We start from the raw sequence: 288,358 nt of genomic DNA on the forward strand, positions 1-288,358 counted from the left end.
GGGCTAAACTAGGGTTGCCCTCTGTATAATTGGCAACACGGATTTAATGTGAAAGCATCAGACCCGGGTTGGATCCTTGATCAAGTTCCCGGGTCAGACCCAGCATTGCGATCTGAAAGGTGTAATAGACATCTGCCAGCTCTGACGTCAAAGCTCCTCACTCCCAATGGCTGGGTCTGCCTGCTTTTCCTCAAGACCCTCTCAAAAACCATCCGGGTGCTGTCCCAAAATGCTGGCTGTCTGGTAATTATCCAGCATATGGGCTGCAATGAACAGTAGACGCTGGCTTTGTGCGCTGGATGGTATAGCGCATGTGTACTGCAAACAGTGCTCATATGCAGCCATTCACATGGGCGGATGCTGCAATGGCGTTTACTTGATCGTTGGGCTCCGAAATATCGCAGACCAGCAATCAGATCTGAATCGGGCCTTTGGTTTTAGTACCAGTCTCTGAACAGTTTCCAGAATCTGATTGGTCGCTCTTAGTTCCAGCACCAGTTTCTGCACAGTTTCCAGACTCTGATTGGTCACTCTTGGGTCGAGCACCAGTTTCTGCATGGGGTCCAGAATCTGATTGGTCACTCTTGGTTCCAGAACCAGTTTTTGCACGGGGTCCAGACTCTGATTGGTCGCTCTTGGTTCCAGCACCAGTTTCTGCACAGTTTCCAGAATCTGATTGGTCACTCTTGGTTCCAGAACCAGTTTCTGCATGGGGTCCAGAATCTGATTGGTCACTCTTGGTTCCAGCACCAGTTCCTGCACTGTTTCCAGAATCTGATTTTTCACTCTTGGTTCCAGAAACAGTTTCTGCACAGTTTACAGAATCTGATTGGTCACTCTTGGTTCCAGAACAAGTTTTGTACAGTTAAATACATAAGTGCTTTCACACAACTTTCTGGTATGAAACCAGACTACTTTTACAAGACCCACCAATTGCTCATTAGTAACGTGGGGGGGGTCTCTCCGGATGCGCATAGCCTTTCCCCCTCCCCTTTCCCCCTTCCTCAAATTTTCTTTTCCTTCTCCATTTTATTTAAATTCTCCCCTTCTCTCTCCCAAATGTTTGTGAACGTCCTGTTGTGCACATTGACATAAGGTTACCTCTATCTTTTCTTTTCATAATAATAATAATAAAAAAACAAACGGAATGGAATGAGGAAAAAGAAAGACAGACGCATTAGAGTTCTTATCTATACTCCTGTTTATTGAAGATTGTTTATATAAGATCTGTTATATATAAGAAATGTTTGATTATACATTTAGACAACTTATCTTTACATACTTTGTTATTTTAGTTGTAGACCTATTCATTACTGATTGTACGCAAAAAGAAAATTGAAAATGTATGCATTGTACATTGTTACTCAATGATACCTTTTAGTATTATATTTCATTCTTTGCAATAAAAAACAATTTTGGGTACTTGTTTCCTAGCACGGCCACAATCGTGGGCATCTGGTGTCATTTTTAGTGGTATACGACGCGACCGACGCGATGCCCCCGATTTTCCCATTGAAATGCATTGAAAAAAGTCAAAATCGCATCGGTCGCGTCGTATGCGGCTAAAAAAGGCTTAAATGGTCCAGACGCGATGCCCCCGATTTCTTTTGGGGGGACATTTCACTGTTCAGGGGTGTTTTGGGGGGATTCTGGCCCATTTAACATTGTTCCCTATGATGATTTGGGTCAATTGACCCATTTAACATTGTTTCCTATGGGAAATCGGGGGCATCGTGGCTAAATTGAGGCATTTAACATTGTTACCTATGGGGAAATCGCGGGCATCGCGTCGTGACCATCGCACCCGATTTTTTAGTGCATGCGATGGCCGCGATGCCCCCGATTTTTCTTCACGATGCCCACGATCATGATCGTTGTGGCCGTGCTAGGAAACAAGTACCCAATTTTGAAAAATAAAAAAGTTTTGCACAGTTTACAGAATCTGATTGGTCACTCTTGATTCCAAAATCAGTTTCTGCACAGTTTCCAGATTCTGATTGGTCACTCTTGGTTCCAGCACCAGTTTCTGCATGGTTTCCAGAATCTGATTGTCGCTTTTGGTTCCAGCACGTTTCTGCACATTTTCCAGAATCTGATTGGTTGCTCTTGGTTCCAGAACCAGTTTCTGCACAGTTTCCAGAATCTGATTGGTCACTCGGTTCCAGCAACAGTTTCTGCATGGGGTCCAATATCTGATTGATCACTCTTGGTTCCAGAACCAGTTTCTGCACAGTTTCCAGAATCTGATTGATCACTCTTCCAGAACTAGTTTCTGTATGGGGTGTAGAATCTGATTGGTCGCTCTTGGTGCCAGCACCAGTTCCTGCACAGTTTACAGAATCTGATTGGTCACTCTTGGTTCCAGAACCAGTTTCTGCATGGGGTCTAGAATCTGATTGGTCATTCTTGGTTCCAACACCAGTTCCTGCACAGTTTCCAGAATCTGATTGGTCACTCTTTGTTCCAGAACCAGTTTCTGCATGGGGTCTAGAATCTGATTGGTCCCTCTTGGTTCCAGCACCAGTTCCTGAACAGTTTCCAGAATATGATTGGTCACTCTTGGTTCCAGAACCAGTTTCTGCACAGTTTCCAGAATCTGATAGGTCACTCTTGGTTCCAGAACCAGTTTCTGCACGGGGTCCAGAATCTGATTGATCGCTCTTGGTTCCAGAACCAGTTTCTGCATGTTTCCAGAAAGGTTCCCCCGCATACCTGTTTGTAGAACAAGGGAACGGTATCACATTGAATTGCGATGTTTTATGCCGTAGATTGGCAGTGGGGTTTAGCTGCCCCCTCTCATTCATTCCATCCGCGTTTCCCGACATTGACTTGAAAAAAAACGTGTAAGTAGAATTCACATATCCCCATCAAAGCCTCCTGATATATATATATACGCTTAATGCTTCTTAGTATTCCGGAGCTTAGACCTCCAATTTCTATGTAAAACTAGATGCAGGCAGGTCAGACGCATTTAAAACAGCGACGTACAGCAGTCTACCCAGGCAGAGCACTGACTGTGTCAGTAGCTGGAAAACATTCAATTTACCACTGGACTTGAATGCTCAGATTCTCATTTAAAAGTATAAGAGCCGTGAGTATTTATTTGTCTATTTATTGCTACCTGAAACTTACCGCTTGGAAGACACGGATTTTAGCCTAAAGGATTCTTGAATGAGTTTCCTTTCAGTCATCGTAGCCAGAAGGTTTTACAAAAAAAACATAATGCATCTACGTGACGGCAAAGCTGATGTTGCAGAGAACGGTTCTATCCAGCGGGCGAAGACATATTTTTCTGTTGGTGTTTGCAATGATCAATTAAAAATAATGCGCGGCAGAGACAGACACCATTCTTCCCTTTAGACTGCACATGTTAAACTTACAGACAAAGTCTGCCATGCCTAGGCAGAAATAGACGATGCCAGATAAACGGCGGCTGCAGGAGGTATGTCTCTGCATGGGGCACAGAATCTCAATTGGTCGCTCTTGGTTCCAGAGCCAGTTTCTGCATGGGGTCCACCATAGGCCTGATTCAGTTATACAGTCACATATCCAGCATTTGGGAGTCCTGCGCAAACATATTCCGGTGCAATTCTGCGACTCCAGCACCGTCCTTCATGAGGGAGATCTGACGGAAACTGCATGGATCTCTACATGATCCCCCCTCCGAATAGCCTCCAGCTCTGTGCAGTCACAGAAAACGTATTCTACATGTGAGCACCCTGTTACTGCCCCAACACTAAACGGGAACACCCAATGGGCTGCAAGTAAGAAGCGACTCAGATGCTTATGATTTGTAAGTGCTTAAAGATGGGCCTGCAACATGTGCAAGCTCCAAAAAATGACTTGAACCATCCTGCAATTCCATGCAGAACCCTGATCTCCTTCTCCCCCTCAGTGACTCTGCTCGTACCTTTACATTGGACACAGGACCACTGAGCAAAGAATCAATTCCTACCCACTCTACGTTCCTACTAGCATCAGTGTCCTGGCCTAGCCATGCCCCAGCTACTGTATGTGTCCTACCCAGTCAGTGGTGTGACATTAACATTGGCAGCTGCCCACAACAACATTGGTACCGGTTGCTTGATCTACAGTGCCTAGATAGACAGTCAATACAGTGGCGTAACTATAGCCCCGCAGCGCCCACGGTGGCAGGGAGGCGCCGAGAAGGTGTGGGCGCGGGGGATCTGCGGGGCTATGGTTACCCGCTGCCGTCTGCGGGTCCTGGCTTCTGCTACAAACACCCCCCCTCCTGACGGCCGGTACCTCCTGCTGCCAGTGCTTCCTCCCGGCTCCCCCTGCCCCTGCTGTTAATAAAAAGTAACACTCAGAAAATGACTACCCCCATACAGCAGACCATTTTTAAAGGTTGCTAGAGGAGGCCGCCGTCTCCTCTAGTTATCCACAAAAACTGTCTGCATTATGGGGGCAGCCATTTTCTGAGTGTTACTTCTTATTAACAGCAGGAGCCAGGAGAGCTGGGAGGACATGACAGAAGCGCCGGCAGCAGGAGCCGTGGAGAGCAGGGACCCAAATCCCGACAGAAGCCCCGGGGGCACGAGGTACCGCCTGCACGGGGGGGGGGTTACTTTGTTTGTTAACCCTACAGGGGGTGTGTGCTAACAAATTAATTAGTTACGCCACTGAGTCAATAGGTCTACCCCAAAAGGTCGACATGCAATATGTCGACAGGATCAAAAGGTTGATAGAGTCAAAAGGTCGACATGCAACAGGTACATGCAATAGGTCTACAGGGTTAAAATGTCGACTTGAAAAGGTCGACATGAGTTTTTTGGGATTTTTTTTTTACCGGCTTGTTCTTACGTTACCATCCATGTTGGCATAGAGGGAGAACATAATAGGGTGACAATTGCAGAAAGGCAGCGAAACCGAAGCATGAGGGCCGTAGTGAGCCATGCAAAGGTATACAACATTAATCGGGTGTCCATGTCCACAGTTATTAACAATGACAAAAAAAATTCCCTACACCCACTGATTTGTGGACTGGACCCATCTACTACCTTGCGACCATCGGTAATTTGTGCCATCTTAGACCGACCGCATAGAGGACTGTTGGAGGATTCGCAACCTTACCAAGGGTGGTAATTATCATCCTTTCCCAGGGGTATTATAGGAACGGACTCTCCGGTTCACCAAGCACACTGTTTGGGTGCCCTTATATTGTCTTATACTGTTTTTTTACATGCAATATGCACATCTTTTAAATCTCATTATGTGTTATTAAAATCTTGCTATGAGATCATCCAATCTTAAATTGTTTTTCATTCATTCTCAAAACTTTGTGCTGCTACACCTGTCTTTGCATGCACCATTTTAGTTGTCCTTCTTTGTACAGTCTCTAATGTATTTATATCTTTCTGGAGATATGGCCTCCAGAACTGAACACAATACTCTAGGTGAGGTCGTACCAATGACCTATACAGTGGCATTATTACTTCTTTCTTTCTACTGCTGATACCTCTCCCTATGCAACCAAGCATCTGACTTGCCTTCTTCATTGCTTTGTTACATTGCCTACCTGCCTTTAAGTCCCCTGAAATAGTGACACCTAGATCCCTCACTTCCTCAGTAGTTTCCATTATGGTGCCATTTATACTATATTTAGTCTTTGGATTTTTGAGACCCAGGTGCATGATTTAGCATTTTTGGCATTAAACTGTAGTTGTCATGCTCTTGACCATTCCTCTAGACCTAGATCATCAATCATTTGTTTTACCCCTTCTGGTGTGTCTACCCTGTTGCATACCTTTGTGTCATCTGCAAAAATGCACATTTTACCCTCAATTCCATTTGCAATATCACCAATAAAGATATTAAAAAGCACTGGTCCAAGAACAGATCCCTGGGGTACTCCACTTGTAACCTTTCCCTCCTTTTACTGTACTCCGTTTACTACAACTCTCCAATTTCTGTCCTGCAACTTAGATCTTATCCATTCAACTATCTTAGAATCCATTCCCAAACTTTCAAGTTTTTTTTAACAATCTGCAATGTGAGACAGTGTCAAAAGCCTTACTAAAGTCTAGATAAGCTACATCTACAGCTCCACCTTGATCTATTACTTTAGTCACCCAGACAAAAAAGTCAATAAGATTTGTTTGACATGATCTTCCCCCAGTAAACCCATGCTGTTTCTGATCCTGTAAATTGCTGGTTTTGAGATATTCTACAACTGTTTGTTTTAAGAGTGTTTCCATCAATTTCCCTACTACTGATGTAAGGCTCACTGGTCGATAGCTGCTTACCTCTTCCTTGCTTCCACTTTTGTGCAGTGGTACTACATTCACTGTTTTCCAGTCCTCTGGGATTACTCCAGTAGCTAGTGACTGGTTAAATAATTCTGTTAATGGTTTTACCAGCTCCCCTTTAAGCTCTTTTAGTATCCTTGGATGTACAGTAAGGAGGATACAGAAATAATGTCTCTGCGTGGCACACCAGAAGAATTTAACAATAAAATATAACCTTTATTAGATGATTATATTAAAAAATAGCGAAATAAAAGACACAAAACATTGACATGTGATTAAAAAAAGGATATTGCTATCCCTACAATGTGGGGCCCCAATGCCGTGTGTGCCTTTAATAAATTTTTGTGAAATAGGATAGGAGTGTATTTTCATTTGAGTATGTTTCTTTCTAAATTGTATGTTTTAACTAAGCTTGTCCAATCAATAGAACCAGGTTCATCACATGCCAACTTAGTTTTAGTAATGGAGACTTTTAATCCTGTGGGGACATAATTATCATATTCTGCTTACCGTGTGGATGTTAGATATGAATAAACACACATGGTAATATAGCTTCAATTACGCTTCCCTTGGGATGCAGAATTAATTATAAAATCAAGGGTCGGAACAGGCTAGAAATATCTGAATAAACCTACAATGCGGTATGTTTCAGGCTTAGATACATCCGTGACGGAGGAATAGCGGATGGGTGTGCAGCTCTAGAAATGTCTGCTGACCCGCAGTGAACCTGGACCTGGTACAGAAAATATTCTGGTCACCAGTATGCCGTCCAGGAAGCGGGCACAGTGCAGAGTCAGGCCGGCGTTCACCAGCCTGATAAACTGGGGAGATCGCTGCAAGTGGTAATGTAATACAGCATGTTAACCTGCGTGCAGATCACACAGAGGTCGCGGTTGAAGACGTCATACACCGCGCCTCTGGTCAGACGGCCTCCAGGACAACGGATGCCACTGATACGATACACCCTATCTAAACAGATCTAAACCAAGAGTTGGTCCTGACGAAGCTCCAAAGCGAAGTGTGCACTGGCCACACACCTCGTGTTTGTGCCCCAATGTCTCTTTCCCCCATGAATGCATTTTGATCTGTTTATATAGGGTGTATTGTACCAGTGGCATTGGTGAGGACTTTCTCCTCTGTAAATGTATTTGTTTTCTCCTCTTTATCCACTGACTGGGCCATTTTCTCCTCAGCCTGTGCTTTTGCACATTTGATGACCTTCTTAGTTAATAATGATGACTGCATATGATTGATCACAAGCTGTGAAATAAATGCCCATATATGCAAAACATTAGCATTTAAATTTACGGTTCTAAAAATAAATTTAATAAAGATTCCAAAAATTAAAAGATGCGATCAATGAGATTCTGTCCGTCTTTTCTCCTTTGCATCCTAGAATATGATAGACCGATTATGATTGCTTTCTATGGGCACATCACCTCTTTTCATGTTTAGAACATTGTCTAAATTTACCCTTATGATCCCAGCACAAACAGTAAAATGTGCCCCCCCCCCCTCCCTGGTGTGCCAAATAGCATGGCCTCACAGGAAAATAGGTGGCCTCATAAAGAAGGGCGTGGCCTCACAGGAAAGGGTGTAGTCTCAACGGAAAGGGTGTGGTCTAACAAGAAAGTGGTTTGCCTCATAGGAAAGGGCGTGGCCTCACAGGAAAGGGCGTGGCCTCATAGAAAATTATTTACTCTACACCTTACTTTTGCAAGATAAAATTATTAAAAGATCAATCAGTGTAGTAGTAGTGGGACCAGCATTTGAAGAGCATGCTGGTTCTTGTAGTGCCATTTGGAGGACCATTTGTTGTGACGCCTGGTAAGTTGTCTCTCAATTTAGAAATCTTATTTGTAAGCGCTATTACCACCCTTGTAAACCCAGATATGACAAGGGGCGGAGCCACAGTGGGATTCCCAGGACAAGATTTGCCTATGTGACTGATTCTGAATTGATTGTAAAAATGCAAATCTACTGTATTTGCAGTCACATTTTGTGAGTCTATGTGCATCTGATCAAAGTCCCCCAAGAGAGGAGGGTATTGTGTCCAGTCGCTAGGGGTCGTTCAGGTGTGGGTACATCTAAATATCATGGGTGATTTGATCTCTGCCGACAGTAACACACCTGCGGTGTTCTATGTTCTGTATATGTCATCGTTTTGATGTTTCTTTATTGTATTTATTTTGTATAAATCCCATCTCAAATTGTTATTTTCTTCTTAACTACAGGGACAATGATTTCCCTTTCATTTTATTTATTTACTTGGTTATTTGCTTTTATTTATTTATTTATCTTTGTACAACTGTATTTATTTTAATGCATTTAAACTTGGCAATAATATAAGACATTCCACTGATTGATGGGTCACAAATATTGTACCGGCACGTACAAGAAACCAGCTCGGTGCATCCATGTATAATAAATATCATTGTTGGGTCTCATTAAATGAGATTGGTTATGGATCATTGGATAAGTCGACAAGCATTAGGTCAACACCACTAGGTCGACATGAATGAAGGTCGACATAGGGTTAGGTCGACAGGGTCATTAGGTCGATGGGGTCATTAGGTCGACAATGGGTTTTTTTATATTTTTTTGTCCTGAGTGTCGACACAGCCGTCACAGACACTAAAAAATTGCACCACTGCGTTCGCCATGCTTTGGGCACGGTGCTTCGCTATGCACGGCGCACTATTTTATTCTCCCACCACGCCCTAGTGGATGCTAGGTCAGGAAATACCGCCTGTCGGCACGTGTCAGCTCCCAAAAAAGTGAAAAACCCCACGTTGACCTTTTGGCTGTCGACCTTACCCATGTCTACCTAATGACCTTGTTGAACTAATGACCCTGTTGACCTAACCCCATGTTGACCTTCCGTCATGTCGACCTTCATGCATGTCGAACTAGTGGTGTTCACCTAATGCTTGGCGACCTAGTTGTAGCCCATTATCATTATTCAGTGGGGGGGGGGGGGGGGGGGGGGAGAATTCTGACTCTCATTGTGATACAAAAATATTCAAAAGTTAAAAAGAAACTTTTCTGCTAATACTGTTTTCTAGCACATGCGGTATCTTCAATAACTTGCAAATGGGATGCGGTCATTTGGTCTACAGCATGATGATAGACAGTCATTAGGTCGACACCATTAGGTCGACATGGGAAAAGGTCGACATGGGTCTAGGTTGACATAGGAAAAGGTTGACATGGTTCTAGGTCAAAAGGTCATTCGTTGGACAGGTCGTTAGTTGGACAGGTCATTAGTTCAACAGTGTCCACTCTAGGTCGATAGTCAAAAAGTCGACATGGGGTTTTTCACTGTTTTTTGAGCTGACATGTGCTAACAGGCGGTATTTCATGCCCTTCCATCCAATAGGGCATGGTGGGACAATAAAATAGTGTGCCCGACGCATCGCAAGCGCAGCAAGCGATGCGAGGGGATGTGGTGCACTTTAAACTGTGTCCATGTCAACTGTGTTAACATTCAGGTCAAAAAACAGTGAAAAACCACGTCACCTTTTGAATTTCCACCTAGACATTGTCGAACTAATAACCTGTCGAACTAACGACCTGTTGAACTAATGACCTTTCGACCTAGAACCATGTCGACCTTTTCCCATGTCGACCTAGACCCATGGCGACCTATCCCCATGTCGACCTAATGTGTCGACCTAATTAATGTCGACCATCATGCTGTAGACCAAATGATCCCAACCCAACCAAAGTCAGGAATCAACACGGCACTGCGATAGTTGAAGTGACTTTTATTGTATCACAGCCTCAACAGCTCGTTTTGGGGTCACTACCCCTTTCTCAAGAGGGATACAGATACAAATAAGCAAGTACAGACATACCTTAAATAGACAAAACCCTTTGGCGCCATCTCCTCCCCTACGCTTTCAACGTCCGGGATGCACACCTGTGTAGCGGGCGCTCACTGATAACGTGGCTCTCACCCACTACAGCGTCACGATGTTAACCCACATGCACAAGGCGCACCCAGACAGAGATTACGCAGCATCAGTATACAGCGTCATATGACCGTGCCAGCATGCGACGCTGCTCGTGGCTCCCATCCACGGCAGTGTAACTATGGCAACCCCAGTCAACAAGCTGCTGCTACAGTGCTTTGGGGGCAGACGGCGCCTATAGGGTAATAATACCCAACAATAATTCACAAAGCAACTTAAAACACGAAGAAATGTGTTTTAACATAAACAATCAAGGACAGGTGTAGCAAGGAAAAGTGTCTCCCACACACACACACAGCGTCATCACCATAGCAACACCTTTGTCCACAAGTGCAGGCAATGGAGGACAAGGGAGCCTAGTACAGCGATACTCACTGCTCACACCAGTGACGCTGTCATCCATTCCCCTCCCCCAGTGCCACCCATATTAAAAACAGTATACTCAATACATAAATATCAAGAGCATATCAAAAAGTTGCATTAAGACATACACAGACAGATCAAGACAAGAAAATGCTGGAAAAAAACACAATTTAACAGCAAATATTCGATTAAATCTATCTTACTCTAACAACCTCATAATGCATTACATGAATGTACTCCATACAATTCTCTCATTGAGACCATTGGGAGATACGGTATTCAATCGATAGATCCAGGTGGCTTCCAGTTTAAGTAACCTTTTTACATGATTTCCACCACTGTTAGATGGTGGTACATGGTCTATGATTAAATACAGCAGTGAATCCAATGGATGGCAGAATTCCTTAAAATGCACAGCAACAGGTTGGTCAGCCTTTTTTGTCAGCCAGGGCGGCTTTAATCTCCGACCTGTGCATGGCCATACGCTCCTTGAACTTCCTTGAAGTCATGCCAATATAATAGAGGCCACACGGTCATATTATGGCATATACTACAAACTGCGGATCACAGGTGAGAACGTGTCTAATTTGAAACATCTTAGACGAATGGGGATCCTTAAATTGATCAGTTGCAATGAGTAGCTTACAGGTAGCGTATCAAGGGCATTTGTAACACCCCATTTTTTTTACTACAGTGTTAGGTTGGGCTGTTGCCTCAAACCCCGAGATATTGGTGTGAACCGATATATCTCTGAGGTTCCGGCCACAGGTATAACAAGTAAGAGGACGTGTATTTTTAAAACCTGAAAGACTCTGGTCAGTAGTTATAATCGGCCAGAGTGCCTTACTAGCAATTGGTACCACAGTACTTGATGTATCATACCGGGTAATGAATGGAAATACTTTTTCAGGTTTCTTAATCAAAGGTACCAGGAGGTCTGCCCTCTTTGACTTAAGGGCTTGTTCCTTAGATGCCAACAATTTGTCAAGAGCATACCCACGGACTCAGAATTTATCAACAATGAGATCTAATTCATCATGTACCTTGGACGGATCACTACAAATTTGTCTAACTCCATTATTCAATGATACAGATACATCTAAAAAGTCAGTCGATGTTGCACTCCACTTATACGTGAATTTAATAGGTGTATCTACCTCATTTATTTCCTCCATCATAGTGGTAAAGAGATCCACCCCTCCATTCCAGAACATAACTAGGTCATCAATATATATGCAGAACGTCCAGATGTGCTGGCCAAAACGATGTTTAAAGAATAACTAATTTTCAAAATTAAACATAAAAATGTTGGCATAAGCCGGGGCAACCGCCGCCCCCATTGCACATCCGGACGTCAGCAGATGCATGTGACCATCGAATAAGAAGTAATTCTTAGTCAAAACTAGACGAAGTAATGCCAAGTACAGTGGAATATCAAACTCAAAGTTAGTCACATTGCGGTGGAACTCCTGCATGGCAAAAAGCCCTTGAGTGTGCGGAATGGAAGTATAGAGACTGGAAACGTCCATTACGCACATAATAGTGTGATCCTGTATATAATCAACTGCAGATATATATATATATATATATATAGTGATTAGTGAAAACATATTTTTAGATGAATGGTATATAATTTTACTGAATTATATTATTTCGCATCTTTTTTCTGTACTTTTTTCTGTAAATTCTGTATAATTTTGATTCAATTCTGTTGGCATAAAATGCACAATTTGCACAATTAAAAAAGGTTGAACTTGATGGACGTATATGTCTTTTTTCAACCTCAATTACTATGGGGGAAATTTACTAAGAATATGAATACGATTTTTCATATTCGTATTCTTAATACGAATAAATACGAATGCATACGGCTGTTTGAGCCGTATGCAAATTCGTGTTCCGGAGGGGAATTTACCAAGCAGTCAAATACGACTGCTTTGTAACCCTCCGATGTCGTATCCATTCGTATCCATTCGTATACCCGGCCGCTAATGCAAATTCGTATAGGCAGTCTGCATGGACCAGTCAGATCCGTGCAGGCTACAGTGTGTAAAAAAGAAAAGAAAACTAACTAAATAAATAAATAACAAAAGAAGCAGCTGCTATTGGCCGCCTAGCGGCTCCTGATTGGCCGGTAGGCGGTCAATAGCGGCATTCGGAGTGAGATGCGCTGAATGTAAACATTCAGCGCTTCTCACTGTAGCGATGGATTGGGTTTTGCGTTTTATTATTTTGCCCAGTACGCTGGACTACTTCCGGACAGAAGAGGACGTGATCTACGCCGAAGGAGCCCCGTGAGCAGGGCAGGCAGGGCCGGTGCCAGACACCGGAGCGCCCCAGGCGGGTGGGGGTGCTCCAGCGCTCACCTGCTCCCCGGGGGTCATGTTATTGCGGCAGACCAGCCGCTCCACACGGGGGGTGCCGGCTCCCTCACCTGCTCCCCCGCTCCCCTGGGGGTTGTGGTGGGGTTCCGGGCATCGCGGCGGCAGACCAGCCGCTCCACGCGGGGGGTGGTGCCGGCTCCCTCACCTGCTCCCGTGCTCCCCTGGGGGTTGTGGTGGGGTTCCGGGCATCGCGGCGGCAGACCAGCCGCTTCACAGGGGGGGGGGTCCAGGTATTTGGTTGCTCCACACAGGGGGGGAGGGGGGGTCCAGGTATTGCGGCAGCAGGCCAGCCGCGTCCTTCAAGGGGGGGTTGTCAGGGGTGGGGGGTGACGGGGGATACAGAACACCAGGGGTGGGCAGGGGAACGGGTCCACATAGGGAAAGTTGCGGATGCTGCCGCCACTCACCTCCATCCAGGGGGGGGGGGGCTGCTTCAAATTGCGCCCTAGGCAAATGCCTAAGGCTGCCTAGTGGTGGCGCTGGCCCTGAGGGCAGGCGACAGGGGGGTCAAAGGGGACACTCGTACCGGGCCCCGACCAGTTGAGGGGCCCCAAAGCTTTGAGGGACTCAGGGTCTGTAAGCATGGCTGCCTTATCACCTGTATGGCTACCCGTACTAATGAGTTTAATGACACAACACACCAAACCACACAACGCACAACGCTGTGCCCTCCCATCTGCCCTTCCCTATTATATTGCATTGTGAATATTATTTATCTGTTTATTTCTATTAATAAAAAAATACATTCAATATGCAATGTAATAACAATCCGCGTTTGGTGTTGGGGGGCCTCAGAGATATCAGTGTTCCGGGCCCCAAGATTTCTGTTGCCTGCCCTGCCCGTGAGTATAATTTCCTTCCACAGGTACCCCTATGGATTTCTTCGGACACCGGACCCGGACCCCAGGACACAAGGACACCGGACCTAGGGCTACCTATGGGTTCAAGAAAGGTAAGTATATTGGCTCTGTGTGTATTAAAGTATGCATTCCAGGCTTGCTGGGACTCATAGTTCCACAACAAAGCCCAATGGTTTCTTCCATTTTTTACACCATATATCAGTCCGGTACCCACAGCCCAGGGGTACCGGGGACAGCACCAGGCTTCAGCCTGGGCAGATAAGTTCTGGAGGGGGGGGGACACCTTTGTTGGGTGTGTCCCCACTCTCCCAGGACCCCTGCCCAGTCTGATTGGTCGGTAGGGTTAATGTTTTGGCTCCGGGACCTTATATAATAAGTGTCCCCTGGCTGTGATATTACCCTGCTGGCTGGTTGGGCCTGGGGCTGGTTTTTAAAATACGAGGGACCACTATTCATTTTGTCCCACGTATTTTGGGAACCAGACCCATCTCTGGAGCCTGGGGCTGGTTTTAAAAAAGCAGCGGAGCCCTACGCAAAATTTTCCCTGATTTTTTAAAACCAGCCCCGGCTCTTTGAGCATGGTGCTGTTATGGCCATAGAGGGGGGGGGACCCCACGCCGTTTTTTTATTTTTATTTATTTATCTATTTTTTACACAGTGAAGCCTGCACAAATCTGACTGATCCGTGCAGGCTAAAGCCAAATACGCCAGGAAAATGAAGTGTATTTTTCTGGCGTATTTGGCTGGCAATTAGCGGCCGTTTACCGCTATTTTAATAATTAGCGGCGATTCCTATTCGTATTTTCCGATGGCGTATACATTCATATTTGTAAATACAAATACGAATGTGCCATAATACGAATACGCCTAAAAAAATTGTATTTTACTATACAAATACAATTTTTTTTTAAATGTATTTTGCTTAGTAAATTTCCCCCTATGTTACTATGTTTATTTAATTTTGGAGAGAGAGATACGTTACAAATCTTCTATAATCAGGTTACACATTTATAGCATGTTGTATAAAGTAAAATAAATATAAATGATCTGTTATTTAGCTTCCGCTCTTAATTAATTCCATTCTAAAATCATTTAGCGACCTGCAACTATCGCTATTGTTGTATGCAGGATGAAATGGAATTCTCTCCACAGTCCGTGTATTCTCCAGTTAGTGGTATTCCAGCTATTAACCAGCTGTGTTCCCCTTGCCCATGTAATTGCTTGTTTTTCTGTCACCTCCGTACGCTGACCACCGAAGTGGAAAATTATTTCTAAATAAGTTGTACAAGCAGCCCCAAGCCGGCTGCCAGCGAGGTGGGCTCAAGGTCAAAGGGTGACCAAGTCTAACAGCGCCCAAGAGAAACGCACATTGTCATTTTCAAAGGTCACTTAAATTTCCTCGTTACATGATATTAATTATGACTACTGCCAATGTCCGCAGTCTCTCAAACGGTTGGTTGCACTTGTCTCAACTGAAAGGTTGACCCATAAGTCTTAATACAGTGATCTTGCTATTGACAGGTGCCAATGGGGTGGCTTTGCCGGAATTGATACATACAGAGAACGTTGGATAGGAGATGAGGGAAGGAAGTTGCACAATTTCTAACTACAGTGATATTAATGTTTCATGTCCAAGTGGAGCCTGTGTTATCCCGAAAGGATTTAGTTAATTGTAAACTTGAGTAACCGGCTATGATTAAACCCAAGAGTCAAAGTTAGCAGCTAGTTAATTATGTGGGTTTGCCTTAATTACCACTTGGGATAATGAAGGTTGTAACTGCAGAGGAGCTGCTGACTTATCTATATCAGGGTTCTCAAACTCGGTCACCACACAGTTCAGGTTTTCCAGGTCACCCGGCAGCTGCACAGGTGCCAGGGGGTGCAGGGTATTAGGTAATAGTAGTACCTCGGTCAGTGATAGCTCTGTTGCTTTGTCAGCGCTGCCAATCCAGTTGGTCATCTGATCCCCAGCGTGCGATTAAACTCCTGTGCACGGCTGCATGCTGGGGATCGGATGAGGTCAATAACCATCCTCACACACGGTGCCATCTTGAGTGCTGTAAGACTGGTGTCGGCCATCTTTGTTTTGAGCACAGTGCTGCGGCTGCTAACCGTGGGGATGGCGGCATGCGGTCCTCAGCCCAGCCCGGGGGGGGGGGGGGGGGTGAGCGCCCACTTCCTAGCTGTAATAGGCCAGCCCACCGGATGATAACACGGTTTTCCGCCGGGCCAATCCACCGCTGACAGGTGCACTCATTACTCACTGACACATTTTAAAAGATTCACAGGTGGAGATAATTATTTCCCTTGTGATTCTGTGAGAAGAACTGCAAAACATGCACTGTGTGGGGTCCTAAACTGGATTAGGATCCTCTGAGGATCACTCCTCTATGGGCTTCAAGATCCCCCTCTTTTCCAAAGAAGTCTCCACTCCAGGAGCTCATTGCTTCCAATAAGCCTCTAGCAGAAGTAGAATCTACAATAGTGAGTGTATGAGATCTGCATTTGAGGATAATACCCAGGGCCGGCGACAGGGGGGGTCAAGGGGGACCAGTGTGATGGGCCCCAGAGCTTCCATGCCCCAGCAATGCCACTGCATGTACTAGCTCACGGCCCTGCAGTCTACTGTGCACCATCTGTATGTGGCAGAGTCGGAAAGACTCACTGTGTGCCACTGCCATCTACTGTGTGCGCCCTGCACTCATAGCAGTCTACTCTGTGTGTGCGCACAGCCTGGGGCCGCAGGTGCACAGCCGTACCTGCCACTGGCGCTGTGGCCTCCTGTACTTTTACTGTGCGTGCGCGGGTCATCTTTTCCACGCTCTGCGAATTACCCTCCCTACATGCTCACAGTACTCAGTGTTCTTTTGTGAAAGTAACAGGCCAGCAGCAGCCGTGAGCCAGCAGGAAGCAGCAGCCGGGAGCCAGCAGGAAGCAGCAGCCAGGTGCCAGGCCAGCAGGACTGAGAATGAGAGAAGTCCACACCTGAAAACAGGATCTGGAGCAGCGAAAGGTTAAATGTGGCTCATGCAGAATAGGGTTGTGTGGATTTGGGATTAGATGGGGTTCTCCAGAAAATCATTTTACAGGGCCCCAAGATTTCTGTTGCCGGCCCTGATAATACCATCACATCCATTGGTCAGTCTAGGAACGGGACTATGATTTAATTCATCTAAACACCATTGAGAGAGACTGGCAAACTTTCACGGTACCATTCACATCTATTATACAGTACGTGCCACTCATCTTTTTGCCATAGAATGATGCCTTTTAAATTTTGAGGATTGATTTTAGTTTATTAATTAAATAAATAATTTTTTTACTATGCCCATGGTATTTCATTTCTCCTCAGTCCAGCGCTGTGCCACCCCCTTTGCCAATTTTGTTTCTTTTAGTGGGAGTAACTCCCTTATTTCACAAAGCAGCTTGGAATGTTGACCCACAGCGCCTGAGTTCCCCTAGGAGAAGTATGTTGATTCTCCCAGACACTCCCAGCATTTTCCTCGGCACGCCTGCATTTTTCTTGGCACCCCAGTAAACGGCGGTTCCACCGCCAAAAGTAGCAGGACTTTATCGCTGCCGACCACCTGTCAGCCTCCCTGCATACGGCCTGCGTTGAAAAGCCAATGCTGACTTTATAGCAGAGAGACCTCGTACATGCGCATACGATGCGCAATGGTTTGATAATAGCTTGGGACAGAATTACTGTAGGCCCTGATACCCAGGGCTGGATTGGGTATTGGAACAACCGTCCTGTTCCACGTCAGCTCTTATCTTGCAGAATAGAGATTATTTTCTGTCTATTATTAAAAAATATGGAGCAAAATCCTAATTATTTGTGCAGGTGCGAATCCCTATTGCGGCGAGCATTGCGTGGTGATGGCGTTATTGCGCCCGCCTGCTTTACCCGATATTTCTATAAAATAATGTTACACGTTCTACTTTCTTCTCCTACAAAGAACATGCAGAAAACATGTCACGCGTCTTGTGTTAACACATATTGGGCTTTACGTGAGATCTGCTGTAAATTACAGGGACTTTAGAAATGACTGAGGGATTATTTGGCCATATAATAGTTAATGAAATAGGTCATACAAATGCAGGTGATTTATACCATCCCTAATCCTTTGTAGTGGGTGGGTGGGTGTCGGGGGGGGGGGGGGGGGGCAGAGTATTATTTATAACACACAAATTCTGCAGATAAAGTGACGCCACCACTTATTAGACTGACAATGGGGAGCATGAATTATTCAGTTTATAGGTCAATCAGCATAATGTAGGTTAAAAGAGGCAAATTCTGGAACACATATGCGGTCCCGCTGCCTAATTGTAACCTCTCCCCTTGGTGTGCCTAACCCTAACCCCCCCCCCCTCCCCGCACGCTAGCTGTAACCCCTACAGTCGGCATGCCTAACCCTAAACCCCCATCCCCGCAGCCTAACCCTAACCCCCTTATAAGTTCCTAACCGCTTCTCCCTGCAGCTTAACCCTATGTCCCCCTCTAATACCTAAGCTTACCCCCCCCCCCCTCCCCCTTTCCCTGGCATAACCCTAACCCACCCCGTCATACTTTTGTTTGGGATACCGGCTATCAGGAATCCAATGTCAGCATAGTACTCAATGTCTGTGGTACCACCACTGACCAGTAGAGGTCTCTCCAAGGACCAAATTACTCCTTTGTGTGCTAAAAGATGTCATAACAGAAAACGAAAGCAATTTTTGCAGGGACACTGATCTGTTTTAAATTTAAATGTTTTTACTAAACAAAGAATGTTGAGTCTGCTGCCTCTTCACCTGTTCATCTCTTTTCATACCCTATAAAATCATCTATGTCATCATACTCCACCCCAGTGATATCACATGTACTCCTTGCTACAAAATTACCAAACCATTGTATTATTTAAGGATCATCAGAGCTAATCAACAGGGATCGCTAATTAGAGAACTAGCGGCATTCGCATCACACGTGCACAGACTTAGCTGGTAATACGAACGCTTAGTAAACACAGTTTGACTGACAGGAAGTCAGCGTTTGTGGGTGGAAACATGGCATTTTTAGGGTGTGTCTCTGATGTCAGCACTGACTATTTCACGCCGGTCTCAGTGGATATTTTAAGGGATTGTAAGAGACTAATTCATACCTGATCCCAGGACAAAATTGTTCTCAAAATGGGCAAAGCTGCACCGCAGGTGGGGCAGATGTGACATGTGCAGAGAGAGTTAGATTTGGGCGAGTTATTTTTCTGTGCAGGGTAAATACTGTCTTCTTCTTCTTTTTATTTTTACACTGTCATTTAGATTTCAGTTTGAACACACCTCACCCAAATCTAACTCTCTGCACATATTACATCTGCCCCACCTGCAGTGCAGCATGGTTTTGCCCATTTTGAGAATGCCAAAAGTCAACATGGTTTTTGTGTGATGTCGACATAGATCAACATGGATGACATATAAGTGTACCGCATCCCTTCGCATTGGCTCGCTGCACACTCCATGCTTCGGGTACGCTGCGATGGCCACACTCTTATAATCTGTCTCTGTACCCACTTGGATGGTTAATCAAGAAACAGTTGGTTTAAAAAAAAAATCACCGTGTCGACATTTTAACCATGTCTGTATAATGAATGTCGACATTTTGAACATCCGTCAATGGTGGTCAGTATTTTGACTGTACGGAATTCGATTTTAGGTAAAGTGACTGCATCCAGTGGCGCCGGAATGGGGGGGGCGAGGGGGCAGCTTGCCCCCCCAAAATTACTGAGGCGCCAGTATGTCCGGCCCGCCCGCCTATATTACAGCCGCCCGCCCGCCTATATTAAAGAAGTATCATCCGCCCGGCCGCCTATATTTCATACCAGACGCCGGGGATGGCTGCTGCTGCTGCCGGGGAGATGTGCATAAGACGCGCCAGCCAATCACTGCCGGCGCATCCCCTCCACATACACTGTGATTGGCGGGCGCGTCTTCTACACATGTCCCCGGCGGTAGCAGCAGCAGCCATCCCCGGCGCCTGGTATGTAATATAGGAGGGCGGGCGGGCGGATGATAATACATAAGTAATATAGGGGCGGGCGGGCGGCTGATAATAAATCAGTTATATAGCCTGGCGGGCGGGTGGGCAGCTGATTAATCAGTAATATAGCCGGGCGGGTGGCAGGGAAGATGTGCGCCCGCCAATGCTGCTTCTCTCACCCTCCCTTCCCCAGTGACTGACACATCCAGGGGTTGTCATTTACCCCTGGATTCACCCACAAACAGGTTTATGTAATTATGTCTGATTATCATAATCAGACATAATCACATAAATCTGTTTGGGGGTGACACTGCCACTTTTTCCACTTTTTACGAGTAAATGACAACCCCTGGATTAATGTCAGTCCTGGTGTCTCTGGCCACATGTATATGCCGCTGCCCGGTGTATAATGCCCACGTGTATATGCCGCTGCCCTGTGTATAATGCCCATACGTAAATGCCGCTGCCTTGTGTATAATGCCCACGCATATATGCCGCTGCCCTGTGTATAATGCCCATGCATATATGCCGCTGCCAGTGTGTATAGTGCCCGGGGGTAACATATAGCAATTTAGGGGGCGCCAAAATGAGATTATATCTTGCCCCCCCCAACCTAAAAACGTTCCAGCGCCTCTGACTGCATCTAACAATAATCCAGCTCAAGGGCTCCACGAGGGTTATAATTTAGCAAGTCAGGAAGAACATAATCACTAAAATAGCACAATATACATCTCACCTGTCTATGTAACCACGCGTTTCACTTCCCCGGACGTAGACTTAACATCCCAACACTCCAAAGATTGGACACAATTTCTCTGACAATCTGTTGTAGGCTGATTAGGAGCAGTTATGTCCAAATAGAGGTGGCGAAAAAGTCTGGGGCTCCGAGTTAAAGGATGAGATTATTTTGTCCCTTCCAAATGTGCTCCTATCATCGCCGCTGTCGCAGCCAGGTTAGAAAAACCCTGTTGTATATATGTATTACGTGTAATCATTTTCAGAAAATTGGATGTATATACACAATGAAGGGGAGACGGCGATGCAGAGAGGCTCGCAGGACAAATTTGAATTCCGCAGCCCGGTCGGTGTGTGTCAAACATTTAGTGCATCAGGCTTGATTGTCCCCTGTTAGGCAGGCGGTATCCGCCAGGTCCTTTGTCATGTTAACGGCGTCCGATCAATGGATTGAGGTCAGGACTTGTGATGTAGGTGCCAAGCTTGGAAGTGAAAAAAAAAAGTCTCAAAGATTCATTTTTTTCTCCCGTCTGGCAACACTGCGGTCACTTATTCCTTCTCAGTTAGTCCCTGCCGCTGTAAAGTGGATATTGATCAGTGCTGTAATGCAAACCTGTCAAATTAATTTTGCAGAGCTGGGATATGACTGGACCAGAATTGCCTGTGCATCTGGTCCCCGTAGCAAGACTATGAATTTTAATCATGCCTGGAATGGGCTGTTGCCTTTCTGTTGTAACATGAATAGGAAAAGGTTTAAACTGTAAATGCCAGGGAACGGGATCACTTTGTTCTTTGCAGAAATTCGTGTGGCCGGGGTCAAAGAAATTATTATGTCTGCTTGTCAGATGCATGGATTTTTTTTTTGTACATATTATAAATAACTACCAAAAGGAGGAGAGGAGTATGCAGGAGTATGTAGGATTTCTGCACAAATTCCAAGAAAGCCCAAATGTCTGCCTCCTCTCAGAGCATCATTATACAAGGCCCGTGTTATCCTTAACAAATCTCCTGCACATTGCTGCTGATTTATAGACTGCTTAGGGGGGGGGGGGGGGGGGGGGGGGGATCTTAGAATGCACACCCGATTTACATGAGGTGCTATCATGCTGGGACTTGTAGTTCTGCAAAGAAAGACATGTGGTGCAGATGCACACTCCATATTATTAATCAAATTCAATCAATAATAGAGGTTCTTGGTATATTCATTGGCCAAGAAATATTTGCCCACCAACCAGCTTCACGGTAACCTCATTTCTGGTGGGTCCCTAATACTAAGAATCTGGGGCGCGGAACCCCAAAAAGGCCAGCATAAGCCAGTCACCCCAGGGCAGCACACAAGTGAAAAACTAAGCTATAAATGTGTGTTAATAAGAAAGAAGCAGGAGCTAGAGGTTAAAAAGTGTAGTGCTAGGAAGTATAATATTAGTGAAAATAAACAGTGCTAAATAAATGTTAGGGTGTGCCACCCCGAAAGCAACTCGGTTACACCAACCCAAGGGGAACCGCGCCCCAAATCCATCTCCAAGACTGGCAATGATTTATAGACTGGAATGGAGGAAAAAAATCATATTTTAGTGCATTTGTCAGGGAACCTACCGGGGCTGATGAAGAGATGAGCGGGATGCTTTTGTGGTTTCGTTTTTTTTATGTAACCCAAAAATATGTACGCTACTTAGGGGGTTATTCAGCTATAGATTGTAAGCTTGCGAGCAGGGCCCTTCTACCTCTACTGTATGTCAGTCTGTTATTACTCAGTTTGTTTTATCACTGTTGTTTACCAGCATCCCCGCGCTAGGCACCCCCCAAATTAACGTGAACGCCAGACCATTATATATGATGCCCGCCCCCCCACTGGCATCAAAGCCCCCTTTTCAGGCCAGCCGCACCTTCATTGTGGCTGGGTACGATTTAAAATCTATTAAAGTTGGGAGGTACAGTTAACGCGATAATTGAAGTGCTTCAAAATGTAACTTTTAATTGCAATTCCATAAAAGATATTCAATTAATTATTTACTATTTATTTGCAAACACATTATTAATTAAAAGATACAATTAATTATTGAGAAACAAAGCAAAGATATTATACCCCGTTCAGACCACCAAATCAACCTGTGTTATTGCCATGTTATCCCGAGTTATTGCTGTGCGAAAGCACCATAGCCACATTTCCCGGGTCGAACAACACGGCCCTTTTAATTTTGGTTGAAAACGGCTCTGACCCGGGTTGCTGTGCAGTGTGAATGGGTAATCCGAGGTTGAGCAACCCAGGTCTCGTTCACACTATGGAGGAGTCAGGGCTTGGAGATAACGTCAGCTCCAAACTCTGCCTCCTCCCCTGCCCCCCAATGACACACTGCTGCTCCGCCTCCACCCGCAACTGATGTCAGTGACCCATGGAAGCTTTCAGGCGGCAAATTCTGGGTTGCTCACAGCACGGGCCCGCGTCCCTTCCTGGGTGCGACCCGGTGTTTGCGGCCTGAAAGGGGTATTAGTGGTTTAAATTAATTTGGCCATGATGTTTGACTTTTGAATTGCCGCACAGGGTAGAGGACCACAGGGAGCCCACTGCCCTAGTCACTCCACCGACTCTCCCTTTAACGCCAGCGATCCAGTCCGGAGCCCGCAGCGCTGCCATGCCAGGAGGGGGAGGCCTGGCACTATGTTCCTGCTCACCGTCTGTTGACACTGGGGAAGAGAGGAGCAGCTGCCTGGAACTCCCTGCTGGAGGGGAAACCACCAAGTCAGACAGCGGGAGAAAAGTGGCCGCCATCCCCGGGAGCAGCCACCAGCCTGGTGGAGATCCACGACCTGGTAGGGCCAGCATGTCATGTATAGGTAGAGATTGGCATTATTGACTGTGGCACCTTTATCCTAACCCTGTACACACACACGCACACACACGCACACATATGTAGCCTAACCCTTTCCATACATACCGCACCCACCCCTCCCACGCCCACAACAGCACCCGCCACTCCCCCACCCGCGGTACTAATGCACCCACGGCATACCCGCACCTGGACCTCCTCAACTACAGTACCCCCGCACCCAGCCGGACCAACACCGCACCTGCCCATCACCCACCCACAGTACCCACACACCCATACCTCCCCCACCATCGGTCCCGCACCCACAGCACCCCTGCAACTGTCACTCACTCAACCAGTGCACCCCCGCATCCCACTAACCCACATGGGGCACCGCCACACCTGCACCTCCATCTCCCGCAGTATCCACCCACCTGCCACTCCCCCACCCAAACCACTCCCAATCAACCTCCCCCACACATGGCACCCTCACACCCGACCTTCACCCACCCATGCCACCGCCACACCCACCCACCACACAACTGCACCTGCCACTCCACCACCCGCAGCACTCCAGATCCTCCTGTGGAAACACCACACAGGCCCCTTGCACCTGCAGTGTTTCCCCACCCGTCCCTCCTGCACAAACCATATTTCACGCAATAAAGGCATTCACAGGTTAAGCGGGGAGCCCCCTTATGATGGTGTGAAGAGCGCCCATATGGCGCAATTAATAACCTACAGTAGTATATATATATATATATATATATATATATATATATATAACTAAGTAAACAGTCTGGAACCTTATCCCCAGAGGAGTAGGTGGGGGCTGCAGGTAGGTCCCCTGTACTCCGGTGGTCCAGTCCAAATTCACAGTAGAGAAATCATGCATAAAAATGACTGAATTCTGCATAAGACCAGTGGCGGTTTTTGCCTATGGGCTAAAGGGTTGCAGCCCCCAGGTTCAATCCGCCACTGTGTGAATCCAGATGCAGTCTGTGAGACTGCTCTGACTTCACTGTTACTGGCAGTGGTTTTTTTATTGGATGTCCGGACTGCCAGTCAGCCAAGGCAGTCCCATTGGGAGGTGTTTCCTGCCTCCGTGATGCCTCTATGAGCTGCTGCGGTGGCAGCCCATAAAATGGGTTCTGCGCATGTGCTGTACCGAGGATGATACTGCGCATGCGCCAGACCCAGGACCATGAATATGCTTCTATAGACTGCTGCTGAAGCATCCTATAAAGGCTGGGGGCCAGCACATGCGCAGTACCGAAGAAGCTACTGCACATGCACTGGTCACCCGATTGGGATGGGGGTCAGGACTGCAGTGGGGACCAGCGGGCAGAGGGATCCAGCATCAGCGGCAGCGGAGGGGGGGCATCATTGCAGCAGCCCTCCTTCTCCACACTGCATAGGATAGAGCATACGGTAAATCTCGATGGGTCAGCTTCCTCTTATCCACAACATTCCAATGACATCACAATTGTTCAAGCATCTGGGGTTTCTGTGACTGCAGCGATTTTTCCTATGGGCGCTGATAGATGTACTGATTAGATCAAACAGGACATTAAGGGTTACATTTAGGATGTTACCCAAAGCAGCCAATAATATTCTATCTATTATCTTCAAGAAGGTGCTAAATAAATGTGAAATAGAATCTGACTGGTTGCTATGGGAAACCTCTCATCTTCATTAGAACTCCCATTGTAGTAAATTTACCCCCTAAATCCATTGAATTAGCTACAAGGATACATAAAGGGTTGGACTGGCCCATAGGGGTGCAGGGGAAATTCCTGGTTGGGCCCACTGCCTCATGGCCTGGGTATGGATCATATGGTTGACCTAAAGATGGTTGACAGTCATTAGGTCAACACCACTAGGTCGACATTCTGCAAGGTCAACATGAGTCTAGGCTGACATGGGACAGTGTTAACCCCAAAAGGTGGACATGCACACGGTCCACATGGGGAAAAGGCCGACACTGGCAAAAGGTTCATGTGAGTTTTTAAATTTTTTGTTTCTCAACCTCGACACCTGAGATTGTTGACCCCCAATTAGTGCACAGCCTCCCCTCGTGTGGCGAGCCAAGATTCACGTGGACGGAAAAGTTGGAAAACATTCAAAAATTTTACAAAAACTCATGAAAACCTCATGAAAGGTCAGCATGAGTTTTTGTAAAATTTTTGAACGTTTTCCAACTTTTCCGTCCACGTGAATCTTGGCTCGCCACACGAGGGGAGGCTGTGCACTAATTGGGGGTCACCGATCTCAGGTGTCGTGGTTGAGAAACAAAAAATTTAAAAACTCACATGAACCTTTTGCCAGTGTCAGCCTTTTCCCCATGTGGACCGTGTGCATGTCCACCTTTTGGGGTTGACACTGTCCCATGTCAGCCTAGACTCATGTTGACCTTGCAGAATGTCGACCTAGTGGTGTTGACCTAATGGCTGTCAACCATCTTTAGGTCAACCATATGATCCATACCCAGGTCACCATGTCAAAGTACAAAAATTGTGAAATAAATACAAAGCAATTGGAAACTTGCTTTCATCAGTCTCATGCAATATCCACGATGAAAGCTGGCCTGTGGTTGGTAGACGTGTCTTACTTACCCTGAGGGTACATACAACCAGTGTCTTCGCAGTCTTACACCACACTGCCCAGTGGCGCAGGACACTTATTATAAAATAGCGGTTTGGTTCTCGAGAGAAAATTTCAACAACACAAGTTCAGTTTTAATATAAAAAGGCAGCGGCTTCCAGTAAATCAAACGCTTCAATCCGCGTTAGGTGACGGATAGTACAGGGATAGAAAACGAACGAAAGGAAAGATGAAAAAATCGATGGCTGGTCCCCCATAAAATAAACTGAGATTTATTCATGGGTGACCGTTTCTGCGAGATTTAAAGCAATACTACAAAGAGAGGACCATGAAAATGAAATTCTTCTTCTTGGCGTGAATTCTGTTTCATGGCTTTCCGTCAGTCTGGAGTAATCCATTTTGAAAGAAAGAGTTAGAATTGTAGTAGAAGGAAACTTTACTTTCCCGAGTCCCAATAAATACGACCCAGTTGTTTTGTTTTTTTTTCGCTCAGATTCTCTCATTTATATTTTCATGTTTTCTTTGGGGAATTTTTGTCAGTGTCTTAAAAAAAAAAAAAGTTTGATAAATTGATATCCTAAACCAAGACGTCTCTTCTGCTGAAGCCTGTTAAATTCTCGTCTTGCCGCTTAGAAAAATACGGTTCTCTCATTTTGCAGCTCTGTGGAAGGAAAACACATATTGGGACCTTATTATGGAACAGTACCTACAGAATACTGCATACATGCTGTACAATGGAATTAGGCACCAGGACCGGGTGTGGGTCAATTGATTGACAATATTCTTTAGTCATTAGGTCGACATCAAATGCCCGATGGGTACAAAAGGTCAACATGGTTAAAAGTATACTTGGCAAATCTGGAGGCTCTGGAAAATCGGGTGGCCCCCTCGGCCCTCTGGAAAGGTGGGTAAGTCCCGCACATTTCCCCAAACCCTCCAGCTCCCTCCTCTCAGCCACTCACTTACAGAGCACAAGTGCGCGTACCCATAGGGATCTGATTGCGTCATCGTAGCCCCCCGCTATACAGTGCATGTTGTTTGTATAGTGAAGGGCAGAGCAAAGACGAAGGGTTCATGTGACCACACCCATGACCTGCCCATCTCCCCACTGGCCACACCCCTTTACACCAACCTGGCTGTCCCCTCTCAGACGAGGGGGCAGAAACCTCAGTATGTATGGTCAAACAGTCAACATACAAATGGTTGGCACCAGATTTTTGGGGCAAAATCTTGTATATTTCATGTTATGTGCCCAACATCAGTCCACAAATGTACCCTCGTGGGCTGACGTCATTTGCTACACTTCAGGCAATGTGGCTCACCACAGGTCACTAGTCCCAAAAAGATGCCCACTTGGATAGTAAATGGAGATGTTAAGAAAACATGCAAAAAAAAACCTAATTTATAATGTCTCCAATGACAACGTCAACAGGGTGAACTCTGAACTCTCGACGAACCGTCCCTGCCGGTCTATTGGTCTCTTCACCTCTCGCAGTGGCAGTAGAGTCTTCAGGGTTTTTTGTTCCATATCCAAGCGGTCATGTGCCAGTCCCCGGTTAGACCTCTGATGCCCAGAGTACCAGTGAGTAATAAGGGGGTCATTCAGGCCTGATCACTGCGTTGTGATTTCGTAAGGCGGATGTTTACGGAACGACTGCATATGTGTGTGGATCGTAGTGCGAAAGACCGGCATCTTTACTAATCACAGTTGATTGACAGGAAGCCGACATTTGTGGGTGTCGCCCGGACGTTTTCTAGGATTGTCAGGTAAAACAGGCGCGCTTAGGCGTGTGACGTCAGCGCCAGCCACGGTCAGGATGTCTCTATCGCACACGTAGAATAGGTTTTGGGTTACACATAGACCGCACACACTGCGGAAAATCATTCGATGTCGAGTGACTTGCGAATAGATTCGCAGCTGGCCGCCGATCATCGTGATTTTCGCAGACTTGCAGTGGGTGGGATTTGTGGGCGGTGACTATTTGCTACAACGCCCTGCTGAGATCAGGTCTGAATAACCCCCTGAATCGCCATCCATAATCCCTAACCCTGATTCTACCCTCTTACCCCACCAGGGTCAGATTAAGGTCTGTGTGGGGCCCTAGACAACAAACTTGTTGGGGCCCCTATGAATAAATGTGATATAATGGTAGTCACCGGCTGTGGGCTTTCTGCTGCTGCTGCTGCTGCACTGTTACCCCTGGGGAGAGGGGCCGGTGCTGCTTATTCCTCCACATTGGGGAAAGTGGGATGGACGTTCCCGCTTACCAAAAGGCAGATTGTGTTTTGGAGTCAATTGTGCCTCACATGGAAGTACCTCTAGCAGCCGGGGAGAACAAGGGGAGCTGCAGAAGCTTTCATTTTAAATGATCTATTCAATTCTGATGTACATACTGTATTATATATATATATATATATATATATATATATATATATATATATATATATATAAAAAGTACTTGCTGCTAATGAAGATCCACTGTGTATGAAATTCTGGTATCTATGCATGTGCTGACACTGAGAGAGTATTGTCGCATTATTTTACATGTAATGTTTATAATAATTTTCTATATTTGTTGTAATCATTGTACTATTACTTTGTGTGAACAAACTAGTACTAAGGACGTACAGAAACTCTGTCACAGTGACAAACTATGTCGCTATGTGTTTAATCTATATGTTCACTGATTTTATGCGCTGTAAAGTCGCTGTAGCTCTAAAAGACGGGTGAGCTAGAAATATCTTCACCATATAAATATGTATTTGTTCTGATATTTATATCATCATACTTAATTAGCCCTGATCTCCATACTAATGTTTTGTTTTATTTTATTAATGATTGCGCCAAGCTGGCGTGTTAAAATTATTAATTATGCCTCTTTAAAGTTTGAAGTGCGATATTATACTGCCCGCAAAAATGAGGTTACCTTTTGATTGACCTATGACCTTTCTAAGGAAAACTTTCTTAGCAGATGATTGATTCAAACGAGCATATAATTACGTGTTTATTCATGGATGCTTTGTTCACTACTTTGCTCATTTTTTAAAAACTTGATTGTAGCGCTTTTTAGAAACTTAATTGCTACTATTTGCCCACTACTAGATAACTACGTACTGACACCCGGCTTTTAAAGCTAGAGGGATTGTCCGGCTATGACCAGCTGTGATTGGCTGCACGGGGAATAAAGGATGGCGATGAGCGTCACACAGGACAACCCACTGACGAAGTCTCTATGACGAAACGCGTTTGGGGCGTGCCTGTGTGACGTCATCCGTGCTCCGTGTCCTGGTGATCAGCGTTCCCTGAACCAGCGTGGAGAAAGTACCGGCGTGCTTGCTGCCTGTGGAAGGCTGCAAGTGCAGAGTGGTGTGCTGTAATCCCGCAGGAGGAGGCGTGCTGTTATCCGTGGACGGGTAGATATTAAAAACCTTGTGGTATTTGAGCCCACAGCGGAGGAATTATATGGTACGGGTACCATCCTCTGACTGTTTTTAATACTGCTGTTTTGTCTATATGCTTTTACATTAAAAATACTACGCTATGAGGCGCCCCCATTGTCCTTCCTTTTCTGCAGATTTCTAATACCCGCTGGACACGGGTCTTTATACTTTGGGGAGCGACGGTCTGTGTTTAAAGGGACCTAAGCAAGGAGACCCAGAAGTGGTGTGTCTCGTTTTGAAAAACTTTTTAATGAGGACTTTTTTGCTGGACTGCTAATTGTTACTCCAACACGGTTTGAGTGCAGCTGTCTAAAACCATTCTCTTTCTTATATATATATATATATATATATATATATATATATATATATATATATATATATATATATATATGGACCCTCCAATAAAGTCTCCAGGATACCACCTGGTTGAAGCCCGGTGCTGTCCCTGGGTTGTGGGTACCGGGCTGATTTGTGGTGCATAAAATAAATTAAACTATTTGCTGTAGAACTACAAGTCCTAGCTAGCCTGATCCGCATTCTACAATTATTCATATAATACGTACCTATGGATTCTAACGATGGCCAGTCCTCTTCTCCAGTAGAATCTCAGCAGGTTATACTTACCGAAGCAATCCAAGGATTTAAAAAACTGCAGCACAATCAGGCGAAACACCGCTTCTGATTGGCTGGGGGATGGCCAATCCCCCAGTGCAGCAAAGGAGCCGTGAATGTAAACCAACATTCATGGTTTATCCCCTAAGATGGGTACGCATGCTGCATTTTTTTAACCCCTCGGATGCCTACTTCAACCCAAAGAGGACAGGATCTACGCCGGAGACCTCGGTAAGTAAGCCTGCACAGATCTGACTGAATAAGGAATACAAATACACGTATACTGGCCTTTGTAAATTCTGACATACAAAATTACAGCTGTATAAGGGTACGAATGGCTATGAATCCGGCCATTCATATTTTAGTACATTTCCCCCATTGTGCTTAAATTGGGAATATAGATCTAGTGCACAAATTACCAAAGTGACGAGTTAGCTTAAAAGTGAAATGTACTGTATACATACAGTATATATAACATTACAATAAAATGCATGCATATATATTTATTTACATATATTGTATATACCTCTATCTTATCTGTATCTACTATTTCCCTTATACAATATTTAAAGTCTTGTGTATGTGTCCTATTTTTTTTACTTGCATCTTCTTCCCAACCATTGGGAGCCAGAGACAGCTGAGCTCACTGTTCGCACTTTCCTGTGGCCTGTGTCAGTCCCGCTTTCCCAAAGGACTTGACCTCTGATGCCTTACACACATACTATCAGAGCACCCGGGGAGAGGAGCACTGCCAGCTGCCCACCAGATATGTGCATGCAGCCTTCTAGTAACCGATAGTGGCGCGGAAGCTCATTCTGCCCACTGCCCGATCAGAGCTGAGCTGAGACCAATTGCATTAGTTACCTCCACTGGCCTTAGGCATGGGATGCCCCAAGGCATTACAGGTGCCCTACAATGCCTATGCCTAGAGCCATCACTGCTTCTGGCTCAGGACAGCACAGGGCTCCGGACTACAAGCCTCTGTACTTATTGTCACCTGGTCCAAGCAATCAGGTTTGGGGCCCCAAGCAGCAGCAGCCAGTGGGAGGTGGTAACAGCGGAAGTGGTGGAGCAGGAGGTGGGCTGCCGTTCCCGATTTGCCTCGATGCCAGGCAGGCTGTAGCAGGTGCCAAGGCTGCATTGGTGGCCACAAGCATGGGGGCCCCTAATATCCTAATATGTTGGGGCCCCAGAATGGCTGCCCCTATAAACCCTCCCTTTATCCGGCACTGAAACCCACCCACAGACTAACCCTGATGTCCCCCTGGTGCCTTACCTTAATCAATTCCGGGGTACCAGTCCTGAAGGGGTCATCTCTCCATTGTCCCAGCGAGCTTCCAGCCTAGATCACGGCAATGCCCGTCCCTATGCAGAAAGGTCGCTCATTCTTGTGATGCATGCAGCGGCCACAGTCCTTATAATTCACAGTCACTGCTATCTAACACTTCTTCTCATTACTTGCATGTCGTGTGCTGTCAGTCAGCGCAGCTCTGACTCCTCCTTCTACTCTTACCTCACTCCCAGACAAGCAGAAGCTCCTCCTCCTCCTGATCCTCTTACCTCCACATCAATCCAATCAGAAGCTCAACCTCCTCTTGCTGTTCTTACTTCCTCTCCAATCCAAGCAGAATCTTTGCCTCCTCCTAATACTCTTACCTCCCCTCCCAGCCAAGAAGAAGTTCAACCTCCTCCTGCTGCTTTTACCTCCTCTCCATGCCAAGCAGAAACTGCACCTCCTCTTGTTACTTTTACTTCCCCTTCCAGCCAATAAAAATGTCTGCCTCCTCCTGCTGCCCTTACCTCCTCTTCATGCCAAGAAGAAGTTCAGCCTCCTCCTGCTACTCTTACCTCCCCTCCCAGTCAAGAAGAAGCCCCACCTCCTCCTGCTACTTTTTCCTCCCCTCCAAGCCAAGCAGAAGCTCTGCCTCCCAGAAGAGAAGGAGGCAGCTACTAGAAGAGCAGTGAGGAAGTCTGTGGGGCCATGTGTCAAAGTTTCAAGGGGTCAAAGTGCGAGAAGAAGTCAACATGCTTTTATTGGTTAAGTCCACCAGTTGGGTGAGTGGATGCATCCATAGGCAAACTCCCCGACTTGGGCTATTCAATTAGCAGCCAAGTCCTACTTTTTGGATTTGGCAGCTGCTGCTCATCCGGCCGGTGCCGGGACCGGATGAGCGACGGAGGCAGTGGGATGGTACCGAGTGAGCTGCTCTCACCCGGCCTGGCGGCGGGACAGGTGTTCAACGCGGGAGGCGGGCGGGTGGTCGGCAGACGGGAGGAGCTGCTGCTGCTCAACTGGCTTTGTCCTCCCTACCTCAATCTAACTTTTTGAAAGTCAGATTGAGAGTGTCAGAAACTGGGCCAAAACCTGTCAGATTTGGCCCCGTTTCAGACAAAAGTAGGCGGATTGGCGGCTATTCTGCCAATACACCTGGAGCATTCCGACCTGTCAGGAAAGTATAGTACATATATAGTATAGTATATTGAATAGGTTGAAACCCCTTCCAACCTATTCAAGTTGGAAACTGCCATATTTCCGACAAGATGGCAGTTGCACCAGCAATTGAATATACCCCTTTGTTTGAAAGCACATTTCGCATGGACACTGATCTGTTTATGGAGAGCTGAAAATGCGGCGGTCCCATGTTAACACATTTGAAAATGCGGTAGAGACCTCCGGGTTTTTACCGCCGTTTTCTTTTGATGCTTCACGGCCTTCAGATTATAAATGTGTTTCTAGAGCAGTCTGTTTCTCCTCTCTCATATTTTGCGAGTTATATTGTACCCACAGCATCCTCTTACAGTGTTACCGAACTCATGGGACGCCCAATCTTTTCCGGAGAGAGTTACAAAATACTCAACAGCAAAGAGAATAAACATAAATCAGGGAAGTATACATAAAACGAAAGCGTCTTCGAAGGGAGAGAGCGAGAGCGTCTCACGCACTTTTAATCTACTCTGCCTGAATAACAAAGCTGGTTTTATGACCCCTCCGATGCATTCACAATGAGTATACAGCCTGTGGCATTTCTCTTAATGTATTAAAATCCTGTATACGACTTGGAACAGCCTCTTAAAGATTGGCCCAAACACATTGAGAATCACTGAACTGGATTTCTGAAGGAAATCCATTATTCTTGATGTAAAATTAATTGTGAACGTGGGTTTGCATCGTGAATTAAAACGGATGCAATTAGGACCCCTGACAGTTTGGGCAATCTGTCTGCAGCGTCGCCTTTGCTTAGCGAGGTTTGGTGTTGTCTTGGATTTGACACGGCCACTCACATGCATTGCCCATCCTAGGACATCCCCATCGACGCACTAAAGGGGCCGAAACACTTGGTCACCCTGAGTACTGTGACCAGACCTAAAAGCTGCTTGCAGCGTATTGGCTGATAGCAACCCCATTTGCTTTGCTTATCCAAACTTCAGCAGCCAATCAGAGTCCAGTGACGGACTAAAATCTGAAATGCTTTACGGCCTTAAGATTATAAATGTGTAATCATTTACCAGCCGATAGAATTGGCTGATAACATTTAGAACAGGCATGTCCAAACTGTGGCCCTCCAGCTCCTGTGAAACTACACGTCCCAGCATGCCTTGCCATAGTTTTAGCATTCCCTAATAGTAAAACTGTGGCAAGGCATGATGGGACTTGTAGTTTCACAACAGCTGGAGGGCCAAGATTTGGACATTAAAGAAATATATATCAGGCGCAAATGGTTAATTAAATATTAAATTAAAAAACAAAGTATTAAGGGCAGCTCCCAGTGGGTTCCCACAGAGGGACCCAATAGATAAACAATAGAGGGGTTATAATTATTTAGATAAAATAATTGTAGAGAGCGCACTAAATTAAGCACAAGATATTTATTTAAAATCAATTGATAAAAAGGCTTTTATCACAACAATTATTTAATAAAAAAATACAGAAATAAAATTATTGATAAACCACTAGGGCAGCCACTGATACCCCACACACTGTTATTGCTGTATATGAGTGTCCAATGCTCTTACCCACTGAGGAAGATGTAATGTCCAATTGCGGGGAGCTGATATACAGATGACAGGTGCAGTGGCGTAAGTTCGTCCCAGTTGCCTGGAGGCAAGATGTGTATTGTACCCCCCCTCCATGCACAATATCTTATATAAAGTTTATACTGTATGTCTGTTATGAAATATAACATGCATTTATACAGTATGTATACAGTGTATATCTATATCTAGAGAGAGATAGAGATAGAACACATATTTCAGAACTCCAGATGTGATATCAATGGCCTTCAATTAATGGATTTAAAATTGCAGGGGAAGAGAGGTGCCCCCTTGAGAGCAGGAGCCCGGCGGCAGATGACTCCATTGCCTCCCAGAGTTCTGCCTCTGGACAGGTGTATTTCCATGAAAAGAAAGAAGTCCGTCCAGTAAATTTATGTGGTGATGTTGGGTTAATACGGGGGGAAAGGGGTGGGTTGGATAATGGAGGTAACTTGCAAACTCACTTGTCAGCGTAGATGACCTGCGCTTCGACCGGCAGATGATTGGGATTAGCCGAGAGCACATACACTTTCGATAGCTGTGCGGCTTGGTGCTGTAGTTGGATACTGTCTCTTCTACCGCCGTGACGCTCTTGGGGAGAGCCAACGGCGGGAGTGACAGGGTACCTGCCGCACTCTGTGAAGGAGTCTGTTGCAAGCTACACCTCTCGGGGGTCCCGCTGGTGATACTGATCGGTCTGGGTTCGCCGCAGGTCGCCCTTCCGCTTGCTGGATTACCGGCCTGAGGGAAACAGATAAAAAGCTGGTGGTAGAACAGGTGGTGGGTACAGGTGGGTGCCGGGTGGTCCTCCCGGTCTTAACGCATTTCTCCGTCGTGGGATCAGAGGGTTTCCTCAGAAGATATGGGAGTGTGTCTGGCTGTATATTTTTAAACGTGAACCAACCAATCTGTGGCCAGACTTTAATTGCAGTACACCTGTGCTCAAGGCACGCCTTTAATTAGGGCAAGAGCCCCGTTTGTATGGCTTAAAGAATATCTTTATATAAGAACTCAATTATTTCACTTTGTTTCGTATTATACAGAATTTTACAAACATTACAATAGTATACAATATAAAAATAGAAATGGCAACTTTGAAGGTTTGCAATATATCTATTCACACATTTATTTTTATTTTCTTTAATACTCAATTTATTGACTTCATATATTTCTACAATTTCCCTTAGGTGACATACAGAGCCAGTGGCTCGCAGGTAGAGACACGGACTCCCAACAGAAAGCACATAACAATTCCTGGTTCAAGTCTCATCAGAGGGGCAGATAGAATCCATTAATCTCTAATTATTTTGAATTAATAATCTATTCCACATATAATTGAAAAAGTTTAGCTGACTTATTATTTTGATGTTTTACATAATTATATTTCCAATAAACAATATCTCAATAACATAATTATATTTGTTGCAGATCTTTAAATGAATACATCCTCAGTCAATTGCTCTTAAAAATATAGAAAACAATGTTTCCTAGTGAGATTTACACTGCTAAGGGTTATCAGACAATGGCAACAACTATTTATACTATAAATAACAGCATCGTATTAGAATTTTATTTAAATGAACAATATATGGAGAACCACAGTTCCATTATAATTTAAATATGAATCCAGTGGGTAATGACCCACAGAGAGAAAGGATCAAAGGAAATGAGGAAATCAGGGCTATGAACAGGAGTATGGCGCCTAACAGTCATCGGAAAACATAGGTCCACCCTCCTAGTAAACTAAAGGAAGCTTTCTATATAGGAATCTATTCAAACATTATTAAGTTCGATCTTGTCGTTGAGGCCAGCTGGAAACAGCGTGTCCAACAAGAATATCCAAAAAGCCTCACGTGCACATAACCGATCGAACCTGTCCCCCCCTCTAAATGAGGGTTTTACATGCTCGATCGCCTGTATTTTCAAGACAGTACAGTCACCTCTGTGTTTAGTTTTGACATGCTTCGATAAGGAATGATTCATGACACCTTTAATTATGTTTCTCCTGTGCTCAAGGAATCTAACATTCAGAGTCCTAATAGTGCGGCCCACGTAGGACCAGCGGGACCCCCGAGAGGTGTAGCTTGCAACAGACTCCACTACAGAGTGCGGCAGGTACCCCGCCACTCCCGCAGTTGGCTCTCCCCAACAGTGTCACGGCGGTAGAAGAGACAGTATCCAACTACAGCACCAAGCCGCACGGCTTTCCAAAGTGTATGTGCTCCCGGCTAATCCCAATCATCTGCTGGTCGTAGTGCAGGTCATCTACGCTGACAAGTGAGTTTGCAAGTTACCTCCATTATCCAACCCACCCCTTTCCCCCCGTATTAACCCAACATCACCACATAAATTTACTGGACGGTTCTTTCTTTTCATGGAAATACACCTGTCATCTGTATATCAGCTCCCCGCAATTGGACATTACATCTCCCTCAGTGGATAAGAGCATTGGACAATCATTTACAGCAATAACAGTGTGTGGGGTATCAGTGGCTGCCCTAGTGGTTTATCAATACTTTTATTTCTGTATTTTTTTATTAAATAATTGTTGTGATAAAAGCCTTTTTATCAATTGATTTTAAATAAATATCTTGTGCATAACTTAGTGTGCTCTCTACAATTATTTTATTTAAATAATTATAACCCCTCTAAGATTTGGACATGCCTGATTTAGTGGCATATTTATTATTAGAACTTGGGGCCTGGTTTAGGTTTGATTGGTGGGGGCCGCATTCGTCCCCGTTTCCGATGGTGCGGGTCTGTGTATGTGCTCGATGAGGATCACATTCGGGCAGGGGAGGGAAGGGGGCAGACAAGGGCTGGTGCTGGGGAATGCACAGCATTTTTTATGCATACCTAAGAAAACGCTGGGCATTCCTATGTGAACGCAGGCGGGCTTATGCCTGCTGGGGACAGGCGGCTGATTTCACATGAATGGCCGCATTCGTAGCCATTCCTACCCGTTTCTTGCCATAAAATTGTATTTCCGAATTTCCAAAGGCCAGTATACAGGAATTCGTATTCTTTCGACAGGTGTATTTGTATTCCTATTCCAGAATACGAATGCATACGCCATTGAAAGAATATAAATCCGAATCACCAGTCATTGGAATGGTGGTTCAAAATTCTCTAACCGGCCATAAGTAAAATAGGGCCGGTATCTGACCCAAAAATAAGGCCTGGTTTTAGAAATTGAGGGGCCAAAAACGTTGGGGTTCCCCCGTATTTCTAAAACCAGTACCAGGCTCCAGGGCTTTCCTGGTTCCTAAAATAAGGGGGACAAAATGAGTATGGTTCCCCCGTATTTTGGCAAAGAGCCAACAGGGTAATGCCACAGCCAGGGGGACACTTATTATGTAAGTTCCCCCGGCCAAAGCATTACACCCCCTGACTGTTCAGTCCAGACAGGGACTCTGGGGGAATGGGGTCCCCCCATTAAGGAGGTCCCCGCCTTCAGGCTACCCCCTGCCCAAGCTGAATCCCAGGGCTGTCCCCGGTGCGCCAGGGCGGTGGGCACAGGGCTGCTTGTATTGTATAAAAAATAGAAAGAATTGTGTTTTGCTGTCGAACTACATGTCCCAGCAATCTCACCATCGAATGATTTATCCTCTGTTCATAAAGAAAAGTAAGCCTACATGGCCCTTATGTAACTTTGTAACGCCCAAAATAACCCAAAACAAAAATATTAAAGATAGAGCAATTGATACCGCTTTACACATTACCATGACAACGTTCCCAGAGTTTTCCTATATGGATATATATATATTTTTTTATTAATTACTCCCATCTTTCTCGGTTTATAACCATCATTGTAACATTTCTTGTTTTGTGATGGAGGCTCCATGCCCTAAAATAATTCACAGAAGAATCATTCGGAGGTGGTGCCGCCTCATTAGTCATTATCTGGCCATTTGCGCTGCTGCGGCCATAAATCAAGGTGAGAGCTTTCTGTGTTTACCAGCAAAATTCTTACTTCTTAAAAGCTGTTTATACTGTTTTATAAGTCAAGGTGGATGAGCACCACTATGAGCCAATAACCACGTGCCCTGGAGGCTGTATACTAAAACATTTCTGTTCTTAATCTTATGGCTGAATTTTGCGCTGGGCTCATTCTCTGAGACAGCCGGTGAAACGTTCGTGGATACCACAAACCCCCAGCATCTACATGGTACTGATGTCCTGGGAAGAGAAGGGCTGTACGTTCTCTTACTCAGGCGTGCTCTATACTGCCTGCAAAGGGTGGCTGAAACAGTAAATGAATCCGACTAAATGGGCAATGCCCATTATTATTGAAATTGTGCAAAATTGCAAGGATTTTATGTTAGTCATGAAAAAATGTCTAGGTTTCTACTATATAATTAAATATAATTTTACTTATTTGTTTTAAGCATATTTAAGGATCTAGGATCCCGTGCGTAACTCTGGGTCCTGTAGGGCACTTGTCACTTGTTGTAGATCCAGAACCAAATTAACTTATTTGTGGTCGGCATGAAATTATCACTGGATGGTGGCTGCCATTCATTGTGGGCCTTATTCTGGTTGGAGCGGCCGGGCCGTACGCGTACGTCCCGGGGTTTTTCATGATCTGCGCATGCGTAAATTCGCTAATGCGCAGGCGCGACCACTCCACAACGCTTACGGACGGGTCTCTACGTGCGAAAAAACCTGTACGCGAGTGTACGGGCATTGGGGGCGGCATAGGGGCGTGTTGATGGGAGCGGCCGAAATAATGAGGGAAAATGGGCGTAAATATGGGCGTACACGGGGGTGTGCACCCAAAATGAGCGGTGCTACTACCGCACGATAGACTAAGGCACCGTTCGTTTCGGACACCAAACAGGCGGCCGCCAACCGCCAGCTAAAACCACCCCTACAGATACCGCATGCCAGCGTGCGCCTGAGTTGGCTAATTAACGCTGATTACTACTCAAACACATACACCTGAATGTAATAAGCAATGCTGCAGTCTATTAACTCCAAACCATGATTTCACTGCCTGCAAGCCACACATGCAGCACGCAAACACATTGGAAGCTTATGTTTCTATACTTCTCCACATTTAAAGGTTTGTTTAATTTAAGGTAAGATTCTTTTTATACGCTAAGGTAGGTATTTGCTAAACAGACACATTCACTACCTGCTTTCATAGACTTTACGCAGTAGCACACTCAATCTACACAAGTCGACATGTGTCAACGTGTTCACTCTAATACTAACATAGGTTTTGTATTTAGGATACAATAACATAAACCACATCTAACACCTACAAAGGATGTTTCAGCAATGTTTGAAGCCCATGCCCACTATTTTGCACATTAATTAATTCAATCAATTAATTAATTTTCATAATTATAGTTGAAAGGCAAGATTTGCAGGTCCATATATGTGAAGGGTATGCCAGCGTGCACGGACGTACGCTCACTCTCACGAGCGGTGACATAAGCTGAGTTTTCCATTGAAAACAATAGGGACCCGTTCGTGCAAACTGGCGTACGCTCAGATCTCCGCAAGAAGTCGGTGGGGAGACGGAGGAGAGACGGCCGTAGACGGCGCCGTACGCTCAGTTGTACGCCAGTTGTCGGAGTGTAAGGGCTGGGCCGGCCGCGTACGTTGCCGTACGCTCATTTGTACACCACTCCCCTTCTACGGTATTTCTGCCCGTACGTAAGCGGCTGATTTGTGGGTGGACTTAACCCCAACGGCCGCGTACGGCTAGCGTGCGGTAATGGCGAACGTACGCACGTTTGGCCGCTCCGATCAGAATAAGGCCCTGTATGTGGCAAATAGAAGTATAACCCTGTCCACCGCCACATAACACACACGATAGATGATGGCTACAGTAAGCACAAGTTACTCAGTTTAATAATTGTTGCTGAATTTGTCAATAAGAAAGTTTTGGCCTACTGGTGACATAAATAAAATGGGGGTCCTTAGTGATTCAAGAACGTTTGGGAACCATTGCATTGGACCAAAGTATTTGTAACATGTGCAGAGAGAGTTAGATTTGGGTGGGGGTGTCCTTCAAACTGATATCTATATTGCAGTGTCAAAATAAAGCAGCCAGTATTTACCCTGCACAGAAACAAAATAACACCCAATCTAACTCTCTCTGCACATGTTACATCAGCCCCACCTGCGGTGCAGCATGGGTTTGTCCATTAGAGAGTGAATTTGCCTTTGTGAGTGAATCAGAATAACCCCCTATGTGCATAATGGTGCAGGTGTGAGATAAGTTGAGATGTGTGGTTCGGTCTCCTGGAATCTGAATTCACCTAAATTTTGCTCATCCGAAGCTAATCATAACACGCTCTGGATCTCCAGAGGAGAATTCAGATTTTAGATTTTCAATATGAATTTTGCGTTTTGGATTGCAAAAACGACATGATTTTCGCCGTTGTTATAACTCTTAATTGCATTTTGTTTTAGCAATGATTATCTTTTTTAAAAATCTATCTAACGGAATCCAAAATGGAACCTAAACCAAAACACTTGAGGGTGGTTTTGTCAAAACCAAAACACGATTATGATTTAGAACCAAAATCAAAACACGGAGGTCCGCACATACTTCTAGAAATAATCACATTACTTTTTATTATTTTGAGGCACACACAACTTGGGATCTTTTAGCTTCTATCTATCGGGTGTGTTATGTGGCGGTGGACAGGGTTATACTTCTATTTGCCACATACAATGAATGGCAGCCACCATCCAGTAATAATTTCACACTGACCACAAATAACTTAATTTGGTTCTGGATCTACAACTCGTGGCAAGTGCCCTACGTCATCTACATTATACCAGTGCAAGTTTTGGAGTTGATGATGATGACATTACACCATTGATGAGCATGCATCTTTACACGATCGATTTAAGGTTGCAAAGATCAAGAAATATAAAGATAAACGGAGACGTAAGTGTATAGCATTTTTACCATTAATATTAAATCTGGCTCATTGCATTTATTAAATCGCAGTTCAATTAAGAGGAAAGTGTTGGGTGGATTGACAGACTAATTAACTAATTAAAACTTTAAAAATATGTCTCAACACCTCATTGTCATCTTTATTGACCGCATTAATGAAGTTGTTAAATTAGTCTCCCGTATCCTCTCCACTATATGTTGCCAATAATAGAGTACAAGTGTTAAATTACCAAAATGGAACAAAACCACAAGGCACTCGCTTTAAGGGCACCCTAATACATACCAGATATAAAAGCCTAGAAACCACAATTCCAACAAGCAGGTTGTAATACCAAACAACAAGTTTCTCTAGGGCAGTAAACCGTAAAGAATAACATACTAAAAAATTATTATTTTCAATGCTTTCATTTTTAAGGCTTGGTAAAAGCTCAGTGATGGATAGGACAGATGGGGCCTTAGTCAGATTTGTCATCCTGGGACCCTGTTTTCTTAGTGTCCTCCACATAATTATATACTGTGCCCTTATGCTTAGTACATTTTGCATACTTGTGGAAAAGGCCACCTTGCTTTCCCCGATCCATGTCTCTCAGCCTCCTTATCAGTGCCCATGATGGGCCTACTAAGAAGATGGGCCTACTAAGAGGATGCAGATACTTTGTACTTTTCAAAACAGGTAAGCAGCCTCGGAGAAGGGGATGTAGGGACCTTGGAGAAGGGGGTATAAGGGCCAGGGAGATGGGGGTGTAGGGACCATAGAAAAGGGGATGTAGGGACCTCAGAAAAGGGGTTGTTGGGGCCATGGAGAAGGGGGCTTAGGGGCCTCAGAGAAGGGGGTTTAGTGGCCTTAAAGAAGGGAATGTAGGGGCCTCAGAGAATGGAGTGTATGGCCCTACTCAAAGGATGCTGATGCTTTGTTATTTTCAGAACAGGTATGGGGCCACATAGAAGGAGGTGTAGGGATTTCGGAGAAGGTGGTATAGGGACTTTGGAGAAGAGGGTGTAGGGACCTCGGAGAAGGGGGTGTAGAGGCCTCAGAGATGGGAATTTACAGTATGGCCCTACTCAGAGGATGCAGATGTATTTACAGGACAGGAGTGTGGCCTCAAAGAAGAGGGCATTGGGTCTTTTGAGAAGGGGATGTAGAGGCCGTGCATAAGAAATTTGTAGGAGCCTCAGAGAAGGGGGTGTATGGACCACAAAGAGGGGGATGTAGGGACTTCAGAGAAGAGGGTGTAGGCGCCTTGGAGAAGGAGGTGTAGGGGCCTCAGAGAAAGGTGTGTATGGCCCTACTCAGAGGATGACGATGCTTTGTTCTTTTCAGAACAGGGGTGTAGGGGCCTCGGAGAAGGGGGTGTATGACCTTTTAGAAGAAAGTGAAGGAGCCTTGGAGAAGGGGATGTATGAACCCCAGAGAAGGGGGTGTGGTGACCTTGGGAGGTGTTGACCATTGCCAGCCTCTCCCATCTCTACGCCCTATAGCCATGCACATCCTGCAGTTCCGCCCCTGTGCATGTTGGTTCTTGTAGTACCACACTGTTTGGAGAGGCGCCGGCTTCCTGTCTCTTTGTGGATACATTTACTACACAACTATTTTCAGCATTCAAGTAAAAAGTTGGAAAGTGCTACATTTGTAAACTGAATCAACTTTCCCCATCTGTTATAATTACTTTCTGCGTAATTTACATTTTTCTGTTGCTCATTTCACTAGTTATGTAGAGTACAGATTGATATTGCGCTCACTATTTATCACCCTCATTACATTTTGCCTCCAGCTACGACACTTTATATCCTTCCTATATACATTTAGCATAATTCTGTATTATTTATTTTATACTCATTTGTGTACAAAGCAGCGAATTAGGTTTTAGGTTTTAAATGACATGCAATAAAATCCTTTTGTTATGTGAGAATACAGTAAATGAAGTCAAAAGCCAAAAGGTTGTTTTAAATAAAGAAATATCTGTTCTGTGGAACACATTGTTATTATCAGGAAAAAGATTATTACTTGCCTACTAACGCATGCCCTGCCCTCATAGCCACAAACGCATGCACTGCCCTCATAGCTACACACGCATGCACTGCCCTCATAGCCACACACGCATGCACTGCCCTCATAGCCACACACGCATGCACTGCCCTAATAGCCACACATGCATGCACTGCCCTCATAGCCACACACGCATGCACTGCCCTCATAGCCACACACGCATGCACTGCCCTCATAGCCACACACGCATGCACTGCCCTAATAGCCACACACGCATGCGCTGCTCTCATTGCCACACACGCATGCACTGACCTCATAGCCGCACACGCATGCACTGCCCTTATAGCCACACACACGCATGCACTGCCTTCATAAGTACTGCCCTCATAGCCACACACACACACGCACACACACACACACACACACACACATAGGGCCTGATTCTGGTTCACTCGCAAAAGCAAATTCCCTCACTAATGGACAAAACCATGTGCACTGCAGGGGGGCAGATGTAACATGTGCAGAGAGAGTTACCGTATTTTTCGGACCATAAGACGCACTTTTTCTCCCCAAAAAAGTGGGGGGAAAAGTGTGTGCGTCTTATGGAGCGAATATTGAAAAAAAAAGTGCAAAAAACTCCTGGATGCTGGTGCTGCAGCAGAGCCCGCTCTACTCCTCCCCCCCCCCCCCCCCCACTCCCCTGGTACTTGTCAGCAGCTTAGAGGTCCGGGCAGCGGGGATCATGCATTGTGCTGTGGGGTCCATTTCGCAAATGGGATATCATTGGCGGGGTCCCTGCGGCAGACGGGAACTAGAAGCGCTACTAGTTCCCATCTGCCGCAGGGACCCCGTCGATGATATCCCATTCACTGAACAGACCCCACATACTCAGTGTCTCTCTACCGCTGCCAGCATCTCTTCATTGGTGCCTGCTCCCTTCTCCCCCTACTGACTGACTAGCGCGGCAGCGCTGCCCTCTCCCCCTCCGTGCTCACCTCACTGACCAGCGCTGCCCTCTCTCCTGAAGTCTTCACTGACCAACGCTGCAGCGCTGCCCTCTCCCCCTCCTTGCTCACCTCACTGAAGAATGCAATTGTCAAACCATTGACCAGCATGGCAGACGCAGTGCTGCCCTGAGTGCCCTCTCTCCCGCCGTCCTCACTGACCAGCGCGGCAGGGCTGCCCCCTTCTTCATCACTGGGCAGCGCTGACTTCTCCCCCTTCTCACTGACCCAACGGTAAAGCCCTGGTGTATAGTATATAGTGTATATAACAATACAGTGTGGAGGCTCTTTGTTGTGGGCGGAGAAGTGTGGTGTGTGTGTGGGGCAGCGGGGATCATGCATTGTGCTGTGGGGTCCATTTCGTGTGTGTCCATTTGTGTGTGTGGGTGTGGGGGCTATTACCACAATTAATTTCAGCTGCTATCTAGCCTTATCAATTTATTACCCCCTCAAAACTGCTACCTACCTGTGACCACTCCTTGCCCCAGTACTGCCCAAGCTGCAGTCTACCCTTGACCCCTCCCTACTCCCAGTTCTGCCTGTCCTCTAACCTCCTTGCCCATAGTACCAAGCCAGTATCTCCCCTTACCCTTTCCCTGCCCAGATCATTCCTGCCCATAACCTCCACCTCAGAATATTTTTTTTCCTGTTTTCCTCTTCTAAAACTAGGTGCGTCTTATGGTCAGGTGCGTCTTATAGAGCGAAAAATACGGTAGATTTGGGTGAGTTAGTTTGTTTCTGTGCAGGGTAAATACTGGCTGCTTTATTTTCACACTGCAGTGTAAATATCAGTTTGAAGTAAAACCCCACCCAAATCTAACTCTCTCTGCACATGTTACATCTGCCCCACCTGCAGTGCACATGGTTCTGTAAATTAAAGAAGGAGTTTGCTTTTGTAAGTGAACCAGAATCAGGCACTTACTGCTCACATCAACACACACACACATACATACACTGCCCCATACCGGCACACCCTTTCCACGACCCCCATAGAGGGAGCATCATGGCAAGCGCAACTAGCCCGCAAGGCAGGGGCGTAACTATAGCACCGCAGCCCCCGCGACCGCGGGGGGGGGGGGGGGGGCGCTATGCATGTGCGGGCGCCGGGGGCTGCAGTGCTATAGTTACGTTAGCTGCAATATGAAGGGAGCAGGGGGCAGGGGGGCATTAAGGCGGCTGGGGGGACGGACGCTGCGGGGGACGGAAGCTGCGGGGGACACAGAGGCGGCAATTACTTACAGCTTAGCCGGGCAGGGGGAGCCGGGAGCTGTCTGTACTGAAGAAAAAAAAGTCCATACAATGAATGGGCAGCCTGTGATTGGCTGCTGAGCGCTCTCTCAGCCAATTGCTGACTGGCTGAGAGAGCACTCAGCCAATCACAGGCTGCCGATTCATTGTATGGGCTTTTTTTTTTTCTTCCGTACTGACAGTGACAGCTCCCGGCTCCCCCTGCCTGGCTCAGCTGTAAGTAATTGCCGCCTCTGTGTCCCCCGCAGCGTCCGTCCCCCGCAGCGTCCATCCCCCGCAGCGTCCGTCCCCCCAGCCGCCGCGCAGCGTCCCCCCCACCTGCATTGACGGCTACGTGGGGGAGCGGCAGGCGGCGCAGATGGAGACCGGGGGTGCGGCGGGAGAATATAAAGAAATCTTATTCAAAAGACCGGGCGGCCGCTGATTGGCTGAGAGCTCAGCCAATCAGCGGCCGCCCGGTCTTTTGAATAGGATTTCTTCCTATTCTCCCGCCGCGCCCCCGGTCTCCATCTGCGCCGCCTGCGGTCCTCGCCTGCCGCTCCCCCAGGTACCCACAGATATATCGGATCTGAACATCTAGACTGCGGGGGTTGGTGCGGCGGGCGGAGGGGCGGGTGAGTGGCTGGGCGCCCTCCCTTTAACGGTGGGGGGGCGCCCAAAATGTAGTTATGCCACTGCCGCAAGGGGCTTTGTTGCGCTCACCATGCTGTCTAAGTCCGGCCAGTCGGGATCCCGACGTTCCACACCACACCCACTTTTTAATTCACTACAAAATTTAAACCTAGTGTCATGTTCGGTCATGATGGCGCCTTACATTTCTACTTCGGATGACGCTGTCAATTATAGACCAGCGTCGGCGTCTATGACACAGCAGCATTTATAAAGGAAATAGTTTTATATACTCCTGAGCTGGGGGGAAAGAATTAGTCCTAACTGAGAAAACTAATCTTAGCGAATCTGCCACTAAATATTAATGTTTTAAAAATACTTTTTTTATGGCAGTGTGATAATACTCGGCTATAAACTTGGCTGTGCGATATCATTACCAGTTACAAAATTACTTTACGGAGCGATGGCGGAGATGTGTCTTTTTACTACCTGACAATTACTCTTAAGGAATGCCTCATTTTATGTGTGAAATCCTGCAATCCGGACTGCGCGGAGGGGACGGTGTAATTGCTTTTATTCATGCAAGAATCAGATGTCATTTTCTTTCTGCAGAACGGGAAGATCTCGGGAAGGCAAATTGTTCTGTACATTAAACTGAGCAGCATCTGATAGCTTTCCCCAATTAAACTATTTAAATGAAAAAGATTGCAGTACAACTCTATCATATCCTGCTGAATAAAGCCGGGTTTGATGGAAATTGTCGCTGGCAGATCCCAGGCCCGGAGCCTCTAATGAGAACGGACAAGCTGAGAGGGGTCATTGGTAATTGTTATTATACACAATATTAAACTGTCAGAAACGGGTCTGTCAGCTCCGCTCAGAACAGCCGGCCACCTTCCCCGTTAGTCCAGTTATTCTCTATTAATTAAAACATGTTCCCATTAATGCCAATAGTACCATATGTTTTATTTATAGAGCAATCGTTTAGAATAAACAAAACGGTTCTAAAGAGCAGATTGAAGTCATTTCCCTGAGCTGCTATAGAATCCGCGGGGTGGATCCTGAGATGAAAGCACCGCGAGGTGGAGTATTTTGGCGCGCTGCGCATGTGCGATAGAAAGCTGTTGGCAAATTACTCTTGTGCGGCCAGTAGTTTTTTCAGATACTCATGCAGTTTGGCAGGGCTGTAACTAGGGTGGTGCGGGAGATGTGTGGTACAAAGGGCATTTGCCCTGTGGCCACAACAGACCGCCAGTAATCCCCTATGTGTGTGTCTGACGCCTTCTTTTCTCTCTCATGTGGCTGCTCTTTCCTCTATTCCTCTCCCGGTGCAGAACCATGTCCTGCTCACAGATAGCATTCCAACCCAGACACCAGAGCTGTTGTGATGGTCTCAGGGCACTTGCTGGGGTTGCAGCATCAGGTCTGCAGTCTGTCTGAGCCCCATGTCTGACAGGTGGTAGGCTCTGTTTATGGTCGGCCACCCCCTGCCAGCATGGTTGGGAGAGAGCTGAATGGAGGTGTGTTTGGGGGCAGGGTGACTCCCGCTTCATTCAATGCTGCTATTCTGTCCTCTGCATCAGACATTTTAAAAGAATGATGATGATAAATGAGGAGGAAGGATGATGAGGAGGAATGAGTAGAATCTGCTGTTGTATGTGTATAAGGGGCTCTGATGTCTGAAGTAAAGTGTATAAGGGGACTACTGTGTGGTGTGGTGTAATGTGAATAATGAACACTACTACTGTATGTTGTGATAGGTGAATAATGTACACTACAGTGTGGTGTAATGTGAATAATGTACACTATAGTGTGGTGTAATGTGAATAATGAACACTACTATTTTGTGATAGGTGAAAAATGTACACTACAGTGTGGTGTAATGTGAATAATGAACACTGCTGTTTTGTGATAGGTGAATAATGTACACTACTTTGTGGTGTAATGTCAATTAGTACTATTCTGCAACCACACTACTTCCCCACAAAGTCACACCCCTTTATTTGTGGTGCGTGCTTGTCGTGTGCTATCCATTTTTCGAATAATTGGGGGAACCAAATCTCTTTATGGCCCACAGCACCAAAATGTCTAGTTACAGCACTTGGAATTAGAACCCATGCTTACATGGCTCTCTGCCTACAGAATGTGCAGACCTGTATGTATGTATGTATGCGATGATGCATGCTTGTGTCAAACCAGCTGTTATCATTATCATTGAAATTAGACATAGATGCACTTTAATTTATATGCGGTAAGTTATATTATAAGCGGTAATACTGTATGTCGTCATTGTCATCACCTTTAAAATCAGAATCAGCTGTATTGGCCAGGTATACCTGCGTATACTAGGAATTTGTTTTCAGTTTGCTGTGCAGCAGCCAGGTGGGTAACAAGTAAACAGTATAAACAATATAAACAGGTGGGGGAACATGTACAGTCATACAGAAAGTTATTCGGAGGGGACACCGTGTTAGATTATGTGCAAAGGGTTACGGCGCGACTAGACAGTGAGGTGTTCATGAGTTTACGTGTCAACAGGTGAACCGCTTGAGCGAAGAAACTTTTTAGGCTCCTGGTGGACCTGGTGGGAATAGCCCTGTAGCATCTGCCTGATGGCAGCAGGTTAAACAAGCCATGGCCAGGATGTAGTTGGTCCTTGACTATCTTCGTTGCCCGCTTTTTTGCTCTGGACAGGTGCAGGTCCTGGACAAAGGGAAGGTCCGTCCCGATGATCTTCTCCGCATTTCTGACTACCTTTTGGAGTCTGCACCTGTATCTCTCAAGCCGTACCAGACCAGTACTGAGGAGCACAGCACAGACTCCACAATTGCGGAGTAGAAGAGGAGCCTCAGTTGCCTAAAGAAGAATAGCCTCTGCTGCGCTTTTCCAACAATAGTAGGTTGGGCCCCCATTTAAGGTCCCGGGAGATTGTTGTTCCTAGCAACTTGAAGGAGTCCACAAGCGACACCACACTGTCATTACTTGATAGCTGAGGAACACCAATGGACTCTTTCCTAAAGTCCACTACCATCTTCACGGTTTTGAGTGGGTTGAGCTCTAGATGGTTGGTGTTGCACCACCGCACCAATCGATCCACTTCTTGTCTGTAGGCCAATTTGTCCCTGTCTTTGATGAGGCCAATTTGATTATCTTTTCTGATTGTGCCTCTGAGGTGCAGTTGTTGGTGCACAGGGAGAAGAGCAGGGGATTAGGATTTAATGCAGAGTCTAAAAAAAATTTTCAAGTACAAATTTGGGATTGTGCAATTGAATAGAATAGATTATTATTGCCCTATTACTATAGATATTAAATAGCATTGACCCTTTAAAAATAATGTGAATATTTCCTTCTTAACATGATCATGCATTTATTTAGTATACTTATTATATTGAAATGAATTTACCCAGTAACATAATTATTAGTGCTTTTTGCTCCCGTAATCAATAAATAATTACGACTGACCAGACCATCCCAGGAGACGCTTGGTCCTTATATACAGTATGTTCAGTAGTTATTAATATATTATTAAATACTCTTATTTATGTAGTATGCATAGTGGCATATTAACTATGAAATATTGTAATTATGGGTATTCGTGTATGTTTAGGGAGAGCTGCTAATATGTCTAGATAACAATTTTTTAGGTGATCCTAATAATTGTTTTAAAGATCTATAAATAATCCAATCAAACATTTAGCCTAATGGCTGCTTATTAATGCACTTATTGCAGGCTTACGGTCTGTGCTATTAATGATATGAAGGTTATGTATGGTGACCTGCATTAGAGATAAGAACGTCTCTTCTATGTGATGCTACAGTATATCACTGTCTGCTGCTTATCTGATTACCTGATACAGGACGGTTCGCAGGGCTGCTTTAAAATCTTAGCCGGAACTATTTCCGTCATTCTGAGGACACTGTAAGCAGAGTCCTAACTAGACTTTTCGGTGGTGCCCTGTGCCAGAAAGAGAATTGACAACCCCCCTCTTTTATTCAGGTGCAGTCCCCCTTAGTAAATAACACATTTCAATATACTGCCATACTCAGGATTCAAACACATAACTTGTTTCATTGCAGTCAAACACCCTACTCATTGAGCTAGTCAGGCCTCAAAAAGGAGAGGAGCTTACACCTGAAAGCATTTAATACAGATAATTGTACCTCTACCCTTATTGTAAGAATGAACCCCTCTCACTAGTGTGCTGCCTTGGGGCGGGCAGCCTTTTTTAACTTGGGGGGGTGTTTCCAGTGTTCTGCACTTGAGCCTTGGGGCCTGATTCAGGCTGCGAATTAGCAACCCGAGCGATTATCGGCCAGCGCTCATGTATTTGGTATGCTGTGCACATACGTCAGCAATCCAACCAAAAGTGGTTGACACCCTGCGGGCATTAGCCCCCCAGAAAATGCAGCCATTCCTCGGCCGTTGGGAGCGAGGGCCGCTGTTATAGTCAGTGGACTTCTTCCTACGTCCTTCGCAGCGCCAAGCGAGTCCTGGCTCAGTCAGTGCTGCGAGCAGCGGGAAAACTAGTTCCCAGCCGTGCACTGAGGCGGGGGCCCTGCAGGTTAGTGCACTCTGCAGGGTGGAGGCTACATGATCGCTGGGCTCCAAACATGAACAGGTTTGAGGTCACCTGATAGCGGTTGGTGGGACAATATATTTTTGCCCACAAGTTATGTTAGCGGCTCATTTTGCTCTTTGCTAGATTGCAGAGTTTACTGATTAGCTGTGCTTAGTAGTAGTAGTAGTTCGTTTATTTATAAGGCGCCACAAAGTGTCTGCAGCGCCGTACATAGCAAACAAAAAACAAATTACAAGGTAATGTACAGGGTTGATAAAATACAGCATAAATAGGGGTATAGCTGGTATATAGAGTTTGCATCTGTATTTTGTCTTCTGTATGGAACTACAAGTCCCAGCATGAAATCACCTCATTATATTCTGAATTTCTGAATTAGGATGTGCCGTCCAACCCCCCCCCCCATTTATTTTATAGAACATACTTGAAAGACACTACCTCAAATCTATAAGCAACTTCTCCACTGGTCCACTTCTCCCCTCTCCCCTCTTTATTTTTTGACTCATCAACCGCCTTGTCCTATGCTACACTACTAATGCTGCTTTCACATCCTAAAGACGTGTGAAAGCCAGGAATGCGATCCTGGGTCCGACCTGGCAACGTTTAACCTATTCAACCCTTCTTATAACCCGGGTCGAGCAATCCAGCAATTGGACCCGGGTTATAAGAAGGGTTAAATTGCTCTAGACCCATGTTGGAGCCGGTTTGGTGCTTCTGCACATCGACCTGGGTCGTTACGTCAGCAAACCGGCAATATCCCGCATCCGAGGTGAGAGTGTGAAAGGGGTTTTATTTAGGATATAAGGAAAAGTGAGTAATCGTATTTCAGTTTCTCACCCAATGTACTCATTGAACACATCACTTCCGCACAAAGAGGATGCATGGCGCTCTACGACCGAGTGCTTGATGCTCTTCCCAAGGCAACATAAAAATAGCATCTTTCTTGATGTCCGATGATTAGTATGATGTTCGCTGACTATCCCCCCATTAACCTTCTTGTTATGAAGTTCTGCATTGATTGGATGTTTTGGTGTAGTCTCTATTTATATGGATTAATTCCATTATCTTCTCTGTACAGACGTTAGTTGTCTGAAAATATCATCAATTGATTATTAAAACATACATTTCATTCAGAAACCTGGTATGCATTTTACTAATGAAGCCTTTTAGTGGTTAGGGGTCTGTTGTGGTGGATGAGATGGAAGACCGGCCAGAGGAACCGGCATCCAACCGTCACAGCAAATATTCCATTGTTAGCCACAGAAATAAAACACCTTATTACAAAACATCATTGGTCTATTTATCAATGCGGAGCAGTGAGATCTAATGAGACTGGAAGGGACCAATCAGACAATTGTTTTGATTTTGAGTTATTGTGTTTCTGTGCAGGGTAAATACTGTCTGCATTATTTTTACACTGCAATTTAGATTTCAGTTTCAACACACCCAACCCAAATTGAACTCTCTCTCTGCACATGTTACCTCTGCCCCACCTGCAGTGCACATGGTTTTGCCCATTTTCCAAACAACTTCGTACTGCGATCAGATCTGAATAAGGGCCATGGATCAGAAGATGAAAGCTAACCTGTGTTTCTACAAATTCCAGCACATTTGGCCAAAATGAAATATTTTATTGTAGGCAGGGGGCATTTTACGAGAGGAGGAGGCCTGTGTAGCCTCCTCCTGCAGGGCCCGCTCCTCTCTGCCGGGAGAAGAGAAGTGTGTAGTAGGGTCTGAGCACTAGAGCCTACATGTGCAGCTCTCTGAAAATATGGTGCAATGCGATTTTTCTAGTGATTTTGGCAGCACTCCTGCCGCTGGACTCCAGAGGTTAAGGGGTGTATTCAAGCTCCCACAGCCATCTCCCTATTCAATGCTGTCTTCCCCGACAGCATCGAACAGGGGATCTTGTCAGAACGAGTCCGACTTCACAAGCAGTCGGGCTCATTCTGTTGAGAACGGCAGGGAAGTGACCACGAGCTGCCGGCTGTAGCTCGCCTCTTCCCAGCCGCAGCTCGTGGCCACGCCCCCTTCTCATCCCGCAGCAGGCGGGGCATTGAATATCGCCTGCAAATTCTCGGTCGGGCAGACCGAGAACGGGACAGGGTCACGTCTGTCGGGCCAGCTCAACAGCCGTGACCCAAGATTGAATACCCCCCTTAGTATCCCCAAAAAAAAGATTGCAGTGTGTGCTGTGTGGTTTACCACTGTGCGCCACACGGAGGCAGAACAGCGGGATTGTGTGAGGCTGGTTGTCATTTTCTTATATGTATGTGAGCTTTGAGAGTGTGGGGGCCCCTAATGTGTGGGTGTCCCGGGACGACCATCCCTGATGCCCCTCCTTGGATCCGGGCCATGCGGCTGCTCTCCCCCCAGTGAGGCACGCTTCACCTCATTCAGATGTTGAAATCAAAATGAAAATCTAAACAGAATTAAGAAGTTTCCGTTCTGTGATATTCAGACCAATCAGGAGCGCTGCTGGACTATCTTAGACATTCTTTAATATACAGTAAGGAAACAGGGAAAGCGCCGTTCTATTAATAAACCGAAACTTTGTATTAAGTAACTGATTGTTTTATTCCGTAAGGCTAAAACCAAGAGTGCCGCTGTTTTATTCCGTAAGGCTAAAACCAAGAGTGCCGCCAGTTGTAACTTCTACAGTATATGTGATTAATTACAATGGAGGGCACAAGGTTTGTTGCTTAAATGAGACTCACGTGTGTCAAATTTTCACACACATACACATATATATATATATATATATACACACACACATACACATATATATATATATATATATATATATATATATATATATATACACACAAGTATAATTGAATGATGTTTGTTTGTGTGTGTATGGAAGTTCCACAATAACTCTCGATCGCTTTAACTAATCATGCAAAAAGAACAACATCGATGGCGCTTGAAAGTCCATTGGAACGTTTATAGAAGGCAGCCTACCAAAGACACCATTATAGGAGTACCAACATTAATCGTATTGTAAGTACGGTACGCATCAATTCGGATCAAAAATCCCTCACCTCGGGTGGTCCCTATATAAAGATACCTTTATACACACGTCCATGCATGCTTTCCAGTGAGTTTGGTACGCCTTTTTGGTCCCCTCTGCTTCCCTGATTTATTGGAATTTGAATAGTAATATTTTCTTACGATCCTTTTTGCTTTTTCTACAAACCCACAACGAGTCACATTCCGTTTGGAACATCAAACCAGTGGACGTGTCAAAAAGAAACCTTTATAGGAGTCAACATACCCCTCCAATTGTGAGTATGGTATGCAACTTTACCACTCTCCTATTGTGAAATCTATTTCTTAAGGTGTTCCTTACAAAATAAATCTTTATATATGTGATCCCACCCATCTCTATGTGAGTTTGGTACGCGACCCACCCAGATCCCTCACTGTTTTATACAAAAAATAATTTTAAAAACCTTTTATCAATCTGAGATATCTCACACGATGTTTCATATATTTTTATCTTAACACATCTGATCAACACTGAATATAACATTCACACTACGGAGTCAAGCGCCATCGATATTGTTCTTTTTGCAAGTTCTACAAGGGAGATACCCCAGTGATCCTCCATCAATATTGTGGCTGCATTCTAATGCCCCTTTCCCACTGCAGCTCTTAAACGGTAAATTGCAGTTTTTTCCCCACTATTTACCGTTTAAGGCTGCAGTGGGAAAGCGCCAGAGTTGATTTACCGGTTAAAGTTAACCGGTATTTCAACCCGTTTAAAAAGCAGAGTCCTACACGTTTATATACCGTTTTTTAGGCAGTGGGAATGCCTCTTAAACGGTATTTAAAATCCCACACTACTTCCCCCTCCCCTGGTACCTGCCCTGTGCCCACCCTCCCCTGATACTTACCTGCGTGGGGGATCCGGGCAGTGGGGTTCACGCACTGCTGAGGAGGCAGCGGGGTCCGGCATGGGCACAGTACTTTGGGTCCCTCTGCATGCTGGGCAGTGGGGACGCATCAGGGTCCATCCCGCATGGGCACTGTGCTGTGGGTGCTGGTGGTGCAGCAGGGTCCATTTGGGGTCCATTCAGCGTCGGGGCAGTCCCTGCAGCTGATGGGAACTAATAGTTCCCACTATGCGCATATCTAATGAGTGCCGTGCATATCAATGAGCCACTAATTACATATGTGCATATGTAATGAGCGGCTCATTGATATGCACAGCGCTCAGTAGACATGCGCATAGTGGGAACTATTAGTTCCCATCAGCTGCAGGGACTGCCCGGACCCCGAATGCACCACCAGCACAGTGCCCATGCGGGATGGACCCCGCTGCGTCCCCACTGCCCAGCATGCAGAGGGACCCAAAGTACTGTGCCCATGCCGGACCCCGCTGCCTCCTCAGCAGTGCGTGAACCCCGCTGCACGGATCCCCCACGCAGGTAAGTATCAGGGGAGGGTGGGCACAGGGCAGGTACCAGGGGAGGGGGGGGGGGGTATATTACTGGTTAATTACCGTTTTGTAGCTTTCACAAGGGGTTCAATGTGAAAGGTACAAAAACGGTAATTAACCAGTAATATACAGTTTACTACATGCAGTGGGAAAGGGGTTAAACCTGCTTTGACCCGTTTAAAGAACCGTTTAAAAAACCGGGTCAAAGCAGGTAGTGGGAAAGCAGCATAAGATAGCGCCTTGGGACTTTCTATTTGTTTTGTTCTTGCTTTAACTAATCATCTTCAAACCCACTGTATATATAAGAAAAACACATTAGACAATTCATAAAGGGACCTACTAAACCACCCGGTGGTAATGAGCACAGCTATAGTAGATGATTAACACAGAATCCCAATCACAAGTCTTCTCTCGTGAGCCACTGGCGATTGGTTGGCGGTGAAGGGGAATTAGTGCCAGTTATAGGCATATCGCTTCTGTTGTCAGAGAGTCTAAAGCAATAAAAATAAAGTAACGATTTTCCTTAGTTTTACGATTTTATTGTTTTTCTTTTCTTTTCATTTTTTATATGAATTAAAGACTCTTTCAGGAAGATTTCTCAATGCATTAGTTTTTTCTCAATTCATGAGAAAAGTGAATTTAATGGAAAAGGATTCCAAGAGCAAGTAGCTCATAAGAGAATCTGTCTGTTTGATAATAATAAAATTTTACTAACAGTACAAAAATAGAGGTTGTTTGAAGTCATTGACTTGGGATGAGAGAGAGAGACATTCGCAAAAATATGGTAGAATTCACCTAACAACTTGTCTGTATTTTCTGGGAGTTCTATTAAATATTGGATGTTGCTATGGGCAACCAATCGAATTCTATCTATTATCTACAAGAAAGTGCTAAATAAATTAGAATTAGATTCTGATTGGTTACTGTGGGCAACACCCCATCTTCAGTAGAACGCCCATCTTAGGGGGTAATTCAGGCACACTCGTCGTTGGCCGAATTCGCTCCCCCCATCCTATATGACGCATGTGCAATCCCCCAGAGGGAATGCCTTTGGCGTGTTTTACACTGCACCCCGCCCGATCGGAGTTAATGGGGGAAATTTACTAACCTAAAATCGTTAAAAAAAAAATCGTATTTTCATAGTAAAATACCAATTTTTTGGGCATATTCTTATTTTTGGCATTTACTATGCCAAAAATACGATTATTCGTATTCTTAGTAAATTTCCCCCAATGTCTGTTTTTTTTTACGTTAATAGAAATGTAAGACACTGAAAGTAATCAGTACTATTATTTAATTCCTCCTTCATAGTAGCATGATCTACCTGCTAATACATGATAATCTATATTGTAATTTTCAGGATGACAATATTAAAAAATAAATATATTAGTATTAGTAAAACAGCAGTTTGTACCCTTACACCAAGACTGTACAAGCTTCTCCAATTTACCATTGCGTCTGAATTTTTAATCAATCCCCACAGATCAAGTCGTCTGTGCCCTTTTTTTAAATTACAATTTGAAAAAAATGTGGCTTCTTTCTAAATCCCGGCATTCAGCTATTGTTGCATCAAAGAGACGGTGAAAAGCTCCGAGCAATTCTTGTGACCCTATTGATAAAGCTCAGCTGCACTCTGTGCAGATATTTCAGCCTTAACAAAACAAGCTTTGGATAAACGTACGGCTTCTGCTCTCAGGTTCTAAAGGTCCCCATGAAATGATACCTTAACAGAGATTGCCTCAATATTGTTTCCACATCCTGCCCTGCTGTTTTTTAATAGTAATTTAGAACGTTAAGCATTTGCCCTAGTGGCTGTCTGAAATTTTCAAAAAATCTGTTGTAAAGTGAGAGGGACAAAGGGGAATGAATGAGATCAAATTAAGTTGAACTAGTGGCCAGATGGGTCCCACTCTCCGCAGCAGAGCGCTCTATTCATAAAACCCTTCTCGAGGCGGAGTGCGTCTCTCTAGTGCTCGCAAAATGAGGAGAAAAAAAGGCCACACTTTTGAAAATGCGCATTACTCTCTGAATTTACATTTTAACCGTCCCGGCAAATTGTTTATTACACTGCGGGAAGACTTTCTTTGATCCATGATATTTGCACAAAACTATTATTAAATGGAATTGCTGGGAAGGAGCGCTCAGATTTCTGATGATTACATATTTTCCTTTACGGTTTAACCCTTTATCTTTATCTGCATTGATTTTGCTGAATAATAACGCAGATTTAGGGGCAGATTTATTAAGCTTGGAGAAGAGATAAACTGGAGATAAAGCGGAGAAAAGGTAAAAGGAGATAAAGCACCAGCCAATCAACTCCCAACTGTCTTTTTCAAACACAGCTGATTGGCTGGTGCTTTATCTCCTTTTACCTTTTCTCCGCTTTATCTCCAGTTTATCTCTTCTCCAAGCTTAATAAATCTGCCCCTTAGAGGGGAATTCAACTGCCGACCGAATTAGTAAGACACCCACCACAATTTTCGGTGGCAAGAGCACACTCAAAAATGCCATAAGGTAGCAAGCTCTTTTGGGCAAACAGGCCAGATGTAGGTTGCAAATTGCACTGAAGTTGCAATTTAGCACTTCATAGGCCATGCCCCCTTGCCATCAGGCCATGCCTCCAAATTTCGGGCGAGGTGCCAGGTGATTGGAAAGTAAACTACCTATGGCAGGTGCAGTTTCTCTGTCCCAGTATCACCTCCTGTGTGAGCAGTCAGGTTCCACCTTAGAATCAGGCCCAATGATGTCACCAGGAAGGTGACATCACTGGGCCTATCAGAGGTACTATTCTCCCTCTATGTGGGTCATGGACCCCCATGAGGGGGAAAACCCGTTGGACGGATCCCGACTGTCGGCAGTCGAACATTCGTTATTTCGATGTCGTATACTGACCGTCGGGATCCTGGCTGTCAGCCAGTCATCCGTCACCCATTACCACACACTTGGAAATATGGCTGTACGCTGCAAGTGAGCAGTATCTGCTGCTGCTTTACGTGCACAGGACTAGACATATACATTTGCCCGTATGAGGAGCTACTGTACACATATCTCTGCAGCCAGACTTCACCTATCCATAATTCATGGTTTGACCATCATTACCTGTTACATAGCAGTTTCTCTTACATGGGGGTTATTCTGGTTCACTGGCAGAGGCAAATTCCTTCTTAGATGGACAAAACCATGTGCACTGCAGGGGGGCAGATGTAACATGTGCAGAGAGAATTAGATTTGGGTGAGTTATTTTGTTTCTGTGCAGGGTAAATACTGGCTGCTTTATTTTTACACTGCAATATAGATCTCACTTTGAAGTAAAACCCCACCCAAATCTAATTCTCTCTGCACAAGTTACATCTGCCCCACCTGCAGTGCACATGGTTTTGTCTATTTGAGAAGGAATTTGCCAAAAGGAGTGAACCAGAATAACCCCCATAGTCACAAGAAGCGATGCAACAGGTGCGCCTGCAGTTGTGTAGTGGGTACACTGGACATGTGCCAAGCAAACACATGCACACCAAATGGACTTGCATTCAAAGCCATCTCAATCCGTTACCCACTATCTGAGCATAGGGGAAAATGGGCCTGATTCGGCATTGCGCGACTGTCGGACGTGTGTGCATGCGTCACTGCTGCAATGTGCGTGAGTGGATGCAATTCGCAGGTGATTGACAGGGAACATCCGTTTTCTTGGTGGTAACAGGGAGTGGCAGGAAAAATCGGACATGCCGGGACCATTTTTGAGGTGGTTATCACCCGCAGAATGCATTCCTGTATGAAGGAAATACGTCTCCGGTGTCTCAGTGGCGGCCATTTTGAGTTACCATAGACACACTGATGTTTTTCAAATCTGATGAAATGCAGGAAACATCCACGCCCTCAGTGTGCCTATGGACACACTGCATATATGTACACAGTTGCATAGGTTCCGGTGGGCATCTCTATAGACATCCCAGTGGCTGTTACATAAGCATATTTCATACATGCTCCACAATGGATGTATAATCGCATGGGACTTACGACCGTATTATGCGCGACTTTGAGATCAGATTCGTTCAATAATCCTGATATAACACATCCTGCTCTAAATTAAACACGACACAAGACGAGAGCCCTAAGCTGCACCATACGGCTCGTGCACCCGAACAATTTGACGGCTTCTGCAATGTGCTTTCACTTTGAGCTGTGACAGTTTTTCCCCCTCAAACTCTCCTCCTCACCCCCAGTCACTATCTGCTCCTAACCCCAATCTCTGTCTTCACAGCTCCCTCTCGCCATGTCCGCAAGTTTGAAACAGATCAGCATCCCTGCAAACATTGCTTTCACTTTCTGTTATGACATCTTTTAGCTCTCAAAGGAGTAATTTGGTCTGCCGAGTGGGCTCTAGTGGTCAGTGGCGGTACTTCACTTCCTAAAGGTTAAGAGTAGTTAGCCTTTTATATATACTCTATAGACTAGTCTAATGCCCCCCCTGCAGCACCTGGGGGCATTACTAGTTTCATTGTTAGTCTAAAGGCCCGTCTGACGGAAGGGTGAAAGTTTATGCTATTAACCACACTGTGCCCAACCACAGCTGCAGCAGCTAGAGCAAGTCTCTAACTATCCACCTTCCCTTCCTAACCACAGAAGGGCAGAAGCTGCTGCAGCAGGCTGAGCAAGTCTCTAACTATCCACCTTCCCTTCCCAACCACAGCAGGGCAGGAGCTGCTGCAGCAGGCACAGCAAGTCTCCAACTATCCACCTTCCCATCCCAACCACAGCAGGGCAGAAGCTGCAGCAGCAGCCAGAGCAAGTCTCTAACTATCCACTTTCACTTCTCAACCACAGCAGGGCAGGAGCTGCTGCAGCCAGACCAAGTCTTCAACTATCCACCTTCCCTTCCCAACCACAGCAGGGCAGGAGCTGCTGCAGCAGGCACAGCAAGTCTCCAACTATCCACCTTCGCTTCCCAACCACAGCAGGGGAGTTCCTGCAGCAGCACCCAGAGCAAGTCTTCAACTATCCACCTTCCCTTCCCAAACACAGCAGGGCAGGAACTGCTGCAGCAGGCACAGCAAGTCTCCAACTATCCACCTTCCCTTCCCAACCACAGCAGGGCAGGAGCTGCTGCATCAGTCAGACCAAGTCTTCAAATATCCACCTTCCCTTCCCAACCACAGCAGGGCAGGAGCTGCAGCAGCCAGACCAAGTCTCCAGTTATTCACCTTCCCTTCCCAACCACAGCAGGGCAGGAGCTGCAGCAGCAGGCACAGCAAGTCTCCAACTATCCACCTTCCCTTCCCAACCACAGCAGGGCAGAAGCTACAGCAGCAGCCAGAGGAAGTCTACAACTATCCACCTACCCTTCCTAACCACAGCAGGGCAGAAGCTTCTGCAGCCAGAGCAAGTCTTCAACTATCCAACTTCCCTTCCCAACTACAGCAGGGTAGAAGCTGCAGCAGCCAGACCACGTCTCCAGCTATTCACCTTACCTTCCCAACCACAGCAGGGCAGAAGCTGCTGCAGCAGCCAGAGCAAGTCTCTAACTATCCACCTTCCCTTCCCAACCACAGCAGGGTAGGAGCTGCTGCAGGCACAGCAAGTCTTCAACTATCCACCTTCCCTTCCCAACCACAGCAGGGCAGGAGCTGCTGCAGCAGGCACAGCAAGTCTCCAACTATCCACCTTTCCTTCCCAACCACGGCAGGGCAGAAGCTACAGCAGCAGCCAGAGGAAGTCTCCAACTATCCACCTTCCATTCCCAACCACAGCAGGGAAGGAGCTTCTAAAGCCAGCCAGACCAAGTCTTCAACTATCCACCTTCCCATCCCAACCACAGAAGGGGAGAAGCTGCTGCAGCAGCCAGAGCAGGTCTCCAACTATCCACCTTCCCTTCCTAACCACAGCAGGGCAGAAGCTGCTGCAGCAGCCAGAGCAAGTCTCTAACTATCCACCTTCCCTTCCCAACCACAGCAGGGTAGGAGCTGCTGCAGGCACAGTAAGTCTCCAACTATCCACCTTCCCTTCCCAACCACAGCAGGGCAGGAGCTGCTGCAGCAGGCACAGCAAGTCTCCAACTATCCACCTTTCCTTCCCAACCACGGCAGGGCAGAAGCTACAGCAGCAGCCAGAGGAAGTCTCCAACTATCCACCTTCCATTCCCAACCACAGCAGGGAAGGAGCTTCTAAAGCCAGCCAGACCAAGTCTTCAACTATCCACCTTCCCATCCCAACCACAGAAGGGGAGAAGCTGCTGCAGCAGCCAGAGCAGGTCTCCAACTATCCACCTTCCCTTCCTAACCACAGCAGGGCAGAAGCTGCTGCAGCAGCCAGAGCAAGTCTCTAACTATCCACCTTCCCTTCCCAACCACAGCAGGGTAGGAGCTGCTGCAGGCACAGTAAGTCTCCAACTATCCACCTTCCCTTCCCAACCACAGCAGGGCAGGAGCTGCTGCAGCAGGCACAGCAAGTCTCCAAATATCCACCTTCCCTCCCCAACCACGGCAGGGCAGAAGCTGCAGCAGCAGCCAGAGGAAGTCTCCAACTATCCACCTTCCCTTCCCAACCACAGCAGGGCAGGAGCTTCTAAAACCAGCCAGACCAAGTCTTCAACTATCCACCTTCCCTTCCCAGCCACAGCCAGGCAGCAGCTGCTGCAGCAGCCAGAGCACGTCTCCAACTATCCACCTTCCCTTCCCAACCACGGCAGGAGCTGCAGCAGCCAGGCCAAGTCTCCAGTTATTCACCTTCCCTTCCCAACCACAGCAGGGAACAAGCTGCTGCAGCAGCCAGACCTAGAATCCACCTTCTCTTCCCAACCACCGCAGGGCTGGAGCTGCAGCAGCCAGACCAAGTCTCCAGTTATCCACCTTCCCTTCCCAACCACAGCAGGGCAGGAGCTGCTGCAGCCAGGGGTGGATTTAGGGATGAGGGCGCCCCTAGGCACAACAATAATGTTTACTAAGTAGGACAGTTTTAGAGGCAGTATCTGCATGTCCTATCCATTTACACTCTATTTAAGATGGAATATAGTACAGTACAGTGGATATTTTGCAGTTATTGGTACATTTTGGGCTGACAGTACTATCACAGGCATCCAAGTGCCGCCCCCAAACATGTGCCGCCCCTAGGCCGGTGCCTCACGTGCCTAATGGGAAATTCGGCTCTGGCTGCAGCAGGTACAGAAGATCCCGAAAACCCTCAATCAATAAGTAAACAATAAAGAGAAATAATAACCGACTGTGGTTCAATCACACAATTTATATATATATATATATATATATATATATATATATATATATATATATATATATATATAGAGAGAGAGAGAGAGAGCGTCCGATTCACAGACCACTGCCGATGAGTCGCTTATTCATTTAAGTTTTTCAAAAAGTTTTGTAGAATGTTTTTCATTTAATGGACCCTTATAGGCCTTTAAGGGTCAACTTAAGGGAGTCTGTTTATTGTGTTGTATTGAGAACCATTTGATGACGAGAGACCATTGAATGACGTTTGACCCGTGCGGGCGTTTACTGCATATGTTCACATCCTAGCGTCCGCTCGGCTGTGAACATATACAGCCTAGCGAACAGGTCTGAATTAGGCCCATATTCTGTACTCGGAGTGGATGCCGTGCACACAGGAGATTGCTGCATCCTGATTAGATAAGTAGTCATAGTCTGTGTATAGTTCTTTATGCCCCATTAGTATTATAGCAAGTCTCAGGACCCACATGTTAAGGCACTTAATCAAAGGCAATGGGTCGAAAATCATGTCCTGCTCCTCTCATATTTGATTCATTCCTCCCAGATAGAGAAAAGTAAAAAACACATTACTTGCGTCGGGAGAGAACATGCATTATCTGCTAAGCAGTGGCAGAACTATCACCGTGTCTTGCCCTCTGGGTACCAGCCGGGCCGGACATGTATTTCCTGGCGCCTCCATTGGTGATGGGATTTCTCATTTTTCTCCCCACTGGCAGACAATTATTTATTTTGTCTTTAAATCTCTTCTTAAAGATATAGTGCAGCCTCCTCTTCATGTGTCACTTATTTCATTGCCGGCTTCAGGCGCTGAGCTCAATGTACTGAATTCCCTCCGCCAAAAAACAATCATATCATCTAGCCATACAAAGAGACAAAATGCTCCAGCTTGATAAATAAGAACTCATTCAGCTTAGACAAAGTGTGCTTATAATTCTAATAAAAATGTGTTTGCAAACATGGCAGGTAGTAATGGGAATAATATAGTATACTATACTAATATAGTATACTGTACAGGACGAAGATCCAGTCTCTGTCTGCTGATTGTATATACAGTATAAAATAGAGTACCGGCTCCCTCCATCATATTTCCACATAAGTATATTGTGGAAATTCCAGACCAGGTTTTAGATCAGAGGCAGCAAAAGACATTTAGATCCAGTCCAGGTTTCCTAATTGATGTGATCTGGGTTGGACTGATTAAGCAGCACCTGTGCTCTCCTGATATTAGTGTTTCCAGGGCAGAGTGTCATTGCTCTTGATGGTACCATACCTAGCTTAATGATAGGCCAAATGTAGGTTCAATTTTCACCTAGGGTGCTGAGAAGCCTTACACCGGCCCTGTGTATAGGAGTTTATCCTGTATACGTTTATCAGGACTGGGCTGTACAGCTAGCAGTCAGCATTTAAAACAGATCTTTGTCACTGACAGAACACTCTAGACCAGTGATGGAGAACCTTGGCAACTCCAGCTATTGTTGAACCACACATCCCAGCATGCTTTGCAACAGTTCAAATAGGAACACTGTTGCAGGGCATGCTGGGGTGTGTAGTTCAACAGGAGCTGGAGTGCCAAGGTTCTGGTCAGGGATGAGACCATGAGGCTAATTCAGACCTGAAATCGCAAATTCGAAGGGGCAGGGCTTAGTTAAGCACCCCCCCCCCTCCAATAAAGTCAAATCCCGCCTTGCAAATTAATGTGTTCGCTGTGACAATGCATGTGTATGGATAAAAATCTATAAGCAGCCATGCAAATATGTCCAAAGCCCATCGTATCAGGCTCACCATCGATGATCTTTTGCACTGGGCACCAGTCATCGCAGGCGCAGAGTAGCCAGATACTCACTCTGCAGTGTGAGGAAAAAGGCATATCCAGCCTGGAGCTGACGTCACACACCCTCCCCTAATACCGGCATATCCGGCCTGGAGCTGACGTCACACACCCTACACTAATACCGGCGTATCCAGCCTGGAGCTGACGTCACACACCCTACACTAATACCGGCGTATCCAGCCTGGAGCTGATGTCATACACCCTCCCCTAATACCGGCATATCCGGCCTGGTGCTGACATCATACACCCTACACTAATACCGGCGTATCCAGCCTGGAGCTGACGTCACACACCCTCCCCTAATACCGGCATATCCAGCCTGGAGCTGACGTCACACACCCTACACTAATACCGGCGTATCCAGCCTGGAGCTGACGTCACACACCCTACACTAATACCGGCGTATCCAGCCTGGAGCTGATGTCATACACCCTCCCCTAATACCGGCATATCCAGCCTGGAGCTGACATCACACACCCTACACTAATACCGGCATATCCAGCCTGGAGCTGACGTCACACACCCTCCCCTAATACCGGCATATCCAGCCTGGAGCTGACGTCACACACCCTACACTAATACCGGCGTATCCAGCCTGGAGCTGATGTCATACACCCTCCCCTAATACCGGCATATCCGGCCTGGTGCTGACATCACACACCCTCCCCTAATACGCTCAGGCACACCCAGCGTCCCCCGGACACTCCCAGCATTTTCCCAGGCACACCTGAGTTCTTCTTCACTTTCCCACTAAACGTCCGGTTTCCACCGCCAGACGCTGACTTCCTTTCAATCATTTTGCAAACTGCGTGCGAATAGAAAAAGTAGCCCTATCTAATTGCAAGACAGACTCGCGCATGCTTAATACAGGCTGTACACATGCGTAGTGTTTCGGTAATAATCTGCCGTGCAAATCCACAGCCTTGCGATCATGTCTGAATTACCCCCATGTACGCACAGGCTAGTGTAATTTTAAAATTGTGAACTGAAACCCGGGCTCGGGAGGATCACAGGCTAGTATGGTATAAGCTTTTCCCATTGACAGTTCAGTGTCTACGTCGACATTGACAAAAGGCCGACATGAAAAACATTGATACATGAAGAGATCAACATGAGTTTTTCACTTTTTTTTCCTTCATGTTTTTGGACTTTTTCATGCTTTAAAATCCAAGTACACTCTGATTTGGAAGGGTAAAGTGTAGAAAAGAGTTTGTTCCAAATATTTGCGCAGACACACCACCCGTGCTGCCTTTGGTCACATGGTCTTCACCTTAGACCCACCAATACAATAGCAGGCAAACAAGTTTTTGGGTTCCACTGGTGCTTAAGCAGGGCTAAATTAACAATGGGCCTGATGGAGCTACAGCTCCAGGCCCACTCTCCAAATCTGTAGATGAGGACTGGGGCTTTCCAACGAGCACAGCCTCGTGTCACTAGCCCCCCGGGAACCGGAGATACCGCCGGGCAAACCTAGAACGTTTTCCCCATAGGATAACATACAGTAGGACCCGTTAATTCCAACCCCCACCCAGTTCCGATGTCTGCAAGTTCCCCCTCTGGCATCACAGAAGCTCAAGGTTGATCTCATTCAAACCCAAATCGCTGATCCTTTAATCTGATACCAGGCTGGTTCATATGGGTTAATTGGTTTCAGAGATATTGCGGGTAAACCGATTTTTTTTTTTCATTTCTGAAATTTAATTTCATGGCTGTTCATGTTGTTTGAGGGCAGATTTCTCTGGAACCAAGCACCCCAGTTTCATGGGACCAACATCATTCAAAGCCCACTTAAAAGTGCTTCAATATGATACTGGTCTCATGTAAATGGTCATTTGGTTCTGAAGATATAGCCGGTTAAACTATATAGCCGGTTAAAGGGGGGGAGGGGGTGGTTTTCTCTCCCCTTCACACCAGAAAATGCAGGGACTAGGCTGGTGTAAAAGGGGCCAACCTGGGAATGTCCCTGCATGATCCTGGGACCATATTCCCGGGTAAGTCCCAGAAAGGGTTATTATTTTAAATAGCCGAGACCTGCAGTGCTCTGAATACAGCCGGCAGCCCCCCTGCTCTCTGCCCAGCTGTCAATGGCTTTCACTTCTGCCCGGCGGCTGTACCCCAGTTACCGTGAGCATGTAATTCCCAAATGAATTCAGGGGAGTGAAGGAGAGGGTGCCGGCTCCACAATCCCATCCTTCCCAATTGTCACGCTTTTCGCGGGAACGTCCTGGGTTTTTGGGACATTTCTCCATCCCGCCCAGATCCGGCAATGTATAATTGTAATCATCGGTGCTACAGAGCAATAATCATAGAACGTACTGTGGGTCTGATTCAGGCCTGTTTGCTAGACTGCCTAGTGGAGAGGTAAACGCCACCCGACTGAACTCCGCCATTGAAAATGAGGCCAAATTTGGACCCAAACTAATGGGTCCGATTTGGCCTCTGTATGAGTTCGGACTGCTGGTTGTGGATGGCACCGGAAGTACAATCTTATACTGTCTCAGGAACTAGGGGTAAAATGTGATAGGATGAGAAATTTGGTAAAAAATGTCCAGGTTTTTTTAAAGCGGCAATCATTTACACTGCAAAATCAGATTGAATTTGCAGTGTAAATGATTGCCACTTTAAAAAAAGGCATGACATGGGGAGCCAGATAACAGCTTGACTGTCAGGATTCCGACAAATGCTAAACAGTCGGGATCTCGACTGACAGGGGCTATTCTGTCTTGTGGGGGTTCAGGACACCCATAGAGGAAGAACAGAACCTATGGCGAGCCCACAAGGGGATTTTTGGTGCTCACACCCCTGTCAAGAGTACCGGCACCCGGGATTCCAATGTCGGTATACTGATCATCGGAATCCCAACTGTTGAGCCGTCATACCACACCCCCCTAGCATGACCACTGCTCTTCCAATGGAGCTTTGCATTCAGTGGTGTAGCTAGGGCAAGGAGGGTTTTTTTTTGCTGGCACCGCAGTATCGCAGGGTCACGTCAAATTCCATGCGGCATGGTCATCCGCATGGAATCCTCTAAAATGGCCCTGCAAAAATGGCCGCTTCCGTTCCTACTGGACAGAATAAACTGTAACCCATGACCACTGCGCAGTTTACGATATATATATCACCAGGTGCACCCACACTCGGACTTGGAATGAGGCCCAGCATGCCCTCTGATAATGTATTGATTATTAATATATATCTCAATTTATCCATAATTCCATTAGCTCCCATCTGCGCCGCTAGTACCCTGCTCCTGGCCTAAACATTACGCGTCATTAGAGAGCGGACGCCATGTTGGAATGTCTAACATCGTTGTATGTTTTATTGCTCTCAGCGAGTTGAAGATTGTCCGACTGTTCTGTCATTTCTGGTAAATGGCTGTACAGCGGCAGCACTCTGTAATGTCACGTTTTGTGTAAATCAAACATTTCCTGTCATGTTGAGAGCCAGTTTTAGGCTAATGTATTTTATATTACTTATGTTTTTACCCTGCAGCTTTTTCATATGGGCTATCGGAGAAGCGTCTTGGAAAGAACATTATCTGTAATTATAGCACATGGTAAAATGAGATGATCAAACTGGGACCCTCAGCATCAAAGCAAATCAACGAAAAGGATCTGGATAATGATATCAGGATTAAAATGTTATTAAAATAAATAAAGGCAGAACTTTCATTGTGGTGCTTGGGTCACAGTACATAGGCCTGATTTGCGTTATGGCGCAGGTGAAACGATAACGTGGTAGAATGAGGTGTGGGGGTGGTTGGGAGGGGGGGCAATATCAGCTATCTGACCCTGTTGCGGCCAATGGGGTAACTAGAAATTTTGCACCCCTCTGCCAAAAAAGTTTCTAACACTCCCCCCCCCCAGGTATATTATAATTTGTTTACCTACATGCTCGTTGCCAGAGGATTATTGCTCATTGCCAGGGGTTACATGCAGTGGCAGCCCATAGAAGTTAAATCACAGTCCCGGTGCTTATACAATACAGAGGTCAGGCACCACGACCGACGCATGCGCAGTACCGACCTAAGCACTGCCCCTGGATCTATAGGTTGCTTCGGCTGCCCTCGTAGGGAGGGATCACTTCCCAATGGGACTGCCTTGGGTGACTGGCAGGTCGGACTTCCAATAGGAAGTCACTGCCAGTCACAGTGAGGACAGTGCAGTCTCACAGACAGCATCTGGCTTCACTTGGGCTGAGAACAGTGGCGGATTTTACTGGGGGAGGGGGGATGCAATCCTGCAGGCCATAGGTAAAAACCACCACTGGTTACATGCTCATTGCCAGGGGTTTCTTGCTCATTGCTAGTGGTTACACCTACCTCCAGGAACAGAGTCTCTCCTGAAATGGGTCATGTTGGGAGGTATGGGTTTCCTGCTCATGCCAGTGTTTTCTTGCTCAACGGCAGGGGTTACATGCTTATTGCAATTAGTTACATGCTCGTTGCCAGGGGTTACATTCTCGTTGCCAGGGGTTTCTATGCTTGCAAGCACACAAGCGTTCCCAGAATCTGACACTTCCGTATAATGCTGTACATGCTGTGCTCCCCTGACCAAGACCATATTTATATATGTGTGTATATATATATATGTGTGTACTGTATATATATATATATATATATATATATATATATATATATATATATACTGTATATATATATATATATATATATATAGAGAGAGAGAGAGAATTGGGCAGCATATACAACCCTTGCCCACCCCCAGATTACCCTCCCTATTACTCTACTCTCTCATCATAGCCCCACACATCACCTTATTGCAGATCATCATTGGGAATCAGCAACGTTGTGCTGGGTTGGAGGACTGTGTTCCCCTTCTAGAACTTTCATCTCTGGTGCATGTCCCCCAGAAATCTGCTTGCACAACATATTTGGGGTGTGATTTAGAGAGTGATGTCAGCAGTCACAGACCGCAGCATCACTCCCAGGGGGATGCAGCACTAGGAGGAGGTCCGTTCTCCACTTGTTCTGCCCTTGCACAGAATGGATTCCCCCCATTAAAAACAGGGGACTCCGGGGCAGCGCCGACATATGGGATACGACACCAGGCTGCGGTTGTATCCCAGACAATTATGTCAGTAAATTGGTTAAAGACTTAATTTGCTTCATGTCACGTATATAATCCTGGAGGTTATTAAACGTGACACTGAATTCAATAATTCAGAGAAGCTAACCAAATTTACTAACATTCGTGGCAGGTCAAGAAGATCAAAATAACCCTTCAAAACTTCTTTGACGTTGAGCATCGACCTACCGCTGTAGCACTTACCAAATTTTTGGGCTTCCAGATGTATGTTCCCTTAATTGTTTGCTCAATTTCCTAAAAAGATAAACTAATTCATCAAGGGACGCTGGGGCTTCTTCGCCTGCCAACTTAAGGCTGATCTTTTTTGGAGAGCTCGTGTGAAAATAGGCAAGATGCAAAATGTAGTGGCCTACTGTCCATGGTGCCCTCTCATACAGGTAACCAGTTAGTAGAAGTAGGAGAGACCCAACCAGGGACCATCATAGTGTTTGTGGAAGCGTAGATCTAATGGTTAGGTCATTCCAGACAGAGGCGAGGCAGGACGAAGAGAATAAATAGATGCTCTGGGATTCCTTGGCTAGTTTGGAGATGAACGTCCCAGTCTGTATTTGGAACTGAACATCACACTGGTAAAGAGAACATTTCCTTTTGTAGCAGGGTGAGGAGACACGGCCTGATTAAAGGTTCCAGGTGCCCTAAGCTAATACACATGTAGCTCCCCGTGTAATGCTGCTATACACACCTGTATGGGCGCTCAGGGCCTTGCCAGTCTTACTACCCATGTGCATGTAAGGAAGGTTATACAACTGGCATGTAGGATCTAATGCTTGTGGCATGTGAGGAGATATTGGCTTTAGGCTGCCCGGCTGGCGCTGTAGCACAATGTACATAAAGTAATGGTTCCAGTTACATTATGTGCATGCTGATTACGGACAGGTGTAAACACCTCCCCAATTACCTAGGGTATATAAACCCACATATTGAGCTCCAGATATACACCTTGAAAAAGCTGTTTATACAGCGAAACGCGTCGGTGGATTGGTGCTATACAATTGTGTCACCCAGACCTTGCTGTCCCCTGATGACCAGAAAGGAATTTGTTTTTATCCACAACCATTTATGGGTTCTCTGCACCAGGAGATTATCCTCAACCATTCGGCTAATAGTGAGAACGGCATATTCAACCTGCTGACACCATACAGCTCCTGCCATCCCACTGGAGGAACGCCACCTCGCCATCCATTGGAGGACCCTGGAAAACATTGGTACCAACAGACTGCCACACACCCTACCATTCATCCCAACTTGTTTGGACGCAAACATTCCATTGGACAGGTCAAAACCAGAGGACACGGATATGAATATATACCCTAAATGCACCATTACTCTTTGAAATCATTTTATTATAATTTTTTTATATATTTTTTTTCGTTGAGCATGCTATATATGTAAAAATTCTCTGCAAATGTGTTTATTAAATTTATAGTAATTTTTCTTGGCAAATTACAGTATTTTTATTGCTTAGCGCAGCATACCACCTATCTTTCTTTGTATACATATATTGTTTATAGGGCTTGATACCCCTTATTCATTTCTGCTGCTTGAGTAAAACCACTCATTCCGACTAGTGCCCTAATCCGATACCTAGATATCACACTCCTGCTCCAGCCCCCTGGCAGTCACCTTAAGTACATTACCACCTACAGTACATCGGGCTGGGTGATAGCTAAACAGCATTAATGTTTTTCCTCGGTTGTCATCTGCAAGTCACCACCCAGTCCTGGCACCCCCGGCCTCAGCCTATTGGTTACTCAGGCACTGTGAGGATCGGATATACCGCCAGATACACTGCCAGTGTAGGCAATGGCAAGAAAAAGGTGCAGGGACAGAACTGTCATTATAATCTACAGTATACGATGACACACAACAAATAATGTGACTCCATTTGATGAGACAGACTTTGCCCAAACTTAATTACGTAGTCCTGTCTGGATTACTTCTTTTGACCTGTCCAAACTATAAAACAACGAGAGAGATAAAGTCATTTTGAATGACAATTAGTAGCTGATTGGTTGATCTCTCTCCACTTGATCTCACCCCATGTTTTGCCTGAATGAAGATCCAGTACTGTCACCCGCTGTGGATATAGACCCACTATGTTACTAGCAGTTGGAACTACCTTATATGAGGGACAGTATCTAATGGATGTCCAGTCCTGAACCCCCAAATTGCCACCTCTGGGCAACTGCTGACACAAGAAGGATGACAAAGCAATGGACAAGTACGCTTTTTAGTGTTGTTTTATACCAGCATCCTGCCCCTATTTCTACCACCTGATCTAAGTACGTTATTGAAACATCTTAGCAACATATTAATAGCAACTCCAGAAGTGAACACGCTATAAAACATTGGACTACTGTAAGTTGTCAGTTACATATCACTATGTACTTAGGAGCCATTAGTTCCAGGCCCCATTAAGGAGCTGACTCTGCTTCTCCCACGAGCCACAATGCACCCAGATCTTGTCTATTTTAGCATTTTGTACATGCGCAGAGAAAACAAAATTGCTTCTGTGCGTGCGCTGGATCAGATAACACGAAAATGCCCATTGTTATCTAGTGCATGATCAATGATCAATGATCCGCACTTTCCGTGAAGTCTTCCATCTTTGGCGGTACCTGGGTGGTAATATTGTGATCACATTGTCTCGTGGGTGTGTCATGGGATTGTCATGGGCGTGGAAGCGGACTGTAGCATGTGGACGTCGGTGGGATGCCAGTAGGCAATCACAGCCGTCCAGAAAAGTTGCCTGTAGACCATTTTTGCAGACAATCTCCCACAGTCAGCGGAAGTTGATAAACTGCTCAGACGTAATGAATGAATCGTGTTGTACCGTAGCTTTCTCTGCCCACCCATAAAAGTGTATTTTACAGTTGTGTTACTACGAGTCTACGCCAAGAGGCTCGCCCTAATGAATCTGTCACGGGTGCTATTGATTGACATGCCAGTGTAAGTGAGACATGCGATTCCGATTGACTTCCTAATTACTCCTACTGTGATGTCTCACCCACTGGTAAGGCCAGAGGTTAATAGTTTTGATGTTCAGCCATTGCTGCCTCTGGAAGCTACAGTTAAATGCACTCCCTGCAAGTCAATATCTGAATCAAGTTCTCAAGGCTATAGCAAAGAGGATCAATTAAACCCCTCTCGCCGGTCTTCAGCTGCGTCTGACAAGAAGAGTATGATGAGAAGACAATTAACTCCGTCACTGCCGCAGGGGGCATTATATGCATTGCTAAGCAATAAACTACAAGCCAATCCGACAGCACAGGCACTAAAACTTTCATTTGTTATCACAGCTGCCTGGCCTGAATGAGATAAGTTATGTTCAAACTTCTCTTATCAATGAATTATCTGATGAGCCCAGGTAGGAAACTTATGGTGATTCAGGATCAATCGGAAAGGGGCCGAATTTTAGTCTGCTCCGATTTTTTGAGGACTGCACCTGTGCGATGATGCGAATATGCAGCCCGCCCCCTGCGCAGACGCCTTTGGCGAGTATCACACTCGCTGAGACATTTGCATGGGTAGAGGAGGGGGCGTCGTCAGGGGAACGCCCAGAATTTTATGGGCGTCACCAGGAAAATGCTGGGCGTCGCCCTGGGAACACGGGTGAGTCAATGCTTGTCGCGGGCGGATGGCTGATGTCACATGATCTTTGGTGGACCCCGACAGAAATAAAAGTCAGTTTAGACTGACTGTTATTTCTAAAGGGGGCGGGGTGATTTATCTCCCCTTTGGCAGCATGTGAGGGGATGTGCTCGCGTACGTTCCCTCACATGGTACCGAGGAGATTTGGGTGGTGGACGGCATTTCAGGGCCCGCTAAGCAGCAAACCACCGCTGCTTAGCAAGTCTTGGGCAGCTTGGGCACTTGGTATCAAAATAATACTCTTTATAGCACTCTAAGGGGGCGATTCAGTACAGCTTGCTAAGCAGCAGTCGTTCGCTGCTTAGGGAGAGGCTTAACACCGCCCAGTCGAACATCACTTCTTACAGTCTATATGGCTTCGGGTATTGGCAATTTTTGTTTTTACTTGCCGTGGATGCGTACTTAGAATGAAGAGGATGGGATCCGCACCAGAGGATTTTCTTCTGGAGAAAGGGAATGATCCTTCGGATCAAGGTAGGTGAGTATCAGTATGATTGGCTCCTGATGTAATAAAGTTTTAAGGTGTGTGTATCTCTTTATTGGGCTATTGGTTCTGCAGTGGAACTAAGAGTCCCAGCATGACCATTAATGCCCCGCATGCTGGGACTTGTAGTTTTCCAAGTCCCAGTATGCGGGGGAGGCTTGCTAGGACTCATAGTTCCACAGCAGAACCCAATAGTTAATAATTCTCTTTTTGCATAATGGAATCAGCCCGGTGCCCATCACCCTGAGGCACTGGGGACAGCCCTGGGTTAATTGAATGGGGGGTCCCCATTGCCCCAGGGTCCCTGCCTGGCCTGACCAACCACAGGGTGAATGCTTTGGACAGGGGAACTAATATAAATAGTTTCCCCCAGCTGTGGCATCATCCTGCTGGCTGTTTGGGCCTCATTACTAAATTTTGTCCCCTGTATTTTGGGAACCAGGGCTGGCCCTTGAGCCTGGTACTGGTTTTAAAAATTCTAGTGCTGGTTACGTCCATGGGGGGGGGGGAGCGGCTTCCCTGCCCAGAGCCGCCACTAGTAATGTTGTGGCCTGGGACGACCTTCAGCCCAGGCCCCCAGTGGCACCTCCCCCTCATGCGCGCCGGCACACACCCCCCCTCGCGCACCAGCACCCCCCCCCCATTACTATTAATTACCAGCGGTGGCGACGGCGCAGCATCTTCTCCCTCCAGGACTCGGGGCTCGGAGCACTTACTGCACAGTGCAGCCTGCAGAGTGCCGAGCCCCTCTGTATCCTAGGCTCGGCGCTCTGCAGGCTGCACTGTGTATTGTGCGTGCCTGGCTGCCTGCGCCGGGTGTGGGATACTGTGTGTGTGTGTGTGTGTGTGTGGGGGGGGGTGGTTCCATGCCACTGTGGGCAGCTGCCCGGGCCCCTGCAGAGGACGGGGCCCGGGACAGCTGTACCCCTGGCACCCCCCTGTCGGCGGCCCTGTCCCTGCCTGTCTCCACTTCAGTGAGATGGGCAGGGGATCTGGGGAGCTAGTGGCTGAGCAGGGCAGAGGGCTGCTACAGCTTCTGACAGAACGGGGCACGGGAGCTTCTCCTGCAGGCGCACCCCCTTCTTGTGCTCTGGCAGCGAGTGACGATTGGCGATACAATCTCCAGGAGCAGTCCATATGAGAGCTGCTCCTTCTGTATGTATTAAAAGAAGTCCACAAAGATGCTCTCTGTACTACATTGAGGTCACAAAGATGCTCTCTGTACTACATTGAGGTCACAAAGATGCTCTCTGTACTACATTGAGGTCACTAAGAGGCTCTCTGTACTACATTGAGGTCACAAAGATGCTCTCTGTACTACATTGAGGTCACAAAGATGCTCTCTGTACTACATTGAGGTCACAAAGATGCTCTCTGTACTACATTGAGGTCACAAAGATGCTCTCTGTACTACATTGAGGTCACAAAGATGCTCTCTGTACTACATTGAGGTCACTAAGATGCTCTCTGTACTACATTGAGGTCACTAAGATGCTCTCTGTACTACATTGAGGTCACAAAGATGCTCTCTGTACTATATTGAGGTCACAAAGAGGCTCTCTGTACTACATTGAGGTCACTAAGATGCTCTCTGTACTACATTGAGGTCATTAAGAGGCTCTTTGTATTATATGTTGCAAAGTTGCACTCTCTGTTACATGTCATTAAGATGCCTTCTTTATTATATAGGCATACCTTACACTCTCTGTATTATATGGTGGTCACAAAGATGCTCTCTGTATTACATGGTGGTCATTGAGCTGTCCATTGTATTAGATGTTTTTTTACTAAGGTACTCTCTGTATTATATGGTGGTCACTAACACGCTCTCTATTACATGGTGGTCACTAAGGTACTCTCTGTATTATACGGTGGTCACTAACACGCTCTCTATTACATGGTGGTCACTAAGGTACTCTCTGTATTATACGGTGGTCACTAACACGCTCTCTATTACATGGTGGTCACTGAGATGCTCTCTGTATTACATGGTGGTCACTGAGATGCTCTCTGTATTATATGGTGGTCACTAACATGCTCTCTGTATTATATGGTGGTCACTAACATGCTCTCTATTACATGGTGGTCACTTAGATGCTCTCTGTATTATATGTTGGTCACAAAGATGCTCTCTGTATTACATGGTGGTCATTATTATCTGTCCATTGTATTATATGTGTATCATCTAAAATTATATGGTGGTCACTAAGAAATGGGGGAAATGTACTAAGATCCTCAAATACGACCGATACCAGGGACGAGTTCATATGACCAGCATTGGTCGTATTTTCAGGAAAATAGAATTTGTAAATAGGGCAGGTTTACTAATCTTCCCTATTTAAGGACTTTAATTAGCCCTATGGAGTAGGCGGCCGTATGCCCTGTACTTGTATTCGTATTTGGTGGCCGTATACTCTATATATGGCCACTAAATACAAATACCAGTTGGCAGCCTGCACGGATCAGTCAGATCTGTGCAGGCTTCAGTGTAAAAAAATATAGCTTGGGCTCCCCCCCGGACCTTGGGGGTGATTCTGGTTGATTTGCTCGGATGCAAATTTGCATCCTTGCGAGTCAGCCAGATCCCGTCTTGGGAATGGTGGTACGCTGGCCCACCATTCGCACGGCGGGTACGTTCGTGCGGCATGTAAATGGATGTTTTTTCACAGCCTGCTGGTGAACACCCACATCGTCTTCTTTTGTTTTGCCAAGCCCGTAGATGCCTACATGGACCCAAGTGGACGCAATCTATGCCTAGGAGGATGTAAGTATGGTTTCTTCCACAGGTACCCACAGTGCATTTCTACTGGAGAAAGGGACAGATCTACAGCCCACAGCCCAGGGATACCGGGGACAGTTCTGGAGAGGGGGGAACCCCTTCAATTGTGGGGGGGGGGGGCACTCCCCCAAGCCCCCTGCCCAGGCTGACCGGTCAGGGGGTAAGGCTTTGGCTGCGGGACCTTATATCATAAGTGTCCCCCAGCTGTGGCATTAACCTGCTGGCTGGTTGGGCCTGGTGCTGGTTCTTAAAATACAGGGGACCCCTACTCATTTTGTGCCATATATTTTGCCAACCAGGACCGGCTCTTTGAGCCTGGGGCTGGTTATGCCCATGGGGGGGGGGGGGACCCCACACCGTTTTTTTTAAATATTTATTTATTTTGTCTTTTTTTTTACACTGCAGTCATGCAGGCTTCTGCCAAATACGCCTGGAAAAGGAAGTGTATTTTCCAGGCGTATTTTAACGGCAATTAGCAGCCATATCCTGGTAATTGTCTGTAATTAGCGGCAGAATATTACATCCGGCCACTTAGTAAATTAGGAATCACCATTCTTTTGAATGGTGATTCCTATTCATATTCTTTTGATGGTGTATACATTCGTATCCGTAAATACAAATACAAATATGCCATGAATACAAACTGACGTATTTTCGTCAGAGTAAATGCCAAAAATACGAAAACATATAAAATTGGCGTATTTTTTTAATACAAATATGCCTATTTTATAGGAATTTTTGTTAGTAAATTTCCCTCTCTCTGTTTTATATTTTGTGGTCAACAAGATGTCCTCTGTATTATATTAGGATCACTAGATTGCTACAGGTATCTTTATTAAATTGCACACACTAAATTGCTTTTTTATTTTTCAATATAACACTTTTATGTCACAATTCATTGCTCCCTATATTATATGATGGTTAATAAAACATAGATCTCGTGATAAGTATTTTTTTATTCATTAAGCAGCAATAAAAAAATCCCACTTATCACTGGATCAATATGCAGTTCAGCTAAAAAGCAAATGATGGATCAGTGTGAGTCCACCATACACACACACACACACACAGACACACACACACACACACACACGTCAGTCATTGTTATATGGTGACTCTCTAAGGTAAACAGAGGGATGTCGGCAGTTCTGTCTCAAGCCACAGGACCAAAAAGTCGCACAGTGGAATATGACAATACATCCTCTTATGGGTGTACAGTTTGAGTATCCCTTATCCAAATATCTGTTATCCAAATTATTCAGAAAACCATACATTCCAGAAAGTGCGAAAAAAAATGTCTTGCTAAAAAGCTACTGGGGACATCTGTAACAGCACTACTGAAGACATTTATTTATTAACAGTTTCTTATATAGCGCAGCATATTCCGTTGCACTTTACAAAGGGGACAGTGATACAACAAAACAGGGTATTTACAGACAGTCAAAATGTAGAAGGGCCCTGCTCGCAAGCTTACAATCTATAGGGAAATAGGCATTGATACAAAAGGATAGATACTGTATTCTTTATTGCATTGATTCCACCAGAATGCAAGGTTCTATGACTGGTTCTGGAATTTGATAAGCTTGCCTGAAGAGATGAGTTTTTAGGGAACGCTTATAGGTTTGGAGTCTGGAGGAGAGTCTTATTGTGCTTGGGAGGGCATTCCACAGAGTGGGTGCAGCCCGTAGAAAGTCCTGCAGTCGGGAATGGGAGCGCGTAATGAGTGTGGATGAGAGACGCAGATCTTGGGAGGAGCGTAGAGGTCGTGTTGGATGATATTTTGAGATAAGAGAAGATATGTATGTTGGTGTAGTTTGGTTTATGGCTTTGTGTGTAAGTAAAAGAATTTTGTATTGAATACGGTAGAATACAGGTAACCAGTGAAGTGACTGACAGAGTAGCTTTGCAGACGATGAACGTCTGGCTAGGAAGATTAGCCTCGCAGCTGCATTCATGATGGACTGTAGTGGTGAGAGTCTGTATTGGGGAAGGCTAATAAGGAGACTATTGCAATAATCAATGCGTGAGATGATGAGAGCATGGATTAGAGTTTTTGCAGTGTCTTGTGTAAGGTAAGGGCGAATTTTAAATATGTTTTTTAGGTGCATGTGGCATGATTTTGAGACAGATTGAATGTGGGGTACAAAGGAAAGTTCTGAGTCAAGGATAACACCTAGGCAGCGAGCTTGAGAGGTAGGAGTGATTGTCATCTTCTCAACAGCGATACAGATATCAGGTTGGTAACTACTATTTATTGGCGGAAATATAATTAATTCTGTTTTTGAGATATTAAGTTTGAGGTGGCAAGATGACATCCAGGATGAAACAGCAGAAAGGCATTCAGAGACACGGCTCAATACAGATGGGTATAGGTCCGGGGAGGATAGGTAGAGCTGAGTATCATCCGCAGACAAATGATACTGAAATCCAAAGGAGCTGATTAGTTGGCAAAGAGATGAGGTATAGATTGAGAAAAGCAGGGGACCTAAAACTGAACCCTGAGGTACTCCAACTGAAGAGGAGGTAGAATCAGAGAAACGAACACTAAAGGAGCGGTTAGATAGGTAGGATGAGAACCAAGAGAGGGCTGTTTGATATGTAACTGGCACTACTGGGGAAATCTGTAACAGCATTACTGAGGACATGATATGTAACTGGCACTACTGGGGAAATCTGTAACCGCACTACTGGGGACATGATATGTAACTGGCACTACTGGGGACATCTGTACCAGCACTACTGGGGACATGATATGTAACTGGCACTACTGGGGACATCTGTAACAGCACTACTGAGGACATGATATGTAACTGGCACTACTGGGGACATCTGTAACAACACTACTGAGGACATGATATGTAACTGGCACTACTGGGGACATCTGTACCAGCACTACTGAGGACATGATATGTAACTGGCACTACTAGGGACATCTGTACCAGCACTACTGAGGACATGATATGTAACTGGCACTACAGGGGACATCTGTACCAGCACTACTGAGGACATGATATGTAACTGGCACTACTGGGGACATCCGTAACAGCACTACTGAGGACATGATATGTAACTGGCACTACTGGGGACATCCGTAACAGCACTACTGGGGACATGATATGTAACTGGCACTACTGGGGACATCTGTACCAACACTACTGGGGACATAATATGTAACTGGCACTACTGGGGACATCTGTAACAGCACTACTGAGGACATGATATGTAACTGGCACTACTGGGGACATCTGTAACAGCACTACTGGGGACATAATATATAACTGGCACTACTGGGGAAATCTGTAACAGCACTACTGGGGACATGATATTTAACTGCCACTACTGGGGACATCTGTACCAGCAGTACTGGGGACATGATATGTAACTGGCACTACTGGAGACATCTGTAACAGCACTACTGAGGACATGATATGTAACTGGCACTACTGGGGACATCTGTAACAGCACTACTGGGGACATATGTAACTGGCACTACTGGGGACATATGTAATAGCACTACTGGGGACATGACATGTAACTGGCACTACTGGGGACATCTGTAACAGCACTACTGGAGACATGATACATAACTGGCACTACTAGGGACATCTGTAACAGCACTACTGGGGACATGATACTGTATGTAACTGGCACTACTGGGTACATCTGTATCAGCACCACTGGGGACATGATATGTAACTGGCACTACTAAGGACATGATATGTAACAGAACTACTGGGGACATGATATGTAACTGGCACTACTGAGGACATCTGTAACAGCACTACTGAGGACATGATAAGTAACTGACACTACTGGGGACATCTGTAACTGGCACTACTGGGGACATGATATGTAACTGGCACTACTGGGGACATGATATGTAACTGGCACTACTGGGGACATGATATGTAACTGGCACTACTGGGAACATCTGTAACATTCTGGGGACATGATATGGAACTGGCACTACTGGGGACATCTGTAACATACTGGGGACATGATATGTAACTGGCACTACTGGGGACATCTGTAACCGCACTACTGGGGACATGATATATAACTGGCACTACTGGGGACATGATATATAACTGGCACTACTGGGGACATGATATGTAACAGCACTACTGAGGACATGATATGTAACTGGCACTACTAAGGACATCTGTAACAGCACTACTGAGGACATGATATGTAACTGGCACTAATAAGGACATCTGTAACAGCACTACTGGGACATGATATGTAACTGGCACTACTAAGGACATCTGTAACAGCACTACTGGGACATGATATGTAACTGGCACTAAATACGTGCAAGAAAATTATTGCTTAGAATTCAAATTCAGTATATTAAGATACATCATTGAAATTTAAAAATATTCTGAAATACGGAATAATCCGTTATCCAAAATTCTTCTGGTCCCGAGCATTTCAGATAAGGGATACTCAACCTGTACTCCAGTCATAGAGAACATTATATCCAACTCCACTTCACATGACAGAGAGATTGCTGATCTGAAGCTGTAACCCAGGACCTCTGATCTGGACCACACAGTGATGCACCACAATCTGGCAGGGCCAAGGTTGTCCGGTGAGAGCACTACCGATCTGACTAGATTTACACTGCATAAATCTAGGTGGGCGATAGCGTCGCACAGGGCCACACATCCCTATCGCTGTGGCCTCTACATCGCTATCGCTGTGGTACATCGATATCACTGTGGCCTCTACATCGCTATCGCTGTGGTACATCCCTATCGATGTGGCCTCAACAAACAGAGCGATTTTGGGTCATTTTCTAAGCGATCTAGTCAAACCTAGTAAGATTGTTTAGAAAATGACCCAAAATTGCTCTGTGGGTAGGCCCAGTATAGTCCACCAGGTACAATCATTGTTCTAGGGGGATACCAAAATCAAATATTTACGTCACCTTCGAGGTTCAAGTTAAAGTTTATTTTAGGATCATGAGGCTATTTTAAGAAGGGGGACATGGAAACTGTAAGGTCAAATGTGAGACAGAAACTAACTTTACGGATTACTTCACTTATTTTGTATAAACTAATAGCTTACGGTGCAATTGGATGACAATCGTAGCGCTGCCGGCAATATGCAGACACAGGCAGGGCCGGATTAAGCCTTCGGTGGGCCCGGGTCACTTTAGACAGGGGGGGGCACTTGTCATTACTGGCCGCAAACTGAAGGGGAGAATATTACACTGTCAAATCACAGAGTAAAGGCAGTATAAACTTGGCCAATGGGTAACTGCAGGGGGTTGGGGGGGATAATTATTATATATACATACATACCACACGAAAAGCCTGTGTTTGTCCCTCTGTACCTTAATCTGTAGGACTGTAGCAGACCTCTCAGGCTCAGCGCTGCCTCTGATTAAAAACCCTCCCATGATGAGGCTGCTGCTGCTGCTGTCCTCCATGGGCCTGAGAAGCATGTAATGAGCTCCACCAATCAGAGCTCAACACAAACCCTCATGGCCGCTTCCCTCTTGTGCAAAGTGTCTTGGGACTAAATCAACACCCAGTAATGCACTGCACACTTGTGCAGTCAGTGTGCCATGGCTCACACCATTTATCATTGTCACATCGGCAGATAGGTGTAGCTGCAGCATTACCCCATGGCCATGGGGTAATGCTGCAAAAAAAAAAGTTTGTTTAAAAAAAAAAAAAAATACATGCCGTCCACAGGGGACCCCTAGCTAGAGGGGGGCCCAGGGGTACTGACCCTGTGTGCACCCCCCTTAATCTGTTTCTCCATCCACAGACAAAACAATCATCATTAGTAATAGAGCTTATACCAGTCCCATGCTGGGTGCAAGAGATCCACATATCTCAGTGCACAGGAGTCTAGCTCCATGCCCAGAACACTCGCATGACACGCCCACATGATGGATCAGTTCTGCGTAATCACAGTCCCCACCCAGCTCCCGTTCTGAATCAGACTCAGCAGCGGACAGAGAGATGCTCGTGTGCTAGATGCTAAAACTCGCTTTTTACATCAGTGAATACAGATGCCTCTGATGCAAGGAGAGGAAAGGTCCCATAACCTTAGTTACATTGTCCACTGTGTCCACTTCAGAATCAGGCATTATGAGGAGGGTTCCCGCCCCTTCAATAGACCACACCCCCTCAACAGACCCCACCTCCATGAGAGCTGCTCCCAGAAAATTTCCCGGCTGAAGACCGTCACACCATTGGACTCTGAGCCTCTGGACAAGCAGAGTCAGACCAGTACTGACAGAAGCAAATCTACTGCATTCCAATTACTTTCAGACAAGAATCCTGCTCTGGAAACTGAAGCCAGTGTCTAATTCCATGCAAGAGTTTCTATCCTCCTGAGCCCTATCCACACTGCCAGGAGGGTGTGGGTCATAGAGTCGACACTATGAAGATGACCACTATAGGCTTTGCTCAGCCCCCAAGCAGAGCCGGGCAGTAAGTGAGGGGGGGGGGGGGGGGGGACTAGAAATCAGTGCCAGGCCCTACAATTTCCAGTGCCAGGCCTGTATGCTGCGACATCGCTAGATCACAAAATGACCTTTAGTAAGATAGAATTTCCAATCAGAAGCACCAGTCCAGATGGGTAATGTATATGCTTTGTGTATACCGGTGCCTGTTCTACCTTTACAATTCCCACTTCACCAGTTAACGTGGAGAAACCTATTCTGCCCATGTCTTAAGTACTTGTTCTCCTCCTCTCTCTGTGTCGCTTCGATGACTCTCAGAAACCTCTTCCCCAGTGTGTCATTGAGTCACAACATTTATCCCGCAGTAGCTTCCATTACATTTACTGCTTTAACTGTTGTAACACAAAGAACCCACATCCCAGACAGGCCGTGCCCTCGTATCGCAGCTTCCGCATGATGTGAGCTCAGAGTGGAAATGCACAGTCCCTGTAATGTCACGTTTTCTATGTATGTAGGACAGGTCAGTTGGGCCACGGTAAAATAGAGGGGGCATGGCCACTGGGCAGGGGTGTGGCCTCTGAGGGGAGGGCATAAAAAAAAAGAATCAAGATGAAGAGAGAGCACAGGCTGTCTCTCTCTCCGGCTCAGCACAGGGCACTGAGCAGCGTATGCTGAGCTGGGGAGAGAGGCTGTGCTGCGGCAGCAACCTGTCATCTCTCTCCCCACTGCCTGGCTCCTTGCAATGGGGGAGTGGACCCAGGACCCTCCAGCAGAGTTGGGCCCCAGTAAAAAGTACCAGATCCCCCCTCTCGCCGCCACTGCACCCAACTAACGGATTTAAATAGCAGATGGGTCAAGGCTGTCTTACCAGCATTGCAGCTGGTGGGCAAAGCAAAGCACTGGGGCACGTATGCACCCATTCATGGGAATAAGTAAAACAAATCATAGTAAGCTCATTGGTACAGTCTTTCCACATGCTTCCTCAGTCACTCAGTGGCAAATGCAGGATTTTCAGAAGGGGGTTTCCAGAGGGGCGGAGCAAAGCACAGAGATGGACACTTAGGTGACCCAGTAAATTCCGGTTCAGTTAAAGTATTATAGATAGACCAAATTTATATAAATAATAATAAAATAAATAAATATATATATATATATATATATATATATAATATATATATACATACACATACAAGGGCACCAACAGCAGTGTAGACCCCTGGGCATAACAATGTATTGGGGCCCCTACCGATCTTCCAGTTGTAGGGGTGGGGGAAGCTTTGATGTCCCACGGGTGGTAGGGGGTATTATATCACCCGCTCAGCATGTAGGGCCTGGATAAGTAATTTACACTAATTACCCCTTTACTGTACAGATGGTGGGAGAAGGGGTGGGAGAAGGGGGCATTGGGCTGAATGAAGGGGCCCAGATACATAACTTCCAGGGTGGTAGAGGATGTTTAATATGCAGAGGAGGGGTGTATAGTGGAGTGGGCTTATTATTCATAATTTTCTGGAGGGAGGACAGCTTGCTTGACTGGAGATATCTCCAGTTCCAGGAAATAGATTTCTTAGATTTTTATGGAATTAAAAACTAGAGAATCCCTCCTACCAAATGGTATTGGGGTCTAGGGGATCAGAGTTCAGGAGGCAGAGCAATCTGCCAACGAGTAGATAAAACTACATATCGGGTGTGTGTAGCTGGAGTAGTAACCAGCTGCTGGAAGGCTGATATCTCTGGTTCTGGGAACAGTAGAGACAAGATACTAGTGTCCATTAAGGGGGAGAGTCCTGGCTTTTGGAATATACCCTCAAAAAAACTCTACGTCAGACAGAACCTGAAATATCTGACTGGGAAGAGCAATTAACAGGCTTGGATGGGGACCACTGCTTTGAAGTCAGATATCTTCGGTTCCCAAAGGCCGATTTTTTAAATTCTTGTACCCATGGAAAGAGGGGACCCCCAGCTTTCAGTCTAGGGTCCTTAGACTCCTGGGGGGGTTTCTGTATACTCAGAAACCCCCCCTGCGTGCGCTACTGTCACTGGCTGTCAGCAGTATGGTGGATAGCTGTAGCTCTCAACCAATCAGCATGCTGATAGCCATTCATTAACTGACGGCAGGCTGGCAGAGAATGCTGCAATGTGATTGGTGATATCACCAGCAATCCACCAATCAGCATGCTGATAGCTAGCCAATACCTGGCGGCAGGTTCAGGTAGGTAGAGAAGCTGATTGTGTGTAATTCACAATCTGACTGGCTGGGCAGCATTCTCTTCCTGCCTCCCAAGAACCACCTGAGGCAAAAATCCTGCTCAAAGGTCCCTATGATGTCGAGCGGGGCCCCAGTGAGACTAAACCAGGCATGTCCAAACTATGGCCCTCCAGCTGTGGTGAAACTACAAGTCCCATCTTGCAGCAGTTTTGCTATTAGGGAATGCTAAAACTATGGCAAGGCATGCTGGTCATTAATTTAAAAAAAGATCATTAATCATTTCAAAACTGAAAAAAATATATATTGTCAGACTTTGCAATCACAATTTCCCTATTGTTAACATTCTGTCAGAACCTTTGCGGAGTTATCCAGTCAGATTTCTTCCCACATTGTATACATGTTACTTATACTGTAAAACCTACAATTTATTGCTATAAAAAATAATATTTAACAAATAAATGGTAGACACAATTGTGTGCATATACCAGGCCGCAGCTAGCGTACAATGCCTGCTGGCCAGTGACGTGTACCTGACTAGTGCCAGGCTTACGTCTCACCTGAGACATACTTGCGAATGCTTTCAGAACGTACCTGATTTTTTTTTAAGGAGGCCACAGAGTTCCAGAAGAGTTTGGCACCCTCCCGTGCAACCCACTCAGATGTGATGGTGTGACAAATAGCAAATTGTCACCAACCCTGATCCCCCTGCATCACTCCCCATAGCAATCACCTCCGTCCAGGGCCAGCGCCACCACTAGGCAGCTTTAGGCAATTGCCTGGGGTGCTGGCCACTGGAGTGCGGCAGGATGGACGGCGGTGAGCAACTCACCAGCCCCCCCCCAACCCCTGTGGAGCCACTCGGCCGCCGCCGCCACATCCCCCCCCTGGAGTGATGCGGTGGGAGGGAGCAGGATGGAGGTGAGCAACTCCCCCCTGCAACTCTCCCCGACCCCGTGGAGCCTCTCGGCCGCCACCACATCCCCCCCCCCCAGGTGGAATTTAAAAAAATCAACAAGTAGGACCTAAGCCAATGTTTTCAGCTATTTTTTTTTTGCAACAAAGTATTATTAAGCTCATTTTGGCCCCTCAGCCCCCCTCACCCCCATCGTCAGTGCTGCATGCTCAATGTTGACTATATTGTCACCAATGCATGTTAGGAGCGGGGGGGGGGGGGCAGGCATGTCACTGAAACTATTAACTATATCATTCAGCGTGAAAGTACTATATTGTTTGCCCAGGAGTTCCAATGATATTGTATATATGGTCCCGTACTGACACGCTGCGCCTATCACTACACATCACTATAAAGGTATGTTTTCACTTATGTTCACTGTATCCTGAAGAAAAATGTATCAACATTTGAAACGTTGATAAGACCGCCGAGTCTTTGTAGTTATTTAAGCCGTTATTCTAAGTATGAGTGTCGCACCTACAAATCTATCTATCTATCTATCTATCTATCTATCTATCTATCTATCTATCTATATATGGAATTGGTATGGAATTCCGGCGGTTGGAATCCCTGACAGAGGGGGAAAAGGGGATCACACCCCCTTGCGGGCTCGCTGCGCCGGTGATGTCAGGGACCGGAGATGCCACTGAAGAGGATCCTGAAGGCCACCGTGGAAGCCAGGGGACACCGTGGACGGGGACTAGGTAAGTATGAAAAAAATATTCTGAAATCCGAAAAAATCCCTTATCCAAAATGCTCATGGTACCAAGCATTTGAGATAAGGGATACTCAACCTGTATATATATTTATTAGGTTTTAGATACAGCAATATCATTTTCGTTTTTTGGTCGCTTCATTTTTCAGCACAAATACAAAAAAATATATATTTTACTGGTACTGTTATTTAATAGAATTATATACGGGTGGGGGTCTCAGTGACTTTTATTTACTAATTTATAATGAGTTGGGACATGTTCCACTGCATTCTCCATACCCATCCCGTTGTCTCCGGTCTGTTCCGGCAGAGATTGTTGTCATTCATTCTGCTTGTGCCTTGACACTGGAATAACAGACCCCTGCCCTATAATTGTTAAACTCAGCTGGTTTTAAAAACCCATCATTCTGTTTGTCATCAGCAAGCCGCCACAAGCCAGCCCTTGTCCTTGGCTGCATAGGTAGAAAGTTGTCAAATGCCCCTGTTTTGGCCTCTGAAAAAAAAAAATCAATTTCAATCAACATGGAGTGTAATATTATCAAATGTCAACCACTGCGGTCGTGGGCTTTGAAAATTATCCTTGACAGCTTCTTGTCGACTTAATTAAGTGCTACCGAAAAAAAAAAGTCAAAATATCTCAAATTGCACCTCTTTCTCTCGGAGCCTCACATGCACTATTGACAGCTCGGAGAAAAGATTACCTTTGGGGGTTTCTATTGATAGGTCTTTGCCTGATATTGGAATGATTCCTGGGCAGATAAATCACATTTAGATTTGTTAGTAATTGAGGAGAATTGATTGAACCGTTAGAAAGGGTCCCAGAGGAAGACCTCCACCCTGGCTCATTGTGCAGAGGTTGTCACTGGAGAAAGGACCACTTTTGGCGAGATTGATAAACCTTTAATTGTCGGCATGATCAGGCAGCGCTTCCTATGGTTAGGCGGATCATGTCAGGGTGGTCGGACGCCACTCGTGAACACACTTGAATGCTGATTGACAAGGCGGGTACTGTGCAGCTAGTTAACAGATGCATGGATTCAAACGAAATCAAATCAATACGTAGTGGAGACAACGAAACCCTCAAATTGTCATTTACATATATAGAGCATCCCGACGAAGCAGTTACAGCGATCCTGACCGGAATTTTTGTTACTGCAGCTTTGTTAAACATAAAGTGTGATAGAGTATTTTATTCCTCTTCTTGCGCATACAGGAACAGACACTTATTGCCGCAGCGATAGAGGGCAAACGCTCCTATAAACAGGTCAGTGTGTGTGAATCCTCCAGCATGTCTGACACTGGGTAGAATACACCTATTACGCAGCTTCAGGCTTATGCCGTGTACAAAACTGATGCAAGATAGAGGAGATCCACCCCCATAACTATCTCTGTTAACGCTCTGTGGCGCTGAAGACTCTGCATACATGCTGGTCTCCAAAAACATGGCACCCTCTGTGTTCCCGGAAAACTCATGCTGTGTTTCCGAGTCCCAGAGTGCCCCCGGGTGGGCACTCTCTGGGACTCGGTCGAATCAGGCCCTAAGAATCAACCGTCAACCAGAATCAGGCCTAAATGTCCAGACAATTCCACTTAGTATCAGGGTGCTCTAAGACATTGTATTGAATTGTTGTCTTCTGTGCAGTGTGTGTCCCCCTGTGGACTGTAGATTGTTCCCTCCCCATAAGGCAGCATTGTCACTGATAGCGCTGAGAATTACTTTAATGCTGTTACACTTATGGTTTTAAGCTTCAAACCCTTCATTACATTTGTTGTAAACAGCATGCCTACAGATATGCTCCCGTGGCACGGTGGGTGATAAAGACTTGTGGCCTGTGATGTTATTGGCAGCTATCCTTGGGGACGCTGCTCCCTTTGTTAGTCTCTGCTTAATGGGGGATTAACCGACTCTAAATTAGAGTTTGTTTATGGGTCTTCCTGTTGATCTGTCTTTCATTACTATGGACCTTTTTTTTTTACTAGTTTAACCATGTGAATGCAATGCCGCATTATACACCACCTATGGCTTATGTGCATCAGTCAGTGCATTGTAATGTAACGATGGGAAAGGGGAGACGAAGTGGCGCTGACATTGCCGTACGGTGGTGTTTCATTGGATGTGAGCGGTGTTCTGTTTAGCCAATGCAATTCTGGTTCTAATCAATTGTCGGGTCTTTGGCGATGCTGGATGGGGGCCCCACACCATCATTGCCTCATCCAGCCTTATATCTGATGGTAAATAACTACAGATGGAGCCGATCTCCCTCTTGCTGGCGAATCGCCAGAACGTCACCGCTGGCGATCCGCCAGTAGCCCGGCTCGCCATCTGACTGAGATGGCGTCTCACGCGCATCTCAGTGTCCGTGCGCCGGGGCGACGGGAACCTGTCCGTCTCCGCTTCAGGGAGACGGACAGCTTTAGGGGGGGTGCGGGGAGGCGGTGGGAACCCCGTGTGACCGCCGACAAGCCGGCGGGGACCCGGGGGAAGCCGTCGGAAGGGGACGCGCGCGCATCCCCTTTCGCAAATACAGATGGCGGGTGGCGGGGGATGGCGTCGCCATCGCCATCCCCTGCAAAGAAGAGGCTCCATCTGTAGCTTCAGTTTGTCTAACCCGTTTAAAGGTGCCCATACATGGCGCAATGCGCCCCGTGCAATTCAAAACGCATGCGATGTGCTAAAGCAGGGTGCGTTTTAAACTAGGGGAGGTCATTTTAATTGACGAGTCCCTGTGATGCGGCTCGCCACCCACATGAGTCCCCGCCCCCATGCCGCCGTGCGAAGACACATCCCCTCACTTGTACCCAGAGCGACCATGTAATGATTTCTCTCCTCTTCGGCCAGTGGGGATGCCCATGAAACACTTGGCGTTCCCATGGCCCAGAGCCGCTGTTTTCAAAAACTGCCTTGCCCCCAATTAGAGTAGGCATTACCGCCTCCGATAGGGTTGCTACACATGCCAAGAAGGAAGTAACCGGGGCCCTGATGTGAGCAGCTGCTCTATACTGTAGAAAGGTGACAGTCCCAACAATAATTATATATGAAAAAGCCAAAATAAAGCTGTGATCGGAGCATTATAAACAAACGCGAAACGCGTCAGAAATTTACCAGCATCTACTGCCACATCTTGGACTTTGCTTGGACCATACTGGATATCCATCTGGACCCCCCGTGTTATAGAGAGGATATTCCTGTCGCAAATGATTCAACAAGATTCAACATACTCCTCCAGCGGGTGAGGTCATTGGTAGTTCATCCGTGTTACAATATTGACTGTCTATGGTGAATCTAATGGGTGCACCGGATCACACATTAACTATCAACCCTGCACCCACCGCCCAGGGATGCAGGGGATAGTCTTGGGCTTCAGCCCATTCCTGGGGTGCCTTTGAGAGGGGGGACCCTTTTATTTGGGGGGGGGGGGCACCTCCTCGAGAACTCCCTGGGTTGACTAGTTAGGGTGGGAAATGCTTTGGCCACAGGACCCCATCAAATGTGTCCCATGGCTATGGCATTATACCCCCTGCTGGTGGAGCCCAGTGCTGGTCCCTAAAATAGGGGGGACCCCTACTTATTTTGTCCCCATATTTTGGGATCCATGGCTGGCTCAAGAGCCCGGTGCTGGTCCCTAAAATACAGGGGACCCGTACTCGCTTTATCCCCCGTATTTTGGGAACCAGGGCCGGCTCCTCTTTGACTGCATCCTGCTAAAACACCATTTGTAGGCGCAGGCTTAAACGTACCGCCGATCTGAGCGTTATCTAACTGGTAATATCAACTCACTCAGGAACATGTTAGCTGAACCTGACTGGGATGACTAGTTCCGCCTCCCCTGCCTTTTCCACAGTGATAATCGTTATGTGCCCAACCTGGCCGGATGACATCACGTGGTGCACTCACCTGCTCAAGCGTCGGCCTGCATTTCTCTGTGTGGGCAGCGCAGTGGCTGAGTGCGTCTTGCTGCTATGTGCAAGTGGGACATGGGTGGCATAATGACGAGTAACTGTCACACAGGGCACGCGCCCAATCCGCGTTCTGCCCATGAGACACAGTAAAACACATTCCTACACATGCCAGCTATGTCTGACTGAGCCATAGCTGCCTACCCTCCTGCATTTTGCAAGAGACTCCCTGACATAGCAGCGATCTCCCTCTCTCCCTCATTAGTCTAGCAATCTCCCTCATGTCACCTAGCCCACATTACACTGTTACACCATAGTTACCTCCCCTCCTGCATTCTGCAGGAGACTCTCTGACATAGCAGCAATCTCCCTCTCTCCCTCATTAGTCTAGCAATCTCCCTCATGTCACCTAGCCCACATTACACTGTTACACCATAGTTACCTCCCCTCCTGCATTCTGCAGCAGACTCCCTGAAATAACAGCAATCTCCCTCTCTCCTTTATTAGTCTAACAATCTCCCTCATGTCACCTAGCCCACATTACACTGTTACACCATAGTTACCTCCCCTCCTGCATTCTGCAGCAGACTCCCTGAAATAACAGCAATCTCCCTCTCTACTTCTTAGTCTAGCAATCTCCCTCATGTCACCTAGCCCACATTACACTGTTACATCATAGTTACCTCCCCTCCTGCATTCTGCAGGAGACTCCCTGAAATAGCAGAAACCTCCATCTCTCCCTCATTAGTCTAGCAATCTCCCTCATGTCACCTAGCCCACATTACACAGTTACATCATAGTTACCTCCCCTCCTGCATTCTGCAAGAGACTCCCTGACATAGCAGCAATCTCCCTCTCTCCCTCATTAGTCTAGCAATCTCCCTCATGTCACCTAGCCCACATTACACTGTTACATCATAGTTACCTCCCCTCCTGCATTCTGCAGGAGACTCCCTGACATAGCAGCAATCTCCCTCTCTCCCTCATTAGTCTAGCAATCTCCCTCATGTCACCTAGCCCACATTACACAGTTACATCATAGTTACCTCCCCTCCTGCATTCTGCAAGAGACTCCCTGACATAGCAGCAATCTCCCTCTCTCCCTCATTAGTCTAGCAATCTCCCTCATGTCACCTAGCCCACATTACACTGTTACACCATAGTTATCTCCCCGTCTGCATTCTGCAGGAGACTCCCTGACATAGCAGCAATCTCCCTCTCTCCCTCATTAGTCTAGCAATCTCCCTCATGTCACCTAGCCCACATTACACTGTTACACCATAGTTACCTCCCCGTCTGCATTCTGCAGGAGACTCCCTGACAAAACAGCAATCTCCCTCTCTACCTCATTAGTCTAGCAATCTCCCTCATGTCACCTAGCCCACATTACACTGTTACACCATAGTTACCTCCCCTCCTGCATTCTGCAGCAGACTCCCTGACATAGTAGCAATCTCCCTCTCTACTTCATTAGTCTAGCAATCTTCCTCATGTCACCTAGCCCACATTACACTGTTACATCATAGTTACCTCCCATCCTGCATTCTGCAGGAGACTCCCTGACATAGCAGCAATCTCCCTCTCTTCCTCATTAGTCTAGCAATCTCCCTCATGTCATCTAGCCCACATTACACAGTTACATCATAGTTACCTCCCCTCCTGCATTCTGCAAGAGACTCCCTGACATAGCAGCAATCTCCCTCTCTCCCTCATTAGTCTAGCAATCTCCCTCATGTCACCTAGCCCACATTACACTGTTACATCATAGTTACCTCCCCTCCTGCATTCTGCAGGAGACTCCCTGACATAGCAGCAATCTCCCTCTCTCCCTCATTAGTCTAGCAATCTCCCTCATGTCACCTAGCCCACATTACACTGTTACATCATAGTTACCTCCCCTCCTGCATTCTGCAAGAGACTCCCTGACATAGCAGCAATCTCCCTCTCTCCCTCATTAGTCTAGCAATCTCCCTCATGTCACCTAGCCCACATTACACAGTTACATCATAGTTACCTCCCCTCCTGCATTCTGCAGGAGACTCCCTGAAATAGCAGAAACCTCCATCTCTCCCTCATTAGTCTAGCAATCTCCCTCATGTCACCTAGCCCACATTACACAGTTACATCATAGTTACCTCCCCTCCTGCATTCTGCAGGGGACTCCCTGACATAGCAGCAATCTCCCTCTCTCCCTCATTAGTCTAGCAATCTCCCTCATGTCACCTAGCCCACATTACACTGTTACATCATAGTTACCTCCCCTCCTGCATTCTGCAGGAGACTCCCTGACATAGCAGCAATCTCCCTCTCTCCCTCATTAGTCTAGCAATCTCCCTCATGTCACCTAGCCCACATTACTGTTACATCATAGTTACCTCTCCTCCTGCATTCAGCAGGAGACTCCCTGACATAGCAGCAATCTCCCTCTCTCCCTCACTAGTCTAGCAATCTCCCTCATGTCACCTAGCCCACATTACACTGTTACATCATAGTTACCTCCCCGTCTGCATTCTGCAGGAGACTCCCTGACATAACAGCAATCTCCCTCTCTACCTCATTAGTCTAGCAATCTCCCTCATGTCACCTAGCCCACATTACACTGTTACACCATAGTTACCTCCCCTCCTGCATTCTGCAGCAGACTCCCTGACATAGTAGCAATCTCCCTCTCTACTTCATTAGTCTAGCAATCTCCCTCATGTCACCTAGCCCACATTACACTGTTACATCATAGTTACCTCCCATCCTGCATTCTGCAGGAGACTCCCTGACATAGCAGCAATCTCCCTCTCTCCCTCATTAGTCTAGCAATCTCCCTCATGTCACCTAGCCCACATTACACAGTTACATCATAGTTACCTCCCCTCCTGCATTCTGCAAGAGACTCCCTGACATAGCAGCAATCTCCCTCTCTCCCTCATTAGTCTAGCAATCTCCCTCATGTCACCTAGCCCACATTACACTGTTACATCATAGTTACCTCCCCTCCTGCATTCTGCAGGAGACTCCCTGACATAGCAGCAATCTCCCTCTCTCCCTCATTAGTCTAGCAATCTCCCTCATGTCACCTAGCCCACATTACACAGTTACATCATAGTTACCTCCCCTCCTGCATTCTGCAAGAGACTCCCTGACATAGCAGCAATCTCCCTCTCTCCCTCATTAGTCTAGCAATCTCCCTCATGTCACCTAGCCCACATTACACTGTTACACCATAGTTATCTCCCCGTCTGCATTCTGCAGGAGACTCCCTGACATAACAGCAATCTCCCTCTCTACCTCATTAGTCTAGCAATCTCCCTCATGTCACCTAGCCCACATTACACTGTTACACCATAGTTACCTCCTCTCCTGCATTCTGCAGGAGACTCCCTGACATAGCAGTAATCTCCCTCTCTCCCTCATTAGTCTTGCAATCTCCCTCATGTCACCCATCCCACATTACACTGTTACACCATAGTTACCTCCTCTCCTGCATTCTGCAGGAGTCTCCCTGACATAGCAGCAATCTCCCTCTCTTCCTCATTAGTCTAGCAATCTCCCTCATGTCACCCAGCCCACATTACACTGTTACATCATAGTTACCTCCCCTCCTGCATTCTGCAGGAGACTCCCTGACATAGCAGTAATCTCCCTCTCTCCCTCATTAGTCTTGCAATCTCCCTCATGTCACCCAGCCCACATTACACTGTTACATCATAGTTACCTCCCCTCCTGCATTCTGCAGGAGACTCCCTGACATAGCAGTAATCTCCCTCTCTCCCTCATTAGTCTTGCAATCTCCCTCATGTCACCCAGCCCACATTACACTGTTACATCATAGTTACCTCCTATCCTGCATTCTGCAGGAGACTCCCTGACATAACAGCAATCTCCCTCTCTACCTCATTAGTCTAGCAATCTCCCTCATGTCACCTAGCCCACATTACTGTTACATCATAGTTACCTCTCCTCCTGCATTCAGCAGGAGACTCCCTGACATAGCAGCAATCTCCCTCTCTCCCTCATTAGTCTAGCAATCTCCCTCATGTCACCTAGCCCACATTACACTGTTACACCATAGTTACTTCCCCGTCTGCATTCTGCAGGAGACTCCCTGACATAACAGCAATCTCCCTCTCTACCTCATTAGTCTAGCAATCTCCCTCATGTCACCTAGCCCACATTAAACTGTTACACCATAGTTACCTCCCCTCCTGCATTCTGCAGCAGACTGCCTGACATAGTAGCAATCTCCCTCTCTACTTCATTAGTTTAGCAATCTCCCTCATGTCACCTAGCCCACATTACACTGTTACATCATAGTTACCTCCCCTCTTGCATTCTGCAGGAGACTCCCTGAAATAGCAGAAACCTCCATCTCTCCCTCATTAGTCTAGCAATCTCCCTCATTCACCTAGCCCACATTACACAGTTATATCATAGTTACCTCCCCTCCTGCATTCTGCAAGAGACTCCCTGACATAGCAGCAATCTCCCTCTCTCCCTCATTAGTCTAGCAATCTCCCTCATTCACCTAGCCCACATTACACAGTTATATCATAGTTACCTCCCCTCCTGCATTCTGCAAGAGACTCCCTGACATAGCAGCAATCTCCCTCTCTCCCTCATTAGCCTAGCAATCTCCCTCATGTCACCTAGCCCACATTACACTGTTACATCATAGTTACCTCCCCTCCTGCATTCTGCAGGAGACTCCTTGACATAGCAGCAATCTCCCTCTCTCCCTCATTAGTCTAGCAATCTCCCTCATTTCACCCAGCCCATTTTATGTGGCTGTTACATTTTTCACATCCCCTCGCATGGTACCAAGGGGATTCGGTGGTGTTCGCCTGTGCGGTGTCGAGCTGCTCGCTAAGCAATGAACAACCACTGCATAGCTAGCAGTACTGAATGACTCCCATTGTATGGTCCGGGAAGCCACCACTCCGAATTCCGGTCTTAATTAGTCTGGAGTAAACCCTAGCCATACAGTCCTGTAAGAGGTAGTAGACCCCCGCTGAAAATTATTTTAAATGTTAAGGTCAATGATGCAATCTTCTGTAACCCAGTCCAAAACTACAGTGTCTGCTATCCCTTGAACATTTTCTTATTTTTAAGAACGGAAATGTATTAGTTTATCTTCAGATTGCCATGTGAGGTGTATCATGTCCCCTAAAACGAATACAAAATGTACATGCACGATAACAGTAAGGAAATAAAGGGGCTCGTGTGCATCGTTGCTCATCCATATTAACCCCCCTGGAACGATTTAATGAAAAGATCAGCTCTGAATCAACTGGCCAACAGGAAGGGTCATTTATCACGGTGGCAGGAGACTTCCAGACACATAAATGAAGCATCTGTGCGCTTTCCGCTCGGGGCAATGTATAAAACACATGTTTAGCAGATGACAAGGGACTTGCTACAATAACACCGGCAGACTGGCGCATTATCAGATGTATACAGTGTATATACAGTATCACTCTTAGGCATTAATGCCATTTACTATAATGTAATGTAGAACCAGAGTATATTCATATCCAACGTAGTTTCTTTCATTAAATTACCCAAAGAGCAGAAACTATGGGCCCGATTCATGTCCAAACTTGGACGTTGGCCAATGCCAACGCATGTACGAGGCTCGGTTGCAATAAGCTTTGGCAAATATTTCTATTTGCAAGCTGATCGCAGATCCCAACCATTTCCTGAGCGTGCATGAAAAACGTTGGCCACGTCGCCAAAAAAATGCTGGGAGTGTCCGGGAAAATGCCGGAGTGTTTATGCTTGCTGGGGGCAGGTGGATGACGTCAGCGGACAACTCAAAGTGGCTGTTTTGTTTGCAGCTGCCGAGTAAGTTCTGGACTATGCAGCAGTTTGCGGAGCCGGGGGTTGAGACAGACCTGTTCGCATGGTGGCTGAATTCAGCCCTGTACCAGTCTGAATCAGGCCCTATTTCACACAAATCTGGCACCACAGAAATACACACTGGGCGACTTTCACGTGAAAGCCGCTCAGTTTTCTCATTTGAGCAGCTTCCAACATGAAAGCCGCCAGTGTGTACGGGCCAGCGGTGAGCGCTGCTGCGCGCTCCCGCATCATCACTGGGAAAGCTGCTCATCTGCTGGTATTACCACCAGATGAGCGGCTTTGAGGACGGCTTTGCATAGTACTGCACTACGCAAAGCCGCCCCCCCCCCCCCCCCCCACTGACAGCACAGGTCCGGGGGAAAGCGGCTCAGTGTGTATGCACTGAGCCGCTTTCCCCCCAGCCATGACAGCGATCATCGCTGTCTATAATCGCCCAATGTGTATGGACCTTAAGCAATATGGTGGCCAAAATGAACTCCTTATTCTAAACCATCAGCTGATCAGCTCCTGTCATTTTTTTTAAACACAGCTGGTGACATGGCAGGTAGGAGCTGATTGGCTGGTCGTGTAACTCTCTCCACTTTATCACTTTTGAAGCTAAGTACATTTGATCCATAACATTTACAGCTCACAATGGGCCTGATTCAGAGTGGGTTGTAGTTTTGTGAGTCTTTGCATAATTACAACCCATGACAGGCTGCAGGAGGGGGGCTGTCCAGCAAGGGAAAGGCTGTCCTGAGTCCCACCCTGCGATGTGACCACAACATTTTGCTGGAGCACATTGCTAAAGTTCGAGCTCTTCGCTATACATTGGAGCACTCACAGATTACCGATTTATGTTTTTGTTGGTGGGTGCTCAAGCCAAAAATATAGAGGAGTGGCTTTATGTGGAAAGGGTGTGGCCACAAAATAATACCAATTTATATTACGGAGCACAGTTGTCTCCAATATTCAAATTACGACAACAGAGTTCCACATACATAAATGCCCCCACAGTGCAGGTACATAAATGCCCCCACACTGCAGGTACTCAGCGGACAGAATCTTCCCGGCATACTTTTTCCCAAGTGGCGGGTCCGGCGATGTGGGTGCTGCAGCCGCAAATTAGCAAGTTAATATGGCGGCCCAGCAGACGGACTCGGGCCCGCGTGTGCTCATCAATTTCCGTGGGTGCTCGGGCCCTTGAGCACCCACAGAATCGGCACCTATGGTGTGCACGGGGGGTGCCAGGGGTACACAGGCCCCACCCCCCGCACGATTGCAGCCAGGGCCATCAGGGGGAGGGTCAGTGAGTGGCGGAACAAGTGCACCCTCTTGATTTTTTAATTTTCCTTGCCTCTGCACTGCGAGGGAGGGAAGGGAGCAAATCCTCTTCCCTGCCAGCCCCAGCTGGTGCACTGGGCGGAAGGTGGAGCTGCTGCCTGGAAGCCGCTAGTGTGAGAGAGGAGGAATCGCTGCTGCTGTCATCGCACCTGGAGCAGGTGGAGGGGGGGTGTTGAGGAAGGGAAGAACCGCAGGTGACTGAAGGCGCCGCTGCCCAGAGCGGCATAATGAGGTGGGGAGAAGAGGGAGTGCATGAGGACACACTGCTGCCCGGAGCCGCACCATGAAGGGGGTAGGGGGTCTTTGCTGCCCAGAAATGCTCCACACAGAGAGGAGGAGCCACTGCCATTGTCTGGTAAAGGAGAGAAAGTAATGGTGAGCATCCCAGCATCTATTTGTCAGTTTGTCTTTGCCCTCCCAACTCTTCCCTATATCTATGCTGCCCCTCCATCCATCTGTCAGTCTGTCTCCCAATATGGTATTTTGTCCCCATCTGTCTATTCCTCCCCATTCATCCATCTGTGCTCACCTCTCCCCTCGTATATCTGTCTATATTGTTCTATCTGTCCATCTTCGCCCCGGTCTGTCCTGTGTTGTGTAATAGGTAATGGGCATTACAGTGTGTGGCATAATGTGTAATGGGCATCAAGGTGTGTGTCATAATGTGTAATGGGCATCACGGAGTGTGGCATAATGTGTAATAGGGGCAGCACGGATGGTGTAATCGTTAGCATTACTGCCTCACAGCTCTGAGGTCATGGGTTTGATCCCCCCATGGCTCTAACTGTGCAGAGTTTGTATAGTCTCCCCGTGCTTGCGTGGGTTTCCTCCGGGGACTCTGGTTTCCTCCCATAATCCAAAAATATACCGGTAGGTTAATTAATCCAACAAAATTAACCTAGAATGTCTATGTGTGCGTTTACATGTGGTAGGGAATATAGATTGTAAGCTCCTTTGGGGCAGGGACTGATGTGAATGTTGAAATATTCTCTGCAAAGCGCTGCTGAATATGTGTGCGCTATATTATATAAGAAACTGTTAACAAATAAATAAATAATAGGCATCACGATCTGAGATGTAATGTGTAATGGCATAACCGTGTGAGGCACAATGTCTAATGGGCATCACAGTATGAGGCACAACTTGTGATGGGCATCACGGTGTGAGGTGCACCGTGATGGGAGACAAAGGCAACAGCCCCATGCAGGGCCTAACACTACCTAGTGTGACACGCAACTACTATAACTACAGAACAAGCCTTCAAACTGACAGTGTGTGTGGTGCGGCACAAACTAACAATTCTAAAACAAACTCTGCCCTGCACGGAAACATTCAGCATAATACCATAGTACAAGACTAGGAAACTTGCCTAACTACCCATCTAAAGCTGGCCGGCTCATACACATTTCTGATTGTTGCCACCAATACCATGTGCGCGATGTCATTTCACATGGGGAACTGGACCAATTCTCCACCTGCCGGGTATACCTGGGAAGGTGAAAGCCATACGGCTCATTCACCTGATCAATACACCTAGGGGAACTCGATACTCATTGAGCCTAGTGCTCCGGATCACTGTATTATGGCTCAGGCCTGTGGGCCTGCCTCTTTGGGACCTGTGAGTGAACTGGGCCTAGTGCCTTGGGTCACCTGTTATTCCCTTATGGGGGCTACACTACTGGACCTAGTACCCCCTAATCACCTGCAGATCTAATGCTTGAATTGCAGCCTAGTGCCTGCCTAATGGGGTCAGGATGACTTGGGCCTAATGCCCAAAGTCACCTATATATTTATAATCAGAAGGGGTGCAACCTCCTAACTGCTCCTAGGCTTAATGCCTTGCTATGTGGCCAATGGCCTACTGCCTGACTATAGGAGCCCACTGGATTAATGTACAGGGTTTGGAGAAAAGTATGTCTATATGAAGTGCACTCAGAAGAAGAAAAATTATTAAAATATAACTTTTAATTGTCAAATTAATAACTGCGAAGATTTAAAAGCATACATACAACAATAAGACATTAATGGACAATTTAAGAAGGATATAACAATCCTCACGTGGCGGGGGTAAATGTGCCAATAATACCTTTATTGTGTTTCAATAGAGAATGTTAGTGCGCAATAGACACTGGTATGAACATTGATACTTAATGATACTTGCAGTTATATTTATACTTTGTAATATGGTACAATGTTTCCAGTCTGTGATTTATACTAGAATGTATTTTAATTGACACAATGTATCATTACCAATGACTGGAGACCAGTAGCGGGCAGCGCCCCGGCCGCTCTGTCTCCTGTATAGGTGGTATATGGTAAGTATCAATTGTTACGAAACTCAGCTGGGTTCTGGGTAATGCGACAGCTGGCAGGAGGGAAAAGGTCAGGCGTGAGCCCACAGCTGGGACCGCTGTTTAGGACGGCCACAGCGAAACCTACACTGACTCTGTTGAGTCCCCCGGGCAGATGGAATACCCCTGCAAGTGCTAGGCTTCGCCTGTAGCCGCCGCGTTTGACAGAGCCAGTTAGGCCGGCTCTGACCCCGATGCAGCCAGGTGTTAGGTAAAGACAAGGGGTGAGCAATCGCCAGGGGGTATCTCAAAAGGACCGTCTAACTAAAGGGCCTAACTGGGAAGGGACCCCTAGCTACCGGCACCTGGCCAAGAACGGGGAACGGCGACCCAGTCGCAGACACAAATAAGAAGATAGGGAATCTCGGGACAAGGATTCCCCGAGACAGAGATTCCCCAAAACAAGGAGCAGTAGGAAAGGGAAAAAACCCCTGCCTGACCAAGCTAAGGCGACAGACAGACCCAAGCAGGAGGGACTACAGAGAAAATGACACAGCACAGAAATAACGGACCCACGGAGGGGTATAGCCACGGCGGGCCAATGATGGTAGGAGAATAACCACCAGGCTCACAAGGAGCACTTACGTGACCCACAGGCAGAGGGGTAACGAGGACGGGCGCAGGCTCAGCCCAGGACTGGATGAGAAAGTCCAAGCAGGCTGGAAGACAGACTTGCAGACGAGATCTGGACGGATCCAGAGGCAGGAACAAAGGAAGTTCCGGGGACCGGGTATGAGCGCTAATGCTCAGGGAGCTTGTAGCTATAACCGGCGTCTGTGCCCATTGGCCGCCAATTCGGGAGCCTGATTGGCAACAATTCCATTGGCAAACAAAACAGTCTAATTGCTGCTTCTTCTGCCGCATCTGCGTTGCTCTCCGCTACGTACCACCTTCTGCCACACTTCTAGACCTGGGATTGGTCCTTTGATCCAGTGCTGACTGGAGCTGGGTCCCGATGGGGACACAGCTCCTTCTGCCCAAGCTGCTGCTCCAGTGCTGGGAGCAGAGAAGCTGTCCCAGCCCCGGGGCACATTTCTACACGTCGACCTCTGATAATTCCTAATCATTGATGGTTTATTGCCGACATACTGTCGAATAGTTTTTCCATCGATGATGAGAACCAGATTCACAGCATTACCAAATAGTTTTTTATTCTTTCCTGAAGGTGCTGGGACATGGAGCATAGCTTCGCCCCCGGCACTTTAGAAACCCCGCCCCCAGGCTGTGATTGGCCCACAGGCCAGTAAGTAAGTCAAAGACAATGTATGACCATCGATAGTTAAAACCATCAATGTCCATCCATTCTTTACTGTACATTATTATGCTTCCATTGATGATTATTGATGGTGATCACAACGATGGACATCCCTACTTGAATCCATTGCCCCCATCCTAGAATGACTTTAAAGTTACCGATAAACTGCATAAAACAAAAGGACATTGTGGGTGGCATACAGGCCTAATCATGAAGCAGTGAAAACAGTGAAAAAGCGAGCCAATGAAGAAGTTGCCCGTGGCAACCAATCAGATACTACAGTATGTTGTATGTTTTTTGGAGTAAGCATCAGCGTATACAAGATAGCAGGTGCCTACATACATTGTGAATAGCGACCAATGGCCGTGATGGTGATCTGAGGTTGTGTCTTCAGTCGCAGAACTTAGATCTATCTCCTGCAGACACCTCCTTCTGCCTTTGCATTTTAATGACTGTAAATATGTGTTAATGCAAATACGACTTAGCAAGTCAGCACCAGAAACGTGTAAGATGCTGCGAGTGTATGTTGGTATGTGTGTCTTCCAGGTGCTCAAAGGCTGGTGTAAAATATAAACTCACAAGGATGAAGATCAGCAGCCACTTCTGATTGGCTGAGCTCATATAGATCCCTCCCACTCCCTCAGAGACTGTTGCAGTAGGAGGTACTCTGTTGGCGTTATACAGTGACCAATCACTGGGCCTGATTCAAGGATGAACGCCAATGCAATTGCGGTTTTCTAGGTTATGGAACTGCTAATGTCAGCAAGTGAAGTTGCTGATGTTCCTCATTGAGTGCAAGATCTTAGCGGATCTTCGACGCAGTCACAACGCAATCACAGTACATGCGCAGTCTGATAATAATTGCCATCTTACGTCGTTTAGATTTTAGATTGTATGTTGGAAACTATCAATTCAATCCTAAAAGTGCAGAAATCTATCTAAAAAGAAAAGAACATGATGAACGCAGGGCCTGTAGGCTGACAGCCCTTGTTGTGCTTATGTGAATTACAGAGCTGAGGAGTCTAATGGCACAAGATGGCCGCCACTGATGACCTCTCTAGTGTCTGACATCTCCCGCTGTTTGATAAACGAGGCAGCAGTACAGAGTTACCCGTGTGAACTCCACAGGGGTATTGCATTGCCCCCGTTGTTTTACACATGCTGTACCTGAAGCAAACCGTCAATGTATAAAGTTAATAACCTATATCATTTCCTCAACACATTAAACACAAACAAATTGTGGGATGACATCACATGACCTATGCGTATAATGACAGACAGTAAACTATCAATAAATGTCTTAACATCATTTAGCTGACGTCTGTTCCTTTGTGATTTAGGCACTGAAACCTCCGTTTAAATACAACACTTTTTTGCTAAAACGCTGCCCGATTAATATATGTTAAATAATGTGAGGGGGCATCAAACGTGTGTGCCAGAATGTGAGGGGGCATCAAACGGCGAGTCGGCATAAGATTCATAACCAACCATCCAATCAGCTCCTACCTCACATTTTTCAAACACAGCCTGTGACATGGCAGGTAGGAGCTGATTGGCTGGCTGTTTATCACTCTCCATTTTATCACTTTTGAAGCTTAGGGAATCTGGCCCAAGATCTGTTCACCTCAGCGTTGGCATCATATCAGCCTAAATGACTGACAGCCGTCATTACTATCATCTATACACCTCATACCAGAGATATGAGTGCATTACTTCTGCTGTGGTACCCTTGCTGGGTACACACTGGCAGAGTATACTGTAACGCCACATCATCTCCATACACACTGCCAGATCTGTCCTGCCTGACATCACCACTGGGTGGGCGCTTACATCATACCCTCCAATGGTCGAAGGACAGAAATCGGTACAAATTTGGGAAAGGGGTGTGGCCATGAGCAAAGGAGGCGTGGTCATTTCTCATTTATTATACATTCAATGGACATTACTGTACCTGGCAAAAAGCTACAGTTTGAGGGTCTGCTTACATACTGTAAGCCCACCCAGTTGAGCTGTCAGTCACTGCCAGCTCCTGCGGCGGGTGTACAGGTGGTCGGCGGATCACTCGCACACATAGCACGATGCGCAGTTATATCTGTTGTGCTGCCGACGCGATATGACTGTGAACATAGCTGATCACAGACATATCTCTGGTACACACTGGCCGATGTTCCATCGATATCTCAGCCAGTGTGTACCCAGCATTAGACAGAAAAAAAGCAGATTTTCAAAGATGCTAGGGAAGGATTTAAATGGGCAATAAGTTGACATGGAAAAGGTCAACACATGAAAAGGTCGACATACGTTTTTCATGTTTTTTTGGTGTCAGTGTCGATACACCTGTGGTCTCCCAGTAGTGTACCATGGGGGTTATTCAAATCCATTCGGTCCTCTGTGCATGCGCATGGCGAACTTTCGGTTTGCCGGATGCACGCACCCATGACGGCGTGTGGGGGCGGAGAAGGGCCGGGCTGCCCCATTACCATATCGGAATGCCCAGTGTTCCATGGGTGTTTCCATGAGAACACTGGGCGTTATGATGGTAATGAGGCTATGACGCTGGTGTGGGGGGCGGGCAGCTGACCACCGGATGCCAGCTGTCCGGCGTCCGCCCATTTCCATGCCAGCGTGCACGCATATGTAAGTGACTTCAAAGTCACTTTTATATGCATGCACACACCACATCTTTCGATGGTCGCCGACCATGGAAAGATGTGGGCGGTTACCCGAGGCATACGAATGGATGTTTATGCAAAATATCCATTCAAAGCCGCACTTCAGGGGGCAGATGGGCGTTCATTCGCCAGGCGGGGTTTGGTGGACTCACGAATCAACCAGAATGCCCTCCCCCCCCATGTCCCCACACCTTTCAGTGTGTCATCCTTTCCCATGTTGATATCTTACTTGTGTCAACATTTTGCCAATGTCGATCATGTGCATAGTGACCTTTTGGCGTTGACCAAATTAAACGTTGTGTTTTTTTTTTACTACTAAGATGGGAGTTCTAATGAAGATAGGATGTTGCTATAGGCAACCAAGCAGAATCTACTTCTTATTTATTTAGCACCTTCTAGAAGATAATAGATAATTACAATCTGATTGGTTGCCCATAGCAACATCCCATCATCAGTAGAACTCCCATCTTTGTGAATAGACCCCTTTGTATCTGATTTGGTTGAAGCCAGCCCAGGATTTTCACTTCCTAGAAGCAAAAAAGAAAGTTCAAAATATCCCTTAGCGCTTTCAGATAAACTTACATTAATAAAGGATAAGTAAGTGTCCTTTGAATTCATACAGGAATATTCCTTGAAATTTTCACAAGGAGTGTCTGCCGTTAAAATTAAAGTCCTCCATTGTATGGTGAGAGAGTGTGTCCACAATCAATAGAGGATATGTCCACAATGAGTGGTTTCTAAGAAGAGAAAGAAAGGATAGTGCAATACCGCTTTGCTTGAAAGGGATAACAATTTATTCATGCACTCACAATTTTTAAAATCTTATAAACATATAGTCACCAGCCGGTGAAGTGGTGGGGAGGTTACACCCAATCTTTCTCCTAGATGAACATCAAGGCTCCGGAACCACTTCAGTCACAAGGGCGCAACACTCAAAACGCCTGGAAACGTGAGTTTCCTTTGGCGCTCTTTTCTGCTATTTAAACCTGGCCAGCCACGGGAAGCATTATGCTTCTGAGGAAGGACCCAAAGGTCCGAAATGCATTAAGCAGTGGTTCCCGTGGCTGGTCGAATTACCTGTTGTTTTACCTGGAGGAGAAAAACTTGCTATTCACCCCGTATTCTCCCTTGTGACTGAAGAGGTTCCGGAGCCTTGATGTTCATCTAGGAGAAAGATTGGGTGTAACCTCCCCACCACTTCACCGGCTGGTGACTATATGTTTATAAGATTTTAAAAATTGTGAGTGCATGAATAAATTGTTATCCCTTTCAAGCAAAGCGGTATTGCACTATCCTTTCTTTCTCTTCTTAGAAACCACTCATTGTGGACATATGCTCTATTGATTGTGGACACACTCTCTCACCATACATTGGAGGACTTTAATTTTAACAACAGACACTCCTTGTGAAAATTTCAAGGAATATTCCTGTATGAATTCAAAGGACACTTACTTATCCTTTATTAATGTAAGTTTATCTGAAAGCGCTAAGGGATTTTTTGAACTTTCTTTTTTGTATTCTGTATGTTGGAAGGTGGTGAAATCTTCCTTTTTCAAAATTTTCAGCTGCATTCAGTTATCAGCGCAAGAATCATCAAACAAACCCATTGCCACTTCCTAGGAGCAGTAGTTCAGAAGTAAAACAGGGTTGCCAACCCTCCCGGAATCTGGGGCCCCCCTCCCCCCCCTGATTGCGGCTCCCCCCCCCCCCCCCCCGACCGAGGCATACATTACCTTATCTGCGCTGATCTCGGCCCCTCAACCGAGATAGGCAAATTGAGTAATGTCCCTTCATGGGGGCGGGGCTTAATGACGTCACGTTTAAGCCCCCGAACTCCTGCTGAAAGTCTCCTCTCCGGGCTTCTCCCGGAGAGGGACTTTTAAAAGTCGGCAACCCTGAAGTAAAAATTCAACTCCCAGAAGCCCATGCGCAGGTCATGTGGTATTATTGGACCAATGTGTGAGCAATAAATGGTTTTGTCGCCAGTTAGGCACCGCAGTGTAAACGGTACAAATTCCGGATCCGACCTGGCTTGGATCCATGTTCCAAATGCCGGGTCGGATCCGTGATTTAGGTGAAAAAGGCAGGGCCGGCCTTAGGCATAGGCAAACTAGGCAATTGCCTAGGGCATTTGGAATGCCTAGGGGAATCAGCAGCTTCTGCTGAGTAAAATGATATGCAGCATGCCTATATTCTGTGTGTAAGTGAGGCTGTATCTGCATTTGAAATAGTGTATTCATGGAAATCACTGTAACATAGCATTCTGTATGCAGGTACAGCCACAGTCACACACAGTCATGCCACATATCATTTTAATCATCATAAGCTCCTTGTGTATCCTGGTCATAACAATGCAAATAAGATGAATTTTCAGCAAAAAAGGCACCAACGTTAGCAGAACTGGCCAGGAGCTGCATGGCTTATTGAGTCAAGATATATGCGGAAACATCTGTATCCAAGCAGAGGCAGAGGTCACAGTGTTAGCGGCCGTGCGAGTGCTGTCTGCGGGTGGGTTGGTTGTGCAATAGTTTTCGGCATATGTGTAAGGGGCATTATGTGTGTCATGTATAAATGCATTAATAATGTGCAACATATGTGTAACAGGCATTATGTGTGTCATGTGTATAAGGGTATTAATAATGTGCAACATATGTGTAATGGGCATTATGTGTGTCATTATGTGTATGAAGGGCATTAATAAAGGTTGGCATAATGTGTAAGGGGCATTATGTGTGTCATGTGTATAAGGGCATTAATAATGTGCAACATATGTGTAAGGGGCATTATGTGTGTCATTATGTGTATGAAGGGCATTAATAAAGGTTGGAATAATGTGTAAGGGGCATTATGGTTATAAGGACATTAATAATGTGTGTCATGTGTAAGGGGCATTACTGTGTGGTATTATCAGGGGTGCCGAGAGAAAGGGGTAGGGGGTACAAATTACCCAGGCCAAAGTCTGATGGACGGGCCCAGTGGGCGCCCCGTGCCCCCTCCCCTTAAGTGACAGCAGCAGCTGCAGCTCTTCTCCTCTGCCCAGCACACACTGCTTTGTGCTGGGTTGCAGTGTGGCCATGGAGGTGCTTAAAATACAATATTTTCTAAGGGTATAATGTGAATAATGTGAGGAGTAACGTACATAAGGTAAAGTGGTACTGGTTTCTATTTAAAATATTGCGGGTAGGGGCACCATAATGATGACTGCTATGATGAGGGTTGATGGTGCTGGGAAAGGGAGCAGGGTCAGAGGCAGAACTAGTTGCAGTGCTAGGGGGCACCAGCCAAAATCTTGCATAGGGCGTCATTTAGGCTAGGGCCGGCTCTGGAAAAAGGGGTATAAATGTGTTTAGCCTTGGAAGCCCATCTTCGATTAAGATCACTGTACACCCAAGTCCAAGCCCGGAGGTCAAGTGTTAGCCTTAACTTTATATTTCGTAATGGATTCCGCTCCCCGGGATGAGCCAATTCATAAATATAATTAGATTAAACGAGGGCTGCATAGGCATGAGGGCATTTAAGAGCCTGTGAATTTTATGATTGTCTTAATAAAGTTGTGTGAGCAGTTCAGTTACCCATAGAAGTTCAGGTGATTGACAGCTAGAACAGCCAATTAGGTAGAAAAAGGGTGGTAGCTTAGGCCGGGGTACATAAAGGGGAGTCAGATGATGCTTCTTCCTCTTTGAGTCTGGATTCCCACCCTCCCTCCATTGCTCTTTCCAATTGCTAACTGGCCTTTCGGCCTTCAGCTAATTCGGCTTGACAGAATTAATTTAAAATTGGCGGGAAGGCGCTCTCGACCAGCGGTCAATTTTCGGGTACAGGTGGTCACTGTGCGGTATTGCCCCCTTCTGCCAGGACGGCTGGTGAGTCCTGCCTCAGCGGGGGCGGACGTTGGCCACTTCCTTGAAGTATCCTCACCATGCTATAGGAGGGGCGGTAAGACTGTCACAGTACGGGCTGTGCCTTATATTTCAATGGGGGCGGTTCATCGCCCTGGTTATAAGTTGGGGCGTTGTATTCGTTGCCATTACTAACATTTTTTGACCTGAGCTGGTCTCCAAGCACTTTCCTGGCCATCCCTTTCAGTAGAGTCATACCACGTAAATAAATATCATTGACCTTTTAACTCATGCAGTTGTTGTCCGTGTGATTCTTTTAAGAATAAGGTGTCCGTGTGATTCATTTCTAGGGGTAATTTAGAGTTAAGTTAAGGTAAATGTCAATCATGATAATTCAATAGGCGCCTTATTTATTTTTTTATTCCAGTTTGCCGCATTACGTAATAATGAGAATGTTATTTTTTCGGCCTCATAATCTGATACAAAGGAAAAATACAATCTAGTGATAGAGTCTCTATAAGGATCCTAATAAATCTCTGTCATGTTGTGACACTTTGTACAACGTAATGTGCCTAATGATGTGATTTGTGCCACAGAGCGTTCAGTGAGTATAGAGCATATGTTTAATTTACCCTGTACCAAGTCATCCTGGGAGATACTTGTGGGGTTTTTATTGCTTGTTTTACAGCCAAAAATACTGAAAAATATTAACAGTTTTATTTATAAAAGAAAAAGTGTTCCGGGATGGGACGAGGACGGGTCCACCAGAGCTTGTACCAGTGCTGGGAGAATACAACCACCTTTATAACTAGAGATGATGCTAGAAGAGAAAGCAGGATTGGTCTGACAATGGAGATTATTCTGGTTGACTCGCAAGGATGCGAATTTCGCAATTTTTGTCAGATCAATCCTTCCGGAGGGGAATTTACTAATCAGTCGTATTTGACCGATTCGTATTTTCGGATGGCGTGTCCATTCGTATTGTAGCCGATACGAATTCGTATTTTAAATTAAGAATTCGTATTGGCTTTAGTGTAAAATAAATAAATAAGTCATTTTAAGAAACGGCGTAACCAGCCCCAGTTTCACAGAGCCAGTCCTGGATGTAAAAAATCAAGGAAAAGTTTTAATAAGGGTTTCGATTATTTTTTACAACCAGCACCAGGCCCAAGGGCCGGTCCTGGTTCCCAAAATACGGGGGACAATTTTAAGAACTCCCGTATTTTAAGAACCAGCACCGGGCCCAACCAGCCAGCAGGCCTGCAGTGCACATGGTTTTGTCCAGCTACGAAGGAATTTGAGTGAACTAGAATAAGGCTTAATGCCACAGCCGGGGGGAGACTTTTTATACAAGTCCCCCCGACCAAAGCATTAACCCCCTGACTAGTCAGCATGGGCAGGGGTCCTAGGGAAGTGCGGACCCCCCAAAGAAGGGGTCCCCCCCTCCAGAACTTACCTGCCCATGCTGAAGCCTGGGACTGTCCTCGGTGTCCCTGGGCGGTGGACATTGAGATGATTTTTTTGTGTGAAAAAATAGAAAAACCATTGGGTTTTGCTGTAGAACTATGAGTCCCAGCAAGCCTGGAAAGTATACTGGGACTTGGAGAACCACAAGTCCCAGCATGTGGCCATTAATGGGCTTGCTGGGACTCTTAGTTCCACAGCAAAACCAATAGTTAAATAATCACACTGACATATAAGAAAAATAAAGCTTTATTACACACACAGTCCATTCATACAGATACTTACCTAAGTTATGCCTGTAGGTAGCCCTCGGTCCATCCGACTGTCCGTTCCTGAAGTAATCCATAGGGGTACCTGTGGAAGCAAATTATACTAACATGGGTCCTCCGGTGTGGATCACGTCCTCTTCGGTCCAAGTAGGCTCCAGGGGGACTTGGCAAAAAAATTATAGTTTTTTGTTAAAAAAAAATCTTGAAAAACTGTATTCGCTATTATTTGTGTCAATATTTTGGCTGTCGGCATTGTGGTTGCGACGGTATTTTGTACATGTCAGTGTTTTGATTTTTGTTATTTTGAAGTTGTCGTTATTTCGATTGTCGGTGTTTTCCGATATTTTGTCCGTCAGCATTTGGCTGTGGGGATTCTGTCAGTAGGTATTTTGTCCATCTGTAAATTTTCTACATACCCACCTGATGTAGCAATTGTGACAAGTTCTGCCAGAAGCTTACATTTGTATGTGTAAATGGTCACTTAAAGACGATGTACACCCTCAACCCAGAAAGTGCCAGTGTTCCCGTATCTGGTAAATAACAGTTATTCGATGTTCATCAACAGCCGAATCTCATCCCAGAAGAGAGCAGCATTTAAAATTGAGCTCCCAGACACCGCGAGTTCTGATTGGACAAGAAATACGGCAACCTCTTGGAACGTCCCACTTGGGCAGTGTCAGGCTCTTTAGTGATGAGCGGGTTCCGTTTTACATGGATTTACTTGTTTTTTATCGCCAAATTATCACAACTTTGGATTTTTGTGATACTTGCCAAAGGTATTTACAAAGGGGGTCTGCACATGCTCAAAAACATGCGTGTATATGCGCAGACAGACCCCCCCCCCCCCACACCGATTGCACCTGAATCACCCCCTAAATCAAGCAGGAGGAGGAATTTGCAGGTGCACACTAAATATAAATGCTAGACCTTTTAATATCTTTGCTATATTGCATTGGAGGTTATTAGCATAATGATGGCCATTATTATGGGCTTGTCCACCGCGTCCAGGTTACCTCAATAGGACAAGTCCCTAACAGCATTGCACTGCTCCATGGCATCATATCGTACACTTTCCATCACCCCTTTAGTTTGTTTAATATATATGTAGCACCTTTCACATTTATTATTACTTCTTACCTAGGTAAGTCCTATCACATATAATTTCCCTTATCCCTTTTACTATCACTTCAATTTCACACTAATGTGATGCTATGGGGTGGTTCTGCTGGGCTGGCCTGGGGGGTCCTGTGCCCTGGACCTGTCTCAGAGTAGTGTTAGGGACTTGTCCTAATCAGGTAACCTGGACGCGGTGGACAAGCCCATACTAATGGCCATCATTATGCTAATAACCTCCAATGCAATATAGCAAAGATATTAAAAGGTCTAGCATTTATATTTAGTGTGCACCTACAAACTCCTCCTCCTGCTTGCTGCACTACAGGTCTCAGCAGGTAGCACCTCATATGTCCAGGGTGTGCAGTTTAGGGCCCCTCCCCCTATGTACTATATATTGTGTATTCATACACACTGGAAGGAACTAGAGACGCCTTCCTCCTTAACTAGCACCCCACCCACCTGTCCCAGATTGTTTTTAATCAGGTTGGAGTCCAACATTCAAGACTGCACACCTCAGCTTGGCACTATGAGGGTAAGTCCTACTATACATATATGCTGAGTGTTAGTCTGTGGGACTGTGTTTGGGGCGCAGGGCTCTTTGGGCTGCTGTTGCTGGGCTGCTCCATGGCATCATATCGTACACTTTCCATCACCCCTTTAGTTTGTTTAATATATATGTAGCACCCTTCACATTTATTATTACTTCTTACCTAGGTAAGTCCTATCACATATAATTTCCCCTAGCCCTTTTACTATCACTTTAATTTTACACTAATGTGATGCCATGGGGTGGTTCTGCTGGGCTGGCCTGGGGGGTCCTGTGCCCTGAACCTGTCTCAGAGTAGTGTTAGGGACTTGTCCTATTGAGGTAACCTGGACGCGGTGGACAAGCCGATAATAATGGCCATCATTATGCTAATAACCTCCAATGCAATATAGCAATGATATTAAAAGGTCTAGCATTTATATTTAGTGTGCACCTGCAAACTCCTCCTCCTGCTTGCTGCACTACAAGTCTCAGCAGGTAGCACCTCATATGTCCAGGGTGTGCAGTTTAGGGCCCCTCCCCCTATAATCACCCCCTAAATCCATTGGACAGCAAGTTCAGCATCCTCTTGGATGGCTCTTTGAATCCATTACTTGTAAATTATCTGGAAGCAGAGTTCGCCATTGTATAAGACTAAGCCCCTATTATTTTTAAGGTTGGTCCATGGTTTTACTCCTAGGTCCAAGCGATCTTACACAATGGACTTTTCCGCCCTTTGCAACTTTTCAATCACCTAAAACAAAGCAGGGAAATTAATATATATCAATGTTTTTATCCCTATTTCCCAGACAGCGCTTTCTATAATTTCACCAGGTGTACCTGTTCCTCAATTAGCCGTGCGCCGTATCGCGTCGGTATATACCCCTAACACTATGCCCACTCCGCACTCACCATTATGTTTTATTATGATTATATTCCATAATTACTACAAATGAATCTCGCAGACTTTCCTTCGTGTAATTTCATTCTTGATAGAAAACCAAGCTCAGGAGAGTCAGAAGTACTATTTATGGGAGTACAATATTATATTGTGCTGTTCTTATACCTTAGTTGTAATTAAGGTTTATTAGATTGTAAGATGATTAACAATTAAAGAGCAGACAGTGCTTATTTATTCCAGGTGCAATGTGCGCTGAAATTGATTTCCAAATGCGTCTCAGAATAATTCCTTATTATCTTTTTAATTTCATTCACAGCTTTGTATTAAGAAATTTGAGGAAATAAGAAAATCCACATTTTACAAATGATTTCCAAATGTCTCAGGGCTCGTTTCAGATGAGCAATTTGGTAGCTTTCGTTCCTGTCTGATCGTGGATGGAACGTGGCACAAACAGGACACACCAGGAACACTGCGGGAGCAAGGATCAATGATCCCTGCGGACAAAACAGAATTCCTTATATTTCCACGACCAATAGTAGTTACCAACCTGATATCTCTATCACTGTTGAAAACGCGACAATCAATACTACCCCACAAGCTTGCTGCCTAGGGGTCATCCTTGTCTGTAAAGGTTCCTTTGTCCCCCACATGCAGTCACCCTCAAAATCACATTACATGCAAAATTCACCTTACCCATACCTCCCAACTTTCTTTCTTTTAGTATAGGGACACAGGCACGTGCTGAAAGGGGTGTGGCTAGCTGGGAAGGGGGCATGGCCTATGCTTGTGTCTCCCTGTGAGGCCACGTCCAAGTTTTGACGCTGTGTGGGCATGGCTCTGTTTGCCTCTAACCATGCCCCACCCCCTCTGGCTGTGGGAATAGATGCTGTACTGATGCAGCTCAGCAGCTGACATGGGGGACTCCCAACAGCCCCCACCCCACGCTGCGGGACACTGCCGTCCCCGGGCGGAACGCATGAACGTCCCCGAAAACCGGGACATTCCCGTGGGAGGTATGCCTTACCTTAAGTCACTGCTAACACTGTAATTTAGCCATGTCCAAACTGTGGCCCTTCAGCTGTTGTGAAACTACACATCCCAGCATGCCTTGCCATAGTTTGTAGCATTCCCTAATAGTAAAACTGTGGCAATGCATGATGGGACCCAACAGCTGGAGGGCCATAGTTTGGACATGCCTGCACTAATCCATGCTCTCATCATCTCCCACACTGATTATTTCAATAGTATCCTTATCGGCCTTCTCCAATACAGACCCTCACCACTACAATCCATCCTGCATGAAGTTCAAAGCCTAATCTTCTTTGCCAGGTGTTCATCATCTGCGGATATGCTCTGTCAGTCCCTCCATTGGTTACCTGTTTTCTACCATATTCAATAAAAATACTGCTTACACACAAGACCATAAAGACCAGGGGCAGTACCGATGGTGTAATGGTTAGCATCATTGCCTCACAGCACTGAGGTCATGGGTTCTATCCCCACCATGGGTTTCCCTTCGGGTACTCCGGTTTCCTCCCACAGTCCAAAAAAATACACTGGTAGGCTAATTGGCTCCCAACAAATTAACCCTAGAATGTCTGTGTGTGCATGTACATGTGGTAGGGAATATAGATTGTAAACTCCACTGGGGCAGTGACTGTTCAAATATTCTCTGTAAAGCGCTGTGGAATATATGTGCGCTATATAAGAAACTGTTAATAAATAAATAATAAATAAACCAAACTACACCAACATACGTCTCTTCTCTTATTTCATTATATCTCCCAACTTGTCCTCTTCGCTCCTCCCAAGATCTACGCCTCTCATCCACATGCATTACTCGCTCCCATTCACAGCTGCAGGACTTTCTTCGGGCTGCACCCACTCTGTGGAATGCTCTCCCACGCACAATAAGACTCTCCTCCATTCTCCAAACCTTCAAGTGTTCCCTGAAAACTCCTCTTCAGTCAGCTTATCACATTCCAGAATTGCCCACATAACCTTTATATACTGTTCCTATTCAATCACATCCACACTGTACAGGCCTCACATATCTTCTCTCTCTCCTTTTTCCATCTTCCTGACCCCAGGCCAATATTGCTGGGTGACCATATCATACAGCCCACCAAGAAACGTTGCAATCTGGTGGATGTATTCTAATTATAAAGTGCAACAGAATTTGCTGCGCTACCTAAGAAACTGTTAATAAATGATAATAAATAAATGATCCGCCCGCTGGCCAGATGGGGTAACTAGTCAGGGCAGATGTGTCTGCCTTGTGGTCTCAGAGTCTGATTCAGAAGATGCTTAGCATTGGCCTTATCCAGGGCTTAAAGTGGTCCTGGAGAGGTGTTGGAACTCATTTCCCATGCCACCGTGCCAGGGTTTTCAGCACCCCTTGCAAACTACAAAATTTATGCCCCACCTTCCATACTCTATAAAGGGACAGCGGCCTCACAACAGGACCCCCAATTCGAATTATGCCACACAGTAGCACAATCATATTCACATTACACCCCATGTAGTGAACCTGATTTATAATACACCATAAAGAAGTGCCCCTTATTCATGTTATGACTGTCACACGTAGCCGCGACGGAGCGCGGCGGGTACAGTACTCACCCGTCCGCGCCCGCCGCCGGCTAGCGTGTGCAGGCTCCGGTCTGCGGTGTGCGGGTAGCAGCAGCTCTGGGTAGGGATGGCAGCAGTAGTGGTGCCGGGAGGCCGGCGTCGCCATCTTGGTTGAGGGCAGGAGACAGATTGGCCCAGAGTGGAGGTTCCCTCCTCATCCTGTGCTGACAGCCAATGGCAGCCATCCCCTGGGGATATAGGGGATCTGCCTAGGCTGTTCAGTGTCAGTGCAATGAGTCTTTGGAGTCATTCACAACTCCTAGCTGATTCCCGGATCCTGGCTCTTTCTCTCCTGACTCTGGTGCCTTGCTCCCTGCATCTTGCTACAAGGAAGTTTTCTCCTGACACCAATGCTGCAAGTCCTACCTAGTGCTTGTTCCTGCTTGTGTCCCAGAATTACCCTGCACAGCTTTCCGCTGCCCTCCTTCATACAACTCATTCATTCCATCATCTTTCAGTCATCCGGATCCATTTCTTCTGTCATCAAATCAACCTCCTTCCGGATCCTCATCTATGTACTCTGGCTCACCAAGTATACGTTTCCAGATTTCCCTGCCCGTTATTAGTATTGTGCTGGACTCTATTTAATTTATTCCAACTGTCACTTAAAGAAGTATTTGAGTGAAGTTTATCATTTATGAAATCAGTTATTAAACCTGCACGTTTCAATCCTACTCCTCCTGGTCCGTCTCCGGTTCCTGTGCACCGCACGACTCCATCCAGCCCTTTAGCCGTGACAGTTTGCACTGACCCGATGGAATCGGGTGAAGCACAGGCCTCCATGACGGATGTTCTTCAAGGCATCATGGCTCGATTGGAACAAGTAGAGACTACCCAGCGTCAAGTGGCTCAATTTCTCCAGACCTTGTCATCACCTCAGGTGGCTCCCTCAGTTTCAGCAGCACCAACCTCCGGAGCTTCGGCCTCTGCTGCTCCCCCTGGGCCAGCTGCTCCTCACCATCTACACCTGTCAACCCCCAGTAAATATGACGGGTCCCCGAGGGGGTGTCGAGGATTCCTGAATCAATGTGACGTCCATTTTACCCTCCAGCCTTCCAATTTCCCCTCTCCCAAGACTCGGGTGGCTTACATCGTGTCCCTACTGGCGGGTCCAGCCCTGGAGTGGGTGTCCCCCCTTTGGGAGCGTGCGGATCCCATCCTCAATAACTATGAAGAGTTTGTGGCCTCCTTCCGTCGCATCTTCGACGAGCCTGGCAGAGTGTCCTCCGCAGCCACAGAGATCCTAAGGATTCGTCAGGGCAGTCGCCCAGTGGGACAATATGTCGTACAATTTCAAACCCTGGCTTCCGAACTCAGATGGAACGAAGAGGCTCTCGTTTCTGCCTTCTGGAACGGCCTAGCCGGGCGCATCAAGGACGAGTTAGCAACTCGCGATTCTCCTTCCACCCTGGCTGAACTCATTTCATTATGTAACAAAGTCGATCTGCGACTCCAAGAACGCCAACTTGAGAGGAATCGCTCTGATCGCCTTCGCCCTCGATTTCCTTCCAATGTCGCACCAGCCTCCAAACCAACCCCGCCTCCTGCGGTGTCAACAGATGAGCCCATGCAAATCAACCGCTCCCGTCTCTCTCTCGAAGAGAAGTCCCGAAGACGGCGAGAGAATCTATGCATGTACTGTGGCTCCTCAGCTCACTTATTGGCTTCCTGCCCGCTGCGGCCGGGAAACGACCGCTCCTAATCTCCCCGAGGGAGGTCCGATTAGGAGTCTTGCTTCCATCTCCCTCTTCTTCTGATTCCACCATTCCGGTTACCCTTGTGTGTCCCCAAGGGAGAAAAAGAGTTCAGGCCCTATTGGACTCTGGAGCAGCGGGAAACTTCCTTTCTTCTTCCTTTGTCACCCAACATGCCCTGCCTGTGCAACCCCTGGATCACTCGCTGGTCCTCACTGCAGTGGATGGGAGTCGAATTCGTAGTGGACAAATCACCCATCAGACCACCCCGGTGACACTGCTCATAGGAGCTCTACATCAAGAGACCCTCGAATTCTTCATTCTTCCACAGTCCTCACACCAAATGGTCCTGGGCCTTCCCTGGCTCTCCAAACATAACCCACACATCGATTGGACCAATATGGAGGTCAAGGCCTGGGGAACAGATTGCCAGTCTACTTGCATTCCTCAGATCCTTCCGGTCTACCAGACCCATCCACAACGTGAGGGTAACTATCCTTCATCCTCTTCAGCTCCACCCTTGTCGATACCCGCACCATATCGTTCATTTACAGATGTATTCAGTAAAGGTGGTGCCGACACCCTGCCTCCTCACCGTCCTTGGGACTGCCCGATAGAGCTGGTGGCCGGGAAATTCCCTCCTCGTGGCCGCATCTATCCCCTGTCGCTACCTGAGACTGAGGCCATGTCCTCGTACATTCAAGAGAACTTAAACAAAGGTTTCATTCGACCATCTACTTCTCCGGCCGGGGCCGGGTTTTTCTTTGTGAAAAAGAAGGATGGCGGTCTTCGGCCATGTATCGACTATAGGGGCCTGAACGACATCACCATTAAAAACCGCTATCCCTTACCCCTTATCGCAGAACTATTCGACAAGATCAGAGGGGCAGCAATCTTTACTAAATTGGACTTGCGAGGGGCCTACAATTTGATCCGGATCCGTCCAGGTGACGAGTGGAAGACGGCTTTTAACACGCGCGACGGCCACTATGAATACCTGGTGATGCCCTTCGGCCTTTGTAACGCCCCCGCCGTCTTCCAACAGTTTGTAAATGATATCTTTCGGGACTTGCTGTACCACTCCATCGTAGTCTATCTAGACGATATACTCATCTTCTCTCCAAATCTTCAACTTCACAGACAGACAGTGTCCGAAGTCCTACGACGTCTTCGCCAAAATCAACTGTTCTGCAAGTTGGAAAAGTGCGTTTTTGAGGTCACGTCCATTCCATTCTTGGGTCACATTCTCTCCGCCACTGGGATAGAAATGGACCCAGAAAAGGTGAGAGCCATCCAAGACTGGGCAGCCCCCACAACACTCAAAGGAATTCAGAGATTCCTAGGGTTCTCCAACTATTACCGGCGATTTATCCGGAACTTCTCTACTATCGCTGCTCCCCTCACTGCTCTCACTTGCAAGGGAGCTGATCCAAGCCGATGGTCGCCAGAAGCATCCTCTGCCTTCCAGCAGTTAAAGAGAGCATTCATAACGGCACCAATCCTCCTCCAACCAGACCTCGACAGGCCCTTCATTCTCGAGGTGGACGCATCCTCGGAAGGGATCGGGGCCATCTTGTCACAAAAAGGTGAGGATCAAGAATTACACCCTTGTGCCTTCCTCTCCAAAAAATTCCTCCCGGCAGAGAAGAATTACCCCATCGGGGAACAGGAGTTGCTTGCAGTCAAAACTGCGTTAGAGGAGTGGCGATACCTTCTGGAGGGGGCACGGCATAAGATCACCGTGTATTCAGACCACAAAAATCTGTCCTTTCTTAAACAGGCTCAGTGCCTTACTGCCCGCCAAGCCCGTTGGGCCATGTTTTTTGAACGCTTTGACTTCCAAATTAAATTCCGACCTGGAACCACGAATACTAAGGCAGACGCTCTATCCCGCTCCTTTGAGACGACCTCTGACCTAGAGATACCTCCTCGTCCAATCCTCGATCCGCTGGTCTTCGCCCAAGTAACCGTACAGCCATCTCCTCCTCCAGGTAAAACGTTCGTTCCCCCCGAACTCCGCAAGAAAATATTGTCATGGGCACATTCTTCCCGCTTCGCAGGGCACGCAGGAGCACAAAAGACCTTGATGTTCCTGTCACGTTCTTATTGGTGGCCAACCATCCGCCACGACGTAACCAACTTCGTCGCTTCTTGTGTAAGATGTGCTCAGCATAAGGTGCCCAGAACAACTCCCGCTGGTCCTCTCCGCCCTCTAACCATTCCCACAGAACCATGGACCCATCTGTCAATGGACTTCATTTGCGAACTACCTTCCTCAAAGGGTCATACCGCAATCTGGGTAGTGGTCGACCGATTCTCGAAAATGGTCCATTTTTTCCCACTAAAAGGTCTCCCCTCTGCTCCAGTACTGGCTCAGCTATTTATCTCAACCATTTTTAAACTTCACGGACTGCCCAAAGAGATTGTATCCGACCGCGGAGTACAGTTCGTTGCAAAGTTCTGGAGAGCTCTCTGTGCCGCGGTACAGGTCAAACTCAAGTTTTCCACTGCCTTTCATCCCCAGACCAATGGCCAGACAGAACGGGTGAATCAAGACTTGGAGGCCTTTATCCGACTGTTTGTCTCGTCGTCCCAAGATGACTGGGTGGATCTTCTCCCGTGGGCAGAATATATGCATAACAACTCCTATCACTCTTCCTCCGGAACCACCCCCTTCTTTACAGTATTCGGCAAACATCCACGATCTCCGGATTTCTCAGAATTATCCTCTTCCGAAGTTCCTGCAGCAACCACTTCATTACAACGCTTTGCTAAAATCTGGTCGGATGTCCACACCGCTCTTCTTAAATCTTCCGCCCGATACAAGAGGATGGCAGACAGGAAAAGAAGGGCAGCGCCCAGATTGAAAGTCGGAGACCGGGTATGGCTGTCTACCCGCCATATACGCCTCCGTCTGCCCTCTATGAAGCTGGCTCCCCGGTTCATTGGGCCATACCCTATCATCCAAGTCATTAATCCTGTCGCTTATAGACTTCAACTTCCTCCTTCCCTAAGGAGATTAACTCCGAAAGTGGGTCTGAATTCGAGGTAAGACGCATTATAGACTCTCGTTGCCGCAATTCTCGTACCCAGTATCTGGTGGAATGGGTTGGGTTTGGTCCCGAAGAGAACTCTTGGGTGGATTCCATTGATTTGCACGCTCCAAAACTGGTAAAGCAATTTCTCCAGAGAAATCCGCACAAGGCCCATAGGCGCCCTGGGGTCACCCTGAAAAGGGGGGGTACTGTCACACGTAGCCGCGACGGAGCGCGGCGGGTACAGTACTCACCCGTCCGCGCCCGCCGCCGGCTAGCGTGTGCAGGCTCCGGTCTGCGGTGTGCGGGTAGCAGCAGCTCTGGGTAGGGATGGCAGCAGTAGTGGTGCCGGGAGGCCGGCGTCGCCATCTTGGTTGAGGGCAGGAGACAGATTGGCCCAGAGTGGAGGTTCCCTCCTCATCCTGTGCTGACAGCCAATGGCAGCCATCCCCTGGGGATATAGGGGATCTGCCTAGGCTGTTCAGTGTCAGTGCAATGAGTCTTTGGAGTCATTCACAACTCCTAGCTGATTCCCGGATCCTGGCTCTTTCTCTCCTGACTCTGGTGCCTTGCTCCCTGCATCTTGCTACAAGGAAGTTTTCTCCTGACACCAATGCTGCAAGTCCTACCTAGTGCTTGTTCCTGCTTGTGTCCCAGAATTACCCTGCACAGCTTTCCGCTGCCCTCCTTCATACAACTCATTCATTCCATCATCTTTCAGTCATCCGGATCCATTTCTTCTGTCATCAAATCAACCTCCTTCCGGATCCTCATCTATGTACTCTGGCTCACCAAGTATACGTTTCCAGATTTCCCTGCCCGTTATTAGTATTGTGCTGGACTCTATTTAATTTATTCCAACTGTCACTTAAAGAAGTATTTGAGTGAAGTTTATCATTTATGAAATCAGTTATTAAACCTGCACGTTTCAATCCTACTCCTCCTGGTCCGTCTCCGGTTCCTGTGCACCGCACGACTCCATCCAGCCCTTTAGCCGTGACAATGACACACAGCAGTGCCCCTTATTCATGTTATGACACAAAGCAGTGCCCCTTATTCATGTTATGACACACAGCAGTGCCCCTTATTCAAGTTACACTACGCAGTAGTATTCCTTATACATGTATGCCACACATTAATATCCATTACAAATAATGTCCACGGCAGTATTGCTTATAAACATCAGCCCACAGCAGTAGTACCCCTTACACAAAATGTCCACAGTAAGTGCCCTTTATACACTTATCTATCTCTGTCTCTCCAGCAGCTTCCTCTCTTGTTCACTTCAGCGGCGGAGACATCATGACATCACATACGCTGTGCCAGAAGAAGGAAGCTGCTGGTACATGCTTTTCTGTTGTAATTCATGTGCAGGGCTGTGATGGAGGTGGAGCTGAGCTCCCCTTAATATAACAGGTGATGGAACTCAGTTCCACCCCACTTTAACCCCTGGCCTTACCATTGGGTTTTCAAACAGCTCTCAATCTGGCCTCTTGGTCTTCACAGCACCGGATTGCAGAAACCAGACCCCAGACCCTGTGCTTACATATGCGTTCAATTCTTTTCAGAAATTCAGTAAATTGCACAGGAAAAATGCTAGTGGGGTGCGGGGTGCACCTACAAGATGTGGGTGTGTCATTTGCACAGATGCAGCCAGCTATGACGTGTTAGACATTCTACACCTGTCATAGGCAGGTACAATGTTCAATGGTGAGCCAATAGTGTGTCTTTGCATGACAGAATTGCGCAGGAGCCGTGCAGGAACCCACTGGACATGACATCAGCATAAAGATGCAGTAGCGGATGGAACTGCTGCTGCCACTGCGCCGAGGGTGATCAGGTCTTTGAGCTGGGGTGGATTGGGTGGCGGGCACCTGCTTCCTGAGCTTATTGGGAGGCAGTAGTGAATGCTGCCTGGCTGCTCTGATTGTGAATCACACACAGTCAGAGCGACCAGTCTGCAGATAGACAGTGCAGATCGGTGAATGGCTGGAGCTATCTACCAATTACAGTCCAACATTCTCAGCCTGCAGCCAGTGACTGGCTGTCAGCATGCTGATTGGTGGATGGCTGGAGCTATTACCCAATCAGAGTGCTGACAGCCAGTCACTGTAGGGAAGCAAGTGGAGGGAGGGTACGGCACCACTGGGGGGGGGTTCACCCCTCTTATTATATCTATCCCACCACAAATGTATACCACACTTTTCCTCTGTGTCTCCAGTACTCACCTTTCCTCTGTACCCCTCATCTTTTCCTTGTGCTCCCCACCACCCACCTCCCTCTATATTGCCTTCACCCACCTTTTCCTGTGCCCCCATCATTCCCTTGTGCTCCCCACTACCCACCTTCATCTGTATTGCCCTACACCCACTTTTCCCTTGTGTTCTCCAACACCTGAGAAATCTCCTGTGTCTTCCCACCTTCCACCCAGTGTCCTCCATCCTTTCCACCCACCACCCCTCCACGAACCTTCCGCGTGCCCACCCACAACTTCTCTTTCCCATCTGACCCCCAGCAGCCACCTTCCCCTTATTCATCTCACCACCCACCTTCCCCCTGTGTTGCCCAATATCCATCTTTTCTTTGTGCTCCCCACCACCCAACTATCTACTGTTCCCCAAATCACCTACCTTTCCCCTCTGTTGACCAACATCTTTGTTTCCCTTGTGCCTCCCACCACTCATCTCCCCCCTGTGTTGACCACCACCATCTTTCACCTGTGTTTCTCCACCACCTCCTATCGGTCCACTGTGCCCCCATAATCCATAATTTGTCCAACTGTACGTGTGGCCCCTAATCTGTTTTAACAAATAAGTTCCATAGACATTACATTCTATTTATCTATACTGCCTGGGGGGAGGGTAATACCGCGTACACAATTGTTCCACCTGAGCCCAGATCATCCTCCATGACATTAAAGTAATGAATGGAACGTTAGACTGGAAACTTTCTAGAGGAAAGACTTAGCCGCTGCCTCATGCATAGACCTGACAGATGTAATTGCGGATTCCAGAGATGCTTTCATTGAAAGCAAATCTTTACCCTATTATACCGTACATTTATTTTACTGTGACCTTTTCCCTGTGCCGGCTCATCAGCGCAGCACATTAGCAGCGATACTCTGTAATAGCCTCGGATGTTATGCATGCATTGAATAAAGAGGTGATAACTCCGCTCTCTAAAGAAGACTGAATTTTAAAAAGTTACGAAGAACTTTGCTTTTTATCAGTTCCAAAAGCACAAAAAAAAGCAGATTCCGTAGTAATATTTATCCATCGATTATCTGTACACATCAGAGCCTGCGTCTTACGGAAACTCCGATAAAAGTTTATTTTCTGGCACTTTCTGCGTATTCATATCACTCCTGTATTTGTTCCCATAAGTAATGTGATGGGGATGTACAGTAATAGTAATGTCAACAGTTCTGGAGTAAGCAGTTATAATGTTGAAAATGTTAAAATGTTGACATTGAAAAAGTTGGCATATGCGTAATGTTGACTGTATTCTCAGAATCAAGATGTGAAATACAGATATTCTGCAGTGACTGCCAATGGGGGATTGGGGTTAGGATATGAGAGAAAAGATCACTGCTAGTCTGCGGTAGGAGTGGTAGGGTTAGGCTGTGGGGGGGGGGGGAGGGTTAGGCTGTGGGGGGGGGGTAGGTTTAGGCACTAGGTGGAAGAGAAGTTAGGGTGTTAGGGTTAGGCTGCGGGAGGGAAGGTCAGGGTAAGGCACTGTGGGAGGGTTAGGCTGTGGGGGGGGGGTAGGGTTAGGCACTAGGTGGAGGAGAAGTTAGGGTGTTAGGGTTAGGCTGTGGTAGGGGAGGTTAGGGTTAGGCACTGTGGGAGGGTTAGGCTGTGGGAGGGGAGGTCAGGGTTAGGCACTGTGGGAGGGTTAGGCTACAGGAGGGGAGGTCAGGCACTGTGGGGAGGGTTAGGCTACAGGAGGGGAGGTCAGGGATAGGCACTGTGGGGAGGGTTAGGCAACAGGAGGGGAGGTTAGGGTTAGGCACTGTGGGAGGGTTAGGCTACAGGAGGGGAGGTTAGGGTTAGGCACTGTGGGGAGGGTTAGGCTGTGGCAGGGGAGGTCAGGGTCAGGCACTGTGTGAGGGTTAGGCAACAGGAGGGGAGGTTAGGCACTGTGGGAGGGTTAGGCTACAGGAGGGGAGGTCAGGGTTAGGCACTGTGGGAGGGTTAGGCTGTGGGAGGGGAGGTCAGGGTCAGGCACTGTGGGAGGGTTAGGCAACAGGAGGGGAGGTCAGGGTTAGGCACTGTGGGAGGGTTAGGCTACAGGAGGGGAGGTTAGGGTTAGGCATAATGGGGAGAGTTAAGCTACAGGAGGGGAGGTCAGGGATAGGCACTGTGGGGAGGGTTAGGCTGTGGGAGGGGAGGTTAGGGTTAGGCACTGTGGGAGGGTTAGGCTGTGGGAGGGGAGGTTAGGGTTAGGTACTGTGGGAGGGTTAGGCTGTGGGAGGGGAGGTCAGGGTTAGGCACTGTGGGAGGGTTAGGCTACAGGAGGGGAGGTCAGGGATAGGCACTGTGGGGAGGGTTAGGCTGTGGGAGGGGAGGTTAGGGTTAGGCACTGTGGTAAGGGTTAGGCTGTGGGAGGGGAGGTTAGGGTTAGGCACTGTGGGAGGGTTAGGCTGCAGGAGGGGAGGTCAGGGTTAGGCACAATGGGGAGGGTTAGGCAACAGGAGGGGAGGTCAGGGTTAGGCACTGTGGGAGGGTTAGGCTGCAGGAGGGGAGGTCAGGGTTAGGCACAATGGGGAGGGTTAGGCAACAGGAGGGGAGGTTAGGGTTAGGCACTGTGGGGAGGGTTAGGCTACAGGAGGGGAGGTCAGGGATAGGCACTGTGGGAGGGTTAGGCTACAGGAGGGGAGGTCAGGGTTAGGCACTGTGGGAGGGTTAGGCTACAGGAGGGGAGGTCAGGGTTAGGCACTGTGGGAGGGTTAGGCTACAGGAGGGGAGGTGTCACAATATGCATGTATTTCAGTTACCTGCTGGTCAATCCTGCTGGCTTTGTCTCATGCTGCTGACAAGCTCTGCATAGTTGAACTGTGCTGTGAGATCTGAGCTCAGCTAATTAGTTACACCTGGTGAACCTCTCTTGCTGGGAAGCTCTGTGTAAACTGAGCATGCTCAGCCCATTGATTAATTCACCTGTGAGTTCCCTGTGCTTCCTATAAAAGGCAGTCTCTGGTAGACAGAAGCTGCCAGAGTATAGGTTCACACCAGCTCCAGCGTTCCAGTGCCTTGTACTATTCCAGACTTCTGATTATAGCATCTGACCTCGGCTTGTTCCTGACCATTCTCTTGCCTGATCCTCCGGTACCATGTCCAGTGATTCCTGTGTATGACCTTGGCTTGTTCTGTGACCATCCTCCTGCCTGCTCCCTGTGTACCGCATCCTGTGCCTTCCTGTGTATGACCCGGCCTGACTCTGACTAATCATTGCTGCATCCATTGGTATCGTTTCTGTCCACCTGTTACTGACCCGGCTTGACGACCACGCTCCATATTCCACAAGCTACCACCACTCATACGGGGAACCTGACCAGGGGGCCGCGACCGACGTGTCGGGTGCCGCAGAAGCCCATATCCCGCTTGGAGGGGTCACTGGCAGAAAACCCCCGGCACGGTTAGACTCCGCGCCCCTGTGTCAGGTCTAGCCAATCCCCGAGTGGTAGTGCACCCCAAGTTTGTGACAGGAGGTTAGGGTTAGGCATAATGGGGAGAGTTAGGCTACAGGAGGGGAGGTTAGGGTTAGGCTGCAGGAGGGGAGGTTAGGGATATGCTGCGGGAGGGGAGGTCAGGGATAGGCACTGTGGGGAGGGTTAGGCTGTGGGAGGGGAGGTTAGGGTTAGGCACTGTGGGAGGGTTAGGCTACAGGAGGGGAGGTCAGGGATAGGCACTGTGGGAGGGTTAGGCTACAGGAGGGGAGGTCAGGGATAGGCACTGTGGGAGGGTTAGGCTGTGGGAGGGGAGGTCAGGGTTAGGCACTGTGGGAGGGTTAGGCTACAGGAGGGGAGGTCAGGGATAGGCAAAATGGGGAGGGTTAGGCTACAGGAGGGGAGGTCAGGGATAGGCATTGTGGGAGGGTTAGGCTACAGGAGGGGAGGTTAGGGTTAGGCACTGTGGGAGGGTTAGGCTACAGGAGGGGAGGTCAGGGTTAGGCAATGTGGGAGGGTTAGGCTGTGGGAGGGGAGGTCAGGGTTAGGCACTGTGGGAGGGTTAGGCTGCAGGAGGGGAGGTCAGGGATAGGCACTGTGGGGAGGGTTAGGCTACAGGAGGGGAGGTCAGGGTTAGGCACTGTGGGAGGGTTAGGCTGCAGGAGGGGAGGTCAGGGATAGGCACAATGGGGAGGGTTAGACAACAGGAGGGGAGGTTAGGGTTAGGCACTGTGGGAGGGTTAGGCTACAGGAGGGGAGGTCAGGGATAGGCACTGTGGGAGGGTTAGGCTGCAGGAGGGGAGGTCAGGGTTAGGCACTGTGGGAGGGTTAGGCTGTGGGAGGGGAGGTTAGGGTTAGGCACTGTGGGAGGGTTAGGCTACAGGAGGCGAGGTCAGGGTTAGGCACTGTGGGAGGGTTAGGCTGCAGGAGGGGAGGTCAGGGTTAGGCACAATGGGGAGGGTTAGGCTACAGGAGGGGAGGTTAGGGTTAGGCACTGTGGGAAGGTTAGGCTACAGGAGGGGAGAGGTCAGGGTTAGGCACTGTGGGAGGGTTAGGCTGTGGGAGGGGAGGTCAGGGTTAGGCACTGTGGGAGGGTTAGGCTGCAGGAGGGGAGGTCAGGGATAGGCACTGTGGGGAGGGTTAGGCTACAGGAGGGGAGGTCAGGGTTAGGCACTGTGGGAGGGTTAGGCTGCAGGAGGGGAGGTCAGGGATAGGCACAATGGGGAGGGTTAGGCAACAGGAGGGGAGGTTAGGGTTAGGCACTGAGGGAGAGTTAGGCTACAGGAGGGGAGGTCAGGGATAGGCACTGTGGGGAGGGTTAGGCTGTGGGAGGGGAGGTTAGGGTTAGGCACTAGGTGGGATGGAGTTTAGGCAGTGGGAAGATAGGATTGGGTTTGGCACTAGAGGGAGGGGAGGATAAGCTGTGGGAAAGGGGGGGGGGCATTAGGCTATGGAAGGGGAGGTTAGGGTTAGCTATTAGGGGAGGGGTGGTTAGGGTTAAGCAGTGGGAGGGGAGGTTACAATACTACAGTACTACTGGGAAGATTAGAGATTAGGGCTGGGGTTAGTCACATAGCTCATAGCTCATTTTGCAGCTGAGGACCAGGGCTTTCCAATGAGCCTAGCCCGCGTCGCTAGCGCCTGGGGAACCAGTGATACCACCAGGCAAAGCTGGAATGTTTTCCCTATAGGATAACATGGGACCCGTTAATTCCAATCCCCATCCGGTTCCGACGGCTGCCAGTTCCCCCTCTGGCATCACAGAAGCATCGAGGTTGAACGCAAGCATTCGAACCCAAATCGCTGGGCCTTCAATCTGATACCAGGTTGGACCATATGGGTCAATTGGTTCCGGAGATATTGCAGGTAAACCGATTCATGTTCTTTGAGGGCAGATTTCTCTAGAACCAAACGGTACAGTTATTCAATAGGATACAGGTCTCATGTAAATGGGTCTGTTGGTTCTGAAGATATAGCCTTAACTGGCAGTATAGCCAGTTAAAGGGGGGGAGGGGTGGTTTTCTCTCCCCCTCACACCAGAAAATACAGGGACTAGGCTACTGTAAAAGGGGCCAACCCAAGAATTTCCCTGTATGATCCTAGGACCATATTCCTGGGTAAGTCTCTGGCTGTCCCCCAGTTCCTCCGAGCATGTATTCCCCCTTAGTAATGAGCATGTAATCCCACATGGCAACGAGCATGGAACCCCTGGCAATGAGCATGTAGGTAAGCAGCACTTATGTAGCATCATTTTTAATAAGCATTATGGTGTTTGGCGTAATACGTAATGAACATTATGGTGTGTGGCTTAACATGTAATGAGCATTATGGTGTCAATTTTTAATGCGCGCACTAGGCACGCAATGCCCCTGTTTATGAAGCATATTGTGAATTTTGGGTCAATCCGTGAAACGTTATGTTCATTTTGTCTCAATCTGTGTAGTATTATGTTAATTTTGGCTCAATCCGTATAGAATTATTTGAATTTTGGCTCAATCCGTGTGGCATTAGGTGAATTTTGGCTCAATCCATTTGGCATCATGTGTAAGGGGAAAGTATAATAGGGTCTAGTATTTTGTTGCATAATGTGTAGAAGTTGTATATGGTGTTGTACACTACACTCAAGGACATGCCCCATTTTGAGTGGCCACATCCCCTTTTCCGGAGTGCGCCTTCAGCGCGCGCAAAACTACATCCTTCAATTAAGTCGCCAAGGTACTGTAAGCCTGTGTACTTTAACCCCTTCCCGACATTTGACGTACATGTACGTCATGGCCGGGATGTACTTCCCGACACATGACGTACATGTACGTCATGACTTCAAAGTGCCACCGCGTCTACAGACGCGGTGACAGAGGGACGATGTCTGCTGTCCCTGACAGCAGACATCTTCCCTCATTGCCCAGGGGGGGCAGCGATACCCCCCCCCCGTTCGGCGATCGCTGTGATTGGCTGTTCAATGTGAACAGCCAATTACAGCGTTTTCTGTGTACCGGCGAATAACGTTCGCCGGTGACACAGGGATCGGTGGTGATTGGTGCTGTAAACTACAGCACCAATCACCACCGGGTGTAAGGGTGACACTGGTGTCACCCCACCTCACCCCACCTGCCCCCAAAAGGCTGTGATTGGTCCGTCGGACCGACGGACCAATCACAGCCATTTCACCTCAAATGAGGTAACGGAGACAGCCCTGCAGCCGCCATTCCGGTCAGGAACAGCGTGCAGAGCGGTCTCCGTGCCCATCTGTGCCCTATACTGACCTGATCGTTGGTGGCATCCGTGCTACCAGCTCCTCGTGTGACTTCCTTGTGTTGCTGCTGCTGCTGCTGCAGCAGCGTCATTGAGGCAGAGATTTAAATTGTGTGATATTATTTTGTGCTATAATTTTGTATCTGCTCCCCCCTGCTGCCCCCCTTTTGTGCTGATCACTATAAACTAAGTGATCAGCACCTTTTTTTGGGGTGCAGGTTTTTTTTTTTTTATATATATACCCTGTCAGGTTGCACCCACAGTTGTGTGCCTGCTGCCCCTCACTGCTAATCAGTGTTGCATCACTGTGTTGCATCACAGTGTTGCATCACTGATCAGCAGTTTTTTTTTTTTGGAGAGTGCTGTGGGGTTTTGTTTTTACACCCACGTTGCTTTTGTGGGTGTCCTGTGGCCGCTGAGCGCTGATCAGTGACGTACATCACTGAACAGCATTTTTGGCACAGGGTTGATATAATTTTTTTTCAGCAGTTTTTTTTAATTGTTTTTTTTTTTGGAGAGTGCTGTGGGTTTTTTTTTTTTATTGTTTTTACACCCACGTTGCTTTTGTGGGTGTCCTGTGGCCGCTGAGCGCTGATCAGTGACGTACATCACTGAACAGCATTTTTGTCACAGGGTTGATATAATTTTTTTTCAGCAGTTTTTTTTAATTGTTTTTTTTTGGAGAGTGCTGTGGTTGTTTTTTTTTAAATTGTTTTTACACCCACGTTGCTTTTGTGGGTGTCCTGTGGCCGCTGAGCGCTGATCAGTGACGTACATCACTGAACAGCATTTTTGGCACAGGGTTGATATAATTTTTTTTCTGCAGTTTTTTTTAATTGTTTTTTTTTGGAGAGTGCTGTGGTTTTTTTTTTTTAAATTGTTTTTACACCCACGGTGCTTTTGTGGGTGTCCTGTGCCCACTGAGCGCTGATCAGTGACGGACGTTACTGACCAACATCTGTGCTCAATTTTTGGCGCAGGAGCTTTTTTTTTTTTCTTTTAAACTTACACGTGTTAAAGCACTACATACACACTACATACCCCCCGTGTTGAAATAAAGTTTGTACCCCCCCCTACACTATACACGTGTTGAAACACTACACTTAAAAATAATAAAAATGTCCCAATCATCGCAAAGACTGTTTTCAGCGGAGGAGGCATATGCCCTTCTTGCCTCTGACACTGACACAGCCAGTGAAGTAAGCGATGAATTGGCATTTGTCTTAAGCTCCTCTTCCTCCTCTAGTGATGAGGGACCCCCTCAAAGACGCCCCCGTAGAGCAGCTGAGACCCCCCCCCAATGATTGATCTCATATGGACCCCACCACCAGACAATTTTGAGCCCCAGGTTCCTGAGTTTTTGGCCAACCCAGGAATCCAATTTGATAGTACAGGCCTCAAAGAAATTGACTTTTTCAAAGTCTTTTTCTCTGATGATTTTATAAATTTAATGGTGGACCAAAGTAATTTATATGCCCAGCAGTTTATTGCCCAAAACCCCACGTCATCATTTGCTTGGTGGACCCCTGTAGATGCAGTAGAGATGATGATGTTTTGGGGTCTGGTGTTACATATGGGCATAGTTAAAAAGCCAGAAATTAGGCAATATTGGAGTACAGATGTTCTGTACAGCACCCCACTTCATCGTATGGCCATGACCCGGACTCGTTTTGAGACGATCCTTAAATTTTTGCATTACAACGATAATGCACAGTGCCCACCCAGAGATGATCCCACCTTTGACCGGCTATTCAAAGTCAGGCCGGTCATTGATCATTTCAGCGCCAAATTTGCTGAGATGTACATCCCCCAAAAATTCATTTGTGTGGACGAGTCACTTATACATTTTAAAGGAAGGGTTAAATTCCGCCAGTACCTTCCCAATAAGAGGGCAAGGTAGGCATAAAAATGTATAAGCTGTGCGAAAGTACCTCAGGGTACACCCACAGGTTTAGGGTATATGAAGGGAAGGACACAAGAATTGAACCGCCAGAATGCCCCCCCTCCCTCGTAGGTGTTAGTGGAAAGATTGTCTGGGATTTAGTGCACCCCTTCCTGGATAAAGGTTATCACCTCTATGTGGATAACTTTTACACCAGCATCCCCCTGTTTAAGGCCCTTGGTTCAAGAGGTACAGCAGCTTGCGGTACTGTGCGCAAGAACCAAAGAGGCCTCCCAAAAACGCACGTTGCCCAATTACCGAGAAAGGGTGAAAGCAGGGGAATATGCACCGAAAATATGTTGTTGGTCAAATATAAGGACAAGAGGGATGTCCTTATACTGACAACAATTCACGGAGACAGTACCACCTCCGTCCCTGTACGAGGTACCAGTACCCACACCTCAAAACCTATTTGTATCCTAGATTACAATAAGTACATGGGCGGAGTGGATCTTTCAGATCAGGTACTGAAGCCATACAGTGCCCTGCGGAAAACAAAAATATGGTACAAGAAGCTGGCCGTGTATATCATCCAGATGGCACTGTATAACGCTTACGTACTATTCCGTTCTACCAGCCAGACGGGGACATTTATGCACTTTCAAGAGGAAGTCATAAAGGGCCTAATATTTGGGAACCAGCAGGCAGAGGGCCCCAGTACTTCTAGTACTGGCCCCAGTACTTCTAGTACTGGCCCCCGTATTGTATCAGGGCAGCATTTTCCAAACGAAATCCCCTCCACTGGAAAAAAGGGCAGGACACAAAAAAGGTGCAAAGTTTGCTATAAAAAGGGAATACGAAAGCAAACTATTTTCCACTGTGAAACTTGCCCCGACAAACCCGGCCTATGTATGAAGGAGTGCTTGAAAATATACCACACATCTATGGATTATTAGGTTCATCATTTCACCGTGCTTCGGGGGTCTTGCTAATGCGACATAGCACCCACCATTCATTCCACCAGAATCTGTGCTGCAAAATCCAAAAATCACTCCTTCCCTTCTGAGTCCTGCCATGCACCCAAATGGTATTTTTTGGTCACATATGAGGCATTGCCGTACTCGGAAGAAATTGGGGCACAGATTTTGGGGTGCTTTTTCTCCTTCATTCCTTGTGAAAATGAAAAATTTTGAGCCAGAACTGCATTTTTGTGTAAAAAATGTAATTTTTCATTTTCACAGCCCAGTTGTACCACAATTGGTGAAACCCCTGGGTGTTTGAAATGTACACTATACCCCTAGATGAATTCCCTGAGGGGTGTAGTTTGCAAAATGGGGTCACTTGTGGGGGGGTTCCACTGTATTGGTGCTTCGGGGGTCTTGCTAATGCAACATAGCACCCACCATTCATTCCACCAGAATGTGTGCTGCAAAATCCAAATATCACTCCTTCCCTTCTGAGTCCTGCCATGCACCCAAATGGTATTTTTTGGTCACATATGAGGCATTGCCGTACTCGGGAGAAATTGGGGCACAGATTTTGGGGTGCTTTGTCTCCTTCATTCCTTGTGAAAATGAAAAATTTTGAGCCAGAACTGCATTTTTGTGTAAAAAAATGTAATTTTTCATTTTCACAGCCCAGTTGTACCACAATTGGTGAAACCCCTGGGGGTTTGAAATGTACACTATACCCCTAGATGAATTCCCTGAGGGGTGTAGTTTGCAAAATGGGGTCACTTGTGGGGGGGTTCCACTGTATTGGTTCTTCGGGGGTCTTGCTAATGCGACATAGCACCCACCATTCATTCCACCAGAATCTGTGCTGCAAAATCCAAAAATCACTCCTTCCCTTCTGAGTCCTGCCATGCACCCAAATGGTATTTTTTGGTCACATATGAGGCATTGCCGTACTCGGAAGAAATTGGGGCACAGATTTTGGGGTGCTTTTTCTCCTTCATTCCTTGTGAAAATGAAAAATTTTGAGCCAGAACTGCATTTTTGTGTAAAAAATGTAATTTTTCATTTTCACAGCCCAGTTGTACCACAATTGGTGAAACCCCTGGGTGTTTGAAATGTACACTATACCCCTAGATGAATTCCCTGAGGGGTGTAGTTTGCAAAATGGGGTCACTTGTGGGGGGGTTCCACTGTATTGGTGCTTCGGGGGTCTTGCTAATGCAACATAGCACCCACCATTCATTCCACCAGAATGTGTGCTGCAAAATCCAAATATCACTCCTTCCCTTCTGAGTCCTGCCATGCACCCAAATGGTATTTTTTGGTCACATATGAGGCATTGCCGTACTCGGGAGAAATTGGGGCACAGATTTTGGGGTGCTTTGTCTCCTTCATTCCTTGTGAAAATGAAAAATTTTGAGCCAGAACTGCATTTTTGTGTAAAAAAATGTAATTTTTCATTTTCACAGCCCAGTTGTACCACAATTGGTGAAACCCCTGGGGGTTTGAAATGTACACTATACCCCTAGATGAATTCCCTGAGGGGTGTAGTTTGCAAAATGGGGTCACTTGTGGGGGGGTTCCACTGTATTGGTGCTTCGGGGGTCTTGCTAATGCAACATAGCACCCACCATTCATTCCACCAGAATGTGTGCTGCAAAATCCAAATATCACTCCTTCCCTTCTGAGTCCTGCCATGCACCCAAATGGTATTTTTTGGTCACATATGAGGCATTGCCGTACTCGGGAGAAATTGGGGCACAGATTTTGGGGTGCTTTGTCTCCTTCATTCCTTGTGAAAATGAAAAATTTTGAGCCAGAACTGCATTTTTGTGTAAAAAAATGTAATTTTTCATTTTCACAGCCCAGTTGTACCACAATTGGTGAAACCCCTGGGGGTTTGAAATGTACACTATACCCCTAGATGAATTCCCTGAGGGGTGTAGTTTGCAAAATGGGGTCACTTGTGGGGGGGTTCCACTGTATTGGTTCTTCGGGGGTCTTGCTAATGCAACATAGCACCCACCATTCATTCCACCAGAATGTGTGCTGCAAAATCCAAATATCACTCCTTCCCTTCTGAGTCCTGCCATGCACCCAAATGGTATTTTTTGGTCACATATGAGGCATTGCCGTACTCGGGAGAAATTGGGGCACAGATTTTGGGGTGCTTTGTCTCCTTCATTCCTTGTGAAAATGAAAAATTTTGAGCCAGAACTGCATTTTTGTGTAAAAAAATGTAATTTTTCTTTTTCACAGCCCAGTTGTACCACAATTGGTGAAACCCCTGGGGGTTTGAAATGTACACTATACCCCTAGATGAATTCCCTGAGGGGTGTAGTTTGCAAAATGGGGTCACTTGTGGGGGGGTTCCACTGTATTGGTGCTTCGGGGGTCTTGCTAATGCAACATAGCACCCACCATTCATTCCACCAGAATGTGTGCTGCAAAATCCAAATATCACTCCTTCCCTTCTGAGTCCTGCCATGCACCCAAATGGTATTTTTTGGTCACATATGAGGCATTGCCGTACTCGGGAGAAATTGGGGCACAGATTTTGGGGTGCTTTGTCTCCTTCATTCCTTGTGAAAATGAAAAATTTTGAGCCAGAACTGCATTTTTGTGTAAAAAATGTAATTTTTCATTTTCACAGCCCAGTTGTACCACAATTGGTGAAACCCCTGGGGGTTTGAAATGTACACTATACCCCTAGATGAATTCCCTGAAGGGTGTAGTTTGCAAAATGGGGTCACATGTGGGGGGGGGTTCCTAACTTTTAGCATCTTATGGTGCCTAGAAACCTACATGGTGCCTAAAAAATAATCTCATAAAAAGGAGGCTCCAAAATCAAGTAGGTGCTCCTTCTATTATGAAGCCTGTGGTTTGGTCAACATGCACACTAGGGCCACATATAGGATATTTATGAAAACAAAAGATTTGGGGGAATCAATTTTTAGTCACATTTCTCTAGTAAAATCTACTGTGTTCCTTAGAAAAATGTATTAAAATTGAAAATCTGCAAAAAAAATGAAATTTTGAAATTTCACCTACACTTTGTTTTAATTCCTGTGAAACACCTAAAGGGTTAACAAACTTCCAAAATGCTGTTTTGAATACTGTGAGGGGTGCAGTTTTTGAAATGGCATCATTTATGGGGGTGTCTCACATACAAGTCCCTCAAAGTCACATCAGAACTGAACTCGTCCCTAAAAAAATCAGTGTTTGAAATTTTCTTGAAAATTTGAGAATTTGCTATTCATATTTTAAGCCTCCTAGTGTCCAAAAAAATTAAAAGGAGGTTGAAATAATGATGGAAACATAAAGTAGACATATGGTCTATGTTAGTTATTAACTATTTTGAGTGGTATGATTATTTGTCTCACAAGCAGAAAATTTAACATTTTGCAAATTGCAAAATTTTCAAATTTTTTTACGACATTTTGGTATTTTTCACAAAAAAACACAGACTGTATCGACCAAAATTTACCACTAACTTGAAGTACAATGTGTCACGAGAAAACAATCTTAAAATCACTGGGATAAGTAAAAGCAAAAAAAAGTTATCCCCACTTAAGTGATACCTGTCAGATTTGAAAAAAAGGGCTCTGTCAGGAAGGCAAAAACAGGCTGCGGCGGGAAGGGGTTAAAAGCCAGGGCTATTTTTAATCCCATTCCTGTCCTCTCTCGCCACTCTCTTAGAATGTACACTGACACCACAAACCCCCCCCCCCCCCCAAACCCTCTCCTATCATGGTGCCCCCCTTGTCATTTTCTACTGGATCGGCCCCTGGATGCAGGCAGGGGCGGATTTAGGGATGAGGGCGCCCCTAGGCACAACAATAATGTTTACTAAGTAGGACAGTTTATAGGGGCAGTATCTGCATGTCCTATCCATTTACACTCTATTTAAGATGGAATATAGTACAGTACAGTGGATATTTTGCAGTTATTGGTACATTTTGGGCTGACAGTACTATCACAGGCATCCAAGTGCCGCTCCCAAACATGTGCCGCCCCTAGGCCGGTGCCTCACGTGCCTAATGGGAAATTCGGCTCTGGATGCAGGATCCAGCAAATGTCATTCTGACACCATGTATTGTTGAAATTCTAATCATGGGCCTTATTTCGCTTCTAATGCTGAAGTGTTTTTTTTTTTAGATGCCTCGTGGCTGTTCACAAGGGTAGGGTAGTATGGGTTAACACTTAGCACTAGATAACTTAAGATTTTATGTACAAATTGTGATTAAAATGCATCAATAATGTCTTGTTGAATTTACAGACACAAAAAAGTGGCAAAAGCACATTGAAATTCAAAAATGTGAGTAAGTACAACATGCCTGTACATAAAATAAATGACATAATATTAAATTGACACAGAGATGTGTAGTGAGGCGCAGATTGCAGGGTGTATTATTTTGAACTTCCAGTTTTATTTTGATTGAACAGGAAGTAATATGCCTTCCATGCTGGAACGCAAACAAAAAAATAGGCGCCATTTTGAATTTGTTTATTGAAGTGTTTTGGGCTAATGTGTATGTTATACCCCTTTCACACCAGCCAAAATTCCCGCTGTTGTGAAACGTTCCCAGGCTAAATTCCAGGGAAAATTAGTCAGGATTTCAATACTGCGAGCTAGCAGGGTTGCTCCCGGGACCAGCCCAGGATACAGGCTGGTGTCAAAGGTACTTTCCCGGCTTCCCGGCTTGCTATTGCTGGCCGCGGTGCTCGGGAAGCCGCCGGTCTCTGCCTCCCAGTGATGTGATCTCTCTCTCTTCTCCGGCTATGTTGTCTTCGGTCACTGCCTGGCTGCTCCCAGGCTCCCCACCACGGGGCATCAGTCTGCAGCAGCAGCATCTCCCTTCCCCAGGCACCAAGAGGGGAGAAGAGGAGGAGGGCACAGGACTGGCACATTGGGCTTAATGGGCAGTTACCCAGGGTCCTGAGGATTCTAGGGGCGCACCCCAATGGGAAAGACAGCACTGACCCGGGGAGCTGCTGCAGCGGCGGGTGGTGGGCAGCAAGGTCTGGGTAGCGGTGTCCAGGCAGCGGGAATCCGTGGAGCGGCGGCGAGGCAGGAAGCGCTGATGAAAACATATTGAAAAGACTGGCTGGACACTGATTGGCTACATTCTCTCATTTGTGGTAACCAAATATCTATTTGGTAACCACAAACAAATAAAACGATCACACCAATCTCATTGGAACCAGACAGTACCCATATCCCTGCTCTGAGCCTCCAAATTGCCATCACCACCTTCCTCCTTCTTCTATTGACGTAAGGGTATTATCATTTAAATATTCAGACCAGCCTATGGAACATGGAATGATATTGCCAATACACTGACAAAAGAGGGAAGCCGCCCGTAACGGGGCGTAGGAGGCAGACTGTAAATCAAAAACAAATAACACAGATGACTGTTTGGAGAGGATCCCAAAAACATAAAGTAGAAAAAGTGGCAGCAGCGAGGCCTGCCTACGCTGGGAAAATGGCCCTCCGCCACGAGGAGAAAGTGCTAGAGACTCAGCATTACATGATTTAAATGCCCGTGCGGTTTGTTTGCCTGAATATTACAGACACAGTATTACCTGCCGCGGGATTAGTGAACCTGGATTTTACAGTCAAATCCCTGTAGTGGTCAGCGAGCCGTCTGTTCAGTCTGGGATTTTAGCACTTACCGTATCCATTCTAGCACCGCGAATTTCCTCAGTGCCAGCAGAGAAACCAGCACTAATGGATTACAGTACATTATACTCTTGATTACTGCTTAAATATTTATCAGACTATTATACGTTTAGTGGCTTGGGGGAAACACAAGCCAACATTTCACTGTGCAGAAGGGTTAATTACAGAAAGGATAAATATCTTTCATTTAAAATGGAAAAAAAAGTCAAACGATAAAATGTGGATCTAGAGATTAGATGAATGCGTTATTTACAGCAAATGTAGCGTAAAGCAGCCGTGATCCCAGCCCTGATCCTCCCGGGACTAAAATGCATTACATTCTATTTAAACATTATTTCTGTAGTTTAAATATGCTTCAATGAAATCCTGATTATATCAGTATAAAGCTTTAAAAAAAAAAAATACTGAGCTGTGACGTGTTACCCGGAGTGTTCCGGAATGTTTTTCATTTTAATGGCGTGTTACTGTCCCGTCCCCCCCTTCCCTCAGCAGCAGCAGCACACACCTACAGCATGTGCTGTGCTGTCAGTGAGACACTCATACTGAGCCTGCTGTCAGCACAGTGTGCTAGGGATAGCCATCGTAAAAGTGCAACTGGCTATCGCTAGTGTAAAACTATGCAGTGGATGACCATCGATAGTTTTACATATCGATGGTCATTCATTATGTTTGAAATAAATAAAGATAGCGCTATGAACAAATATTAATAATAATAATTATAATAAAAGAAAGTCAAAAATGGATTATAATCAATATAACATTTATATTAATTAATTAATTAAATAAATATAGATAAGAATAACATTACATTTAATAAGTACAAGAATATGTACCGGCCGATACAGCAGAAAAAAACATATATATTAAAAATTTGAATAAAAAATTAAAACTTCGTGGACACCCCCGGAGGGAGAAAGTGTTGGGATTTCGGCGATCGGGATTCCAGCGTCGGGATTCTGAACGCCGGGATCCCGACCGCCGGGATTTACACTGCATCCCCTATGTTGGTATATACCATAGTTAGGGCAGGTAATACTTGAATAGTGGCTGTAGCGAGCTAGTAGAGGCCAGAATACCTGGATAGTTAGAGACCATACCCTGGTTCACAGTCCAGACTCCCGTGTGCCGGCTGGCGTTGGTTGGATGGTAAGATAATCAGGGCTGATGCGTTTCCCCACCTACATCTATAATAAAGATCTTTGAGAAAGCCGCTATGGTATCCAGCCACTTGATTGGAGGAATGCTAACCTTAACAGACTATTAAGTCTGCTCTATTGATACCAAAATAGAGTGTACCAACTTAAGCTTGTACACTGAGCTAATAACTATTGGCCTACCATCTATTAAGCAATTGAATATCAGTGGACTACCAATTAGGCCAGAAAATACTTTTTGTATTTTACAGTTTTTTGCACTTTAAAAAAAAACAAAACATTTTATAAAAATTATATATGTTTTTTTGGTACTTATGTATTATCTGGGCGCCCGATTTTTTGATTGGGTCGGAAAAATCGGGTCGATTGCATCGCATGCAACCATAATCGCATGCGATGCGATTGACGCGATTTTTACATTGGATTCAATGTTAAATGGTCCATGAGACCCGATTTTACATTGGGTCCAATGTTAAATGCCCCCCAGACCCCATTTTTTATTGTATACCCACCCTGTTCATACCCCCACTATCCAAGTGGGCATGGAGTTGATTTTATATAGCGTGGCGAGCGCAGCGAACCCCGCGAGGGGAAGCAGATTACTTAAAATGTAATCCGCGTCCACTCGCCATGCTTTGGGCTCGGTGGCTCACTGCGCTATATAAAATCAACTTCATGCCCACTTGGATAGTGGGGGTATGAACAGGGTGGGTATACAATAAAAAATGGGGTCTGGGGGGCATTTGACATTGGTCCCAATGTAAAATCGGGTCTCAGGGACCATTTAACATTGAATCCAATGTAAAAATCGCGTTGATCGCGTCGCATCGCATGCGATTTGGTTGCATGCGATGCGATGGACCCGATTTTTCCGGAAAAATCGGGTCCATCGCATCTGATTGTATGCCTTAAGTTAAGGCATACAATCAAAAAATCGGGCGCCCAGATACTACATAAGTACCGTTTTTTTTCTGCTGTATCGGCTGGTACATATTCTTGTACTTGTTAAATGTAATGTTATTCTTATTTATATTTATTTAATTAATTAATATAAATGTTTTATTTATTATAATCCAGTTTTGACTGGCTTTTATTATCATAATTAATATTTGTTCCTAGCCCTATCTTTATTTCTTTCTTTCTGTCTTGTCTGCTGGGATTGGTAGTCCCGCCTAGCTAGCAGCTGGAACACCACACATATAAGGTTCATTTCTACTCGTTGTTGTCATTCATTATGTTTAACTGATTGGCCTGTGTGCCAATCAAAACACGTGGGTGGGGCTTCGCAGGTGTCGGGGACATCGTTTTTGCTGTGCCATTGATGGAGGGGAACCATTTTGTTCTCCCCCATCGATGGCAAAAGTATTTGACATCGGCCATAATCCATTGATGATTTTTAATCATCGATGGTCAATGGCCATCCCTAGCGTGTGCTGCTGCTGCCTGGAAGGGGGCGGAGGGGGGTCGGACCAAGGCTCCCCATCGAGCCCCTCCAGCAAGCCTGAGCCCGGATAGTTAGTGCCCGCCCCCCCCCCCCTTCTTGATAATTCAAAGGGCATAACCAAATCACGGGACCAGGGGTGGATTGGGAGCTAAAAGTGGTTCTGGACAATTTTGTAGAAGTGGCCTGACCTGGGCAGCACCTGCAGGATAACATGCGGGATACAGTACAGTAGCAATGGCAGAATCACTGGATGACAAAGTTGCTGTACTGCAGAGATGGAATAACAGAATGAATGGGGACAATGCAGTGTAATGAGTCAGCAAACAAAACAGGCATCAGAGGTAGAGTGGCTGGCCGGGAATCTTCCCTGTCGCCCGCATGGTTAATCCTCCCCTGAATGTGACCCTCTTCCTTTCACATACCCACTCCTAAATAGAATAATGAAATGAATGCACTGATTCTAGAATTGTGAATATGTTAGTGTAATAGTGTAATAGTGTATTTACAGTAGCTTGGAAGTTAAGAGAGGCTTCTTGTGCCATTTAAAAAATAATCATTTATTAGGTCTATCTTTATAGACAAACATATAACCACATAACCAATGTAGCGTACACACCAGAGGATCATAATCGTGAACACGATCTGCATACGATCCGATCACAGTCTGTACCCAGTTGAAGGGATAGTTTTCAAATGCTGACTGCAGCAGGTAGGATCTGCAAAACGACCAAACGTCCAGCGCATCGGATCTGAATCGGACCCATAGTTTATTTTGAATCGGTTTTAAATATGGTATCGTCCAGATAGTTCCTTTTGTAGGCACCGGGAGAGGCGTTACCTTACTTTGAACGGCTACCAACGGTCCTCACCAAATCTTCTCTGTCTCCGGCCAGGAGTCTTCTCGCTTTGCGGGATGGATAGCAAAGACCAGGCAACACAGATATTATTTTTACCTTTTATTCGGGGCCTGCAACAAGGGGCGCCACCTGTTTCTTAGCCCTGCAACAGGCCAATACCTCAACACAAATCACGGCAATACAAGAGTATAAGTAAAGAATCACAGTACTCAATATCAAAATCTTTCCACAATAATCACTATAATGACCGAATAACAAAGCATAGAAACTATTCGGTATTCGCGGTGTTACTGCCCAACATAGGACATTGAATACAGTATCACCGCTGAAGCAGAATAAGAGTTGCAACTCACATTTTTACATTACACAGATATTTGTAGAGCATAACATTAATAATCACAACATTCCGCAAACCCCATGTACCCGGGTACTTTTTATTACTAGGGCCGACAGTCCTGAACAGAACCTGTGCACAATACTCAAAGTTCAATATGGAGACCACGCTTGGGACATTAACTACCGTCTAAGCCTTAGGATTAACTGAGGGCTGTACTTTGAGCCTTAGGCCACCGGGTAACACTGTTACTCCATGAACGCTGCTCTACATCCAGCATTAGTAGTCTCGGTTACGGACAGAGTCTCGTCCCCATTTTTACTCCTGTCTGTGGATAGGGGGTAGCTGTTGGAGGGGGACACAGGGAATGTTCTAAGAGGGTCCAAGCCAGGTGAAATAGATGGGAGCGGTGAGGGGGTGGTCCTGGGCATGGGGATAGAGTACCTGATACTTGATGCCAGCTCCAACTGGGTATAGGACTTCTTCGCCGGACACTGTACACCCTTCCAGGGACCGCTAGTGTGGGCGCCAAGCGTTGCCACACTCAGCTGCACGTGTCTCCGGCTGCTGCTGGGCTCGGTGGCTACTGCGGGGCTGGACTATGCTGGACTCCTGTGGCTGCTGGGCTCAGTGCCGTTGCGGCGCTTCCCTTGCCAGCCATGCGCTGTGCTGCTGCGGCCTCTCGCTCCTCTACACTCCCCGGCAGTTGGTTTCACTGGGGAGGGGGCGGGCTGCTTCATTGCCCATTTACTCACTTCTGCTCCCTGGCGCGGCTGGCGCTCAGGGTGCGGGTGAGTCGCTGCTCTGCCGTCACTCCTGGCTCTGTCTTACCCGCCCAAGGTCGGCGGGGGTCACCTTCTTCTGGGCGCACCTGCGCCTCGGCTGGATGCGGGAGTGGCTGCCTCTGCGTGTCCTCAGTGCGGCGGGACAGGCGCTGATACACCGATCCTCCCGTCTCACATCCCCGTCAGGAGGTCGGCGGGGGTCACGGTGACGTCACCCGCTTCCTCCGCTCTGCTCCGGCGCTGGCTGCGGGTACACTCTTCAGGCGGCTCCACACACACGTCACTCTGCCCCTCCGCACGCTGCTCCCTGCCCCTCCTCCTGAGTTCACACTTCCTCCCTGTTCCTTCCTGGCCATCCCTCCTATCACAGGCAGCTCTAACCTGCCAATCACTGTCTGCGCCTGCCTCTCCCTATTTTAACCCTGCCAAGGCTAGTGGGGCTGTACGCTGGGGGTCCGTGTTAACCCCGAGGTTGCTGGGGTTTACATCCTCCCATACTTTTTGTGGGCGTGTCCTCGCGCCACACCAATATAGCCACAAGTCTGGGACAGTCATAGAGTTCCGGAACAATGTCCACTCAACGAACCAAAATATAATCTACTACACAGAGGTTATTAACAGTGTCGATAACATTATCAACCAATAAACATAGTGCAAAACATTCAGTTGCATGAGAAATGGCACAATTCAATTACATTTATATGAGCGACACTATGCTCTATACTGCAAAGGCGGCACCCCTGTTGGGAGGGACGTTGACCACCCCGCATTCGGTGACAGCTCCATCGTGCTCTGCAACATGTTCAGGACAAGATTCTTGCCGTCATAATCGCTCCACTCGCTGCTTGACTCGAGGGGCAACCGGATTCGGTTGGGGTATGACTTACGATGGTTGCGGTGGATCCACTGCTGTCTGGTTCCATCTGGATCCCCAATCTGGTAGCTCCCGGTTGTTGATATCGGACTCTGAGTGGCCAAAAAAGGGCGGGTCCTCCATTTAGGGTGTACTTCATTTCGTGACGGGTTCCCTTGCTTCAGCTCATTCTGTAGTCGGGCATGAGAATGCCGCTGGCTACATACATACGGCCTCTCCTTTGTGTTTCCTGCCCCGCTTTCTGTTTTCTTGGAATGCATACTATCCCCCAGAGGTTGGTCTCGTGGGTGGCTGCGGTGACGTGGGTAACTCCCATACCACTTGTTTCTTACCGCATATCTGCTGCCTCGAACAGGAGTACCACCCGGGCCAGTGACGTTTACTGCTTGGAGACCCTTTTCACCTCGGACAACGTCAAACTCTACCATCTCTCCAGCCCCGAGGCTTCGGTATAATTTTCTTGGGTCACTCTCCCGGATGGCAGTATAGTGGACGAAAAGGTCTTGCTTTGGGTCAATACACCCGACGAACCCATATCCACGTTGTACGTGGAACCAGATAACTTTCCCTTGACTTTTCATGCGAACGGAAGGGTCACGGCCCAACCTGTCAGATAGTTCGCCTGCCCTTATATGGCATTGCCTGCCGTAGAAGACCTGCTCGTCTTCCCCTGGACCTATTCTTTCTGTTCTCCCTGAGTTTCGGCCCTGCTGGTCAAATCGGTTGGCCACCTGTCGTCCATTTTCCTGAGGTGGTTCCCAGCGGCTCTGGTTCGACTGCTGTCGTTCTGTCTTCCGTCTGGTTCCTCCGCTGTTTGGCGCGGTTTGGCGCACTAACTGGCGCATTTCTCGCTGCATCGCAGCCATCCCGAGGGCTAGGTCTTCTACCTGGCGCTGTAGGGACTGACCCGAGCCTCCCGATGGCTGCTGGCTATTCTGCATGGCCCAGTCCTTCGGCTGTCTGGGTTGGTCGGGACTCATAGTCCCGGGTCCTTGACACCCTGCCATCTCTGGATACTCCACCTCGGGGTCGGAGTGGTTCCCTATGGTGAGGATGGCGGTGTTCTTGAAGTCGGCAAAAGATTTACCTGGCATTTGCATCTTTAGGAGTCGCAACTGGGTCTTGATGTTGGGGTTCGATACTCCCTCCACGAACTGAATGGTAAGTGCTTCGTCGCTGTTACGGATCTCATCCTTATCGGCCGCTTGTATGAGCTTCAGAGTCGCCTGTAGGCTCAGGGCGAAATCCCGGAGGGTTTCGCCAGGCCGTTGTTTTCGGCCGTATAGCTTCATCTTCAGCTCCGGGAGAGTGGCGGTCTCGAAGATCGTGGCCAGCCGATTCAGAATCTCGTCTGTGCTCGTCTTCTCGTCATCGGTCCACGACTCGACCTCATGGAGGGCGGAGCCTGTTAGTTGGCCGATTAAGATTTGTACCCTCTGTTCTTCGCGCGGTGTGTAGAGCTGGTACATGGACTTCAGCCGATTCTTAAACGCTGTGAACGTGGCGCCTTCTTTGGAGTCCCCACTGTAGGTCAGCATCCATGGGGCCCCAAAGTAGTAGGGAATCGTGATGGGGGCATGAGGAGTCACTGCTGGGGCAGGCGCTGCCAGTAGCGGGGCAGCCTGTTGTTCACCATTGGGGGGTACAACGGGCGGCTGTCCACCCTCGGCCTGTGGCGCTTCCATCCTGGGATTGGATTATACTCCTAGTTGACCGGATCCTGTTCGTGACGCCACGAAAGATGTAGGCACCGGGAGAGGCGTTACCTTACTTTGAACGGCTACCAACGGTCCTCACCAAATCTTCTCTGTCTCCGGCCAGGAGTCTTCTCGCTTTGCGGGATGGATAGCAAAGACCAGGCAACACAGATATTATTTTTACCTTTTATTCGGGGCCTGCAACAAGGGGCGCCACCTGTTTCTTAGCCCTGCAACAGGCCAATACCTCAACACAAATCACGGCAATACAAGAGTATAAGTAAAGAATCACAGTACTCAATATCAAAATCTTTCCACAATAATCACTATAATGACCGAATAACAAAGCATAGAAACTATTCGGTATTCGCGGTGTTACTGCCCAACATAGGACATTGAATACAGTATCACCGCTGAAGCAGAATAAGAGTTGCAACTCACATTTTTACATTACACAGATATTTGTAGAGCATAACATTAATAATCACAACATTCCGCAAACCCCATGTACCCGGGTACTTTTTATTACTAGGGCCGACAGTCCTGAACAGAACCTGTGCACAATACTCAAAGTTCAATATGGAGACCACGCTTGGGACATTAACTACCGTCTAAGCCTTAGGATTAACTGAGGGCTGTACTTTGAGCCTTAGGCCACCGGGTAACACTGTTACTCCATGAACGCTGCTCTACATCCAGCATTAGTAGTCTCGGTTACGGACAGAGTCTCGTCCCCATTTTTACTCCTGTCTGTGGATAGGGGGTAGCTGTTGGAGGGGGACACAGGGAATGTTCTAAGAGGGTCCAAGCCAGGTGAAATAGATGGGAGCGGTGAGGGGGTGGTCCTGGGCATGGGGATAGAGTACCTGATACTTGATGCCAGCTCCAACTGGGTATAGGACTTCTTCGCCGGACACTGTACACCCTTCCAGGGACCGCTAGTGTGGGCGCCAAGCGTTGCCACACTCAGCTGCACGTGTCTCCGGCTGCTGCTGGGCTCGGTGGCTACTGCGGGGCTGGACTATGCTGGACTCCTGTGGCTGCTGGGCTCAGTGCCGTTGCGGCGCTTCCCTTGCCAGCCATGCGCTGTGCTGCTGCGGCCTCTCGCTCCTCTACACTCCCCGGCAGTTGGTTTCACTGGGGAGGGGGCGGGCTGCTTCATTGCCCATTTACTCACTTCTGCTCCCTGGCGCGGCTGGCGCTCAGGGTGCGGGTGAGTCGCTGCTCTGCCGTCACTCCTGGCTCTGTCTTACCCGCCCAAGGTCGGCGGGGGTCACCTTCTTCTGGGCGCACCTGCGCCTCGGCTGGATGCGGGAGTGGCTGCCTCTGCGTGTCCTCAGTGCGGCGGGACAGGCGCTGATACACCGATCCTCCCGTCTCACATCCCCGTCAGGAGGTCGGCGGGGGTCACGGTGACGTCACCCGCTTCCTCCGCTCTGCTCCGGCGCTGGCTGCGGGTACACTCTTCAGGCGGCTCCACACACACGTCACTCTGCCCCTCCGCACGCTGCTCCCTGCCCCTCCTCCTGAGTTCACACTTCCTCCCTGTTCCTTCCTGGCCATCCCTCCTATCACAGGCAGCTCTAACCTGCCAATCACTGTCTGCGCCTGCCTCTCCCTATTTTAACCCTGCCAAGGCTAGTGGGGCTGTACGCTGGGGGTCCGTGTTAACCCCGAGGTTGCTGGGGTTTACACTTTCATTCATAATATACATTTGTAGTGGATTTCTGAAGGCTAGTTCCGGTGCTATTGCTGCAATTTCCTGACACAGATCACTTTCATTTGTCTGGCTATGTTAGTATGACGAATTCTCGTCACTGGGCGGAAAACAATCCTCCAGCTTAAAGCAAAGACTCCACATGTAATATGTCTGGACGCTGACGGTCATAATGCCGATAATGACAATTCCAACATGGGATGGTTATGTATACTTACTCTCTACCCCTACCCCCTGAACCCTAAGAACCCGCACCTAACGCTTAAGCCAAACCAACCATCCTGCAGCCTAACCCTCCCCATTGGTGCCTAAATATTAGTGCTGGTATTCTGACCACTGGTTTCCTGATCACTGTTCACTGCATCCCTTCTACAAAGCCAATGGATCCATCTGAAAGCTGATGTATACAAACATCAACCAAGAACTATTATTCAACTGAAGGCTGCTATATGCCCGCATATCATCTACATATATGTCTAGTGTCTGTGTGTCACCGAAACACTGCCATCTACCGTGCCATCTTTTGGACTGGTCCTGGATCCAAATATCTGGGGGACAAAAAATCTGGGGGTCCCCTGTATTTTGAAACCAGCACCGGGCTCCAACAGCCTGCGGGTCATGCCACAGCCGGGGGACACTTTTTATATAAGGTCCCCCAGCCGAAACCTGAGCACCGTGGCTGGTCAGCCTTGGACGGGGTACCTGGAGGAGTGGGTACCCCCCCCCCCCCCCCCCGATAACGGGGTCTCCCCAGGCTTCATCCGTCCAGGGCTGAAGTCCGGGGCTGTCGCATTCTATTAAATGTCGCCCAGAGTTTCCTAATGCCAATCCATACCTTATCTATTGTATAATAGTCACACAGATTGGGTGGTAAGAAGCTGGGATGAAGCCCACTATGGATCCGATTCAGACACATTTGCAGCGTTTTCTGGGAGTATCCTGGAAAATGCAGGCATTTTTAATGCCCGACCCAATGCACTGAAATAGGGTCGACTTAGTGAACGTGTACCCTTCACCCACCTCTATATTTTGTGCACAATTGTACCAGCTGAACTACCCATGGTATCCGGACTGGATGATAGGTCGACAGTCATTAGGTCAACTTCATATGGTCGACAGGAACAAAAGGTTAACACGGTCAACGTACGACCGACAGATTCAAATGGATTTTTTTTTTTTTTACTTTTCAGATTTTAGGATCCATGTGGCCTAGGATTGTGGTCAACAACACTATCTTATTGAGCGTAATATTTACAGTAAATGGTGCCATGGGAAAAGGTGGACACAAGCAAAAGGTCGACACTGAAAATGTCAATAAATGAAACAGTTGACGTTAGTTTTTCACATTTTTTTTGTGGCAATGTCAACACCTAAGTGCGTGGACCCTAAATTAGTGTACCGTGTCCGTCAGCTTCCCTTGCCATGCTTCGTGACACTGAGGACCGATCCTTCCGGAAACAGGCCCTATATGAAAAAGTTCTAGCAAATAAAATAAAAACCGTGAAAAATGCATGCCAGCCTTCTCATGTGTGGCCAACTACCATGTCGGTCTTTCCTTGTGTGGACCTAGTGTCCATGTCCATCTACAGCATGTCGACCAATAGTGGTTGGCCGATAGTCTGGACCAACATAGGGGTGTATTACTGTACCTTGTTTGCCAAAATACAGTTTGACTGTGCAGATATAAATGACCCCAATATGTACTGTATGTGTAATATTTCTGGCATTATGCTGGGACAGTTCCGATGTGAAGTGCCCAGGTTTTGCCGTGATGTAATGCTCCCGGGTATTACGGCCCCTCAGCTGCTGTGGATTATGTCATGTATACTGGGAACTGTGTGTTGTCTAATGCTTATAATCAAATGTCACTCTCCCCTTTCAGTAATTACATGATGCAATTTACTCAACAAAGGTGGATCATTAGTTCAGTTGTCAGTGGCTGGCACCGGTCCAGCCACAATCTGTGCACCTCATTGTCGCTGCCAGGTCCCGGTTGCAGCTATAGATAGCTGGTACTGGATGTACATAGGGCCACACGTACGTGTAAAGATGTTCATTATGTTGAAAAAATAAGAATAATTTAAAATATAGACTCCGTCGTCCACAAATACATTATCTGCAGTATAGGGGGGGGGGGGGGGGGGGGGGGATGTACTAAAATGGGAGGTCTAATCCGCATTGTGATGTTGCTATGGGCAACCAATCAGAATCTACTTCTTATTTATTTTGCACCTACTAGAACAGGGATGTACAAAAACCGGCTCTCCAGCTGTTCATAAACTACATATCCCAGCATGCCTAGCCTTAATTTTGCTATTTGGCCATGCTGAAACTTGTGAGGTCATGCTGGGATGTACTGTTTACTGTAGTTCATCAACAACTGGAGGGCTGCTTATTATTATTATTATTATTATTATTATTATTATTATAACAACAGTTTATTATTAACATCAGTCCCTGCCCCAGTATAGCTTACAATCTATATTCCCTACCACATGTACATGCACACACAGACATTCTAGGGTTAATTTTGTAGGGAGCCAATTAGCCTACCAGTATATTGTTGGATTGTGGGAGGAAACCGGAGTACCCGGAGGAAACCCACGCAAGCACGGGGAGAATATACAAACTCTGCACAGTTAGGGCTATGGTGGGAATGGAACCAGTGGCGGATTCAGGGGGAGGGGCACTCGGGTGCCCCCCTGTCATTTCATTTTGTAGCTGAGGACCAGGGCTTTCCAACGAGCCCAGCCCCGTGTCTCTAGCCCCCCGGGAACCGGAGATATCGCCTGGCAAAGCTGTAACGTTTTTTCCCCATAGGATAATATGGGACCCGTCAATTCCGACCCCCACCCGGTTCCGACGGCTGCCAGTTCTTGCCCTGACATCACAGAAGCTTATGGTTGATCTCATTCAATTCCAAATCGCTGGTCCTTCAATATGATACCAGGCTGGTCCATATCGGTCAATCGGTTCCAGAGATATTGCGTGTAAACCGATTTTTTATTTTTTGAAATGTAATTTCATGGCTGTTCATGTTTTTTGAGGGCAGATTACTCTGGAACCAAACGTTCCAGTTTCACTGGACCAAAATCATTCAAAGCCCACTCAAAAGTTCTTCAATATGATACTTGTCTCATGTAAATGGGTCAGTTGGTTCCGAAGATATAGCCGGTTAATTGAGATAACTGGTTAAAGGGGGGGGGGGGGGGGAGGGGGGGTTTTCTCTCCCCCTCACACCAGAAAATGCATGGACTAGGCTGGTGTAAATGGGGCCAACCTGGGAATGCATTTTCTGGTGTGAAAGGGGTATTATTTCAAATAGTCGGTACCTGCAGTGCTCTGAATACAGCCAGGCTCTGCCACTGTCAGTGGCTATCACTTCTGCCTGCGGCGGCTGTCCCCCATTTACCACGAGCATGTATTCCCCCTTGGCAATGAACATGTAATCCCACATGGCAACGAGCATGGAACCTCTGGCAATGAGCATGGAACCCTTGGCAATGAGCATGTAGATAAGCAGCACTTATGTAGCATAATTTTTAATAGGCATTATGGTGTTTGGCATAATACATAATGGACATAATTGCGTGTAACTTAATGTGTAATGGACATTATGGTGTAAATGTTTAATGCGCGCCTTTGGTGGACAATGTCCCTGTTTATGAAGCGTATTGTGAATTTTGGCTTAATCTGTGTGGCATTATGTGAATTCTGGCTCAATCAGTGTGGCATTATGTGAATTTTGGCTCAATATATGTGGCATTATGTGAATTTTGGCTCAATCCGTGTGGCATTATGTGAATTTTGTCTCAATCCGTGTGGCATTATGTGAATTTTGGCTCAATCCGTGTGTTATTATGTAAATTTTGGCTCAATCTGTGTGGCTTGATGTGAATTTTGACACAATCCATGTGGCATTATGTGAATTTTGACACAATCCATGTGGAATTATGTGAATTTAGTTTCATTCCATTTGGCATCATGTGTAAGGGGGAAGTATAAAGGGGTCTAGTATTTTGTTGCATAATGTGTAGAAGTTGTATATGGTGTGGTACACTACACTCAAGGACACACCTCTGTTGAGTGACCACACCCCTTTTCCGGAGCGCGCCTTCGGCGCGCGCACAACTACATCCTTCACTTTTGTCGCCATGGTGGGCCTGCGTACTTTAAATGCCAGGGCCTATTTTTAATCCCATTCCCACCCTCTCTCTGCCGCTCTCTTAGTATGTACACTGGCACCACTAACACCACCCCTCCCCCACCTAAACCCTCTTTTATCATGGTTCCCCCCCTGTCATTTTATCCTGGATCCGCCCCTGAATGGAACCCATGACCTCAGTGCTGTGAGGCAGCAATGCTAACCATTACACCATCCGTGCTGCCCCACACCTGTTCGCTACATCCCATCTGAAATGGAACACCCATCTTAGTAAATTTTCCCCTACGTCTCTACTGATATCTCTACCAGGGGTCTTGAGAAACGTGTCAGCAAACATGAAAAAGACGGGGGCATCCCAAGAGGTTTTTTTTTTACACGTTTAATGGTTTGATTTTATTTATTCTATTTATTTTTGCAACTTGTTTTTTTCATCTTTCGCTGATTTTTTTTTTCTCCCGCTAAAATCAAAAAATTTAACATTTACAAGTGACTTGTTTTTACCACACAAACCAGCTTAATTCAACAGGACACTCAACATAAAGACGGAAAACACACCACGGAAATTCTTTGATTGTAAAGCTTTATTCACACGCTTGATATGCTCAATATACAATTACACCGGATGTTACCCAACACGGGACTGATACGTAGAGTGACATTTAGGGGGAAATTTACTAAAGGAAATTTGTAAAAAAAATAGGTGTATTTGTATTTAGAAATACACGTATTTTTGACATTTACGATCCCGAATATACGGCAATTCGTATTCGTATTGATGTGCTATCAATACGAATACGAATTGCCGTATTTTCGGGATAGTAAATGTCAAAAATAAGTGTTTTTATAAATACAAATACACCTATTTTTTTTACAAATTTCCTTTAGTAAATTTCCCCCTTAATGGGATGAGATATTTCCACTTTTTGGTAAAAGAAGTCAGAATTTGTAAATTTTCCCGAAATTGCCAACTTACAGTAATAGGATGCGAATTGCGGTGAAAATCCCGCAAAAAAAGCACATTCTGACCTGTTTATTTTTTTGTCACACTTCAATTCACATCCAGATGTTATAAAATTTATACAACTCGCAAATTTAATGGGATGCGATTTTGGGAAATCTTTAGTAAAAATAGTAACAAAAATAGACCAGGTTCTGGCAGACAAGTTTGACAGAACCATGCACAGACCAGTGCGATCTGTGCATGGGTCTGTTCCCAAAAAATGTGTAAAAGTAAAAAATTTTTTTAAAAAGACTGCATGGGGTCCCCCTTCCTGAGCATAACCAGCCCCGGATTCAGAAAACCAGTCCTGGTTTTAGGAATTCAGGGGAGCAAAAACATAGGGGATCCCCAGGATTTCTAAAACCAGCACCGGGCTCAAGGACCGGTCCTGGTTCCCAAAATACAGGGATAAAATGACTAGGGCCCCCTTTTGGGCAACCAGCACCAGGCGCAAACAGCCAACAGGATTATGCCACAGCCAAGGGAAACTTTTATGTAAGTTCCCCCGGCCAAAACATTCATACCTGTGGCTTATCAACCTGGGCAGGGACATTGGAGATGTGTGGACCCCCCGAATAAAGGAGTTCCCCCCCCTCCACTGTAACCCTTGCCCAGGCTGTCCCCGATGCCCCTTAGGCAGTGGGCATGGGCTGATAAATGGTAAAAAATAGATTCAACTATTGTGAAATGTGGAACTACGAGTCCCAGCAAGCCTGACTCGCATGCTGGGACTTGGAGAACCACAAGTCCCAGCATGCGGGGCATTAAAGGGGCCACAACATTACAAATAGTGAAATAAAACACAGACACACATGAACAGTATAGCTTTATTACATACTACATACATTCACACATACATTACTTATGGATTACCTTGAAGGCCTGTCCTCTTCTACCATTGAGTACCTGTTGAGAGGAATCCTACTCACCAGACGTCTCCTGGATCAAACGTTGTCTTCTCCGGCTGGCAGTTCCCCTGTGAGAGAAGTCCGAATGTTTGTTTACATATGTGGCTCCTCCCACCTGCCAGTACTGTAGTCTGACCGTAGTGGGTTATGGTATGTCAGACTCCTCCCATCACTCTGTGCCTCCACAATGCTGCCATGTATGTGCTGTCTGCTGACTACACGTGTGATGTGATGGGTTATGGTATATTAGACTCCTCCCATCACTCTGTGCCTCCATAATGCTGCCATGTATGTGCTGTCTGCTGACCACATGTGTGATGTGATGGGTTATGGTATATTAGACTCCTCCCATCACTCTGTGCCCCCACACTGCTGCCGTGTACTGTATGTGCTGTCTGCTGACCACACATGTGATGTGATGGGTTATGTTATATTAGACTCCTCCCATCACTCTGTGCCTCCACAATGCTGCCATGTATGTGCTGTCTGCTGACCACATGTGTGATGTGATGGGTTATGGTATATTAGACTTCTGCCATCACTCTGTGCCCCCACACAGCTGCCATGTATGTGCTGTCTGCTGCCTACACGTGTGATGTGATAGGTTAAGGTATATTAGACTCCTCCCATAACTCTGTGCCTCCACACCAATGTTCCCTCTAATTTTACGAAGGCTGTGTGCGGCTAAAGATTTTGGCTGTGCAACTTTGGAATGAAATTTACATTTTTGTGCGTCACTTATATATAACTGGAAAATGACGTTCAGCATTTGTGTTAACTTTACTTCAAAATTATATTAAACATTTAAACATTCAAATACAGTACACAATGTAGTTAATGGATGAAACACACATTAATTGAATCCACAACTGCAAAAAGGGACCACTGCTGCTTTGTGCGCTCAGTTGTAATGTCTGTGCGCACCCTCGTCAAGGTGTGTGCACAGACATTACAACAGAGCGCACAAAGCAGCACAGCTTAGAGGGAACACTGCTCCACACTGCCGCCATGTATGTGCTGTCTGCTGACTACACGTGTGATGTGATGGGTTATGGTATATTAGACTCCTCCCATCACTCTGTGCCTCCACAATGCCGCCATATATGTGCTGTCTGATGACTACACGTGTGATGTGATGGGTTATGGTATATTAGACTCCTCCCATCACTCTGTGCCTCCACATTGCTGCCATGTATGTGCTGTCTGCTGACTACATGTGTGATGTGATGGGTTATGGTATATTAGACTCCTCCCATCACTCTGTGCCTCCACAATGCTGCCATGTATGTGCTGTCTGCTGACTACACATGTGATGTGATGGGTTATGGTATATTAGACTAGTCCCATCACTCTGTGCCTCCACAATGCCGCCATGTATGTGCTGTCTGCTGACTACACGTGTCATGTGATGGGTTACGGTATATTAGACTCCTCCCATCACTCTGTGCCTCCACAATGCCGCCATGTATGTGCTGTCTGCTGACTACACGTGTGATGTGATGGGTTATGGTATATCAGACTCCTCCCATCACTCTGTGCCTCCACAATGCCGCCATGTATGTGCTGTCTGCTGACTACACATGTGATGTGATGGGTTATGGTATATTAGACTCCTCCCATCACTCTGTGCCTCCACAATGCTGCCATGTATGTGCTGTCTGCTGACCACATGTGTGATGTGATGGGTTATGGTATATTAGACTCCTCCCATCACTCTGTGCCCCCACACAGCTGCCATGTATGTGCTGTCTGCTGCCTACACGTGTGATGTGATAGGTTAAGGTATATTAGACTCCTCCCATAACTCTGTGCCTCCACACTGCCGCCATGTATGTGCTGTCTGCTGACTACACGTGTGATGTGATGGGTTATGGTATATTAGACTCCTCCCATCACTCTGTGCCTCCACAATGCCGCCATATATGTGCTGTCTGATGACTACACGTGTGATGTGATGGGTTATGGTATATTAGACTCCTCCCATCACTCTGTGCCTCCACATTGCTGCCATGTATGTGCTGTCTGCTGACTACATGTGTGATGTGATGGGTTATGGTATATTAGACTAGTCCCATCACTCTGTGCCTCCACAATGCCGCCATGTATGTGCTGTCTGCTGACTACACGTGTCATGTGATGGGTTACGGTATATTAGACTCCTCCCATCACTCTGTGCCTCCACAATGCCGCCATGTATGTGCTGTCTGCTGACTACACGTGTGATGTGATGGGTTATGGTATATTAAACTCCTCCCATCACTCTGTGCCTCCACAATGCTGCCATGTATGTGCTGTCTGCTGACTACACGTGTGATGTGACGGGTTATGGTATGCCAGACTCCTCCCATCCCTCTGTGCCTCCACAATGCTGCCATGTATGTGCTGTCTGCTGACTACACGTGTGATGTGACGGGTTATGGTATATCAGACTCCTCCCATCACTCTGTGCCTCCACAATGCTGCCATGTATGTGCTGTCTGCTGACTACACGTGTGATGTGATGGGTTATGGTATATTAGACTCCTCCCATCACTCTGTGCTTCCACAATGCTGCCATGTATGTGCTGTCTGCTGACTACACATGTGATGTGACGGGTTATGGTATATCAGACTCCTCCCATCACTCTGTGCCTCCACAATGCCGCCATGTATGTGCTGTCTCCTGACTACACGTGTGATGTGATGGGTTATGGTATATTAGACTCCTCCCATCACTCTGAGCTTCCACAATGCTGCCATGTATGTGCCGTCTGCTGACTACACGTGTGATGTGACGGGTTATGGTATATCAGACTCCTCCCATCACACTGTGCCTCCACATTGCTGCCATGTATGTGCTGTCTGCTGACTACACGTGTGATGTGACGACCTACTGCAGTAATTTGCTGGGGTCCTGTAATTATTTTTATTGTCTGACGGGGTCCCAGAGGAAAATAGTTTGAGGACCCCTGAGCTACTGTTTGCAATCACTTTGTCCACCACTATATAGACATTCGCTGCAAGCAGAACGGAGAAAGCCTGTTCTAGTCCCCACATTATCAGGAGCCTGTGCTGCTGCTGGGTAGCCGAAGGAGGCTCTCCGCCAGCCAGCAGACAGTATATTACAGCAATCAGTGAATAACAGTATCACACTTACAGCAATTTGTAAGAATTAATCCCCAGCACTAGAATAACTCAGCTGTTCACCACCAGTAGCCTGGCCTCAGGGGTGTCATTAACTCCTAATTATTGTCATGTATTAACCATTAAACAAATTTAGGAGGAAACCTGGTCTTTTTTTGCAAGCGTTGTTAAAGCAGAATGTAAGTTGGTAAAAGCTCCGCTCCTGGGTGGCCGGTGTAGACAGACGCACAGACAGAATTGGAGGGACGGAAAGCACCCATTTTTAGATTGCATTTTTTTGTCATTGTAATATGGGTATAATCTAATTTTCCTTTTATATCAGTATGCATTGCCTACAAATATTCCCAAAGACAATGGCAGAAAATTGTGCATGCACAGATTTCATTGTGGACACTGCTTTGTGGCACATATGTGTGGTATATAGTAAATTGGGGCACTGGTGTGTGTGATATTATGAATTCCGGGTACAAATGTGTGGTATAATATGAATTGGGGACACTGTTGTATGGCATATCATTATACAGGACACTGATCTGAGGCATATTAAGAATTGGGGGTAAAGATGTCTTGCATATTATGAATTATAGGCACAGATGTGTGGCATAATATTAATTGGGGAATAGTCTTATATATGGTATTTTGTGAACTGGGGGCACACATGTGGCATATCATGAACTGGGGCACTGCTATGGGCCATATTAACATCCTTCTTATTTTATTTACTGTAGGTATAGACTACCCAGAAACATGTCCAAAGAAAATGGCAGAATATTACACATGTACAGATTTAATTGTGGACACTGCTTGTGGCATATTATGAATTGGGGGTACATAGGTGTGGCATATTATGAATTGGGGGTACATAGGTGTGGCATATGATTAATTGGTGGCACTAGGGTTGTGCCACTTGAGCCACTTTCCTGGGTGCAAGGCTAAGGGGGCAGCACCTTAACTTCTCTGGTGGCATATTTGGGGTTCACCCTACAGCCTAGAGAGCCTCCTCCTCCGTCGACACAAATAAATGCATTGGGGTTAGCCTGCACCCGACAAAATGACCCAGAACTCAAAAATGCTGGGTAATTGCCGGGTGGCCAGTGTGAAAGGGGTAAAAGTGAAAAATCTGACAACCTATGCCCCCCCCCGTCACCCTCTGCCTTTCCGTGTTCCCCACTGCCATCCTTCCTTGTCTCTCGGTGCTTGGCCACTGCTTACCCATGCCACCCTCTGCCTCCCCATCATCCTATGTCTCTCTCTGCATCTCTCTAGTGACTCTCTGCCTCTCCCTAGTCACACTCTTCCACCCTCTGTCTCTGACACCCTGGTAACCCCATTTCCGTCAGTCTACCTTACCTGTCACCCACTGCCTCTCCCTAGTCACCCTCTGCCTCTCCCTGCCAGCCACTGCCTCAACCTCTCTCCCACTGACACTCTCTATCTCACCCTGCTACCCACTGCCTCTCCCTGTCATTCAATACCTCCCAGTAGTGGCGTATCTATAATGGGTACACTTGCCCCTGAGTCCCAGGGGGCCCACACCACGCACACTGCACCCAGGAGCGCTGCAGAAATTCACCTGAAAAATGATGAATCCCTGCCTCTTCCTGCCACCTCTTAACTTGCTGTCTTATCCCTGTCACTCACTGGCCCCTCCCTATCACCCACTGCCTCCCCCTTTTTTTCACCACTTGCCCCTTACACCCCCCCAAAGCCTAAACAGCAGGTATAAACTTTAACATTTGCCTGAATATATTAAAAAACACCTGCAGGGGCAGTATCTGCCAAAAGGATCTCGTCCCTGCCGTTGTCTCAGAAATGATTGCAGTAGCGGCCCCTTCACTTGTATTCTGTGCCTCCACAATGCTGCCACGTATGTGCCATCCGCTGACCGTGCGTGAGTGGCCATCATTGTGTAATAACTTGCTGGGGTCCTGGAATAATTTCTATGGTCTGACAAGGTCCCAGAGCAAAATCATTTGAGAACCCCTAGTCCAGGAGCTACAGAAGAACCCTGCTGCTGATTCCTAGACCCATCGCAGAGAAGAATGTAGTGAATGGGTTCATTCCTTTGGCAAACCCAACAATTAAACTGCATTAGAAATGAATTGCAGATCTTAATTAACCACAGCTTTGTTATTCTTCATGCAGCAGTACCACCGACCAACGGAAAGGGCTAATACACTGAATTTAAAGATAAATGAAGACCATCCCCCAAGCACGTACAGTAACCGTCATCTACGTGCGCGGCAGTGTAAACACCCCCGTACTGTACATCCAATAGTGTCTAACTCAGTCAGGGCCACTGGATATTGCCTCCTTAAGTGGACTCTACTGTATTACAAGCTTCAGTGGTAATAATACTGACCTGAATGCACTGTGTCTCCATTTTATGTACTTAAATATTCATAAGGAGCTTTGCAACATTAATATCTTAGATGGCTTACAAGAACACTTAAATAATATGTCCTGTTTCCCTCTCACCAAAAAAAAAAAAGAGGCCCAGCCATTTCCAATTTGTGTAATGCATTGGGCCATTTTAATAATTGTTCAGGGATTTAAAGCAAGGGTTCCGCTGTTTAGTAGCAGAGTGTAATTATTATCTCAGACGCTCTTATCTTGTGTTAATCCTGCTTGTTTTAAATGCACAAATTGAAAGATTAGTTAAGAAGAACGGCGAGCGCATAACTTCAACGCGGAGTCTTAATTGTAATGAGAAATACACGTACAGGTCACCGAGTTCCGTATATTGCGGCCATACCCTAAACGCCTTCATTAAGTGCCTGATTCTGGTTGGTTTGCAAAAGCAAACAACTTCTTCAGCCCTTTGGGTGGTATGCAGCGGGCATACCAGTATGCAGTAGGTGCGTGCCAGTGGTGCCTCCAGCTGTGCACCACTGGTGCACCACCTCTAAGCCCCACCCCCCGTGGCTCCCCCTTCTGTCGCCCCCCATCACCTCCGCTTCTTTGATCGTATGCCAGATCCCCTGACCCCTGCTGCTTCTCCATCCGCCATCCACTTCACAGCAGTGACGAAGGCGGCAGGCTTGGGGATGTTCTGGGCGGCTCGGGGGGTTCAGTCACAGGAGTCCTCCCGAGCCGCCGCGAACATCCCCAAGCCTGCCGCCTGTGGTCACTGCTGTGACTGGCGGCTGGGGCAGCGGGGAGCTCAGCCTCAGACGACGGAGCGGAGGTGGGGCCCTACGTTCTGTGGTGGGTTTTGCTGGGGCAGGACAAACCCACCCTGGTAGATTTGTTCTGCCCTAGCAAAACCCACAACTCAATGGGTTAATGGACAAAACCATGCTGCACTGAAGGTGGGGCAGATGTAACATGTGCAGAGAGAGTTACATTTGGGTGGGGTGTGTTCAAACGGATATCTAAATTTCAGTGTAAGAATAAAGCAGCCAGTATTTACCCTGCACAGAAACAAAACAACTCCCCCAAATGTAACTCTCTCACATGTTACATCTGCCCACCTGCAGTGCAGCATGGTTTAGTCCATTAAAGAAGGAGTTTGCTTTTTCAAAGCAACCTGAATCGCCCCCTAAAGGTGCGTACACACGGGGCGATTTTGTGCAAAATCGCGGGAAATATGGTCGCTGAGCGACCATATTGCCCGCAATGGGAGTGTGCACCGGCGATATATTGCCAGTTGCGCGCTCCCGTTTTTACCCCTGTAGTGATCACTGGTCGCAGGAACATGCTCCTGCGACCAGCTGATTACCACTGCCGGGCTCCCCCCGGCAGTTTCTTTTTCATCAGCGACCATCTCTGATCGCTGATGTAAAGTAGAAACTGAGCAATATATCTCCCCGTGTGTACACAGCATTAGTGAGAAAACCGACAGTGCAAGCTGCTGCAGGTCCCCAGACTCCGCTAGGAGGATTGACATAGGAAGGTATACGCTGTAACGATGTGGTGATATCATGACCGTCCGATGCGATGCATACATCCTCTCCAGGGCCCTTATTCTGATCAGTGCGGCCGGATCCGAATATGCGGCCAGGACCGTGCGTGCGAAACCCCGCCTTCCATACCGATCGCCAACTCTGTCCGAACGCGGTAAGAAGCTGTCCGAACGGACCGCACGTGTATTTCTCATGAATACACCTCCTCCATCTCAGGGAACCTCCCCCATCATTCGATGGTCGCAGACCATCGAATGCAGGACAGAGTGCTCCACCAGCACCCGCAACCTCAGACCACACGGGCATTTTTCCGTGCAAAAGCAGGGATCTGGGCGGGCAGCTGACATCCGGCGATGTCATATGTCCTCCCCCTACACGTGCGTCACGGCCGCATTACCATACGTACGCCCAGCGTTTGCATGGGAACGCCCATGAAACGCGGGGTGTAAACATATGGTAATGAGCCCAAACAGCCCTTCACGCCCCTCTCCACCCCCTGTTCGGAGTGTTCAAATTTCATGCGGGATTTGGCCGTACGCCCCGCTCGCACATGCGCAGAGACGCCTCTGCACATGCGCAGACACAAAACATCGGCAGCACGAACGCACGCAGATATTACCGCACCAACCAGAATAAGGGCCCATGTGCACACTACACGATCCGCTGTACGATGAAGCAATATATCGAATCATACAATTAATATGCAGTACATGAGATGGGAAGACACGACCACACCCTTCCCTGCCCCTCTCTGCCGCAGAACCACATAAGCTGGCACTCCTGCAGGCCCTGAGCTGCCTTTTATGCTAATAGGTAGGAGACATTTACATTGCGGAGTCTGCCATATAATCCCCTCTCTGCCTAACCGGTCAGTGGCATTAAGTGATTCAGTCCGGGCAGTAACTGCAGGATCAGGAATCAATCAGCATGATTCCTGCCTCTAAAGCTGACACTCGTCAACGTTCCTTGCTAATACTATGGAGGTCAATTCTGAGCTGCATAAACGGGGACCTGCGCTGCTTGCTTGTATTTGGGCAGGAGAATCTACTGTATTTGGCTGCTGGTAAATATCAAGCAACACGGTGCATTCTGCTGTCTGATACATAGAAATAAAGTATCGTGGAATAAAACATTTCTGTATACTGTACATTTGCGATAATTGCTAATAACTTTGATATATATATCATAGAGAAAAAACTCTAAAGAGAAGCATCAATAATAACTCTAAATATATTGACCTAAAATATAAACTAGATACTAATGCTCTCTCCCCCTCTGATACCCCTTTTACACCAAAACACCGGGTCGCACCCGGCTTTTTGTACCCAGGATCAAGCCGTGTGCGGCCCAGCGTTTTGTTCCTTTTTACACCAGCGCCCCCCTCCCGACGCAGGCGGTTCCTGAGCCACCGCCACTTGGAGATTACATCATCTCCAAGCGCCGATCGCCGCTGCTGGGACCCAGACCGCTGCGCTGGGGTCAAGCCCAGCACTAAGGTAATCTGCTGCCCCCAGTCCCTGTGCACCCCCAGAGACTTGTCCGGGAGGTGAATGGATGCTGCACACAGGCAACCATTCACCTCCTCCGCTGCCGCTGCTGCTGCTGCTGATGTCTGCATGGTATAGCAGACAGCAGCGCAGGCTGTCTGTGCCCCCCCCCCCCCCGTCCAACCTGCGGACGCTGCGGTCTGCAGGTTGCACGTCCCCCATTGATGTAAATGGGATCCAGGTCGGATGACCCGGCGTACCCATTTACACCGCCCTCTACCCAGGTCCTAGCCGTGTTCTACCAAGGTCAGGACCTGGATAGAAGTCCCGTGTAAAGAGAAACGGCGTGTCCCATTTACACTGCTGATGATCTCGTATCAGCACTTGGTTTTATTATATAGATTATGCTTAGCATTACCCTTTTTTCCTTCTCATCTTTAATATTGTACTTATTGGGATGTCCTCACTTTTCTCAACTACAGAGTGTTACTTATTCTGTATGGTGCATGTGCGTCCTGCATGCCTATTCCTTTTATCTTTACTGTTGCACATACTGTATGTGGGTGTTGATAATGCTGTGATGTTGTTATTGGATGATTACAAGAAGTGCCTGTGATGTCAGCATGAGGTGGTAAGGGACGAGTAAGTGTGGGAAAGGACGGAAGTGTTTGGAGATGGTAGATGTCTGGTTAGCATTACTGCCTCACAGCACTGTGGTCATGGGTTCAATCCTACATGGCTCTAACTGTGCGGAGTTTGTATATTCTCCCCGTGCGTGCGTTTCCTCCGGGGATTCCGGTTTCCTCCCACGATCCAAAAATATATGGGTAGGTTAATTGGTTCCCAACAAAATTGACCCTAGAATTAATGTGTGTGCATGTACATGTGGTAGGGGACATACAGTATGGCCCTTATTCAGATCTGATTGCAGTAAAAATTTGTTCTCAAAATGGGCAAAACCATGTGCACTGCAGGTGGGGCAGATGTAACATGTATGGAGAAAGTTTGATTTGTGAGTTATTTTGTTTCTGTGCAGGGTAAATACTGGCTGCTTTATTTTTACACTACAATTTAGTTTTCAGTTTGAACACGCCCCACCCAAATTTAACTCTCTCTGCACGTTACATCTGCCCCACCTGCAGTGCATGTGGTTTTGCCCATTTTGAGAACAAATTTGTACTGCGATCAGATCTGAATAAGGGATTGTAAGCTCCACTGGGGCAGGGACTGGTGTGAGTGTCCAATTATTCTCTGTACAGCGCTGCGTAATATGTGTGCGCTATATAAATAACTGGTAGTAATAATAATTTTCTGGAAGTGACATCACGGACACAGGAGGGAGGGGCCAACTGTCATTATATACCAACGTGATGTAATAGTAGAGTTAACCAATGTAGCCTATGACCCACTTACTGCAAATTTCTAGCAACGCATTCGCCTTAGCAGCGCTGGGGCAGAACCACGTAGTAAAGAGACCGCATAAGCTGCCTTCATAGCCTCTATCCCAGCGACTCGGGAATGATACATTCATTCTGTCCTAGAAAGATTCCTAATTGCTGCAATTCACATTGATAAGGAATCTTTAATATCGTGGGCTGGCCGCAAAAATTAAATCCTCTTATTGTTTTTTTTTTTTAAAGCTGTTAAAAATGAGAAGTTTAAAAGCCCGAGTGATTGTTAACTAGTACTCTGCACTTTTACTGTATGATGTGAATGTTTAATGAATGTACTGTTTTAAATCGCTAGACACTAATTACACAGCTGGTTAAACCGGTAATGGACAGAAATATTGTATCTAATTTCCTCTTGTAACTCACTTGCTCCTCTCAGAAATTAATGAGGTTCAAAAAAAAAAAAAGTATTTACAATTCATGTGTTTTTTTTTTTATGTTGCATTTGTCATATACACAGATCATGCTGTACGCACTCTGCAATATACTGTATATATATATATATATATATATATATATATATATATATATATATATATATATATATATATACAGGTTGAGTATCCCCTATCCGAAATGCTCGGGACCACGAGCATTCCAGATAGGGGAATTTTCCGGTTTTTGGAATATATTTTTGTAACCATACTTACCTGTCCCCTGATGGTGTCCGGTGGTCCCTCGGCGTCCGCGCAGTCCCCAGGCGTCCATAGCAGGCCTCCGGCATCTTCTCCAGGGTCTCCAGCGGTCCCAGGAATGCATTGCGCGAGTATGCGCGCGCACCGGTGACGTCACCGGCGCGCGCGCACACTCGCGCAATGCATTCCTGGGACCGCTGGAGACCCTGGAGAAGATGCCGGAGGCCTGCTGTGGACGCCCGGGGACCTGGTAAGTATGAAAAGAGGGTTAGGGGGTTAAAAACGTTTATATATATATATGTATATTGCCAGCTCAAAACACAGCGACTCACCTTAGTGCTTAGGTGTTTTATACCCAGGTGTGAACAGTTTGTTCGTCCATGGACGCAAGCACCCAGCGCATGAACATGCGCAGAAATGCGCAAAGTGAAAAGATCAGCCCCGTGCGAACGCACACGGCCTTGCGAATGGACCAGCACTGCAAATGCTCCAGTTTCCTTCCACAATCACTGGGCTATTGGCCCGATTCAGGCTCACTCGTGGTCTGCGAATTTGCAGTCCAGGCGATTATTAAACAAACACACAGTACACAAGCCATCTGTGCAAACGGAGCAAGCTGTCCGAAAGCAGGGTGATTGACAGCCGGCGGCTATTTGTGGGCAGTACGCCAGTGTTTTCTGGGAGTGCCCCAGAAATCGCAGGTGGCTCCCGAACGTTGGGAAGGAAGTGGGGCTGACTTCAGCAGCACCCTCCTTCTCCCCACAGCCGTCTTCTAATGCCGTGTCTGCGAATGTGCGTTTAATCTCACCATTGATCCCTATGTAAAAATTATCTGTATATGAAGCAAAGGTTTCTACGTCCATTTTTGTATTATTTATCTATATTATTATTGCTAGTCTACAGTATATTATCACACTTCTGTAATGTCCCCACTGCGGTCAGCCTCCGTCCTGTCCCCACTGCCCTCAGCCTCTGTCCTGTCCCCACTGCCCTCAGTCTCCCTCCTGTCCCCACTGCCCTCAGCCTCTGTCCTGTCCCCAATGCGGTCAACCTCTGTCCTGTCCCCACTGTGGTCAGCCTCTGTCCTGTACCCACTGCCCTCAGCCTCTGTCCTGTCCCCAATGCGGTCAGCCTCTGTCCTTTCCCCACTGTGGTCAGCCTCTGTCCTGTACCCTCTGCCGTGTGCCTCTGTCGTGTCCCCACTGTGGTCAGCCTCCTTCCTGTCCCCACTGCGGTCAGCCTCAGACATTGATTTTCTCTGTACTCCTTTACACACAAATAATTGACACCTAATTGTAACACTTCACCACAAGACCTAAATGATCTGTGTCCCTAAGTTATTGTGTCCAATAGGGTGTTGCCATAACGGCTGAATGGTTGTTGTTTATTTTAACTTTATTGTTCCACAGATGTTTGGAAATGCAGTGGAGATATGCTGCATATGTATATACTATACTATCTTTGGCGAAACCGCTTAATTAATAGGGTGTGGTAAGTCAAGTTAATCGCACATTTTGTGCAATAACTCACACTTTTTTCACTTGCCGGTTTAAATTCACATTTTTATCGCATCCAGATGTTTTCGCATTGAAAATTATACAAATCGCTTATTTAATAGAATGCGCTAACGGAAATCGCATTTCATAAGTGTCTAAAAATCACCAATGATGCCGACCAGGTCAAATGCAGAAATGGTTCATTTTCACACAGGTGACAACAATTTTATTCATAAACTCCCCTACATATCATTAAGGACACCTGTGAGGGTTTGAGGGTTTGAGAGATGGAGATTGTCCAGAGTGGTTTGGAGTTGGCTCTATGTGATTATGCCCATTTGGAGGAGCTGCGCAGGAGGAGGGAGGAAGCTGCGCGCCAGATCCAGGTACCCCGATTACTGCGTGCTTCACGTACCTGGACTCCCTCTCTGATCAACAGGTTGTGGGGATGTTTCGGCTGAACCGCATTAACCTTTTGAACTTATATGAGCAGGTGAGAGATGATTTGGACCCTTATGGGGGAGGCAACTATGCAGTGTCTGGGCTGCAGAAATTAATGTGTGCCCTCTACTTCTTGGCCACAGGCTCCACTCAGTCTGTGACCTCATGGTCGTTGGGGGTCTCACAAGCCACTTTCTCTAAGCATTTTACTCAAGTGTTACTTGCTTTCAAGAAGTTGTGGTCTACAAATATCAGATTCCCACGTTCTGAGTCCGAGTGGCAGGACCTTAAGGTGACTTTCTATCGGCTCTCAGCATTCCCAAATGTGCGGGGAGCCATAGATTGCAGCCACATTGGGCTTCGGGCACCGCACGTGAGGGGACATGTCTACGTCAATCGGTGTGGGTGTCCCTCTCTTAACGTGCAGGTGGTATGTGATGCCAACCTCAAAATAATCAATGTGGTTGCAGGCTACCCAGGGAACTGCCATGACGCCTATATTCTGCGTCACTCAGCCCTCAGGGACCAATTCCAGGACCACCAAATGCCGGAGGGCTGAACTAGTACATTTTAATATACAGTATGTAAATGTTTGCTCACTATGTATAGTGCTACAATGTGTTCATTTACATACTAAACAATTATTACACTCCTGTGTAGTGTGTGAATAGTGTGTAAACTATACCCACAAATGTATCTAACCCTCAATCACTTTTAAAGGTGATGTCAGTCTGGCTAAAATATGGGTATGTTTGTTTTTAAAACCACTAATTACCAACAGTCAGTGAACCCTTTACTGCATGTTTTTTTACTCTGAAGTGACACTTTAGTGTGTTGTGTCTTGTGATATGTCCAATATATAGGTGTAATCAGTCCCTCTCCTTTACCAGACTTCTTTCAATATTGGTGTTGTCCCCCTTGCTCATGTAAACCAAATGCACAAATGTTACCATATACTGCACTGACCTAATGACACCTCTGCGTTACCCGTAAGGCCCTGCACAGCACCGCTATAATGAAGCACATGTTGCCACCCGTAATGTTGTGGAACGCACCTTCGGGGTGCTGAAAAGTCGTTTCAGGTGTTTGGACAGATCATCAGGTACACTGCTTTACCACCCAGCAAAAGTAGTGATGATTGTCCAGGCTTGCTGCATGTTGCATAACATTGCCCTTTCCCAACCATGTTATGTGGAGGATGGCAATGTAGCAGTCTTGCTGGAAACTGAAACTACCCAACCTACGGGTAGGGGTACGCGGAGGGGGGATCTGATCAGTATGGCGATCATAACGCTGTATTTCTCAGGTAATTGCATTTCTAAACTATCCTACCATGTACCTTTGGTGTAATTGTGTTTACATACCATAATCCACTTGCCGTACATTATCACCGGTACTCTTTACCTAGCATGGCGCCCATCGCGGGCATCGCGGCCATCAACTGCACTAAAAAATGGGTGCGACGCGATGCCCGCGATGCCCGCGATTTCCCATAGGGAACAATGTTAAAAGTGTGATTGGACGCGATTTTACTGTTCAATGCCTCAATGCCCGCGATTTTTCCATAGAAAACAATGTTAAATGGGCCACAGAGCCCAAATAGTCCCCCTGAAGTGTGAAATGGCCCCCACAATTGTTAACGCCACCCCACGATCAACGTGAACCCGAAGCGCGGCGAGCGCAGCGAGCCCGCGAGGGGCGGCGGTACGCGTCCTCCGACCTTTTCATACCCCCACTATCCACGTCGGCGTGGAGTTGAGAATAGAATAGTGTGGCGAGCGCAGCGAGCCACCGAGCCCGAAGCATGGCGAGCGCAGCGAGCCCTGCGAGGGGACGCGGATACCTTCACAGGTAAACGCGTCCCTTCGCGGGCTTCACAGGTATCCGTGTCCCCTCGTGGGGCTCGCTGCGCTCGCCACGCTTCGGGCTCGGTGGCTCGCTGCGCTCGCCACACTATTCTATTCTCAACTCCACGCCGACGTGGATAGTGGGGGTATGAAAAGGTCGGAGGACGAGTACCGCCGCCCCTCGCGGGCTCGCTGTGCTCGCCACGCTTGGGGTTCACGTTGATCGTGGGGTGGCGTTAACAATTGTGGGGGCCATTTCAGACTTCAGGGGGACTATTAGGGCTCTGTGGCCCATTTAACATTGTTTCCTATGGAAAAATCGCGGGCATTGAGGCATTGAACAGTAAAATCGCATCCAATCACACTTTTAACATTGATCCCTACGGGAAATCGCGGGCATCGCGTCGCACCCTTTTTTTAGTGCATGCGATGGCCGCGATGCCCGCGATTTTTTACCCCCGATGACCGCGATGGACATCGTGGGCGCCGTGCTAGGTAAAGAGTACCTTATCACCAATATTGAGGTGAGTACTCAGAGCCCAATGAAATAACCTGCTTAACCTGAGGTATCCCTGGGTGATGACATGCAGGTAAGTACATTTTTACAATGCTGTATGGCAATTTAAAAAATGACCTAAAACACAGAACTAGTTCAACACCCGCACTGCACAGTACCATAGTGGGTTACAGCATTTTACTTTAATTACACAAGTCATTATGATTGAAAAAAAAACACAGACACATTTTACTGTAAAGGAACGTCTTACTAATGAAACATTTTTCAAGTTTTGTGCAATTACTGGGCCATACATTTTCAAAAAAAATATTATGCTTTACATAACTGTAGTATAACAAAAATACACATGTGCAACTTGTACAATAATTTTTTTGGAACCTGCGTACGCGCACATTCCCACTTTGCCCCTGACCCCAGGCAGGCCCGGCGACAGGGGGGTCAAGTGGGACAAGTGTGACATGCCCTAGTGATCTTAAGGGCCCCACAGCTTTCATGCCCCGGCCCAGCTGCCTGTAATAGCTGTGAGTCAGTGACCCACGTGACCTGGCTGTCTAATGTGCCGTCCACCTGTCTCGGTGTCTTATTTTGTATGCCGTCTGTGTGTGGGCCTGCAGCCGCTCAGTGCTCGGAGACAGAGAGCCAGCTGTCTCCTGTCTGCACTGCCACTCAGCACTGGCAGTGCATCGGCTGGCCACTGCTGTGTACACTCCAGTCCTGCATGCTTACTGCGCCGGGTCATCTGTTCCGCACTCATGGCAGCCAAGAAGACGGATGTAGTATGGGAGAAGTCGAGTGGCCGACTGAAAGCAGGGCACTGGAACCATGAAAGTGTAGGTGTGGTCCGGCACGGGAGCTCAACTCTGCAGTTACAGTGAGAGATAGTGTCTCATCGATTGGATTAAACTAGCTCAAAATAATATGCGGAGCACTACGGGTATTATGTGATCAGTAAGAGTGTGCACCTGTAAAAAAGTAAAATTGGTTCACACTCCTGTGAAGTACCTAACTGTCCCTACAGCAGCCTGGCTGCGGCACAGCTCGGCGGCTGTTTGTACTTCAGCGGCGGTTTCTGGTCTGCAGTCCCGCTACTACAAGCAGCTAAGGAGGAGACCAGACGGCGGGATCCCAGATGAACATACCTCCCACTACACTCCACCGCACAAGGGACTACAGACCTGAAGCCACGGCTGAATTACAAACAACAGCCACCAAGCTGCGTTGCAACTGCCGCTGCGGGGGCCTCGGAAATTCCAGTATACAGGGCCCCAAGATTTCTGTTGCCAGCCCTGACCCCAGGCCACCCCTGGTTCGTACACTCCTACGTGGGGGTGAAGTTGGGGAGCCACTCAGTGGTGTACTTGACACATTGCTAATTGTGGATGTAGCTGCCCCTAATACATTTAATTATTGGTTATTTAAGTGTGTCTGCAGGGCAACCAATGCATTAGTTTGTGCTGATATACAGATGGAGCCGGGCTCCCTCATGCTGGGGAATCGCCAGAACGTCACCGCTGGCGATCCGCCAGCAGCCCGGCGTCCATCTGACTGAGGTGCGTCTCACGCGCGTCCCAGTTTCCCATTGGCGGGGCGACGGGAACCCTGTCCGTCTCCGCTTCAGGGAGACGGACAGGGTTAGGGGGGGTGTGGGGAGGCGGTGGGGACCCTGGGTGACCGCCGACAAGCCGGTGGGGACCCGGGGGAACCGTGCGAAAGGGGAGGCGCGCACATCTCATGCGTGCGCGTCCCCTTTCGCGGGTGGCGGGGGATGGCAGCTGGCGTCGCCATCGCCATCCCCTGCAAAGAAGAGACCCGCTCCATCTGTAGCTTGTGTTTGACCATGTACTCTCTAATTTAGCTACATTCTTGTTTTGGACCCGTAGGGCCTGGCTGATCTCGCCCAGACGTGTATCCGGGGTGGTAGCCATTCTTACTTGTGTACCCACACTTACACGGACACTGGTGGCCACTTTTTTAAGTTGCTGGAATATATTTCTCAGGTAGCCTTGCATATTGCCCATTTGATGGCTTTGCATTGCCATGAATTCTATTTGTTTGTTTCTAAATGTGTGTAATGAGCGTGCTACATCTTCTGGTGTTGATGGTGTGTGGGTGCTTGGCTGGATGTGGTTTGCTCAGGTGTCACCACAGTTGATGGCCTTTGAGTCACTGTTGTCGCTGTGTGTTCTTCCTCAGGTGAGAAGGCTTCTACTGGTTGAAGAATTATTTCCATATCCATAATTTCTGCCGTTTCTGTTGGTTGCACCAGTAGTTGTGATGATCCTATTGAAAATGAGAAATAGGTAAGTATACCACCATAATTGTGTAGTATGTCATATTGCATTTAAGGTGTGTTTTGGGTTATGCCACATAACCATGGGTACTGTACAGTAACACATGTACCCCTGCAAATATTTTTATGCTATGATTTTTGATTTGTCTGATGGGTGTTTCACATTACATTAATATCCGTTGCTATGTAGTGGGTCTCATTGAGTCCATGGCATGGCGGCATATCTGGCAGCACTGTAATGTGCTATTTTGTCCGCCATTACCCTATATTACATTGGTCCAATGAGCGTGTGTTAATATTTAAACATTCTGCATAAAGTTATTTAAACAATGTAGTTGACATTGAACCTATATTTGGTGTACATTGTAGTGTAGCCTATTGTGCATGGTACATGGCTGTGTGTACTGTATGTGTAATGGTTTTGCATTCAGTTTGCTTACCTGCAGCCTCAGCATCCGGACATATGCGTCGGCCTGTGTGTGGCGCGTGAGCACTTCTGGATGGATGATCAACAAACAAAATGGTGGACAGCCGTTACAAATCTTGCATGGACAGCATTTCTTACCAGCATGCATCATAACATTTTTTTTTTTAGCCCTGAGGTACACATAGGTCATGTTGACCAATTATTTGTGGCCAATATCTTGTTGTTTTAGAAAAAAAATAAAAAAATATTTGAAAGAAAAAATGCCTGCAATAATGCTGTATGGAGGCGTTGTAACTATGACAACATTACAACTATGTTTGGGGCCTGAGCAATTTAAACCTGTAACATAATTTGGTAGGCATTTGCCCAATACCAGCTGGTGTGGAACTACATGACCCAGCATCACCAACAATTGCAATCTATGACCATTACATTTACATACGTTGACCTTGCTGGGATATGTAGTTCCACAGCAGCACTATTGTTATGCAACCATTATAAGAGAGCATTACAGTTATAAAACATTGCAATGGTTAATGTACATGAAAATGTGTCATCACTTACCAGCTGGGGGCAGGGTTGGTGGCCTATCGGTGTCGGCATCATGGAGACCAGGAAGGACCTCTGGTGGGATTATTCTTTTGAGTTTCTTCTCATATGACGTATATGTCATGGGTTGGGTGGTGCCTCCTCCAGTGCAGGTGGCCTCTTTTATTTCGGTGGCCATCTTGGCCTTGAGTAGCCTTTTTATGTCATTAAAGCGCTTCTTGACATTTCTGACACTTCTTTTGTGGCTGCTAAGGGCATTGACTGCACCAGTGATAGCAGTGGCGTAACTATACCTCCGCAGCCCCCGCGGTGGCGGGGGGGCGCAGAGAAATTGGGGGCGCCGCCGGGGGGCTGCGGAGGTATAGTTACCTGTGGTCTTCGTCTCGCCCGGCTCTCTGCCGGGACCTGCCTGACGTCACGGTCCCGGCCGGCTCCTGCTGCAATGAAAACTGACTATTATAAAATGGCTGCCCCCATACTGCAGACAGTTTTCTGTCTGCAGTATGGGGGCAGCCATTTTCTAAGAGTCAGTTTTCATTGTAGCAGCAGGAGCCGGCCGGGACCGTGACGTCAGGCAGGTCCCGGCAGAGAGCCGGGCGAGATGCAGACTGCGGGGACAGGTAAGTGTAAGAAGGGGTGGTCAGGTTAGGTGGGGGGGGTGGCGGGCGGGCGGCGGGGGTGTTCAAGGGGGGAGGGGGGCGCCGAAAAACCATCCGGCGGGGGGGCGCTAAAACTTAGTTACGCCCCTGAGTGATAGACTCCCACATGGCCCTCTTCTGCTGCGCAGTGGTCCTGTTATTGTGCTTCCCCAGCAGCCTGTCAAATACGGGCACTATGGCGTGGACAATGGCTGCATTTTCCGCATTAAGAGAAACGCACCTTACGGCCACTTTTGGGTGCGGACACTCTCTGGCTCCTCCTCCACCTCCTCCTCGGCCATGTCCCCCTCCTCCTCTAGGGCAGCATCACCCTCCTCCTCACCTCCATCTTCCTCCACCTCAAGCCAGTTGACCTCAGAGATGTGGCCCTCCTGCAGCTCCTCCTCGGACTGTGTGCTGAACAGGTCCTCATGTGTGAGTGGATGAGATGGGGAGGCAAGAGAGTCCTCCACCTCCTCCTGCTGTGCCTGATCCTCTGGGATCCGGCCTGGCCTAGGCCTTGCTGTGGCCATGCTGGCTGACAAAGTGCTGCCTCTCCCTCTCACACTGCTGGGTGTTGGTGTGCCTCTGCTGGCTCTCCCCCTGGCTCCTCTGCTAATGCTGGCCGTGACTGGCCCCCTGCTGCCTCTGCCACCTGCGCTCCCAGACAGAGCTCTGCTCCCTAACATTGCTCCTCTCCATGCTCCTTACTACCTTTCAAAGGTCAAAATGGCGCCTGTGCCCCTTTATATAGTGGGTGTGATGCATATTGTAGAGGACTTAGGTGGGCCAATAGGTTATTTGGCATGCGGGGGCAGAGTTGTAATTCGCATTCCGGTTGGTCAGAAAATCGCACATAACCTGCGCCGGAAATCGCACATTACTGTGTCATAAATTTGCACCACATCGCATCTCTTCGCACCTCACCGCGATTTTTGGGCACATTAGCGCATTCCATTAAATAATTAGTTTTGGGGGAAAAATGCGATTTGAAAAAGTGCGATAAGGTGCGATTTTGAAATGTTACTAAAACTTGCATTAAATGTTATCCAGAATGTGGAAAGAAAACATTGTATGATTTTTAAACAATTTATTTGTATATTCTTGTGGAAAATAAATATTTGGACAATCAAAAAGTTAAACTCAATATTTTGTAATATAACCTCGGTTGGCAATTACAGAGGTCAAACGTTTCCGGTAGTTCTTGGCCAGGTTTGCACGCACTGTTGCAGGTATTTTGGCCACTCTCCCATGCAGATCTTCTCTAGATCTGTCATGTTTTGGGGCTGTTGCCGGGCAACACAGACTTTCAGCCCCCTCTACAGATTTTCGATTGGGTTGAGGTCTGGAGACTGGCTAGGAGCCACTCCTTAGTTGCCCGGGCGGTGTGTTTGGGGTCATTGTCATGCTAGAAGACCCAGCCACGTTCCATCTTCAATGCTCTTACTGAGGGAAGGAGGTTTTTGGCCAAAATCTCCCGATACATTGCCCCATTCATCCTCTCCTTAATACGGAACAGTCATTTTTGTCCCCTTTGCAGAAAAGCAGCCCCAAAGCATAATATTTCCACCCTAATGCTTCACAGTGGGTATGGTGTTTTTGGGATGCCACTCATCATTCTTCTCCCTCCAAACACGGCGAGTGGAGTTTATACCAAAAAGTTATATTTTGCTCTCATCTGACCATGTGACATTCTCCCAATCCTCCTCTGGATCATCCAGATGGTCACTGGCAAACTTTAGACGGGCCTGGACATGTGTTTATTTAAGCAGGGGGACTGTTTGGGCACTGCAGGATATGAATCCATAGTGTGTTACTAATGGTAACCTTTGTGACTGTGGTCCCAGCTCACTTGAGGTCATTGACCAGGTCTCCTGTGTAGTTCTGGCCTGATTCCTCACCGTTCTCAAGATCATTGATACTCCATGAGGTGAGATCTTGCATGGAGACCCAGGTCGAGGGAGATTGTCAGTGATTTTGTATTTCTTCTGTTGTTTAATAATTGTGCCAACAGTTGATCTCTTCTCACCAAGCTGCTGCATATTGTCAAGTAGCACATCCCAGCCTTGTACAGCTCTACAATTTGGTCCCTGGTGTCCTTAAGCTGTGTACACACAGCAGCGATGTTTGCTAATATCGTGGGCAATATGGTACCATATTGCCAGTGATGGGAGTGTGCCCCGGCGATAAACATCCGGGTGTGTGCTCCCGTTTTCTGCCCCATTCTAATCGCTGGTCTCCTGCGATCAGCTGATTACCTCTGCGGCACCGCCGGCAGAGGTTTCTTTTCATCAGCGACCATCTCTGGTCGCCGATGAAAAGGGTGCATTGAGCAATATATCGCTCGGTGATATATCGCCCCTTGTGTACGCACCTTAAGACAGCTCTCTGGTCTTGGCCATGGTGCAGAGGTTGCAGTCTGACTGTTTCTAAGTGGGTCAACTTTAGGGTGACCAACTCATCCCTTTAATCCGGGACACATATTAATTACACAGGTTCTGTGGCCGGCTTTCACCTGGTTTTAAACTGCCACACCTCAAGACTCCATTTCACCTGGTTTTAACCCCTTCACGACATTTGACGTATATATACGTCATGACTTCTAACTGTCACTGCGTCTAGAGACGCAGTGACAGAGGGACGATGTCTGCTGTCCCTGACAGCAGACATGTCCCTGCATGCCCAGGGGGGGCTGCGATGCTGTGATTGGCTGTTCAGTGTGAACAGCCATTCACAGCGTTTTCTGTGTCACCGGCAAATAACGTTCGCCGGTGACACGGGATCGGAGGTGATTGGTGCTGTAAAGTACAGCACCAATCACCGTGGGGTGTAAGGGTGACACTGGTGTCACCCCACCTCACCCCGCCCGCCCCCAAAGGCCGTGATTGGTTCGTCGGACCGACGGACCAATCACAGCCATGGAGGGGGGTTTAAACTAACGGTGACTGCACTGCAGACGCCATTCCGGTCTGGAATAGCGTGCAGTGCGGTCACCGTGCCCAGCTGCCGCCATATACTGACCAGAACCTTGCTCAATACTTACCTGATCACTGCTTGGGATCTTGCTTCATCTTGTGACATCCTGTGCTGTGTTGTGCTGTGTTGTGCTGCTGCAGTGTCATCGAGTTAGAGAGAGAGAGATAGAGAGAGAGAGATAGAGAGGCCTAGTGACAGAGAGTGCTATAGTTTGTGCTGCTGCAGTGTAATAGAGTTATAGATAGAGAGATAGAGAGAGATAGAGATAGAGAGATAGTGACAGATTGTGCTATATATTTTTTATATAACTGACTGCTGCCCCCCCCTTTTGTGCTGATCAGTATAAATTAATTGATCAGCAACTTTTTGGGGGCGCAGGTTTTTTTTTATATATATATATACCTGTCAGTGCTGCTGCTGCAGTGTCATAGAGTGAGAGATAGTGAGAGATAGAGAGATAGAGAGATAGAGAGAGATAGTGACAGAGAGTGATAGAGACTGCTATATTTTGTGTCTGCTGCCCCCCTTTTGTGCACCCCCAGCAACTTTTTGGGGGTGCAGGGGTTATTTTTCATATATATAACTGTCAGTGCTGCTGCTGCAGTGTCATAGAGTGATAGATAGTGAGAGATAGAGAGATAGAGAGAGATAGTGACAAAGAGTGATAGAGAGTGCTAAATTTTGTGTCTGCTGCCCCCGCCTTTTGTGCTGATCACTATATCTGTGTTGATCAGCAACTTTTTGGGGGTGCAGAGGTTTTTTTTTTTTATATATACCTGTCAGTTGCTGCCAGTTGCACTGTCAGTTGCACCAAAGGTTGTGCACCTGCTGCCCCTCACTGGTAATCAGTGTCGCATCACTGATCACCTTTTTTTTTTTTGTGGGTGCTGTGGGGTCTTTTTTTAATTTTTTTTTACACACACTGTGATTTTGTGGGTGTCCTGTGGCCACTGTGCGCTGATCAGTGACGTACATCACTGATCAGCTTTTTCGGCACAGGGTTGATCTATTTTTTATTTTTTTTTGATCAAATTCCTGTTGCCTTTGAGCGCTGTTCAGTGACGGACGTTACTGACCAACATCTGTGCTCAATTTTTGGCGCAGGACCTTTTTTTTTTTTTTTTAACCCCTTCAATTTTTTTTTTTTAACCCCTTCAATTTTTTTTTTTTTTTTAACCCCTTCAATTTTTTTTTTTTGTATAAAGTATTTTTTTTTTCTGCACTACATACACACTACACACTACATACCCCCCGGGTTGAAATAAAGTTTGTACCCCCCCCTACACTATACACGTGTTGAAACATTTCACTACCAGTAACACAAAAATAAAAATGTCATCCCAAATGTCATCCCAGTCATCCAGAAGAATGTATTCAGTGGAGGAGGCATATGCCATGCTTGCCTCTGACTCTGACACAGCCAGTGAGGCAAGCGGGGAATTTGAAGGATTCGTCTTAAGCTCCTCTTCCTCCTCTGGTGATGAGGGACCCCCTCAAAGACGCCCCCGTAGAGCAGCTGAGACCCCCCCCCAATAATTGATCTCGTATGGACCCCACCACCAGACAATTTTGAGCCCCAGGTTCCTGAGTTTTTGGACATGCCAGGAATCCAATTTGATTCCACAGGTCTCAGAGAAATTGACTTTTTCAAATTATTTTTCTCTGATGATTTTATAAATTTAATGGTGGACCAAACTAATTTATATGCCCAGCAGTTTATTGCCCAAACCCCACGTCATCATTTGCTAGGTGGACCCCTGTAGATGCAGTAGAGATGATGACGTTTTGGGGTCTGGTGTTTCATATGGGCATAGTAAAAAAGCCACAAATTAGGCAATATTGGAGTACAGATGTTCTGTACAGCACCCCATTTTACCGTATGGCCATGACTCGGGCTCGTTTTGAGGCAATCCATAAATGTATACATTACACCGATAATGCACAGTGCCCACCCAGAGATGATCCCACCTTTGACAGGCTATTCAAAGTCAGGCCGGTCATTGATCATTTCAGTGCCAAATTTGCAGAGCTATACATCCCTGATAAATGTATTAGTATCGACGAGTCCCTTATACATTTTAAAGGAAGGGTTAAATTCCGCCAGTACCTTCCCAGTAAGAGGGCAAGGTATGGCATAAAAATGTATAAGCTGTGTGAAAGCACCACAGGGTACACCCACAAGTTTAGGGTATATGAAGGGAAGGATTCAAGAATTGAACCGCCAGAATGCCCCCCCTCCCTCGTAGGTGTTAGTGGAAAAATTGTCTGGGATTTAATGCACCCCTTCCTGGATAAGGGTTATCACCTCTATGTGGATAACTTTTACACCAGCATCCCCCTGTTTAAGGCCCTTGGTTCAAGAGGTACAGCAGCTTGCGGTACTGTACGCAAGAACCAAAGAGGCCTCCCCAAAACGCACATTGCCCAACTACTAAGAAGGGGTGAAAGCAGGGGAATATGCACCGAAAATATGTTGTTGGTCAAATATAAGGACAAGAGGGATGTCCTTATACTGACAACAATTCATGGAGACAGTACCACCTCCATCCCTGTACGAGGTACCAGTACCCACACCTCAAAACCAAATTGTATCCTAGATTACAATAAGTACATGGGCGGAGTGGATCTTTCAGATCAGGTACTGAAGCCGTACAGTGCCCTGCGGAAAACAAATATCTGGTACAAGAAGCTGGCCGTGTATATCATCCAGATGGCACTGTATAACGCTTACGTGCTATTCCGTTCTACCGGCCAGAGGGGGACATTTATGCACTTTCAAGAGGAAGTCATAAAGGGCCTAATATTTGGGAACCAGCAGGCAGAGGGCCCCAGTACTTCTAGTACTGGCCCCCGTATTGTACCAGGGCAGCATTTTCCCAACGAAATCCCCTCCACTGCAAGAAAGGGCAGGACACAAAAAATGTGCAAAGTTTGCTATAAAAAGGGAATAAGAAAGGAAACTATTTTCCACTGTGAAACTTGCCCGGACAAACCCGGCCTATGTATAAAGGAGTGTTTCAAAATATACCACACATCTATGGATTATTAGGTTCATCCTTTCACCGTGCTTCGGGGGTCTTGCTAATGCCACATAGCACCCACCATTCATTCCACCAGAATCTGAGCTGCAAAATCCAAAAATCACTCCTTCCCTTCTGAGTCCTGCCATGCACCCAACTGGTATTTTTTGGTCACATGTGAGGCATTGCCGTACTCTGGAGAAATGGGGGCACAGATTTTAGGGTGCTTTGTCTCCTTCATTCCTTGTGAAAATGAAAAATTTTGAGCCAGAAGTACATTTTTGTGTAAAAAAATGTAATTTTTCATTTTCACAGCCCAGTTGTACCAAAATTGGTGAAACCCCTGGGGGTTTGAAATGTACACTATACCCCTAGATGAATTCCCTGAGGGGTGTAGTTTGCAAAATGGGGTCACTTGTGGGGGGGTTCCACTGTATTGGTAATGCAACATAGCACCCACCATTCATTCCACCAAAATCTGTGCTCCAAAATCCAAAAATCACTCCTTCCCTTCTGAGTCCTGCCATGCACCCAACTGGTATTTTTTGGTCACATGTGAGGCATTGCCGTACTCTGGAGAAATGGGGGCACAGATTTTGGGGTGCTTTGTCTCCTTCATTCCTTGTGAAAATGAAAAATTTTGAGCCAGAAGTACATTTTTGTGTAAAAAAATGTAATTTTTCATTTTCACAGCCCAGTTGTACCAAAATTGGTGAAACCCCTGGGGGTTTGAAATGTACACTATACCCCTAGATCAGTGGTCTCCAACCTTTTTTGGGTCGGGAGCTACTCGCGACAAAATAAACCGCTCGAAGAGCTACTAAAGTAAAAAAAATTAAAAAATCTGCATAATATCCCAAAAAATGCCCTTTACACATAATGCCACAAACTGTAATGCCCCTGACACATTATGCCACACACTGCAATGCCCCAAAACATACCTCCCAACACTGGAGGCAGAGGAGAAGAGTTATCTGCGCGTGCCGTAGGCACGCGCCAAAAATTAGAAGTTTCAGCTACTACCGTGGAACTCCTGCGAGGCTACATCCCCCATTTTTTCCACACACACACACGATGCCCATTATACATATGCCCAACAACGTGATACTCCGTTATACAAATGCCCCACACCGTGATGCACCATTATACATATGCCCCACACCGTGATGCCCATTATACATATGTCACACACCGTGATGCCCATTATACATATGTCACACACCGTGATGCACCATGTTACATATGCCACACACCGTGATGCACCATGTTACATATGCCACACACCGTGATGCTCCATTATACATATGCCCCACACCAGGATGCTCCATTATACATATGCCCCACACCGGGATACTCCATTATACATATGCCCCATACCGGGATGCACCATTATACATATGCCCCACACCGTGATGCACCATTATACATATGCCACACACCGTGATGCACCATGTTACATGTGCCACACACCGTGATGCACCATGTTACATGTGCCCCAGAACTTTGAACTCCATTATACAAATGCCCCACACCGTGATGCTCAATTAACCATATGCCACACACCGTGATGCACCATGTTACATATGCCACACACCGTGATGCACCATGTTACATATGCCACACACTGTGATGCACCATGTTACATGTGCCCCAGAACTTTGAACTCCATTATACAAATGCCACACCGTGATGCTCAATTAAACATGTGCCACACACCGTGATGCTCCATTATACATATGCCACACCGTGATGCTCCATTATACATATGCCCCACACTTTGATGCTCATTAATTAATAATCATCCAGGTGTGTGGGGCATATGTCACACACATGATGTCACACACATGATGCACATTATTCAAATGCCCCACAGCGTGAAGCTCATTATTAATGAGCATCAAGGTGTGGGTCATTTCTATAATGGGCATCATGTGTGTGGCATCATGTGTGTGACATATGCCCCACACACCTTGATGATTATTAATTAATGAGAATCAAGGTGTGGGCCGGGGCATATGTTTAATTAATGGGCATCCTGTGTGTGGCATATGTTTAATGATCAAACATAAACATATGCCACACACATGATGCCCATTTTACCTCAAGGCTCAAGCAGTAAAATTATTTATTACCTGTCGCAGGACTGATTTTCATGCAGGGCAGGCGTCTGTAAAAGCTGTGGCGCAGGACTCTGTGCAGGGCTGCAGGCTATGCTGCAAAAAGAGCGCAAATTCCTGCGCTGGGGACGTGCTGGGGACGTTATTGGGCGGCTACCTCCGGACCTAAGACCTCCTGCCGCAAAGCGAGGAGGTTACACACTGCCGTGCCGTGAAGTCGGGTTCACACACTGCTGTCTGACCTCCTGCCGCCAAACAAGGAGGCGCATCGCGGCAGGAGGTCAGTGGGAATGAAAAGCTGCGCCGAGCTACCACATAACGGCAGGCGAGCTACCCGTCGCTCGCGAGCGACGGGTTGGCGATCGCTGCCCTAGATGAATTCCCTGAGGGGTGTACTTTGCAAAATGGGGTGACTTGTGGGGGGGTTCCACTGTATTGGTAATGCAACATAGCACCCACCATTCATTCCACCAAAATCTGTGCTCCAAAATCCAAAAATCACTCCTTCCCTTCTGAGTCCTGCCATGCACCCAACTGGTATTTTTTGGTCACATGTGAGGCATTGCCGTACTCTGGAGAAATGGGGGCACAGATTTTGGGGTGCTTTGTCTCCTTCATTCCTTGTGAAAATGAAAAATTTTGAGCCAGAAGTACATTTTTGTGTAAAAAAATGTAATTTTTCATTTTCACAGCCCAGTTGTACCAAAATTGGTGAAACCCCTGGGGGTTTGAAATGTACACTATACCCCTAGATGAATTCCCTGAGGGGTGTACTTTGCAAAATGGGGTGACTTGTGGGGGGGTTCCACTGTATTGGTAATGCAACATAGCACCCACCATTCATTCCACCAAAATCTGTGCTCCAAAATCCAAAAATCACTCCTTCCCTTCTGAGTCCTGCCATGCACCCAACTGGTATTTTTTGGTCACATGTGAGGCATTGCCGTACTCTGGAGAAATGGGGGCACAGATTTTGGGGTGCTTTGTCTCCTTCATTCCTTGTGAAAATGAAAAATTTTGAGCCAGAAGTACATTTTTGTGTAAAAAAATGTAATTTTTCATTTTCACAGCCCAGTTGTACCAAAATTGGTGAAACCCCTGGGGGTTTGAAATGTACACTATACCCCTAGATGAATTCCCTGAGGGGTGTACTTTGCAAAATGGGGTGACTTGTGGGGGGGTTCCACTGTATTGGTGCTTTGGGAGTCTTGCTAATGCAACATAGCACCCACCATTCATTCCACCAAAATCTGTGCTGCAAAATCCAAAAATCACTCCTTCCCTTCTGAGTCCTGCCATGCGCCCAACTGGTATTTTTTGGTCACATGTGAGGCATTGCCGTACTCGGGAGAAATTGGGGCACAGACTTTGGGGTGCTTTGTCTCCTTCATTCCTTGTGAAAATGAAAAATCTTGAGCCAGAAGTGCATGTTTGTGTAAAAAAAATGTAATTTTTCATTTTCACAGCCCAGTTGTACCAAAATTGGTGAAACCCCTGGGGGTTTGAAATGTACACTATACCCCTAGATGAATTTCCTGAGGGGTGTACTTTGCAAAATGGGGTGACTTGTGGGGGGTTCCACTGTATTGGTGCTTTGGGAGTCTTGCTAATGCAACATGGCACCCACCATTCATTCCACCAAAATCTGTGCTGCCAATTCCAAAAATCACTCCTTCCCTTCTGAGTCCTGCCATGCACCCAACTGGTATTTTTTGGTCACATGTGAGGCATTGCCGTACTCGGGAGAAATTGGGGCACAGATTTTGGGGTGCTTTGTCTCCTTCATTCCTTGTGAAAATGAAAAATTTTGAGCCAGAACTGCATTTTTGTGTAAAAAAATGTAATTTTTCATTTTCACTGCCCAGTTGTATCAAAATTGGTGAAACCCCTGGGGGTTTGAAATGTACACTATACCCCTAGATGAATTCCCTGAGGGGTGTACTTTGCAAAATGGGGTGACTTGTGGGGGGGTTCCACTGTATTGGTGCAACATAGCACCCACCATTCATTCCACCAAAATCTGTGCTGCAAAATCCAAAAATCACTCCTTCCCTTCTGAGTCCTGCCATGCACCCAACTGGTATTTTTTGGTCACATGTGAGGCATTGCCGTACTCTGGAGAAATGGGGGCACAGATTTTGGGGTGCTTTGTCTCCTTCATTCCTTGTGAAAATGAAAAATTTTGAGCCAGAAGTACATTTTTGTGTAAAAAAATGTAATTTTTCATTTTCACAGCCCAGTTGTACCAAAATTGGTGAAACCCCTGGGGGTTTGAAATGTACACTATACCCCTAGATGAATTCCCTGAGCGGTGTACTTTGCAAAATGGGGTGACTTGTGGGGGGGTTCCACTGTATTGGTGCTTTGGGAGTCTTGCTAATGCAACATAGCACCCACCATTCATTCCACCAAAATCTGTGCTGCAAAATCCAAAAATCACTCCTTCCCTTCTGAGTCCTGCCATGCGCCCAACTGGTATTTTTTGGTCACATGTGAGGCATTGCCGTACTCGGGAGAAATTGGGGCACAGACTTTGGGGTGCTTTGTCTCCTTCATTCCTTGTGAAAATGAAAAATCTTGAGCCAGAAGTGCATGTTTGTGTAAAAAAATTTAATTTTTCATTTTCACAGCCCAGTTGTACCAAAATTGGTGAAACCCCTGGGGGTTTGAAATGTACACTATACCCCTAGATGAATTCCCTGAGGGGTGTACTTTGCAAAATGGGGTGACTTGTGGGGGGGTTCCACTGTATTGGTGCTTTGGGAGTCTTGCTAATGCAACATGGCACCCACTATTCATTCCACCAAAATCTGTGCTGCCAAATCCAAAAATCACTCCTTCCCTTCTGAGTCCTGCCATGCACCCAACTGGTATTTTTTGGTCACATGTGAGGCATTGCCGTACTCGGGAGAAATTGGGGCACAGATTTTGGGGTGCTTTGTCTCCTTCATTCCTTGTGAAAATGAAAAGTTTTGAGCCAGAACTGCATTTTTGTGTAAAAAAATGTAATTTTCCATTTTCACATCCCAGTTGTACCAAAATTGGTGAAACCCCTGGGGGTTTGAAATGTACACTATACCCCTAGATGAATTCCCTGAGGGGTGTAGATTGCAAAATGGGGTGACTTGTGGGGGAGGTTCCTAACTTTTAGCACTTATGGTGCCTAGAAACCTACATGGTGCCTAAAAAAAAATCTCATAAAAAGGAGGCTCCAAAATCAAGTAGGTGCTCCTTCTATTATGAAGCCTGTGGTTTGGTCAACGTGCACACTAGGGCCACATATAGGATATTTTTGAAAACAAAAGAATTGGGGGAATCAATTTTTAGTCACATTTCTCTAGTAAAATCTACTGTATTCGTTAGAAAAATGTATTAAAATTGAAACTCTGCAAAAAAAAAGAAATTTTGAAATTTCACCTACACTTTGTTTTAATTCCTGTGAAACACCTAAAGGGTTAACAAACTTCCAAAATGCTGTTTTGAATACTGTGAGGGGTGCAGTTTTTGAAATGGCATCATTTATGGGGGTGTCTCACATACAAGTCCCTCAAAGTCACATCAGAACTGAACTGGTCCCTAAAAAAATCAGTGTTTGAAATTTTCTTGAAAATTTGAGAATTTGCTAGTCATATTTGAAGCCTCCTAGTGTCCAAAAAAATGAAAAGGAGGTTGAAATAATGATTGCAACATAAAGTAGACATATGGTCTTTGTTAGTTATTAACTATTTTGAGTGGTATGATTATTTGTCTCACAAGCAGAAAATGTGACATTTTGCATATTGCTAAATTTTCCATTTTTTCACGATATTTTGGTATTTTTCACAAAAAAACACAGACTGTATCGACCAAAATTTACCACTAACTTGAAGTACAATGTGTCACGAGAAAACAATCTCAAAATCACTGGGATAAGTAAAAGCAAAAAAAAGTTATCCCCACTTAAGTGAGACATGTCAGATTTGAAAAAAAGGGCTCTGTCATGAAGGCACAAACTGGCTCTGTCATGAAGGGGTTAAACTGCCACATAACCTGTGTAATTAATATGTGTCCCGGATTAAAGGGATGAGTTGGTCACCCTAGTCAACTTGCACAATCGGTGGCTGTCCAAATACTTTTTGCCCCACTGTATACATGCATGTGAGTGCTTCTCCACCTGCATTAACCCCATACGTGGGAATATTGAATTGCATACCTGCCGCATACTGATTAACCCTGTGTTACCAATCCCGGGATCAGGTACCCACTGTGTGGACTTACCTCCATCGCACACTGCTGCCACCTATTCATATCACAGGATCTGCCAATAGTAACCATATCTATAGATAAGACACATGCACAGGGAACAGGGCACAGTATACAGTAAGTGTCGCCACATCTCATGTAGATAATTTATGTCCTCTCTGGATATTTCGCAGACATGAAATAGTTACATACATAAGTCCTGATTTCTGCCTCATAGACCCTCATAGACTCATTATGTCGCCTCTGCTGCTTTCGTACGCCTGAGGCCTGAGCTCTTATGGCCCATTTAGCATGCTAAGTAGATTTCTACCTTATCATTCACTGTTACGAGGCGGGTTATGGTACTGATGCCGCATATACTGTAGCAGCCATGATGGCAGCCGTACCGCTCGCAGCCAATGCTGGGGTACTGGACACAGACAAGTCTTGCTGTAGAACAGGATGGAGCCTAAATGCAGGAATCACAGCCGGCTCTGGTACTAAACTCTACGTTCTAAGGCCTATGTCATCATGTAACCGGTCTACACGGACGCTCCAGATGTGCTGACATTCCTTAGGATAAACTGAGCAGCTTCTCTTGTGAAAGAGATGCAGTTTCACTCGCTGCCAACAGATGGCAGTGTTTCGGAAACACACAAACGGACACTAGTCTTTAAACGGTATTTCAGTCCAGTTTTTATCCCTTCACAACACTGAGCCCGTTTTAATCCATTGAAAAAAGTGGTTGAAAAAAAAACGGGTCTGAAACAGGTAGGACCCTGCTTTATTACCGTTTAGAAATACCAGTTCAATAGAACCGGTAAATTCACTCTGCACCTTTCAGACTGCACAAATTACCTTTTTGAAACGGTAAAAAAACTGCAAAATACCGGGTAAATAGTGCGGTCTGAAAGGGGCATCAATGGGATGTGATTTTTAGGTTCTGAAATTGCACAATATCGCATTTTCCAAAATCGAATTTAAAAAAATAAATCGACTATTCGACTATTCAATGGAATGTGAATTTGTGGGTGAAAAGTGCAATTTTTAGTCATGAAAATGTGTAATATTTAGTAATTTTTTTTCAAAAAATGACGTGGGGTCCCCCCTCCTGGGCATAACCATCCCCATGCTCATTGAGCCGGACCTGGTAAAAATAAATACGGGGAACAAAAAGCGTAGGGTCCTCCGTATTTCTGAAACCAGCCCCGGACACTTGGAACGGTCCTAATTCCAAAAATATGGGGGACAAAAAAACGGGTCCTCCATATTTTGGAATCCCGCAGCTGGGGAACACTTTTTATAAGCTTCGCCGGCCATACCATGCTTACTGTGACTGGTCAGCCCTCAATAAAGGGATCCCCCCAGGCTTCACCCGTCCAGGGTGGACGACGGGCTGATGCGTGTATTTTTTTTTTAAAAAGCATTGCTTTTTACAGTCAAACTAAAAGTCCCAGCGGGCCTCCCCTGCATGCTGGGACTTGGCGAACCACAAGTCCCAGCATGCGGGGCATTAATGGGCCCCCTTGGACTTGTACTTCAAGAGTCCGGGGCTAGCGATTTTTGGTAACATTTGTACAAAATCGCATCCTAATAAATTTGCGAGTTGTATATGTTTTAATGGGAAAACATCTGGATGCGAATTGAAGTGTGTTGAAAAAATCGACAGTTCAGGAAAAAGGGAAAAAGTGGGATTTTTATCACAATTCGCATCCTATTAAGTTGGCGATTTCGGAAAAACGTGCAAATTCAGCCATTTTTTTACAAAAAATCGCAAAAGTCGGGATATCTCATCCCATTAAATGTCACCCTAGACATATATATATATATATATATGATTATCGTCTATATAGTGCCACTAATTTATGCAACGGTATACAGATACTGGTAATTCAGACCTATGCATGCATGGCCACAAAGTTTCTATTCATAAGGTCATTGGCCGGAAGGAGGCATCTGGGTTTGGAAACCGGGCATTAGTGGGAGTGCTAAGAAAAATGTAGGCATGGCTAGGAAACGGGAGTGTCTGTGAAAAAACAGGCGTGCCTGAGCATGTTAGGGGAGGGTGTGTGACGTCAGCTCCAGGCCAGATATGCCTTTCTCCATCGCACCACCAAGTAAGTCCAGGGCTACTATGAGCCTGCGATGACTGGTGCCTAGTGCAATAATCATTTCATGGGGAGCCTGTTACGATGGGTTGTGGACATATTCACATGGCTGTGTATAGATTTGTTACTAGGAGGAGAGCACCTCCCTAGCAATGCACAGGTGAGCTCAGCTATTTTAAGGGCAGTAATTATTAGGACTGTTCCCACCGACAGAAATCCTGAAAATATGACTGTTTAATAGAGGTGAGGGCCAGTGTACAGGATGCTTCCTCTCAGTAAGCTGTGGCATTGTGACAGAGTCTACTGCAAGACTCCAAGAACATGGCACCTTTCCCTAGCTACCCATAGCGACTTCTATCCTGCTCATGCCCAAATCTCCAGGAAAATGGCTGCCGGTAGTTTCTGCTGCGGCTACAGTGCCGAAGTTTGACTCCAGAGAGGTGATAATATTTAAATGGGGGCAGGGTGTGCCATATGAGCCCTGCTCATTATAATCTAGATACTCCAATGCTAAGGAGGTACTGGAAGACTGAAGTAGAAACCATTGTTCTAAAATACAACGTTGGAAAACAAATAACAAACTGTGCACCCACAGAACATGCTAACTGTGGGTCATGCATGAAGGCAACTGCATTACGCTTTGGGACTGCTTCTGTTCACAAGGAAAATGGGCCCTGGTCTAGATGAAAGGATAATGAACAGCTCCAAATATCAAGATATCTGAGCTTAGATCCTGCTGGACTCGGAAATCTTAGGATGAATTCCACCTTCCAACGTCTTACCGCTACAAAGCAGACATCCAAGTCAACCAAGGAAGAGGTTCAGAAAAGGAGGATCAAAGTCCAGACCTCAGTCCAATTGAAGACCAGTGGAATGACTAGGAGGGCTGTGACCTGGAGCGTCCTTCACAATTTGATAGACCTGGAACTTTTTGATGGGACTAGTGAAATACAATGGAAGATCCAGGTCTGCCAAGTTGTTGGTGAACTATACAAAAAGATTCACTGGCCATGGTGGCTCCTACTTACCTTTGGCAGGAGGCATGGGTCCTCCATGCCCGAAGAAGAGACAGCCACCAGCCACAGGTCATGGCAATATAGATAACTCTTTGAAAGGGGTAGATGTACCAAGCCTTGGAGAGCGATAAAGTGGAGAGAAATAAAGTACCAACCAACCAGCTCCTAACTGTCTCTCCAATCGCGCAGCGTCTTTACTCTGATGTTTCCACCTCACAAAATGGCGGCTCCTTTCTTCTCCTTGCACTTTCTTTAGACTAGTCTCCAGCCGACCTATCACAGAGTCTGTCTCTCTGCTCACGTCTGTGCCTAAAAACAGAATGCCTTAATACCTCTGTAATTGGGGCATGAAAATCAGGAGACCCCCCCGGCCCCCAGAAACGTGGGCAAGTCACAGAGGACCCCTGCGGATTCAGCGGAATCAAGCTGATGCGCTCCATCACAGCCCCGCCCCGTTATACAATGTTTGGATTCATGGTCATTGAGGGTGGAGCCACAATAACACAATCATGAAGTCACTCCCCCTGGCCAACCCACCTTACCACTTGACCACACCCCCTAACTTCCTGCCACTCCGCCCACTCCCAGAGGAGGCGGTGGCAAATTAGGGAAGTATGCATTTTAATAGCTGGAACTCTACCTATCAGCACAATGGAGGCTGTAATGTGTATTTTGTATTCTGCACAACCACTCTTCATCCTGGGCGTAGTATATGACAGCACCCGCCGGATACTTTGCAAATGCTCCATTATTACCTTTCCAAACTTTTCATAGTTTCATTATCCCCCAAGTCCTCGGCCACAGAAGAGCCGTAGATCACGTCGATGGGATTCATTACCGCCTAATGCTGCTTTCTTTATACATCATTAGAACAAATTGCGACCTGACCTGTGAACTGTGAAATTGATCGCTCCCTCTAATGTTTAACAGCCCATTTTCTAATCGATACGGGGAGCAATTTTTTTTCTTCTTATATTTAAATTATACATAGGTATAATGCTTGTTAAATATATCCACCACTTTATTTCTGTAGCCGTTTTACATCAATCTAGGATACAAATGCGGCTCTCGTACGGTTTGAGGAGAGGCAGGATCATAAATATTTCTGCTTTCAAGAGTTTAGGAAACACTCTGTAATACATTAGTGGTTAAGGATAAGGTTAGATAAAGCTTTGAGGAACAGGGCTCCCCGGGAACGCGATAGGCTGCTACTGCCTATTAGTCAAGGCAGAATGAATAGTCCTCAAAGGAAGTAAATACACTGCAGATGTGATTCATACATTGTCCTCTCGCAGCCGCAGAATCTGTTGTGTGTGTTAATTGCATGGAAGGAGTCTCTTTTATGTTCGTATATTTACCCAACGCTTGTTATCGCACAGATATTACGTGTACAGTAGTTCGTCATCAGCTAGGTTACACACTGCAATGATATTGTGGTTGTGTTCTTGAGAACCTCAGAATAAAGGAGAACAGACTGTAGCGCTGTACGGCTGTGACCACCCAAGGTCAATAACCGGCCTCTTGGGCCATCGCTGATGGCGGGTCAGGGTCACACTCAGCCGGAGAGGACGCCGATAGTGCAGCCCTTAACCCTTTGAGTGCCCAGTGAATTTGTCAAAATGGTTGTAAAAATTGCAGAGCAAACATTTTTATTCATCGTCAGGACCTGTAATGTTGCCTTATATAGGAAATACATTATCTGTGTTTTACAGAGTAGTTTTTTAATTTGACTTTATATAACAAACGTGAGCCGCGCCGGCATATTTAGCCGATATTATGCACATGGCTCACGGAGATGTTGGCACTCGAAGGGTTCAAGTGAATGGATTTATAATGTAACTAAAGCATGATTACAGCTGTACATAGGCCCTTATTCAGGTTGTCTCGCAGCTTACCGAGCGCCTGAGAAGCCGCCCTCAGGCCTAATATCCGCCCTCCCACCCGCCGCTGAATCCCCTTGGTACCATGCGAGGGAATGTGTACGATAACTTATCCCCTCGCATCACTGCGCTAGCAGGAGAATTCATTCCATGGCCGAACAGTGTCTAGATAGACAATCAATAGGTCGACACCAAAAAGTTGACACATCCAAGGTTGACAAAATGTCGACATAAGCAAAAGATTGACATGGAAATGGTCGATGCAGAAATGTTTTTGTGTCAGTATCGTACGGAGTCTGCGTGGACGGTAAAACATGAAAGAATTGTGAAAAACTCATCAACATTTTCATGTGTCAACCATTGCCATGGTGAGTTTTTTGCTTGTGTCGACTTTTTGACAATGACATAATTTTACATGTCGACCTTTTGGTGTCAACCTATTGACTATGGACCTAGACTTGCTAACCTATCATCCTGGATACCACCTCCAAGGCATTGACTGGAATATAGGAGTACTAGGCCTATGGTGCATCTGCGCTCATCGGGCATTGTACCTGTTGTTGGTATTAGTCTAGGGTTAGGCCCATGCTAAAAGCGGGTACTAGTAATACAAAGGGCACAAGCCCAGCACCTTTGACACCTAGACCCTTATTCTGGTGCATTTGCAAAGGCAAAGTCCTACTCGAATGGATAAAACCATGTGCACTGCTGGTGTGGCAGATGTAACTTGTGCAGAGAGAGTTAGATTTGTGTGAGTTATTTTGTTTCTGTGCAGGGTAAATACTGGCTGCATTAGTTTTACACTGCAGTTTAGATTTCAGTTTCAACACAACCCACCCAAATCTAACTCTCTCTGCACATGTTACATCTGCCCCACCAGCATGGCACATGTGTTTTGTCCATTTGAGAAGGAAGTTGCCTTTGCGGGTGAACCAGAATAAGGGCCCAAGTGCATAAGGGCCTGCGTTACGTAGGACTGCATTAAGCCCTGGCATTATTTTGGGCACTAGGCCCAAAGTAAAAACCATCTGTGAATCCGTGCATTGGACTTTCAGCATCACAAAATGTAAAGGGGCCCGATTGAGACCCATGTGCAGGGCCCAGCTGCAAGCGAATTGGGCAAATTTTTGTTTGCAAGAGGCTCGCAGCCTGATTGACAGGTAGTGGGCGTGTGGGGGGTGGATCCTGGGTGTTTCATAGGCGTGCCCTCAAAAAGAGTGGGCGCACCCAACAAAACAATTGATGTGCCCAGCCAAATGAAGGCATATCTTTCTATGCCTACTAGGGTCGGGCGCACGACTTCGGTTCCCGCCCGGAAGCGGCTGCGTTGCTCACAGCCAATGAGTGAGTCCTGGCCGGATATCCCTACCTGTGTAGCTGTGAATGTTACCACAGTGTTCTGCCGCTAAGTAACAGTTCCTCCGAATTTCCACAGCTCTGAAATCCCCAGCCCCTGCCTTACACTCAAATCACTCTGCTGGGCGAGAGCTTCATAAATACTGTCATAGTTTATGTTGTCCTGGATGGAGTTAGGTTATCAGCCTCATTACCACAGATATTAATAATTGATTACGTATTGATTTCTATGAGAAATATTCCAGCAGTACGTACAGAGCGCACCTCTAAGTGCAGAAGGCGGACTCAGCACAATCACAGGGCTACAGGGGACTCACCAAAGGCTTGCTGGGGAATCAAACAACTTGTTTCCTTATCTTAATATATATATATATATATATATATATATATATATATATATATATATATATATATATATATATATGTGTTTGTTTGTTAAATGGGAAATGGTTATTGCCTCCATGATTATTATTAGTTAATGAGTTCTTATCAATGTCCCTACAATGTAAAAAATACTGTGGTTACTCATGCCCACATTTGTCCCAGGCCCTGGCCACAGCCCCTGGACAGGCAAGTCTCCCATTTTTTCAGGCACCCCTCTGCCCAGCCACCCACTTAGCACTTAAGTGGGCAGTCTTTATGGTTAATGAAGCACGCCCATAAAACGATGGGCGTTTCTCTGTTTGCGCACCATGCCTGCCTCCTGCATGCCCATCCAGGAGCATTTCGCATCATTTTAGCCCCTCCCCCATCCACGGACCCGATAATTTAATGCTCCAGCCTGTCATGGGGGCAGGGCTTGGTGACATCAGACATGCCCCGCCCCCGAAACCTCTTCCCGCCCCCCTTTCACTCCTCTCCGGGCTTCTCCCGGAGAGGAGTTTCAAAAGTCGGTAAGTATGATTGTAAAGTATTGTGTTTAACGTTATAGTGCCGATTGGGTCTGGCCGCACCCCCCCCCCCCTGGAGCAGCTGGTCTGCCCACACCCCCCCCCCTTAAGCAGCGGGTATGCCCGCCCTCCCCCAGAGCGGCGGGTCTGCACGCACCCCCTCCCTTGCTGGAGCAGCAGGTATGCCTGCAACTCCCCGGAGCAGCGGGCATGCCCGCGCCCCGCTGGGGGGGTTGTGGGCAGACCCGCTGATCCAAGGGGGTATGCGCGCAGACCCGCTGCCCCGGGTGGGCATACCCACTACTGCGGCGGGTGGGTTGCTCTGGGGGTGGGGGGGTGCCGGCAGACCCGCTGATGCAGCGGGTGGGGGGGGGGTGTGCTCGCAGACCCGCTGCCCTGGCGGAGGGAAGGGGGCGGGCAGTGGTGTTGGCAGATCTGCGACTCCGGTGGGGGGTGCAGACAGTTCCGCTGATCAAGGGGGTGGGTGGTATGCGAGCAGACCCGCTGCTCACGGAGGGGGGGGGGGTGCGGGCAGACTCGCTGTTCGCGGGGGTTTGTGTGTGAGCAGGGGGGGCGGTGTGGTCAGACCCACTTTCCCGGGTGGTGCGTACAGACCAGCTCGTTGGGGGGGGATGCGGGCTGACCCCCTTGCGGGGGGGGGGGGGTTTGCAGGCAGACACGAGAACGGGGGGTGCAGGCAAACCGGAAGGGGGGGGTTTGCGGGCAGACACCTGAGCGGGGGGGTTTGCGGGCAGACACATGAGCGGGGGGTGTGCGGGCAGACTCACAAGCGGGGGTGGGGGCGTGCGGGCAGACCCACTAAAAGGGGGGTTGCGGGCAGGGGGGGGTTGCTGATCCAGGGGGGGTGGTATGCGTGCAGACTCGCTGCTTGCGTGCGTGGTGTGCAGGCAGACCGGCACATGCTGGAGTGGGGTTTGGGGGGGCGGGCAGACCCGCTTGGGGGGCGGGTTGGTGCGGCCAGACCCACTCACCCGCTGATGGGTGGTTGTGCAGACCCGCCGTCTGGTGGAGGGTGCCGGCAGACCCGTTGATCCAGGGGGGTGGTATGCACGCAGACCCGCTGCTCGCGCGGGGGGGTGCGTGCAGAATCGCTGCTCACGGTGTGGCGGGTGCGGGCAGACCCGCTCACGGGGGTAGGTGGGATGGGGGCAGATACGCTTGCGAGGGGGGGTGCAGGCAGACCCGCGAACGGGGGATGTGTGCGGGGGTGGGGGGGCTCTGGGGGATGCGTTCAGACCCGTGAGCGGGGGGGCCATTGGGGTGAGGGCAGACCCACTGATGGGGGGCATGCAGACCCACTGATGGGGGGTTGTGCAGACCTGCTGATGGGGGGGGGGTTGCGGGCAGACCCGCTGATCCAGGAGTGGTTGTATGCGCGCAGAGCCGCTGCTCAGGGGGGTGCGTGCAGACTCACTGCCCGCGGGGGTAGGGGTCTGGTGCGGGCAGACCCGCTCGCGGGGGTGGGTGGGATGGGTAGCAGATACGCTCGCAAGGGGGGGTGCAGGAAGACTCGCGGGGGGGTTTGTGGGCAGACTCGCGAGCGGGGGGGTGTGTGGGCAGAACTGCGAGCAGGGGGCTCTGGGGGTGCGTTCAGACCCGTGAGCGGGGGGGGCATTGGGGTGCGGGCAGACCCGCGAGGGGAATGCGGGCAGACCCGCGAGCGGGGGTGGGGGGCTCTGGGGGGTGCAGGCAGACCCTCGAGCAGGGGGGGGGGTTTGCGCGGGCAGACCCGCGAGCAGGGGGTTGCGGGCAGACCCGACGCTCACCTGTTGGCTGCTGTGGAGTAATGGTGGATGATGCTGTAGCCCTGGCTGTGGGCGGGGTTGGGGTGTTTGCCAAGGGGGAGGGGATGTGTATAACGCTGGCCTATCTTTATGGGGGGGGGGTGGGTTTGTGTACTGTATAACGCTGGGCGAGGGCCTTAGGCAGAAACTATGTGTGTATAAAGCTGTCAATCACTCTTGTAACCTTGCCCAGCGTTATACACATGGGGATGAGTGACAGATCTGGCTAAATATATGAGAGATTGTGGGAGTAAGCTGGAGTGCCTGGTGGACATCCATGGGGAGAACATACAAACTCCACACAATTAGGTCTATGATGGGAATATGTGCTTATATAAGACTCTTATATGTAGGAAAACTAGAATGCCCATGCACTTTATGTATGCAGTGCTTGCTGGGACCAGTAGTTCACCAGTAATAAAAATAATAATAATGTTTGACTGTTTGTTTATTACACCCACAGACCAGAGGCGGGGTTGTGTTTTCCTAGGATTGGGCTACATTATTTTGTGAATTCCACTAGGGCACAGGTTCTCAAAGTCGGTCCTCAGGACCCCACACAGCGCATGTTTTCCATGTCTCCTCACAGAGTAAAGTGAAATAATTAGCTCTACCCGTAGATCTTTCAAAATGTGTCAGTAAAATTAGTGCGCCTGTCGGGTGACCTGAAAAACGTGAACTGTGTGGGGTCCTGAGGACTGAGTTTGAGAACCACTGCACTAGTGAATTCAACCCCATTCTGTGTATTATTTCTGTGTATGAAAAACACAGCGATCTTTTCATGTATCAACTAATTGTGTTGATATTTCGTCTCTGTCAACCATTTGTGTCGACGTATTAACTGTCTATCTAAACACCTCAGCTACAGTATACCAGATAATGTCTCAGATTAAAGCGTATTGGTAACACAAGCAATTATACAGTTGTGGGTACTCTTTACCTAGAACGGCGCCCACGATTGAAATCGCGGGCATCGCGGGTAAAATCGCGGTAATCGCGGGCATCGCGGGTAAATCGCGGGTACATCAAAATCGGGTACCCGCGATTACCACGATTTTCCCATAGAGAACAATGTTAAAAAGCCTGATTGACCGCGATTTTAGCGTTAAATGCCTCAATGCCCGCGATTTTCCCATAGGAATCAATGTTAAATGGGCTACAGAGCCCAAATAGCCCCAATTAACCCTTAAATGTCCCCCCAATTTTTGTACGCCACCCCACGATCCACGCCAACCCGAAGCGTGGCGAGCGCAGCGAGCCCGCGAGGGGCGGCGGTACGCGTCCTACGACCTTTTCATGCCCTACTATCCACGTCGGCGTGGAGTTGAGAATAGAATAGTGTGGCGAGCGCAGCGAGCCACCGAGCCCGAAGCGTGGCGAGCGCAGCGAGCCCCGCGAGGGGACGCGGATACCTTCACAGTTATACGCGTCCCCTCGCGGGCTTCACAGGTGTCCGCGTGGCCACGGACACCTGTGAAGCCCGCGAGGGGACGCGCTTACCTGTGAAGGTATCCGCGTCCCCTCGCGGGGCTCGCTGCGCTCGCCACGCTTCGGGCTCGGTGGCTCGCTGCGCTCGCCACACTATTCTATTCTCACACCACGCCGACGTGGATAGTAGGGCATGAAAAGGTCGGAGGACGCGTACCGCCGCCCCTCGCGGGCTCGCTGCGCTCGCCACGCTTCGGGTTGGCGTTGATCGTGGGGTGGCGTTAAAAATTTGGGGGGACATTTAAGGGTTAATGGGCTCTGTAGCCCATTTAACATTGATTCCTATGGCCAAATCGGGTGGATTGAGGCATTTAACACTAAAATCGGGTCCATCGCGGCTTTTAACATTGCTTCCTATGGGAAATCGGGAGCATCGCGTCGCGGGCATCGCGGGTACGTTTATGGCCGGCCGCGACGCGACCGACGCGATTTTTCAGGTTTAACATGGTTTTCAATGGGAAAATCGCGGGCATCGCGTCGGTCGCGTCGCGGGCAGGCATAAATGTACCCGCGATGCCCGCGACGGGCGCCGTTCTAGGTAAAGAGTACCCAGTTGTGCTCATAGGTTGACATACCCTAGCAGAATTTGTGATTTTCTGGCCATTTGTCAGAGAATATGAATCCAGACACGTCAGTGCAGCACTGGATGAAAGATGCAAGGGTCTTTCAGGAGACCAGAAACTAACTGACCTTTTATACACACACACTGATTACAAGCAAACCGATCACAGGTGAGGATGGTTACCTTTAGTAGCCATTCAAACCCGTTTGTGTCATCTTGTGTGCATGTTATCAGGCCAAAATCTCCAGGGTATGTAAACTTTTGATCAGAGTCATTTGGGAACTTTCAGTTGTCATTATGATTTAAAAAGAGTAAACACCATTTGACAATAAATGGCTTCACCCAAACACTGACCAAATGGCCAGAAAATCACAAATTCTGCTAGGGTATGAAAACTTATGAGCGCAACTGTATATGAATATATTAATTACTGGGCAACAGACAGAAGAACAGGACCAGGTTGTCGCACGGTAACTTACAAATTGATTGGTAATCTTGGCTTATAAAAAAAGAGATGCAGTAATGAATTATTTATTAATCAGAAGTATTCAGTGTTTCCAGTGCTGTATGAATGGACTGACATAACTACTGGCATATGATTTATTATGGATCTGTGTCTTTGCACTAACGCAGCCATTAAAAAGCACCATATCATCCTGGGAGCTGATTAATGTTTTACAGCAGTGATGTCCACGCTTGGTCATAAATATTTGTTATTCAGGGGTCTATTCATCAAAACTAGAAATTATAGAGTGTTCATTTAGTTTAGAACTAAGGGGGCTGCACTGCAGAGGGGGCAGAGGTAGTAGTAGTAGTACGTTTATTTATAAGGCGCCACAAAGTGTCCACAGCGTCGTACATAGCAAACAAAAAACAAATGACAAGGTAACGTACAGGGTTGTTGAAAAATACAGTATAAATTGGGGTATAGCTGGTAGAACTAAAATCAGCATCAGTTCAGAAGTAGGTGTCAAGATTGTCGAGGAGACTGAGGATGAAGTAGAGGAAGGGAAGAACAGGACAGGAGCACAGGTGAGGTAATGAGGTAGGGTGAGTACGTGAGGAAGGAGGACCCTACTCATAAGAGTTAACATACTAAAAGGAGGTGGGTGGACGAACGAAAAACAATAGGAAAGTAGGAACTGATGGGAACGGAGGCAGGATAGGAGGATCAAAAGAGGTTAGGTAACATGTGCAGAGTTATACCCCATTCTCACTGCCACAAAAACCCGGGTATTTCCCGGGGCAAACTGAAAATTCCCGTGTCCTGTCTCAGTGTTAAAGGGTCTTTGTGAAATTCCCGGGTGTTATGCCCCTGGAATTACTCCCGGGTTTTTTGCAGGGTTATTCCTGGGTAATACACGGGTGTATGGCAGTGTGAACAGCACAGACCCGGGTTTTTCACACAAAAATGAGCTCATTGGGGGATGTATTCATGTGATATCATCTGTAGCCAGCCAATAAAAGCTGCTTTTAAACAGCCTATCACAGCAATTTGTACAAATTTCCCAACACCCAATCAAAGCTGGAATTCCCGGGTCTGAGGTGCAGTTTGAAGGGGGTCTGTTGAGCTGACAAGCTCTGTTCGCCCCCCCCCCCACCCCCCCCCCCCCCCCCCCCCAAAAAAAAAATCCGGCAAGAAAAACCCGGGATTTTGCAGGGGCCGGCAATGAGAACGCAGCATTAGATTTGGGTGAGGTGTGCTCCAACTGAAATCTAAATTGCAGTGTAAAAATAGAGCAGCCAGAATTTACCCTGCACAGAAACAATAGCTCACCCACATCTAACTCTCTCTGCACATGTTACATCTGTCCCTCCTGCAGTGCAGCCTGTTTTTGTCCATTTTGCAAATAAATTTGTCCTGCAATCAGGTCTGAATTAGGCCCTTAACACTACCTAAATATCGGAGTGAGAACCCTATCCATAAGGACAGTGAGAGTGGCAGCATAGAGAAAAGTGGCAGATATTGTTGTTCCTGTGTATACTGTAGCTGTGTACCCGGAACTCTACATAGGGTAAAAGAGCACAGGGAGGGTCAGGGCTGATCAGGCTGCAGCCTACAGTGCCGGTTCCTGGCGGGGAGGGCAGGGTTAGCACATGTCCCACAGTATCTGCAGAGCTTCTCTGCTGCAGAAGACAGGAAAATATATCCTTCTCCTGCAGCCTCCTAAGCCCCGCCCCCTACAGCCTCAGCACAGGCCCCGCCATAGTGCCTGTGCGATGTGAAATGAATGCCGCGATGGCGGGCTGCCGGCGCAGTGGAAGACTCTCCCTGTGCCGCATACTCCCAGGGATTCGGAGCCTCCTCTGCGCCTAGTGACGTTGTTGGATCTGACATCACAAAGGTACCGCCTCCATTGCAGCTGCACCGAGCCCCAGGGGGGGGGGGGGGGGGGGTCTGGGGGGATGCAATACTGTATTAGCCTAGAGCTGCTGGAACCCTTATTCGGGCTCTGGGGAGGACTTACCGTTGCCCCTCTATAGCAGACTGACATCTTAATCTGAAAAAATAAAACTGTTGCTACAGTGTTGGACTGGGGTGCGAAGGTCTCACCATGGGAGTAAGTGGAAGGAACCCATAGTAAAGAGGAGAGATCAACCATCACCGAGGCTTGGTCAGCTATGAAGGCCTCCATACACTATGGCGAATTCTCTGAGTGGAGAAGTCAGCCATGACTTTCCTGGAGGCAATATATCCTACGCGGTCCTTTCACTTACGGCTCGCAGGCTCCGGTGTGCTGCGCACAGAACCACCCATCGCATCGGACCTGCTGTCAATGCATGCCATTTGGATGCTTTTAATGCGACTGATCGTCTCAAAATGTGTCCAGATTGCATTCATATTGCCTAGTATATGGCCAGCTTTAGGACATAGGGCCTTATTCTGGTTGGTGCGGCCGGGCCGTACGCGTACGTTCCGGGGTTTTTCATGATCTGCGCATGCGTACAATCGCCAATGCGCAGGCGCAAACACTCCACAACGCTTACGGACGGGTCTCTCCGTGCGAAAAAACCTGTACGCGAGAGTACGGGCATTGGGGGCGGCATAGGGGCGTGTTGAGGGGAGCGGCCGAAATAATGAGGGGAAATGGGCGTAAATATGGGCGTACACGGGGGTGTGCACCAAAAATGAACGGTGCTACTACCGCACGATCGCCTAAAGCACCGTTCATTTCGGACACAAAACAGGCGGCCGCCAACCGCCACCTCAGACCACCCCTACAGATACCGCATGCCAGCGTGCGCCTGGGTTTGCTAATTTACGCTGATTACTACTCAAACACATACACCTGAATGTAATAAGCAATGCTGCAGTCTATTAAGTCAAAACCATGATTTCACTACCTGCAAGCCACACACAGCACTCAAACACATTGGAAGCTTATCTTTCTATATTTCTCTACATTTAAAGGTTTGTTTAATTTAAGGTAAGAATCTTTTTAAGACCTGCTTATATATGCTAAGGTAGGTATTTGTTAAACAGTTATACACATTCACTACGTGCTTTCATAGACTTTACACAGTAGCACACTCAATCTACACAAGTCGACATGTGTCAACGTGTTCACTCTAATACAAACATAGGTTTTGTATTTATGATACAATAACATAAACCACATCTAACACCTACAAAGGATGTTTCAGCAATGTTTTAAGCCCATGCCCACTATTTTGCACACAATCTTCAATTGAGTTAATAGAAAACAATACTTGAATAACAATTAGAATAATTAATTAATTGTCAGAATTGTAGTTGAAAGGCAAGATTTGCAGGTCCATATATGTGAAGGGTATGCCAGCGTGCACGGACGTACGCTCACTCTCACGAGCGGTGACATAAGCTGAGTTTTCTATTGAAAACAATATGGACCCATCCGTGCAAGCTGGCGTACGCTCAGATAGCCGCAAGAAGTCGGTGGGAAGACGGACGAGAGACGTCCGTAAACGGTGGCGTACGCTCTGTTGTACGCCAGTTGTCGGAGTGTAAGGGCTGGTCCGTCCGTGTACGTTGGCGTACGCTCAATTGTACGCCACTCCCCTTCGACGTTGTTTCTGGCCGTACGTATGCGGCTGATTTGTGGGTGGACTTAACCCCAACGGCCGCGTACGGAGAGCGTACGTTAATAGTGAACGTACGCACGTTTGGCCGCTCCGATCAGAATAACCTCCTCAGCCTGCAGACCACACGGACACTGCAGTGCATGGTTTGATCCCCTTTATACATATGCAGAGTAAAAGCATTAGAGGATGGTATAGGGCAGTGATTTTCAACCTTTGTTAATTTGCGGCACACCAAACAAAAGGCACCCCACAACCCACAGAGAAAAACACACTGGTTTCCACAGGGGAAAAAACACATTGGCCACCATATGAAAAACCTATTACACTGGTCCCCACAGGTAACAAGTAATAAAGGAATGGTGATAGTGGATGACATGAGGAGAAGGGCTAGAAGCCAGATCTGGACCCAGTGATGTCAGAAAGGAATGGTCTCATACGCCCAGAGACAGGATTAGAGCAGGAAGAGACCAGACAAAAGGTGGCTATAAACTTGTGTGGACGTCTGTAGCTCTTGTGGTAAACTTGGGAACAGCTTAAGGGACAGTAGTGTGCCACAACACAGGAGATGGAAAACACTGCTATAGGACCTTCAATCAGCGGGGCCCAGCTGGGATTTCTCCTGTACCCGTGTGGCATCTGTGGAGGGGTCTATATGTCATCAGACCCCACCAGAGGCCTCTTATATGCCATCAAGCCCATCAACATGGCTATTACATGCCATCAAACCCATCACCATGGCTCTTACATGCCTTCAAACCTATCAACATGGCTCTTACATGCCTTCAAACCCATCAACATGGCTCTTACATTCCTTCAAACACATCAACATGGCTCTTACATGCCTTCAAACCCATAAACATGGCTCTTACATGCCTTCAAACCCATCAACATGGCTCTTACATACCATCAAACCCATTTACATGGCTCTTACATGCCTTCAAACCCATCAACATGGCTCTTACATGCCTTCAAACCCATCAACATGGCTCTTACATGCCTTCAAACCCATCAACATGGCTCTTACATGCCTTCAAACCCATCTACATGGCTCTTACATGCCTTCAAACCCATCTACATGGCTCTTACATGCCTTCAAACCCATCAACATGGCTCTTACATGCCTTCAAACCCATCAACATGGCTCTTACATGCCTTCAAACCCATCAACATGGCTCTTACATGCCTTCAAATCTATCAACATGGCTCTTACATGCCTTCAAACCTATCTACATGGCTCTTACATGCCTTCAAACCCATCAACATGGCTCTTACATGCCTTCAAACCAATCAGCATGGCTCTTACATGCCTTCAAACCAATCACCATGGCTATTACATACCTTTAAACCCATCAACATGGCTATTACATGCCTTCAAACCTATCACCATGGCTCTTACATGCCTTCAAACCCATCTACATGGCTCTTACATGCCTTCAAACCCATCAACATGGCTCTTAAATGCCTTCAAACCCATCTACATGGCTCTTACATGCCTTCAAACCCATCAACATGGCTCTTACATGCCTTCAAACCCATCTACATGGCTCTTACATGCCTTCAAACCCATCAACATGGCTCTTACATGCCTTCAAACCCATCAACATGGCTCTTACATGACTTCAAATCCATCAACATGGCTCTTACATGCCTTCAAACCCATCAACATGGCTCTTACATGCCTTCAAACCCATCAACATGGCTCTTACATGCCTTCAAACCCATCACCATGGCTCTTACATGCCTTCAAACCCATCACCATGGCTCTTACATGCCTTCAAACCCATCAACATGGCTCTTACATGCCTTCAAACCCATCAGCATGGCTCTTACATGCCTTCAAACCCATCACCATGGCTATTACATGCCTTCAAACCTATCACCATGGCTCTTACATGCCTTCAAATCTATCAACATGGCTCTTACATGCCTTCAAACCCATCAGCATGGCTCTTACATGCCTTCAAACCCATCACCATGGCTCTTACATGCCTTCAAACCTATCAACATGGCTATTACATGCCTTCAAATCTATCAACATGGCTCTTACATGCCTTCAAACCTATCAACATGGCTCTTACATGCCTTCAAACCTATCAACATGGCTATTACATACCTTCAAGCCCATCTACATGGCTCTTACATGCCTTAAAACCTATCACCATGGCTCTTACATGCCTTCAAACCCATCACCATGGCTCTTACATGCCTTCAAATCTATCAACATGGCTCTTACATGCCTTCAAACCCATCTAAATGGTTCTTACATGCCTTCAAACCCATCACCATGGCTCTTACATGCCTTCAAATCTATCAACATGGCTCTTACATGCCTTCAAATCTATCAACATGGCTATTACATGCCTTCAAACCCATCACCATGGTTCTTACATGCCTTCAAACCCATCAACATGGCTCTAACATGCCTTCAAACCCATCACCATGGCTCTTACATGCCTTCAAACCCATCAGCATGGCTCTTACATGCCTTCAAACCCATCACCATGGCTCTTACATGCCTTCAAACCCATCAACATGGCTCTTACATGCCTTCAAACCCATCAGCATGGCTCTTACATGCCTTCAAACCTATCAACATGGCTATTACATGCCTTCAAACCTATCACCATGGCCCTTACATGCCTTCAAACCTATCAACATGGCTCTTACATGCCTTCAAACCCATAAACATGGCTCTTACAAGCCTTCAAACCCATCAACATGGCTCTTACATGCCTTCAAACCCATCAACATGGCTCTTACATGCCTTCAAACCCATCAACATGGCTCTTACATGCCTTCAAACCCATCAACATGGCTCTTACATGCCTTCAAACCCATCACCATGGCTCTTACATGCATTCAAACCCATCAACATGGTTCTTACATGCCTTCAAACCCATCAACATGGCTCTTACATGCCTTCAAACCCATCACCATGGCTCTTACATGCCTTCAAACCTATTAACATGGCTCTTACATGCCTTCAAACCCATCAACATGGCTATTACATGCCTTCAAACCCATCACCATGGCTCTTACATGCCTTCAAACCCATCAGTATGGCTCTTACATGCCTTCAAACCCATCACCATGGCTCTTACATGCCTTTAAAACCATCAACATGGCTCTTACATGCCTTCAAACCCATCAGCATGGCTATTACATGCCTTCAAACCTATCACCATGGCTCTTACATGCCTTCAAACCTATCAACATGGCTATTACATGCCTTCAAACCTATCAACATGGCTCTTACATGCCTTCAAACCCATCAACATGGCTCTTACAAGCCTTCAAACCCATCAACATGGCTCTTACATGCCTTCAAACCCATCAACATGGCTCTTACATGCCTTCAAACCCATCAACATGGCTCTTACATGCCTTCAAACTCATAAACATGGCTATAACATGCCTTCAAACCCATTAGCATGGCTCTTACATGCCTTCAAACCCATCACCATGGTTCTAACATGCCTTCAAACCCATCAGCATGGTTCTTACATGCCTTCAAACCCATCAACATGGTTCTTACATGCCTTCAAACCCATCAACATGGCTCTTACATGCCTTCAAACCCATAAACATGGCTCTTACATGCCTTCAAACGTAAGAACATGGCACTTACATGCCTTTAAACCCATCAACATGGCTCTTACATGCCTTCAAACCCATCGCCATGGCTCTTACATGCCTTCAACCCTATCACCATGGCTCTTACATGCCTTCAAACCTATCAACATGGCTATTACATGCCTTCAAACCCATCACCATGGCTCTTACATGCCTTCAAACCCATCACCATGGTCCAACCATGTTAGATGTATGATCTCTTACATCATCGGCTTTCTAGTCCCAATTGTGAAAGGTATAAGAAGAAGTAGCAAAGTCTAATCTAGATCTCTTTATCATTACACTGTAATAAATATAGAATTTGTTTTTGGAGGTATTAGCCCAGATCCAGGTGCCCAGTCCACTTGCCAGCAAAGTTGCCCATCTCCCCAACACATTTCATCCATTATATCCTGAGTTCCTTTTCATCTGTACACAGTACATGACTTCGCTTATGGATTCTGGGCGTAATTCAGTTTTGTTAGCGAAGCAAAAAATCATGCAAATGGACAATAATATAGTGCTGCACTGCAGGTGAGGCAGATGTTACATGTGCAGAGAAATTAGATTTGTGTGGGCTGTGTCCAAATCTAAATTGCAGTGTATAAATAAATCTGTCTGAGTGGGCTACATGCAAAAGCAGCCAGTATTTGCCCTGCAGGGAAACAATAGAAATGTATTTTCTCCCCTAGCTTAGCAGCATGGTTTGTTCCAGACACAAAATGACTTGCATCTACTGTCATGTTAAATGTCCACATTTCCACTACTGTATATTGGTCAATTGAACATGACGGCATAATGAATGTCGCTATATTCGCCGTGTCAGTATTTCGACTATTGGTTGATGGGTGTCGATATAATGACTGTTGGTAAAACGTCCGTTGACAAATCATACTTAACACTGTAGTTCTACTTGATGCAAGTTCACCTTATAAATGGCATTGGCCAATGGCAACCACCTCCACAGAAAAGGAACCTAATTGAATGGTGGTTATTTCTGGGGCAGGGTAGGTTTTTCCTGCCCCAGAAATAACCACCACAGACTTTAGGGGCAGCTCCCCCCCTCCCCTTGTTGCTCACACGCATCCAGTCCTGACTCCCCACCCCGGATCACCGCAAAGCCACTTCCCCCACCGCCATTCACAGCAATGACCAGGTGGCAGGCTCGGGGATGTTCGGGGGGACTCGGGTGCCCAAACTCCATAGCTTTACCGAGCAGCCCCGAACTTTCACAAGCAAGGCCTGTCGCCGGCGCCTGCTCACTGCTGTGAATGGCGACGGGAAAAGCAGTAGTGGAGCTCCAGTGTACGATCGCCTGAGTGGAGGGGTGGGGGGGAGGAGCGACAAGAGGGTGGCCCCTAGAGGTGGTGCGCCAGTGCTACACAGATGAAAGGCACCACAGGCGCACACCTATATACTGGTGGTATGCCCAGAAATTTTCCGGGACAGCCCGCTGCGGCAGTGCCGATGAGCCCGGAAAATTTCTGGGCATACCATCGAAGTGGTTAATACATTCTTACTACGGCCATGATATTACTTTATAACATGTGTTTCTTGAACAAGTGCGCAGAAGGAGGCTATTTCTGTACCTAGGGAAGAGCCAGTACGAGTACAGAACGGACATCTCCCCTGAAGTAAGACAGATTTAAGTTGGGTAACCATGTTTCACCGGGGAAGTGAGACGGAAAAGAATGATAGAAAGCCAGTTGCTGAGGTTTATCAAAGTCATTTCTCTCCGAGTAGATCATTTGTCAGAGGACAAGAGCCTGTTTACCTGCAGTACACCTGTAAGGTACAAGTGCCGGCAGTGAACGCTACAGTGCATTATTGTATTTCACACCTGAGTGAACCCAGAGGAGAGAGAAACCACAGATAAATAATTTCCTGTCTTTAAAAAAAAAATATCTTGTACAAAACTCAACTTTTGCTAAATACAAGGAATTGAGCAATATCATCTTTACCCTTCAAGCCAATCACTTCTATTTAAGTGTCCTTTGAAGATGTAGTGCTGGTGGCCATGTTGTAACAGATGACACCGTGCTATGTGTACTGTGTTTCTCATCAGACTTCAGGAGAAGTCATTACTCCTTCCCATTGGTGCTTTCATAACAGCTACGTAGCAGTAGAAATATCACAAGTAGCAACCAACATTGGGATCAGGGATTCTGGAGTGCCCATTGCAATCTCTGCATGCAACGCTGGGTCGGAGGGTTTCAGCAGAATATAAGGTGCTTTCAAGGACACTTGGAACCTAAAAAAGTTGGGCCACCACATACTTCCAGGACAATATGAATCTGCTCTTTGCAAAATATTCTTATGATATATCCAGGTCTCCAACTGGCTTAGAATGCTCATTATATTAGTCTGCAAATCACATGAAGGCAAAGAAACTGTCCATTAATGGTCTGTTGTTTATGGTACTTTTGGAAAGTGGGTCTTAATTGACTATTATATTTTAGAATCTGTATTTATTTATTTATTTACAGTTTCTTATATAGCGCAGCAGATTCCGTTGCGCTTTACAATAGTAGACAGTGATAAGACAAACTGGGTAATAACAGACAGACTTGGAGGTAGGAGGGCCCTGCTGCAAGCTTACAATCTATAGGGATATAGGGGGAAACATAAGGACAGGCACCAGTAATAGCAGTTACAAGTCCAGAAGGGAAGCTATATAATACATAAGTGCCTCGGAGGGTTATGCATGTAGAACTTAAATATGATAGGCTTGCCTGAAGAGGTGAGTTTTCAGGGAACGCTTGAAAGTTTGGAGACTGGTGGAGAGTCTTAATGTGCGTGGAAGGGCATTCCATAGGATGGGAGCAGCCCGATAAAAGTCCTGTAATAATGAATGGGAGCTAGTGATCCGTGCAGAAGAGAGACGCAGATCTTGTGTACAGGGCCGTTTCTAGCCAATTTAGCTCCCAGGGCGAAGAAATAAAAATGCGCCCCCCCCCCCAATACATAACATGGTACGGAAGAAATAGGGGGTGTGGCGTAATTTTAAAAGGGGGTGTGGCTTAATATAAGGGCGTGGTCTAGCAGGTAAACAATTACCTTACATCACACTTTTGCAACCTGCATGACCAGACATTGGTTACCGCAGGAATTGTCATTGTCCTCCCGCACTTAAGTTGGCGGGCTGAAGGCCACACGGTGACCTAGTACGCCTCCGAGATCAAGGCCAAACAATGACAGGCTACTTAAATCATTATACACTATTTATCCGTGATGACAATTACACATTACGCCGCACACTGTGATGACAATTACATATTACGCCGCATACCGTGATGACAGTTACACATTATGCCGCACACCGTGATGACAATTACACATTATGTCGCACACCGTGATGACAATTACACATTATGTCGCACTCCGTGATGACAATTACACATTATGTTGCACACCGTGATGACAATTACACATTACGCCGCACACCGTGATGACAATTACATATTACGCCGCATACCGTGATGATAGTTACACATTATGCCGCACACCGTGATGACAATTACACATTATGTCGCACTTCGTGATGACAATTACACATTATGTCGCACACCGTGATGACAATTACACATTATGTCGCACACCGTGATGACAATTACACATGATGTCGCACACGTGATGACAATTACACATTATGTCGCACACCGTGATGCCCATTAGACCCCACACTGTGATGGCAATTACACATGATGTCGCACATGTGATGACAATTACACATTATGTCGCACACCGTGATGCCCATTAGACCCCACACTGTGATGGCAATTACACAATACTACCCACACCATAATGCCCATTACACATTATACCCCACGCGCCGCTGGCGCACAACTGATGCCATTTACTAATATGCCCCCACAGTGCCAAATATGACCCCACAGTGCCACAGATATATGCCCCCAATGTGCCAGATATGCCCCCAATGTGCCAAATATGCCCCCACAGAGCCACACATATATTCCCCCACAGTGCCAAACTCACTGCCTCTGGGTCTCCCCCTGCTGCCATCGCCTTTGCTGCTGCTTCCTTGGGGAGTGGAGATGAGGGCATCACGCCTCTCTCCTTCCCCTTCACTGTGTCCCTGAGCCGTCAGCCATTCATACCTCGCGTGCTGGCTCCTGATTGGCTGCCGGCCCGCAAGCTCTGATAGGCTAACACAGAGCCGGCTCTAGACAATTTGATGCCCTAGGCAAGATTTTGGTTGGTGCCCCTAGCACCGACGTTAGTTCTACTCTACACTACTGACCCTGTTATAACCACAACTACATTACTAACCCCTCTATAATCATCACTACATTATTGACCCCTCTATAATCATCACCACATTACTGACCCCTCTATACCCTCCTCTACTCTACTGACCCATCTATACTACTAACCCCTCTATACCCTGCACTACTGACCCAGCACATGCACCAAGGTGCCACTGCAATCCTGCTCATAATGATATTTTTCATAGAAAAGTGATTGTAATGAAGTGATTATGTGGACATTTAAACAGGGAGTAGCTACAAAGATGCCGGCGTGTCATGCAGTCAGCTGCGATCATGCACACAACTACAATACTGACCCCTATATATCTGCTTCTACTTTACTGACCCATCTATAGCCACCTCTACACTGCTAACACCACTATACACACAACTACAATACTGACCCCTATATATCTGCTTCTACTTTACTGACCCATCTATAGCCACCTCTACACTGCTAACACCACTATACACACAACTACAATACTGGCCCCTCTGTACCCTACGCTACTGTCCCCTCTATACCTGTCTCTACACTAATGAACCCTACATACCTGCCACTACACTACCAACCTCTCTATAGCCTACACTACTGACCCCTACATACCTGCCACTACACTACTGACCCCTACATACCCTACACGACTGACCCATCTTTAGTCTACACGACTGACCCATCTATACCCTACCCTATATTACTGACCCCTCTACACCCTACACGACTGACATGTCTATACCCTACACTACATTACTGCTGCAAGGGAGGATTAGGGGGTAGGTTAGTGCACCTATGGAACCCCATATGGTATTCTTAGTATTGCGATGCCAGGGTCAGTCTTTTGACTGCCAGCACCCTGAACGCTGTATGTATTCCCTGCTGACATCTCACACTGACAGCTGACAGAACACATACTATATGCAGACATCCTCCACTCCGCCCACATGACACTGACAACCCCCTCTTCTTACACACAGCAACCAGAACCAACCAGGCTCCTTGACAGTGAGCTCACCATTATATCACAGCGGCAGGACTCCCTAACAGAGGGTCCACATGCAGGTCTGGCACAGCGCAGCAGAGGTATTTTCTCCTCTGCGACAGGCTGCAGCCCATGGGAGTTTCACTACACATGCTGATACAGCTCAGGAACCAGAAAGTGCTCACTAGCTGTAGCAGCGGCTTCCAGCGATAAGCGTGAGAGACACCAAGGGGGCTATGGGACATCCCAGTGGTCCTATCTGCCCCTGTCCAATGCTACCAGGCCTCCCATGGGAGGAGGAGCTGCTGCTGCTGCTACTGGGAATGCATAGCAGTCCTCCTCCGGGACCAGCGGCCATATTGGCGGCTTACAGGTGTCAGCAGCAGCGCTTACATCGGATGCCCCGTGGACCACCAGTGTTAGCTTAGGTCTGTTATATGAGTTGTGGTTTATTTTGAACAGTATGCACAGGGTTAACTTCCATATATACAGAATAACTGATGTACATATATCACAGTTACAGGCAAGTGTACAACAATATATTCAGTAGGTGTATTGGTGCAGATACTTATCTGCTCCTGCAGCTTTATGTAATGGACAGTAAAGCACCCTGTAAAGGCTTGGAGCTCTGTACAGGGTGCAGAATTGAACTTGGGGGTTTCATGAGGTCCGCGGGGCTCGAGCGCTGCAGGAGCTGTGTGCAGGGAAACTCCGGCAGAGCAGGGCGGTGATTGACAGTTTCTCAGCGCCGGGCTTGTCGCCTTTCAGCGGCGGAACACACAGCGGGGACTTGCTGAGAGGCACACAGTCACACACTAGTGCCGGGACACTATAGGCGGCGGGCGCTGGACAGAGTCACTCCTGCGCTACTACAAAGTAAGCAGCGCACTGACTGGCTGATAAGGACGCGCTGCGCTGCTATTGGCTGAATGCGCTGTCACCTACTAAAGTGACAGCGCGCAAAAATGCTTGGGGCGCCTATCTCTCTATGGACTGTTTACTGCACCTCTGCTTATGTGTGGACACACTGGACAGACGCCGGGGAGAGCGGAGGAGGAGAAGGGAGAAGGCTGCGGCAGCGGTGTTAGGGGAGCTGCCAGGCGCCCCAGCTGTCTAACAGAGGCGGACAAGCCGTGCGGCGCCCCGGGCTGCTGCACGGCTTGTCCGCCTCTAGAAACGGCCCTGCTTGTGTAGAGCGTAGTGGTCGAGATGGGAGATATTTTGTGATAAGTGCAGAGATATATGCTGGTGCAGTATGGTTAATAGCTTTATATGCTGGTAGAAGTGTTTTATATTGAATACGGTAATATACAGGCAACCAATGGAGGGACTGGCAGAGCGGATCAGCAGACGATGAGCGTCTTGCAAGGAAGATCAGCCTAGCAGCAGCATTTAAAATTGATTGCAGTGGTGAGAGTCTGTTCTTGGGAAGACCAGTTAGGAGACTATTGCAATAATCATTAAGAGATTCATTGGTGTTAAGAGTGGTGTCTGTCTGATGTGCAAAACTCTCCCTGGACTGGAAATGTGGAGGGTAAACTGACCAAGAATTTAGGGTAGGTGCTTAGCTTTCCCAAACAAGTATCTTTAGTAGAGGATGAAGTTTCTATTTGTGCACCGTTGTGTGTGTGTGTGCCATGTTTAGCCTACACGTATGTGTCACATAAGTCTGTGGAAATCTTTGCAAGTGCAATAAATCACTCAGCTACGAGAACATCTGTATTGCGCACTGATATTGGTGATAAAGACATAGAAGCCTGGAAGATAGCTGGCCTTCTGAAGTTTCTTCATGAGATTCCACAACACAAGAGGTAATGTGAGGAATGAGGAAGAAGCTCAGCTGGGCACTGGAACAGGTTGAGTATCCCTTATCCAAATATCCATTATCCAAATTATTCTGAAAACCATAGTCTCCCAAATGACATATGGGTTCTGGGACTCCTAGTGATCGGAGTTTTGGCTCCAGGATGCTGGGGATGATAGTGTTGAATGCCGATCTGAAGTCAACGAATAGTATCCTTGCATAGGTGCCTGAACTGTCCAGGTGCTGTAGAATGTGGTGCAACCCTAGGTTGACTGCATCCTCAACATCCTCGACTGTTTGCTCAGTAGGCAAACTGCAGGGGGTCAAGTTGAGTATTTGTCGCAACCTTCAGGGGGTTCAGCGCCAAACGTTCAAAAACTTTCTTGGCCACTGATGTTAGTGCTGTCGGCCTGTAGTCATTGAGGTCTTTCGCATTTGAGCACTTGGGAACCAGGATGATAATTGAGCCTTTGAAGCAGGAGGGAACTTTGCACATTTCTAGCGAGGTGTTGAAAATCCTGGTAAAGATAGGGGCAAGCTGTGTTGCCCAGGTCTTAAGGGCAGATGGAGACACTCCGTCTGAGCCTCCAGCTTTCCTGGGGTTGACCCTCTTGAACATACCTTCTACCTCTGTTTGGTCCACCCGGAGAGTCTGGGGGTGGCAGTTTTGGAAGGTAGGTGGGCATGCTGTTTTGCCCTGGTCAGTGCAGTGGTAGGACTGATGCAGGTAGGTTCCTTCTTAAACCTGCAGTAGAATTTGTTCAGCTCGTCCACTAGTTTCTGGTGCATGGTGGTTCGAAAGACCTTGTAATTGGTTATAGCTTGCATGCCTCTCCACGCTGATCATTGGATGACAGGTTGTTTGCCAGCTTGTCTGAGAATCTTTTTTTTGCCAACTTGATCTCCCATGTTAAAGAGTTTCTGGCCTGTTTGTACAGGGCCATATCTCCACTGCGATAGGCTTCTTCTTTTGCCTGACGGAGCTTTCTGAGCTGACCACTGAAACATGGCTTGTTGTTGTTGAAGGTGCGTGCTGTTTTGGTTGGCACGCACAGGTCCTCGCAGAAGCTGATGTAGGCTGTCACTGTGTCAGTCAGATCGTCTAGGTCTGTAGCGGAAGTTTCAAAGACTCCTCGGTCAGTGCATTCGAGACAGGCCTGGAGCTTCAGTTTTGCCTCGTTTGTCCAGCTTTTGACTGATCTGACCACAGGTTTAGCTGTCCTGTGCTTCTGGGTGTAGCTTGGGAGAAGGTGGACTATGCAATGGTCAGAGAGGCCCAGAGGTGGACTATGCAATGGTCAGGGGATAGCCCGGAAGGTAGACTTGATGGTGGTGTCGCAGTGGTCTAAGGTAAGTCCTTCCCTGGTGTGGCATCTGACTTGCTGCTTGTACTTCGGTAGCTCTTGGGTCAGGTTGGCGCTGTTGAAGTCGCCCAGCACTATAAGCAGCGCGTCCGGATGTTTGAGTTCTATGTCTGTTATCCTGGTGGCCAGCTGGTGTTGGGCTTCTTTCCACTTTCCTTAGGGGGGGTATATACACCCCCACCTGGACTATTGAGGCAAATTCCCGGGGGGAGTAGAATGTGGTACATTAAATGATGAGTGTCTCCAGTTGAGGGCTGTTTGATTTACTCAGAGTCTTTACGCCAGTGCACCACCCTTTATTTCTGAAGAAGCAGATACCTCCTCCCTTGGTTTTTCCGGTGAGCTCCTTATCGCAGTCAGCCTTGAAGAGGCCGTAGCCGGGCAGCATCACTGAGGAGTCGGCAATGAGGTCTTCTAGCCATGTCTCAGTGAATCATAGGATAGAAGAGCCAGCAGTGCCTGACCTGGCATCATTTATGATCAGGGACAGCTCATCCATCTTGTTCACAAGGGATCGGCTGTTCAAGAGTAGGATAGCTGGGAGGGCAGATCTGTGGCCTCTGCGTCTCCACTTGAATAGGGCCCCAGCACGGCAGCCCCTCTCGTGCATCCTGAGCCTCACATATCTTCCTGTCAACCTAGCTGTTTGGTTATCGTCCACTAGTAATGAGACAATTGATTCCTATAAAATCTTTAAATAAGTGGAGTAAAGAGTTAATGGAACAGAATTAGACAAATCGCAAATGGGCTTTCCCTGACACATATGTATTTGCTGCAACCATGTCAGAGAAACCTCCTGGTGGCTGCTGGAAGCTGCTACACTCAAGCCTCATCTTGTCAGCTGGGCTGTGTACAGAAGAGGCTGTAAGGATCACCAGCAGCTCAGGGAAGCTGCACCTTTCCTTCACTCTGTGGCTGCAGCAGGTGTTACTGATAGGTTGATCCACCATCTTGGACTGACTGACCCACGTACTATGTACTCTCCTACTCCCAGCCCACAGAGATGGGAAAATGGCACTACTGCAAGACTTCAACTACTGTGAAGCTCACTGGAGAAACAGTTATACCTATACATGCAAGTCAGCACTATCCAGTCTTGGCGGAGCTTAATCAAAAAGCAATGCTTAACTCATGGTAACATATTCCAATGTTTCACATTTATAAGACCTGTCTTCAGGGAAAATTAACCAAATAAGTAACAAACTTACCTTTTTTTTTCAATAGTAAAAATTATTTAAATTTGTGGATTCTTTTGAATGATCAAATCTCTTATATATTTGGCTACATCTGTCACTCAAAGTGTGTGAGTGTGTGTATAACGCTGAGTGGAGCCTCTGACTCACATGACTGACTCACATGACAGAGAACCAGCCCAGTGAGCCTACAGACAGTGCCAGACACTCTCTGCCTCCCCATGTTGCCCAGCACCAGTACTCCACAGCCACCAGGTGAGCGCCCCCCGCCGCACCCCCCCTCCCCGCGCCCCCCTCCCGCAATTCGAGGCAAAAAAAATCCCGCGACCCCCCTTCCCGCGATTCGCGGCAAAAACACCCCCCCTCCCCCGTGACCCCCCCCTCCTGCGATTCGCGGCAAAAACACCCCCCCCCCCCGCAACCCCCCCTCCCACGATTCACGGTAAACACCCCCCGCGACCTCCCCTCCCGCGATTCGCTGCAAACCCCCCCCCCCCCTGCGACCCCCCACTCCCGCGGCAAACCCCCCCCCCCCCCGCGAAACCCCCCTCCCGCGATTCAAGGCAAAAAGATCCCCCCCGCGACCCCCCCGTGCACGATTCAGATGGTATAGTGGGACGGGTACTGAAGACATGTGCAGAGCAATTGACAGGGGTCTTTACGGACATTTGTAATCTGTCCCTATCTAAGTCGACTGTTCCTGCATGCTTTAAGAGTACTACCATTATCCCGGGGCCAAAATGTTCCAGGCCGATGGATTTGAATGATTATCGTCCTGTGGCTCTCACACCGATAATCATGAAATGTTTTGAGTGGTGTTAGCACATCTGAAGGCTGGTCTTTCACCCACCTTGGATCCATTTCAGTTTGCATACTGCAGCAATAGTAGCATTGATGATGCAATCTCTTTGCTGATACATTCTGTACTGTCACATCTGGATAAAAATAATACGTACGTCCAACTGTTGTTTGTCAACTTCAGTTCGGCGTTTAATATGGTTACACCAGCTAAATTAGTTCTCAAACTTTTGGAATTTATAAGCGAAAAGCCACAAGTAGTGAGAGTAAGGACTGACAGTTCTGGCTCAGTTACATTGAATACAGGGGTACAGCAGGGATGTGTGTTGAGCCCGTTCCTTTATTCTATTTTTACATCTGATTGCAAACCAGTCCACAATTCTAATATTATTATTAAGTTTGCCGACGATACAACGGTGATAGGCCTCATTGATAATAATGATGAGACGGCATATAGGGAGGAGCTACAGCACTTGGTTGAGTGGTGTGGTGCCAACAATCTCTTAATGCCAGTAAGACGAATGAGATTGTTGTGGATTTCCGGAGAAAGAAACCTAACCGGGTTATGCCGGTACAGATTAGTGGGACAAATGTTGATCGTTTCCCTAGTTTCAAATTCCTTGGTACCTATATTTCTGAGGACCTAGCATGGGCCATAAATATCAAGTGTCTTGTAAAGAAGGCTCACCAGTGCCTTTATTTTCTTAGGATACTGAAGAGATAACAATTGCCATTGCGTATACTGCTAAGCTTTTATCGCTGTGCAATTGAGAGCATTGTGACGAGTTGTATCTCGGTTTGGTACGGGAATTGTACGTCTGTGGAGCGGAAGTCCATCCAGAAAGAAATTAAATTGGCACAACGGATAATAGGTACTTCTCTCCCTGCCGCTGATGATATCCAGAGGAAGCGCTGTTTGCGTAGGGCGCACAATATCCTAAAGGATAGGACTCATCCGGCCAACGGACTGTTTGTGTTATTGCCTTCAGGTAGGCGTTTTAGCTGTAGGACCAATAGGATGAGGAACAGTTTCTTTCCTAGGGCCATTTTAGAATTAAATACTACTTTGGGTCAAGGAGTGAGGGTTATTGTGTTTTAGGTTTTATTGTGTTTACTGTATTTTGGATGGATGCAAAACTTGAATTTTGTTGCCCTAATGTTTAGGGTGATGACAATAAAGTTGAATCTAATCTAATGGGATGAGACACCGTGGATCGCTCTAGGTGTGTAGTCTTGACTGTGATTCGACAGCCAAGTGCCATGCTCTTAGCCAATCACAGGACTCCAAGTTCGCTCCAGTTGCCCGGAGGCAAGATATATATTGTGCCCGCCCCCCCTCCTCCACAACCTAATATATGTCTGTTCTGAAATTTATACTGTATGTGTTCAATATATATCTATATTGCTTTCTATATATGTCTGTATCTATATATATAAAGATAGAAAGAGAGAGAGAACACACATATTTCTCAGAACTCGGCCACAGAAGTGATATCATTGGCTTTCAATTAACTTATTTAACCTTGCAGGGGAGGAGAGGTGCCCCCTTGAGAGCAGGAGCCCGGCAGAAGATGACTCCATTGCCTCCCAGAGTTCTGCCTCTGTGTGCATTATTAATGATATTGAGTGTACACACTAGACGATATTGTGAACGGTATCGCACAGAAGGCCCTTTCTGAGCGATATCATTCACAATATCCTCCAATGTGTATGGGGCTTCAAATTTGGGAGAGCACTCCATTCTAAAGGGTTTAGACATATAGCTGTCCAGCATGTATGGATTACATGCAAAAACAGCCAGTATTTATCCTGCATGTGGCATGGTTTGTCCTGGTGCAAAGTTACTGGTTTAAATGAGCCCCACAGTTTTCAGATTTGAATGTTATTTGGGAAATTTGAGAAGACATGTACCCAGCATGACCTGAGTCAAACACTGGAACCATAGTTGTGCGCACTTTGAGTGATAGGGGTGCAAAGGAACCCCCTAATGCACCCCTAACACTCCCCTGCTGCTAGCAATACCAGAAATACCTTTTGCCAGATTTTTGCTTTTTAGAACTGTATTCCATTAAAAGAAGCTTCCATCAATCAAATGTGTGTTTGCATTGTTAATTGTACTAGACCATTGTCATATCACTACGTACCTGCGTCATCCATATCTGTTTGTGACTTTATTTGCATACAATGTTACACAGAGTACTTAGAAGAATAAAACTGAAATAGGCAGGAGATTCTGGTGTGGCTGAGAGACGTTTTATATTGTAGTGAGTGCCAATAGATGATGTTAGACACACCCAATGGGCGGTGTTATAACTTAGACACGCCCAATAGGAGGTGCGCCCCTTTGACTGGTCCCACTACCTGTCACTGATGGATAGACCCCGGAAGGTGAGGACTGCTGTTCCATCTTCTCTAATATTGGATTTATAAGGGAACTCAACATTTCATTCTTCCTCTTCCACAGACATTTTCAGTGTGTGCAATGTAACCATTAATAACAATCCGCGGCCAAAGAAACATTTGATTCTGCCATTTTTTTCTCTCGCAATGACGTTCTTTATTTATATGCCTGTTTTGAAATGAATAATAAATAAGTCTGAATAATTACTATTGTAAAAAGGAAATCTTAACTTCCGCTGCATCAATGTGGCTGCAATTTATGGGATTCCAATAAAATTATTTTTTAATTATAGTGTTTCGTACAGCAATAAAAATCAGCGTGTAATCCGCTGTAACCAGACTGACAAATGAGCAAATCTAAGAGCCTAAATGTCACAACACAATCACCTGATAGTTAGCGTATGAACCTTTCAAACATAATGCAACATTGATTATGCATTAGCTGATCAATAAGCTGTCACTCCGCGGACAAATATCCAGATGTATCTCTGAAATGGTATTTCCAAACACGCGGAGAAGGAAGCACACAGGGGGAGTCTTGTATCAGTCTCCCCCCCCATTAACAAATGATTATAAATGAGGGTCTCTTTGTATTATTCCATACATTATTTACAGTAGGGACGTATGATTGTGGTCATATACTGTATATGGTGGTGGTATCTGTATCAGTATTTTCCTCTTATGGGACCTACGGCCTCATTGAAGGGGTATGGGTTATTGGGTTGACTCATATTATGTCAGCATGTATTGTGTTGACCACTGAAGGTTGACAAGGTCGAAATGGCAAAGGTTGGAAGGTCGACACAAGCATTAGGTCTGCAATGGCTACAGTGAACTGGTCGACATGAGTTTTTAAAAAAAAAAAAATGTCCCAGAGGTCAACATAGTCAACATGGACACCATCAAAGTGTACCACGCCCCCTTTCGCATCACCCGCTGCACAATTTTCGGTTATCCCTCTATGCCCTAGTGGATGGTAGGGTATGAAATACCGCCTGTCGGTACATGTCGGCTCAAACAAATGTGAAAAACTCATGTCCACCTTTTGAGTGTCAACCTAGTCATTGTTGACCTCTCTCAGAGTCAGCCTTAATTTTGTGATAGTTTCAAGGGCGACTCCCAGGTTCTGGAGCCCATAGGCAGCTGACCAAAGCTGGCTAACGTTAGTGCCCACATGAGTCCTTGTTGAGAATATGGTAATACTGGTATGAGGAAATGGTGCTACGAGCATGAGACATGGTGATCCCGGTATAAGGATATGGTAATACCGGTATGAGTCCACGGGGATACCGGCATAAGATCATGGTGATCCTGGTATAATTATATGGTAATACCTGTATGAGTCCACGGGGATACCGACATACTGTAAGATCATGGTGATCCCGGTATAAGGATATGGTAATACCGGTATGAGTCCACGGGGATGCCGGCATAAGATCATGGTGATCCCGGTATAAGGATATGGTAATACCGGTATGAGTCCACGGGGATACCGACATAAGATCATGGTGATCCAGGTATAAGGATATGGTAATACCGGTATGAGTCCACGGGGATACGGCATAAGATCATGGTCATACTGGTATAAGGATATGGTAATACCGGTATGAGTCCACGGGGATACCGGCATAAGATCATGGTGATCCCGGAATAGGGATATCGTAATACCGGTATGAGTCCACGGGGATACCGGCATAAGATCATGGTGATCCAGGTATAAGGATATGGTAATAACGTATGAGTCCAGAGGGATACCGGCATAAGATCATGGTGATCCCGGAATAAGGATATGGTAATACCGGTATGAGTCCACGGGGATACCGACATAAGATCATGGTGATCCAGGTATAAGGATATGGTAATACCGGTATTAGTCCACGGGGATACGGCATAAGATCATGGTAATACTGGTATAAGGATATGGTAATACCGGTATGAGTCCATGGGGATACCGGCATAAGATCATGGTGATCCAGGTATAAGGATATGGTAATAATGGTATGAGTCCACAGGGATACCGGCATAAGATCATGGTGATCCCGGAATAAGGATACGGTAATACCGGTATGAGTCCACGGGGATACCAGCATAAGATCATGGTGATCCCGGTATAAGGATATGGTAATGCCGGTATGAGTCCACGGGGATACGGCATAAGATCATGGTGATCCAGGTATAAGGATATGGTAATACCGGTATGAGTCCACGGGGATACCGACATAAGATGATGGTGATCCAGGTATAAGGATATGGTAATATCGTTATGAGTCCACGGGGATACCGGCATAAGATCATAGTGATCCAGGTATAAGGATATGGTAATAACGGTATGAGTCCACAGGGATACCAGCATAAGATCATGGTGATCCCGGAATAAGGATATGGTAATACCGGTATGAGTCCACGGGGATACTGGCATAAGATCATGGTGATCCCGGTATAAGGATATGGTAATGCCGGTATGAGTCCACGGGGATACGGCATAAGATCATGGTGATCCAGGTATAAGGATATGGTAATACCGGTATGAGTCCACGGGGATACCGGCATAAGATCATGGAGATATCGGTATAAGGATATGGTAATACCGGTATGAGTCCATGGGGATACCGGCATAAGATCATGGTGATCCAGGTATAAGGATATGGTAATAATGGTATGAGTCCACAGGGATACCGGCATAAGATCATGGTGATCCCGGAATAAGGATACGGTAATACCGGTATGAGTCCACGGGGATACCAGCATAAGATCATGGTGATACCTGTATAAGGATATGGCAATACAAGTATGAGTCAACGGCGATATAGACATACTGTATAATAATGGTGATCCCGGTATAAGGATATGGTAATACCGGTATGAATCCACTGGGATACCGTTATAAGATCATGGTGATCCAGGTATAAGGATATGGTAATAACGGTATGAGTCCACGGGGATACCGACATAAGATCATGGTGATCCCGGAATAAGGATACGGTAATACCGGTATGAGTCCACGGGGATACCGGCATAAGATCATGGTGATCCCGGTATAAGGATATGGTAATGCCAGTATGAGTCCACGGGGATACAGCATAAGATCATGGTGATACTGGTATAAGGATATGGTAATACCGGTATGAGTCCACAGGGATACCGGCATAAGATCCTGGTGATCCCGGTATAAGGATATGGTAATACCGGTATGAGTCCACGGGGATACCGATATAAGATCATGGTGATCCAGGTATAAGGATATAGTAATACCGGTATGAGTCCACGGGGATACCGACATAAGATTATGGTGATTCAGGTATAAGGATATGGTAATACCGGTATGAGTCCACGGGGATACTGGCATAAGATCATGGTGATCCCGGTATAAGGATATGGTAATGCCAGTATGAGTCCACGGGGATACAGCATAAGATCATGGTGATACTGGTATAAGGATATGGTAATACCGGTATGAGTCCACAGGGATACCGGCATAAGATCCTGGTGATCCCGGTATAAGGATATGGTAATACTGGTATGAGTCCACGGGGATACCGATATAAGATCATGGTGATCCAGGTATAAGGATATAGTAATACCGGTATGAGTCCACGGGGATACCGGCATAAGATTATGGTGATCCCGGTATAAGTATATGGTAATACCGGTATGAGTCCACGGGGATACCGACATAAGATCATGGTGATCCCGGTATAAGGATATGGTAATACCGGTATGAGTCCACGGGGATACCGACATAAGATCATGGTGATACCGGTATAAGGATATGGTAATACCGGTATAAGTACACGGGGATACCGGCATAAGATCATGGTGATCCCGGTATAAGGATATGGTAATACGGAATGAGTCCACAGCGATATAGGCATATAATAATGGTGATCCCGGTATAAGGATATGGTAATGCCGGTATGAGTCCATGGGGATACCGACATAAGATCATGGTGATCCCGGTATAAGGATATGGTAATACCGGTATGAGTCCACGGCGATACCGGCATAAGATCATGGTGATCTCAGTATAAGGATACAGTTTGAGTCCACGGGGATACCGGCATAAGATCATGGTGATCCCAGTATAAGGATATGGTAATACCGGTATGAGTCCACGGGGATACCGGTATAAGATTATGGTGATCCTGGTATAAGGATATGGTAATATCGGTATGAGTCCATGGTGATATAGGCATATAATAATGGTGATCCCGGTATAAGGATATGGTAATACCAGTATGAGTCCACGGGGATACCGACATAAGATCATGGTGATCCCGGTATAAGGATATGGTAATACCGGTATGAGTCAATGGCGATATAGACATACTGTATAATAATGGTGATCCCGGTATAAGGATATGATAATACCGGTATGAGTCAATGGGGATACTGGCATAAGATCATGGTGATCCCAGTATAAGGATATGGTAATACCGGTATGAGTCCACGGGGATACCGACATAAGATCATGGTGATCCCAGTATAAGGATATGGTATTACCGGTATGAGTCAACGGCGATATAGGCATATAATAATGGTGATCCCGGTATAAGGATATGGTAATACCGGTTTGAGTCCACGGGGATACCGGCATAAGATCATGGTGATCTCAGTATAAGGATATGGTAATACCGGTTTGAGTCCACGGGGATACCGGCATAAGATCATGGTGATCCTGGTATAAGGATATGGTAATATCGGTATGAGTCCACAGTGATATAGGCATATAATAATGGTGATCCCGGTATAAGGATATGGTAATACCAGTATGAGTCCACGGGGATACCGACATAAGATCATGGTGATCCCGGTATAAGGATATGGTAATACCGGTATGAGTCCACAGCGATATAGGCATATAATAATGGTGATCCCGGTATAAGGATATGGTAATGCCGGTATGAGTCCATGGGGATACCGACATAAGATCATGGTGATCCCGGTATAAGGATATGGTAATACCGGTATGAGTCCACGGCGATACCGGCATAAGATCATGGTGATCTCAGTATAAGGATACAGTTTGAGTCCACGGGGATACCGGCATAAGATCATGGTGATCCCAGTATAAGGATATGGTAATACCGGTATGAGTCCACGGGGATACCGGCATAAGATTATGGTGATCCTGGTATAAGGATATGGTAATATCGGTATGAGTCCATGGTGATATAGGCATATAATAATGGTGATCCCGGTATAAGGATATGGTAATACCAGTATGAGTCCACGGGGATACCGACATAAGATCATGGTGATCCCGGTATAAGGATATGGTAATACCGGTATGAGTCAATGGCGATATAGACATACTGTATAATAATGGTGATCCCGGTATAAGGATATGATAATACCGGTATGAGTCAATGGGGATACTGGCATAAGCTCATGGTGATCCCAGTATAAGGATATGGTAATACCGGTATGAGTCCACGGGGATACCGACATAAGATCATGGTGATCCCGGTATAAGGATATGGTATTACCGGTATGAGTCAACGGCGATATAGGCATATAATAATGGTGATCCCGGTATAAGGATATGGTAATACCGGTTTGAGTCCACGGGGATACCGGCATAAGATCATGGTGATCTCAGTATAAGGATATGGTAATACCGGTTTGAGTCCACGGGGATACCGGCATAAGATCATGGTGATCCTGGTATAAGGATATGGTAATATCGGTATGAGTCCACAGTGATATAGGCATATAATAATGGTGATCCCGGTATAAGGATATGGTAATACCAGTATGAGTCCACGGGGATACCGACATAAGATCATGGTGATCCCGGTATAAGGATATGGTAATACCGGTATGAGTCCACAGCGATATAGGCATATAATAATGGTGATCCCGGTATAAGGATATGGTAATGCCGGTATGAGTCCATGGGGATACCGACATAAGATCATGGTGATCCCGGTATAAGGATATGGTAATACCGGTATGAGTCCACGGCGATACCGGCATAAGATCATGGTGATCTCAGTATAAGGATACAGTTTGAGTCCACGGGGATACCGGCATAAGATCATGGTGATCCCAGTATAAGGATATGGTAATACCGGTATGAGTCCACGGGGATACCGGCATAAGATTATGGTGATCCTGGTATAAGGATATGGTAATATCGGTATGAGTCCATGGTGATATAGGCATATAATAATGGTGATCCCGGTATAAGGATATGGTAATACCAGTATGAGTCCACGGGGATACCGACATAAGATCATGGTGATCCCGGTATAAGGATATGGTAATACCGGTATGAGTCAATGGCGATATAGACATACTGTATAATAATGGTGATCCCGGTATAAGGATATGATAATACCGGTATGAGTCAATGGGGATACTGGCATAAGCTCATGGTGATCCCAGTATAAGGATATGGTAATACCGGTATGAGTCCACGGGGATACCGACATAAGATCATGGTGATCCCGGTATAAGGATATGGTATTACCGGTATGAGTCAACGGCGATATAGGCATATAATAATGGTGATCCCGGTATAAGGATATGGTAATACCGGTTTGAGTCCACGGGGATACCGGCATAAGATCATGGTGATCTCAGTATAAGGATATGGTAATACCGGTTTGAGTCCACGGGGATACCGGCATAAGATCATGGTGATCCTGGTATAAGGATATGGTAATATCGGTATGAGTCCACAGTGATATAGGCATATAATAATGGTGATACCGGTATAAGGATATGGTAATACCAGTATGAGTCCACGGGGATACCGACATAAGATCATGGTGATCCCGGTATAAGGATATGGTAATACCGGTATGAGTCAACGGCGATATAGACATACTGTATAAAAATGGTGATCCCGGTATAAGGATATGATAATACCGGTATGAGTCAATGGGGATACCGACATAAGATCATGGTGATCCCGGTATAAAGATATGGTATTACCGGTATGAGTCAACGGCGATATAGGCATATAATAATGATGATCCCGGTATAAGGATTCGGTAATACCGGTATGAGTCCACGGGGATACCAGCATAAGATCATGGTGATCTCGGTATAAGATATGGTAATACCGGTATGAGTCAACGGTGATATAGGCATATAATAATGGTGGTACTGGCATGAAAGTACAGTGATACCGGCTTGAGATCGGTATCCGGACTATTGTTAGACAGACCTGACATCGACAGCCATTACATCGACACCATTAGTTCGACAGCTCAATAGGTCGACATGGTTTTAGGTCGACATACCATTAGTATGTCATTAGGTCGACAGGTCGTTAGGTCGACAGCTCATTATGTCGACAGCTCATTAGGTCGACATGTTTTTAGGTCGACACTGCCATTAGATCGACAGTGTCTATGTCGACAGTCAAAAGGTCGACATGGGTTTTTTCACTGTTTTTTGAGCCGACATGTGCTGACAGGCGGTATTTCATGCCCTACTATCCACTAGGGCGTGGTGGGAGAATAAAATAGTGTGCCGAGCGCAGCGAGGCACCGTGCCCGAAGCATCGCGAGTGAAGCGAGCGATGCGAGGGGCTGCGGTACACTTCAAACTGTGTCCATGTCGACTGTGTCGACATTTCGGCCAAAAAACAGTGAAAAAACCCATGTCGACCTTTTGACTGTCGACATAGACACTGTCGACCTAATGGCAGTGTCGACCTAAAAACATGTCGACCTAATGAGCTGTCGACATAATGAGCTGTCGACCTAACGACCTGTCGACCTAATGACATGTCGACCTAATGGTATGTCGACCTAAAACCATGTCGACCTATTGAGCTGTCGAACTAATGGTGTCGATGTAATGGCTGTCGATGTAAGGTCTGTCTAATATCCGTCCCAGACCCCTTGAGATCATGGTAATATTGGTATGAGAGTGATATTCCCAGGCCCTATCAGCTCATGGTTTCCACCGCTATCCCTTTGCAGCCATTGGACCTTCAACTTCCAACTGAGCCAATGTTTACCCTATCCTAGCATGCAGCACCTTACAGGCAGTAGGAATAACCGCACATCAAATGCCACAAGCCAACAGCACTCATAGTCTTTTTCAAAAGACAAGGCATAGGATGGTGCTCAGCACCTTGCAAGCAGCCCTCTGACGAAGTCCACCGCGATGAAACGCATAGGGGCATGGCCTAGCGTCAAGTACGACCGTGGAGCCGGGAATGTAACCTCTCCAACACTTGCAAGGTGTTGAGCACCATCCTATGCCTTGTCTTAGCGGTGATGTGTAAGCCGCTGTATATGGTACGTTACCCATCCCTTGTTCTGTGCAATTTTTAAATAAATGTCTCTTTTTAAAAAGTGGTAATCTTTGCACCACTGGAGCGCCACATTTGTCATTTATAGATAAAACAACACCTGTTTGGATTCAGGAGAACCACTCTTGGTTCAGAAACGTGGAGCTGCCGGCTTTTAAAGCAGAGTGCGATTGAACAGTGTGGAGCTGAGACTCACCTGTGTCCAACTAAGGACAATTAAGACTGTCTATCATTGGGACTGGTATAAAATACCCTAATAACGACATTTATTTCCGTGCGCACTGTATTTTATCTATATATTACCGCTGGCAATGAGAATGTAAACCCATGGCAATGACCATGTAACCCCTGGCAATGAGCATGTAACTCCCTGGCTACAAGTATATAACCCCTGCCAAGTATTAACAATGAGCATGTAACACCTGGCAACGAGCATTAAACGCCCAGCAATGAGCATGTAGCCACTGGCAATGAGCATGAAACCCCTGACAATAAGCATGTAATGCCTGTCAGTGAGCATGAAACCCCTGGCAATGAGCATGTAACACATGTCAATGATCATGAAACCCCTGGCAACGAGCATGTAATGCCTTTCATTGAGCATGAAACCCCTGGCAATGAGCATGTAACACCTCTCAATGAGCATGAGGCCAGCATTTTTTAAGCCGCTGAGGCGGCTCGAGGTGTTGGTCTAGCAACTGATGGTGCATTGATGGTGGAGTCATCGGATCCTGCAGCGCACTTGAGCATCGCTCATATCTGCAAATTGGGTGTGTCAGGGTTTGAAACTTACACTGACATTTGCATACTTTTGCACTTGAGAATCCTTGGTAAATCACAGCTGCGCATTACCTGTGTGCGCCTCTGCGTCAGGCCTACTGCCCGTTACACCTCAGAAAATAACAGCATCTTGTTAACTGAATAACCCATTCTAAGGCCTGTGAGCAGTCAAGATTAATTTTATCACCAATATAAACGTTTGATTACTGAAGGCCACGAGCTTTATATCTGCCTAGCCCCAAACATCGCTCGTTTTACCAGTAAGGGCGGCTGACTCCCACTGTTTAAATATGTTTAATCATAAATGTTTGTTTTAAACACGAAAAGCAATTCAACCTCTCAAATTGTCCCTTAAGCCAATTAATGATATTGACCTCAAGACAATTCACTTAACAAGTGCGTTCATTAATTATAGTGGTCATTAAGTGATAATAGACTGTCAGGCTTGTTATGAAAAAGTGACTATTGCAGCTTAATGTTTCCACAATATAATTACAGAGGAAATAGAGGCCTAAAAGGCAGATATCAGCATATTTCACTCATTATGTGCGGCGTAATATCGCTGAAATAATGCCGATTTGCTGCAAGGGCATGGAGTACCAGAGAACGGAGCAGCTACGTAGATAAATGCACAATTTAATTGTCTAATTAATTTGGCTACATGAAGGAACCATGGGAAGACAAATGCATTACAAGCCAACACTATCAAGCCGATTCGTACTTGTATACAGGAGAAGGGAGAGGGAAACATTTCATCTCCAAACCTCAAGGTCTCGGACAGTGAAGGAGTTTGTGATGGTTGGGATGAAATAAAATTTGGCAGACGTTCCCTTTACATTGTAGATTTTTCAATTATTATTATTTTTTGAATAATAACACTACCATTCAAAAGTTTGGGGACACTCAGTCAATTTTGTGCTTTCTAATCTTCCTCTGTCCAATGTCTGTGTTCTTTTGCCCATATTAATCTTTTCCTTTATTGGCCAGTCTCAGATATGGATTTTTCTTTCCACTCTGCCTAGAAGGCCAACATCACGGGGTCACCTCTTGACTGAAGGTGTTGACACTGGCATTTTGCGGGTAACATTTAATGAAGCTGCCAGTTGAGGACCTGTAAGGCATCTACACAGTATTTCTCAAACTAGAGACTAATGTTGTTGTCTTCTTGCTTAGTTGAGCACCGGGTTCCTCCTACTTCTCTTCCTACTCTGGTTAGAGCCTGTTCTATGAAGGGAGTAGTACACACTGTTGTATGAACTGTTCAGTTTCTTGACCATTTCTCGCATGAAATAACCTTAATTTTGAAGAACAAGAATAGACTGTCGAGTTTTCACATGAAAGTTCTCTTTTTCTGGTCATTTTGAAAGTAAAATCAAACCCAAAAAATGTGTTGATCCAGATACTCAACTAGATCAAAGGAAAGCCAGTATTATAGCTTCTGTAATGAGCAAACCCATTTTCAGCTGTGCTAACATAATTTCACAAGGGCTTTCAAGGGTTTTCAAATCATCCATTAATCTTCTAAGCAAACACCATTAGAACACTGGAGTGATGGTTGCTGGAAATGGGCCTTTATACATCTATGTAGATATTCCTAGAGTGTATTTCTGATTAATTTTATGTTATCATCATTGAACAAAAACAGTGCTTATCTTTCAAAAATAAGTCTGTATTTTGCTCATCTCTCGATATGAAAATATTGGTGGATCCGGAGGGGGGGGGGGGGGGGCTGCAGCTCAGTTTAAAATTCAAATAGAGAAGTCACACCCACTTCCACCAACTGCCATTCCAAACTGACTCTTTGGCAGTGGGTAGGGCTTCACTATTTGAATGGTGAACTGTGCTGCAGCCCCCCCCCCCCCCCCCTCCCCCTGGAGATGTCACTGGTTATGACCTCTGTGTAACAAGAATCCCACAGAGTAAGGGGTTGGTCCTTCTTCCTCCTGTGACACCCCTTTCCTACAGTACACTGCCGACGCAGAGGCCTGCACTGCTGCCACCATCCAAAGCACTTCATCAGACAGCCCATTCCAGAATTGTGACTGCCGTGGGGAGGAGGCTGCTGCCATTGTCAGTGGTCCTCCCTCCCAAAGTCTGAGAGTGCCCCAGAAAATATAGGGTTACTGCCCCAAACGGCTGCAGGGTGTCAATCCTGCTAGCAGCCAGCGCTGGCTAGCCATCACCGGCTGTATTCGCACAGGTTGCTCGCACATGCGCACGGCGAACCCTGCGCATGCACGGCAAATTCGCACCCCTGCCTTTAGATCTGAATCGGGCCCATTGTATGTTCCCCTGACATTGGCATTGATGTTACTTAATAATATTAATAACTCAGTATAAAACAGAGTTACAGTAGCACTTGCTCTGCCATATTCAGTGCCTATAGGTAATACGCTGTATGATATGTAAAAGAGGGTTGCCTACCCTCCCTGAATTGCCGGGAGGGTCACGAAAATCGGGTCCCCCTCCCGGCCCCCCCAGAAAGGTGGGCAACCCTCCGGGATTCCTGGACACCCCCGCTCAGCCCCCTGATTGCGGCTTACTCCATCCTGCCCGTGGCGTTGAAATAACCCTATCTGCCGATCTCCACGGAGAGGGCGGGGCTAAAGTGTTATAATCGTGTCATTATAGCCCCGCCCCCTCCACAGAGATAGGCGTGGGGCTTAATGATGTCACGCTCAAACCCCGCCCCCGGAAGTCATGCTGAAAGTCTCTTTTCCGGCTTCTCCCGGAGGCGACTTCAAAAGTCGGCAACCCTGATGTGGAAGCCTTCTGTCTATGGACAGTATTACATTACGGGTTATCATATCTGTCCGTCGACAGAACAAACCCACATTCTATAGTGATAAAATGAAAAATCAAAGCCGAGCCTTTGATGTGTAACAAAATGTATCCGGCCCATTGTACAAGTCGCTCCAAACACCAACGGAGAAAACGTGAAATCCTCCCAATCATTCATTACCTGCGCAGCGCTAATGTGTGCCTACGACAGCTCCACAGAGATAGGCGTGGGGCTTAATGATGTCACGCTCAAACCCCGCCCCCGGAAGTCATGCTGAAAGTCTCTTTTCCGGCTTCTCCCGGAGAGGCGACTTCAAAAATCGGCAACCCTGATGTAGAAGCCTTCTGTCTATGGACAGTATTACATTACGGGTTATCATATCTGTCTGTCGACAGAACAAACCCACATTCTATAGTGATAAAATGACAAATCAAAGCCAAACCTTTGATGTGTAACAGAATGTATCCAGAACGGCCCATTGTACAGGTCGCTCCAAACACCAACGGAGAGAACATGAAATGCTCCCAATCATTCATTACCTGCGCAGCGCTAATGTGTGCCTACGACAGCTGGAAATTCTTGCATGCCTAGAGATCATTATTCCAGTTCCTAATAGATTTACAAAACCAGAATCAATCTCCAGTGAGAGGCGCGGCCTCTAGTTTTAAAATAATAGTTTTTTTTCCTTTGCGGTGAACCTTGTTAACCAAGAGCCAAATTCCTAATCGCCTAAATTTGCATACACAACTCCTGTACACACCTGGGAAAGTAATAGCATCAATACATACTCTATTCCTGGCTATATTCATCATGGGAGGTTCTAAATGCATTACTTTCCCTAATAAATTACCTCCACTTCTCATCTACCGAGAGAATGTATAATTGGGTGTAGTCCCTGGTAACCCCATAGGTGCTAGTGTAGAGAATGTTTGAACAAATCGGGGGACCAGGAGATTCTAAAGACGGAGCGCATTAACATCTCAGCCCCATTCTGCATCGGCTATGGCACATTTTTATCTATAATAATCATTTATATAGCGCACACATATCCGTCAGCGCTTTACAGGGACTGTTTGGTATAAAGCGTTATAGTACTATTTGGTATAGTACTATTTGGTACTTCCTCTTTGAATCTGGAACCCCACCCTCCCTGTTCCCTTTCTATCTCTGTGCTACCTGGCCTTTGGGCTATTCACCTAATTTAGCTTCTATAACTTTAATTAAAAATCATCGAGAAGGCGCTCTTGACCAGCGGTCAGGTGAGGTGTCAGTTGGTCGCTGTGTGGTATTGCCCCCACCCCCTTTGCCAGGACGGCTGGTGAGTCCCGACTCAGCGGGGGGACGTTGGACACTTCCTGGAAGTGTCCTCGCCATGCCATAGAAGGGGCGGGGAATCCGTCACAGCGCGGGCTGTACCTTACGATAGGGGGTGTTATGGCATTTCAGTCACCGGCGCCATGTTTAGCACCCTGGACTGGAGCTGGTCTCAAGCATTCTTTCTTTGCCATCCCTTTTACAAATAAGGGTCATAGAATTTTAAATAAATATATATGACCATTTAAATTGGTGTCCGTGTCTTTATTTTAGAATAAGGTGTACGTGTTAGTTATTTCTAGGCCTTATAAAGTTAAGTAAAGGTTAAAGGTCAATCAGTATAATTCAGTAGGCGCCTTACGGACGTTTATCTCTCTTTATTACCCTTGCATTTGTCTCTTGTTAATACATCTGCCCCATTCCTTGTTATTATCAGTGAGTAAAGTTTTTGAAGGGTTTCCCAGATCTTTGTGCTGTTTTGGAAGTCTCCCATGAATGTATAAATCAGTAGAGCACAGCCGCTAATTACGCCGTGTGTGACGCCGTTCCCAGGATAACAACGCAGAGGGGTTTTCTCTGATAATGTCACATAATGCTGAGGTGACAGGTACAAACTGTTGCCTGCAGGATGTCTGCCTAATTTTCTGCTGTGTGAAGGTTGACTCCAGTCATTTTGCACCCAATTACTTTGCAGTAAATTTGTCGGATGATTCCTGTCGTGCGGTATTGATCCGACATGTCACCTTGAACTTCTTTATTGACACATCAAAGGCAGCGCTGCACAATTTACCACTTCCCAATTATGGCATTTATATGATGTCACGGAAGCGGCTGTCACGCTTAGACGAGGGCCATTTTTCCCCCTCTCGCCAATCTCTTAAGGAGCAATTGCCATTATTCTCTGACCTTTTCGCAGTCAGAGGGGGGTTCATAAAATACATTATTAACAAACGTGTCAGTTTTTTTTCTATCTCTGTGTATTATTTTTTTTCTGTTTGTCTCAATGTGAAATATTATTTTAGCAATACCATCCAAATGCAATTTCTGCCGGAGGTTTGTGGTGGAATGAAGACATAATCCGCACACAGCGGCCGGAGCCATTTTATCAGATGAAGCTGTTTCCCGGCTGCAGATTCTCTGGGAAATACAGTACGTTAGTAGTTATTAGTCAAGCGAACATTGGTTGAGGCCCCCACATGGCAGCTTCCACTGGGATTAGGTTTCATGGAGTTATAAAATAGCAATGAAATGCTTCAATCAGGGGTCTATGTACTAAGACTTGGAGAGAACTAATGTGTAATAAAATACCAGCCAATCATCTCCTAACTGCGACGTTACAGGCTGTTTTTGATAGTCAGGAGGGTATTTTCTGGTACTTTTTCTCTCTCCTCTTTATCTCTCTCCTCAGTGCATACACCCCTACATTTGGAAAAGATGTTCCCAAGTTCATAAACTGTAAGAATGTCTGTATGAAATAAGTTCTCAGCAATCCATGAGGCCAATGCAGGCCTGCTAGCACATCCGCCGGTGTGCTCGCTGCTTGATTGACAGGCAGGGGGCGTTCCGGGGTGGACACCCAGCATTTCATGGGGCGTGCCCACAAGAAAACAGTGGGAGGGCCCCAGGGAGTGCAGGCGTTTACCTGCCTGGTCGGGGCGGGTGGATGATGTCACATGATGTTAGGGCCTACCCCCCAATTCGGAGAAGACTGTGCATCAGAAATATAAGTCCCGGGCTACCTTTCTGCTGCAAACAGGGGAAATGTAATTCGCCGGGGCGGTAATAACCAGCTTGCTCGGCTACGAATATGCGCAGCACAGAGAGCAGGTCTGAATTAGGCCACATGTGTATTTGTATATTTAAGGAATGTAACATTAACATCCTCTAATATAATCTAATAATAAATCCCAGAAAGTAGCTGCCCCGCCTCCACCAGCCCACTCACCTTGATTACTGTGCCGCTGCAGCCAGAATTAGGAATAGCCATCGACCATCGATGAATCAAAATGGCCGATGTCGAATATTTTTGCCATCGATGGGGAAGAACCAGATAATTTCCCCCACATCGATGGCATAGTAGAAACAATGTTTCTTTTTTTTTTTCTTCAAGGTGCCAGTACACGGAGGATAGCTCCGCCCCGACAACCGGGTAGTCCAGCCGCCACGTTCTGATTGGCCTGTGGGCCAGTCAGTCAAAGAGAATGGATAACCATCGATAGCTATAACTATCGATATCTGAGTGAATAATTGCCATCGATGGAAACCAACTGCACCGATGGCCATCCCTAGCCAGAAAAGATGGAGGCTCAGCCAGGTGGCTTCCTGTTCTGTCTGATGTGGTGGGTGGAGCTAGGGAAATGATTGATGTGGCCCGTCCCACCTCTGCCAGCTTCCCTTGCGCAGCCGGGACTCTGTACAGGCAGTGCTGCCACTTGCCTAATTTATGAGATGCCTCTCGTAGCACCGGCCACCAGCCAATGAGACCTAGAGTGCAAGCAGCCAATCACTATCCGCGGCTGCCAGTGCTTGAGCTCTGAGTGGCTGGAAAGCCAGCACCATATTTGAAAAGGGTAGGGGCAGATGAGTATCAGCAGCGCGCTTTCAGTCCCCACCGGAGATGGACAGCACAGGTGTCCTCTGACAGTGGCTGGTGGATAAAAGGGCGGTGCGGTGCTGGTCTTGTGATTGACAGGCAGGAGATATCTAATGCCTTAGCAGAGGAGGCTGCATGCAGAGCAGGAAGAGGCCCAGTCTGGCCAGCAGAGCCCATCCCACGCAGCCCATAAAGTAGCCATAAGAGGTAGTTTGAGCAGGTAATTAAAAAAATAGGGTGCATAAGTTATAACTTATGCACCCTATTTTTTTAATTACCTGCTTCAACAGTTTATGTAAAAAATATTCTTAAATGTATATAAATTAAGTGGTGGGGGGCAAATTCTTAAACATATATATGGGGGAGGGGGGCAATACATTTAAAAATATATACTGCAAGTGAAGGACTGGTGGTACAAAAACGTTTTTAATGTTACTTACAGCATATTAATTGCGTTGGCATTAAAACTGTAAACATTACGGTAAAGTGTTGTGTTTAAATGCCGACATGATTGAAATGTTTGGTGTAACCTAGGAGGGTCTGGATCACAGCAATCAATCAGAGCCATGCTTTCATTTCTCAGATTGCGGTCAGAAATGACAACAGGAAGGTGATTGGCCGCTGTGGGCCGTAGTATGCACACATCATCCTTAAATAAGATCCTCTGTAATTTGTAAAAACATTTCTAATGTGTAAAACATTTATAATTTGTAAAACATTTCTAATTTGTAAAACATTTCTAATTAGGAGTCCACCACAGGTTTTATATAATGTATATGCCCCGTTCATTAATGATCTACTACTGTTTCAAACAAGGTTTCCTGTAGTTCAGTATGTTTTCCATCTGCGAGCCCTATCTGCACGACCCTGCCAAAATCAGGGAACAGGTCTATCAAAGACAAGGTGTCGACACTTGGCACAATTATGCCGCCATGTTATTAAGTCACTGACCTGTGAAATTATGTTACAAAGGAATACATCAGTCAAGTGTGCTTCTGCCTATATGCATACAAGGTTAAATCTCCATCTAGTTATTTGCCATTGTGAAAATAGGGATTTCTTTCCATCCCCAGTGCTGCAAAGGTGAAAGTTAGACGTGCCTGATCTCCCTGCCTGCATTGCAATGTACAAGTTAAATTAGGCTGAGGCTGTCTTCGCTGTACAGCTGCCTGGGCTGGAAGTACACATTTTAAATCTGTCACTCCAAGGTCAATGGTAAGTATTCCCAAAGTCAAGAACGATTCACGTTTTGTACAATAGCAGTTTCCTTCACTACTACCTGTAAATATATCTTCCCCTGTGCTGCTCAGTGACAGGACTTGTCCCTCAAAGAAAGCAAACTCAAGCTTGTGTTGTGTAATAAATAACAGTCTTGCCTGAAAACAGGCTTCTAAAACTTAGAAAATAAAATTTAAAGAGTTTCTACCCCGGGCCATAACTAACGCACTGGCGGAGATGGCCCGACACTGAGCACCATCTGGCCTGGCTGGTAAACGAGAAACACGGGATCCCAAACCTCACGGTTTATCTGCTGTTACTGTGAACTAGCAGGAGAGAACATGGGAGCATGGTGATGCAGTGGTTAGCATGAATGTATCACTGTCCTGAGGTCATGGGATCAATTCACAGACACAGCCCATCTGTGTGGAGTTTGTGTGGGTTTCCACTGGGCACTCTGGTTTCCTCCCACAAGCCAAAAACATACAATTTTAGTAGGTTATTTCAGTGTAGGCTCCAGGGGAGGGGCTGCAGGGAAATGCAAATTTCAAATCAACTGCCAGTCAGTTTAAAATGGCAGTGGGTGTGGCTCCCCTATTTGAATTTTAAACTGGGCTGCAGCCCAACCTGACAAAATGAATGAGTGTATGTGGGGGGAAGGGGTGTAGGATGACCCTCCAACAGTCAGGATTCCGACGCCCACTAGTCCGACATTGGAATCCCAGCTGTTAAATGCCTGACAGTTGGGCCCCCGGTGCCCCCAGAGGTAGAATGTGTGGCAAGCGCAGTGAGCCTCAGAGCCTGCAGGGGCTCCATAACACTTGCTCATCTGTCGGGAGTTAGGATTCCGATGTCGGAGTAATGACTATTGAAATCCCGACTGTCTGAGAGTCATACCACAGCCATGTGTGAGTGTGTGTTTGTTAGGAAATCTACATTGTAAGCACTGACGGGGTAGGGACTGACAGTCATCGGGAGCTGATGGGGCCCTAATAATCGCTGTCCTCAATACTTTGCAGCATGCGTTGCTTCTGTATCGCCACCTAAATTGGGCCTCTTGGGAAAGCCACTCTTTAATATGGGGTCCTCATTTAACTCTTTCCTGAATGTTTTGACTCAGAAAGAAATTGTAACACTCTGCATAATATTATTTTTTAAACTTTATTATTGTATTTATAATTGTTTTTCGTATAAGCAAATATTGTATATATTGGGTGAAATTTGATAGGATAAGAGAATCAGAAAGTGAGAGATTTGGTAAGAAATCTCCAGGTTTTTTTAAAGCGGCAATCATTTACACTGCCAAATCAAACTGGTTTTGCCGTGTAAATGATTGCCACTTTAAAAAACCTGGAGATTTCTTACCAAATCTCTCACTTTCTGAATCTGTCATCCTATTAAATTTCCACCATCGTATATGTTTTGACCTTTTCTGTGTTTATATTTTTTTATTGTGTTTTTATTTATACATCTTTTTATTCAATAATATTGATATGTTTCGTATGACATGTTAATTCATTTTAATTTGTTTTAATGGTTATTTTGACTTTGCAGTACACGGGAGTTTTCATTAATACTTAACTTATTTCATGCATCCTTTAAGACTTCTCCAGAGCTTCTCCTCTTCTCTGGAACTCTCCACCTCATTCCATTAGACTCCTGTTCCATGAGAGCCTCTTCCAGTTTACCAAAATCCGAAAGGTAACTGGAAATGTGCCAATTTGGAGCCTCTAAGCCTCGAAAAGACAAATATAAATAGTGGGCTTCTCATTTCTTGCAAATTTAGCTGCATGGATGTACACAAAGGGGAATGTGTTTTGAAGAACCCTGCGGTGCTACATTGTTCCTGCAGACGCAGGTTTTTGTTATTCAATTGAAAATAAGTATTTTTTATCGCACACCTAGAGCTAATCAGATTTTTCATAATTTTTTTTTATTTTAGGCAAAAATCATCAGGACTTGCCCTGGAACCCAGGTGGCACTAATTAATTAAGCAATTAGAAGTACTTAACAACTCACCTTCCATAGTGGTGTCTTCTTCCTTATAGACTGTCGGGCAGTGATGTAACAATGGCACTGGAGCCCAAGCGGTGGCTTTGGGGAGCCGGCGCTGTGGGGGCGCATGTTCTCTGCAGATTCCAATGGGTCTGGCTGTACATATGGAATCTGATGAAAATGTCTCTGCAAAATGGCTGTTTCCTTGGTGTAGACAGATGCTAGAGGTCCAACTGAGTGGCATATATGGCTACCCAGAAGTTACAGATTCCAGGTAGCATTATACAAATATTGCTCCTGGCAATGGGCATGTAACTCCTGCCAATGAGTATATAACCCCTGGCAATGGGAATGTAACTCTCTAGCAATGAGTATATAACCCCTGGCAATGGGAATGTAACTCCCTGGCAATGAGCATATAAACCCTGGCAATGGGAATGTATCTCCCTGGCAATGAGCATGTAACCCACTGGAAACAAGCAAAAAAAAAACCACTGGCAATAAATAAGAAGCCCTTGGAAAAAAGCATGAAATTCACGACTACGAACATGTAACCCCTGGCAATGAGCATTGAACCCTTGTCAAAGAGCATTTATGTAAAAACCATCATAATAAATGTATGGGATCCATTCTTATGCAGAAGTGGTGTATGTACAGTAAGTATGTTACAATGTGTGTATGACCACCACGGTGTGCGCGTATGATTCCCCATGTAAGTGTGTGCCACAGTCCCCATCTGTGAGCAGGAACAGCCTCCACTAATATCAGCAGCCCCCTCCCAGTGTCATTCTCCGTTCCTGCAATCCACCTCCACAGTGGAAAGATAGAGGGGAGGGGCGGTGATCGGGACATACGGACTGTAAAGTATCAGACTTCGTTTTTTCACCGGGTAAAACGTTGCCTCGAATTGGATACCCCCGAAAGGAAGGAGTTTATTGACCATTTGCATGAACTTATATGGGCAATTGTGACGTGTGAACTTTTGCATGCATTTCAGAAACATGCACTGAGGTCCTGATTCTGGTTGACTAGCAAGGCTGCGAATTTTGCGAGTCCTCTAAACGCCTGCCACCCACATGCTAAACCCACCCCCCTGCACGCATGCAAATGGATGTTTCCAGAGAGTCTGTTTGGAATGGCAGTTGGTGGCAGTTGGTCTGGCTCATCTATTTGAATTTTTAACTATGCTGCAGCCCCCCCCCCCCCCCCCCCCCCCTGGAGTCTCCACTGTATATAACGCTTATTATATTTTAATAAACTGAAATATTGCAATTACAGTAATCTAGGATTATCTATTAGCGCAAAATAATTTATTTTAACAATATTGAATATATATTTAACAATATTGAAATTGTTCAATTTAATCTTGTTTGTCTTACGCTTGTGAAAAGGAAGCTATAGCGACTAATCCGTATAACTTGCAGATAATTCATCGATGTTGCTACGTTGACTTGGATCCGTTCTGACCCCATTTGCAGCCCCACAGCTGCAGACTTCGTCCCCTGATGGATCTTCCGGCAACGATAGGGTGAATTCCGGAGAAAGCATCTCTGGTTCCCGTGACTGAAGGCAGAACTTAGATATCAATTAACCTTTTGAGTCTAGGTTGTGTCATTTCTGTCATTATTACACATCATGAATAATTGATCATTTAAACGAAACAAACAATTGTCACACCGCCCTCACCTTCATCTCCGCTTGCTTTATGTTGTGCCGTCTCTGTTTTGTCATTGATTGATCCCACATTTAAATGGGTAGCTCTTTATCTGGCTGGCATGATTTTCTGGTGCCTGGCAAATTAAATTGGTCAGTAGCCAACAGCCTTTTGTATTACCCAATGTCACGCACACGCAAAATTACAAATGTTGTATAATTGATATATAACCGCAGAATCCATTTCTAGATACCCAGGCGACAAAGTAACCATGCACTACAAACAGGGAACAATCCCCCCGGGGAGATGCTTTCAGCAAATAATATTATTTAGACTTGTTCTGCCTTGTTGATCGTCCTGTCACTTGAGACTTTCACCTCATTTGTTATTGGAAGAGACTGGAAATGACCCACAAAGGAGAGAGAGGAAGCGAATATGTACAGCAAGGTCCCCTGACTAGTGTATATATACAGTCCACTATGTTACCACTGAGTGTATATCATATAATACACAGAGGTACAACTGATTGTACATCATATAACCATACACTGAGACAGTGGCGTAACAATAGCCCCGCAGACCCCGCGGTCACGGGGAGGCGCTGTGAAAGTGCGGGCGCCGGGGGTCTGCGGGGCTATTGTAATGCCGCTGTGCTGCGGCCAGGGCCCGCATATTTACCTGTCTGCGCAGCAGTCCCGGCTCCCCTTCTGCCCTGGCTTCTGCTGAAATTAAAATAGACCATCATAAAATGTCTGCCCCCATACAGCAGACAGTTTTCTGAAACTGTCTGCTGTATGGGGGCGGACATTTTGTGATGGTCCGTTTTCATGCCAGCAGAAGCCAGGGCAGGAGGGAAGCCGGGACAAAATCTGCGGGTCCCAGCCGCAGCACAGCGTAAGGTAAGGAATGGGGGCATGTGCAGCCGCGGGGGGTTTGATATCTTTACTGGGGGGTGCTGCCGAAATTTTCGGCGGGGGGGGAGGGATTTTCATAGTTGTGCCATTGCACTGGGATACAACTGAATGTACATCATATAACCATACACAGAAATACATCTGAGTGTACATCATATAACCATATACACAGAGATACATCTGAGTGTACATTATATAACCATACACAGAGATACATCTGAGTGTACATCATACATCCCGACCGCTCCCCTAGGCGAGGGAATTGGACCACCACTGTTGTAACATGCTCGGACGCATTGAGGCGCATTAAGGTACTCTATACAATATGCTTGCAATACACATCTCCACCACTGGGTGGATAATGTTCCACTAATCCAGAAGCGGATTGATGAAAATGGACCATCATAAAATGTCCGCCCCCATACAGCAGACAGTTCTCTGAAACTGTCTGCTGTATGGGGGCGGACATTTTGTTTTGTTTGTATTGATATACAGATGGAGCCGCTCCATTCGCAGAGAATGGGACGCGCTTGCGTGTGAGACGTTTGTGCATCCCAATGCTGCTCATTTTTGGCAAACAGCATCTGTACAGTACAATACAAGCTCTGGCAAATGGACTGTGACAACTGTAATGTTTAGTAGTCAGGTGTGGAGAGTGGAAAAAAAACAGTACTGTAAATCAGTAAAAATTCAGACGCAAACAAGTGAGTCTGGGTCCCCTAGGCAAATACATACTTTATATATACTGTAAACGCAAACCAGCGTGTTGCGGGAATCTTCCCGTAGCTGATACAGCATAACCGTAACTGACGGCAGGGGATCACACTTTACATTGGTTCATGAGCATGGGTCGCTGTCACCATGGGTCGTAGGCTAGCGGATAATTGGGTTGCTCCATGCTAGACACAGGTTCGATTCTTAGAGGGTTTTTTTGGGCAGGAGAGTTTACATAACATTTACAAAACTTATATTAAATATATCTATGCGCACACAGGGAAAACTGTTTCCATAAATAACTTTCCGAGCATCTCAATACACACGATCCACAGCATACTGTAGCACTGAACTCTTTAACGTACTGTACTTACCAACTGCAGTGCTGTATCAGCCCTTCATTTACAGTAGACAGTTATTATTATTTATTATAGAAATGGCCAAGCCGCCAGTACTCACTGGCAGCCTGGCCTTGGCTTGCTGTAAGACACACACCTTTATTTTCAAGTGCGCGCAGCATGGCCTCCCTGTGTTCCTCTCTGAGCTCTATGTGCCTTATCCGCTCACCAGCTCTTCCCCCTCCCATGTCACATGCGCATGTGGCGACGACATCATGAAGTCACCCATGCAGAACAACCAGGGGGAATGGAACCGCAAGTCTCCCCTTGCACTCAACAGGGACCTCGGTCAACGGTGGGATTTGGTTATCATCAGCGGGACTTGGAGTTGGGTGGCGGGAGTTGGAGTTGGGTGGCGGGAGTTGGAGGGCAAGAGTGCTGCGGCCAATGCCCGAAAGTATCTTAATGTCCCCCAAATCCAGCGCCTGGGTTGCGTGAGCCCCTATCCCCTCCCCAGTTGCGGCCAAGCAGACTGATAGGTAATGGTCATCACTTAAAGCACAGACTGAAGTTTTTAAACTCCTTGCAGGAGATTTGTCCAACCTTCCACATGGGACCAGTGGAATATGTCGACCAATCACTATCTATCTTTTTGCAAAAAGTACTAGACAAATCTAGTAGATGTGGTAGGATATATAGAGTGTAAGCTCCATTGTGGCAGGGGCTGATGTGAATGGCCAAATATTCTCTGTACAGCGGCGCGGAATATGTGTGCGCTATATAAATTACTGACAATAAATAAATAACAAATACAGGCTGACGCGCAGAATATAGGGAGTATGAGGTGTGGATTATTCAGTCTATCGTTAAGATAAGGAGCACGGCATCTGTCTACTCTCGCCTTTGTTCAGTAATCCTATCTATTATACTTCTGAGATAATCAACCATGACTTGCTATTATTCAGCGTGTCCTCGCGACCTCGGAATCCTTGGCCTATCTCTCATTGTCGTACCGTTCTGGTCTTACGCTAGCGGTTTCTCTACCTTGCCCCGGTTCTTACCATGATGTATATATAAAATACTATATGAGTATTACAGGACATTCTGTTGTCGATCCCTGCACTAAAATATACAAAAGTTTATAGGAAAGTCTTAAATAAGAAAATAAAAAACGAATAAAAAAATAAAAAGCTGATATCACAGTATCCCGCAATCATGTTTGCAGGTTTACGGAGAAGCAAGAAGAAAAAACGTATTTTTAATCCAGTCGCACTAATACGTTATAGGCTGTGTATATGAATTTTAGTCTACCAATTGTATAAAAGTTAGGTACTTGTGTATTATCCGGGCCCCGATTTAATGTAAATCGCATACGATATCGCATATATTTGCAGCCGATTTGCGGCCGATTCGATCCGCGATGCGATTTAGCAACCGATTTGCGGCCGATTTTCGGCCAATTTCCTGCCGATTTGCATGCTATTCCATCCTTGCACACCCCCAGGTACTTGTTTCCTAGCACGGCGCCCATCGCATACCATGGCGAGGGGACGCGGATTACTTTACATGTATTCGGGCTCGGTGGCTCGCTGCGCTCGCCACACTATCTAAAATCAACTCCGCACAGACGTGGATAGTGGGGGTATGAAAAGGTCGGAGGACGCGTACCGCCGCCCCTCGCGGGCTTGCTGACTCGCCACGCTTCGGGTTGGCATTGATAGTGGGGGTGGCGTTGACAATGGGGGGGCATTTAACATTGTAAGCACCCATCAGGGTGCTTGTACAATTAAAAATCAAATCGCATGCATCGCATGCATCGCATGCCGATATATTGCATGTGATGCGATGTGATGCACTACGATGGAAATCGGGGGTGTGCAAGGTGTGCAATGATGGAATAGCATGCAAATCGGCCGGAAAACACATAAAATCGGCAAAAAATCGGCCGCTAAATCGCATCCGATTTTCTGCCGATTTTCGGCCGATTTCGCGGGAGCCCTGATATTACACAAGTACCAAATGTTATGAAAATCCCAAATAAAAAACGTAAATAAAATCTCATTGAATGTTAAAAATACCAACTCAAATTATACTGTAAGTGATTTTCTTTTTCCTTTTTAAAACATCTATTTGAGATCATTGATATATAACTTATCTATACACCTAATACAATCTGATGAATACTGTAGTTCCCATATAACAGTCCAGGATATTTATTATCATTTTATTTATTGTCCATTATTGCCCATGATTTATATAGCACAAACCTGTATTATAGGCCACCCAGGTCTAACATACAGCACTTGAAAATATTTCATAGATCGGCTTAAATCAATTTTAAAAAATCGATAAATAAATTCTAAAGATTGATAAAATCAATATTGAAAAAAAAATGCTAAAAACATGTAATTTTTGTAATCCAAAATTCAGATTTGAAATCTGAATTGCGAACTGCGCGAAGGTTAGTACCGGACTCGGTTCAGAATGAATCATCTTTGGGAAATTCGAACCGGGTTTTAGTTCGGTTTGGATCCACATAATTCCAGGGGCTTTGGATTTCTGGAGAACCGAACTGCACACATATTATTAGATGACATCATATCTATGGCCTATTCATTTCAATGGGGCTGTTTGCTACATCTATAAACTCCTCCAAAATGAATGTGTCATATAAATAAATGACTGGAAAACCTCAAACTGAGCATTTTATTAATGGAAACTCTAGCTCTAGACTGAATTATCTATAGTAGGGTGATCTCACATTCATTGTTTGCCTGTTGTACTGGGAATTAGTAAAGACCAAAAAATTCCATGCTAATTGGGAAATATAAAGAGGTCACACTTACAATTTTATTTCTGTATTTAATTTATGGAAAATTTACAACGTTTTGACCATTAATTTACTAATTTCAAAGGAAATCCGGCATATAGCACACCATTGAAATGAATAGGCTATTGAAATTAATGGGAAATTCTTTAAGACTGCATTTATACTGTAAGTGGTTTATGCTTGCAAACACAACACCAGTGAATATCCGGCTTACAGTAAGTATTACAGCGCTGGCTGTATTTCTGCTAATGTCATAGCCAGGTAACATTTTTATAAAACACTGCATTGTATGTATGCTATAGTTGGCAAAATGTTCTCCCTGAAAATAAAACAGTATGAATGTATTTTGGTTTGAAGAAGTAGAGGTGTGTATATAATATCACTAATGGTTTTTTTTGGACCCTATGGCGAAAATATTTTTGGACTGATATTTTTCATTCCCTTTTTAGAAACATTTAGAATGTTTTTAAATTCATGGGTTATAGAGCCTGCAGGGCACTGACAACATAACTAAACTTCATGGTCCACTGTACACTGGCCATAAAGACATTGAATCATACACAGGACAACATTCAGAGAGTGGAAGATATATATACAGTATAGATCGATAGACAGATATTTATTTAATATCAGTTTATTATATTTCCCATATTCCACAGCGCTTTACAGAAAATAATTGAACACTCACATCAGTCCCTGCCATAGTGGAGCTTACAATCTATATTGCCTACCACATGTACACGCACAGACATTCTAGGGTTAATTTTGTTGGGAGCCAATAGCCTACTATATATAGCCTAGTATATTTTTGGATTGTGGAAGGAAACCGGAGTGCCCGGAGGAAACCCACACAAGCCCGGGGAGAATATACAAACTCCGCACAGTTAGGGCCATGGTGGGAATAGAACCCATGACCTCAGCGCTGTGAGGCAGTAATGCTAACCATTAGCACATCCCCATGTGTCGGTCCGTGTATCGCCACCCCCCGCCTGCTCTCCCCATCTAGGGGGATCTGGTGAGCACTCAGCAAGGCTGAGGGCGGCTACATCTGTAGTTAGACTCAATGTTATTAGTGTTGGAAATGAAACCATCACATTCTGGATGAAAAGAGCAGAGAATATGTAGAATATTTTTATTTTTCCCACATTTTTATTTTGGATATTTATATTTGCTTTCACATTTTGATTTGCAGCATTTAAAAGTTTTAACTGCAAATAACGCCTTTTACACTGTAAACTAGACATTTTTTTAAATAATTATGATGATTAACATATTCTTTGACTTTATAGAATGATCTCACCCCCTAGCCCTGAGCCCTTGATGTTGACACTACACGCCCTCCCCTAGTTACTGCCCTGATGCTTACTTATTTCTCAGTAAGGAAATGTTTAACAGGGTTGCACCATCTGATGGGAACTTTGGGCCATCTCTTAGTGAATGTGGGTAGACAGGGACAAAGGAAGGGGTGTGCGTGCGGTGTTGTCAGGGCCAGACTGGCCCACAGGGGTACATGGGGGAACCTTCGGTGAGCCTCATTGCCTGGGGGACCCCAACTCCTCCTCTCGGGATCGGGATTGTAGACTGTGCACTTGAATTATAAATTATAAATATATTATAAATTATACAAAGCACATGTGATACCATCACGTGTCAAAGGACCGCGCGCCGATGTATCACATGCGATCCTGCTCAAGGGGGACTGGATGGCCATACAATGCTGCAGTGTCATTTGGGCAACTTCTCCACTTTATCAACTCTTGAAATATCTTCCCCTCCTAGTATGGTAATAATATATTGTAGCAGATTATTCCATTTGTCTATGGATGACATTTAAATTAAAACAGAGGTAACACGGAGTCACCCCTTAAAGTAACAATAAATAAGTCATCAATCTAAACATTTGTTCAATTGGGTTGCAATTTAATTTCGGCAAACTAACCTGTCTAAAGTTGAAACAGTTCAAGTTCACAAACACTTAGATCCTAACAATGATAAAATAGACTACTTGCTAAGTGTGCTCCATTTAATGCCGTAAATTGTACAATCAGAATGACCTTTTCCATTTAACGTCCCACTCGGGGTAGAGGATCAAATCGTAAAACAAAGGTGATAGGCTCAAAGGGTAAGTCCAAGACTTAATAGACCCAAACTGCCCGTTCAGTTGATTATTTGTTAAATAGAAATCCCCACCTAACTTTCTTGGGTTAGATACATTTCTAACTAAAGTCAACAAAAGTTAGACATTCATTTTTATTCATACAACTCATCACTTTGTAATTATTATAGATTAGCTGTTATATTGTAGGGTTCCTATACAGTTCATGTCTCCGCTTAAGGAATCCGTGCAAATGTGTTCATACATGTTATTGGACCATGGCCATAGTTATTAGTTTTTTGTATTATTATTATTATTATTAATAATATAACATTTTTATGTCCCTCTAAAAAAAACAATTTATTACAAATTTGGGGTTGGGGTTCTCCTTTCCCATAACTTTAAGAAAATGTTCAAAGATTTTTTTATGTGAATTAAAAAAAATTTGTCTACTCGAGAATGCAGACCCAGTCTGACCCATAGGTTCTAAGGGGCAATCCCAGGTGGACCACAGCCGTTCCTGCAGTGTTTGCTAAACTGTGTTCCCTGGTGGGCCTTTCAGGCATCAGACCGACACTGGTAGAATGTGGTGCATCTGCCGACATAAATTTCCCACGATTGTTAATTTTATAATTGTTCAGAATCACCAGTACCATTCCTGTAAAGTGACAGCTGTATCATTTAAATTATATTAAATTAAATTTTTGGGACAGATCAAGGATGCTATTGCTGTGTCCTAACACTGGCTTAAGTAGCTGAAGGGTGCATAGATCTAATCTAACATAAATTACTAGTTTTGGAACTGAAACGGTTATGCCCCTTCCAGACCGCACTTTTTACCCGTTATTTTGCCTTTTTTTACTGTTTTAAAACGGTAAATTGTGCAGTCTGAAAGGTGCTGAGTGAATTTACCGGTTCAAATAGAACCGGTATTTCTAAACGGTAATAAAGCAGGGTCCGTTTTTTTTTCATTCACTGTTTTCTATGGGTTAAAACGGGTTCAGTGTTGTGAAGGAACAAAAACTGCACTGAAATACCGTTTAAAGACATGCGGTGTGAAAGTGGTTTTAGTGGCAGACCCGTTTTTAGACACGTTTTAAAATACCTGGTCAAAGCCAGTTTTGCGGTCTGAAAGCAGCATTTTCTACTCGTCATTTCTGGTTAATCGGTTTCATACAGTAGGTATTGTTTGGTGCAAGGAGCGCTCCTCTCACTGGGCCCGTGTGTCTTTTGCCGGAGGTCAGCTTTACGGCTGTGATGTTAGGTGCCGCGGCTTTCTCCGTTTGCGGCGGGATTCAACGGGGATTAGCTGTGCCGGCGTCCCGGCGTGAAGGTTCAGGATTGGAAAAAACTTCTGGACCACAGTACGGCATCCGCATGATATGGGAGTCCACCGTGTCATGCTGTCCTCTCACAGGGGAGTTCAATAAGGTTCTGCACCTCTTCTGCTTTTGGGGGGTAGGATCACGACAGCCACAAGGTCAACATTGAAAAGGTCAACAAAGGTCGATATTAGTTTTTAATGTTGTTTTGGTTGACAAAGATCGACATGAGTTTTTCATGGTTTTTGTTGGTATCTATGGTGACATAGGTTGGCATGGACATCGTATAAGTGTATTGTGCCCCTTCGCATGGCTTGTTGTGCTCACCATGCTTCGGGCACCATTATAATTTAACTCTATGCCCGTGTGGATGGTAAAGTATGAACAAGTCGGTTCAAGCCATGAGCAACCCCACAAAAGTGCTTAGGATGTAGAATATGTTGTTACTGTTCTTCCACCACTGAAGGGTTTGGAAAGGGGTGGGGGGTGTGAAGAGTAAATGTTATTGGTCATGGAGGAGGTGGCATCTCAGACCGCCACCTCCTAGGAGGCCCTGATTCCCCCTTCTTATGCAGGTGCTGTGCATGTGCACTGCCGCCACTGATTGCATGCATCGTATTTCGGAGCTTGATGTATGTGCAAAGTTCAACCAGTCCTCTATAAATGGCTTTTTCATGTTTTGCCCGCAAAATGACCCTTGATGCATTCCACCACCAGACAGTGTTTTACTACACATTCCCTGCACCCACCTAGCCTCCACAGAGTCCATTTGTCTGCTCTATTGATAGCAGAACTGAAACAAGACAGCCTAGAGGCTCGGCAATCTACTGCTCTGGTCTTAGCGGGCCTATTTGCTGTTTCTGCAGGTTCAGGGTGCAATTAAAAATGTTGTAATAAAAATGTAAAAATGTAAAGCAGCAGATACTGTACACCAATGCTCACCGATTAAGGGTCTCTTTAACAAGCTCCAAATTTCTTAATCTAGCTTTCCTCAGTTAGTAGCTACCATCATCTGACTACGGCGGTTCCACGTTCTTCCCTGTAGGGAGATCCAGCCGGAGTGGGATCTCTGATCCCTCCTCCCAGTGACTGGAGCTCTTTTGCTTTGTAATCGTGCAGCCTGCTGACCAAGCACTAAAGTAAAGTGATCGCATTATTTCAGTCACGCTGTTACCGGAGACTATGCCCCAAGGACCGTCCCATGATAAATAGCACAGGCGAATACATTGCCGGTCTACTACAAGTGCCATCTGTGCACAGAGCACAGAACAGAGCTGCATTATACCCTGTTGGTCCCTTACTGTTTTGAAAACCTTTAAATAACTCTCAGTGCTTTCCTTAAGTAACTGTAATGCATACTTTCTGCGAGCCGTCTGGTCTGCTTAAACAGTAACATAACCAGAAATCATTAATAATAAAATAAGCAAGTGCATATATGTAATTATTAAATAGATGCATGCAATTAAACAGTCATTTTCCATACATACTGCACGGGGACTGCCGGTAAACAGTCCTGTAGAGCCATCTACCACTCTTTATATCGATCGTTGTTTTGCTCCCCATTAATACATCAGTAGGTAAGTATGGTCCCATAACCAGTTCATGTGTATTCCACACTGTAGTATTGTATTATAATTACAGTCTATACCTAATCAATGAGCTTAGAATACCGTATAAATCATAACTTGGAACGTCCACGTTTACTGTAGTTGGACGATGGTGATGGTATGGCTCCCGAGTGACTGAATATCGTGTATTTCAGAGATATGAAAGTAAATTCTGAATTATTAAAATTATAGTAAATAAAATCCTAGGTAATTTGATTTTCATTTGTATCATGTATTTTTTATTTATATAACACCACCAGACTGGCAGAGGGTAAAAGGTATAGAAAAGTACACAAACCGGATACAATGTGATACATTTAAGCCCCGTACATTGTGGACAATATTGCCTAGAGTTATCGCCTGTCGCCACAGTCCTACACGTCATTACTGACCCCTCCCTCGTTCAAGCATGTCCAGATGAGGGAGTTCATCATTAATGACGGCCATGCTACAGTCAAACTCTGGAGTAAAAAGTCTATGGCAGGTGAGGCTTTAAACAATTCATTGTTATCAAAGGCTTTAAACAAATAGGAATAATTGGGGATATACACAGGGCCGGCGCCACCACTGGGCAGCTTTAGGCATTTGCCATGGGCACCGGCCACTGGAGGGTGGTACTGAGCCACCAGGTGCCATAGAAATCTGCAGAAGCTGCCAAGGACGGAACTCATCCCAGCAGGGTGCAGGCTCAGGGAGCGGGGAGCAGGTGAGTGAGTGATACGAAATCCCCGTGTGGCACCCCCGGTAATCCCCATGCAGCACCCCCTGGCAATCCCCGTGTGGCACCCCCCGGCAATCCCCTTGTGGCACCCCCCAACACCCCCCCTCCCAGAGCGCGTGTAATTACCGCGGCTAGTGCCGCGGATTTGCCTGGGGCGCTCACAGCACACTACACACACACACATACATACATATATATATATATATATATATACTGTATATATAGATATATATCTATATATATCTCTTATATATTTGGCTACATCTGTCACTCAAAGTGTGTCTGAAGCTGTAACGCTGGGTGGAGCCTCTGACTCACATGACTGACTCACATGACAGAGAACCAGCCCAGTGAGCCCACAGACAGTGCCAGACACCCTCTGCCTCTCCATGTTACACAGCAAAGACACAGCTACTCACCAGACACACCAGGTGAGCGCCCCACACCTCCATACCTCCCAACATGACCCTCTCCAGGAGGGACAGAATGCTCTGTTTGTGGACTTCCATCTTAATTTATGATTGTCATCACCTGTCATTTTAAACAGGGTAATTGATAAGAAAGGTGTTTTAAGCACAGGTGATGGTAATCCATAAATTAAGAAGAAAGTCCAGAAACAGAGCAATGTGTCCCTCCTCCATCCCCCCCCCCCCCATTCACGGCAACCCCACGATTAAATGGCACATGCAAAACACTGACATGGCTATGGTCGACAATGAAAAAGGTTGACAAGATTTATTTTTCACTTTTTCAATGTTTTCATATTCATTCTCATGTGTCGACATGGACACCAATGAAGTGCCACACTTATGTCAACATTTACATGTGTTGACCTTTCTGTGTTGATTTTTTCTTGTGGCGATTCGCGGCACCAACCCCCCCCCGCGCGACCCCCCTCCCGCGATTTGCAGCACACCCCCCGCAATTCGCGGCACCCCCGGTGACTCCCGTGATTCGCGGCCCCACCCCGTGACACCCCCCCTCCTGCGATTCGCGGCACCCCGCGACCCCCCCTCCCACGATTCGCGCCAACCCCCCGGGCCCCCCCTCCCGCGGTTCACGGTGCCCCCACGACCCCCCCTACCGCGATTCCTCACCCCTGACACCCCCTCCTGTCATTGCGGCAACCCCCCGCCCCCGCGAACCACCCTCCCGCTATTCACTGCGACCCCCCGCGCCTCCCACGATTCGCGGCACCCACCCCCCCCCCAATTCACGGCATCCACCCACGACCCCTCCTCCCATGATTTGCGGACACCCCTCACCTCCTCCCTCCCACCCCCGTGCGCGATTCACGGCAACCCCAGGATTAAATGGCACATGCAAAACACTGGCACGGCTATGGTCGACAATGAAAAAGGTTGACATGAGTTTTTGAAGATTTCTTTTTCTTTTTTTGAATGTTTTCATATTCATTCTCATGTGTCGACATGGACACCAATGAAGTGCCACACTTATGTCAACATTTACATGTGTTGAACTTTCTGTGTTGATTTTTTCTTGTAGCAATTTTTTTCCAGTGACAACTATGAACTATGTGCACGTCAACCTACACATCATCAACCAATTCTTTGTATAATATATAACACCTGTTCTGTTTTACTGTAGGTGTTTTAAGTCAGATCATTTATTACTAATATTACTGTTTATGTAAATGCATTCTGAATGACAGCAACATCCTACCATCCTTCTACAAGAATATATAACCAACTAGGTAATTCATCGCGCCCTGTGCCCCCCCCCTCCCTCCCGCAATTCAAGGACCCCCGCGCACCCCCCTCCCGCGATTCGCAACCCCCCCTTGCGCAATTCACGCCCCCTCCCACGCTTTGCAGACCCGCGCCCTCTCCCGCGATTCACCGACACCTGCGCCCCCTCCCTCCCTTGATTCACAGCACCCCCCGCGCCCCTGCCACAATTCACGGCACCCCTAAGCCCCTCTTTAGTCCCCCGTATACTCACACACCCCTATCACTACCCAGCTTCCTGCTCTCCTGAACCGTAACTTCCACCACTGGGGAGTCGCTGACGCTGTTTTGCCCACATGCCCCTATCATGCCTTATAGCCCAGCCTCCTGCTCTCATGCACCCGAACTCCCACCCAGTAGGAGGAGACACTGACTGAGGGCCACCATCCTGTTCTACTGTACTGCCATGCTGGACCCTCACCCACTGGCAGAAGCTGCACAGTATCTCTCACCCTCCTCTTTAGTCCCCCTTATGCCCACACACCCCTATCACTACCCAGCCTCCTGTTTTCCTGTGTCGTGACCTCCGCTAGTGGGGAGCCGCTGACTCAGAAACACCCTACTATACTATTGCACACACACACCTAAACAACACGCACACACAGCCCCCCCCCCCACACCCACAAATGTCACTGTACCCTCCACACTATCAATGTACATCTTTCTCTGTAACCGCTTTTTAATTAAACAAAACAATACACACCCCCTTCCACATCATATGCTCTCTATTTAACACATTTCACCTATAACTCAAGCTGCAATACAGGCCATCTTTCATACAATTCTAACCATCTTGCTCATATACAAATGTTCACAAATTAAGGGGGCGCAGCCCCTTACGCCGGTGTGAAGAGCGCCCGTAGGGCGCGATGAATCACCTAGTATACATATATATACATAGATATATATATAGAGATATATATAGCACCTCACACACTTACACATTGGACAGATTCACACAACACATCACATACTGCTCAGCGACCATATTGCCAGTGATATGTCCTGAAATCGCCCCATGTGTACACAGCTTAATGCACCACATGCAGTACAACACACACCCACAAACATTACAAAACACACACCCAAAAACAGTTCAACACACACAAACACACACTTAAACATTGCACAGATACACACAGCACATTTTACACACATATACAGATGGAGCCGGCTCCCGCCAGATCTCTCCCAGGGACTGGGAAGCACGTGCGGCTTACGCGCACACGCGTCCCAGTATCACAGCGGTTGGGCAGCGTCTCCCTGCCCGTCTCCGCTTCAGGGAGATGCTGCCCAGTTCGGGGGGGGGGGGTCGGGGCGGCGAGGGGGACCACCGGTGATGGCGGGGGAGGCGGCGGGGACCCGTGGCAGGCACCTTTGCCACTGGGCGCGCGAGCATCTCATGCGCGCGTCCCTGGCTGTAGCCGGCCGCTGGTGGGGACTGGTGATAGAATCGCCAGCCCCTGCAAAGATGTAGTCGGCTACATCTGTATATATATAGCACATCTCACACACTTATACATTGGACAACTACACAACACACACACATAACACACCACTCACAGTACAAAACACACCCCCACATACATTAGAATACACACCCCAAAACATTAGAACACACACACTTAAGCATTGGACAGATACACACAACACATACACACACATACTGTACATAACACACCACACACACCCACATACACTACAACACACACAAAAACAGTACAACACACACAGAACAGACAAAAAATAAATGCATCATAGGTGCTAAATCTCAGGAGAGGATGTGAGCTTCATCAACACGCCCTTATTCAGATCTGATTGCAGTACAAATTTGTTCTCAAAATGGTCAAAACCATGTACACTGCAGGTGGGGCAGATGTAACATGTGCAGAGAGAGTTACATTTGGGTGGGGTGTGTTGAAACTGAAATCTAAATTGCAGTGTAAAAACAATGCAGCCAGTATTTACCCTGCACAGAAAACAAAATAAATCACACAAATCTAACTTTCTCCATACATTTTACATCTGCCCCACCTGCAGTGCACATGGTTTTGCCCATTTTGAGAACAAATTTGTACTGCGATCAGATCTGAATAAGGGCCAAGCTATCAAGTCAGGAGTGGTGTGTTTTAAACAACACCACACCTGGGGCAAAATGTAATAGGGTGCGTTGTTTTTTTTTCGCAAAAACTGCAGTTTTCGGGCATTTCCCGAAAATCGCATATTATATAGGGTGCGATTCGTGGCAAAAAATCACACTTTTTGCCGCGAAATCGCACATTTTGAAGTGGCGATTTTTAGTCACACTTCAATTCACATCCAGATGTTTTCCCATTGGAAAGCATCTAATTCGCACATGTAATAGGGTGCGATTTTTGGTAAAGGTTACCAAAAATCGCAAAAAAATTAGACCAGGTTCTGGCTGGCGAATTTGACTGAACCATGCACAGATCATTGTGATCTGTGCATGGTTCTGTCCAAAAAAAGGGTTAAAAAAACTGACAAAAAAAACTGACAAAAAAAACTGGGTGGGGTCCCCCCTCCTGAGCATAACCAGCCCCGGGCTGAAAGAGCCGGTCCTGGTTTCATAAAATCACAGGAACAAACAAGTTGGGGTTCCGTAGATTTTATAAAACCAGCACCAGGCTCAAGGGCCGGTCCTGGTTCCCAAAATACGGGGGACAAAATGACTAGGTCATAGGACAAAATGACTGGTCAGCATGGGCAGGGGTCCTGGGGGAGTGGGGACCCCCCCAAAGAAGGGGTCCCCCCCCTCCAGAACTTACCTGCCCATGCTGAAGCCCGGGGCTGTCCTCAATGCCCCTGGGCGGTGGTCATCGAGCTGATAAACGGTGTAAAAAAATAGATGAAAAACTATTATCTTATACCGTAGAACTATGAGTCCCAGCAAGCCGCCCCCCGTATGATGGGACTTGGAGAACCACAAGTCCCAGCATGTGGGGCATTAAAGGGCCCGCTGGCACTTGTAGTTCCACAGTAAAAGAAATAGTTAAATAAACACACTGACACCCATTTAAAATAAAACTTTAATACATACAAAGCCCACACATACTGATACTTACCTATCTTGAGCCCGTCGGTAGGTCCCTGGGTCCGGTCCGCTGGCTTGGTTCCGGCGCTGGTCCGGGTCCGGGGCTCCAGGGCTGAAGAGTCCGGGGTCCTGGATCCGAAGAAATCTATGGGGGACATGTGGAAGGAAATCCTACTCACCCAGGTCCTCTGGCGAACATCCCGACATCTTCTCCATCTTCTCCGTCTCAGCCGTCTTCGCCACTGGTACACGATTAGAATGAGAGGCGCAGAGATGTTTCATATTCCGTGCCTCTCATCCACATGATTCTATTGGCCACCTAGCGGCCAATCAGGAGCCGCGAAAGTCGCCTTGCGATTTTTTAATGTGCGATTTGGTGCAATTTTTTTCTTACGAAAAAAATCGCACCCTATTACATTTCGTCCCTGATTTAATTGCTGTCATTGAGTATCAATGTAAACACATTCTAAAGGTGCAAACACACTGTACAATTTTTTTTACCAACTTTTTGGATAATTTCGGCCATTATAAACGAAATTGGTCAAAATATCTTTTAGTGCGTTTGTGACGAAAGACGAATGATGATGCGCATACCCGCCAGTTGTTCATCAAGGTTATTCGTCAACTGTGCATGCAGCTCAATTTGGATATCTTTCAAAAAGAGCCTATAAACTGTAGCTAGATCTTTCGTCTTTCATCAATATCTTTCATCAACATCTTTCGTCCAGGACACTGGGTTCAAGGGAAATATCTTCCAACGAAATTGGTCACAAATATTGTACAGTGTATGCACCTTTACATTATGGTGCTACAAATTACAATCTTGGGCCTTTGGCACAGCATAAGACGAAATTTTACAATTCTGGAAATGAAAAAAACACCCAAGGTTTTCCCGGGCAACGCCGGGCAGGTCAGCTAGTATATAAATATTGCCTCTGGGATATATATATATTGGGGTCATTTAACGCCCTGGTAACAAGCAAAAAAACACTGGCAATGAATAAAAAAATCCATGGCAATGAGCATGAAACCCCTAGCAATGAGTATGTAAACCATGGCAACGAGCATGAAACCCCTGTCATTGAGCATGAGACACCTGGCAACAAGTATGTAACTCCTGTCAATGAGCATTTAGGTAAAAAAAAGTATAATAAATGTATGGGGGAGGCGCCAATTTTTTTTTGACAGGGGGGGTGCAAAATATATTGTAATGCCACTGCTAGTGCTCCTTACTATGTGAAGCACCACCAGAGGTGTAGCAAGGGCGGAGCACACACTCCGAGCACTGGAAGATAGCAAGGCGCAGGAGCTGTGCCGGCACCACCAGCATGCCCGCTCCACTGCCCGCTACCCCGCCCCACTGTGTCCGGGAGACGTGTTGCTATGTAAAATTCATATCTTCCGCTGGACCGCGTTAGCCAATAGGCGCTTGCGGTCGAGCAGCCAATCAACTGGGGGGGGGGGGCGTTGCCGAGCTCAAGCATTCTGCATGTGACAGCTGGGGTGTTGGGGAGGAGGTGAGCGGCTGGCTGGCTGGCTGGCTAAGTAAGGTGTACTCCCTCCCTCCCTCCCTCCCTGCTGCACACAACTGCACCCACCCTCCCTCCCTCCTGCACACTACTGCTCCCACCCTCCCTCCCTGCTGCACACTACTGCTCCCACCCTCCCGCACACAACTGCTTCCACCCTCCCTCCCTCCTGCACACTACTGCTCCCACCCTCCAGCACACTACTGCTCCCACCCTCCCTCCCTCCTGCACACTACTGCTCCCACCCTCCAGCACACTACTGCTCCCACCCTCCCTCCCTGCTGCACACTACTGCTCCCACCCTCCCGCACACTACTGCTCCCACCCTCCCTCCCTCCTGCACACTACTGCTCCCACCCTCCAGCACACTACTGCTCCCACCCTCCCTCCCTGCTGCACACTACTGCTCCCACCCTCCCGCACACTACTGCTCCCACCCTCCCTCCCTCCTGCACACTACTGCTCCCACCCTCCTGCACTCTACTGCTCCCACCCTCCCTCCCTGCTGCACACTACTACTCCCATCCTCCCTCCCTGCTGCACACTACTGCTCCCTCCCTCCCTGGTGCACACTACTGGCAGTGCATTGAATTGAAAATAGCAGTGGGGAGACGGGAGCTGGCTCCTTGGCATCGAGCATGAAGCCCCTTGGCATCGTGCATGAAGCCCCTGTCATTGAGCATTTAGGTAAGTGGCACTTATGTGTCAAATGTGTAGTGGGCATTATGGTTTGTTATATAGTATGTAATGGGCATTACTGTGTGTGTGGTATAATGTTGGTCCGTGCCCGCTTTTCACTGCGCAGGAGTCTTACCTACTACAAATTGGGGGGGCGCGAAACATGCCCTTGGTCCGGGCACCGTGGCACCTAGCTACACCACTGAGCACCACTCCTGTTGTATCACTTTCATTGCCCTCTTAGAAAAAACGAATAGTTCCAGAGAAACCAGGTCCGATGGTCCGATAACAGCCGTGTAATTGTTCGCTGACCTATGACATCCGAATCTAAGGAACGCAATGAATAATTTCTGGATATTCTTGTCATATGGTATATTGTGTCACAGTATCTGTAACAGTCTCCTTTCCATCATAATTTCTATTAAATATTAATTATGTCTCTATTCTTTAAGTCTCCTTGCTTTCCATGCATCGCGGGCTCAATATCCCGTTACCGCTCACCTTTCCAAGGCTCCTTCGTCTCTGCCGTACCTTATTGGGATTTTTAAATATTTGGCTTGTACTGAAAGCAACCGTACTGACTACAAACTGAAAGGTCTGGACCCTGAAACCCTGCTACAGAACAGGTCTGGTGTGACCGGCATGCATTTCACCAGCACCAGCAGACATGTGCTGGAGAGGAGAAAGGTTGTAGCAGCACCATTCTCAGTGCGTAATACAGCTGGGATGTAGGGAAGCGGAGGAGGTGTGCGTGTACTACCAGGGGCAGCTGCTGTTTGATGAGATGGGCAGTTACAAGCAGTGGGGGCTGCAGCACAGTAGGGGAGCCACACCCACTGCCAGTGAGTCAGTTGGGAGTGGAAGTTTGTGGAAGAGGACTGCGCTGAAGCCCCCCCCCCTCTGGAGCGTACCTGGGTAACAAGTGAGAAGAGATGCAGGTATATTCGGTGGGTCCGGCCAGCGTTTCTACGGGCACGACCACCTTTTTTGGTCACACCCATGAAAACGACCAGTGCCCACCTTGAAAACGCCCCCTGCCTGTCAATCAGGCAGCGAGCTGCGGGGGTTTGCACAGACGCATTATCACGCAGACCCCCCGCATCGGGGGCAGGGGACAAATTTGTTCAGAATGGGCCCCTAGATACTGTAAATATCTTCCTTCGTTGTATTGTAGCCGCGGCCTTTTCAGCGGCTTCTGGTCTTTTCTGTATCACACATTTAATAGAGTAATCATGAAATGAAATAAGCTTAGCGACTGTGAATCCCTTATTGTTCCTGCACTGGAAGGAACGCAGCGATATCAGCAAACAGATGACCCGCTGGTTAATGCTGTTTATTATGCTAACTTCAGATGTAACATACATTATTTTGCATTTGTCTACACAACGCTCGTCATTTTATTACCAGGACACAGAAATACATCAGCTTTCATGCAACATTAGGCCAGTATTCCGTGTGCTACATTTCTGCATGTTGATGGTTTAGTTAATTATATCCATTTAACCCCAATGACTTTGATAATAGAGTTTCACATTAACAGAAAGCCATCTGATTCCAACACGCAGTGGCAATGTAATACACGGATATGGCAACGGTGGGCTCACTTCGTTTGCGAGATCTCTTGTTTCCTTTACCATACAGACTTCCAGCAAAAGCCTTACCACGGACGTCATGTTGTCAGGGATAATCGCACAGGAATCGGTCGCGACGTTACGCTGGGGTATTAAGTTTGAGGATCCAAAACTTCTCCTATGTTGTGATTTTTAACTTAAACTTTGTTTCCGTTTTTTTCCGGTTCTAGGTGGCGCTCTAACTGGAGGAATCTGCATACGTTCGGGAAACCTGCAATTTTATACGCCTCTCATCTTCTCTTCTTCCTCCTCCTTATACATCCAGAAATAGGTATCTTTGGGGCTCAAAAAAAATGTGAAAATCTCAGCAGCACCCCCCTTCCTTAAAATAAAGCCAGCCATCCACCTCCAACCCCCAACCCTGCCTTACCCTGCTGCTTACCGCCGCTGCTAGGTTACTTGTCTGCGGTCCCGGCGCTCCTCCTGGCTGGTTCCTGCTAATGACACTCACAAAATGGCTGCCCCTAACAGAAGACCGTTTTTGAGGATGCAAGAGGCCGCCGCCACCCCCTGTAGCATCCTCAAAAAGTGTCTGCTGTAAGGGGGCGGAAATTTTGTGGGGGCTATTTTTCATTAACAGGAGCCTTCCAGGAGGAGCACCGGGACCGCAGACAAGTAGATCTGCGGATCCCAGCAGCGGCGGGCAGAGGGGGAAGGTTGGTCCTGGGCCCCAGCAGCAGTGTAGCGCATCAATAGCCCCGCAGACCCTCGGCGCCCACACTTACTTAGCACCTCCCCGCGACCAAGAGGTCTGTGGGGCTATTGTTATGCCACTGACCTTCACCCTACTCATGTCCCCAGTTGCTATGACCCTCATCTCCCTCTTCTCCTCCTGATGTTCCCAGGTGCTGTGTCCCTCCTCTCTCTCTTTGCCCCTGCTGATGTCCCCCCCCCCGCCCCCCCTTCCCTCATGACCCCATTCCTGTGTCCCTCCTTACCCTCTCCACCTCCTCATGATCCCAGGTCCAGTGTAACCCCACTCCCCCCCTCCTCATGTTCCCAATTGCTGTGTCCCTCCTCTCCTCTCTCCGCATGTACCCATGTGCTGTGCCCCTCCTCTCTCTCTCCATCCTCCTGATGTCCCCATGTGCTGTGTCCCTCCGCTCCCTCTCCTCTCCTCATATACCTAGGTCCTGTGTCCCTTCTCTCCCGCTCCCCCTCCTCATGTCCCCAGGTGCTGTGTTCCTCCTCTCCTCCCCCTCCTCATGTCCCCAGGAGCTGTGTCCCTCTTCTCCCTCTCTCCCCTCCTCATGTCCCCAGGTGCTGTGTCCCTCCTTTCCCTATTCCCCTCCTGATGGCCCCAGGTCCTGTGTCCCTCCTCTCCTTCTCCCCCTCTTCATGTCCCCAGGTGCTGTGTCCCTCCTCTCCTCCCCCTCTTTATGTCCCCAGGAGCTGTGTCCCTCTTCTCCCTCTCCCCCTCCCCATGTTGCCAGGTCCTGTGTCCCTCCTCTCCCTATCCCCCTCCTGATGGCCCCAGGTCCTGTGTCCCTCCTCTCCCTCTCCCCCTCCTCATGTCCCCAGGAGCTGTGTCCCTCCTCTCCCTCTCCCCCTCCTCATGTCCCCAGGTGCTGTGTCCCACCTCTCCCTCTCCCCCTCCTCATGTCCCCAGGTGCTGTGTTCCTCATTTCCTTCTCCCCTCCCTCATGTCCAGGATGCTGTGTTCCTCATCTCCCCCCCCCCATCTCATATCCCAGGTGCTGTGTCCCTCCCCCCCTCATGTCCGCAGGTGCTGTGTCCCTCCTCTCCCTATCCACCTCTTCATGCCCTCATTCCTGTGTCCCCCCCCCATATTCCTATGTCCTGTGCCCCCCCCCCCTTACATGTCTTTTGTCCCTCATTCCTTCTGCCCCTCTCTACCCCCCTCAAATGCAAAGGTCCTATGTCACTCCCAATGTTCTGTGTCACACCCCTGCCTCTCTCCTCCTTCATGTTCTTTGTCACCCCTTCACGTCCTCAGGTCCTGTGTCACCCCCTCCCGTCCCCAGGTCCTGTGTCACCTCCTCAAGTCCCCAGATCCTGTGTCACCCCCTCACGTCCCCAGGTCCTGTGTCACCCCCTCACGTCCCCAGGTTCTGTGTCACCCTCTCATATCCCCATGTTCTGTGTCCCTTTTTTCCCCTCACCATCTCCATGTTGCACCTACCCCCCACATTTACCTAAGTCTTGTGTTACAGCTTAACTGGGCTCCTTCATCCCCACAAGGGGGCAACATTTCCCCTAGGGTGCTGGGGAACCTTGCATCGGCCCTGTTCCGCCCTTCCCCTGGTGCAGACGCAAGGACTGAATGTGTATATAAAAAATAAGAAAAATCAGTCGCAACCAAAAAAGAAACTCTATATGAAGGGAAGGAAAAGTACACTAAATGAATTAGCTCTTATAGGCTGTGCTGCTCCCAGAAGTGACTGGAATTCAATATAAAATTATGCAATTAATTAAGAGAGCGCACTGAGGGGAAAAAGGCGTACGCGGCCACTAAAACACAGAGGCTCGCAGCTACATCTAGCGGGCTCCCTGCATTAGCCGCGAGCCCCACTGTTTGGGGGAATCCTTGCCTTCGTCTGACAGCAAGGATTTCCCTGACTTGTTGAATAGGGCGAGCATCCGGCGCTGGGGTTAAACAGCGAGGATCACTTGTTTTCGGCAACCCCACCATTTAACCCCCTCGCCGGCCGCATTGAATACACCACGTAGTAGCTAAAAGCTCTGGGGCAGATTTATTAAGCTTGGAGAAGAGATAAACTGGAGATAAAGCGGAGAAAAGGTAAAAGGAGATAAAGCACCAGCCAATCAACTCCCAACTGTCTTTTTCAAACACAGCTGATTGGCTGGTGCTTTATCTCCTTTTACCTTTTCTCTACTTTATCTCCAGTTTATCTCTTCTCCAAGCTTAATAAATCTGCCCTCATCCCAAATCTACTAACATCATAAAGCAATTCACCACTGGATCCCATCAAACCACCCCACATATATCCCGTTATACTATATTGTAAACCACTTATTTCTTCTTTACAATTGTAAGGTAAAAAAACACCACTAGTTATTCCTTTGTATCAAAAACAGTGTGTAACAATAGACCATTCCTTATCACGGTGCACAAAAGTCATATAAATATAATCCTTGTCTATTGTTAACAATTATTATCCTAGTAAAGTAATTGAAATCTAAGGACAACGGCTATAACAGAATATCATCACTAATTATAGTAATTACATTCTTAATGAGTGTTAATTAATAGGTATTATAATTAGTCCAAAAACATTTGAGGGGAAAAAAGAGAGTGAATATTCATGTCCGTTTACAATAATAGTAATCTATTGAACCAAGGACATTCTAAGGGGGGGAAAGGTAAATAGAGATTTGTATCTCGAAGTCAATATTCACATACAACGAATATTACCAAAATAGAACAAAGAGGAAGCCAACAACTCATGGCATGCTAAAGAGTCAATTATCCATCTTATACTAAATATTGTTCAGTTTGATATTGTCATTGAGACCAGAAGGAAATAGTGTTCCCAACGAGAATATCCAAAACGCCTCTCGGGCACAGAGCCATGCAAGGACAGCAATCAGTCACCGCCTAGGAACATCCAATACATTTCTCAGATAGAGCGTCTCAATCTCTACTGTGACTCTGCAGTCATCTACTTAGACGCATGCACAGATATATATACCAACCATTTGCATGATTATTAGCATTGTATGTGACTCAGTCCCATAATGTAAAGGTGCCCATACACTAGTAAGATTTATCTTCAGATCTGGCTGGTTGGAAGAAAAACATGGTTATGGATGAGTGACAGTTTGTCAGTTTTCCAGCATTTCCAAGCAAATGGTCAACTGTCATTTGCTCTCATCCATAACCATGTTTTTGTTCCAACCAGCTAGATCTGAAGAACCAGTGGTTCTCAAACAAAGTTCCCCACACAGGCCATGTTTTCCAGGTCACCCAGCAGGAGCACTTTATATATCACTAACTGTCAAATTTAGAAAAACTGCAGGTGAGTTGGAAAACATGAACTGTGAGGGGTTCTTGGAGACCACGTTTGAGAACCTGTGTGTTAGACCTAGAACATCGTGCTGAAAGGAATGTGAAATCCGTCTGCTGGAATCCTTTATGCATTGGAACATTGTCACTTGTCCATATATGACGAATTGTCAAACAGTGTCCTGCTGCTTCTAGGTGGAGTATTACGTATAATATCTTTATGTGACGTGATTATCTCAAAATCAAATTATGTTTTTATTTTGCTGAATATTGAACTATATTTTAGATATTAAACTAATCTTCAGCAAAGCCATGGGTGAGTGATACAACGTCAAACCAAGCCAAAAATTATTAGGTAACGGTAAAACCCATTTCATTGGTCTTACAGAATTTTTGTTAGACTTTTTGGAAAAAGGGCGACGGGCTGTCCAAGCTGCATGTCTCTCTGCCCTCCTCTAAAAGGGACCACTTCAAAAGGATCGACCCATTTCACCTGCTCTATTTGATTGGATGCCAGGGTCAACTCTGGGCCAAAAATATTCTGATAGATAATACTGTAGATGCCCCCAGACGTTATTTCATGTTCTAGAGATAGGAGGAAGCCAACTGATCTCTAGGGATCAAGAAACCTGCTGAACAAGCTTACATAAGGGAAGTGTGGGATGGCCTTGAGCACTCTAACTGTGAATACGTGGTGCCATCTTGGTGATGTGTATGAAGTACAGGTTCACGGAGCACAGTGTAGGACCTACTATGAAGGGTCCACACCACTGCCATCGAGTCAATAGAACCAGCAAGTGAGAGGAGTGGGGGAGACGTAGAAGACATTAGAAAAAGATCAAGTAGAGTAGTTGTCCATAGCAACCAATCAACTTGTACTTATTTATCTAGCACAGTCCTAATTCCTGATATGAGCTTATTAATTGCTTTGTGTCAGCGTGCAGAGGCTTACCGCAGGTAGTGGTCGCGCTGTTTGCCCTGCGGGCCGCGTGGAGTGGTCAGGATGCCGGGGAGCAGGTGCGCAGCGAGGCCACCATTGTAAGCACAGTGTTGGGGAGGGGCAGACCTGCTGCGTGTCTGTGGCTGTAAGAGGAGGTGTGCCTGGTTCTCTGCAGTGTCTCCAGTATGGGGGCAGCCATGTTGGAGACCAAGGTTTCTCCAGTCCCCTGCCAGGGGTTTTCTCCAGCCAATCCCATGTGTCTTTCCCTGATAAAAGGGGTCTGGCCCATGTCTCAGCTGTATCCAAGTGCCGCAGTTATTCTCAGTTGTATCCAAGTGCTGCAGTTATTCTCAGTTATATCCAAGTGCCGCAGTTATTCTCAGCTGTATCCAAGTGCTGCAGTTATTCTCAGCTGTATCCAAGTGCCGTAGTTACTCTCAGTTGTATCCAAGTGCCACAGCTATTCTCAGTTGTATCTAAGTGCTGCAGTTATTCTCAGCTGTATCCAAGTGCCGCAGTTATTGTCAGCTGTATCCAAGTGCTGCAGTTATTCTCAGCTGTATCCAAGTGCTGCAGTTATTCTAAGTTGTATCTAAGTGCCGCAGTTATTCTCAGGTTGTATCCAAGCGCCACTGTTACTCACAGTCATGTCCAAGTGCTGAAGTTAATCATGGTCGTCTCCAAGTTCTACAGCTAATCTCAGTTGTAACCAAGTGCTATAGCTACCTACAGTTATTCCAAGTCTTCACAGCTCCAAGTCTTCACAGACCAGAGTCTCCAGAGCTCCTAGTCTTCACAGTTATCCACAGACATCTCCAAAGTCCTTCACTCATTTCCAACTCGTTACAGTATTCTCCAAGGTCCTTGCAAAACTTCTTACAGTGGCCTCCCAATTCTTCAATCTCCTTCAACCTCTTTACAGTTCTTCATCCAAGTCTTATGCAACAGTCCATTCCTTGTTATATGTACTGCTACTGTATTAAGGTGCCCATACACGGTCCGTTTAGGGGATCCGTTTTGTACTTTCAAGTACAAAAAGTACGTCCAACACATACTTTTTGTACTGTACGATGAGATGCCGCGGGAGCGCGCATCTCAAAGTACAAAACGGATCCACCGCGAACAGACTGTGTATGGGGACCTTTACTGTTGCTTAATGCCTTACGTTACCAATAATTACTGATTGATTCTATTTCAGTTTATTCATTGACTGTACCGCAAAACCTTATTATCATTAAGCCTTCTAAACTCACCTCCTGGTTGCCCCCCCCCCCATACGCACACACTGACCCACTCAGGAGGGAGCAGCAAGATTAGCACAGCATGATGCATTATCGCGGTATGCCCCCCACTATACAATGCTGACCATTACCGTCATTGTAAAGCAGGTAATGTGGTTTTTGTGCAGTTCACTTCATTGGTCACTCGTATCACCCATTTATTTCCAAACGGGTAGCCCCGGGGGGAGCTACCATGGTGCAGCTTCTGGATACTTGAATGCTCCTCCAGCAGCCGGGAGCACCACCAGAGATTCAGGAGCCTTCCAAAGTAGGCAAGTTTGTCCTACAGTGGCCCATTTACCATAGGATCGCATATGCAATGCAATCTGGGGTGGGATCTACCTCCCAGGATCGCATAGCAATTTTGGCCTTGTGTATGCAGATGCAGGGACAGGGGCTCTGTGTCGGGGGGGTCAGCACATGCACGGTTAGCATTGACCACACTGCCCCACCGTAGATGTAGTAAGTAGGCTATAGGCTACAAAGGGCTACCGTCATCTCAGAATGGCAGTAGCCCCTGGACCCTATGCCACTGCCCAATATTGATACATCAGGCAGCATTGCATCCCCAATAGAAACCAATTGTGAGCGGACCTGGAGGGATCGCTGTAGGTATCGGAGATTCGTGCTGCAGTGCCTCTCAGATACGGAGGAACATAATACCACCGAAAAGGGGTGTTTTGGGGAAATTAACTGCAAATATTCAATAGTAAAAGGACCCCTTAGTTTTGGGCTATGTGTGGGATGTGACACAAAACACAATGAAAAGCTTTGGTTGATAAATTTCCCTGTGTGTGGCATATAACACATTCATCTGTTCATAACTATCTTTATATAAAGTATTATTTGCAGGCTGGTAACTGAATGGTTGAGTTTATCTTTTATGCCAATGTCTTTTTTTTCGCAATGATTAAATTGGGAGATCTGTCAGCAGTACTAGGCGGGATAGAGAAAGTGAATCTCAATTTCAATCATGGCTCAACCCAATAGAATTCAATTACTAACTGCTGCCGTCTCCAGCTTATTATATATGCTAGTTAAAAGTCGAGTGGAACATGTATTGGCTCTTGACCACAATGCCTAATGAGGGATCTGCCACGCGAAGGGTGACCTGCTTGGAAAGCCCCCAACAAAGGCAAGCCCGTTCCTAATAAGGAGGCTGCGCTAGACTCCGCATGGATAGTCTTCAGACAGATTGCAAATAAATGAAAGCAATTTAATTTAGGGTTTAATCAAGCAGATTTTATTTACATTTCTGCTCGTATTAATCCTGACAGATTATCAGATCTGTTTTTCTTTCCGATTACTGGAATGAAGTCTTCGCTGAGTGCTTTCTTCTTAACTTCTCAATCAAACCGCTGGCTGATGACCGTTAAACAATGCCTTTTATTAAGATTATGTCATAAGCCACTCCGGCGGGAAAGGGGTTAAAGCTTTCTTTCGGTAAATAAAATGTAATCATCTTCCGCCATCTCATTTTACTAATGGCCTCTTTTCTGCGATGTCACAAGAAGACGCGGACGCAGAAGGGAGTTTTAAAAAAGATTATAAAACATTTTGTCTCATTACAATTATTATTTACTTACTAGGAGTAATTGTATGAGGGGGGATTAAAGGATAAATTGGAAAGTTCTGCTTTTCAGCCATCACGGCCATTTGTGTTTTATCCGTGATTTGGCAATTGCGGAATTACAGCCATGACTTAACAAATTCACCATCAAGAGCGGTTCCAAGGGTAGAAAAAGGCCACGGTATAAATTATGTTTTTATTTTCTGCAAAAAGTTGAAAACCTGAACATTTTTATAGGGAACATAGAAACTTTCAGGCTCTCGCATTGGGCCTTGTCTTATTTCGTTATGATCTTTCAATTAATGTTACTTTTTATATATATATATTATTTTTTTTACTTTTTTGTTTATGTAAAGTAATATTTTTCTAAAAATGTTGATACAATTATCAATGATATTGATGATGATGATTATTCAATAAAACGTCAATAATATCTAATTTTTAAACCTGCTTCAGCATAATTGTCTAAAACAATTATTTAGGTTTGTTAATAAAAGTATTATGAATCATCTTAACCTAGCCATTATTTACATAATTTAATGTTGTAAAAATGGCTTCATATAGTCCAAAGAAATACTTGACATATTGTATTGATGAATATATTTATTTATTTACAGTTTCTCATGTAGCGCCGCAGATTCCGTTGTGCTTTACAATTGGGATATATGAACTAAATCCGTTTTTTTTATGGTGAGTTTATTATAGTGAGTATCGGCAATCAATGGTGATACGTTCGGTATATTTAAAATATTAATATAATTTAAAAAAAAATCTATAAAAAAAAATGAGGTGCCAAATATTAAATTTTAATTTAAAAGTACAATTTATTTATAACAATATTTTATAAACTTATAAGGATAATAATAAAGATAAAGATTTTATAGGAATATATAAGACAATAAAAGGTATGAAAGACAATAAAGGCCCCGGACTTACTGGACACTGGTAGTGAGTATATTCATGGAACATCGGAGGAATACAAGAGATTCCTCCTTCCGGTTACCCTCTGGGGCCAGGTGTGGACCATGGCAGCGATAGCTTGAGATATGACTTTCCACTATCAGGAGATTATCTTACAACAAGTTCAACCAGACAACTGGTTTTCCGGTTGGGTCTTCGGTCTTCAAGGATATGCCAACAGAGAACAAGATCTTCATGTTGGGACGTCAGAGTTGCCGTTGTACGAAGCTGCCCCATCAATAGCAGGAAAGGTGGCACGGAAATGACACATATTCTGTTCCTAAAAGCAAAATATGGCCTTGGTGGGGGGGGGGGGTTGAGAAGAAACCCCCAGAGAGAGAGAGTTCTGCTTAGGTCTTATTGGCCGGAGGTATACATAGCTGTGAAAAAGTATTGCCATGCTTGCCCAATTTGCCAGAGAGAGTGCCCTAAACCCTCATACCCATTGTTCCACTACAAGGCAAAACAATTGCATGGATCTGATTGGGTTCCTAGAGAATTTGACTGGAGGACAACAATATTTGTGGAAAGTTTTACTGGCAGCAAATATATACAGATGGAGCGGCGCTTATCCATCCTGAAAGCATCCCATCTTGGCGCGCCATTCGCCAAGGCTCGCTAAGAATGAGACACGCATGCGTGTGAGATGTCCCCGTCTTGGCAAATGATGGCTCGAGATGGGTCATAAGTGCGCCTCCATATGTAAACACCCTTGATCTTCCAAAGGGCTACTGACAGATTTTTGTTACATCTTAAACCAGGGAAATATTTTTATACCCGTGAAGGTGTTTTCTAATACAATGTACTACCCTTTGGTTTGCATGGGGTGGCGTCCATGACCCAAAGGATGATGAACAAAGTATATAGGCTGCTTCATATGCAGCAGCCTAGATAGAATACATAGTTGGTCTGGGTCAGGTGAAACCTCAATTAAGAAAAGTTGAGACTGTTAAAAACTTGTCAGAGAATAAGACCAGGGAGTAAATGTAATCAGGTCAGAGGACCTGGAGGTGCAGGAGTTTGTGTAAGATTTCATGAGGTCCACATCACTAGTGGGAGAGATATCATACCCTCCAACATTTGAATATAAGAAATCGGTACACATTCAGAAAGGGGGCGTGGCCATGAACAAAGTGACATGGCCATGGGCAAAACGGGTGTAACCACGTCCCCTTTCCGAATGTGTACTGTGGCTGTGCACCAACTACTACAAGTATCATCCAGCTCATGTCACATGGTGGCTTGGTGGGCTGCTGGAATATTAAATAAGTATATTAAATATGCTTATTTAATATGGCAGCAGCCCACCAAGCCACCATGTGACATGAGCTGCAGGCAAAGTTTAACAAGATGCTGGAGTGATTATTTAGTGCAGCCTGGCTGTCACCTACTCTGTGCTGTTCAATGGCGACCGGACCGCAGCGTAGATGATCACCCCCCTCATGCGCGCCAGGCAGTGGCCACCGCACCCGTGACCCCTCTCTCCCTCATAGAGATCGTTCCTGTCAGTTCTCAGTCTGCACATGCGCAGACAGTAATGGCAGAGAGACAGCCTTCCCCTGAGTGCGCAATGCACTCATGGGAACGGAGGGGGAGATGGTAGAGCCGGAGCATCAGGACAGCAAACACAGCAAGCACACAGAGCGGGGCCCAGGAACTGACAGCCAGGAGGAGGAATGATTTTTGCGGCGCACAGTTACAGAAAACCAGTACATTCGGTACAAACTGATTTTGCCGGTACAGACTGTTAAAAACCGGTACTGTACCGGCAAAATCGGTACAGTTGGAGGGTATGAGATATGTGGCAAAAGAGGCAATGGAACCAGGGGTGTTTATCTGTCAAGCCCAGGGAAGCCATGCTTAGGAAATATGTGTGTAAAACCCCACCGGCACTAGGTATGGCATAACTGCAGTCACTGTGTATAGTGCATCACACTTACTTTCCTCCGGCTGGTCATGGGTAAGGCACAGGTACCAGGGGGTCCCCTGAATAATCAGGAGTTTAATTACGTTGCATTGTGGGAGTGGACTACAGGTGTCAGTGTAGCGCAGAAAGAATTGGGCGCCAGGCCATCTCATAACACAGCAATAGTTTATTTAACATATAGCAGGGATATAGCGGGTATAACTTCTGAACACTCTCCTCCAGCACACAGCATAATGGTTACATCAGTTACATTAAGGCACGTCCTCCAGCACATCACTTTATTGCAGCGGCATAAATATGGCGAACAGCAGTCCATACCAGGGCATCCTGGGACCAGTAGTGCTACACATCCCCCTCTTTTTAGATTGTAAGCTCCTCCGAGCAGGACCCTCTTCCCTCCTGTTGTCAAAGCCCTCTTCTCTTCACATGTCACTCACAGCTCTCCTATACTCCAACATCTTTGTCTGCATACTCATCTCCATCATTGGCCTCAAGCCTCTAGTTGTATGTTGATTGAGTCCTCACTACTTATATCCAAGCTGTAATGTGTATTGATCTGTGGAGCTCTTTATTTGTACTGTATTTTTGTTATTTATTCAATGTTATGCCAAGCTTTGTCTCCCTGTATTGTTCCTTTGTACGGCGCTGCGAAACACTTGTGGCGCCTTATACATAAAATAATAATAATAATAATAATAACAACATCACAGGTTACTGTCTCTCTCATACATAACAAGGACTCTTGTCAATGGGGGGCTACTCAGCATGCCGCGTGGCTTCGACCTCTCACCCAGATACGTCCTCTCCTGAGACTTTCACCTGGCACTCTTCTAGGGCACCTCTACAGGTGGGCATCACCCTCTCACTGGACTCTGTGTACTGCTGCTCTCACACTGCGATCTGTCTCTCTGTCTCTGTCAGGTGCCTGGCAGCACTTCCCACATGTGCTGTGAGGGGCTGCATTCTCCTCATGTTACTTTGCAGAAAAGCACCCACAGGTGCTGCTGCTCTCTCCATAGAAGAGGTGCAACTCTTGACTGCTGTTTCCAAAGCTGAAGACCATGGAAATGACAGCTAGCCATTTCATAATCCAGGCAACATGCATGCACCTTCTCCTTCACTCCAGACTTGTGCCAAATCTGCTGCTTTCTAACTTTCACTTCCTGTCTTTCCCCTTTGCATGTGAACACTGCCTGATCTCCAAACTTCTCCCAATCAGTGCACAGGAAATAGTCTTAACTATGTATGATAAAACTAAATAGTTATTTAACTCTTGCAGTGTCTGTTAACCCTTACAATTCCAGGGTATTACATGTGTCTTACCTGCTTGTTTGACTTCAATGCATTTCTCCTCGGCAGTTTGTTCCAGATGAAGGCATGGGACTAACCAAACAGAGCAGTTGTGAGGAACTCCTTAAAGAAGGCATGGTTAGAGAGTTGTTTCCCTGTCAATCTGGGAAGGGGGTGGAGTCTAAGGTATAAAAAGAGGGGGATTTATCTTGGTTACGGGCACTGGAAAAGTTGGCCAGTAACTATGGAGATGATCTAAATTAGATATAGGTCCCTTTGTGAGCTTCTAGGACTCCATACCAGAGAGGAAGCCCTCCGTCGCTGGTACCTGGAAGGGTGAGTATGTGAAGTGAGGGTTTGTGTGTGTATATTAAAGTTTTACTATACTATGGGCCTGATTCTGGTTGACTTGCAAAAGCAAATTCTCTCTCTAATGGAGAAAACCACTGCAGCTGGGGTAGATGTAACATGTGCAGAGAGAGTTAGATTTAGTTGAGTTATTTTGTTTCTGTGCAGAGTAAATACTGGCTGCTTTATTCTTACACTCCAATATAGATATCAGTTTGAAGTAAAAACCCCACCCGCATCTAACTCTCTCTGCATGTGTTACATCTGCCCACCTGCAGTGCACATGGTTTTGTCCATTAGAGAGAGATTTTGCATTTGCAAGTGAACCAGAATCATGCCTGTGTTTGTCTTTTTTTCTACAGTGTTCTCACAGTAGAACTACAAGAACCAGCGGGCCCATTAATGCCCCGCATGCTGGAACCTGTGGGACGTTTCTTTTTGTCCCCCCATATTTTTGGAACCAGGACTAGTCCAAGAGCCCAGTGCTGTTTTTTTAAATATGGGGGATCCATATTTGGGGAACCAGTACCAGCTCAATGAGTCCAGGGCTGGTTATGTTCGGGAGGGGGGACCCCATGCCTTTTTTTTTTTTAACAGAAATCCGCACACTCCCATTACTAAGTAACTGCACTTGTCTAAAAAACACACAATTCCGTTGCTAAAAAAAATCATCAGAAATCGCAAGCAAATTCTGACATTGTCTAAAAAAATCGCACTCTATCACTTTTGCGAATTTCGGGCGAAACTAGCAAATGTGACATGAGCGAATTGGGGCGATTTTTTAACGGTCTAAAAAAATGACACCCTATTGCGTTTCGCCCCATAGTTCCATTGTCTTGCCTCTACAAGCACTGCTGGTATATACTTTGTATGAGAAGACTTGTACTGGCATCTTCTGAAAGATAAATCAAACAAATGACTTCATACATTTATATGTAAAGATCACTGAAATGAGGCACAAAGACCAAAAAGGGTTAACTAATACATAAAGTAAAATGTAACTTGTCTGCTTGAGAAACTCCCATATAGAGGAAATGGTGAAACTCATTTCCATGGCGTGTTTGTGGGATGAAGCAGCCATTAAGTGTAATGTATCATTATAATGTGTAGTGTAATTGAAAGTGCGCATTCATTCAGGCAATGGTAATATTTAGTACCTCATATTCTAACAAGCAAAACCCCCAAATCCCTGAACCGAGATATTCAGAAGAAGAACAAACAGAAATACACATAACTCTGCACCACAAAATCAATTAGACTAGACAGTCCGAGCTACATAATTACATTCCAAACAAATGGGACACATCAACAAAATATACGTCAATACATGAGATATTGTGAATTTTTTATGTCCTGTAAAATTAAATGTAATTTTACATAGAGCTTTAGATGAGAAAACAGATTGGGGGTCATTCAGTCAGGTCGATGTGAGTTTTTCGTGATTTTTTCTTTGAACGTTAGCTTGTTTTAAGTTCACTATTCATGTCGGTGCTGAAGCATGGCGAGCGCAGTGAAACATTTGAGGGTATTTGCTTACAATAATTGGGGATTCATGTTGACAGTGGTCGACATTGGCAACAAAATTTTTTTGCAAAGCTTATGTCTACCTTTCCCTGGGTCTACATTTTTCATGTCGACATTTTGACCCTGTTGACCTTTTGACACTATTGCATGTCAACGCTTTGGGGGATTCTATACCTCACGGTGATGTGCGCAGTTGCAGACCATGAACGCAAATCGCTTAGAATTTTTGGAAAGAATATTTCAAATTCATACTGATAACAGTGGCGTAACTACAGTGTGGCAAATGTCCAGGGGCCCACAAGATGAAGGGAGTCCACAGGCTCGTTCGCTGTGCATCTGTTTCACTACTGCTTTGCCAGTCAATGTGTATTAAGGACATTCCAGCTAAGCACCCCGCAGGCTGTACAGACACTCCAAGCACTTTGTAGTGATCCAGAGTCAGCGGTCCCTCCAACCACACTGATGGGTCAACCAGGAGAGTTTGCCAGGCACCTTAAAGTCAGTATATGTCAAGGGATACAGTGAGTCAGCTGGTTACTAAGCGACATAGCAGGGGCACAAACATGTGGCGCATCTATGAAATATTGCCACACAGCAGTGGCAGAAATGAAAATGGTATTTTCCACCCACCCATATGTTGGGTATTAAAAAAGGACATGCACAGTTTAACAAACCAAGCACTTCAGTCCCTTTCATGGCTGAAGTGCTTGGTTTGTTTGTGCCCTCACAAGCTACTAACAGGCTTTAGGCAGCCTAATATGTCATTGTCACTACCATCATCGTCGCCAGCCTCGTCAGTATGTACATTCCTCACAAAATATAAATTAATTCCTGCATTGCACCATTGCAGAAGTGTCTGCACTTTGATGTAATTGCTGGATCTTCCACACTGGAATTTGTAATTTATTTTGATGAATTCAAAGGTTTTTATATGTAAATTAATAATAAACGCACAGAGCAACAGAGTGCCAATAGAACAATAGATAAATTTTTTACATTGCCGCTCACCTCAAACTGCGGTAATACTGTGAGTCTGGACAGCACAGCCAATTTAACCATTTAATCTGCAGAGTAAAGCACAGCACAAAGCAGTGTACATGTAGTCAAAAGGTCCTTATATAGAATCCAAAACCCATGAGAATTCAAAGCCAATGGAGTTTGAAAATTGAGCCCAGCGGGAAACCTCCAAGGTGAGGCCTGGACTGACTCGCATGCCAGAAGTTTGGTCGCATACAGATTTAAGATAATCTCTGGTGAGCCAACTGCATAAGTCTATATCTTAATATTTAGTGATGTGCATATGTGCCATTCGATTGGTAGGATTTAATGTTGCCCGAGTTTGGAGGCTGGCAGGATGACGGCCGAACGCAGACATTTTTTAAAAATTTGCAAAAATTGATTAGCTGAGAGCTCTCTCAGCCAATCAGCGCCACCCATTATTTTATGTTTTTTTTTTTTTTTAAATACTCCTGCCCGCCACCTGCCACGAGAGTTGGGAGAGCACCTCTCTAGCCTGACGCTCCCTCGCCCTGCAGATAAGTGTGTGCCAGCAGTGCATCAGTGCACAGTGCACAATACATCACAAGGCACCCTTGATGTGCTGCTGATGGCTGCTCGTACGACTTATCCTATGTGCAGCCTGTCCAACCTCCAACTCTGGTCCAATTAACACGAGACGTGCATCAGATCAGATGTTATAGACATACGATTTGGTCTGATTTCACAGCCACGATTCCCCAGAATCTAATGAAATCGGGCTCAAATCGCAGAGGGTTCATTAATGACCCATGGGAGCGCGCATCCTTAACAATATTGAGCAAAATTTTAAACGATGACGTTAGGAAGGGCCAAAATGAGCGATATTGTTTAGAGTTTCACCTACTGTGTATATGGTGCCAGAGGTCTGATTTTGAAATGAGTAGTGGAGGGGGGCAGATCTAGGGATTGATTTTACTGAGATTGGCAAATATCTTAACTATTTGGAATGATAGCTTGTTATTTCTTTTAAAAATATCAGCGTCATTATTTTACGCTTGTATTTTTGCAAAATAAATGTATATATTTTATAGTTATTTATATATTTACATATAGAGAGCCATTAGCTTGGGGATTCACTCGGCAGGGGAGGCATGTGCGCCCATTTTTTTTGTTGTGGTTTACAAGTAGAAAAGCCCTTTCCTTATGTTCCTTACTTTCGCGAAAGTGACAATATTTCTCTGATTTTGCATCGTAAGTTGAACAAACAATTATTTTAAAAGAAAACAACAGGTTGATTTTGGCTTTCAAAAAATTGCAGATTTAAATCACACTACAAAATCAATGAACAAATGCTACTTACTTAATCAGAACTAGAGATGTGTACAGCGCCCCCGTGTTTTAGGTTGGTTCAGATTCGGTTTATAATTTATTCCGAATTCTGAACCCACGGGAAAATCCCGGACCAGATTTTGGTTTGGTTCGGATCCACAAAATCCAGGTGGATTCGGATTTCTGGAGAATTGTAGGGAACCTGTTACATTTGACCATAAATGTCTTTGGGACAATGTGTAAATTGTTGTAGACGGTGATGGAAATTCTAAGAGAGGTGCTGACTCGAGAAGGGGAGAAGGTGAATTTAAGTCTCATTTCTGCAATTCTAGCATCCATCGGGCCTGAATCATCATCATCAATCGATTATCGAACGACTGCACATGTGTAATGTATGCATACCTCCCAACTTTGCCGGACTAAAAGGCGGGACACTGGCGCTGCACGTCGTAGGTGCGCCAAAATTTTCGGGGGTGTGACCTAATTTCGGGGGCGTGGTCTATACTCGGAGCTCTTCCGCAAAGCCACGCCCCCATTTTGTCGCTATGGGGGCGTGTCCCAGAGGCTCTGTGAGCCTCTAGCCATGCCCCCAGCCCCCGCTGCTTAGCAGCTGACAGGGGGGACTCTCAACAGCCCCCCCACACCGCGGGACACTGCCGGACGTGGGAGGGACAGCGGGACAGGCCCTGATAATCGGAACTGTCCCGCTAAAATCAGGACTGTTGGGAGGTATGATGTATGCAATGTGCATGGGGAAATAACGACTGAAAAATGCGAATAGATCGCAAAGTGGCTGGAGCTTGATTGACAGGACGCTGGCATTTGGGGGTGGTAACCAGACATTTTCTGGGAGTGTCAGACAAACACTGGCGTGCTCAGGCGTTTTATGGGTGTGTCTATGATGTCACTGCTGCCATGGTCCAGTCTGTCTCAGTGGCAGATTAGTGCAAGCCCAGAGCTACTCAGATGCTTCAGGAACTGCACTTGGATCTGCTCGTGGATATCGATCTACACAACATTTGCATATTTGCATGAGACATGTTCCCTTCTATGTGGTGGCTACCTACTCGCAGACAACTGCAATTCCTCAGATGAGAGCTTCCTGCTGAATTAGACCCATCATGCACATTGCTGTAACTAACCTACGTTCTGAACGGAGCGCCCCTATTCCAGTGTTACCCATCTTCTATCATCTCCAAGCTGTCATTAGTCATCAACCCATTTATCCATGCGTGCAACCTTGATAGTGGCATAGGGGGTTATTCATTTCAGACCCACTCGGTGTGGGACAAAATTGCTTCCCCATCCGAAGTTTGGGGTTTGGGCAGGCACATGCCCGAATATTCGCATGTGCAAATCCCCAGAGCAAATGCCTTCATCGCGTGTGATTTTCTCATTCACTCCAGGATGTGTGGGCAGAGGGTAGGCAGGGGGTGTTTTATGGGTGCGCCCAAATAAATGCTGGGGGTACCCCTGCAAATGCAGCGTGTCTATGCCTGCTTGGGGTGGCTGACATCAAACACTTCATCCCCCACCCCCAATTCAGCCATCCCGTTCCACAATAAGAGTCAGTCTAGACCAGGGGTGGCCAAACCGGTCCTCGAGATCTACCAACGGTCCATGTTTTCCAGGTTACCTAGCTGGTGCACAGCTTTAGTCATTACTAACTGTCACATTTCCCAGATCACCTAGCTGGTGCACAGCTGTAGTCATTACTAACTGTCACATTTTCAAACCTGCTGCATTCATTCCTACTATAGATCCACAGGTTGCCTGGAAAACATGCACCGTTGGTAGATCTTGAGGACAGGTTTGGCCACCCCTGGTCTAGACTGATTTTTATTAGGGAAGGGGGAAAACATAATTCGATGGTGAACGACCATCGAATTATTTTTCTCATATGCTTGGGAGCCGATTCAGGCAGCGGAAAAGGGGCTGGCATTCAGCTGTGCGGCGGGCGGCATTTACCTGCTCGCTAGTCAACGAACACGTCTGAATCAGGCCCATAGGCATGTGACACGCTAAAGGAATAAACGGTGTTTGCAATTCATGCTCAGTTGTAAACTATTAATGTTTATTTTTTTTTGCGCTGTCCAGTTTCTCATTGACAACCGCCCTGTCACAAGCAATCAGCAGTCATACGATGCGGCGGCCTGTCAGCTGCACAGACATGGCCGAAGGGTTTTCTAATCTTCCATCAACATCTTTATTTCCATTACGTCCACATTTTCTTTACCCTCACAAAAGTCACACTGACAAAACAGTGATCTGGAAGTATTATTTTATAGGCGTCTATTGATCCACCCAATAGCAAATAATAAGAGGAATCTGTCATGATTAGCAGACGATACGCACTTTGAGGGAGCAGATACAGCGCAGAGAGACTGCATCAACCATCCATTACTTTCTGCAAAAGGTCAATCCAATACGGGCTGTGCCTGCACTGTGACCAAGTGATGGCAGCTCCATCACCCGTCCAGGCGCTCGCCGTTCTGTCAGCTCTGTAATAGCACTGTCCTCTCTAAGTGTCCGGTATCCACTGACAGACGGATGCCACAAATTACTGGGCGACTGCGGGTACATTGCTCCTCTGTATTGGTGCACATGTGTAACTTTGTCAGAAACAATTAGGGGAGCAGGGGAACAGTAACGCGCGCCATTCCAAGCTGGGACGGAGCTAAATGGACCGGCGCCTTTCCTTGTTGGGGCTCATTCTGATAATCTTATACAAAGTGGTTCCAGCAATAGGAACAAATCATTGAAATCATTTTGGGAATGAAAAAAGTAGGGACTAAGTAAAAACCGGACCCGGACATGACCCCGGAATGCCGGACCGAACATCAAACTCTGCATTCCAGAGCTTGTAGTGTACGGTCCAAGGGCTGTGCCATCTGGGGGTGCTGCCTGTGATAGCTTTCAACAGTGACATGGGCGAAGGGGATATTATAGCCTCCCTGTGTGGTCCGGACCGTTCTGGTTTGTGGTACATGCGCGGACAATGGTGGTACGCCGGCCCACCATCGCACGGCACATATGTTTGCATGGCATGCGAATGGATGTAAATGTAAAACATCCATTACCATGCCACATCTTTCGATGGTCGCACACGCATATATAAAGTGACTTTTATATGCGTGTACGTTCTCGCGGAAATGGGCGGGCAGCTGGTATCCGGTGATGACGACTGTCCGCCCCTGGCACTTACATCACCGGGCGATTACCATGAGAACACCCGGCGTCAAGGGTCTGCACAGAAGGGGCGGATCTAAGGTGAAGAAATTAAATCCCGCCCCCTAAAAATGGAGCTGCAATACCCATTATTATCTCCCTATCCTGATGCCCGAAATTCAGTTAGCGCCTCTGCCGCTAGGCATTTTTACAGAGTAACCTCCTGATGGCGCTCCCGAACTGCCACGTGCATACAAAGATGGGGCTGAGCAGACAGGGGCTACCATAAAAATGCCAGTGCTGTGCTCATGGGCTCACAAGCAAAATAAATTGGAGCAATTCACATGCAGAATTTTTTTACAATAAATGTCATCAAGATTTGCAAATTCGTTACACTCTGACTGTAAAAATCTATAAATGCTAATTATACAGGCTATTAGTAACCATGAGCGTAACTGCCGACATATGGTATCCCCAAGCTATAAGTGACCAGGGACAAGTGTGTTAATATTTATTAATGGCACTGTCATACTACTAATAACTATGGACAATGCTAACAAAATGTTAACAATTAGAGAGGCTCGAAAATTTCCAACTGGTTTTAGCAGTTCAATGGCCATCAGGATGTTTACTGCACCGTCAGCAGTTTTAGCTCATATTTGTATCTGCTTATCTAGTCTGATGTTCTCTGTTCATGTGTAATCTTAAGTGATCCTGTATATGGTTTAGTGATCTTGTGTGAGGTTTAGTGATCTTGTGTGAGGTTTAATGATCATGTGTGAGGTTTATTGATCTTGTGTGAGGTTTATTGATCTTGTGTGAGGTTTAGTGATCTTGTGTGAGGTTTGGTGATCTTGTGTGAGGTTAGTGATCTTGTGTGAGGTTTAGTGATCTTGTGTGAGGTTTAGTGATCTTGTTTGAGGTTTATTGATCATGTGTGAGGTTTATTGATCATGTGTGAGGATCTTGTGTGAGGTTTATTGATCATGTGTGAGGTTTATTGATCTTGTGTGAGGTTTATTGATCTTGTGTGAGGTTTAGTGATCGTGTGTGAGGTTTATTGATCATGTGTGAGGTTTATTGATCTTGTGTGAGGTTTTGTGATCTTGTGTGAGGTTTATTGATCTTGTGTGAGGTTTAGTGATCTTGTGTGAGGTTTATTGATCTTGTGTGAGGTTTAGTGATCTTGTGTGAGGTTTATTGATCTTGTGTGAGGTTTATTGATCGTGTGTGAGTTTTAGTGATTTTGTGTGAGGTTTACTGATCTTGTGTGAGGTTTAGTGATCTTGTGTGAGGTTTATTGATCTTGTTTGAGGTTTATTGATCTTGTGTGAAGTTTAGTGATCTTGTGTGAGGTTTATTGATCTTGTTTGAGGTTTATTGATCTTGTGTGAAGTTTAGTGATCTTGTGTGAGGTTTATTGATCTTGTGTCAGGTTTAGTGATCTTGTGTAAGGTTTATTGATCTTGTGTGAAGTTTATTGATCTTGTGTGAGGTTTATTGATCTTGTGTCAGGTTTAGTGATCTTGTGTGAGGTTTATTGATCTTGTGTCAGGTTTAGTGATCATGTGTGAGGTTTAGTGATCTTGTGTGAGGTTTATTGATCTTGTGTGAGGTTTAGTGATCTTGTGTGAGGTTTAGTGATCTTGTGTGAGGTTTATTGATCTTGTGTCAGGTTTAGTGATCTTGTGTAAGGTTTATTGATCATGTGTGAGGTTTATTGATCATGTGTGAGGTTTAGTGATCTTGTGTGAGGTTTAGTGATCTTGTGTGAGGTTTAGTGATCTTGTGTGAGGTTTGGTGATCTTGTGTGAGGTTTATTGATCTTGTGTGAGGTTTAGTGATCTTGTGTGAGGTTTGGTGATCTTGTGTGAGGTTTATTGATCTTGTGTCAGGTTTAGTGATCTTGTGTAAGGTTTATTGATCTTGTGTGAGGTTTATTGATCTTGTGTAAGGTTTATTGATCTTGTGTGAGGTTTATTGATCTTGTGTGAGGTTTATTGATCTTGTGTGAGGTTTAGTGATCTTGTGTGAGGTTTATTGATCATGTTTACCCGTTTCAATAATTGTTTTCCAAAATCACTATTTCAAACAGAATTTATTTTAATAGAGTGTTGAGAGTCGGACGCAGCGCTGATATCAGATGCATTGGAGCATTGTTTCCTTATGTGCGTCCGTCTAAGTCACCCTGTGTGCATAGAACCACAGTTTTCATTGAGGTGCATGAGTCTGGCCTCAGAATTGTCTCGTCACTGAGAGACACACAGATAAGGCCATACGGGCATGTTATGGAAGTGTTATTGTCATGTCACTGTAGTGACTATGTCTTGTTCTCCCTTCAATGGTTTTAAATATCTCTACACCACCACCCTGGCTCATAAGGGGAATAGGTGTGTGTGTGTGGGGGGGGGGCAACAAAAGTGAAGACCAATGTGTTTTATTTATTTTTCCTGTTGGGACCAATATTAATGTTTTGTTTTTTTTAGGGGCTAATGTTTTTATTTTTTTTCCTGTTTGGGGCCTCTGTGTATGTTTTTGTTCCTTTGGGAACCAATGTGTTTGATATTTTCCCTGTGGGGGCCAATATGATTGTTTTGTTCCTTTGAGGGGCAATGTATTTTATATTTTTACCTATAGGGGGGCCAATTTTTTTCCGTTTTTTCCTGTTTAGGGCATCTTTGTATGTTTTTTTTCTGTGGAGGCCAACGGGATTGTTTGTTTTTTTCCCTTGGGGACCAATGTAATTTTTTTCCTGTGTGCCACAATGTGTTGGAATATATGTGTACAGCTGGCAGTGCTACTGCAGTTTTGGTACACACCAACAGTACTTAGCCATAGGGGAGGTTGATTGAAAAGTAATATGTACAACCATACTCACAGTTATGCCTAATGAAACTTCCAGCTTGGAGCAGAGCTTGGTGGCATTACAGGGTGCAAGTGGTACCAGTGTTGCTGAAGTGCCATGGATAGCATAAATCACAGGGTCTCTGTGAGAGAATTGGTAGACATCAATATAACACAGTAGCTCTCCAAGGCAGTGACAAGATGACAGTGTACGTGCGCAGAAGTACAAATGGAGGCCATCTTGGGAATGGAGTGTAGTCTTCAAATGAATGCCCCCCCCCCCCTACCCTTGTGTCTCAGCAGCCAGCCCCCTCATTGTATCTCAGCAGCCAGAACCCTCTTGTGTCTCAAGCCAGCACCCCCTTGTGTCTCAAGCCAGCACCCCCTTGTGTCTCAGCAGCCAGCACCCCCTTGTGTCTCAGCAGCCAGCTCCCCCTTGTGTCTCAGCAGCCAGCTCCCCCTTGTGTCTCAGCAGCCAGCTCCCCCTTGTGTCTCAGTGGCCAGCTCCCCCTTGTGTCTCAGCAGCCAGCACCCCCTTGTGTCTCAGCAGCCAGCACCCCCTTGTGTCTCAGCAGCCAGCTCCCCCTTGTGTCTCAGCAGCCAGCTCCCCCTTGTGTCTCAGCAGCCAGCTCCCCCTTGTGTCTTAGTATCCCCCCCCCCCCCCCCTTGTGTCTTAGCAGCCAGCCAGTCAGAAATATCAGCCAGGATCCATACAATGTGGCAGGGACACGCCGCTGCAGATTCAACTATTTTAAAAGTTGAATCCTCATTGTCGGAAATGGACGCTAAATTGTCAAATTAGCATTTGCTTTCAACAAAAAGTCTGTGAATTCCCTGATTCACATCTTTTGCGACTTTCGGAATGTTTCCGGAACCCAGAAATCTTAACTGACATTGAATACGTTGAATGTAAATTCAACCAATTCTTGTTGAAAATGGGTGATATTTCTGACAATCGTAAATATCGTCTGGGATTGAATATCGCCCTATGGGGAGATGCATTCCGCCCGGTGAAGTGACAAAGTGGAAAAAGATATCGCTGCAGCCAATATCCTCCTAACTGTCGAGTTACAGTTGGGTTTGAAAAATTACAGTTAGGAGCTGATTGGCTGCTGTGTTATATCCTTCCACTTTATCACTTCACCAGGATTAATACATCTGCCCCTATCAGTGGCGGATTCAGGGGGGAGGGTGCGCCAAGGCACACGCCCTCCTGTCATTTGGAAGTAATTTTTTTTACATTTATTAAATGGGAGAGAGGCGTGGCTTGTGGCCAGGGGGTGTAACAGGTCCTCTGCCTACAGCCTGCCACTTCCAGCTTTGTGCATAATACTCATATATTATAAAATAAATTCATATATTAATTATAGGAAAATATAATTAAACTCTTCTTTAAATTCCATGAATGGAATAGGAAGAGAGTTGGGAGGAGCGCTAATGATATCACTGGATTTAAGTCACTATAAGCTACATTCAGAAATTACAAGAAATTTTATTCGGTATTAATTAGTATTCTATCAGACCCCCCCCCCCCCTCCCAGCACCAGGACAGTTAAGAAGCCTTCATCTCCTCGATAGTGCTCCCAGCTAAGATCCAGAAAAGACTAATTTGATTTCTATTGCTTAGTTTGTCTGTCTGTGACAACCCTTTAAACATTTAATTCATTCTCAATTTCTCATAATCAGCGGCAGGGTGTCCCCTAAGGTTAGAGTTGAGCCTGTCAGAAGGTGACGTAAATTAGCAGTGGTAATCAGACTATCTATTCCACCCACTGCCCACGGAACTAGTAACTAATATCATGTATCGCCTTTTTAGTATAGATTTTTTTTTTTACCTTTTTATTATTTTTTTTCTCCTTGTAAGAGATACAAGAGTTCTAAACACCCCGACTGTCAAAACTTGTCATCCTCATTACCTCAAGGCGGCCTTTGCCTCTTTTATTCTAATTTCATAGTTTTCCGAATTTACAGCCGCTGGAAATTGAGTACAAAATCCATTATCATTTGTATATTTTAATTATGCAAATGAGGCAGCTGAGCTGCATTGACTGGGTCCTGCAGGGACGCCTAACTTCATTCCGGGTGATTACAATTTATCCAGTCGAGTCACTTTAATTGTAACAAGCTAATTGCATTGTTTCATTTGGCTTTAACAAAACAAAGAGGAGACAGGAAGCTTAATGACATAGACAGGGAATTACTGCACTTTCCCTTATGTGTGGCTGACACTTTCAATTTCAAGATAGTTAACCCTACAAGTCTGGCATGGAGAGCGAGCCTGGGGGCATGGGGGTGGGGGTGGGGCGGAATATTGGGCAATTGGTGCCTCGGAGACAGGGATTGCTGTTACAGAGACTGTGCACCAATAACTGACTGCCCAGAGATAGGACCTTAGATGGGCTGGGTTCTCTTTAGGTATATATATATATATATATATATATATATATATATATATATATATATATATATATAAAACAATCTGATGATACTTCATGATTTATACAACATACGATTGGAAATATATATTGCACATTAATGATAAATTAGTATCAGATTGGGCAAATGCCCCTTCCACCGACACTACAGTTACTCCTGCCCTGCCACACTTGCCCACAGTCCTGATTCTCTTCTATATACGCCACACTTTGGGAACACACGTGCCAACGTTACCCTTGCTCATGTCGATTTCAGTATATGTCAGAGACAACCAATATGTAGACTAGTAAAATGGACCTGGCACGTGCCATGTCACATCAGCCTGCCCCCACCTGTCCTGTACCCATCACATGCCGTGTCACCTCAGCCTGCCCCCACCTGCCCTGTACCCATCACATGCCATGTCACATCAGCCTGCCCCCACCTGTCCTGTACCCATCACATGCCGTGTCACCTCAGCCTGCCCCCACCTGTCCTGTACCCATCACATGCCGTGTCACCTCAGCCTGCCCCCACCTGCCCTGTACCCATCACATGCCATGTCACATCAGCCTGCCCCCACCTGTCCTGTACCCATCACATGCCATGTCACATCAGCCTGCCCCCACCTGTCCTGTACCCATCACATGCCATGTCACATCAGCCTGTACCCACCTGTCCTGTACCCCTCACATGCAGTGTCACCTCAGCCTGCCCCCACCTGTCCTGTACCCATCACATGCCATGTCACATCAGCCTGCCCCCACCTGTCCTGTACCCATCACATGCCGTGTCACATCAGCCTGCCCTCACCTGTCCTGTACCCATCACATGCCATGTCACATCAGCCTGCCCCCACCTGTCCTGTACCTATCACATGCCATGTCACCTCAGCCTGCCCCCACCTGTCCTGTACCCATCACATGCCATGTCACCTCAGCCTGCCCTCACCTGTCCTGTACCCATCATATGCCGTGCCACCTCAGCCTGCCCCCACCTGTCCTGTACCCATCACATGCCGTGCCACCTCAGCCTGCCCCCACCTGTCCTGTACCCATCACATGCCGTGCCACCTCAGCCTGCCCCCACCTGTCCTGTACCCATCATATGCCGTGCCACCTCAGCCTGCCCCCACCTGTCCTGTACCCATCACATGCCGTGCCACCTCAGCCTGCCCCCACCTGTCCTGTACCCATCACATGCCATGTCACATCAGCCTGCCCCCACCTGTCCTGTACCCATCACATGCCGTGTCACATCAGCCTGCCCCCACCTGTCCTGTACCCATCACATGCCATGTCACATCAGCCTGCCCCCACCTGTCCTGTACCCATCATATGCCATGTCCCCTCAGCCTGCCCCCACCTGTCCTGTACCCATCACATGCCATGTCACATCAGCCTGCCCTCACCTGTCCTGTACCCATCACATGCCATGTCACATCAGCCTGCCCCCACCTGTCCTGTACCCATCACATGCCGTGTCACATCAGCCTGCCCCCACCTGTCCTGTACCCATCACATGCCATGTCACCTCAGCCTGCCCTCACCTGTCCTGTACCCATCATATGCCGTGCCACCTCAGCCTGCCCCCACCTGTCCTGTACCCATCACATGCCGTGCCACCTCAGCCTGCCCCCACCTGTCCTGTACCCATCACATGCCGTGCCACCTCAGCCTGCCCCCACCTGTCCTGTACCCATCATATGCCGTGCCACCTCAGCCTGCCCCCACCTGTCCTGTACCCATCACATGCCATGTCACCTCAGCCTGCCCCCACCTGTCCTGTACCCATCACATGCCATGTCACATCAGCCTGCCCCCACCTGTCCTGTACCCATCATATGCCATGTCCCCTCAGCCTGCCCCCACCTGTCCTGTACCCATCACATGCCATGTCACATCAGCCTGCCCTCACCTGTCCTGTACCCATCACATGCCATGTCACATCAGCCTGCCCCCACCTGTCCTGTACCCATCACATGCCGTGTCACCTCAGCCTGCCCCCACCTGTCCTGTACCCATCACATGCCATGTCACCTCAGCCTGCCCCCGCCTGTCCTGTACCCATCACATGCCGTGTCACCTCAGCCTGCCCCCACCTGTCCTGTACCCATCACATGCCATGTCACCTCAGCCTGCCCCCGCCTGTCCTGTACCTATCACATGCCATGTCACCTCAGCCTGCCCCCACCTGTCCTGTACCCATCACATGCCGTGTCACCTCAGCCTGCCCCCACCTGTCCTGTACCCATCACATGCCATGTCACATCAGCCTGCCCCCACCTGTCCTGTACCCATCACTAGCCGTGCCACCTCAGCCTGCCCCCACCTGTCCTGTACCCATCACATGCCGTGCCACCTCAGCCTGCCCCCACCTGTCCTGTACCCATCACATGCCGTGCCACCTCAGCCTGCCCCCACCTGTCCTGTACCCATCACATGCCGTGTCACATCAGCCTGCCCCCACCTGTCCTGTACCCATCACATGCCGTGTCACATCAGCCTGCCCCCACCTGTCCTGTACCCATCACATGCCGTGTCACATCAGCCTGCCCCCACCTGTCCTGTACCCATCATATGCCGTGCCACCTCAGCCTGCCCCCACCTGTCCTGTACCCATCACATGCCGTGCCACCTCAGCCTGCCCTCACCTGTCCTGTACCCATCATATGCCGTGCCACCTCAGCCTGCCCCCACCTGTCCTGTACCCATCACATGCCGTGCCACCTCAGCCTGCCCCCACCTGTCCTGTACCCATCACTAGCCGTGTCACCTCAGCCTGCCCCCACCTGTCCTGTACCCATCACATGCCGTGTCACCTCAGCCTGCCCCCACCTGTCCTGTACCCATCACATGCCATGTCACCTCAGCCTGCCCCCACCTGTCCTGTACCCATCACATGCCGTGTCACCTCAGCCTGCCCCCACCTGTCCTGTACCCATCACATGCCGTGTCACCTCAGCCTGCCCCCACCTGTCCTGTACCCATCACATGCCATGTCACCTCAGCCTGCCCCCACCTGTCCTGTACCCATCACATGCCGTGTCACCTCAGCCTGCCCCCACCTGTCCTGTACCCATCACATGCCATGTCACCTCAGCCTGCCCCCGCCTGTCCTGTACCCATCACATGCCGTGTCACCTCAGCCTGCCCCCACCTGTCCTGTACCCATCACATGCCATGTCACCTCAGCCTGCCCCCGCCTGTCCTGTACCTATCACATGCCATGTCACCTCAGCCTGCCCCCACCTGTCCTGTACCCATCACATGCCGTGTCACCTCAGCCTGCCCCCACCTGTCCTGTACCCATCACATGCCATGTCACATCAGCCTGCCCCCACCTGTCCTGTACCCATCACTAGCCGTGCCACCTCAGCCTGCCCCCACCTGTCCTGTACCCATCACATGCCGTGCCACCTCAGCCTGCCCCCACCTGTCCTGTACCCATCACATGCCGTGCCACCTCAGCCTGCCCCCACCTGTCCTGTACCCATCACATGCCGTGTCACATCAGCCTGCCCCCACCTGTCCTGTACCCATCACATGCCGTGTCACATCAGCCTGCCCCCACCTGTCCTGTACCCATCACATGCCATGTCACATCAGCCTGCCCCCACCTGTCCTGTACCCATCACATGCCGTGCCACCTCAGCCTGCCCCCACCTGTCCTGTACCCATCACTAGCCGTGCCACCTCAGCCTGCCCCCACCTGTCCTGTACCCATCACATGCCATGTCACCTCAGCCTGCCCCCACCTGTCCTGTACCCATCACATGCCATGTCACATCAGCCTGCCCCCACCTGTCCTGTACCCATCACATGCCATGTCACATCAGCCTGCCCCCACCTGTCCTGTACCCATCACATGCCGTGCCACCTCAGCCTGCCCCCACCTGTCCTGTACCCATCACATGCCGTGCCACCTCAGCCTGCCCCCACCTGTCCTGTACCCATCACATGCCGTGTCACATCAGCCTGCCCCCACCTGTCCTGTACCCATCACATGCCGTGCCACCTCAGCCTGCCCCCACCTGTCCTGTACCCATCACATGCCATGTCACATCAGCCTGCCCCCACCTGTCCTGTACCCATCACTAGCCGTGCCACCTCAGCCTGCCCCCACCTGTCCTGTACCCATCACATGCCGTGCCACCTCAGCCTGCCCCCACCTGTCCTGTACCCATCACATGCCGTGCCACCTCAGCCTGCCCCCACCTGTCCTGTACCCATCACATGCCGTGTCACATCAGCCTGCCCCCACCTGTCCTGTACCCATCACATGCCGTGTCACATCAGCCTGCCCCCACCTGTCCTGTACCCATCACATGCCATGTCACATCAGCCTGCCCCCACCTGTCTTGTACCCATCACATGCCGTGCCACCTCAGCCTGCCCCCACCTGTCCTGTACCCATCACATGCCATGTCACATCAGCCTGCCCCCACCTGTCCTGTACCCATCACATGCCATGTCACCTCAGCCTGCCCCCACCTGTCCTGCACCCATCACATGCCATGTCACCTCAGCCTGCCCCCACCTGTCCTGCACCCATCACATGCCATGTCACATCAGCCTGCCCCCACCTGTCTTGTACCCATCACATGCCGTGCCACCTCAGCCTGCCCCCACCTGTCCTGTACCCATCACATGCCGTGCCACCTCAGCCTGCCCCCACCTGTCCTGTACCCATCACATGCCATGTCACATCAGCCTGCCCCCACCTGTCCTGTACCCATCACATGCCATGCCACCTCAGCCTGCCCTCACCTGTCTTGTACCCATCACATGCCGTGCCACCTCAGCCTGCCCCCACCTGTCCTGTACCCATCACATGCCATGTCACATCAGCCTGCCCCCACCTGTCCTGTACCCATCACATGCCGTGTCTCCTCAGCCTGCCCCAACCTGTCCTGTACCCATCACATTCTATCTTTTACACATTTATCTGCCCGGTAACCACAGCCCAGGGGTACCGGGGACAGCACCAGGCTTCAGCCTGGGTAGGTAAATTCTGGAGGGGGGGACCTATTCATTGGGGTGGTTCCAACTCCCCCAGGACCCCTGCCCAGGCTGACCAGTCAGGGAGTTAATGCTTTGGCCGGGGGGACTTGTATAAAAAGTCTCCCCCCGGCTGAGGCATTACCCTGCTGGCTGGTTGGGCCCGGTGCCTGGTGCTGGTTTTTGAAATACAGGGGACCTCTACTTGTTTTGTCCCATTTATTTTGGGAACAAGGACCGGCCCTTGAGCCTGGGGCTGGTTGTCTGGGACTGGTTACTGGCTCACACATTACACACCGCCGGCTCACATGTTACACACCGCCGACTCACACATTACACACCGCTGAATCACACGTTAGATAGATAGATAGATAGTTAGATAGATAACAGATAGTTAGTTAGATAGATAATAGATAGATAGATAGATAGATAACAGCTAGTTAGATGGATAGATACATAGATGATACATAAGCCCTGTACACATGCATTGATTTTTCCCGATATTTGATTTGATTTTTCTTATAGAAGGCAGCTAAATCGAATAGAAATCTAAACTAAATCAAATTTTTTTTTGTCACTTTCAATCTACATTCGATTCGATGCGCGCTCCCGTTTTCACAAAATCGAACAGAAAAATCTACTGTGCAGCCAAGGAAATATCGAATTCGATCTAGTAAATCGAATGTGTACAATGTACCAGGAATGTATATCGAATTCGATATCTAATGCAAAAGTACAGCTCTAATGCCAAATCGAATGTAAAGATCTAATGCCAGATCTAATCGAATCTAATATCGACTCGAAAGCAAATCGATGTGTGTGTACAGGGCGATAGATAGATAGATAGATAACAGATAGATAGAAAGATGATAGATAGATAGATAGATAGATAGATAGATAGATAGATAGATAGATAGATAGATAGATAGATGTGAGAGGCTCCAGCCATTGTACTAGGTTGAGGGGCCCAGTATGGCTACCACTTATACATACAGGCATTGTCAGGATGGAGATAGCCATAGTCTATTGCACTTTTTACCAGGAGAGGGATTGTCTAGATCCCTCTCCAGTAACAGCCACTAATGCATGCGCCGTCTAATGATCACACATGTGCAGTAGGTTTGCAGCATAAAGTAAAGTGATCCCTCCAGCTTACACAGGGTGGGTTCCTATGGGAGCGTCTGTCCCTGGATTTCATTTTGAATGCATCTGGGCAGAAATTAATGTTTTTATTACCCAAATGGCAGCAGTAAGAAATTCTATTAATCGGGTCTAAACCTCAATAAACAGTAATTGGGCCCCTCAATTTATATTTTTATTGTAATGTACTATTTTCTGCATCGAAATCTTGCGGTGCGTCTGGTAAATGTACCCCCCAATCTGTGGCTTCCTGCTATATCCTCCTGTCATAGTATTGCCCCAGTCACATACTGTATTGGTGCAGCTTTGACCATTCCATTGATCTGATTGGCTGCAGCTTGTTCCGTATCCAGTTACCGGGTACACACAGACAAGGAGAAGGTCCAGAACAGCAACAAAGAGGTTCCCTGACCCCAACCAAATGCACTTAGACAAGTACAACACAAATAATATAAAAGAGAACAGATCACTTATTATACGAAGACTTATTTCCCTGTAGTAAAATAAACGTTGACATTTTGAAGAGAAATCTCTGGGATGTTTTTGTGCCTAAACCTACAAAACAATCCCTGAAATGAGTTTCTGCGTGGCGTGCTAAACATTTCATTGTGTACGTGTAGCCATCCGCACAATTTGGGTCAGTGTGATGTTTAAACTCTTAAATGGTCGCTCTAATCCATATTAATCTGACTTTAAAGATGAAGCATAATGCTTAATACAGGGAACATAAGAGTTGGTAATGCATGTTTTGCTATAGAACACATTAAAGCGTGTTTGTGTGCAGATTACCTGCGGGTCAGGGCACCCGATTGGTCGGAGCCGGCACTTTCCCACCCTGCCATCCTAGGTTTGATGCCATGTGTGGTCAAATCACTGAGGTTCTACAAATACTGTCTGGCATTCCACTTAATACACATTGTGTGTTTTGTTTTTTTTCCATTTCACTAATAACTCAAATTAGTAGATTATTATGTATTGTTCATTGAAAAGTAGATGCGGGAAAATAGGCCGTAACAGTGTAACGTATGTCATTAATTAATGCAGATTATAAATCAAAGCACAGGATACAATGCAAGTAGCATAACTAACCCGCTGAATTCCGGTTACATTGTCCTAATAATCTGCCTCTGCTTTTATTTCACATGATGTTAATACATCTCCCATCCGCCATTGCTTTACGGCAGGTATAAATTCCCGGGATTACACCTTCTCACAGCAGGTCTCAGTGGTGACTTTGGATGCAGAAATATAGGCCCTGATTCTAGTTTTGCTCAGTAAACTGCAAACATGTATTTATTTATTAACAGTTTCTTATATAGCACATACATATTCACAGTTTACGCCGCACCTCTGAACGTGCATGGATTTAAGTCCTCAAACAGCACACTGGACCAGAGAGCAGCTGGCAACATAAAGCGACAGGCTTCTTACCATGAGGTGAAATTGGTTCAAATAAAGGAAGAAAGCATTCACAGTGGTAGAGGAAAATTACCTCTTATAAAGGGAAGGTTTTATAAAGAAAAACATAAACTTGGCCACATGCAATGAAAAAGGTCTTGGAGATTCTCTAAACTAAAAATGTGGTAAAAACCCCGTTATCGGGAATTTTACCGCATTTTGGGATGCTCTAAGCATCCCCCGCCGGGTTACCGTGACAGGGGCATCGCTAGAAAAATCTGGCAATGCCCCATAGAAGCCTATGGGCTACTACCGCGACCCACCGCTGCCCCGCACCGACCCACCGCCGCCCCGACCCCCCCTTACCTGTGTTGGGGCAGCACAGAGCTGTGCTGCCCGGACCTGTGACCTCCTCCTCCCTACCAAGGCCGTTTCTAGAGGCGGACAAGCCGTGCAGCAGCCCGGGGCGCCGCACGGCTTGTCCGCCTCTGTAAACAGCCAGGGCGCCCGGCAGCTCCCCCCCAATGCCTCCCAGAGCCGGCCCTGGTAATGCGGCAGCAGCGGCAGGGTCACAAGTGACGGCTCGGATCCGCGCCACTTCTCCCCCCTGTTACAGACAGCTCCTGGCGCAGGCTGCCCAATCACAGAGCTCAGAAGACAGCCGGCTGACTTCTGAGCTCTGTGATTGGGCAGCCTGCGCCGGGAGTGCAGGAAGAAGGCAAGAAGCCCAGCCTGCGCAACAGCGCCAGGACCCAGGAGTGCAACATGCAGGAACTGGAAGGAGAGAAGTTAGCTATGATCATCCTGCCCGGGTTCGCTGATGCGCTGGTAAGTCACTGTCAGTGGCACTGTGGCTTACCTTCAAACAAGAAGAGGGACAATGCAGCTGCCGTGTGTGGCACTGTGGGGGCATATCTGTGGCACTGTGGGGGCATATCTGTGGCACTGTGGGGGCATATATGTGGCACTGTGGGGGCATATCTGGCACTGTAGGGACATATCTGTGGCACTGTGAAGGCATATCTGTGGCACTGTGGGGGCATATATGTGGCACTGTGGGGTCATACCTGGCACTGTAGGGGCACATGTGTGGCACTGTGAAGGCATATCTGTGGCACTGTGGGGCATATTTGGCGCTGTGGGGGCATATATGTGGCACTGTGGGGGCATATCTGGCACTGTAGGGACATATCTGTGGCACTGTGAAGGCATATCTGTGGCACTGTGGGGGCATATATGTGGCACTGTGGGGACATATCTGGCACTGTAGGGGCATATGTGTGGCACTGTGAAGGCATATCTGTGGCACTGTGGGGCATATTTGGCACTGTGGGGGCATATATGTGGCACTGTGGGGGCATATCTGGCCCTGTAGGGGCATATGTGTGCCACTGTGAAGGCATATCTGTGGCACTGTGCGGGCATATTTGGCACTGTGGAGGCATATATGTGGCACTGTGGGGGCATATCTGTCACTGTAGGGGCATATGGCAGCGATGGCGGGGGATTGGAGGGGGAGACCCAGGGCCAGAGGCAGTGAGTTGTGCTGCTTGTGGCACTGTGGGGGCATATGTGTGGCACTGTGGGGGCATATGTGTGGCACAGTGGGGGCATATCTGGCACTGTGGTGGCATATTAGTAAACGGCATCAGTTGTATGGCAGCGGCGCGTAGGGCATAATGTGTAATAGGCATTACGGTGAGGGAAGTATTGTGTAATTGCCATCACAGTGTGGGTGTAATGGGCATCAGAGTGGGGGGGTCTAATGGGCATTATGGTGTGAGACATAATGTGTAATTGTCATCATGGTGTGCGGCGTAATGTGTAATTGTCATCACAGTGTGTGGCGTAATGTGTAATTGGCATCACGGATTAATAGTGTATATTGATTTAAGTAGCCTGTCATTGTTTGGCCTTGATTTGTGAGGTGTACTAGGTCACTGTGTGGGACTTTATATTTTTATGTCACTGTGTGGCCTTCAGCCCGCCAACTTAAGTGCGGGAGGACAATGACAATTCCTGCGGTAACCAATGTCTGGACATGCAGGTTGCAAAAGTGAGATGTAAGGTAATTGTTTTCCTGCTAGACCACGCCCTTATATTAATCCACACCCCCTTCAAAAATAAACCACGCCCCTATTTTGGCGCGCGCGCCGAAGGCAATTTCTTCTATATATTTGGGTGGGGTGGGGGGGGGGGGGGCGAATTTTTTATTTCTTTGCCCTGGGAGCTAAATTGTCTAGAAACGGCCCTGCTCCCTACACTATGATCCTCTTC

The sequence above is a fragment of the Crinia signifera genome, chromosome 1 (genome assembly GCF_055691185.1).
Source record: "Crinia signifera chromosome 1, ASM5569118v1, whole genome shotgun sequence".
Lineage (NCBI taxonomy): Eukaryota > Metazoa > Chordata > Amphibia > Anura > Myobatrachidae > Crinia > Crinia signifera.